The sequence below is a fragment of the Solea senegalensis genome, linkage group LG9 (assembly GCF_019176455.1).
Source record: "Solea senegalensis isolate Sse05_10M linkage group LG9, IFAPA_SoseM_1, whole genome shotgun sequence".
Taxonomy (NCBI): domain Eukaryota; kingdom Metazoa; phylum Chordata; class Actinopteri; order Pleuronectiformes; family Soleidae; genus Solea; species Solea senegalensis.
The window spans coordinates 13,554,405-13,842,762 of NC_058029.1; the positions used below are offsets into that span (position 1 = coordinate 13,554,405).

The window sequence follows — 288,358 nt, forward strand, 5'->3', positions numbered from 1 at the left end:
CCTCCTCATTTACATAACTTTAGAGATATTAAGGCAGTCCCAACAAGGCCCCATTATGTGTGTGTTGGTTTTGGGTCCCAGTGCGTCGGCCCCAAGGCTTTGGAGAGAAGAGGAGCAGAATGAGTTAGGACATCACAGAGACTTGTCCACTGTTTTGTCTGTTGGAGATGGTTTCCATGCTTCTTAAGAACTTATTGAAAGAAGAGCGAGAGCGAGAGAAAGAGGACAGAGAGAGTGATAAATGGTGTCTGAGTTTGTGATCTGATAGTAGATGTGCTTTTAAAAAGTCAGCTGTGACATCTTGAAGATACCCAGGCTTCAGTTTAGATAGGTGTTGTTTGTTTTTTCTGATAATTAATTAGGCTGCACCAACATAAAAGCACCATGGTAATGGTGTTTCATGGACGGCTCTTGGCACCAGAATTGTTTCTCGGAGCTGGAGTTCAGACATCAAGGTGAAGGAGCAGAAAAACAAAATTGAGATTTTCACCTCACACATGAGTCTGCCTCACAGACCCATCTTTATTACCATGAAAGTATTCAATTGACCATTTAAAACAACAGCTGTGCAGCTGTGACAATTCGATTTGGAGTCTGATATTGATAAATGTGATGATTTGTTGTGAAGAAGTGTTTCAAAGCTATATGTTTATATATAAACTAGCCAGTGATGCAAACATTTGCTGTTAGAAAAGGCAAACTCATACTATTTGCATTTCTGACTTGGAACAAGGGAAAAGGTATCATTCTCTGTAGCTAAGTAAGTAACATGCAAGTGAATACTAATATATTATAAGTAATAATTATATTGGCATTATACTAGTAAGACCAAATTTTAACTCATTATCTTAACAAATGATCAATAAATAAATACATTAAGAACTGAGGTTATTTTAAATACATTATTTTACAATATTGTTTTTAATATTTGTATTATTTTTTACTAGATTATCTTTAACAAATAAGGCCGTGTAGGTACAAATCGGGCCTTAAATGCTGAGGGAAATAAGAGATACCATTTTCTTTATTGAACCGGTTAAATATACCAGTTCAAACTGGGACGGCAGAATTCACACTTCAGAGTGTCTCTGAAGGTGATTTATGCACATTATTTTATAGCAGTAAAAATGTTCATGAACAGGAAGCATGACCAAGGCCACAGATATTTCCCCATTACCTCCAAGTTCTCTTTTCAACCACGAACAACAACAAAAATAAATAAACGTGAACATATGACCATTATTGGAGAGAATAAGAAAGTGTACAATACTTGACTCACACATTTTCACCCTTTTAAAACAATTCAGAGAAAAACTGTATGCAGATTTTTCATCAAACAAAACATTAGTATTTTACAGAAAAAATAAGGGTTAATTATCTGCAAAACAAATGATTGTGTTTAACAACAGATTGACTTATGAATCCATATCAGTTTAATTTAAGTAAAGGTGAAATAACCTATATTAAAATTAAACGTTTTTAGTTAATACTATAATATAATAATTAGGATCTAAATCAGTAAGTTGTGTGCGAGATCAACAAACCGCACCGTCACAGTATTTAGTGACAAACACGATACCACAGGCCTCATACATATTTACAAAAAGTAATCATGGAATAAAACACAACACACAATCACGAACCAACAAAGCACAACAGCAACAGTGCTCAGTGTTTCTCTGCTTTTCATAACTTTCCGCTTTTCTTCGCTTTCATTGAGTCTCATAAAGCAGAGTTTTCAGTTGGCTTCAAAGCTCTGTGCCGAGCTCAGTTGGGGGCCTTCAAAGCCCCCAGTCTGTCAGCAGGTTTACGCTCAGAGAAAGCTTCTTGTTCTTTAAGGATTTGGCTCACAAATAGCGCCCAGCCTGGGCCAAGGCAACTAGCTTTCACCCTGACAGGATAGTCGACAGACTTCTGCATGTTAGTGATTTGTTTTGGGGTCTATTCCTACTTCAACCTGAGTGAGTACCTGTTCTGTTTTAATCTGCTCTCTTCTTATGATTCCTGTATGCCGCCCTGCTCTTAAATATCTCTGAAAGTCAACTGTAACTTGTCTGTTAGAGACTGAAGAAATTCTGCTGAAACAAGTTTCAATGTAATTTCATTTATCCCAATATTATTTCCTACTGGCAACAAATAATAATTAACATAAAAGTGGCTGCTAGTGCATTGACAAAAATAACAAAATTACATTTGTGCATCTATTTTATAGTTTTCAGTTTAAAAGATAATTTTTCATTTCATTTAAATGCCTTTTTGTGGTATGGTTTGGTGTTTTATTATGAGAGCACTACTTGTTTGGCTTGATAGTTTAATGGATGTGGAATTGTGGAATTAAAGTGTTTTAAGTAAGTATTGTGTTTATGGGACCTTTTCTTATAACATAACAAAATAATTCGGTTATCACTCAGTAATCACATTTATTGAGGGGTTCTATTTTGTTAATAGGCGGAATTAAATGTTAAATGATAAAAGTAAAATAAAAAATGTTAACACTCTTCTTTGCATCAGACTGGGGCTGCCACTGCTTTCGTTCACTTAAAACAAAAACAACAGGTTTCATCACTAAATACCATGAAGAAAGGGAGACGCAAACTTGCTCCGGCCAATCATTGTCAAACTCAAGTCTGGTCTGAAATTACATTTTTAACTGGATGTTTTTCGGAAGAATAAACAGGTAAAAAAATAATTTTGCCCAGTGAATTTTAGGTTGCTTCATTTTGTCCATTATATATTTGAACAAAAATAAAGCTGGTTTATTTTAGGTCTGTAAATAAATCTGATGGTCATGATGTGTTCATAATAAACAACCACATATAAGAGGGTTTTTTTCAACAGCAGATTAAAAAAACGCATTAGGTGGTATATTCGTGTGTGTGTGTGTGTGTGTGATATATTCAGCTCAATCAAATCTGCTCATTTCTACCTGTGAAGCACTAAATATACACACAACACACACAACACACTAGGCCTTTTACATACAGACGGAGACCAGTATGAGAAAGAGAACTCCAATTGTTCACACAGTAAGAAGGCACTTGGCAATTGTTAAGCTTCTGAACATAACCTCCATATCACACTAAAGGCAGCAGTCGTTCAGAAATATTTAATATAATCGTCCGTCTTTGTTGGTGTTGTTGCAGATTTGATTTTACTTAATGTTACTTAAACACAAAAACAACACAATGCTTATTGTCAGTCTGAACTGTTAGCCTGCCTCTTCCTGCCTGAGATGTTTGTAAGGTCAGGTCATTTGGAATTGAAGTAGCTTTGTTAGCACAGTGTGTTGACACAGTATATAACCTTGTTTCTCCTACTGATACATACTTCCCTGTTGTCCTGATATCATTTACTGTGTCTGTACGATACGATGCTGTCCACAGGATTCACCGACACTGCAGCCTTTTCCACTGCTATTGTTAAATGCTTTGGAAAAGGGCGTCAGCTAAATGCCCTAATTGTGTTAGTAAAATGAGGGCCTGCCCACATGTTAGCCCAATAGTCACAGCTCTCTTAGGAAAGCAGCACTGAGAGGCGGACAGGACGAGATCAGAACAGGCAGCCATTATAATCAGTCACTGGGTCTTTTGGAGGAGACATTCAGTGTTTGTGGTTTGTTCTAAATTTAAAGGCAACCTCTGTGACCTGCTGGCTTTCACATCAGCCTAAAACCACTCCGCTCTCCCTCCCTCCCTCTCCCTCCTCTCATCTTTTCTGCTTTCCCTCAATTTACTCCCTCGTACTCCCCCAATGTCTCTGCCACTCTCCTTCGCTCTCTTCCATTCTACATCTGCCCCTGTTTCTTTCTGTCATTTTGAAAATGCTGGGTGTCCTTTCAAGACATTTGTATTTGAAGTTGTGACACATGATAGCATCATCATCCGGTAATATTATGATTTGTTTTCTGATAGTTTATTTTATAAGATTCTGCAGGATCATGTGCCATCACTCTGTAATTTCTCTGTGATTCAACACCGCTCCGTTACAGACTCTTTGGTGTTGCATCACTGTTGCAATAATATTTATGAGTTGTTTTTTGTTTTTGTTTTGGGGCAACGGGTCCAACTTTCTTTATCTTTCTTTTAACTTATTTAATCATTGATTGTGTTGCTCCTATTTTTTTTCTACTGCAGTGTGTGACTTTGTAAAACGCTCTTGAGATGGAAATAGTTGCTCTACAGACAATCCATTGTTTAAATATGGGCAAGGGTTATGTGAGGAGAGCTGACGGAGTTTGCATTACATGGATGATAGCCAGTGAACGATGCTGCCGACAACTCCATGTTCAATATTTCAAAAGGAGCCATAAAAACAAGATTACATTACATTACAAATGTTTCACCACTTTTTGAAATCAGAATTGAACCTATTAATTGTTACAGGTTTGCAAGTGGAATGTTTGCACATCTTTTCTGCAAACAAAGTGATGTGCCATTCATTTCCAAACATATCTGTACTGCAGGCAGAGTAGTCAAGCACACACACACACACACACACACACACTCCGTGTCTATGAAGCCCCACTGCTGTGACTCGTGTAGAATGAGGCTGGGTATTGTCCTGATGAAATAGACATGGAGTTTCTGGTAAAAGACATTGTCTTGTGGGAGCATGTGTCTCTCTGCATCAGCAGTATCAACACATATATGCAGATCACCCATTTAATACACTCCAATACAATTACAGATATTGTTAAATGCACATTACATTGATTATAGACTGGGTGGTCCTTTTCATATATGGCACATCCATTTGTTTGCCCAAAAAAGGCTGAAATGTGGACTCATCTGACTATAAGACATGTTTTCAGTCTTACATGGGTTTGGGCCTCCATAACTCAGCTGTATTTCTGCTCAGAATTGATATGGATGGCTTCCTCTTTGCCAAATACAGCTGCCGACGGTGTTAAGCGACAATGATTTACCAGTGTACTCCAGAGCCCATCCATCTACATGCCCACCCGTATATATCTATCACAGTAGAATACTACCTGAGGTCTCGATGTTCACACACATTCAGCAGTCCTCGAGCTTTATGCACCAAGATTTCCCCTGACTCCTGCAAGCTTTTCACGTTAGCATATGCTGTAGATGGTGACAGAGTGACAAAGTTAGGCACAAAGTGCTGAGCCACAACCTACACTTACATTCAAAGACTAAGCCTTTGGTGTGTTACACACAGTCTAACATCATCTGTTACCTGTTAAACTCTTAATTGTGTAGCTTTCTCTGTCACACCTGAGTTAGTGCCTGCCACCAGCAGCAGTGCTGTTGGAATTCTGTGGGGGGCTGCTTCTCATTGCTGGGAGCAGGTTTTCTCATTATCTTGAACGGTCAAGAGAGAAATCTACAAATCTTCCTGAAAAGCTTAGTTTTGGCTTTATAACCTGGGGTTCTGTCATTGGCGCTTATCGTGTCCACATCAGAAACACGATCTGTGTTGCCTGAGCTAGCTTTCCATGACGGCTGGTTTCTGGAAGCAGCAGTTTCTAGAGCCACTATATTTTGGATGCTACTCTCTTGAATGATTGGATGACAAATCTTCTGCTAAAGCATAGATTGGGCTTTGACTTTAGAATCCGTGGTTCCATCTTCGGTGTTAAACTTGTCCACATCTGGAGCATCATTAGCAGCCACATTGGTGCCATTTGAGCTATTGTCCGTCAAAAACATGACACAATGGTTTCCCATCGATATAAGCAGCTGAACGACTAGGAAAGTGTTTCATAGCGATTGATTATTATAATTATAATTAATTATAGGCTTATAAAGCTACGTGTGTCACCACAGTGTCATCGAGATATAATTGATGTAATGCCAGTTACCACTGGGTGAAAAGCGCACTACTCACTAGGTATAGATTCCTCTCGGCATTATACATTTTTTTCCAATCAAATGCACAATATCACACAAGATACACAGAGGAAGACCTTCAGGGACCCTGTAAGGAAGGACTTGCAAGGTATTGCCAAGTTCCATTTTGGAGACATTTTGAGCCAAAGTCGATCAGCTTCACCTGAAAGGGCTGTAAACAATGACTAATCAGCAGAACATTATCTACCTTGATGTGTACCATTTTCATGCTCTTGAGAGCCTTCGGTGCCACCAGCAACTGTCTTGTGATAGCATGAATTTCAGAAAGATACACTGGCCTTACATGGTTCAAATCAAGGTCGTGGAAAGTCATGTCCAGAGACTTTATGGCTACCATTTCTGTGATGTCTGATTTCCCACATATGTCCAAAAACAACCAGCCACCACAGAATTTGGTCACTTGGTGCCCGCTTGATTCCATATGTGGAACCAATTATTCCACATTTGGTTGTGGTGCATCCATTGTGACCCATGGAAAGAAAGCTATTGCGATGTTAGAAAAAAGCTTCTTTTATGGCAGTTGGCATATGTCAGTGTTATATTACTGCTTCTCTTCTACTTTCCACACCTTAGCCAATCCTCTTTCTTCTTGTAATGTACCTCTATTTCCTCCTTGTTGGTGTTTAACATGATGTAATGTGATATATATTTACAGATCTCTGGTCTCCATTAATTTCCCATGGATAAAATGTAATAAAAGTATAAAACATGTGAAAAGGCATGAAATGGTAGGAGCAAGGATGTCCTGAATGACCTAAATGATGATATATATTCTGTTATTGAACTTCACAGCTGGCTTCATCAAAAACACTCTGCTGCAGTAACTGGCTGACCAGCTGAATGACTGCATACCTTGTCGATGGAAATATTCTCATCACTCACAGGACATTCCTGTTACAGGTATAGTAAACTTGTTTTTAAACACTTTTTTAAACAGTGGTGTAAAGGCCCTATTGTTTTTGCTTCGACAACTGTTATGTACCAGAAAACAATCTAATCTAATCTAATCTAATCTATTTACACGGGTCTTCTCTTTGTAGACCATGTTTGTAATGGACATACTTTTTGAGTTTTATTAAAAACTGAAGGGTTTTTCTACTTACATCTTTCAAAGGGGAATGGGTGATGTGAGAGATATTCAGCTGCTACATGCAACTTCAACAATAGATATTGCTAAATCCTACACGGTGTACTTTTAAAAACACCCACACAGCAGATATGTGCATCCAGCACTCACACTCTGGTCACATGATGTTTATGGCACATGTCTCTCTTTCCAGTCCTTTCCTATTTCCAATGTTTGATCCAGTGATTTTCACCAATATTGGACCGATACCAACACTGAGCAGCAGACAACAGAGTTGTGATGACTGCAGATGAGACATTAGAAACATCGTTTTAGCCTTTACTGAGGTACTCTATTGTACAGTCTGTTCAGTGGAGGAAGGAGACATTGTAGCTTTTCCCAGCATGCACTGAGCCGAGGACATCGACGGTGCATCCTATGGAGAAAACAGATTAGACTCTCCGATCTCCCTGACTGGTGTGTGTTTGAGCTTTGCACCGAAAGGGAAGGAGGGCACAGAGAATCATTCAAACTACAGACAGAAACCAACTAATGTAGCCCAGCAGTGTGCTGCTGTGCTGCTCTGGTATTATTATCCAGCGCCACACCCTGTCTCTGTGCCTTACCTTTCCTCTCCTTCTGCATCTTTATTTCTCAACACAACATTGAGGTGTGTGTGTGTGTGTGTGTGTGTGTGTGTGTATGTGTCCTCTCTGCTGTGTTAATCATATTTCTCCTGGAATGTTGTTACTCTCGCTGGAGAGAGGGAAGCTGGGAGGGTGTGAAAGGGTAGAGCAGAGGGTGATCTAGTGGAAGAAATGAAACGGTGGAGAGAAATCACATGGAAAATGAAGAGAGACTGATGCAGAGGAGGAGGAGGAGAGGGAGTGAGTAATTGGTTAAGTTTTACTCTGGTTTATAACTCATTTTAGAGGCAGTTTTTAAGGATACCTGCATCTCTCTCTCCCTGCCTTTATCTCTCCTTGTCCCCTCTCCCTCTCTCCTCCTCGTCTCTATCCCTCTAAACCTTTAAATAATGCAGTGGGAGAGATGGTTCTTACATACTGAGGAGGTGTCAGCACACAGTTATGGGAACGTCGGCACCATTGCACCTTCCCAAATGACACGTACACATGAGCACTTCCACACCTGCACACACTTCTGTCATCTCTGTTTACTGTGCAGCTAAACTCTGCCACACTGAAGAGATAATTAGACAGGCTTATACGCTGAGCGTATTGCATTAAGGCCCAGTAACATAAAATGAATGGTAATGCCACACATTTGTACGCAGGGAAAACACACCGGAACTGCCAATTTGATTTAAAGATATTGCATTTAAAAAAAAACTGCATTCTTTGACATTGTTATTATTGTTAATGGTCACATGACTGTATTATAACAAGATGGAAAACAAACAAGCATGGTTAATTAGCAAAAAAGATGTAGTAATTAATAAAGCTGACAGATTCAGTACATATATATTTTATTTTAAATATGGATACATTTTACAACACTAAATATCATGTGAAAAGTGATGCTATATTTATCTTAATCAGGTTTTTGTGAAAAATTACAGTATAAATGTCGACTGTCAAAGGATAATGTTTATACTTTCCCATCACTGCGTGTCTTACTTTTAAAATACAATCTTTTAAAAAGGTTTTAACATGGAAGAAAAAATATAATAACAACATTAATGAATAAAATCTGAATTTTGACAAGATACCAACAGCATTTCGGATTTTGGAACCTTATTGCAAGATGATTTTAAACAAAATTTAAATAATTGTCAGTAGGTAAAAGCTGGTACATGACAATGATTAGCTGCACTAAAGACTTTGTCTGCTTATCTGTCTGATTTTGAACCGCATAACTCAAAAGCACAGATTTTGATTGAGTTGTCATGGCCAAAAGAAGAAATGATTAGACTTTTTAAATTTAGTTTGCAAAACAGAGGTGGACGGCTGTGCTTTCTGTTTGATTTCATATTTAGTTTAATTAAAAATTATGACATCCTCAAAAAATGATGGTAATTTATTTTTGCTTGCAGGATGTTTGGGATAAAAAATATGTGTTTGTTGTATGTTACAGGTTTTGTGTTCCAGTAAGTTTAATCCATTCAATTAATCATGTCTCTCAGACTATTTGGTCACCGAACAACACACAACGTAACCTTCCAACCAGCTATGTCTAACCGCTCTTACATCACCGATCATGCGCCTCAGACTGCCCTTCATTCAAAACCTCCGTGGATCTCTCCTGTTTTATTTTTTTCCTTCCAGGAACTGCTCTTTCCTTGGAAAAATATAGAAAGCCACTCTTTGTCTGCCTGTCAACTCTGGATCTGCTGCTACTTGAATAATTTCAGTCAAATTTTGGATTAGACGAACGTCTAATAATAGCCAATCTGTTCGAGAGAAGCTCCTGCCTGAGAGCTGTTTCATACTGTCACACTGTCAGCTTTCCTTAAATACTTTTGTTTGTCTATAACACAACTGACTTCACTTAATAAACAATAGACACACGTTTACTGCACACGTGATCTGCACTTTCATTGTGCGGGTGTTTTAATTGCACTGTGACCTTGAAAAGAGACAACGAAGAAAAGCAAAATCAGCAAAAAATATATATAATTACATTCACCCCCACAGCTTATTGAACACTTTATTGAAGGGCAACACTGGAATTAGTGTTTCTGTGATTAAGCTTGAAGTATAAGTATGAGCTTTCATCATTTATTCTAATATTAATAATAAGCACACAATCCTCAAATGTTTTTCCTGAATTATATGTGTTAACGGTTCAGTGTTAAGTGTGTGCGATGATGAAATGAGGATAACACCAAACAAAGCACAAATGTGTGAGAGACTAATACAGCAGACACTGTGAATGTGATAGATTATTATATTATTAATACTAAGGGGATATTTCCCATATCATTTGAAAAGGAGAATATCACCCACACAGCTTTGTTGCTGCAGCCGAGGCAAGGCTGCCTTTATGCATAATTCATATTTCCGTATCGTCATGATGATCATGTGCTATGAGTGTTTGCTCTCACAGCAGGGGAGCTTGTTGGTGTGTGTGTGTGCGTGCGTGTGTGCATGCGTGCGTGTGTGCATGCGTGTGTGTGTGAGGGGGAATCAAGGTGTCAGGAGGGACAGAAAAAGAAAAGGGGTGGGGGTGTGTTCCATGTTTGCCTTAATTATGCCTCATCTTGAAGCGGCCCATTTTCAGATTTTTATAGCTACTTATTTTCTCACAGCAGAGACAGGCCGTTGTTATGGGATGCGGTGGCTTCGAAAACAGTCCATAAATAGCTTATAACTCTGCAGAGCTACACACCTCTGATCTCCAGGATTTTTTTTAAGCAGACATATGAGTTGATTACAACCTACTTCTTTCAGATTATGTGGTAAATATCATGTAATGTATTTTTATTTCATTTTGAGCAAATATTAGCTATAGTTTGCAGTTTAAAGTTTTTTTTGCAGTTTTTTTAAAAGGATACATTACCAAATTATGATTGTTTAACTTAGAAGGTTGCCGGTTTGCATGTGTGTGTGTGGCTTTTCTCTTTACATTGTCACTGGATAAACTTGCTAACACATTTTCATTTACCACAATTAGCACAGGTAATGCAACATGAGTAAATATAGTGGTGATTCACTCCTTTTCTATTGCCAGTGGAGGTGTTTGTCCTCCTGTATGTTTTCTCCAGTGAAAATGCCATAAAAAGAAAAAGTGACACGTGACAGAAGAAAGCACTGTTCTTTGGAGAGACAACAGAGGTCACACTTTTTTTTATCTTTCACTTCTGTCCCTCTGTCAAACTCAGCAGAACAGTTTTGTGTCACTGCTTGAATTGTGCACCTCAAAATGTCATGCTGGAAAAAGGTGCAAACTCAGCAACAAGACTGCAAAAATAAAGTAGTAGATGGCAAAATGAGCTGTAGTGCACATGGATGTCTCCATTACTAAACCAATCTGAGCTGGCGTCAATAAAAATCTGTGTCTATTCGACTGAGTCATTTGACCCAGAAGTGAAATCCTTATGCTTGCATCTGGGTTTTGTGATCAGTGGAAAAAGTCCCTGCACTTTGGAGAAGTTGTAGTCTCGCAGAAATGTTGATCTGCACCGAGACAGACTGTTTTAAAAAGCCAAGCTAAATCAGGGGTGTCAAACGTACGGCTCACAGGCCAGAACGGGTCCATCAGAGGGTCCAATCTGGCCCACGTGATGAATTTGTGAAGAATTCAGTGTAAATGGTAAATATAGGCCTTATACTTTTAAAATCGCAATCATTTTTCTCAAGAAATTTAAGGTGGTTCATTAAATTTAAATCAAAGGGCAACATTTTGAGTTATAGTTGTTTATAGGTTATTATGCTATGCCACTTGAGATCAAATTGATTGTGTTGTATATGACCCCTGAACTAAAATGAGTTTGACACCCCTGAACTAAATCAAACTAAACTAAAGGTATATTTAACCATAATATTTGCAAAATATGAAATATAGGAAGCAGCAGTGATAAAAAAAATAATAATAAAAAAAGAAAAGATGGTAATTCCTGACCTCATGCTTGGTTTGGTTTGTGAATCTCATCACCTGGACCCTGGAGGATAATAACAATAATAATAATTATGGACACACACATCCACAAAAAAAAGGTATACAAATATCAGTGTGTGTGTGCGTGCGTGCATGTGTGCATATAGTTTAGAGGAGGTGTGAAGTTGTCCATACTTAGTATTCCCTTGGTGTCTTCAGGAAAGATAGTGCGTGTGTGTGTGTGTGTGTGTGTAGGCTGGAATTCAGAATGGTATTGATTAAACACAGCAGGGGGTGAGTGTGTGAGCGCTGCAGATAGCTCACTCACCTGTCACTCTGCAGAAACACACACACACACAAACATCAAACTGTCCGCTGGCTTCATTAGAAAGGAGCTGCCTGGCTTTCGATATGATGAATAAAATAAATCAAGGAATTTTAATCAGCTTTAAACAAGCGGAATGTCACATTTGTGTTGAGAATGTGTCCGTGAACCGTGTTCTGTCCTGAAGACAAAATGACAAAGAATACATTGACGAGCAGACTGACGAGAAAGAGCAAGTTTATGAGTCATAACTACTGGTGTCCATGTAATCTTCTGAAGTATAGACTTGTGTCACTGAATATATCTTTGCAAAATAATCTTAAAGAAAACAAAGCTTCAGTTATTTTCCACTGTCTTTAAAGGGACATTTTATTTTTTCTGTTCTGCAGTGCTAATGGATGCATATTGAAATTTTAAAAAAGAAAAAAAAAGCATTTTCACGTTGCAAAACATTTTCAAGCGATGATGCAGGGTGTTTTCTGAGTCCACAATGACACCATGTAGGTACAGCAGGAGAGTGACATGAGTGGATTCCTCTCAGTTGGGAGCATGTGGTTAAATCAGAGAGTCGAGGAAACGCGGTTGGCTTCATCTGTGCAGCTCTTCACGCGGCAAACTGCTCCCTGATTGGTTTCATCTGAGAGTTTTAGCCACCAGCATGTTTAAGTGTGACACCACTGTGACTTCATCGTTAACAGCTATAGGTGTGATCATGGTTGTTATTTTGAGCCTTATATAACTCGGTACGAGGAGTAATGTATGGATTTTTGTTACATGTGAACATAGACTCTATATATCCTTGAACCTGTGTCATTACTGAAAAAATCCTATAGCATTAGTGCTGATAACGGATGAGGCTTCGCATGTGTGTCAGCAAACTCGTTTACATTTCTTTCTTTCTACAGAAATACACTTTCTGTATGACTACATATGATTACAATGATGGTTTCTCTGACACAAATGTGTTTGTGTTTACATAGATTCTGCTCCGGTGTCACAGTAAAATACTAAAATCCACAGGAGAACACTTTTGTGTCTGTTCTCTCTCTCTCTCTCTCTCTCTCTCTCTCTCTTTGTCTGTTCATCAATATCCCTTTCTTTTTCTTTCTTTTTCCCCTCACTGTTTCACTCTCTCTTTCCACACTATTGGGTTTTAATCACTGCTGTAATTTGCAACTCCCTGCTGTGCATGCACACATTCCAGACACACACACACATACGTGTTGTGGGGGCAGGAGGGAGATATGGACAGATAAGGATAATGAAAGAAGGAGAGTTTCAGAACTGCAGGCCAACTCACCAACTCAACAATCTGTCTACTGTGAGCAAGAGAAGCTGTGCAGCCAAATTATAATTATCGGAGAGAAAAAAGACATGGCTCAAGATATATTACCCAACAAATATGGTGTTGGAGTTGATGCAGAACCTGATGCTCACTCAACTTAGTCAAATGAATCATCATGCTGAAAGTCTGGTGCACACAGGACGACAGTTTAGCATTAAAAACTCATCCTGTTAGTCTCAAACACAATTGTCATAGATGGAAATTGATGATAATTTGTCATTTATGGTTTGTAGATAATACGCACAAGTTCATAATCATATTTGTGTTTTTGTTTTCGCCAAATTATACAATTGATTATGGATATAGATCCACCTCAGTCATCGTCTAAATAAATATAGTCATTCACATTATGATATTCCAATGCTGGTGTTAAACATTTCCCTTTAAAAGAAAAACTAATATAATCAAAATTTCATGCAATGTTTTTCCACTTTGGAATTGCTGGTTTGGTCCCAGATTTGGATTATGTAAATTCAACTTTTAGTTTTGCACCAAGACATAGAAAAACATGTTAATGACTTTAAACTTACACTCCATTGATAATAATCAATCTGAGAGTTTGTTTCAACTTTTTTATGGTTGTTTTTTTTTTTAACACCACCACAACCAACAATGTCCATTTCATGAAGTCCTAATGTCTTGTGTCTTTGTACAGAAGTGTAGTTCAGTTATAATGTTCCACTTATTCTATAAGAGACAAATAAGAATCCTTGGGGCAGAGTGTATCACTGCAGCTTTTGCACGTTCCACTACGTTTAAGATTTTCTCACAACAAATGCATGTAGACAGTGTGTGGAGAAACACAAACACTGAAATGAAGAATGTGTTTTATGACTGAAAAGACTTTGTCTGATATCCACCGAGTATACGCACACTGACTGGACCAGCAGTTGTTTTCAAAATCCTACACAGAAAACCATGTGACAATGGCCATGCAAAACCCAATTATAAAGAATCCTGGTCTTATGGTTATCATGGCACATTGGTCACAAAAAGGAAAGGACCGTGTGTGTGTGTGTGTGTGTGTGTCTTTTATGTGGGTCACCCCACCATGTCTAATGGCCCCTCACTGCGTGCGGCGTCCTGCGCTGAGCTGCTCCCTGCTGTCACACTCACACACACAAACAAATGCGTAGGCACAGCGGGGGAGATTTTGGGGTGTCCCTCGTCCTAATACCCTCCACAATACACCACCGCTGCATCTGTTGCTCCTGTTCTAAAAGTTAAAAGTTTGATCACTTAGGTGCGAGCAGGTCTTTGCTTTCTGTCTTTCATGGAGTTTGTGTCCTCTCCTCATCACTTCCACCTCTCTCTCTCTCTCTTTCTCTTTTTTCCTCCTCAACTTGCCATTACTTTTCTTTGTTTTCATTCCATCATCAGTTAACTAAGGTTTTCACTTAGTCTGTGTAAAGAGGAGACTTAGCCCCCCGTCACATGGACAGTGTTTTATCCAGCCAGCAACTTCCTCACACTGCAGGTGAGCCTCTGCACCATCCAAAATTTGTGTTTGCTTCTCTCAGGATTATTGTCATTAATTCTTGTAAGAAATGGTGACTCACACTGGCCAATTTCATTGTGTTATCTCTTATTTTGCCTCAGTCAAGCCTAATATTATAATGGTTATAATGGTATAAGTTCTATTTTCCTCAAGAATGCTGATAGGATGAAGAATGGTTTTACGTGCTCGTCCAAATGTATTTTGTGTGAGCGTGTATTCTCTCCTCCAAAAGAAAGACGCCAGTGTTTTTAGTTCCATCTGTGTCTATTGGGGCCGTTCGTAAACAGTGTGAAAGGAAAAAGACTGTCATTACAATTTTCAGTCCTGCAATTTTATTTACGATTTGCATTGTGGAGGAGACGAGAGGAGAGGAGAGGAGACGAGGGGGATGGGTGAGGTACAGAGTGAGAAGAGACGAGAGAAAATTGTGATGTGAGAATTAAGAGAGAAACTATTGGAAATTCACAAAAAAACAAGACATACTACAAGTAAAATGGGGGAAACTTGCATGAAAGATGAAACATCTGCCCACAGATATTTATCAGAAGCATGTACATGCACTTTCATAAAGCATAGAAACACACACACACACACACACACACAGACTCAATCTCATCCACAGAGAACCAGCTACGTCAGTGCGTTTTTACACTGCAGTAGTGTCTCTTTGTCTGAGTGTCGGCCAGCCAGCTGTAAGATGGAGGGTGAGAAATATGCTTTTGGTGGACGTCTTTGGGAAGACAGACAGGAGACAGAGCTTTGTAACTCATTGGGTTTGTGCAGCATTGTTGTAATATTGATTTCTGTCACATGATTATTTTACTGTAGTGTTTGGGGTTTTGTTCTTCCTGTTGAAGAGTGGATGAGATGTTGAACAATGCAGTGACTGCAATTATGAGTGGTGTAGTCTGTGTGTGTGTGTGTAAGTAAGAAGGAACAACAGCTGATGCTGTGGACAGGTGGAGCGAAGGTCGCCATCCCCCACTAATTTTAACACACACTGCATATGTGTTAGCATGTTTAGACACACACTTGCACACACATGCACACTCACAGAGCAGAGGTAATTTGTTCCAGCCATACTTGTCGAACCAGAGAACTGTGAGCAGACGAGCAGTTGTTATGTACAGAGCACACATGCAGGAGTCTGGTTTCCATGACTTTAGAGGACATTAAATTGACTTGCATTCATTTCCTGAAGACTTACTCTAACCGTGACCATAACTACTGACCTAACCCTAACCCTAACCATAAAACATGTCTTCACCTTTACCCTAACCCTGTCCCCATAAGGAAGACACGTCTCCAAAAAGTGACTGTGTAAACAGATTTAGGTCCCCCACAACATGAGTAATACCTGGAACACAGGGAGCCAAAAATCCAAAGGGACCACAATGAGAAATCATTTCCTTCTTTCTGTCTTTGTGGTTAACCCAACACTGTTACTCATCAGGTTAATTGGTTCATATAATTAATAACTAGCAATATAAACTTCATGCCATCAGTTGTGTTCCCGTATAAAACTCTCTTTCCATTCACTATCTCACAGCACGCTGACACCAGACCAGCAGTGTGATAAACATGTGTTTATACCCTTCACAAATGTCCAAATATCACTGATGATGCACTGCCTGAAGAAAGTGATATGCAACAAACACACACACACAGACACAGAATAAAAACCCAGCAATTACATCGGGAGGCAGAAAGCGACCGAGCCGCAGAGAATGATTCAGTTGTACAGAAGGCCTCAGTCAGAGGTTTGCCATTGTTTGATAAACACAAACATAGATGCATTTAAGGCTTTTGATTCCAGGTTGCTTTTCACTGCTCGCAGTGGGAGCCGTGCTAAAGAAACAACCCTCGCACACACGCACACACACACACCATGGACCAGAGTGATAGGATTAGAGACTGGTGCGAGTCATTTTCTCCCTCTTTCTCTTCATTTCTCACCCCCTCTCCCTCCTTAGCCTGCCAAGGCTTGATTATTCACAAGGTTAGTTAGTGATTGCCTATAGCGGTGGCAAACACAGGTTCATTATCGCTGGACCACTTTCACTCTCTGCCTCCCTCTGCCCTTCTTGCGGTACGTGTATGCATAATGGTTGAAGGAAAAGGCACCCTTAAAAATTTAAAGAAACACGATGTTGTTGAAATGTTGAGATTATTATCAGATTATATTCTGCATTTATTTTGTTGTTTTTTTACGTGGTGCAAAACTGAGCAGATAAAGATAATAATATAAAATAATAATAATATAAAAAATAAAGGTAAAAACAATCTATCTATCTATCTATCTATCTATCTATCGGTTATAATATCAATGGTCTGAGGTGGCACAACATCTATCACATTTCATCTTCATATTTCGTATTTGAGGATGATGTCAGCTGTCAGTTATATGAATAAAAAATACAGCAGACCTGGAGAGAGAGAGGCGTGTTTTTTTTTTTCCAGAATACTGATGACACTGTATGTGCACTTGTGGTGGAGAATATCAGCGCTGCTGCAGCAGACTTCAAAAGGCAGCCATCAGCCTGTATTCTGCTGTCACGCTGGAGCTGCCATTATAAAACCTCCACTGGCAGCACACAAATGGTTTTCAAGAGATTACGTTATTTATTTATTTAATTTAACGTGAGGTACAACAAATTGGTGGGGATATCTTAAAAAAGACTTTTCCCCACCAATGATCTTGATGCAGTGTTGCATTATCGATATCCTCACTGTGAACGAGGCTTTTATTTATTTGTCTGGTTTTATCAAAAGAGTGTTAGTTTTTCCCTCTGTCCTTGGGATAATGAGTGTAGTGTTGACACATGTTAGTGCTGGCTGGTTAGTCGAACAGCCTCTCCATCACTATTCAGCCATTTTGTTTCCTTGTCTGTTACACTGGTGGAGTCAATGTATGTGTGTGCGAGTGTGTGTGTGTGTGTGTGAGAGAGAGAGAGAGAGAGAGAGACAGAGGGAGAGGCTTTTGTTAAGGTAATGTTGAGAAAAGAGCGAGAAAGAAGACACCGTGAAAAATCTCTCAGCCCATCGTCAAGTACCGATGACCCGCAGGCCTGCTTCTTCTAATGCAAACATTATTTTCCCTTTCTACTATATATACGAGAGGAGAAAGAGTGCAGTGACATAAAATGTTTTTAGCCATAAATTGTTAGGAATGTATCGCGCAGGCTGGTGATCCTGTAGATCAGTGGCTCTGTTGTCTATTGTGTGTTAAGTGGATTAACAGAGCGGTCAGTGAGACAGACAGCCAAAGTGGCAACCATAACCGTGGTTCACAAGCTCGTGTCGCCTCAGATTTTCATACGATACTGATTTGTTTTCGCCGACTTTCCCCACAATGGCGGGGTGGAGTTTGTGCAAAATCGTTGTGTAATCTTTTTTAATAAAAGCAAGGAAGTTGGCACAGTGACACTTCACATGTTTACACACACACACACTGTGTACATTCAGTGCTCTCTCTCCGTGTTGTAGCGCATGGACAGGTTGGATATTTAGGTGTAAAATTATTAGAACAAACATTATTATTATTATTAGTAATATTATACATTTTTTATTATCACAAATACTCTGGCCAGAGTACATGATGCAAAGTGAATGATTTTGTCTCTGAATGCCATGTAACATATTGTACATAATAAGATAATGTGCTCTAAACATTACAAATATTTTACAATGTCAAAAGATATCCATTAAAATAAAATATAAAAGAAATGAGTGAGTGAGAACGTATTGACGTACAGTATTTTTTATAAACTTTTTATACTATACTTTATACTTCATTTTGTGTATAAGTTCAAGGCAAAAATGTCTGCATAATAGCAAAAGCTTATTTAAAATAAAATGTCCAAAAAATAAAATAAAAATCTCAACCCATACACATATCTGATCATTTTAAAAGGGCATAATTCAATATTTTTCTCTCCAGCAGATGTTTTATGCAACTTTGTTTTATTGCCAAAATGTGTCATGACTCTTAACGCTTAAAAATGAATGTGAAATACATAAATTAGATGTCGCACCACAATAGTCAGCTATCAGTGTTTATATATTGTTTCACTTCATGTAGTGAATAATCAGCATCTAATGGGTCAAATAATAAACCTGCTGTAAATGTATCATTATTATTATTACTGTAGATAGATTAGCGTAATTAATTACCCCTCTCACTAATAATTTTACAAAATAAAATGTATTTCAATTTTATGTGAATAATATTAACTGCTCGACTCTGTGGTACCAGTTTATCCTCAAGTCAAGCGTTTATGTATTTTTCTTATTCAGTTTTTCAAATTCAAACTTTATACTTTTATATTGTTTGTTTTTTGCTGCAGAATGTGTGTATATGTATATATATATACATATACACACACAATAACACATGTCTTATTACATACATACATATATATATACATAATATATATATATTTATATATGTATGTATGTATGTATATAATAAGACGTGTTATAGTGTTAAATACACATTACTTTTTCACATTATTTTTTTCCTCTTGTCTAAAACATTATCTGTCAATTTCATCGCTAACTTGATTTAAATTAATTTCATTTAAATAGCCCTTTTACTCATGAAAATACATTTATATTCTTTACACAAACAACTTGTACTAGACCAGTATCAGGTTGGAATACTGGGCTTTGTGTTGTGATTTGACGTGATGTTTTATTTTTCTCCTGGGCCACATGACAACATAACAATATAGTTATTATTACTAAAAGAACCAGGATGAGAATAATCATGGAAAAAAATGGGCCTGCTGTATGTGTGTTTAAATCCTAGTGTCTTTTATCAGACGTATTATAATGATAATAATTAATCATTTAAAGTTAATCTTCTTTTATATTTATTATACTATAATATAATATATACGCTGCATATTTCTTATCTCTACAGGTAATAAATCATCACATGTCTTAAATGCTTTTGAATCACACTCTGGATTTGGATGGTGTGTGTCTTTATCTGTACACTTAACCTTGACGTAAATGATAAGACTTATATAATTTCGTTTTTTCATGTACAATACTTAAAGAATGGAAGTACTCTACATATATTGACTGCGTGTGAATCCACTTTACCTTCAGCTTTTTAAAGGGAGCAGCTTTCACTCTCCATTGAATCAATGAGTTCCATTCATTTGTGTTAGCTTTCATCAAGGCCTGTGCTGAGGTTGCTATTCATGTCCAAACAGAAATGTGTCGTCGTGACGACGTGTGTGTGTGTGTGTGTGTGTGCATCATTTTAAACTTAATAGTGTCCACAATAATGTCCCTCAGTTGTTTGTTTTCTCAAACACACACACACACACACACACACACACAGTCTGTCAGACATACGGAGGATCAGTCATGCTAGAGGTCGTCCATGGGCCAACTTGACATTGTTGTCTATAAGCTGCTTTGGAGTGAGTGGAGAACTTTAAAGGACAAATTCAAATAGTTTGTGGAAAAGAATAGGCTTTCTCGCTTCACATGTAGCTCAGTGTAAGTGAACCGGGCTTTGTGCAGCAGAAGGAGGGCATCGAATCACTTCAAGTCTCGGTTCAAACCATTTCAAGTGTGAATGAAAACTGCAATTGATTTGCTAATGATAGAGTATTCACTCTAAATATGATGGCTGCAACAACCTTGTCTGTCTCGATAGTGAACTGTGTGAAGGAAAATTGGCTTCCTAAATTGATTATGCTGAAGGTGAACTGGAGCCATCCGTTCACGATGCTGTTTTATGCTACTGAAATATGGTTTGATCAAAATGTGATACAGATATTTTTCTTGGCTTGAATTTGTTGGGGCTTACAGGATTACAATTATTGAATTATTGTGCCTTAAAATGAATGATTTATTTAAATCTCTTTGTCTCTAGATAAGGATTCCTGGCCCAAGACGTGTAAAAAAAAAATAGTATTGTATTTCTTTTGTATTTTGAAAATTAATTTTTATCCTCTGTGGAAGGAAAAAAAATAACCAAATGTTTTAAACAACTATTGTAACATCTTCTCCAAACACCAAACAGCTGTTGAAACATGTTATATTTGCTGCCAAATTTTAAATGTACCTGATACACACACGCCATACTGTGAATTAAAAGAAAAATCCCCAGTTATTTCCCATCAAACTTACATTTACGTTCCCCCATGACTTATTAAAAATGTCTCTTGGTTCACATTGACACGGCAATAACATTGACAGTCCCTGAATCCTGCTGTGCACAAGACACAAATGGCACATAAATCCAGATGTGACTGTTTTTTAATGAGCAGCTGTTAACGATAATCCATGTGATAAATGATTTTACCAGCTTTTAATCCTTCGTCTCCGGAATCTCTCCATGCAGAGTTTAATTTGTCACTTATAATTTGAACATGATATCATGTTCATATAAATATATATATTTATATATAGCACATCCGGCCCCTCACTGTCACTGGAAAAATGAAATCAAAACTTTTATTCCCATACAAAATAGAACTGGCTGTGAATGCTGTCAATGGCCTTCCTTGTGCACTGTTTTGCTACTTGCCATATAACAATAAAGGTGTCATGTATACAGTATACATTTTTATGCCGTATAATTATTATACCACCGTGCCGTGCAGCTGTGAATATATCTGTCTCTGGGTTTTTTAGCCGTTTCTCACTCTTAGACTTTTAATTTTCTCGAGCACAAGCCAGCATGAGTGTTGCCTCTCTGTCTGCACAGGCTAGATGCGGGATGGGGGACTTTTACCATGGCAACTGCTATTGGAGTGCAGATGCAGCGACTGAGCCTTTGCTGCTGCTGTAATAACACAGGATTCACGGAGGGCAGGTGAAATGTCATGCAGGCCATTGTTTTAAATGAGCATGGGAAGCTTTAGATGTCTAGTGTGGTCAATACTAAATCCCTCTTGGCTCTGTTGAAGAAATTAGGTTATTGTCTGTATTATTTCAGCACCACAGCATCCCTTTTTTTTTTATTCAGCAGTTTGTAGATGACAAAAGAATAGCTTCCTATATTGCCTTCATAGAACCACATCCATTTTTATGTTGGCTCTGCCAATACTGTCAAGTGTCTCCTTCACATTGTTTCCTATATCGGCTTACTGTCCAATTCCCATAATCCCACTGTAGGCTGAGTCAAACATCTGGTCCCTGCAGTGTCATCTCACCTTTTTCTAATATTTCTGAAACCTCCTTTGTATGTACATTGGATTACACAGTGGCAAGTTTCAGAAAGCACACCTGAATTTTCATTAAAATAATTTTTGTATGTAATCTCAGCATGTCTTCCCTGTCCAAGAAAAGACAAGCGCATTTGCCTCTGAACATTCTGTGTTGAATAAGGTGATGATTTCATTGAAAATACACAGTGTAGCAAATATGTGTTTGAGGTGATAGCACGGCTTGAATGTGTATGTTAACCTAATTCAGCTGCATTTTTCATTACCGAGCTCATTCTATTTTATATTATATATGCAGTACACTACGCCTCATTGTCCCTCAAATGAAATTTAAAAAAATTCAAAACCAATTTGCATACCTCGTGAAATCCATGTTAGTTTAGGACATCTGCAGTCCTGCACCTACTACATGTTTAAAAAGTACATGTTTTGTTTGACCTGCTCTATGAGAGCCAATTGAGTTATTTACACACACCGATTATTAAAAGTGAATTTGACCTTAGCATTTAACCCATCGGTTTTTACACACCAGTAGTGAACACACACACAAACCAGGCGCAGTAGCAGTGGGCAGCACTTATATGTGCCTGGGAGTAATGGGAGGTTGGGTACCTTTCTCTGGGGCACTCCAGCCCTTGACCTGTCCCAGGATTTGAACCAGTGACCCTTCTAAAAGCCCAATTCTCTTCCACTTGGCCGTGGGCTTTTTTCAAAAGGGCCATAAGTTAAAACCTTCGACACAAAAGCACCAGTCTAAAACACACATTCCTTCAATCTTCTCTCTGTCTATTGGACTTCTTTGACCTGCACATACCATTGTAGTGTGTGTGTGTGTTTGTGTGTGTGTGAGTGTGTGTGTACTTGTATTTGTTACCACTAGGACCTTTTCTGGCCTAAACACTAACCTTGTGTCACATGTAAACCAAAAACCTGATCCCAAATAGGCAGAACCCCATTTCCGAGGAACTGGCTAAGATTTTAATTGTGGTTAGGGTTAGGCATCAACTTTTTATGGTTAAGTTTAAGGATAATCCTTTATTTAGGTTGTCCAAATGAATGGACATCAATGCAGTGTCCTAAGAAGAGTAGCTGTGCAAATCTGTGTGTGAGAGAGGGAAGGGGTATTTGTTTTGTCTGCCCCTATCTATAGTTCTGTCCTGCCCCTTTCTTTCACAGCTAGAGAAAGGAGCCACACCCCTCAGGCCTTGGCCTAGTGTATGTGTGGGTGGCATTTTGCTCTCTTGGGATTTTGGGATTTCTATTGCAGTCTCCACAACCACAGGTAGAGCTATATAACATCCACTCATTTGTATGTCTGACATTAGTCATACAAATTCTACCTTTTTTAAAGTGAGCAAAAAAGAGATGGCGCTTTCAAAGTTCCAAGTTCTGACTACAAATGAAAATGTACTCGCAAACTAGGAGCAACCTCACCAACCTCACCAACCCCGACATAAGATGACTGCCACCATACAAACACTTCTCTGTTAATAGCGCTTCTGTTATATTTGTTTCACAGTAAATATGTTGTGCACATCGTTTTGTTTAATTTTCAAATGTAGCTAAAATAGCATATAAAGCAGTGGTCAGCAATTGGTGGCCCGTGGGCTAAAACTGGCCCGCCAGCATCAGTATCAGGCCAACAAATCTGATTAAATTATTTGCTTATCTTCACAAAAAAAGAGAGAATTTCATATTGAGTTCAGAGCTTTGAACTTATTCAAATAGATTCTCTTGCTAGAATTGACAGTTAACCTAAACTCAATGTAACTACTTGCATATGTTAGGCTCAAAGAAGACGCAGTAATTCTTAAAATTGAAATGACGCACAATAAATATTCACAGAACGAGATACGTATCTCACATGCATTTGTCTTTGTAATAAGCAGGTGGTGACGTCACTCCTCGTTCCGAATGCAGCATGAATAACCAGATAGTTTGAATGTAATGTAAGTAAACAACATTTTGGTTGATGCAGACCACCAAACTGTTGCTTTCTGTTTATTGTCAACATTACTGCTTACTTTCTTACTTACTATCGTCAGTACATATTAGTGAGCTTGTTCCAGACACAGTTGTGCATTTCCAAGTCACCACCTCCAACAAGCTTGATGATTTGCATGTTGTGGATTGTCTCTATCAGTTCTTTCTTTGCCCACATTTCAGCCTTTCACTTTGACAAATAAAAAAAGCCACAGAGCTTTTGCGACTCATCTCTTCTTCAGTTTGTGCTGCTGTCTCAGTGTCTACTCTTCTTTGGAGGGTGGTGTTTTTAGCTATACCTACAGTGTTTCCTCAAAGCACAATTGCTCACTAAATTAGCTCACTACTCTTTTTTGTCTGTCCTACAAAAGAGAGTAGTGAGCGAATTCTTGAATGGGCTATTCCCAATGTTTGTGCCATGCCTCTGATCGATTTGTCCTCTTTTCCCCGCTTCAAAATGGCTTGTTTTTCTCCTACACACACAGCTCTCTGCTCTTTATGTTGATGTTTCATTTTCAACTGCAAACACACTCTTTAGAGGTAAAACCAAAGGTTGAAAACCATGAGCACACATTCAGAGCAGTCAATTTATATTAGCAACAAGAATTACCTTTCAGTCTCATTCTCCAGTACTTTTGCTCACAAAAATAGGTTCAAAGAGTTCAAAGAGACGTTGCCATGTCCACAGTTTGGATGTAACCAGGAAAATAAGAGCTGAGATTCTAGCCTTTTATCTTTTATTAATCTTTTCATCCTTAATGTCATTAAATAAATTAGGAATATATATGTATATATATGTGTATGTGTGTGTTTTTGTATGCATACTGTACAATCCGTATAAAACACCTTAAAGGAAACACATATGTACCTCCCATATACAAAATATAATCTACATGCACATGAATTAAAGAACGAGGACACATGTGTCAATGCAGCCATGCACACAGGCACAAGATTGTACACACATACTAATGTAAACACTCAGAGTTGGTTCTAGCCAATAAGAGCCAAGCTTGAATCTGACCTGTGTTTCCTTTGTGAAGAGAAACCCTCAGGGAGACTGAAACCTTGCTGCCTCGATATGTGTTTGCGTATCTGTGTTGTCCTGGTTCTGTCCTGTGTTTAGGGAGCACAGAAAGCACACACATACACACACACACACACACACACATACATATACTTGCAGCTTCCTCCCCGTCCTGCATTAAGCTGGGTGAATGCACAAGTCAGGATAATTGTTGATTCTGTCAAGGTGTGTTTATCATACATGGTGCACTGAGTAATAATGTATGCAATCCCCATATGGCTTGGTTATGTGTGCCGGTATGTATCATTAGTCTTAATGTGTTTCTCCAATATCAAATTAAATTAAATACACTTTTTTTTTTCTTTAAGAAAGCTCTTTAACAAAGTATTATACCTGTACTGTTAAGTGAATTAGCGTACAATATATAACTTGACCTGTATTGCAAGTGAATATGTGACACTACTTTTTTTTGCTATACAATACAGATAGCCTTTCACTTTCACATAAAAAATGAATGTTATACAAAATATTTTGTTATTATCATTGTACTGTATATATTATAAAATATGCAGTCTTACACTGTTCTGCATCTATCAATAAATTGCAGGTGTAAACACTCCAATGAACTCTTCCTGCTGCCTTGATGGAACATGAAAAGGCCTTTTCAGCTGGAAGAGCAAGTGCAGTGTGGGATCCCTGAAGTGGCGCAGCACAGGGTCATTGGAGAGCGACGGTGTGTTTAGGAACAAAACAATCTGTGTTATTTCAGCACAGCCTGCTGTATGAAGAGCCATTTCACAGGCATTATGGATTACTCTTTGGCACAATCTGTCCAGGATCAAACAAACTGGATATTTAACCTCATGTGTCCCTCAGTTGAGAGTTGTCCTCTGATAAACAAGGATACATATGCAATTGAATGTTAACCAAATTGGGTTAAAAATCACATACTGAGTCATCTGAGGAAATACAAATGAATTGTGTTTATAAAGTGCTAATCATGAATGAATCATTAGTGATAACTAATAGATAGTATTCATGTATTTTTTTTACTGTATACACTGTACATGATGTAGTTGTTACAATTCTACCCTTTGATTTGATGTGTGCTCTTCCACAAACATTAAGAGAGAAAAAATTATTTTCATTTCATTTTGGAATTCACAGGTAAACACACATCTTCTGCCTCACTTTGCTATTTTTGGTGTGCTCAGTTTGACAGGTGCAGCAGCTGACTAAATCTAAATTTTACATTACATATTGAAAAAATATATTACATTAAAAGTATGTTCATGTGTAGCAGATGCAAATGTAATGTGATTTAATGTGTAATCTGACCCAAATTAAACTCCTCCAGTGGAAAAATCTTGACAAAAATAACCTGAATTGTATTTGTTGCAGAATGTCACAGGTTAGACTTCAACAGGAATAACCCTGTGTTTTTCATCCAGCCCCAGAGGTCAGAGTAATGTTGACATGTACTGAAACTCTACCTCTGATATAAGAAAACCCCATAACTTAATTATAACTAAAACCCTGCTCTGTGGCTGCAGTACAGCACCATCTGTTGAAACCTTGTATGTCCTCTGTCTTTACAAAATGTATTATGTATTCCTTGCACTTTTGAACTGTATGACAGAAATGTCTTAGTTTTGATAATAGATCATTTTGTGCTATAATTATATTTTATAGGCCTGCAATATTCCAGTTCCATCAGGTTAAATTTAAGAGCATTCCACATAAAATGAAAAGTGAATATGCTTTTCTTTTCTGATATACTTGTATGCTCTTTTGATTTGTTTGTGCTCACCTTGTAACGGTGGCAACAGTTAACAAATGGTCTGTTTTGCTATATAAGCACTGCAGAAAAGCAGGTATGCTGTCTTTTATTAACAATATTAATTTATTTTACAAGGGCCATGGAGAATAAGTTGTCTCTGCAAGTTCCTGTGAATTCATGTGACTACATAAACTGAGTCAATCAATTTCATAAATCATGGGTGTTCAAATCAAATGGACTGACAGCACTAATTCTCACTGAGACGTGAAAACCATCCAGAGTTAATAAATCACTCACGGTTACTAAACATAATGTTGCAATCCAATGACACAGTAAGGCACAGTGACTCACACCAGGTCAAGTGCTCATATGTGTTGACATAATATCCATATGTTCTGTCCAAGGACTGCTTGTAAATAAAGGGTAAAGAAAATAGTCTGAAGGCAGATGAGAAGAGAGACTTCCTGTGTTTCTCATTACATTGTTACTTGTAAATTGAAGGGATGGTATGAAGGCAGCACATTACCTGTACCTCCATCTTTTACAACACCCACATTAAGCGACTGAACACTGACTAAAGGACTTTTAACGCATATTTTAAATTATCTATGCGATTTATCAACTCACTTACTACAGAGCCAAATAGAAAGTAATTGCAAAATGAATAGCCACTATTCTGTGATCTTAGAACAAAAGAGAGATCACACTTTTCCTTTAACAGAACCTCGGCTATGCTCATAGATCACTAATAATTTTAATGACTGAATCTGGTTTCTAAAGGAGTCAGGGAATATGATTAATCTAACAATATTTTTGAAGAAATTGCCCCTTTAACAATACATGTATTGTTTGATCAGTTAAGTCAATAATACAATTCATTTCCTGAACTCTGATTTTCTCCTATTTAAACTGGGAAAACAGTAATGAGTCATTTTTTTATATATATATTTCCTTAATGCGAGAGGGTTAATTTACCTCACAAGCACATCCAAATACTTTATTAATAGTTTTCAGGACTCACTGACAATCACTGACCCACAAACTAATGAAAAATATACTGAATGACTGTGTTTTATTGCATATAGGTCTAATCAAAAATGGTTATGAACACAACAACCATCTCTTGAGATATTTGACAGTAGACATTTGTCCTCTTTCGGTTTCTTCCTTTAGGGGTCGCCACGGCGAAAACATCTGCCACCCGAAATGAACAGACACCCAAATTCTTAAAAAAAAAGACTGTGTGTAATCAAGTTTAATAAAAACTACTACTATTTGTTCTGTGCAGTGTTTATTATTTATTGTTGTGTGTTTTAAATCAAATCACTATGTGGCAGCTCTGACACCATTTATTATTGCATACATTAAATATTATAAAAAAAACAGTCTGAACTGACACATATCGGATGTTCTCCATCTATCTTACTCAGATATGTTTTTTTTCAGGGCTATGTGGACACAGATATTCAATCGTCTATTCCGGCTTTCAAATCAGACGTGTCTTTTCAGTATGAGGTCCTAGATTGAATAAATATCAAATAAGTGACCATGTGACATGAGCAAGAACAAAAACTTGTCAGAATATGTGCAACTTTTTCTGTCTTTGCTCAGCACTGGTAGCAACATGCGTATAGCTAAACAAAAATGCACATGCATGCTATTTCTGATGACAGCTGCTTTCACATGAAAGTCAGACACAAGACACTTGCAAGTGAGACTGTGAACAGTCAAATCTGACTGTATTGAGTTGGAACTGAATCAGAAATGAATGTGAACGTTGCCTGAATTTGTCTTTTGAACTACTACTGTGAATAATACATGTATAGTACTGTTATTGTGGACTACTTTTGACTTATTTTAAAATAGGTACAGTTGGTGATTTATTCTGTTGTTCAAATCAATCCAAACAATTGAACTCAGTTTCGTTGGGGGGTGATTATGTTTTGTTTACAGGTAGAGAGACATTTTTTCACAGCCCACGAAAGTCAACTTGGAATCGGATTTCCCTTTTCTATTCAGCCGGAACTTCATTCAATTGTGTATTCATACTCTCCTGTGGAAGAAATTGATATTTGGTTTGCCTGATATTGTGATATCAACTACAATATACAACTAGGATGCGTGCTGATATGTGGTACAATATATACAGTATGTATAAACGCATGCGACTGCGTAATTACAGATTTATCTCAGTGTGGTTTCTATTTTATTTCAACGCGCGGCAGGATATGTGACGACTGGCGCTGTTCTTCGGGCTATATATAAGCGCCGCCATCTTATATTTTGCAGTCTCTGCTGCTCGGCCGAAGTCATCGTTGAGTGACTAAAGAGGGAGTGGACGAGGGCTCCCGCTGACGCTCGCCTCACATTTTCCTCGACTTTTTTCATCCATTTCTAAGTGGTTTTTACTCAGCTGGATCCGAGTGGACGGAGGTGCTTTTACTGACAAGGGTAGGCTCCAATATTCAAACTCTCGACTCCACTCAGTTCTCCCCTCTTTTCTCACCGGGCTCCGTGAATGCAATCGGGAATGAAGACGAGTTGTTGTGTGCGGGCCGGCCGGGAATAATAATGATGATGATGCTGCTGCTGCTGCTAGCGAGCCAGCTGCTCTCACGGCAAATATTTGGGATCCAGCGGCCACTGCCTATAACTGGAACATTCATATTTTACCGGCGTTTATTGACTTAATGGTAGCGCAGCTGTGTGTCGTATACGGCGGCAGTTAAAATTGGGTAAATCCGTGCCGTAGTTTTCATCGCAGCTCGGGTTTATTCGTAAACGGTAATGAAGGTTTGGGAGTAAACGCAGATGTGTCCTCGCCCGTTTCAGTAGTTGAGGTTTGCTAATCATAGATTAGCCTAACCGCTGTTAAGCCAGTTGTGCTCCCGTTCCATCCATGTTTGCTCGGCTGTTTTTGCTGTTTAGCTTCAACACACATTTAATTTGGGGTGAAGATACACGCCTGTTGAGTTGTGTATGCTGTGGCCAAGTGTACACGTTAACGTTTTCCTAAAGGCTGGTCGATTGAAGTTAAGTAAACTTCATTGTTGTTGACCTTAACGCAAACATTTTCTTCCGAAGTTCCGTTTGAACTTCTTAAAAGGCGAAAACCGTTCGAAACTTTTAACTTTTAAATTGAGTTTCATGTCCAAGGAGTTGCACCCAAAGCGTAATGCTTAATTTCTACATTGTATTTCAGTTTAAATGTCCGCAAGTGTGTGTTTTTCTATTCGTTCTTAAACAAAGACCGACACATTCCTGTGAGCCGCTGTGCTTTGGGAGGAAGACGAGGAGGAGTCAGGGAGTGTGAAATCTGAGTCACTGCTGCCGGAGCACAACGTCAGGGCAGCTGTGGAAAATAAGTGGTACACTTCACATTTATTTGTGTAAATATTGCTTGTTTTTAACAAATGTTAGCGGTAAATGTTGAACACTTCCCCCACCGGCTGCGCGCCACGGGCGGATATGCATTTGTTTTGCGGGCGGTGGCGAAAGACCGACGGGTCGCATACGGAGAAAAGTTGGTTACCTCGCTGCTCCTCATCGTCTTGCCGATGGCCATACCACGTTTATGTTGTTAAATGACACAATGGTGGTGATGTGTTACGATTTTTTGTCTTACATGTCATTCGCAATTTGCATCGGAAGTCATGATTTCATGAAGTAATTCCCTCAGAATCTATCGGACCGACGAAATAAACGTGCCCCACCACCACCACCACCATTGTACAGGTTTAGTAACCAATAATCGCATATAGTTAAATTGTGATGTGTTAATCGAACACGTATCTCATCGAAACGACTGATTTGTCTTTTCAAATATATATAGTCTTACAGTAGTCGTTGTAAGAAATTTGGTCTGATCACAATCCTAATTTGATAAGTTTGTCATCCTTTAAAAGTCCCAACCCCCCAAAACACGAGTAATTCAGCCACTGTTTGTATGCCTCTGCAACTACCTTGGAGATCAGTATAGTCACATATTTACTATATTAATGTAATATAATAATAGAATCTTGTATTTCCATAACCCAGAAATCACCGTATTGTCTTTGACCCTTTCTTAAAATACCAACTATTAGTCTTTATGTTGCCCCCCTGTAAAAAAAAAACCTGGTCAGATTACGCAATGGAACAACATTTTGATGAACATGTCATCTTGTCATCAGAGTTAGTTTTTTTTTAAAAGATAGAAGTGGGTGTATAGCCTATATCTGAGACCGGTAGTGGTAAGTTTTGAGGTGATTCACTTGCAAGAAGACTGTTATCATGGTATTTCCATCACCTAATGTAACTTGTGTTTTGCTTTAACCTGTGGCAATGGAAAGTAGATTTTAAAATGCATCTTATAAAAATGAACAGTGGATTGAAGGTGTTAATGATTTTTTTCTAGTTTAGGGTAACAAGTAGGTATTTTCTACTTCTTGTCTCTCATGCCATTAATCATTATTTCTCAATCTTGACAAATAAGCAATCAAATGAATTAGAGTCATCCTAATGAGGAGGAAGTTGCTTGGATGTTTTGAGGGGCTCCTGTTTCCCCATGAACATTTTGTTATTGTGCAGTTGAGACACTGCAGCAGCTGCGGGCATTGAGCTCATTGTACTGTTGGAAGCCAGCAGACTGAGTGCTGCTGACCCTGCACATTGAAGCCTGTGGCAGCTTCTGCCTCTCATCCTCATAATACTGCTTGTTTGGGTCATTAGCTTATATGGATGTATTGAACTCACTGTTTGTTTTTTTTTATTTCTGGAAAAAATTGGTTGTGAAGTAAAGATGATATTTGCTTTTAGCCCTTTAAAGTCCCCTCAACTTTTTTAACTCGAGGACTTAATATTTCCTCCAGCAAATTCATTTTACATAAATTGTTTAAATGCCGATATACTGGGCCAAATTGCGATTAGAGTAAATGCATTCATATAGTGGTGTAATTATTTTGGAAAAAAACAATAGGATGCGATTCATTTTATGTATGGTCAATGGTAAGAGTGAATTTAACACATTTTTGACAGTATGGCTCATAGATGCTGACTGGATAGCTTTAGTAGAATGTTTTCATAAAGTTGGAATAGGATTTGAGCATTTAGTTGTGCCTACTGCAAACCAACCCTTTTTGGAGTAGTCTATTTAAGGTTTCTACAAATAAAGAGGAAACGGTGGGATCACAGGGCAGCAGTGAGTATGAGGATTTGTTTTTCTGTAACAGCATCTGTCCCCTTTGTTGGGTTGGAGATGTTAAGCAAGCAACATTTCCCACATAGTTTGTAGTTATATGCTTGCTTGGCTGGTTGCTGATATTAAACTCTAAAAGCATATTAGACTTGTGTAGGTGTAACGCAAGACCTGCAATGACAAATGGGGATGTCTTAATTTGTATGTGGGAGTTCAAGTAAAAGTCTCTTGATAGTTGTCAGTCATCTGGCTTAGTTCTTAATCATGACTGATATTAAGTGATATATTCAATTTAGCCAGAGCCATGTGGTAAATCCTGATGGTTCAAAGAGTCATGGGTTTTGTTTATGTAAAATAAAGTTTTTTTTACAGAGGATTTAATTTCTACATTTTGACACATTTTTCTTACTTCATCCAGATCTGCCCATGACTGTGATTGTATTCTCCATGCTCTGACTATAGCCAGTGTAAAGAGTGCATGGTTTGCTTGAGGTGTTTTTAGAAACAACCTTCTAGCAAAAACACTTTTTCTCTTTCATTTCCATGTTTGTCATTGACACATTAATGCACTCTGGCTTCCTCAGCTCTCGTGAGTGAGTGAGTGAGTGAGTGAGTGTGTGTGTACAAAATAGGACAATCATCTGACTCGCGTGACTGTTACTCATTAGTCATCTGGTTTCAGTCAGAGGAGGCACAGCTCTACATATTGTATTTCACATGTGGTTTCAAAGAAAAAGCTCTTTTAGATTTTTGCGATGAGGCTACAAGCCTGATATCTAAGAACTCTTACTGTAATGACTTTTGTGTTAACAATCAGAGTTTGACTTCAGGGTAAGGCTGCTATTTGTGCCTCTCAATTGCAGACCAGACTTTACTTGTTTGGCCATCAAAACTATCATTGGCTCAGTTTCCAAAGCCAGACATAAGCAACCACATTTTCCACCAGCATAAATGATAAATGGTTTCACTGTTCACTTTGATTGTATGTTTGATTTCAAGCAGCTCTGTATGGGGCATATGGCTCCCATTAGGGCAAGGCTAGGTTATGTGAGGGCAGGCCTGCAAACCTCTGGAGGATGGCGTGTGAACAGTGAGTTTGAGTTGGTGTTTTTGTGGTTGGAAGCAGCAGTTTTGGAGCCTGACTCAAGATAGTTTTAATGACACAGCTGAAGTGGGGGGTGTGGGTGTGAGAGGAGGGAAGTAATTCAGCACAGCAGTTTTGCTGACCTTGACTGTATTTGCATATTGACAGCTCTTCAATACCACAAACTCCTACACTTTCACTGCCGCTCTTACCAAACTGATCTTTTCTACTATGGACTAGACTTTTGTCTTTCTGTATTGCGGTTTTTCGACTTTGGCCTTGTCTTCTCTTTGGGTGTTGCATCTTCATTTTAACTCTGTTATTTGCTTGTTTTTTTACCACATGCTGTATAGTGTTTTGCAGGCAGTTTGATGGGTTAGACAAAACTGTTGAATCAGATATAGTGTCACACATATATAGTGTAATAATTTTTACTGTCTACAGTCTTTTCTTGTTGAATATATGAAGCTTTAGCTCTTGTCGTCATCCATTCAAATTTGTTGATTAAAATATGCCAAATCCACAGCCATCATGCAGCTTGTGTATAAAACTCTGATAGTGTTTATTTTCCTCACTAGTGTCCAGTGTCCCTTTTTAATTCAATCTGAAGTCAAGTCAATCACACCCTCGATATCTAGTTTGTACGAGCCCACAGCAAATCTTGAAACAAGAATAGCTCACAGTAAAGATGGGATAAAGGTTTCCTGAATCTCTAATATTGTTTGCTTGGACTTTGAAGGTATTGTGGCAATGACTAAATTTAACACCACTTTTAGGAGTTGTGACATCTATTTAACTAATTAATGAACTGTGTAGGCACTTCATGTATCTATGTATTCAGAGTTACTATCCTCACAAACTACATCTGACCGTACTGCAGTAATACAGCTCCATACTTGTTGCATCCAGCCTTGCGGAAAAAAGTTGCTGCTTGGAGAGTGATTCTATTATACTGACTTTCAGTGGGGACACCAAAAAAATACCACTATACTATATAATCAAGTTACTTTCATTCACTGTGTAGGAAAAATACAAGACTGAACTCAATTCTGAGTCAATCGGTAAATAACGGTGGGTGCTTAGATATGGTGTGTTGAGTATGTTGAGCGCTGGTACATGGACTAGTTAGTTCACTTGAGGAATGGCTATGCGATTATCCATCAACCATCTATTTAAGGCAGACATTAACTCTGTAGCTGCCATTCTCTTTATTTTCTACCACTTTACTCTTAATTTGTACATGTCCAAACTGGTGTGTCATGACTGAATGGGGTTGGGTCTACATTTTCTTTTGTGATTCATCTTGGAAGAACCACAAAGAGTCTGTGCCACAGGCCCAGTTTCCCTCCTTTTTGGCTGAGAGTTTCTCTCCTGCTTTTTTCCCATTTAATGTTTTTGTGCATTACAGTCATGGCGTTTATTTTTGAGTTTGAATTGAAAATACCTCTGTTTCAATTTTCCATTTTTTCTGGTTTAATCCCCTCTCACTCGCTCGCTCTGCCTCTCTCCTGCCATTGCCAGTGTTTACTTTTCTGCAAAGTGAGGTTTCAGCTTCAAAGCCAGAGCAGGAATGTGTGTGCCCTCCTCCCCCTGCCTCCGTGCTCCACACCCAATGCTCCACTTCCCTGTCCTTCCTCACCTAAATAGTTGCTAGCTGCTACACTCTGTGTGTGAGCTGCTGTTTGCATGGCTGGCTGGAAAAGAGGAGGAAATCCAAGAAAGGGAGGAGGCAGGAAAGGAAGAAAGGCCCTGGAAACTCACTAGTCTGGGCTTTTTTTTTTTTTTTGTTAATTAAATGGTGTTTGATTGCAAAGAAAGATGACGATGAACTTGGGCAGTTTGACTAATTGTGTTTTTGTGTGTTTTCAGATCAGGAAGCTGTGTCGTTGCAGTTTGAGAACTGAACATGGCTTCCCAGGGTGAGTAAATATTTTTCAGATACAAATTCTTTGAACTTTTTGCCCCTTTTAGCTTTTGTTATATATTTTTACTGGCATTTCTCACACACACTTTGCAGCCGTTCCACACGGCATCTTCTCCTAGTGCAGATTTTTTTTTTTTTGAGCAAAGTGAATTAGTTATTGATTTTAGTTTGCTGTGAAATCAAACTTTATGGTCAGAAACACCTTTACTGGTGCAGGTTAGTGCAAGTTAAAAATCATCAAAACAGAGCTGTGTCTATGAATCACATAGACACGCCAAAATTGTATTGTATTGTATTGTAATGTACTGTAGGTGAACAGGCTATTTAATGTTCTAAACCTTTTTACTCTTACAGTATTTCAGAACTCACTGCAATGTTCCTGACAATATGGGAACATAAAACCCCAGATTCATCCCCTCTATTTTAAGGGGAATAAGCAATTTTAATGACGATGCAAATGCTACTTGCAGCCCAAGATAATTGTGATTTGTTTCAAGAACTGTAATCAGGCCATAGAGTTTTCCCATATATAAATGGTCTCGCCCACCATCTTTGTCAGCGCTCTGGAGATTAGTCTTGACTGCAAGCCTACTGTACAAGCCTAGATTTGTTTTTACATACAACTACTATAGTTTTATACACTGAGTTTAACACTTTTTCTCTTTTTGAAAAACTTGAAGCTGATCTGATGGAGCTGGACATGGCCATGGAGCCAGACCGTAAGGCAGCAGTCAGTCACTGGCAGCAACAGTCCTACCTGGATTCAGGCATCCACTCAGGGGCAACCACAACTGCTCCCTCACTCAGTGGAAAGGGCAATCCCGAAGAAGATGACGTTGACAACCAGGTCATGTATGAGTGGGAGCAGGGCTACAACCAGAACTTCTCCCAGGACCAAGTACAAGGTAAGTCACATTACACATTGATCTTAAGGAGAAATCATGAAATTTGTCACAACTAAACTGATGTTTCGTCTCTTTTAGACATAGATGGTCAGTACGCCATGACACGTGCACAGCGGGTGCGTGCAGCAATGTTCCCAGAGACTCTTGAGGAGGGCATGCAGATCCCCTCGACACAGTATGATGCCGCAAACCCCACCAATGTACAGAGGCTGGCAGAGCCCTCACAAATGCTTAAACATGCTGTTGTCAATCTAATCAACTATCAAGACGATGCTGAATTGGCAACCAGAGCCATACCAGAACTCACCAAACTACTAAATGATGAAGATCAGGTAAGTGTCTATGGAAATAGTGGCTCAGATTTAGCACGCTCTTTTTCTTTTGCAGTTGTATCATTTATTTTTGTCTCCTACAGGTCGTAGTAAACAAAGCAGCTGTGATGGTCCACCAGCTTTCAAAGAAAGAAGCATCTCGCCATGCTATCATGCGCTCCCCTCAGATGGTTTCTGCTATTGTCAGGACCATGCAGAACACAAATGACGTAGAGACGGCTCGCTGTACTGCGGGAACACTTCACAACCTGTCCCATCACAGAGAGGGTCTGCTTGCCATCTTCAAGTCAGGAGGAATACCAGCTCTGGTTAAAATGCTTGGGTATGTGAAAAGAGGATTGTTAGATTGTAGTGGTGTGTTAAAGAAACATGGAAAAATTGTAACGTTAACAGAGTTACTTGAGTTGTGAGTATTTCCTGTTAAGGTAATAATCTGTCTGCTCTGCAGTTCACCTGTGGATTCTGTCCTGTTCTATGCCATCACCACCCTCCACAACCTCCTCCTGCACCAGGAAGGAGCCAAGATGGCCGTCCGTTTAGCCGGTGGTCTACAGAAAATGGTGGCTCTACTCAACAAGACCAATGTCAAATTCCTGGCCATTACAACTGACTGTCTCCAGATACTGGCATATGGCAACCAGGAAAGCAAGGTGAGATAAAGCAGTCTGTTAGACTTTCCAGAATGCAAGTGCTGCACAGTGGCCATTAACATTAAAACTATGTTCTCCCTTTCTGTAGTTGATAATCCTGGCCAGTGGTGGCCCTCAGGCATTGGTCAACATCATGAGGACCTACACCTATGAGAAACTACTGTGGACCACAAGCCGAGTTCTCAAAGTGCTGTCAGTCTGCTCCAGTAACAAACCTGCCATTGTAGAAGCTGGTATGTCACCTAAACATCCAAGAGATGGTTATATTAGTAGAACAATATTCAGGCTCATACATTGAGATTAATTGGTAAATAATATACTTATTGATGTGATGTTTCAAAAACATTATCTCTACTAACTCTATTTCCTTCCACATTTGTCCTTCTGTCCAGGAGGCATGCAGGCTCTGGGACTCCACCTGACAGATCCCAGCCAGAGACTGGTCCAGAATTGTCTCTGGACTCTGAGGAACTTATCAGATGCTGCCACCAAACAGGTGATGAGAACTGCCCCCTTTTACTAACATTTAAGATGTTTTTTGGTCTGTAAAAGACAGTGAAATGTAGTTATTTACTAAGAACATTCAGACGCTGCATTTCTTTTGGTGTTTCCTTAGCAAATATGGAGACTGAAGGTGTATGAGTCATTTCCTCTATGCTGTTGTGACAATTGTCTTTTCTTTGCAGGAGGGAATGGAGGGTCTTTTAGGAACACTGGTCCAGCTGCTTGGCAGTGATGACATTAATGTGGTGACCTGTGCTGCTGGCATTCTGTCTAACCTGACCTGTAACAACTATAAGAACAAGATGATGGTCTGTCAGGTCAGTAGAGGCGTGTGGTTTATGAAACTGCATTTTTAGGACACATTTAACTTTTTTTTTTCTTGGAACTGTGAAACTTGGGTGTCTTTGTCTATTAAACTGTCACACCATCTGTCCCTCTGTAGGTTGGAGGTATTGAGGCATTGGTGCGCACAGTGCTCCGGGCAGGAGACAGAGAGGACATTACAGAGCCAGCCATTTGTGCCCTGCGTCACCTCACATCTCGACACCAGGATGCTGAAATGGCACAGAATGCTGTGAGACTGCACTACGGTCTGCCCGTGGTTGTCAAATTACTGCATCCGCCATCACACTGGCCGCTCATTAAGGTACACACATGCACAGACTTGCCAGCAGCAATCTGCCACATAAGCTGTTCCTCACACTGCCAGCCAGTCATTTGGCTGTTCTCTCTGTGGCTTTTCTACTGAAGCATTTTACACTTGACCACACCTCGAAGCCAAAATAATGGGCCAAAGCTGTCCTCAAAAGCACAGTATTGTAGTGTAGTTGGCTACTAACTCATGTTGGCAGCTGATTTCCTTTGGGACTAGGAATACAGTTATTTGTTGTACATTAATAATACACTACCATACTGCTGTGTGGTGTTTAAACATGTAATAACCCACTCCAATGTGGTACATAACTCCTGATTTGTAATATAATGTACAACAATTTGTATGGACACCCAAAATGATTATTGCTGTATTTTGTCTCCAAAGTGAGACATTCTCCTAAAAGTGCACACAATTGTCAGCGTAATCTAGTAAAATAACATGCAACATTTTCTCCGTCAGGCTACCGTTGGTTTGATCCGTAACCTGGCTCTGTGCCCTGCGAACCACGCTCCTCTAAGGGAGCAGGGAGCTATTCCCAGACTGGTCCAGCTGCTGGTCAGAGCACACCAAGACACACAGAGACGCACCAGCATGGGAGGCACACAGCAGCAGTTTGTGGTAAGAAGAGCACATGTACATTTGACTTGAGCACACAAGCATGCAATTACGTATGGAACATGCAGATCAGTTATATCATTATATTTTTGTAGGAGGGAGTTCGTATGGAGGAAATCGTAGAAGGCTGCACAGGAGCACTTCACATCCTGGCCAGAGATGTTCACAACAGAATAGTCATCAGAGGACTCAACACTATCCCACTGTTTGTGCAGGTAAAATTCAAATTTGCATTGTAAAGCTTTTTTCCTGTGTGCAGCTATGGATGAGTGACTTCATGCGACTAGCACGGCTATTTTTGCTGACCATGCTCTGTGTCTGTCTGTGTGTGTAGCTGTTGTATTCTCCCATTGAGAACATCCAGCGTGTAGCAGCAGGCGTCCTGTGTGAGCTGGCCCAGGACAAAGAGGCTGCTGAGGCCATCGAGGCTGAGGGAGCCACTGCCCCGCTCACAGAGCTCTTACACAGTCGCAACGAAGGAGTTGGTACGTACAGAAAAAACCCACACTTAATTACATTCTCCCATTATGCACATAATTGCTACGCTTGAGTAGAGGGAAGAGAATTTACTGGTTGTGACTAATCTTAAAACTCCACATCTTTCCTCAGCCACCTACGCTGCAGCCGTATTGTTCCGTATGTCTGAGGACAAACCCCAAGACTACAAGAAACGTCTCTCGGTAGAACTCACCAGCTCGCTCTTCAGGACGGAACCAATGGCCTGGAACGAGGTGTGACAAAAATCAGTTTTCCTTTTCGGTTGTTCATCGGGATATTTGTCACAAAATTGCCATATGATTATTTACTTATTTTGAGGCAAACACGCCTGTGGTCTAATGAGAACTACTGCCTCCCTGCTCATCCTCATCTGTCTCTGTGTTTCTCTGCAGACTGGAGACCTCGGTTTGGACATCGGAGCTCAGGGAGAGCCTCTGGGCTATAGACAGGACGGTAAGTCACCTCGCAACCTCTGACTGGCAGAGAGTAGCACAGGACAAGTCATGAATGACTATTAGAACCGTTAGAACGTCTGCAACAAGAACACAGTGGCTGACTTTATACCAACTGACCAGTCACTGGGGTTCTGTTCTCGATAATTCTGTTTCACATCACTATACACAGACGATTGAAGTCGGTGGTGAATGTCAATGAAACTTTTTAATTACAGATGGAAAATGAAAATAATGGCTGAACAATGAATTGCTTTAAAATCAAACTATGCAATTTGCATCAAGGCTACAGCTCTATTTTTTAATTGGAAAAATAAAATACATGCAGGTTTGCTGCTGCTTTTTAGTTGTCATAGTTTGCCATCTAAATGTTGGTCATGTACCAGGACCAGGACTGTGAACTGATCAATAAGCCAAGGTGTTTGTGTGTTGGCTGTTATTGCTTTGCACAAATCCATTCCTCCATCACTAACAGCTTTAACTGGCTCTTGACCAGCACAGTGAGATCATAGAGTTGGTTTATTTGTTGACCACTGCAGATGGATTTTTTGTTTCCACTGGAAACAAAATAAACTACTGTGAATTGGGCCATGAGTTCAGCTAAACTCAGTTCAGCCTTTTTAGTTTTGAGGATGGATGTGTGCCGTGTTGCTTTGTAGTGTTAAATGATGGTACTACTGTGTGATCGCTTGGTTTGTTAACATGCTTCTAACAACTGCTCTGCTTCACCTGCTTCTCCCTCCACCCACTCCTCCCTCAACCCTCAGACCCAAGCTACCGTGCCTTCCATGCGGGGGGTTATGGTGGGGACACAATGGGCATGGAGCCCATGATGGACCACGATCTGGGTGGAGGCCACCACCCAGGCCAGGACTATGCCCCTGTAGAGGGGCTGCCTGACCTGGGACACTCCCAGGAACTGATAGAGGGCCTGCCACCCGGTGACTCCAACCAACTGGCCTGGTTTGATACCGACCTGTAAATACCAAGACCAACATTACACTACACTTTCTACTAGGTAAGTAGGGATGGTACAATATGCGGTATTACTTAAATAAAAGTCCGCAGTGAACAAACCTGTTAATATTTCACCTTAGTGACTTGAAAATTCAGTCAGTCACTGAGAGCCAGCATATTTCTAGGCATTCCAAAACTTTCTGGTTTATAATAATCTTATTAGGATTCTTGTTTATATGAAATGTAAATATATATGAATGCTTGGTAGCATGGACAACAATGGTTAAAAAAAATTGCAGCTTAAAATAAAAAAATTGAGCATTAGTACCATGATTTTTAGTATTACATTTGTCAACACTTTTTGGTGAAGTTTTTTTTTATTTTTTTTGTCTTGTGGTGGTTCAGAAGAATTAAACCCTTGTACTGGTCCAGATGTAAAAGTGGGAGTGGGTTGGGGTGTTATGTGTCTAGACGGGCTGTGGGGGAGGAGTGGATTTTACTCACAGAGGCTGATGCATGGTCACACTGCCTTTAATTGCAAAGCTGTGTGATGTTGTTCTGATCCATGTGTGAGGTCTTCACCAAAGCCCATGCTGTCTACGTCCTCTCTCCTCTGGTTTTTCCACTCATTCCTTCTCTTTTTTTCAGCTGTATCATGTGATCTGGATGAACCTGCATTGTGATTCGCCCATATGGAGGAGGCGGGGTTTTCAGAAAGTGCCTGAAGAAGACTCAACAACAGCAAGCAGAGTTTCCTGTCTATGGGAACTCCATTGGGACAAAAAACAGATTTAAATGCGGTTCTGTTCTGGTCTCTCTGCCTGACAAGAGGCTGACATCAAATCCTGACAAGACGCATGGATTTTGATCTCAATGATTGATTCTTTTTTCAAAAACCCTTTATGTCTTTTGTTTTACTTTTTTTTTACTTTTGGTTGTTTTACCTTTTTTTATTATGTTTTCTCAAGTCTGTAATGGTACAAACTGATTCTGGTTTGCTTTTTTTCATTCTGAATTATGATACTCATTTCTTGTTTTTTGCAGTCCCTTGTATTTTAAGTCTGATAGTGAGTTTGATTTGTGGTAATGCTCCATCCAAGTAAAGAATCTGATCACATTTTAAATGGTGTTCAAACACTAAAGTTAATCAGTTGAATTGTATTCTGATTCAAGTGTATCATTGTGTAGCTTTTGTATAAAAAAAAAACATGAATTGGAAATCATGGTCCAAATATCAAGCTATTTTCTTGCTTTAAAGGTGGACACTGATGTGTCTTTGCTGTTCCAAAGGGGGTGTAGCTGACCTGAGAGGGATGGGTGTGGCTGTGAAAGTTGGGGGTAGAGGAGGGCTTTCACTGGTCTGATGTTACAAAGGGGTGGGGATAGTGGGAGGAGCTGGTTTCTGTAGCCTGCTGTGTTCTGAAACAATAAAATGGACTGTCATTTCACCTGGATGTCTCCATGTCTCATTTCACCTGCATGCAAGACACAAGACAATGCAGTTTCAGTGTGAGGTAAAACTTTCTGCAGATGGGATAAAAAAAAAAAAGATAATCAGTCTGAAACAATGTTATTTAGGTTATACCTTATGCAGCAAATCTGACCCAGGGTTTAAACATTGCAGTCAAAGAAAAATACGAAAAAGTTGTATTTAAGTTATCATCCAATGAGTAACTTCTGTCTCCCCTTTGCAGTGATAACTGAAACAATGACCCTCACTCTACAGTATTATCCAGCTGCAATAAGCATTTTTTCCCAGTGAATCGATTAACGTCCAAGGTTTTTATAGCAGTAGAATCCACTTAAACTTTTTACAAGCACTGCATTGTCACTATTGCTCGTGATGTCAAACGAATCACTTCCTGTGTGCAGCGTGGGAATGTTGCCAGCAAGACACTGCTGCACTGAGGTCATGTGGAGCTGATGGGCATAATCGACATGTGTGTAACTTCAGAATACTCAACAGCTCTAATAATTTATGGTATCTCGTTTGTTAAGGCTCCTCATTTTAATGTATGAAACGGTGAATATTTAACTGCATCTTAACCTAAATTATATCATGAAATCATGAAAAAAGGTTTATCTTCCCAAATGTGTTCAACCTGAATACCACCGTCTTTGCATACTCCATAGCAGAGATGGTGGATAATGGATTACACACAGCAGCTACAACTGAGTCTTGTTTATTGTGTGAAATGAGAAGGCAGAGTGAGGCCATCAGACAGCAGAGGTCGTAACAGGAAAAACATTACAACAGAGACGTGACCCTCACTTTCACACAACAAATAACTGAGTAGCAAGGTGAGGAAAGCTGATGATCTCACTGTCAAACAAGTGTCCACGTCGTCCACCTGCAGGGACACGCAGTTTGGCAGGAAGCCATCTCTGTTCACCGTCTTCCTCGCGTGAGACGGTGTCCAAAAAATTCAATTGGTTTGACTTGGTGGTTGATATTAGACAGCTGTTTGCTACGGCTTAAGTGAGATTAGTCAGATTTGCATATGAAATCAGAACCTGGAGTGAAGAAGTAAAAGCCAGCCAGCGGTGACTAAAACTGGTGTCCAGATTTTTTTTTTTTTTTCCAGAGGACATGGTGTTGGATAGAGGACAGACGCCAGACCAAGTATCTCTCCCTCTCATACACACCTGTGTTCACAAGAGCAGGAGAATCTCTGGAGAATCCAGGTGATGGGGTGGTGACTGGCCTGAGCAAGCAGGAAGCAAGACACTCACTGACCCAGGAATCAACTGGATTCTTCTGAGGTTTTCCTACTCCGTTCTCACATGAGCTCATTCTGACATTTACTAGATAGTTTACTTTGGAGCTGGCAGTAGAGTCTCCAGAGACTTCCGACAGACATTTGTGTTCACACACACAGCCCCTCCAGCATGTCTGAAAAGCAGCTTTAGACTACGTGGCCCTGGTCACTGCATGACATCATAACTTATGATAACAGGCAGTTTCAGTATGTTATTGTTAGTATGGAGGAGAGGAAGAGAAAAGCTGTCAGTTTGAACAGTGTTGTTCATGCTGCACTCAGTCAGCCTCCATCTTTGACTGGAGGTGTCCAGACAGAACGGAGTTGTGCTGCATGCGACAGTCTGACTGAACACCCGCACTGTAATCATCTGCACTCGGATGGACACTTGATGGGACTTTAAAATGAGCTGTCAAATTACTGCAGTGACAGAGTAATATATATTACTGTCAGTTATTCAATTTGAAGTCATTACAAGTCATGCAGACAAGACAGCAAATGCTCTGATACCTCTAAGTCAAAATCCCTCACATCCCACTGGAAAACAGTCACCAACTACAGTGTAATGTTATATTTATGTCCATGTCCAGGCTCTTAACACTGAGGATAGGATTGCCTGATGTTTAACTAATTAAATAAAATATATGATGTCTGAAGTCAAACTAATGTAAATATTTTTTAGATTATTAAGACACAGGTTACCTGATGAAACAAGGAAACTCTAAAAGACTGCAGACCTTCAACTGGCGAATGGTTTGAAGATAAACGGCTTCTATGATCCAGAAATCTCCTGGAGGATATCTGCGGCCAGTTGATTCACATCACCCTGAGGCCTGAGACAAGAGCAAAACATTATTCAGCATTTTCATTCTTTCACACTCACGTCTTATAACGTAAAGTAGGGCTGCAATTAATGATTATTCTCACTATTCTCAAATTAATTGAGAATTAATTTTTTGTTAAAAATATGTTGATCAGTGTTTTCCTGAAACACAAGACGACGACATAGTCAAATACTGTTTTGTCCACAAACCTGAGTTTGTTTACCATCATAGATGATCACACAAATGAGAAGATATTCATATTCAAGATGCTTAAAAATCACAGACCTTTTCATAAAGGCAAAAACAACACTCTGCCACCTTAATGTATATACTGTATCCTTTAAAGAAAGAAACCCTTTTCTTAGAAAGGGTTTACATGTTGTTGGTAGAACAGCTCTCACTAATGTTCTTTAGTAAAATTACGTCATTGATATTCCAGCAAAAACACCTAGTCATCAAATCATAAAACCAGGAGACGGTTCAGACTGAAATACTGAAGATGAGATCATGAACTGTCTTTGTGAGCGCCACAGAAACATCAGCTGAAGTGCTCTGAACATTCAAAGTACTCTCTGAGTCTTTAATGATGTTCGCAGACAGATGTGCAGCTGACTCAGTGTTTGTTGGGAAACGTGCTGCCTGACCACATGAAGCATGCGTAAACATGCTTCCGTTCAAAGGTCTCTGACCTAGGGAAACTGTAACCTCACTTCAAGTTTTCAGAATTCTCATGCAACATGACTCTAAACAGCAAAACTTGACGCACAGTTCATCCTCAAACACCATGGTAAACACACCAACACTTTAAAATCCCTGTAAAGTGATAGAAAAAAAGGATTCTGACAGAAAAGTGTGATACTAACCACCTTGCCAAATTTGAATGATTAAACATGTTCTCAGCCACAGTTATAATGTGTGAAGACAATAATCTCTGTATTTACTTCACAGGGACTTTAAGTTCACAACATGCTGAAGTGAACTGTTTATAAAACTACAGATTCCTTTTGTTTTGTGCTTTGGTAAATCTCTTTCTAAACTGTCAATGAAGTCCAAATGTAGAGAGGTACGTGTTTGCAGTTTCCAGAGCAGACATTAGTGACCTGCACGACTGACGGCTTCATGTTTGACTGACTACAACAACAAACTAAGGATCAGATTTTGGGCCCCCACCCCAACCTCGATTGGGCTTGAGGTTTTGAAAAAGCATTCCTCAGGTTGCCATGGTAAAGGCTGAATGACATCGTTTGGGTTAGGATCTAAGCCCAGACCTCCCCTCTCCTTCCCACTTTCTTCCATCTCCTCTCTCTACTCCACCTCCTCTCATCCCCTCAATTAAAACCAATCCTCAACCAGCCCCCCCCTTCCTTCCTCTCCTCTCCTCTTCTCATCTCCTGCCCTTTCTCCAAAAACCTCTGCTCCCCTCCTCCACTCCTCCTACCACTAAACCAGTGGGAGTGTGCCAGTCTCTGCTACTTCAAAGCTCGAGCTGATCTCTGCTTTCATCTGCCAGAGAGGGAGAGGAGAGAGAGGAGAGGAGAAGTGGGAGAGAAAGCATGAGAGCGCGAGCGAGAGAGAGAGAGAGGGAGGGAGACATGGAAGAGAAAGAAATTAGGAAAATAGAAAGAAATTAGAAATTGTGTGTGTATGTGTTTGGGGGTGACAAAAAGGAAGAAAAGGAGGGGGGGCAAGAGACCAAGGTGAAAAGAGAGAGAGAGGGAGGGAGTGGAGGGAAGCAGAGGCTTCAATAGCAGGACAACAATATACCTTTATTACTAATCTGACAGGTTGTGTGTGTGATTGAGAGGTTGTATATAGAAGGGCATTGATGCAACTTCTTGGGTGTATGCATATGCATTAAGTGCATATGTGTGTGTGCACTTGTAGAACCTTTTCTGGCGTAAATATTGACCTTGTCAAGACCAGTGGTCCTCATGGAGAAGAAAGTCTAGTCCTGATGAGGCAGAACCTAATTTCTGAGCAACTGTTTAATAGGTTTTGGGCCAATATTTGAATTGTGGTGAGGCTGTCCAAATGAATGGAAGTTAATGAGAGTCCTTTTAAGGATAGTTGCACGAACCTGTGTGTGTGAGAGTGTAAGAGAGAGACAGAGAGGACGGCGGTCTTATACATCAAAAGATCAAACCCTGCATGGTCGGTCGCCCTCAAAGGGGGAAAATACATTCATCCCTGATTCTCATGAAAGGTGTACAGATACAGAGATACAGGTGTGTGTGTGTGTGTGTGCGTGTGTGTGCGTCCGTGTCAGTGATATTGATGAATATCTGTCCATTCACATGCACTGAAGAGAGTGAAGCTGAGAGCTTTCTGACCTTGGTCACAGAATAACATGCATCCTGGTCTGAATGTACCTGATGTGTTCCTGAATGCATCTTCAGATCCGTCTTTACAGGTATAAACACAAATCCATCTATGGGACACATTAAAGAGCACTCCCCATCTCTGCCATAACATCCAGCTGTGGCTTTTGCCTGCTCACGACGCACCCTTCTTGTCCTCTGACCCTCTGCAGTTTCAAAGTCATTTTTTTATTCTTATTTGTAGCTGCTGTCGCAAAATTAACACAAATGATTTCTTTATTCTTTGTTAAAATCTTTTTCTGGAATCAGAAATGTTTGTGAGTATTTGCACACAAAGTGGGTAAAACAAGATCACATGTGATTACAGGAGACACATCCAGGTGTAAACAGTGGCCTGAGTATCTGCATATATTTCTGACGTTAAACCAGAATTTCCATCTTCTTAGTCCCCACACAAACTTTGCATTTCAAAAGCTGTTAAACAAATGTTGTCTTAATTTAATATCTCAGCTCTTTGAGAGCAATTACGTTGACACTCTGCCTGGGCGGACGCTCACATCCTTTAGATCAACAGCTGGAAAAATATCCAACGTGTAAATGTGGGTTCAGACATGCATATAAATAATTTGATGAGGAACAGAGTGGGAGCAGACAAATACTCCAGAATTATTTAACACACACACACACACACACACTAGAGATGGAACTGAGCACCTATGCAGGCAGACACATATTACCCAGCTGCACACAGATGCACACTTTGACATCTAAAACAAGTCCTGCTTTGCCACAGCTGAATCATTTTGTATTGAGATCTTTGCAAAAAAAATATAAATGAAGTAAAAATGTATATGCATACACTTCAACAGCAGTCACACAAACATTAACACACACCTGTTGGATGTAGTTATATCCTGGAGCAAACCTGCTAACTCGGCCCATTCAGGACAATCTAGCCGAACGGATCCGTCTGTCGTCTGCACCTTTACAAAAAGAGAGAGTGAGGGGAAAACAAAGCAAGAGTAAGCAACAATAAAGAAGACATGGTCACATCAGTCTGCAGCTTAAAGGCAGTGGTCCACACTCAACAGAAGATGTGGTTAAGGCCCAATCTCATTCTCATTTTTAACCCCTACCTCCTTGTTGTTGTGGTGAGCCAAGCAACACATATTAGTTTTTTGACAGTAACATTAGTTTCCTTGGAGTTGATTAAAATGGGAAATATCTTATAGTCCTCCATTTGAAAATCTCGTTCAAGGATTCACACATACACCTAGCTAAAGCTAACTAAAAATCATTCTACGGAAAAGAAAACACACTCCAGAAGTGTAGCCTATTTTCTTTTTTCTTTTATTTGTCCAGTTTTTCCAACAATCACTTTGACACAGTTCACGTGGTATTACTAATCTGTCCTGGGTGATTTGAACAGCTCTGAACAGCACAGGTCTGAATGTGTCTTCAGTTTTGATCACAAAAACCTCACTGGCAGGTGGTTTGGAGACACGTGGCTGTTTCTTTCTTTAACATGTATGAAGACAATCCAACCTGGGAACACATTAAGGTGCCTCTTTAGTTTTCCAGTGAACTCAAATTAATCAGCCCCCACACAATGACTTATTTGTAGCTACCTTAACAATAAGATTAAAAACAGACTATTTTCTATCGATTAAAATCTTAATTCATGTAAACTCCTCCTAACTCTTTTTTCTCTCTCTCTCTCTCTGTCGGCCGGTCACTGATACACTGATGCATTACTCTCACAAACACACCCACACATTTGTACAGTCATGAACAGAAATGACATCAGTGTGTATTTGCAGGGCAGGAAAAAGACATTCAGTCAGAAGTGGTCACAGGTGGAGACACATCCAGGATGCATGTTACTTCCAGATGTGAACATGATGGATGTTAATATCAGGTGTGAATCAGGCCCACAATATTCACAATTTAGATTTTTTTTTGATGCATGACAATGTATTTCCTGTTCTCTTTTTAAGCTGAGGTGCTAAAACACGTGTTTCACAGCATCACAACAAAGTGAATATGTGGTAATGAACCTTATGAAGAAACACCAGTCTCAGTTCTTATGACTGAATCACCTCCTGAGTGACATCACACTCATTTGTCAGAGCAATTTCAAGTTAATAAAAGCGGTGAAAATCCAGTTTAATGTGCAAGCATACACACACAAAAATACATACATGCACTCTGTGTGACATACTGGCACCTTTTCTCACGAGTGCTCTAAGTTTTCTTTAATTGCTTTTGTTATTTGAGCTTTGTGTCGTCCTTAAAAACCTCCTCATAATTATGTAGATGTATGAATTTATTTCAACATCCTTCTAATTCACTTGTATACTTATTTCTGGATTTGAAAATTCTGCTCTCTCTCTTCACCAAATTTCTTCCCTACTTAATTTTTTTCTTCTATCTGTCACCCCTCTGGTTTTATTCATGTCCTGACAATAAAACCTGCTTGTAATATTGTAAAAAGGTGTGTGATGTGTGTTTGTGAATATTTACTGGAGTTGTTGGTGTGTGTGGGGTTTATTGGGTATGGACCAGTGTTTGGTCAATGTGCCGTCTCTGATCTCCGGTGACATCATCACCTCTGTCTCTGTGGTGACACAGCATGCTTGTTGCTAGGCAACGGGCTTAGGAGGAGGCAAAGATGCTCTCTTCACAAACACACACACACACACTCCCTTCTTCATCTCTACCTGACCCTGATTCTATAAAACTGACTCAAAGTCAGACAAATGAGCAAGCAGACACGTTGCCTCTCAGAAAGACAGCACAGTGCTGCTGTCACAGCAGATAATAAGTTCAAACGTGTGACAATGTACCTGACAGCGGTGTCTTTTTATTCATACATGATTAGGGCGTAAGATGTGTGTAAGTGAGTGAGTTAGACAGATTAGCGAGGAATTATTGTTTAAATTAGATTATAAAGTATTTATTGTCCCAGGGAGGCAATTAGGTTCGCAACAGTAGTCAGTACAACAATTAACACAATAAAATAAATGGAATATGAAACACCCAAGGTTTGTCATCATGTCACATACATCAGATCATATAAGCTCATTTAAAAATCTAGTCTATTTTTGTTCACCACACTGAGGTAGCCAAACCAACAGACTGGTGCAGACATCAATGTTAGAAGATGCTCAGGAAAACAACCATTCATACAAAAGATTGGTTAAAAATGGAAAAAAACCCTCATTAATGAAACGTGTTAAAAGACTAAACAAGACAGATAAAGCAGCAGCAGCAGCAGCACGAGTATGTGTTCTGTATACTGCAGTTGAAACAGCGAAGTTCCTATCATGTCCTGCACTCATTTACCCTTAGTGTCCATACATACAGTGTGTAGTGATGACTTCATCAGCAATCATGACACTAAAGAAATCAAGTTTGAAGAATGGGATGACGATTCCAGATATTTTTACATTTAGTCACTGGTCAAACGTACCCCATCTACATTTTTCTGTCTTCAACATTCAAAAGTATCTCCATATAACTAATAAATAATAATATGGCTCAAATGTGGATCTTGAGTTCAATTCACAGCACCCTGGCCTTAGAGACGTGGCATGGAAACAAGCACTGACACTGGGCAACTGATTGATGGATAAATAAACTATCTAACTAATTAATCAAATGAATAAATGCATGTGGTTTCCAGCTTGAATATGGAAAAGGTCACAATAATTGGACATATGGTTTGACATTTTAGAAAACAACACTGAGATATTTCAGCCTAAGGAAATGAGGAAGCTTCTTGACAAAAGTGTGAGATTAACAAGCAGTATGACAGGACAATGTAAGCAACAACAACGACAACAATGTGCTTTTCCTCATGGATTCAGTCTCGTCACACAGTATGACACTGTTTAGACAAAAATACTCTGGCAATCCACATTATTTCTGCTGGACAGGCTATTGTGAGTGAAATGGATTTGAGGAAGATATGAATTGTGCAAATATATTGAGGGACCAGTCACAGAGTACAAGTAATTCAGTGTTTCTCAAGGCTGACTGTGTAATAATTAAAAAAAATAACACTGACAAATCAAACTGCTCAAAAAAGGAAGAAATAAATTCCTCTTTCTCAAATAATTCCATCTGAATCCCATTTTTATTAAATTAGCATTCCCCTTTAAGATCTTCCATGTTGCAACAGACGAAAAAAAGACAAGTTGAAAATTTCACTAATTCACTCTTGATTCATTCTCCTTCACTCCCCTCTTGCAGTTTCCAAGCTATTAGTGGGATCTTTGATTGAGATTAACAGAACCCTGAAATCAATGAAAGAAAATTAAAAAGCCTTTTTTGAAGGGCAGGCACTTGTGTGTGTGTGTGTGTGTGTGTGTCATTGTGTTTCTGCCTGTGAAAAAGGATGTTGCGTATAAGGAGTGTCTCTTGTATTCTTTCAAAGCCACAAATTGCTCTCTTCCAACAGAGTGGCTGATTGACAGCAAGATTTGAAAAAAACCCAATTTAGTAAATGGTTAGATGTAGATTTGTATTATTTTTCTTTTAAAAGTTTAGCTTCTGGACTCCAGTGGAAAAAAAAAGTGAGGTTGCGGAATAGCACTGCAGAGAGTAAAACTTTCACACTCTAACTCAGAGTTTTGTGTATGTTGCTCAGGGTGACGAGCAGGAGAGAGAATACACATCTCCATGTTACTGTAGCTGTTAGCATAGTGGGTAATGAGGGAGTTTGCACATGAGGACAAATTTGTTTCAGCAGACAGAAAGAGGTGAGTCTGTGAGATGGTGTGTGACAGAGAAGAATTTGTGTGTGTGTGTGGGTGGTTGGTTCAGGTGGTGGGATCTAATTAGTGAGTGGAATCAAAAAATACACACACACAATCTTGCACACACACAAACTCACTCTTTGCCTCACACACACTCACACATAAACACATAACTCAAAATATTAGGTAGCTTCCAGGCACAGACTTCAGTCAGATCATATGATCTCAGGGTGACAGCTGACCTTGTGTATACAGATTATTATTACTATTTTACGACCCCGCAGCAAAGCCAGAACTTTAGCAATGTACTTTTCATAATTCATGGTGGTCTACAGCAAAATCATTGCAATTTCTCTCAAACTTGGTCATGTTGACTTTTTAGAGGGATTTTCACTGGGCTGTCCGCTCCAAACACACCTGGCTTCTGTTTTAACCAACTGCTGAAACTGATTTTGTGCCATTCTGCAAAGCCCCGGATTAAACAAACATTCTGGCTACATTTGTAAAGCATCCAAAATCAACTCTTTTTTAAAAAATAATTTATTCTCAGAGTATCTGGCGTGGCAGCTTTAGTGTGCATGGGTAAGTTTAGGTGACCACAACTTTAGTTTAAGGTCAGAGAAATGCTGCCATCATGGTTTGAAAACACAAGTATCTCTTGCTGGCCTGAGAAAGTATACAGACTATGGGGCTTTGGTGTCAAAGCAAAGTGCTTTATTGTCCAGATGGTGCAGAAACAGCATACATAGTCATTTCTGTGTTGGCATTGCATGTGTATGTTTTACTGCACAACCAGTCAATGTGAATTTATTTACTTGAAAAGCTAATCTACAGATTGTATACCAAACTTGAAGTCGGAGTCCTTGTCTGATGCCATATGTGTCTCTGCTCAGTATTTTACTGGCAGTTTAAGTATGTGTCTCATTGGCATTTTAATTTAAGTGCAAATTTGGTTTGTGCCATTTAATTGTTGTGCATCAGTTAGGACAGAAACTTGGGTCCTCATTAAAATGTGTCTATTTCTAGTTCGAGTGCTGTCGCTGCATCGATTTTACTAATTTAACGAGGTTGAAATCATTTTCTATAAAACACACTCCTCACTAAATCTCCACCTGCTCTGGTACAATATACGCTTAGAGGCAGCCTTCTTTGGCTTGTACTACAAATCATTCTGACTATCAGACAAAAATTGGACTGACACTCAAACAGTGACAGGCTGATACAAACAGACAAGTTTTCTCCCTCGCTGTCTTGCTCCCTCTGTCAGTCAAGTTTAAGTGAAACTATACTCTATTTTCAGAACAGCAACATAGCAAGGCCTATTCTTTTGCTGTGTGTGTGTGTGTGTGTGTGTGTGTCCTCCATCTGATCTGATCATTCTGCAGTGGTGACAGTTATTATTTCCACAAGATTCTTCAATCAAATATGTTTCAGTGGTGAATTATGACCAGTACTGGCAGCTGAAAACGGATCACATATGGAGAGAAAAAAAGGTTCTATTTAAGGTCCAGCGTGTAACATTTAGGGTTTATCGGCATAAATTGAATATATCACTTGTAGGTATGTTTTTAGTGTAAGTGTAGAATCACTTTAAAATAAAATAATTTAGTTTTTATAGCTTTAGAATAAGCCTTTTTATGGACTTTTTCAAACATTAGAAGAAACGAATGACCGTGAATGATTTGATTTGCTTGTGAATGTAAAATTTGATCTTCTTAATGTTTGAAAAAAAACAAACTTCTTAAAAAAAAACCCTACTTTTACGCAAGTTTCGGCCTCCATATTTCGACAGCAGCTTGAATGGACAAAAGGAGTCCCCGTTTTGGCACTTTTCCATTATACCTTTCTAGCATGGCTTGGCGCAACTCTACTCGGTCTTTTTGCTTTTCCATTAGGGATAGTACCTGGTACCGACACTAAAATGTGACGTCGGTAGACTGCTGGCCACTGATTGGCAGCAAGTGTCGTCACTGGATGAGTCACGAGCACAGTGTCCGACACAAGAATCAAAGCGAACAATGCCCAACTGTAGATGAGTTAAAAAGACTGAAAACATGTGTTGATCTCCAACATTTAGCAAGGAAATTTCCAAAACCTCAGCATGTAACAGAGGAGTCTGGTGTATAATGAACTGCATAATGTGGCATTTGTTAGAATCTGCAGTCTCACCTTTAGATGTCACCTATTCTTACTCACTGGACGTTTGACAAGTGAAACAAGTGACTTTTTGGCAAAGATGTTGCATAATGTTGACCAGTGTCTGTCTGTGAACACACACTGAACTCACCAGTCGTTTGATGATCCTGAGTGTGATGCGATGTATTCGGGTGGACTCTGTGTGCATGCGTGTGCGCAGCACATGGGAGAAGCTTTTCAAGCAGGAGGGTGACAGACAGTCGTGACCCTCTCCACCATACAGCTGGACCAACAGGGAAAGACACTGAATAGATTCCTCCCACACCTCTTGGTTTTTAGAGAAGAGCTAGAAAAACAAATGTAGACCCAGACGGTGAGTGAGTATCCTATGCTAGTAAAATCCTAGTAAAAATTAAATGCATTATTTGCTTTTGAAAACTTTTGAAAACTAATTGAAAAAAATACTGAACACATATTAATAAATTTTTCGCTACTCTAAACAAAAACATCCAACATGGATTGATGAAATAAACATACATTTAAAAACAAATAATATTTTAAATAAATGTAAACACATACAGTAAATAAAAAACACTGTGGTATCTATCATTGCAGTTGTCGAACCAATTCTCTTCTCATTTCTCTGCCCACCAAGTAGTTGGAGTTTGAGGGGGGATTTAGAGTACAACGTGCTGAGCTGCCATAATGAGGGGAAAATATTATTATTTTTAAATCAATTTTGGTGTGGTGATGACAATACATTACTGATATACTCCATGTACAATACAGTCCTACTGTGGGCCATGGGCTGAAAAAAAGATAATTAAGCAACTTAATTCTCATTCTCTTCCAGGTGTATTTACAGTACATAATATAAATATATTTAAATAAAATTAAACCTGAAATTAATTTAAACTATGAGATTACATATTTACACACATAATTACTGTTTTAAAGAAAATGCTCCTGAGATTGAATTAACAATTAAAGCTCCAGTGCGTAACTTGTGTGGCCCTCCTACTTGATCTTCCAACAAGAGTTCATCCATCTACAAGCACAATCTACCTCTGAAACCTTTCGTGAGCACTTCTTAGTGATATTTTTCTTAACCGCACTTTTCATCTTGCCTCCATCAGGTGTGATGTGATATAAACCACTTCCTGAGTCAATGTGGGGGGGACCCGAGAATGGCACACAGCTAAACTGATAAATACAGAAATAGCTGCATGGAGGTGACAAGCCTCAATTAGCAACATATGAACTCATTTGGAAATGGCTTAAATATTGATATTGAAATGAGATTCATTCCTGTTTAAAAGTTACACACCACAACTTCAAAAGTCACGGCATGTGACACCTAGAATGTTGTCCTCAGTTCCAGCAGTATTTTGATTAACAGGACATTTTGCAGAAACAATACAGTTGTCTACGGCAATGTATATATATTTATTATTCATTTAAAGTCCATATTTAAACCTGTGTGCTTGTAATATGAGCACATTTTGAAGCTTTAATATTACTTCATCCACATTGACACTTCAGCTCTCTCTATCCCACTAATACCCAATGGGTCAAAAGGGCTAAGCAGAGGCCGGGGGAGTGTCAGCTGCCCCTTAAACCTCTCCTCAACAACCAGACACAGACACACACACATGCACACACAGACTCTCACTCAACCCTCAATGGGTCAAGTATAAGTAAAACCCTCTATATTGTGTCCCTTGAGACCCCTCTCCTCCTCCCACTCGCCCTTTCTTTCCCCACATCCTAAACTTCCCTGAATGCTTCACAGCCCCCTCTCTTTTGAATGGAGTCTCTCAATCTTTGCATTTCATCATCGCAGCCACATTTCATTCCTTGTGTTGTGGACATTTTCCACAACTTACATTCTCTTCTCAAATCCTTATTATACTTATTTTCTCATCTAAAATGGATTTCTAAAATGCACAAATCAGTTTGGGAATCAGATTTTACCTCTATATCATAATTCTATGGTTGTGGGAGCAGACTGAGGAAGGATTCATTCTTCATCACAGTTATTCTTTCATATCCTATTTTGAGTAATTTAATCCTCAGTGGTGCATGTTGTGTAAGAAAGTGTGGATGTGATAACATTTTTCATATTTCTCTCAGCAGACTCTTATCTCCCTGCTTTTAGATTACATCAACTTCTCTGTAAGTACTTGCAGATATAAGACCCCTTTGTGTAGAATTATGGGATTAATAATTATAATAACTGCAGAAACACACTCAGATAATAAGCTTTGTTAAACAGTGAGGTGAAGAACACTGCATTTATTCAATATAACATCCTGATAGTGAAATCACAACAGAGAAATTAAACAGAGCTAGCTGAACAAATTAAAGATATTACAAACATGACAGTGTATTGAAAGATTGCTTGACTAAATTCATTACAGTCTATGTTTATTAGTAGAGCTAATATTTTTGTTAATAATTCCATTTTGTTTTTCAAGTGTCAAATTATTTTTTTAAATGCTGAAAATGAAACATCTAATTATAACATGACAGATGGTTAATAAATTTATCTTGTGTGTGACAATTAAATTAATTAACAGTTGTAATTCTCTTTACAGTTTGATATCCTGTACTTAAATTAGAACTATAACAAAGTTTTTCTAACTAATCTGTGAAAACAAAACCTTAAGGATTTAAATATAAGGTGGTTGTGACTGTGGGCGTGAGCAAATTGATGAAAAGCGCATCTAAGTTATTACTTTTCCATGAGTACTTGTATATTTTCACATTTCAAATTTTACTTTTGAGAAAAACTTGTACTTAGACAACTTGTACTCTTCTCTTTTTGTATCTCTGTCTCATTTCCCTGCATAAATAAGAATGTTTTCACATCCTGTCTCTCTGTAGACACACAATATATGGACATGCACACATACACACTTCTGCACAACACACAGGCTGTATGAGTGTTGGTCTCACCATGTGAATGAGGTGAGTGCTGAGTTGGCTCAGGGGTCTGTTGGCCAGGAGCAGCTTCTCTGCTGCCTCCATCTCTGCTGCTGGACAAGATAGCCTCTGGCTCTATACACACACACACACACACACACACACACACACACACACACACACACACACAGACAGGCCACACACACACACACACAGATGGGCGCACACACACACACACGTTAAATCATTTATAGAGATTTGACAGTCAATAATGATGGATCCAGAGACCTGCCAAGACAGATTCTGACAGACTGAGACAGACACGGAAAGACACACTGATACATAGACTAAAGGAGGAAGTAGTTTTCTTGCATACACTGAGTTATTTTAATCCCTCTTGTCTTTAACACAATGTTTGTTAAGATCAACTGTATCCCAAAGTTAGTTTACATTTGAAAAACTTCTCTTAATACAGTGCTCCATTTATGTTGCTCTTAAAGAGAGGTTATTTACACTGAACTGAACTGAACAAGCCTTCATATTGCCGTCCCTGCTGTGTGTGATTTCGGACAGCATGCTGTCCAGAATCAGAAGCGTGATGTGTAACGCAGCAATGTTAGTGTCTGGCCTGTTGTTCGCTCCAGCTCTGTGACCACCTCATCTGCCAGCATAAAGACTTTTTTCTCCTTACACTCCACCATCACTTACCTTTTAGCCTCTCTGTAACTCACTTTGGCTTATTTTAGTTCAGTTCATATGTACTTCAGGCCAATTAGCAGGAGAATAATTGACACCAATTTTCCTTTCTCCCAAAGTCACTTCTGCTTTGTTAAACTGTCTTTCCATTTTTCTGAAGTATATTTAAAATCTCTCCCTCTTTCTGTCTGTCTTGACCAACAGAGCAATAGTTTGGGGAGAGTGGTCTAGTCACATTCTCTCTCCTTATCAGACCTTATTACCCAAATGAATTTGGTTTGGGCAGAAGTTCTGTTTTAATGAGCTTTGCATTTCTTGAAGAATTGATTTCCACATTCGGCTAGCCCCCCCCCCATCTCTATCTAACTCTCCAATCCTTCCCTCAACCTCTTCTGTCCTTCTCTCTTCCACTCAGTCTTCTACCCTGCCTCCTTTTTAGCCCCCTCGTCTTAGCATTAATATGTATGTTTTGTGCTGGGGTGCACACTATGGGGAGATGGGGGGCTGGTGTGTGTATGTGAGCATATGTGAGTGTGTGTGTGTCTGTGTGTAGGGAGGAGAGCTGAGGACAAAGCCAGTGGTGATAATGAGGCCGCAGGGACATCGCCAGACAGGCCCCTCTATGCACGCCTGAGTATGAGTATGTGTGTGCATGTGCCAGTGTGTGTGTGTGTGTGTGTGTGTGTGTGTGTGTGCACATGTGGCCCAGTGAATCCAGACATCATCAGCTTTCTCCTGAGTCCACAACTTCAATATTGCAGTGGCTTAAACCTGCTAGCCTCCACTGCACACATCAATGGCCATACACTCACAAACAAACTCACACATACACACATATGCCTTCAGGGACACAATACAGGGACAACATTTTTTGGGAGCTCACTTTGCTTTGTGATTCTCTTGGTGATTCGGTGCTCAGCAGAGATGAAACTGATAAATAGTGAAGAATCAATGTGGTAAATACACCAGACCATGAGGACCAATATAATATGATACAGCAAAACAAGCTAGCACTTAACAATTGTTTAAAAATATTACCAAACACAGGCAGGTCCTTGAGGATTTATTTGCAAAGGCTGTAGCAATGCAGAACAGAAAACTGCAGTTATAAATTTGTGAAGATATTGGTTTGTTACTTGAAGGCATACATTGCCATCATTTTTATATTTTCTCTACAGATAGTTTGAGATAATCAATGCAGAGAACAACAGAGCTGGGATATCATTCATATTAATTTCAAATAATAATAATAATTTTTGCTCATGAAATTACAAACAAATTAGTGGAAGAAACATGTATTTATCTCTAGTTTGTTGAGTTACTCAGAAATCAATTTATTTTTTTCAAAAAGTATTTTGATGTAGTAACTGGCCACAATCACTGGGAATAGACCATTATAGTGAGTTTATTGATCTTAATAACTGTGGATGAGTCACATCCAATTCTGGCTCTTGGGGTGATGTTATGGCTTTATTTTGTATTTTCAGTTTCATCATGTTTTTACCTCTGGAAGCTGTAAGATTACCTGGCCTGCCCAAATCAGCTTCATCTTTGTCTAATTATCTATCCTCCTATGACTGTATATATATATATGTATATATATATATATATATATATATATATATATATATATATATATATATATGTATATGTATATATATATATATTATATATATATACACACATATATATATACACACACACACACACACATATATATATATATATACATATATAGACATATATATATATACATATGACTGAGTCATGTATTTTGAGTTGAATCAGTGCGCTCTAGACATTGAATCTTGATACCTTGAGTGCAGAGCGAACAACAAGTGACGTCCGTTTCAATATGTTGTGAAGCAGTTCCAGAAGAGCTTGTAACACAAGGTGGTCAGTCTTCCGCATGGCGTGCTCTTCTCCAGCCTGGTGGACCACTGCAGCTTCTGAGAGAGTATTAACAACCACCTCTATTAGGCCTGTGCAGTGGAAAAGAGAAAAAGCATGAGAAGGCTATTGCTGACCTGCTAGGCTTTGTTCAATCCTGGTGAAATGTCAAAGATCAGTCTGTTTAGACAGCTCAGACCACAGGTCACTAAAAGGCGGACAGCGGTCTGGCCCCTGACCCATATGCTGTCCTATTCGGATCAATCAAAAACCTAATTTCCTCATTGACTTCTACACAAATTTAGTTATTTTTGCAAACTGGAGAAAGTCTTAGTAGTGGTTCAATATATTCTTGTTTCCTAGTTGGCTTCAGGAGGAACCCTGGAAGACATTTTTTTATAAAACAGTCCAAACCCATGTCATATTGTTTAAGTGAGCATCCTATTAGAAAAATAATAATAAAATATCAAAATCAGTTCTGTAAACAAGTCCATACCTTTAGTAAGATAACATCATAAATTGTAACCAAACAAACCAACAAACAACCAATACACCTCTCTGGTTCATGTAACTCTGAGGTATAAAGAATAACATGAGCCTGTGTAAATGTTTGTAACTACAGGCTCTGCTTTGACTCATGTGTAGATCGATAGCTCCTGTACAAGATGAGTGACTCTCTCCTTTATCAGTCAATCAGCATTTTACTGTGACCAACTTTCTAAGAAGAAAAACAACCTAAATGTGGCTTTTCATTTTTTAAATAAGACTTATGCCGAGCAGAATTCTTCAGTCATGTATCAACACACACAATGGTATCACAGAAACAATTCAAGCAGAGTCCAGTTAATATCTAAAAATAAAAATCTGTTCTATTCTGCATATCACCTTTCTTTCCTCTCATCTAACTCGGTTCCTTCCGAGAAAACTGTCCATTGGAGAACATATTTTAGAACTGGTAGCCCTTGCTAAGCCATGAATAATATTCACTCACTGAAGTGCAAACCCATGTTCCTCATTATTTTCACATGACACAGAAGATACTGTGCATTTTGCTGGCGTATTTGTGTAGTACGTAGTGGACATGTGTCCTGAGGCATTCTTACCTATCATTTCTCAAAATTACAGCAAGATAGATTTTATCCAAACTAGGTTGACATGACAGGAGCATTCTAAAAAAAGAACACTATGCTAATATTTAGGCTGTCCAAGTCGAAAGTCGCATTTCTATGCACAGTAAAAGTAACAGTTAAATAACAAATAACTGAATCACTGTCTTCACTGGGGACATCCAGGTTATTTTCTATTGATCCAATAGATCTTTATTTAGAAAGTTTGTGTTTATTCTTGCGAGTGAGTGTAACACTGCAGGCACTAGAAAGCTATTATGTGAGACTTCTGTCAGTGAGATGTAATGTTACTTTGTCAAGTGTCCTTATAAATTAAAGAAGCACACTGCTTTGGACTGTTTAGTCATACAAAGAGCATCTTCTGTTAATGTGATCTGACAAGGCTGTCGTGTTTAAACGTAAAATGTTCTACATAGTTTCTTATATACAGTATAATATACATCATTCTGTTTATGTATTTCGAGTACAGGAGTAGTGGGCAGTACCTACAATATCTACACCCGGAGAGCAATAGGGGTTGGGTACTTTGCTCAAGGAAACCCCGACCCCGGCCTTGAACTGTCTCGGAATTTGAATCGGCAACCATCTGAGTAAAAGCCCAATTCCCTTCCATTCAGCCATGGGCTGCTTAATAGAAAGATATTGAAACTAATTATCTATCATGCATACAAATTTTATGGAATATAATTGGTACATATTTGGTGAGTTAGTGTGGATACAACCACATGATATTAAATTAACACAAAGTAATACATGGACTAAACTATTTCTTTGCTCAAAATAATCATTTGATTGAATTTAACTATTATGGCTCACTGATCTTAAAAACATAACGACCAGAAGAGACATTTGGATCTTTATCAGTACTACAAAAAGGATGTGATTACATCAACTTAAAGCAAATCAGAGTCTATAATGAAGTTTGAAGTAATGAAGATTGATGGATGGATTTTACGATCGTCTATCGTATTTAAAAGGCTCATTTATGCATACTTGACCCGCTGTGGCTATCTTTGATGAAATCCTACTCGCAAGCTGCTGCTGCAGTGAATCCAAACTAACTTTTAGTTTAAGGGTTTGCATTTAACAGCTTCCTAAATTAAGCGGCACAAAGATAAAGCACATAGAGATATCCAGGCAATGCACTCAGCATGAACAGTTCAAAACATTCAGTGTAAAATAACTTGTAATGTGAGCTCTGATTATCCCTTTATAAAGCCTAAACCCAACTATTATTTAACTGTCATCTTTCTTTAATTATAAACTTATATTAATATAATTAAGATTAGTATATTCAATGTCTGCCATAAACCCCCCATAATTTTACAAACTGGACCTTTAAAGCTATCTTTGACCATTGACCCAAAAAATCAAAATTTCTGCAAATGGGGGCACATTTTATCTGACAAACCATGACAAATTAATTGTTCTTTAATTTCAAATGCATGCATACATAGCTCACATAGCCTTTCACTGTAGATACATTTAAGCTGTATATAATGCTTTGTATTTATGTAGCACTTTCCTATTCTTTATGACCACTCGAAGCTGTTTTATACTACTTTTTGCAATCACCCGTACACACACATTCCATACAACCAATGAACTGTATATGCAGCACCTTGTCTGTCACACCTCTATTCACATGCTGCTGGCACGGCCGTCAGGAGTTACTTGGGTTTAAATGTCTACCCAGCAGAAAGATGACCCACTCTACCACTGAACCACAGCCACCTGAAAGACCCCCTACAGCTAGACATAAAACTTGCAAAAGAATTGGACCCATCATGGGATACAGTATCTGCATGTCTGTGTGCTGGTGTGTTTGTAGCTATAGTAATTAGGAATATTGCTCTCACTGACAGGTATGAGAGTGAACACCACTGTGGTCTGTCCTATTTTGGAGTTTGGACTTAAACTAGGTTAAAAATAGACATTTCACAATGCTTTGCAATTTCATCTATTTATAAACCACTGTAAAATAAGTTCTATTGAAAGAGAATGAATAAGAATGGATACTGAGTAAAAAAGTAAAACCCTCATTAAACAGATTACATGCAGTTTCAGTTGATTTACATAGAACTCAACCATAGTATGTAGAAAGTACCTATCCTATCCTATCTATACGATTACCTCTATCATAGATTTAATTTTAAACATACAACATGTAATGCCCTTCAATATATACTAATCAATTCAACATTACTTAACCCATAATAATAAAATGTAAAAACATATTTTGGATATTATGTAAATTAATTAAAAATTAAAAACTGAAATTGGTAACTACACAGGGTAAATCAGACTCTTTAATCAATACTTTGTAAAAAAGCCCCTTTGGCAGAAATTGCAGAGTTGAGTCTGGTTGAGTATGTATAAGCTCTGTGCTCTTGGATTTAAATGCATAAATATATGAGCAGGCTGCATACCCTCAAGACACAGAGCATAACAAGTTAAATTTACTGTCAAAACTGTCGTATTGATTGACTGATTACAAAGTGTCAAATTGGAAGGTGCTTGCTAATATAAAAACATTAATATGGAGGATCGCTGAGGTATAATCTATGCCAGGGGACATTATTATTGATTAGACACATGTGGACATGGTTGAGAAGAACAATTATAGAACTTTTTGATACCGTTTGGGGAAATAAACCTGAATCCAATTTCACATGGCAATTTATTAATGGGAACGGTGGCACAGAAGCAATTATCTACAACAAAAATCCTCTGAGATTCTCACAGAAGGTCAGGAGAAATAACAATGATTGGTGATGGATCAAACCAGGTGAGGAACCTCAAAGACCTTCAAGGATTCTGAAGACAAATGCAGCCCCTGAAGTGGTTTTTAATTACTTAAAAGACAGACGTGCTTTAATTAACTGACACCTTGTCAGCACCACAGCCTAAGAAAGAGCTCAAGGTTACTTGAGATGCAACACATTTTAGCTGTTCGACATGGCACAGGTGTGCTGCCTCCTTTATTAAATTATACACTTGGCTTGTCAATGTGCCTTCTACTCTGAGAAGAGGTTAGGCTTCATATCTAAATGTAATCAAATTATAACCTCAACATTCTAAATTTGTTTGCTGTTCTATATTCTACTTTAAATTCAGAAAAAAACATTTTTGGCCCACCAAAACCATAAATCGTATGTTTATATCTGATTTCAAAAATGGGTAGAAAATAAGTTGAAGTGGAATTTTACATCAAGCCTCTGCATATCTGTAACTGTAAAATTTGATTTACTTTAAAAGAAAAATCTAGGAAACCGTTTGCACTGAAAATTGAAAACCATTTTGGTTTGTTTTTATGATCTCTAGAACCAAACCTGCAGTACCTCACGGCCCAGATGTTGGAAAAAAATAAAATAATAATTACATGTATATATATATGTATACGTATACATAATAATATATATGTATATATATATAATAAATAAACAGGCTTACAAACAGATATAAATGCCAAGTACACAATAGAATTAGTCAGCAAATAAGGGTTCTTGAACCAGATAGCTTTCACTTTGTTTTGCCAACATTAAGAGCCACTTTATTTATAGTAACTTATAAACTATACCCCACTCCCTTATCAACTTTTTCTTCACCTCTCTCTCTCTTTATCCAATTGTCAGGCAGTTTTCTCTACTGTCATCTCACCCTCGAGTCGTCTCACGCAAATGCCTAAAATGTCTCTCTGTGTCTTATTCTTCCTCTTTGACCGCTCTCTGCCACCCCTTTTACCTCCCATTTTGCTTTCTACATTCCCTGTCAGGCCTTTTTGCCATCCTTTTTTCTTCCTGTTGTTCTGTTCTTCCTTCCTATCTCTATCTCTTTCTCTTTCTCTTTGCTCCCTCTGTCTTCATTCCCCAGGGGGTATTATCTCAGTCAGAGGCAAATCTGCCCAATTATAAACCTCATCTTGCGTGCTCTCTCTCTATCTCTCACTCTCAAACACACACACAAATACACACATACACACAAACCTCTGTCTACAGAGACAGGAGCAGAGGCACAAATACATTCACACAAACACAAATAGTGCACCTCTTACTGTCTATTTCACACATTCACAATCACACACACCTCCCTCCTCTTTCTCTTTCTGTCACACCTTAAAAAGCCAATTATACATGTTTCCACCCTTCTCCTCCTCTCTCCCTTCTTCCTTGCCATCAGTGTAGAAAGAGGAGATAGAGGAGGAGCCCTCAATAAAGGAAAGGGGAGAGGGTAAAAATGGGAGAGGAGCATAAAGTTGGAAAAGAGGATAGTAGGAGATGCAAAAAAGGAGGGATAAGAGGTGGAGAACATGTTAATACAGCAAAGGGTGAGAGTTGATGAGAGAGGGCAGAGGAGAGACTGTGTTAATTAACAGGCAAGTATTAGTGCTGGGTTGACAGTTTCCTGTTGAGAGGGGAGGTGATTGGACAATAATGATGCTGACTACTAAACTGTTGTACTGCTGACCCAATGGAAACAGAGGGAGAAGGGAGGTTGATAGCGTTGGTGTTGGAAAGTAGGTGCAGAGAAGATGGACAAAATAAAGACGGAGAGGAGAGAGAGAGACAGAGCAGTGTTTGTATTTTTATTCCATCTTAAAATAGAGTATTCATCCTCTAATGATACATGTCAGTACCCTCCATACCAAATAAAACCTAAACCCCAGACTAAGTCTAGGTCCTAAAATGACCTAACATCTAGAAAATTATCCTCAATCTATGACAATATGCATCTTAAATTTGACACCTCCAAGTATTGGATCAAGTGGAATCACTTGGAATTGACAAGACATTCTATTATTATTGAATTTTAGCAAGGCTGAAGGACAAAAAATGCACACACGCAGCCAAGGTTGTTGACCTGGATAAGTGTTATGCTGCTGCTGCAAAAACCAGGGAATATAAAATGTCAACAACTAACGTTACAATAACTAATGCTGAGTGGATACATTCTGACACACTGTGTAAAAGTCCAATAGTCAATGACAAATGGGCATTACTAATGCAAGAGAGCCCACACAACAAGAAAACTGGAGAAGCATGTGTGCGTGTCATTTATTTTTAAGCTGAAAAAAATACCAAAGTTCATACAAACTACATATAGACATGCTGTACCTTGCTGGTGCAGTGGCTCCAGGTCTAAGGTTGTATCTTCTGTAAGGTTACACAACAAGGCAACTGCATTTTGGATTACGATCCCACTGGAAACAATATTGATGTTGGCCTAAAAAGTAAGAGACAGAAAAAGGATCAATGGGTTACAGGATCTTGCAACATCACATCCAGCGTCCTTCTTAATATTTATTTTCTGGAGAAGCATGTTTTGTTTTTGTTTTTTTTACATGTTTTGGTTTCGCCCTCACCACGGCCCAGTACTGGTCCCTGGCCTGGGGACTTGGAACCACTGAACTAATATAAATAACATGAAAGGTGGTAAGAAGACCACCGCTTATCAACACACACATTAATGCCACACTATTTCAGACAGTTATATGTAGAGAGAGTATGTGTGTGTGTGTGTGTGTGTGTGTGTCCATTTGCGTGAAGGTGATAGGTGTTTGGGAGGATCTTGGAAGGTTCCAGCCCCTTGATTGAGACACAGCTTGTGTTTTAAATGGAATGAAGGAGGTGACATTTTAGAGCTGTAATAGCTAAATTCTAATGGCATGATATATTTGCAGATGGTTATATACTGTCAGAATCCCACTGTCCCATGCCTAGCCAAGCAAAGTGCAACAGGAAATGACGTACTGATCAACACGACTTGCCAAATACCATGGAGGGGAAACAGGTCCACATTCCTTTGCCATTTCTTCTTTGGATTTTTCTCCAGAACACATATAAGGAACAATCACCATACAGTCTACATACATCATACTTCAGGTCATACCTAATTTATTAGATCCATGCTGCAAAGTGAGATTTGTAATGATCTTATAAGATTGCTGAATCGCACAGCCTGTTCGAGGCAATATTCCCTTCCCTTCCCTTCCCCTCTCCTGCCATCATTTCGCTATTTGATCCTCTGAGATACACCAGCTCTGCCTGCAGGGTCTGTGTGCATCAGTGTGATCTGTGTACGGGCTGATAAGCCTGACTGGTACTCATCATGCACAGTAGCCTGAGGCTGAAGACAATGACATCAATCTGCACCTAGGACTTGCCTGTCAGAAACAACAAATGACAAACCTCATTTATCTTGATCTTTATGGACTTAACAAGCCATGAAAAGATTTGATCAGCATCACTGGAAGCATACACCCAACAAAGGACAGTGAAGAATAGCAAAAAACACATTGTCCTACCCATAACTCATACATCATTCACACAACTTTATTGGGGTCGTACCTACTCAAAGGGAGGACCTTCTTTTCAGTAGAAATATGTAATTAGAAATCCACCATTATTTGTGTGAGAGACTTCCGGTTTGGCATTTCCAGTCAGTCATTGTGTAACTTTACACAGCAAGCAGGAATACAACTTTGACAGATAATATCGCTTCTAGATTGCAAGGAAGTGACGTTTTTCCTGTCTATCAATAAGCTGACTGAACAGACATTATGTGTGCAGTCAGGGGCTACTACAACAGCAGTATAACACCATTCAAAACTAAAGTCTTGAATGGAATGGAAATATTTTGATCATCAGCCACAAGTAAGACAAGAATGTGGATGCAACGTGCCTTATAAAATTTAAACGTGCCATGGCTAAAAGATTTTAATTTGAAGGAAACGGCGAAGCAGGAAGGTTTGACTTTGTTGAAAATAAGCCTACAGAAGATCATGCGGCACAAGTGGTTACACTAAGAAACAACTGTAATAGCTCCAAGATGTCATTAGCAGCTGCAGGTAAAAACTCACACCTCCCACTCCGTAATATTACAGCGTTGTAACTGACCTACCATTTAAATTTGTGATCGATAGGAGTGTTTGCACGCCATTGTCATGAACGCAGACTCGCTCCATTCACAGATAGGTGGAGGGAACAAATACCGGAAGTGTCACACATAATCAGGAAGTTGGACCCTTAATTCAAAAATAAGGTCTATAAGCGAGAAACTATATGCCTGTAACCCCTTCTGAATAGTTGTCTGCCTTCTCAGGCTCAACCAACCAATTAAGAGCTCTGGTCTAAGCGGCTTCATGAGGTCTTTTTTATGTGTGAAGCAGAACTACTTCATCATCCAGACAAATACAAGTGTAATCACCAGTGACAGGTGTAATCAATCCAGATCAGAGTGTTTCAGGCAGCATAAATCAATCCAAATGTGAGTAATACAGACGGCACTAATGAATGCTGACGTGACTGGTTCAGACAGGAGTAAACAATCAGGAGAAAAGTTAATCAGGCTGTTTGATAACAACATTTAACATTCTGCACCAGCTAGTCAGGGCAGGACAGGCAGCCACGCAGAACACTGATTATTAAGTGTATGTGTGTGTGTGTGTGTGTGTGTGTCGCATAAATTGTTTGCTGCAGCAAAGTGTTTTGTATTTCTCCAAACAGCTTGTGCTGCATTTGTTGGCAGGTGCATTAGCTTGTGTGTATGTATGCAAAAAGGGTGAGGTGAAATAAATTGTCTGCTGGAAACCTTGCCATGCTTCAATGATAACAGACAAGTGCGGGGTCTTTGTGCGTATGCAGTGTGTGTTTATGTGTGTGTGTGTGTGTGCGTGCGCACAATCTTAATGGTGGAGTACATATTCCCAGTCTATAAAATCTTCCTCCTCTATTACTGACCTGCCAGTCAATTACACCAGCCCTCTAACCACACCACTCAGTTTAATTAACATAAACACATCTACGGAATGAGATGGAGTAAGTGAAAGGAAGGAGTAGGAAGGAGGTAGAAAAACTGAGCTGTAGACCTGCAAACGACTTTACAGCTGATTCAGCATGTTGAATTGACGCCCCCCACCCGCTGGTGAGGGAGATCAGAGTGATTGGTTGTTTAGCTTCAACTAATCAGAAGACAAGACAAAACGAGACATGGAAATAACAAAGGCAAACAACTATCAGCAGGAAGGCAGACACCAAGTAGCTCATATGAACCTTCCTCTGTACATTCTTGATTTAATTTGGACATTTGGACACAAATACAACTACGACATGGCCATCTGGAACCAGTGAGTGTCAAGACCAAAAGACAAGTGTGACAAACGCTGCAGCTTTTATGCGCCACCCCTCCCCAAATATATCTTCAGGTTTCCCTAAATTCATGACCAATTCTTACTGCCACTTGAAGAGAGTCGGATATACACACTGGTGGTTTGTCAGCTGTAGTTAATGTGGTGTGTGAGTGCAACACCAGCTGAGGCAGAGTGCCCCAACCGTAAGACTGTTTACTGACTGAGTAACTGAACAAACAAGTGACTTACTGACTGTTTAAATCAAATCTAAACTGCAATTGGTTTCTTACCATAATGAGCTGAAAAACTGTTGGTAGGATCCCACTGTGTTTGATCAACCTGAAAGGGAGTGAGAGAAAACATACTGGATCAGAGATAGAAAAAGGCAGGAGACGAATTAATTTAATTGAGAGGCAATTTGCTGCACTGTTCACATGCACGCACACTGGGCATTTTCATCTTCATTATGGTTGGAGTTCCGCTACAATGACTCCTGTCTGGTGCAAGCAGAATTGGAGACATGATGAGAGCACATGAAGTGAAAAAAGGGTGAGAGAGGAGAAGCAAGGACACGGGTAGAGGAGATGAGATTTAAGGGGAACATCGAGTAAGAGAAGATTACATTTGGTGATGAAGAGAAAGGAGGTGAAATGTGGAGGAGGAGGAGGAGGAGATTTGGACAGAGGATAGAAGAAGGACAGGGGAGGTGAGAAACAAATGGGAGGAAGGAGGGAGAAAAAAAATATCAATGTGGATTAATTCAAACACAGAGAGTGAGCGAGAGCTGAGATGTGTATGTCTGTCCACTTACTGATTAAGGTTCCAGTTGCTGTGTGGTTGGAGTGTCAGCACATAATGTACTGTGTATTTTTGTGTGTTTTAGAAAGCAATACAAAAATGCAGGAATTAAAATACTGAAGGAAACAAAGTATGTTCATCCATTTAGAAATCTGTCTTCATACTATAATTTCCATAATTTGTCTCACAGACATCAGACCATGAAAAGTTCTAGAGTCTGAGTCAGTGATGAGTTAAGTTGAAGGTTTTTATTTGAATATACTTGACCATGGAGAACAGAGGCAACATGAAGACATGCATGTACACAGGCTGACACTACCTATACAAGTGTATTGATCATTAAATACTTAATTGTTTTTTTAGTATTCATAATTGATTTCCTAATTGTTCAAGAGAGAATTGTGATGCAAAAATGGAAAACAAATGATTTCTCCCACCTCTAAGTCATATCACCACGCTTTCAATTCAATTTATTTATTTTAATTTTCAATTCATGCATTCAGGTGATTGCACACTCAATTTCTGCCAGACTGAAATTATTTCACTTAAATCTTACAGTCACGGCTGGAGTGTTAGGTAAAATATTGGCACCTGCACCAATTAAGTACGAGCATTCACACACATGCGAACAAAATGTTTCATTTTGGCCTAATCATCAACAATGGCCTATTCACCGTCTATTATTGAAATGACTCACTGTGTGAAAATAAAGAGTGAATGTAGAAACATGGGGCTCTGCATGGTCACAGAGTATTTCAGAAACTGATTATCTGCTAGGATTTTCACACACACACAACAATCTCAAGGTTCCAAAGAGAATGGTCTGAAAGAAAGGAAAAACCCCAACGAGTGGCAGTTCTCTAGGAGAAAATGCCCTGTTGACTCCAGAGGTCAGAGGAGAATGACAAGACTGATTTTGAAATGATAGAAAGGCAACAGTAACTCAAATAACCACTCATTACAACCAAAGTATGCCAAAGGCCACACACACAACACGCTGAATCTCAAAGCAGACGGACTACAGCAGCAGAAGACCACACACTGACACTTTATTAGGTGTCCTGTGTACTAATAAAGAGACCAGTGAGTGTATTTCTGTGTATTGAGTCTATTTACCTTTTTACTTGTCAGCATAAATGCATCCAGAATTTATTGATGTATTTTATATTTTGCTTGGTATTCTAGTTAGGATTTTGTATGTAGTGTGTGGACGTGATGGATGACCTCACATTAGGTATGTGACAGGCTGACAGATAAGGGGACTGACCAGGCCAGTGTGACATGATAAACTGGACCTCCTTTAAACTACCAGCCATACATCAATGGGCACTGTGCACAACACCAGACACTGAACAAACGAGATCACAATGAAAACATTGCCAATAACAAAACAAACACCAAGAATGATGACCATCAATATAAATTAGGATTACAAAATAATCGTCAACTAATTTCATAATCAATTGATGGTTTCTTGAAGTGAATACTTTCTGGTTTCTTTGCTCCATTTAACAAAGAATTCAATAAAACTTAATTGTTTTGGTTTGTGAACAAAACAAGACATTTGAGGACATCATCATTTTCAGGTTTGGGAAACAATTATTGACATTTTTCAACATTTTATGGACCAAACTATTACTCAATTAATCAAGAAAAAAAGATAGGATAAGTTAAAACAGGAAGGTTATATGCTACCATTTAAAAGTATTACTTAAATTAACCTTATCAAGGAGAATGACACAAATATGTTTTCATGCCATGAAACAGGTCCACTTTCCACTCCTTTACCATTTTTTCTTTTCTCTTTCTCTGCACACATAAGGAATGCATTTGAATGCATTCATTCCAGTAAAAAAAAAATGCAATGACATCCAGTTAACACATGAAAATAACCACTTGTCAAGACCTAATGACTCCACTTTCCAATTTCCAAGAGATTTAGGCATCAAACTGACAATTTCATGATGTAATAATTTTTCAAGGCCAAGTTGATGTCAACCAAGATATACAGATATACACTGCAATATACAAGACAGAAAAAAAAAACCCTTATACTTGGTTGATAAACATGGCATGTGTGAAAACGCCACATCCACATCCATTTAGCACACAGAGATACTGTATGGGGACACTAAAACCTACAAGGCCGCACACACATACACACATGCACACATGCACGCGTACATACACATATTAGTACCCAGTGTGAGGTTCTTTGGCTAAAGGTCATAGTAAATGTAGTTGTTTGAAGGTGTGTCTGGGCTGTGATAATGTAGAGAGAGACAGCAGGCTGCCTTCCCAACGTTAATGTCCCCAATTTACCATCTAATTACCGCACGGCTGGCTTCATAGCCACACTTATCTAACCAAGACCCAGGCAATTTAATTTCTGATTGTATAACTGCAGTGATAGAGGGAGAGTTGGGGTGAGGGCACACAGAAAGACAGAAATGTGGACTAATGTTAATAAATTAGAGATGGTGAGAGAAAGAGAATGAGGGAAAGAGAGGGTAAAATGTAAAAATATTGTTAATAATGCCAGAAAAAAGTGAGAGAAAAAAATGAGAGAAAAACAGAGATGTAGGGGGAAAAGTGACACCAATTTGAAAAGTTCACATCGCTCTACTTGTGTCATGGAAAGATGGAGATGAGGAGAGAAAGTGGAGGGGAAGGATGAAGACGAGAGGGGGTAATATTACTGATAAGAGAAGTAGGGGCCTATTCTCCAATGTGGATGAACGTTGACCTCTGGGAAGTGACGGATAGAGATGGACGGAAAGTGGGATATAAGTGATAAGAGGTTTGTTGAGTAATTATGGCTGAAGCAGATATAGTAAGTGGATGGAAGAGGAGAAAGAAACAAGGAGGGGTAAAACCAATGGTTTAGAATCACAGTTGCTGTAAACCTAAACAAACAATTTGAAATGCATTAGGTATTACAGTTTGGCTGTGGCCATCTGTGGTTGTGCAACAGCCTTCTTAATTTTGTATTAGTAATTTTAAGAGAAGCAGCTACTTCTTGCTACATAAGATTCTAATTGCTTCATGTGGCAAATGCTCAGCTGCACAGCATTGCACAATTTTTATGTTGTACCCTGCACCTTCAATTTAAAGCCAAGAAATTAGGCCCAAATATTAATGGCATACACCCAGGAATGTTCCTTCATCCAAGGGCCCATGAACACAAAAACAACTTTAGGAGAGTTTGCAAAGGTTTTTGTATTGTATTGACTTTTTTCTAAATGGAACTGGAGTTTGAGAGCCCTAAACACTTTTTTGGAAAATGAAATAAAATCTCAAAAAGCATGAATATAACCAATACCACATCTCTAAATCTTTAACCTTTAACCCATTTTCATTGTTGTCTCGTTCTTATACACAGCCCACAAGCTTTACGCACATACTCCACATTGTCTTCTCTATTTTTAAGGTATTTCTATGGCAGCGTTAAAGCGCAACATACAGGACCAGACTGAAAGACTGAACATTTTTTTATCATCATACAGGGAAAACTCTGTTTCAGTATGGATAAGGCTTAAGTCCCATTAAAGATGGATGATCTGATTTTCTACTGTGATGCTGAAAACATCCAAAATCTATAGTTCAAGCTGAGCAATGGATTGTGACATTTGTATTACTGTACTAACAAGAGTGACTTTACACTTATAATGCCATACCAGTTGACAATAAAATATTAACTTTAAATACCAACTTAATTGAGCAATTTTACTAGATCTAAGACATTAAATAAACAGGATTTATTAAAAGCAACAATTCAATGTCAGCTAGCAGTATGATAAGGAGCTGTCATCACTGACATAATCACAGAAATGTATAATCCAAGACATCAAAAAATAAAGGGTCATTAATTGCTAATGCAAATTAGCTGGAAAAAACAAGCAGAATGTAATGGAAAGAAGTAACTGGGGAGGTCAGAATATGGAGGATAACGTGTAATACAACACATGACCATGAAAACAGTGTCCTTCATATCATATAATGTTTTACATGGTGCAAATCGATTAAGTTTGCATGGCAGGCTCAAGTCTGGATATTCTTGGAAGCACATTAAGACATTTCATTGGCTTATGATTGTGTGTTTCCAAAGACTTTGGTCAGTTTGACCACCTTTACTTACCAGTCACCTTCCTCAATCTCTCACCCCATCTTTTTCTTACTTCCTCCCTCTATCCTTCCATATGTCCCTCTATGCAATTCTTGTTTTTCCCACTCTCTCTCTCTGTCTGTCTTTCACCTGCACTTTCTGTGTCTGTCAAACGCTGAAAAGAGGAGACAGATGACCAGAGAATCAAGACTTACTGACAGCTGCTGTCAGAAAACATCTATCAAGCACACATACATCGGAGAGCACACACACGCACACACACAGGTGAGTCATCTCATGGAAAGAATAGGGATCAGCAGATTCTCTGCAACAGCAACATATCACCTCAGTTTTTATATGCTGGTGTCAGATAACTGCTACCCAAGAAAAATGCCTATTTTTTAATTTTGATTAATTCAACATTATGCAGCCTTGAACTTCAGTTTATTGGAGGCAATCATTTGCCTTTGTGTTGTGTAAATTATATGACAAAGCTCCTCAGGAGTAAGCAGAAAGTGTGCCAGGATACAGTACATCAGCACAATATGTCAAGTTGTTACACCTCTTCGCTGATACAGCACATTACACAGTACCTGCCACTAAACTGATTACTAAAGAAGAAAACATTGGTTTTATGAGGAGGAACAAATTGTTTTGCTTCAATGAAGTTTACTAGCATTAGTGCAGGTGTGCTGACGTTTTTACTGACACTGAACATGCATCAGCTGGGTCAATAATTAATCGTTATTTGTGTATATATGTATGCATTGTATTGGGTGAATAAATCACTGCCAATGGTACATTTGTGTGCTTGGGTCTGCATTTATGAAGGTGCTTGTACCTGTGTGAGCATGGGTTTGAATAAAAAGCAGCAGTGATTCACAGTACTGAACTGGGAATGACTGGCCTTGGCATCAAATCATTACAGAGAGAGCCTAAAATGTACCTGTGTGTATTTGAGTGTGCAAGCCTGCTAAGATTGCAAAACACCACAACCAAGGCTTGGTCTTAGAAAAAGAACAACAGTAGTGGAGTTAAAACTATCTCCAGATAACACATGTATTGTCCATGTGAAATGTTGCATACTCGATCGCCATTTATAGAGGTTTGGCAGCATGATAAACAATACAAAACCAGTATACAGTGTATTATTAGCTAGCTAGTTTGGACACATTCTGGTTTTATGATGCATTGGCAGTTTTGTTGCTTCTGTATGTGACACACAGTATTTGTATGTGTACATTACCTGCAGACTTGCTTGCTGTATTCAGTCATTGATACCAGCAATTTGAGAGCGTAGAGTGGAATGGGCTCTGCTGCTCCAAGAAGAGACTCATACCTGAACACAAACATTCATGAGTAAAAATCATTTGGCTTTTGTAGTGTTCATAATTAATATATTGTTCTGATTATTAGTAACAGAGTGTAACACACTGGAACAGATCTAGAAAAAGAGAGTGGAGAAGGGGGAGGGGGAAACCAGAATTATAATAGGAAGAGGAGGAGAGAAGGGGAAAATGTAGGAAGAAGAGCAGAGGGTAGAATTTGAGAGCTAAGGTGGGAGGAAGTGGAAAGAAATGTGGGTGGAAATAAAAGTGAACAAGAGGAAACATAGCATAACACTACGAGCAAGGAGATATCTTGGCTGACAAAATAATAATGTATAGAGGAAACAGTATAAATCCACATAGAGTAGAAGATAGAAAAACACACTGCAAAATTCAATGTCCATTATGTATTATTGTAACTGTCTTGATGTGAACTTGTGCAAACTGCATTTGTCTGTCTGTGCTCTCCACAAATCATTGGATGCCAAGAGGTATCAAGCTTGTCCCAATCAAAAATGAATGTGATGATTATCCACAAAAACGTGCCTCATCACAACTTATTCACGTTAAGACATATTTTTAGTTATTCATTATCAACTATTAAGAAAATAAAATACAGGTTTCTGAAGCCACTACCAATGCAACATATTTACTGTTCTTATGTTGTATTGATGGGGAAAAAAATGCCACTCATTTAATCAATTAAGCTTCCTTTTCATACAGTAACACTAAACACAACATCAGGTCAATATTTAATAAAGAATCAGACCAACCTTGGAAGCAGGGATTCAGTGATGAGAGCCAATATTTGACTGGAAGACTTTCCTTTATCCGTTTCTTCTGCTTCCCTTCCTTTTTTCTTTTCTTCCGTCATCTCATCTTCTTTAGGACCATCACCATCCTCGACTAGCAGGGCAAGACTGAGTTCAGACAGCACCCGCAAAACAAAGACAGACCACTCCACTGTAACATGGACATGGAAATATAAAGAACGGTCAGTTTAGTAAATAAAAACAGTGACATTGAACATTTAAATAACATTCTGTCTTTTGCTTTAGAAATTACGAGGAAATTGTTGATTAAGGGAACGAGAGTGCGTCACCACCGCAGCTTTTTGCCTCCGTCTATGCTTCAAAGAAATATGTTGCTGCAAAAATGTTACAAATTTGTGGAGTGTGGAGTGTGGAGTTTCGCACACATCTAAACTCCAACAGCAACAAGCACATAGGCTTCAGTATCTGACCAAATGTAAAGCAATTGCCTCTATGTGTTCCTTAGAGCCAAACATACCTTTGATCAACAAAAATAAATAGTTCAAGGCTATATACAGTGGGCCGATATTACACAAGCCACACTCAATAAATGGTTGTCCTACCAGATACTGGTATAGGTTCTCTGCTCCCCCTAAAAATACCCTTAGTGAAGCTTTGGTTGTACTTAAAGATGTTTCTTAAAGATAACCGGTCACCGGGGCTCACCTGTGCAATTATCATGCACTTTAATCAACATCTTGATGCGTCTCACCTGGCAGACAGCTGGATTATTATAGTAAAGGTGTAGTGCTCACTAATGCAGATTCTAACACATTTGTGACCCAAATCAAGCAAAATTGTTGTGTTTACATTCTGGGTATTAATCCAGTGTATTTCAGTATTTTTCAGTATTTACTTTTAGCATTTTTCTCCCATTTTAAACAGACAGAAAACATGGGGAAAGGGGAGTATGACATATAACAAATTTGGATGCAAATGTGTCAGTTTGGCCACCATATTTCTAAACATGTTACTTGCCTTCGACACATTCTCATTCACATTCATTTGCTATTTGCTTAGCTCTGCCTTTTTGCTGACTCCCCCCTTCCTAACATTTGACATTGACATTTCCACATCTCCTCTGTCTCACTTCTCTCTCTATCTTTCGCACACCACCACTCTCACCATTTCTGCTGAAAGCCAGCGTTGTCAGAGGAGGCAGGATGGCATCCACAACCTTAAAGAGACCAAAAGTAAACATTAAAATATGATCAGATCTTCATCTAACAATGAAGTTACCATCACAAACAAATAATAAATACATTTAACTAATGCAATAATCATCAACCTGCCTTACAAAAAGGAGGACCCCATCAGTATTAGGAATAGTAGATATTTATAAAGCTGGAGAAGGTTATAAACTACTACAACAGACTACTAAGAATATGGATGATCTAAAGGGAAGAATGTTACAACAGTGGTCCTATGGACACAACATAACACATGTTGGCAACTTATTATATACAATAGTTCCCTTCCTGTTCTTACCAGTACTGTGAAGATTTTGTGGATATGTCCTGTAAAGGTTTAAAAATTATAATTGCCCTGTATGTAATTGTCTTTTTTATACTTGGGAAACAAAGCTGAGATCATATTTTATAAACAAATGAGGCAGTTAACCAAATGATTCCAAATGGTAAATTTGGCTGAATTAAATTAAATATACAGGGTATTAAGTTTTCATATGTACAAGTTTATACTGAATTTAGAGCTACAGTGTGTAACTTTTGGTGATTTTCTGTTGTTGATGATGTTATTAGTCTGTCTCTGTTTGGCCTTCATGAACAAAAATCATGTAACAATATTTGTACACTGCATCTTCATCTGAAAATTAGTTCTGTCGAGTAATACAATCAGACCTGAGCAGTGCAGGGGCATGAAGTGTTTATCCTGTCAAACTGATGTACAAACAGGTTTTTGAGCAGTAGAATTGGTCAGTAGAAATACATTGTCTCACTATTAATGCAATGTTGCTGTTGTCTTAATCTGTCTGAACAGTCCTGTGTGCAGTGCAGGTTAATGTCGCAGAGCTAGATTAAAACACTACTATATTGAGAACTGGAGAGCTGGACAGCTTCATCAGCAATGTGTGAACACACATATGACAATGGTTTAAATGTACCAGACATTTGTTTATATGCTAAAATTTAACTACGGAATTTTAATAACATCATTATTTTTATTTAGTCCCATGATCGCTTTTTGAAAAACAAATAAAAAGGTATATCACAAAAGGCATATTAGCCTTGCCTCTGAAAACCTACTTAACATACGGCAAATTTAAAAACAAATATGTTTTAGATGAGACTGAATAGAAGACAGCACTGTGTTCACTCAGGCCATCAGCCACATAAACCACTGTCACAGAGGATCAAATTACTATGGAAATACACTAGAGTGCTTTCTTTGATTTGACACATGCACACGCACGACACACACACACACACATTCAAATGTACTTCCGCAACTGTTGAAGCCTTTATTTAGGCATGAATCTGTATTGAATGAATTTGCATGATTACCATAGAAACAACACTAATGCAGAATGAGTGTGTGTGAGGTCATTACATTGAAAACCAGAGAAGGAAAAGTACAAAGGATGGTGCCCACCATTTAATGGTCTGTTTATTAATATCACAACCATCAAAAGACTGGATGGAGAGCGTGTGTGCATGTGCGTGTGCATGATAGGGAGAGATTATAAATCTTGTGCGTATTTTTGAAGTTGTCTATGTATGGTACTGTATGTTCAGTGTTTTTCTGTTTTCTTTTCCAGATTTTTACATTTTCACTCTCTTACATAGTCTTTTGGCCAACTCTCCAGTGGTCCAAAATAGTTTTTCCAATCTCCCTAACTGCAACAGAATATCAATCATTTGACAAAAGTAATAACATGTTATCTTATCTGTGCTTTCACAGGACTAGAAGAGGAGCAATATTGTTATGTACTTGTTATCTTACCTATTTTGGTTAACAGGTGGTCTGAAATTAAACATCTTTTGTTGGTCAGCAGAACTTGTGTACACTATTAATAGACAATGCATAGAACTTAACTGTATTGCCTGTAGATAACACACAGACAGGCAAAACTTCTACTGCAAACTTTACTACGACGGACACAGACGTAAACTAACTTAAACATGAGTAGGTCTCATCCAGCAGGCAATAAAAGCTAATCTGAGCTGGCTGATGGTAATTAAAGTGTCTTCCTGTGTTATTGACTCACAATAGCAGCAGGACTATTCTTTGCTCCTTTCCTCTATTGCCAATTTCTCATCTTTTCCTTCCCTCAATCCTGTCTGCTTCCTGCTGCTCTCCACTTCCATACGTCAATAGTCATTAAACACAATCTCAGTGTTCCATCACAGAACACACACACAAAGAGAGAGAGAGAGAGAGAGAGAGAGATCTGATGAGATTCAGTTGGTTCAATAGTTTATTAGTGTGTTGCCTAATAGCCCACAGGTTGACTCGGTGTGTGCACTCGTCACAGTGAATGTTAAACTGAGCACCACTTTATGATATTGACATTGTAGGTATTCATGGAGACATTCTAAAATTAACCTGATCTTTTTTAATAGCCTTCACCAAGCAATGAGTCATCAGATAAACTACAATAAAGCTACAACAGACAGACAGACAATATTGAGTTTGCTTAGGGGAGACAGGCTGGATATTTGCTTGCGTGCATACTTACAGCATTATGATGTGGGGTGATGACAGCCTGATGCTGACTCAGGACTTTCACAATGGACAGACTTGTCCTGATCAGCTCCTCACATACTGCTGCACCTAGAAGGGAATCAAAACAAGAAACAGCTCCTTAATAAAAATGGAGGATGACACCCAGGTTGACCAGAAACTAAATACCCTGCATCAATCTCTGGATGTGTTGCATTTTATAGTTAGGGATGAGCCGACACAATACACAGAGTTTTTAAGAAAAAAAGAAATCGAAGGCAAGACTGAAAGGGAGCAGCACACCCGAGCAGATGGGATGACATTGTGGACCTTTTGAAAATTTGACGTGAAAGGGGGGTATTCTGAGGCTCCCTAAGGGGGGAATTATTGTTTATAATTGTATTTACCTTAAAGTAAGCTGCAAAGAACACTGCATTTTAAGGTATTTGTAAAGATTGACAACCTTGCTTAATTAAAGTGTACATTAATGAATGTCTGCAGATCATGTAACTTGCAACGTGTAGTACAATAGGCATAACAACATTATGAACAATGCAGCGATGATGATATGTTTTCATTGTCGTGAGTCCCGGGATCCACATGTGCTGATTTGTATGGGTCCCAGGGAAATTCAATGGGTCCCCAATAAAATTATTATTTCTTTAGAAATTGTAATGTTAATCTCCTGTATGATGCTGGACAGGTCACATTGTATTCACAACATTTCTTTTCTGAGTCGATCTTAATTTTGGACAGGTGTGTATGCAAGTGATGTACTGTAGTCCATCGTAGCAAGTATACTGGTTACCTAGTTTAAAAACAACCCTGTATCACATAAATACTTTACTTATCACAGACTGTAGAAAGTCTGTGGCGACTCTAAGAGAGTCCTGTTATGGGTTTGTATTTCTTTTTTATAGGAACAGAATAATGGCTGGGTGCTAATGCATCAGCACAAAAGTGTTCTTAAAAGCTTAGTAGTTCAAAGTATAAACTGTATTGGACTATTTGTAGATACTTAAGGTTGTAATATCAGTATAGTAGAAAAATGTATATTAAACCATCCATATTGATAATATAGATACCCCTCAGCCATTCCAGATGCATTGGCTGATTTCCTAGTCTGAACTTGTCATCTTCTTCTTCTTCCTCGTCTTTCCTGCAGGCTGTTTCTCACCTCATCTTACACATATTAAACCTGCGTTGAGTGTGTACATCGCAAACACCTGATACTTGATTTCTTGTGGGCAATAAGGGGAATGTAAGCACTGAAAATTCTTCATGCTTCAGCCTCCCATTTCAAGCCTGGGAGAACCTATGACGGCCACAAAATTGAAAAGGACACTTCAGAGCCAGAGTTTGGTTTATCTGTTGTGACCAACTGTGGGAACATGGCTGTGTAACATGATAGACTCCATGGAGGAGACAAAAAAATGAGATAGACAAACCATAAAAATGACTAATGACGAGCAGGGATGCATTTGTTCCATTGTTCTTTGCACAGGCACCTATAGACTGAAGGGATGAATGTGTTGTCATTGTAGTAAAGGTAACTCACCCACAGCACTGGCCAGGTTTGTTTCATTGGACTCTATGGAAGAGACATAGTTCTGAGAGAAAGAGTGTCAAAATTACACATGAATTAAAAATTCTAACTTATTTACTGTGTGGTCACAAATGAAGACCCTATCTAACATTTTCAACACATTATCTATACACTTACAAGGAGCAATCCAGTTTGAGCCAGAAAGTCTTCAGTAACAACTTTAGACCGAAAAACCTGAGAGAAGACAAAGTGTCAGTCACACCAGTAAACAACAAGTGGTGATGGGATGACTAAAATGTTTTTCAATAGACACACTGAAAATATTGAATGAAATATGAAAAATATGAAATTAATTGACTTGGAAAATAGAGTGACGAGGCAGTGCTCAATTCTGATGTTAGGTACTGGTAAGTTATCTATAGTAATAATATTGAGAAGTGAAAAATGTTTGTTGCAGTCCTAAATACCTGTGATGAAATAAGTTCCAGCACTAGAGAAAGTGTGGGTAAGGTGAGTTTAAGCTGTCTGCTCTGAGCTGTAGATGGGTGTCTTCTCCCAATCACGTCTCTCAATGCACCTAAGACATCACCTATAAAGAGCACAGAGGTCAAGGTAAGATGAGAGAGGATGAAAGTGAGATCATTTTAAACATGATTTGACAGTTTTCTTTACTGTTTCCCACCACTGCTGAAATAATAAGATTTAAGATTTTCTATGAATGGTCTTACAGGATCACAAAATATATATAGGTTCTACCATGTAGAGGGGTATTTGTTCTCTTGCTTTTGCGCTCCTTGTGTGCACGAGTGTTATTGTGTCTTTACCCAGTATGAGTGGTGCAGTGCTACACAGATGTCCAATCAGTAAGTCCAGACACTGAGACAGGTATCCTGACTGGCTGGGGTTTGCTTTGAGAGGTGTGGCCCTGCACAGGTCTCTCTCTAGGTACATGACAATTCTAAAGAGAAAGAGACAAATGTGTATTACAAGACATTAAAAAGAAAAAGTTAGTTATTTTAAGATCTGTATGTGGACGTATTACCAATGAGTCAATGTTTCAAAAATGTCAGATGTTTTCAGACTGGCTGCTTTTGGTGTTTCATTACATTACGCTCTAATTAGTGTCAGTTTAAAGCTGCAGTGCATACAATTATGCTGCTTGTTTTTGTTATTCCACCTCCGTATATTCTTTGTGAACAGAAATGACATAACATTATTTGTATGCTGCATCCTTTGGTGCTGTCAAGCTTAAGTAATGAGACCTGATTGAGGGAGCATTTGTGTGTATACAGCTGCAGTGCCTGGACGGGTGGGGAAAAGAAGCACTTATCCTGTCAACTGCTGAATGTTTTTTCCTTCCTGAGAGTGGATTGAATTCAGGCAGCTCAGGACTGTAGACAAATGTATCCATACATTTAGGATGTGTTGGGAAGATTCAGACCTGTACTTATCATCACTGAGGAAGGATGTTAATACCACGTCTGCACAGAGTCACTGTGGTGCTGGAAGTTTAATCCTCAAAGCAGCGTGAATATTTGTACACAATGTCATCACAAAATGATACTATTTACATTAATGTGTTGAATTTAGTGTTGACATAACCCTCAAACACAATGTATGTTTTTATAAATAAAAAAGTCTAACTTTCCATCAACTGTGCAAATATGTGTGTTGTTATCCAGTCTGCCTCTCTACCCAGCTCTATGCTTGCATGCTGTCTGCTTATTTGTATCTCTGCTTGAGATCCTCTGTTAGTCTTGCAGCCATCTTTCCAGATTGCTAAATAAAGAGAGAAATTTACCACCTCTCTGTCAGTCACTATGGGAGCTTTACAAAGTACTTACACCCACCTGACCTACACGTGGCCCATTCTGTATGTGTGTGACTGCAAGACTGTGTCTGTTGAGAGTCATCTCACTCCACTCCCAATGGCAATCCTGACACTTCCTCAGTAAGCCCTGCATAGGTCTATCTTATACAGGCAAAAACACAAACACACACACATTTTCACACCACTGAGGAGCTAATTAAACAGCGTGCCTGGGTGAAAGCAGGACTGAGAGAAAGATGTGTGTCTGTGTGTGTGTGGTTGAGTCAGGCAGTGTGCTCGGTGGGAGAGAGACAGGCGGGTCAAATCTGACAGCTCTAACACAGTGAACAGAGGGAGAGCAAGTGAGAGGAGAGAGATAGAGAGAAAATACTTTCGTGTAAGAGTGAAAGACAGACAGACAGAGATAATGAGATGAAGAGAAAGTGAAGATTAAAAACTACTTTATTATGCAGACTTACAGTTGTGCTCATAAGTTTACATACCCTGGGAGAATTTATGATTTCTTGGCCATTCTTCAGCGAATATGAATGATAACACAAAAACCTTTCTTCCACTCATGGTTAAAGGTTGGGTGAAGCTATTTATTGCCAAACAAATGTGTTTACTCTTTTTAAATCAAAATGACAAAAGAAAGTACCCAAATGACCCTGATCAAAAGTTTACATACCCCAGTTGTTAATACCATGTATTGCCCCCTTTAACATCAATGATAGCTTGAAGTCTTTTGTGGTAGTTGTGGATAAGGTTCTTTATTTTCTCAGATGGCAAAGCTGCCCATTCTTCTTGGCAAAAAGCCTCCAGTTCCTGTAAGTTCTTGGGCTGTCTTGCATGAACTGCACGTTTGAGATCTCAATGATATTGAGGTCAGGAGATTGAGATGGCCACTCCACAATTTTTCAGAGAGTCCTGTATTTCAAGCTGAAGTTATTTGTGGATTTTTCTTTGCATCTCGAACAATTTTCCTGGCAGTTGTGGCTGAAATCTTTGCTGGTCTACCGGTTTGGTTTCCACTTCTTAATCAGCGTTTGAACACTGCTGATTGGCACTCTCAATTCCTTGGATATCTTTCTATACCCCTTTTCTGTTTTATGCCGTTCAATTACCCTTTCTCGCAGATCCTTTGACAATTCCTTTGCTTTCCCCATGACTAAGAATCCTGAAACATGGATGAAAGATGCAATGGTCTGTCAGAAGCCCAGAAACTCACTGATCTTTTATACACACACTAATTACAACCAAACAGGTCACAGGAAAAGATGGGAACCTTGATTAGCCATTCAAACCTGTTTGTGTCAACTTTTGTGCATGTTATCAGGTCAAAGTCACTGGGGTATGTAAACTTTTGATCAGGGTCATTTGGGTACTTTCTTTTGTCATTTTGATTTAAAAAGAGTAAACACAGTTGTTTGCCAATAAATAGCTTCACCCAACCATTAACCATGAGTGGAAGAAAGGTTTTTGTGTTATTATTCATATTCTCTGAAGAATGGCCAATAAATCATAAATTCTCCCAGGGTATGTAAACTTATGAGCACAACTGTATGTGTAAATTGAGGGTGTGTTCTGTTTTATCCTCCCATCTACATATGAGAATGCAAAATTAATTACTAAATTCTAGCATATGATGCACTGGCATGAGGCAGTCGCTCAGGTTGAGAAATAGGTTCTTATCAAAAAAATGCTAAATGAGGTAGTCCTGCTAATGAGTGCCCATTTTCAGCCAGAGACCATTTCTGGGTCACACTTCGAGAAGATATGGCGCAATATGTATGTCAGTCATCAGTCATCATCTAACCGCTTTATCCTCCACCAGAGGGTCGCGGGGGGTGCTGTGCCAATCTCAGCTACATCGGGCGATAGGCGGGGTACACCCTGGACAGTTCGCCAGTCCATCGCAGGGCCACACACAACTAGAGACAAACAACCATTCACTCTCACATTCACTCCTATGGTCAATTTAGAGTGTCCAATTTACCTATTCCCCACATTGCATGTTTTTGGACTGTGGGAGGAAGCCGGAGTACCCAGAGAGAACCCACGCACACACGGGGAGAACATGCAAACTCCATGCAGAAAGGCCCTTGTTCCAACCGGGGCTCGAACCCGGGTCTTCTCGCTGCAAGGCGAGAGTGCTAACCACTACACCACCGTGTGGCCCGCAATATGTATGTTGGAAGTATAATTCTTTACATTATAATTCTTTATTTATAGTGTTCAGATGGAAGGTGCACAGGAAGTAATCTACTGTAACACATTGTTCTTAAAAGGAAATAATAAAAAACACATGCTAACAGATGACTAAATCTGATTTTTACTGATCAAATCAAAAACATTTATATTGTTAGTCACACCACTAAATGCAATCAAAAAACAACCAATGTATTTTAATTATTTTCAGCTGAGACAAGGTCACTTTATTACTTTTAAGCACCACACTCAAAGCAAGTTAATTATACATAATGACATCTTGAAGGTCATTTTTTTCAGGGTTTTTTTTTTTCAGAATTGTGTGGACAAAGGTAATAAAATCTTTTAAGACTGTCGATGTATTTTTGGTGATTTCAAATAATTAGGAAAACTGCTGGCGGTGTCACCAAACCCTGTTCAAATTAACCTTACCCATGCTCTTTTAATTGAAATTTAATCTGTCTGGAGTGCAATTTAAGACAGCATTTGTGGAAAAGGAGGAAAATAGTCTGAGACAGAGAAAGAGCTTCAAGCATTTCTTTGAAAAGAAAAACTTAGAGAAAAAAGACAGAAGGAATGAAGGGAGAGAGGGAGAGTAGAGACAGTTATAATAATCCATATGTCAGTAATCTAGGGCATCTGTTTCAAACTGAAAAACCAAGTGGTCATAAATTAACAGGGGAACTGGGTGTATGTATGTATATGTACATATATATATTCTGTATAGAGATCATGAATATGCATCTGAACATATGAGCAATGCAACAACCACAGCTGCACTGCAAGTTAGAGTGGGGTGAAACACAGGACAACTAGCTCTGATGAAGTGTCTGAAGTTCCACTAATGCTACAACATGAAGCATTATAGACTGAATGTCCAGGGTATGTACATTTATATTACAATTCCCACAGCTGCTGTGCTAGTTATCACAGAGGTCACACAAAGCATGTGTCTTGCCAACAACAGGCAGCATTCTTATAAAGAATGTCCCCCGTCTAAAAGCAGGCTGCTTTAAATAACACAAAACTCTACTGAGTGTAATTTCTCCTTAAAGATGAATCACTTCATGGTTAACCTTAGCCTGCAAATTGTGTTTATTGGTTTAATTAGGTAGTGTGTAAGGGCCCTATTGAGTTACTATTATTATCAAATATATATTTGACTAAGCAAAGGGATGGGTAATACATCAATATTAGAACATGAAGATATTGTCTGAGATTTGTCCTAGGATATTTTAAGGACTAAATAACTTATCAATTATCAGGACAATAATCAAACAGATGAATCTATTATGAAAATACTTGTTAGCTGCAGCACTAATCTATGATATTAACTATTCAGAGTAAAAGATTAATATAAAAGGACATATGAAATATCAGTTAACAATTCCTTTTTTAATTTTAACCCTGATTATTTGTGATACAGCAGAATATGGGCATTGTTTCTTAAGTATGTAAATACACTGTTCTGTGAGAAGCACAAAGAAAACAAAAACTTTTTATGAAAAGCCTGTGTCCATCTTTATATCTAGATATGTTGAGAACTTGAGATACATAGCGTATAGCAGGGTGTTATAAAATATCCAGCATTTGTAAGCAGTATTTCCCAGCCCTAAATCAGCACAACGTGTAATATGTTCAACATGTTTTGTTGTAATTAAAAAAGACACACATTTCTTTCTGGCCACTTAAAACTGTCATCCTTGAATGTGCCCCAGAGTAAGTAAATCTGAAATACAGGAACTGCACTTGATACATGCCTGGTCGGAAATGATCTGCTGCTGTGGCTCAGTGTAGGTGAGGGGTCGACTAAGTCATTAATGTGAATGTAGTCTAACTGGGAATCCTCATTAAAAGTGAGAGATGTGAGCACTACTGATGCTTTTGGTAGAGTCAGTCCACCCAACGACACTGACCATTTGGCCTTCTCTTTGGTCAGAGCCGGCTTCCTGTCAGCAGCTCCCCAGTGCGATGAAAATACAGCAGCCAGCCTCACTGGCTGATGGATAACAGCGATTTAACCGAGGCGAATCTGTAAATTTGACTGCACTGACACAAGAAAGCTCATAATGACCGTCAATACAAATACTACTGAAAAGCTTACTGCATATTGTGTGCTTTGAGAGATGTCTGTGGAGATTACGTTTGCCAGCATGCCAAGGAAAAAAAACAACAATCGGTTATGTTAGCAGTTTTCTGCTGAGTGTGCCATCTCTTCTCCTCTGCAATCAATAAGTCATAGCTCGCCACTATGAATGACTCTGGGACTCTTGGCTTGGCTGGAACCACATACTGTGTAATTTCTTTAAAGTATATAAAATATCTAAAAACTATGAAACTTTGTTTCCTACTTCATTAATAATGTAGTTAATTGGTCCCAACTCACTTCAAATCCATAGAAAACCATATTTCTATTCAATTCATTAGATTTCAGTTGTCTTTTAAGGACATAACCCGTTTTACACATCTCTGCCAAAACTTCTGGAGTAAACCTCTTATGAAACGTCAGATTAAGGAAGGAAAATATATTCCAAACTATTAGATAGTGTGCTGTCTTTTCTGTTATCAGTTTACAACTACTCACTGCCAATCAAGTCGAGATAAGCTGAGACAATGCTCAGCAGACCAGATTGGATATAAGAAAAAGAAAAGGCAAAAACCGGTGTGATCCACAAACACTAAATATGGCGTGAATTCTTCACTACACACAGGCAACACGCTTTAAAGGTTCTGATATCAGTACTGTATTAGACAAAGGAAACCATTCCTATAAACAAGACAACAATTCCCATGATCCCACATTGCGTCCCAACATCATCAGACTAGGTCCTTTGAGAAACCCCTAGCAGCAGAAATGACATACAGTACATTCACAATGAATAACACAAATTATGGGTTTGGCCCACCAAGCTCTACAGAGGGAATTTAATTGTTGGGAAGACAACACACACTGAAAGCTGCAGCTAAATAATTAAAGGAGAAATCCCACCCTGGTATGGAATTCACAAATGCTATGTATTTGTTCTCCAATAGTTCACTCGATGTGTGAACATGGGCAACTACATTCCGGAGAAACTAATTAACCAGTGGTTTGACAGACTGACTGGAGTTATGAGAAGGCTTCACTGGTCCAAATCTCAAAACAGTCAGGCAGAAAGAGGGCACACTGAGCTATATGGTAAGATAACAGTAAAAAAGAGACATCACCCTCACCCTCGGTGTCCTTATGTTATGTACTGCGTTCGAAATAGATGAAAACTGACAATGTATGTTTTTTTTATGATTACTGATCATTATTGAGTTATTTATTATTATTAATTTACTGTGTTTAACATATTATACATTATATATTCATATTGCAACACATTAATATTATTAATTAAAATTAAATGACAGACAGGACGGCTCAAACACTGGATTCTTGCAGAACATCTGACTGTGCAGACCAAATACATATTAGGAGCACACAGACAGAACTTGATGATTACCATACCAATAACTTTTATATAAACTGTTACGTAACCCTTAGAGCTGTTTGTAAAGACTTAAGACAGGAAATGAAACCAAGTGAACAAATGAGAGCTAAAATAAAACAAATGTGGCAGAGAACAAAGCATGTTATTAATATGTCTTTCACTTTCACCTGCCTGAGTGTGTGACGGCATGTCTGTGTGCATTAGTGTGTATTCACCTGTGTTGACAGCAGTACAGCAATATCTGTGAGTTGTCCTGTATTAGTAGCAGCAGTAGCAGTATTGCTTTGGCTCTTGTTACTTTGGATGGACTCTCAAGACAGTGCAGCACCTTCAACACCAAGTCCTACAAGACACAAACACAAATTAATCAAGTCAGTCTTCCTGAATGTATGTGGATCACAGACAGAAAAACATTGCAAAGTAAAGCCAGGTTGAAATTGGACTCAGGGATTTGATGCCAATATCAATTTTAGTGACTAAAATGATCCAGTACTGACAAAAATTAGATTCTTGTATTCTTCCTTTTTCTGAATCTCTGTTAACAAAAGGTCATATTAGATTAGACGCCAATACTGATATATCTGTGATTGGTTCATTTCTGTTCCATCAGCCAACTGATAAATCACGCTCAACTGCAAAGTAATGCTTAAATGTTTACATATGAGGCAAGAAGGATTAGAAAGATAAGAAGAGAAAACGGTTTTCACTGTACAGTTATGTGTTTATCTTATTAAAAATATTTTGACTGTATTTTGTCTGAATAAAGTATGCAATTAAAGCATTCAACGTAATAATTTCTTTAAGATAAAAAACATAATTTTCTGAAAATATGGAAAAACTATCAGGACAAAAACTTAATCAGCTCAGACTCATTATTACACAAACATGCAGCTGGCAGACATACACTCTGGCTGTAACTGGTTGGAGTGAATGTGAGACTGGCCAGCAGACATTACCATTATCACCAACACCATACACCACAGACGGTGTGTGTCCATCCATGTGTGACTTTGTGAGGGAGTGTGCATATGTGTGTGTTTCTATGGCGTGACACACCATGTTAATTAATTTCAAAGCCCGGTACTGTGTGTGTCTAGCTGATAAGTCCCTCCCCACTACCCATAATGCTTTGCTGAAGTAGAAGGCTGCAGTGCTTTCATTCAGGCAATTAGCCCAAATACTGACACACTCTACAAAACAGTGTGTGTGTGTGTCCGCACATGCACACACATTAACAGACAGAGTTTTGTGTAAACAAACTCTTGGACTGCCTGTCTTTGTGCCTAGGAGAGAGGGGGTGAGTGTGGGTTGAGGGGGAGAATGCATATCAGTGTATAATTAGAGTAGAGTTAAAGAAATATGTCTGTATTCTGGTGTTAAATTGGAAATGTTCAATGCAAACAAAGTCAGTTCAGTCAATTACCAATGTTCGACTCGATAGAAAAACCTTCCAATCAATTTTAGCCCTCTGCCTTACCATGATTAGCACTTCACATGCACACTGCATGGGCTGTCTTCTGAAACATTAAAAAAGTAATTCCTGACAAATTAGTTTGTGCACAGTTCAGCATCAGTTTGTGTTATGTATGGAAGAGAGAAAGAGAGAAAGAGAGCGAGAGAGAGAGATGGAGTCATGGAGTTTTTGAAACTTGGTAGTTCTGTTTGTTGTCATGATGTAGTGTCTACAGTCTTCGTTAGTAAAAATTCCAACATAAATGTTAAACAATATATCCACCAAGCCTTGCTCTGCACCGATGTCGCCACCAGATCTATAAAATGTGTCTGTAGCAGTACAAGAGAAATGTATAACTTTTAAACATAAACAAATGTCAGCTACATTCAAACCATTGTCAAATGAGTTCACGCAATGCTGATTAGGCCTAACAGCTCCACATGACTCTCTATTTTTCTCAATATAGCAAGAGTTTAGTTTGGTATCTGTGGTAACATTACTGCACAGCTAAACCTGGACAAAAATAAACCTGGATGTTCACTTCATAATCATATTTTAATTAAATCACGATTTTGGCTTCTCGCATAATTGAAAATCCATATTCTGCCAACAAAACGCAAAGACAATCAAGCGCTCCCTAAACAACTGCTTGCATTTGCCAAACATAGTTAATGCTGTTCACTGCACCACACAGCTCCAAGTTTCCTAGATGCAGTCTGAAAAAATAATGGTACCAAAGCACCGTAGAAAAAAAAAAGAGCCGTCTCTATGTGTGTGTGTGTGGAAGAGAGGAGGGGCAAAGAGGTCGGGGGTAGAAGCTGCCATGCTCTTGTAAAAGAAGCTATACACTAGAGCTGTAAAACAATGGGATTATATGCATCTGGCTTTCTTCTGCGCGTTGAAATGCTTGGGTTTTTCATTTTTACATACACTCTTTTATATGTTCTTAGCAGGTATGAAAGATATTATTCACATACCTTGGTCTGTGTGAAGTGATGAGTTTGAATGCGTGAAGTAACTAAGGCAGTGGCTATAGCAGTGAGCAAGTGCTGCTGGACCCTGGCCCCTGCTCCACCCACACCCTCCAAGATGGCCGCAGGGCCACATGTGTCAATCACTGCCAAGAAGACTGCAGGGACCACACGGGTTAGCCTAGAAAGAGACTGGAGACATAAAGACAGAGAGATATATATATATACACATGCATGCACACACAGGTAGTGAGGATTGTGTGTTTCCCCCTTGTTGTACATGACTTTGCTGAAGTTAAGCTGTTAATAACTTGCAAAAAGGAGCAATTTCCAAAAAGACAATATGGAGCAGTAAATCTTTGTAATTCTACCTATTGCATGATTTACAAATGAATTATACTCAACAATTCCAACAATTGAATTGTCTTTGATAATTTAATTAATACACATAGAAATCTTTGAAATATTTGGGTAAAGCAAAGTTGACAGCTTTGCATTGAGTCACTATTTGTCCTTTTTAGAAATGAATTTATTTTCATTATCTGAAGTTGGTCAGAAGAGTTTTTCATTAGCGGTCACAAAATATAAACTTTTAGCTTTCAGATTTAACTGTCCATTATCCATGTGTAACTGTACTGCCATATTTTTGCTGTCCGTGTGTGTGACTCCTACGCCCCAAACTCTCCAAACAGTGAAGGATGTGCTCATTCACATAAATTCACCTCCAAGCTGCTGTTCTCATATCATTGAGGTACAATGCAATGTGGAAAAGCATCAGACTGAACAGAAAAAAGAAATTTCAAACAAATTCAGAAAAATTTCAGGACATTGTTACTGCAGCAGATGTTGACAAACTGATCTTTTCGAGTGTTTGCAGAGGAACCTGACAAATAAAGCCATTATAGCCTGAATTCATGTCGCACTCTATGTTGTGAATAATGCAGAATTGCATTAGCAAGAATTTAGTTTGTTTATTTTGGAAAGAAAACAAGAACAAAATTGCAGTTGATGTTTGTATTGATATAATATATATAATTTGCAGCTATACCGAAGGTATTTTTCACTTTTTATTTCATATATGAATCATATATCATCATCAAAACTTGTTTTCTTTTGTCTCTCTAATGTGCAGCAAAAACCAAACAAAAGCCATGACTGAGTCGTGGCCCTGCTGAACCATTGCACCCATATTACATATTCCGTCACAGATACTTCAGTAGATGACTGTGTGAGTAAGTGGGTGTTTTTGTTTTGCTTGTGTATGAACTAACCGAGACGGCAGTGACCCTGACGGCCTCCACAGTGGAGTGAGTGAACAGGAACCACAGGGCGGAGCCCATCTCTGATGTAAACAGGTGGTGGGATGACACAGAAACGATGGTTGAGAGGTTCTCTATGGTATGTGCAACCATGTGATGAACTACGGGGTCGTCCTGTAAGACAGTCACACAAACATATTTAGATCATTTATCTTCACTATGGCAGAGTAACCATAAATAATTGTGATGAGTACTGAATGAAATATTTTAAGTTAATATTGACAAACTCTAAGATTGAGAAGCATCTTTATACACAGAAATAAATGCGTGCTGTCTGCCCACATGGAATCATATTGATGCAATGTAAAGTACATTATGACTTTGACTCCAGTGCCCCTTCATAGTCTAGTGACCCTTCTTAGCATAGAAGAGCAAAGAATAACCGAATAACCAGTGGGAACATTAAGAAACATGCATAGAGGCAATGTAGACATAGACACTTCTGTACTACAGGATATGCTGAAAAGCCTCTAGGGTGCAAACAAAAGCCCCATGGCAACTACTTAATATTTGAACGGCCAAGTGGTGGGTGTCTTTAATATGTAAATAAATACTACGGTGTAAGTGTGAACAAACATGTATCCTAACACCAGAGCCCATCCAATTGCTCTGTGTACAAAATGTTTTCTTGTTGTTGTTTATAATTTAATAGTGCCATGTGCAGTAACATATCCTCTGGTTCATTAAGTTACAAAATCAAAGCTCAGTAACTGAAACAGCAATGGGCACAAATGAACATAGAACGTATGCAATCACAAACACAATCACAACTAGATTGGTTTGTCAGTGTCACCTCCACACAAGAACGGGGGGAGGTTGCGTGTCAGTATGTGTGAGCATGGATGAGTTAGTGTGAAACTGTTGTGTGTGTGTGTGTGTGTGTGTGTGTATATATGCTTATATTGCATGTATCCACACACCTTTCCCTCAGTAGAGAATAGTTGTTTGTGTTCAGACAATGGAGCCAGACTAATGAAATCTCTGTGGCTGAGGAAATTAGTTTTTTTTCCAGGAAAGTCATTGTGAAGAGAGACAGGAAGTGGAACAGAAGTGATTGCCTCTGTCAGGTTATTGTTCGTGTTTCACTATGTTACATCACTTAGACTCTACACTCCCTAGATTTAATGTAATATAATAGAGCCTTTTTATAAACCTCAACTAATGATATTTTGTGGTAACAGTTCATAACAGCATCTTAAACAAATATCCCATGGTGGCAGTTTATCAGGGACCAGGTGACAGAATGTGGCATAATTTAAGAATTTCACACTGCGCTGGGCAATAGCATACACAGGACACAAAACTTTAAGAAATGAAACTGAAAAAGTACAGAATCTAACATTTATTTTTGTAATACAACAAATAGCTTGAATTGTGATCTATACTAGACCCAAGCAATACCTCTCCCCTAGACTGTGCATTTTAAATGGCCCTTCTTCTAATTCTTGCTCTCCCTTTTTCTTAAAACGTTCCACACTGTTGCAGTATAATTCAGTTCACGTACAGTTGGTGAGGATTATGTGGATTAGGCTGAATAGTTTGAAAAGTTTCTATAGATAATGATTAGAAACACTTCTGCTATGAGGTGATGTGGCCAGAAAGTTGTTATAGCAGGCATTAATTCAAACTGACCACAAAGTTGACATGGCTGACTCTCAGGTCCTTTGCTTTTTTCACTTTCTCTTTCACAAAAACAGTTACATCAATCACTGCCTAGATATGCACTATTCCAAAACAGTAAGATAAAGGCTTTCCTATCCAGTAGAAACCTGGTGTCCTGACCAAAGTGATTGAAGTGGTTTTAGGTCTGTAAAAACACAATCCATCAATGGTCGCGCTGTAATGCACAGTTATTTAACATTTAACAGAATTTAAAGACACGTCTTTTGCAACCACAGGGGAACTCTAATCATAACGGATGGCTTAAATAACCTGCCAATTAATCCAACAACATCACATAATGTATTCAACACCGACTACGTAGCACATCAACATAATGAATCCTCTGGCACCCCTCTGGGAAGCAGTACAATGGTCTGTTCCAGCATTCCCTAGGCTGTGCGGGCCAGCTCACTAATGAGCCCACGGGGGAGCACCCACTGGCTGTGTATTTAATAGACTGTAGCCCTGCCAGGAACTACATAGAGAAAAAAGAGAAAGGGGAGACTGAAGGAGAGAGAGAGCGAGAGAGAGCGAGAGAGAGGGAGAGGGAGAGGGAGAGAGAGAGAGAGAGAGAGAGAGAGAGAGAGCTCCCCTTACATGTGGTGAGAGACAAGTAGTCCATGCAAAAAACTCCATCATTATGATGCAGAGAGAGAAATGCAGGAGACAGAGGAAAGAGTAAGTTATTCTCATTATAATTTCTCTGGGTGGGAGAAACAAGTTCTCACGCTCATTATATTATACTCAGTGTCCTACTTGAACCTCACATCTGCAGAAAGCCGACTTTAAAGAAATTTTATTTTATTTTTGCTGCAATGGCTTCCCCAATATTTTGGCTACAAGGTCATGTGAGATGTTATTTTCTTAACACACATGGCTAATCCAAGTTGGTGTGTAAATCCATAATTTAACCTGACGCCATGGAAATGACATAATCACAGTTTTGTCTTTCCTTCCCCATGCCACAACTTCTAGCATGAGCTGATGATGACAGGAAAGAGAATAGTTAGGTGTTTGGTTTTAAACATGGTATCGCTTTGGTAAGTTAGGCTCACCAGTGTCGATCCATTCTGTTGAAAGAGTGAACCACAATGCAGCCATTAGCTAACTAGATATTTGACTTAAAACTAAGACTAAAAACCATTAAAAGAAAAGTCAATAAAAACTTTAAACTGGAAAATGATGGCATGGATGTTTAAAACATGTCCCAACCTGTCTGAATCATTTTACTGGAATCACACCCTGAAGCTAGTACAGTGGCTCATTAAGGCTATTTGTTTCCAGCATATGAACAGTATGTTTGGTAAAACCGTATCGAGCTAACTCTCTAATGTCAGGACATATGGTGAGGTTTAGGATGTTTGATCAAAAAACGTGAATAGTTATTGAACTAGTTATTGAAACTGTTCCCTTGGTCTTTTTTCCTTTGCATTCTACATTTAAAAAATATACAGTATATATTTATTAACATAGTTAATTAGTTGTGTCAAAGGTAAAAAAAAATCTAAATAAATACATAACCTTTAGAAGTCTTGAGTATGAAGTTTAGTTTGTGAGATTGCTGTTGTTGATCTCTGTCTCTGCAGTTTTCAATTAAGATTTCCTAAAATTTAATTTGGCAATTTTTAAAATCATGTAGCTCCCTTTACGTTGTCCCATTGATTTATCCAGTTTAAACAAGATTTCCATTATTTTCGTCAGGTTTCAACAGGATGTACTGGCTCACTGACAATTGTGACAATTAAAGTCTCCCTTATTTTACAGCTTAGAGTTGACAGAAATGATTTAGGCAACTTTGAACCTCAAGCTAAAAAAAAAAAATGGGAAAAAACCTTTGTTTTCAGATGAAAAGAGTTTAAAGCTTGGCGGCTATGGAAAAATAAAATCCAATCTTCAAGTGCTGATCAGTAGATGAGTTTTATATCCCAACATGTTTGCACCTGGCCTCTGAGTCTCAAATAGAAAGAGATATACATCAACAAAAACTACATCACATGAAGTGACACAGGATTTTTGTGTATGTCTGTGTGTGCACAAGTGTGTGTGTTCACATGTCTGATGTGGTTTTCCTCTGTAATTGAAGTCCTTTAGAAGCCAGCGCACCTGGTTTTGAATGAGCCCCTATGGCAGAAACAGGCACTCATCTATCAGCCTCACACAGCACATCTAACACCACTAATAACCACACTCAAAGGGAGAGACAGACAGTCTGATTAACCGGCTAACAGGCAGACAGTGAGGCGTGACGAAAGAGGAAGAGATGTGGACAAAACAACAGAAAGAGCAACAAGTACAGGTTCAAAAAGACACAGAGCGACGAAAGAGCAGCAGAGAGATGAAAACTTGTGCAGTAACATGCCAACTAGCAAACAAAACAAGGACACAACCCAGGAAATAGAGCTGCAGGGAGTCAAATGCAGTACAGAATACAATCTGATGGGATGCAAAAACCCACACATGCAGTGTGTTGTCAACTTCCCCTCGATTTTCGGTGCATAAACACTGTGTCACTAATTTATTTTAAAAACGTGTAAATCAGTATTCAATCAATAACATGTTTACTTATTTTATTATATTATACAACCGCTTGCACTTGGACAATGCATATGTGTGTGTGCGTGTGTGTGTGTGAAGTGGTCACATCCTACATTAGAGACACAAGGCTAGGACCCATGACTGTTTAGACAGCGTCCCTCTCTGTTCTCCATTCCTTTGTGGAAGATAGTGATAAATCATTAATAGGCTCACCGCTGGTGGTGTGTGTGTGTACGTACTTATATTTGTTACCTCTTAAGGACCTTTATGGCATAAAAACTGACTGACCGGACAAGTAGTCTTCATGGGTATCAACACCGGGTCTAATGAGGCCGAATCTCATTTCTGAGGAACTGCTTAATTTAGATTAGCTAAGATTAGAAAGGTATTTTAAATTCAAGTTTAGGAACATGCAGTGTTCCGATTAGAATAGCTGCACAAACCTGTGTGTGTGTAGGGGATTTCTACCTTCTGCCCCTTGGCTTATAACACTGTAATACTGGTCACGCCTCTTTTTCCGGCACGCACACACACACACACACGCAATTTTTTTCTTCATCGGCAGCAGAAGCATCATCTTGTTCATGCTCATAAATAATTTCCTGCAGCTCAAGTCTGGCCTGGAAACCTGTCTTTCACACCATGCCATTCAATCCCCCCTCCAACTCTGACCCCCCCTCAAAAAGAAAAAACTTCCTCCCCTCTCTCTCTGTCTCCCTTGCTGTCACTCTATGCCTTCCCCCACTATCCCCTCTCCACTGGTAAAGCCACAATGCTCTGTTTGGCTATGTGCCCACCCCAACCCCCTCATTCTCCACCCCAAACCCTCCAGTCGACCCTTCTTCTAGTGCAATGATCTCCATCCCTTACTCCAGTGCTTTACTTGTAAATCAGGTAAAATCTCAGCTGCAGCAGTGGGGGAAGGGGCTGGGGCGATCCAGCAGGTCAGAAATTGCATCAAAACCACACTGCCTGGAGCGCATTAGACAAGGTCCTGGCACTGTATCTCAATGCTGTCACGCGTTGAAAAGTGTGTGGCACTGAATTCACATTAAGCACATGGGCAGACAAACTCCTTGTCTAAACTACATGAAAAATGCATGCAAAGTAAGCCCACAGCAACTGGCACCATCTTAGCATCCCCTTAACTGTGTATGAGTTTACAAGTGTTTACTTTTCAACTCAAGGCCAAGTGAAACCCAATAGAGACAATCAATGTTACTGAATCTTAAATGGCCCCATTTAACATCTGAATGGGCTTAGGAGAGCTAATTAGCTAAGATATTTCATTTAAAACTGCATTGAGGCCTTGACATTAAGGCTACAACTAAATAAAATATTCGCATTTAAAACAAAATAAATCTGAAAATCGTTATTAATTACTATTACTCTATTATACTCAAAACATTTGACAATTCCTTTAGAAATCAATTAATAATCGATCAATCTATTGTCATGTTAAATACCCATCATCAACAATGGATCATCATATCGACGTGTGTAATGTGAATGGTGCTGCTCTTTGTGACAAACCCACAATTATTAGCTCATATATGATTTTCAGGAAGCAGATATATGCTCAACAAATGCAACATATGCTTTTAGGATCCAACTACTGTAGTTGAGCAACGTCTGAGAAATCTGGGGCACCCATGAGGCTATTAGGTTTAAAAATCCTTTAATAATATACTGTACCTGGGCTATCAAGTCAATGTTAACAGTAAACAGCTACAAACACCAAAGCTGACCAATTATCTGTATTGGAACTGTTTTGTCATGATTATTGTTATAATTAATATAATTAATGATGGCTAATAAGAAAATGGTGACTTTTTTTCAACTGTATATCATTTCTTTCCTTGAATATTCTGCAACATTTGCCTGCATCCATATATGTATGTGTTGGGCGGGATGGTTAGGCCTTTCAAGTGTAATTTTACAATTAAATATTTTGTACTAATTCCCCTTTTTGTATATACTGTATACATATAATGTGCATATTGTAATCCGATGTTACTGACATCCTGGGAAACTAACAAAAACTGTTAAAACAAACAAGCAAAAATGCTGGTGTAAGCACTGACTCTGTTACTCTGCATCTATGAAATGTTGCACAAATATATGGCATTTGTGTGTGACGAATGATTACTTTATACTTCATTTTAGTACAACCATAAGGTTGCCGGTGGAAGCGTAGCAAACTAGGGTATCATGTTAACGGCAGAAATAATAAGCCCAGATTTAGACTATTTAGACAGCTATGTTACATTCACAGAATATATTGTTTATCTGTGCATTCACAGGGAAAAAAGCCAGTCAGAGAAAGACAGGGGGAAGAGGGAGCGAGAGAGAGAAATGGAAACTGGGAGGCAGGGTGGGTCTGAGGATGAGTGTCTGGTCCCTAAGGCTGCATGTGTGTGTGTGAGTGTGTGTTTCCACCATCCGCACTCACAGCTCAATAATGATAAATAAGTCAACCTCCTCTCTCCTCCCCTCAACCCCTCTCCCTGTCACATGCACCCCTCCTCTGTTCATCTACCCCCCACTACACTCCCAGTGGTAATGAAGCAACAGTAGGTACGAGCTGACAACTGTGCAGACCAGTTTCATCTATATTCATTCTGCTGTAGTGGGCCACCAAAGTAAGACCAGTTCTATCCCAGAGAGACAAGACAACATTCATCCATCTCCTTCTCTCCCTCTGCCTGTCCACTGCATCTATTGGTACCACAACCCACCAAAATAAATCCTCATTCAACAGTACTGGCACACCATGTAAGAACACTACAAGAACAATATTATTGTCTTATCATAGAGTATGAATGCACTGAGGGTCTAATTTCATACAAATATAGGTAAGCAAAACCTTTGTGTTTTAACTTTTAATACAGTTTTCTTCTCATGCACTTTATTTGGTTATTCATGCAAATTTGTATTGGTTTGTGGAGCGGGAGACTAGCAAAATTAGAATTCAGGGCATTGTCTAAACTACTGTGTTTCTTGACTGTGCATGTGACAAGTGGTAAAATTCAAAATAACTAACATAATAAATTATTATGTCTACAATGACTTAATGGGGAAACACTTATTGTTGAAGATGCATGAGGTCCAAACCAAAACAGAACAAGGTCAACCTCTAATGGCAAGATTTCAACACTGAAGAATTTCCTGTTCATTTCTTAACAGATTTTGAGAAACATAATTAAGTAGAAAATAGATTAGCAAGAGGGGGAGGGAAGCCATGACAAAGTAAAGAGCTACAGTTCTTATATTTATGTTTGTGCTTCTGCTCCAACTACTGTATGTGTGTATGTGTCTGGAGGGCCCTAATTGCTACTGAGGTCAGGCTGCTGAGCAGTAAAGGGTTGTATTTGATGCAGGTAAGAGTGTGTGTGTGTGTGTGTGACTGCTCTGCATGCCCTTGACTTACAGCTGGCAAACAACGCTTTAGGCCCCCACAGCTGCCTCATCATTACTGTTCACAGGGATACCCTGCCACACACTCACATACACATACTCGCAGGCACACACAGTGAGGGAGACTTAGTCACAGCTACACAAAACAGACACACGCAGACATACACAGAGACACTCACCCCTTCCCGCAGGCTCCTCATTAAGCCAGTGTAGGCGGCAGCGGGAACGAACCACAGTCCCTCTGGGGAGCCTCTCTTCTCTTCCTGATAGAGAGGCATAGGAAAGACAGGGAGAAAGGGTAAGAGGAGGGATGGGGGGGTTTTGATGGGGGCAGGGGCATTGGAGGAGTAGAGTGGGAGTGAGAGCAAGGCAGATATATAATGTGGAGGAGACACAAGTAGTGAGGAGTAAGGGAAAGGGCAAGACAGGGCCAAGTTGGGGAGGGCGGATAGGAGCCATGACATCTTGATTAGTTGGTATATCTAGGAATAAACATACTGTACTTTAAAAACAATTTCATGTGTGAGCGTAATGCATGTGTTTTTTACTTTCCTTGTTTATTAATTCATTTGAAATTCACAGTTTATAATAACAGGTAATAATTAATTAGTACTGTCCCCATTTCCATTATGGTTTTCTAGAGACATTATAAGTGGCATCTTTAGTTTGCTTCTCTTATGAAATCAGGAACTTTAAATGTCCGGTATGTAAGAATCATAGACCATATAATATATTCTTACACACACAAAAATAGGCATAGCCAACCAGGAAATGTGTTAATATCAAATAACCACTGGGCAGGGGCTGGTTTAAAAATAACTAAATTTAAATGGAAGTCTATGGAGAAACAAACCTACTTCTCACTTGATTTAGAATGTCAGTTAACATTTTCCTGATGAGTTAACGGTTTAATTCGCTAGTTAATAGTTTCATTCTAGTCTTGGGTCTTCTTCAGTAGCATGTGGTGTCAATTTTGGAAAATTGTTTTTTACTTCAGGAGCAAAATAGATGATAAATGATGGCACATATGTGTGGACGTCAATGTCAACTGGTATCGTCAATAGGAACCTGGTTGCAGGTGATGGCAAAAATGGCAACGATTAATTGTGATTCTGGAGAGAAGGGGAGCTCAGATTCCTATGGGTGATGTCACGAATGGTTGCCACTTGGTAACATCTCTAATGGCCAGAATGCAGATTTTATAAACAGACTAAAGGACTCATGCCATTCTTCATTTGCCGAGAAAACCTCTTGCTTCAAAATGAGCAATGCACACCATGGCTGGTTTGCCATTTCAGGCCGCTTCACAAACATGGTAGCACAAGACAGCAGCCTCTGTAAAGCAACTTATGGGTAGTATTTAATTTCTAATTATATGAAATCTAGAAAACAAGACACCAACCACCCATTTCATTAAGTGGAACTACAGTTTGCAATTTTTGCTCCACCAGTGTTTTGAAATATTATTTGTTTAAACTATTCCATTAGTCATCCAATCTTGATGAATGTATGTGGCATACTTTTCCTGATTAACTATGTTTGATTGTATATACTGTCATACCAGAACTGTCAGTACGTTCCCAAAAAATTATGATTATTTCAACCAATATTTTTATCTTTTTATGAAAAGTTGCTGTGTTCCATTGCTTCTGTGCAAGGCTCTAGGCTATATGTAACCTTGAGGATGAAGACAGCACTGGAGGCTATAGCTAATCGTTGTCATTGACTGGCACTGCAGAAGAAGACGGGGGGGCAAAGCATGTGATTTTATCAGGGGACACTTTAAGGTTCCATTCCAAATGATTCCTATAAAACTGTTTTCCCTGATATTAAACAGGGAAAGTGGGTCTGTTACGACAGTTGCATATTCTGTGTTTAGGTTTTAGAACTGGTTGTACTAAAGGTATGATTAACTACCACTGATGCCGTTAAGTCTCCTATTGTATATTGTGAATAAACACATAAAAAGATGGCTCAGGCAATTTAATTGGTTTTGCCCTTAAGAGTGTTTTTTGTGTATTTTTGTTCCTCCTACTTTTTTCCCACATGTACCTGCCGTGAGAGAATAGTTTGAAAAGCTTTTCATTTCAACCTTGAAAGTAGCATTCAAAGGTCTACTAACAGTGTATGGTTATTGCATTTGGAAGTTATGAATGAGATCTAACCGTGAGAATAGATGAAGCACAGCCGCTAAAGCTGACCCTGACCAAGAAATTCACCAGCAAACTGCCAACCTGCCGGTGCATCTTAAAAGATGTGGTAGCAATAAAATAACAACTTGTCAATTCCTTGAAGATGTTGGAAAAACTGAAATAAGGTATATAATAAGTCTGATGTATTGGCCCATGCAGCATGGCAGGTTGTGCTAATCATTTTCAATTAACAATAAACAAAACAAAAAAAAGCCAAACAGGATGGTGGTAGTAATTAGGGCTGCACAATATTAGGACAAATTGTGATATGCAATAATATGTTATAATGACATTTGCAACTTTCAATCTTTTAAAAATTATTCTCCTGTGACATGTAAAACTATTATTTTGTTCATTTAAAGAGCTGAATCTCAAGAGTGAGGTATGAGGGAGATGAAGAGGCACAATAAAATGAACTGTTTTAATGTGCACATCTGTTTGTCTTTAATTCTGCATTAGCTTTCTGTCTGTCTGCCTGTCTGTCTGTCTCATGATGTTGGCATATGACATGCAGTGCTTACCTGAGATGCAATTAGATAGAGGAACTGCCCAAGTGGTGGCAGCAGATAATGCTTCACTTTATGATTCCTCTGATTGTCCCTCAACAACTCCGTCATTGTCAACACAGCCTGGAAAGAGAGAAGTGAAATAAATGAAGTGAAATTTGTTGTTGCAAATCAAAAAAGATCGAGAAAATTAGGCCCTATGAAGTAATTTAATGATGTCATATATATTTATGAATCTTACATTTTTAGTTTCATTAGACATTACTACAATGGAGGAGAGTTTTCCTATTTTTCCTGCCACTCCATTTAAAAAACCTTAGTTTTGTGGGAAGACTGTAGCTGTGCAAGGTCTCACTCTACTACTGTGATGATATATAACAATATAAACAATGTCAGTAAAAATCTAGAAACAGCATTTCACTACAATGGTTCTCAGTAGAGCTAATACTTCTACCAAGGCCAAACCATCCTACACATCTGTCTAGCTCTTTCAAATATACTAAAGAACAGTAAAAAGGAAAGTCTCATATTCTCTAACCAAAAGACATCAGCACCATAAATTGATACATATTTTAACATCAAGATCGAAACAATATTCCTGAGAAACTGACAAAAATGTTCTGTGTTTTTCTGGAATCGGCAACAAAATGTAACGACCAGAGAGAAGTTACAAATTGATTTAAACACTAAGCGTTACTTTATTGTCTTTAATGAACAACAATCAGGATGCATGTGTGTATATGTGTTAGTTGGCTGTTGGTTTTTAAATATCAATATCACTATTGGCCTAAAAAATACAACATCAGCTGGGCTACAGTAGAAACTTGATGTCTTATTAATATTCACAACTAGGGGTTTGACAAGAATACATCAGCAGGTAAAAAAAAGCATAATATGAAAAAAGCAGTCATGACATTAGTATAAAGAAGTGAAAGAATACCACTAGAAATATCCCATAATTAAAATAATAATAGGTAAGTCAGAATAAAAGCTTAACTGAAGCTGAAATAATGAATAGTGGCTACCAGAGCTCTAAATAACTTGTTTTCCACACCTTAACTGTTGGCTATTTATAAAATTCAGCCACAAATACACAGTGAGTGGGAGAGCAGTGAAGAAAAAGATATGAGCTGGACAGAGGCAACAGCATTTTCAGTGAAAACCACTAACATTCACAAACACAGACACACACAGTATATGCACACGTATAACTAAGCACACAAATTCATGCAATCATGTGCACTTGTTCACACACACACACAGTTAAGTATATGCAGAGACAGCCTTGTTGGCTGGCTGCTTCTTGGCATTAGCATTACTGCCAGCGTCCCCCCTCTGTGATCTAATGCAAGTTCTGCCTCACTCCTCTTTCTCTCCCTTCTCCACATTTCTCCATCTTGCTGCTCTCTTTCTCTCTCTTCCCTCTGTTGTTTTTCTCCGTTTTTTACTTCTGCTCCACTTTGAATTGCCCTCAATGCATGCATCACACATCCCTCACACACTGCTCACCTATATCTTTATCTCTCACCTGCTCATACTGTCTCTAACCTTCTGACTCCTTTTCTCATTGTGGGGTGAGAAGAGGTAACAGTCTGTTTGTCAAGTTTTCCCTCAACATATCTTTCCTTTGCCCCAGCGAGTTACTCTTTCCTTTTATTATTGCTTCAAGAACCATGGCAACTCCTCAAAATGATCTATGAGCATGGTACAGTATGAGTTTGACACTAGAGTCCTGAATGTTTTACCTTAATTGAAAATCCAATAGATTATCACACCCTGTTGCATACTATTTGTACTGTGAAAAAAATCCATCCCCCTCTATGCCCCCTCCCGAACTGAACTGAACCCAATAATAACCTGAATAATTGAGTGGGGAGTTAAGATTCTGAGGTGAGTATGAAACTGACCACAGAGCTGCTCTCAGGCAGAGGGTGGTGAAAGGCACCACTGTGCAATCAGCAGCACGTGCATACACACATACACAGAGAGGGAGAGAGCGAGAGAGAGCGAGAGAGAGCGAGAGAGAGAGGTTTGTGCAGATATTCTTTTCAGAACATGCATCGACTTCCATTCATTTTGGACATTAACCACTTAATGCCTCACCCTAATTGTAACCTAAGTGAAATTCAAAACGTAGACCTAAGAATGAGTTAATCAGAAATTAGATTCTGCCTCATTAGGGCCACGTTTTGGTCTCCATGAGGACTGCTGGTCCTGACAAGGTCAGTCTTTCGTCCAAGAAAGGTCCAAGAGGTAATAAATACTGCACACACACACTGACCTACTATACACAGGGACAGGCCCAAGTCTACAATTAAACATCTTAAATGAATACCTAGCACTAAACTGAGACAAAAACCTACTCAGACCATGAAATAAAGTCTAAAACCTTAAAAACAGTTATCTTAACTTGTGGGTAGGGATGGCACGATACCACTTTTTCGCGTCTGATACCAATACCTCAAACTCAAGAATCTGCCGATACAGATATCAGTCCGATACAGTTAATTTAGATAGACCTTTCAAACCATGAAGCTGTTAACAACACGTGTGCCATTCCAAGCTATTTCAAAGACATAATTCTCCAACTGTGTAACAAATATTCTTCTGCAATAAAGGAAGAAATAAAGAGCCCACAACATGACTCAGCTACAATGTTATTACTGTCTGTATATAGTGAAGCATGCGATATATAGGATTTTTGGATTGTATGAGATTTTACAACTATATCTGTACGATATCTGATTAATTGATTTTGACTAGTATCGGCTCATCCCTACTTGTGGGGTCCAGCAGTTCAGGTCCAAAGAGACTGTCAGACTTACAGGATGCCACAATTCTGGTAAAACAAGGCAACACACACATCCACACACAAATATCTTCTCCCAAAATGCGTTATCATTATCTCAGCATCAGCACTCCCTCAGATCAAATAATGCACACAGAGGAAACACAGACATTATGCACTTAATTACCATGCATACGCAACACTCAAATAGTGGCAGAGAGAATCGCAAGTTGCCTCAGCACAGCACAGCACACACAGAAGTTGTGCACATACACAGAAAAAATGACAGCATGTACAAACAGTAAATGTATGACTACAATTAACACAACCAGATGTGAAGAAAAGGAGTAGAGCAAGGCTTGTTTCTGCTGAGGTGTATGAAGCAATATTGCAGCGCTACATTCAGAGGTAAACCACTTATCTTTAAAGGTACCAGCTTTCCTTAATTTGCTTAACTCCATACATTAACATAGCTAACTTTTTGGAGATTATCTAAAATTGTCCATTGTACAATGTTTTGAGACAGATGTGACATACTAGATAATGGTGACAAAACCAATGTAGGGCTCAACAAACAACAAAGCTCCTACTATTTTCTATTTTACCATAAGCATATACAACATGATATTGCAACAACATCCATTAGAAGTCTGTAAGTATGTTGTAGTGTTTCAAACCCATTTTTGTTCCTTTCAAGAGGCATTCAAAGATGTTTTGAGTAGTGTTTTCCTGAAGCAAACAGCCTTTGAATACTTGTTTCTAAAGATTGCTTTGAGCTTTTAGAATGCATTAAGACCACATCCCCATGAAATACCCACCAGAGAGGGCGCTATACCAGCTAAACTGCTGTACTGTGAAAGCCACAGAAAACTTCCCACCTGATGAAAAGTGAAAGGGGAAAATTCTCTCTAGCTGGTCTAATTGGTTTTGAAGGCACAGTTTTAATAAGATGCAAGAGCAGAGCAGTAACATTAATGCACAAGTTTTGCTTCATTTTATTTAAAGGGGAAAGACAGAAAGATCTAGAGAATCACGAAAAAAAGCAAAAGCAAATGCAGCAGAACAGGTGTGTGTGCGTGTGTTTTCCAAGTATTACTAATGTTGTGGGGACCTAAATCTGTTAACACAGTCACATTAGGGAAACTTGTCTTCCTTATGGGGACAAAAAGCAAGTCCCCAAAATGTGAATTATTACATTTTAAGGTGAAGACATGTATGTATGGTTAGGATGAGGTTAGGGTTACACCAGTAGTTGTTATGGTAAAGGTTAGAGCAAGTTTCCAGGAAATGAATGTAAGTCAATGTAATGTCCTCTGTGTGTATGTGTCTATTGGGTGGGGTTGATCGAAGCATATAGCAGTTACTATGGTAACTAAGCCCAACCCTGTCACTCCAATCAGCAGGACTGCAGCAGGAGAACCCCTGCTGAGAAAAGAAAACCAAACACACACACACACACACGCACACAGAGACACATACAAATGCAAGCATAGGCTGTTTTATTGGTCATCTGCTTGTCTCACAAGTACACAAGAGTAACACAAACAACAGAGACACACATGCAGAGCCCCTGCTGAGAGCACAGAAACATAACATACACACACACACACGAGCACAGGGAGAGAGGAGCCCAGCATAGTGTGTAGATGGACACACACATGGTCAGTGAGACAAATTGACACAGGCACAAACGTCCTTCTCCTAACAATTTGTCATCCTTCAGCAGCTACAGGGAGAATAAAAAAAAATTCCGCCATTTGTCTTTAACAACGCAACAACAGACGCACTGAAAAACCACTGCTATGCCACAGTCGGCCATTTTGTAAATCGCCATGACGACTTAGTAGCAGTTAAGTGTCAGACCAAGTGGATGAAGAGAAAAGAAAGGGAACCAAGGAAAGGGAGAATGTAGGATCAAAGCTGAGGTGGCAGCAAGGATTTGATTCAGAATAAATAAATGTGACCAAGAAGACAAAGCGATGAAGAACAGTAGAAGAAGAACAGAACAGAGACAGGAAATGGCTGTTTAGATCTTGGGTTAAGGAAGAAAGGATCGAAAAAGAGAGAGAGTCGCGGTCTCACCTCTATACTAAACTGCAGTCTGAATATGTGTGTAAGTGTGTGTACAAGTGTGTGCATGTGTGTTGAGATCAGTTCAGTAAAGCATCTAAACTGCCTCTGTGTCCCCGGCTCAAAAACTATGCATGAAACTATACTTTTCATTAGTAGCCTATAATTTGACTATAAAATTGTTGTATACATGCACCATCTGCAACTAACGCAGTTTTTATAGGCAGTATTCATTTAAATTAGGTGGACTTTATCAAAATATCCAAATCTACACACCTGTGACTAGTTACCACAGTTACCATAAAAGTTATGACCGATATACACCACCATCTGCTGGTATAAGAATTTGTCAGAAAATGTTAGCCACTGACATATATATCGCTATTGTCCTATATGTTGCCCCTCAAGATTTAACAAAACAAAAAGCCCATGGCAATTGTGCTTTTTGTCCTGCAGAGCCCCACAATGAGTCCAATGTTTACAATAATCTTAGCACTTTCTGCAGCACATACGGCAAAGTACAACACAACAGAGCAGAGTCAAGTGGTGTCTACCTAATGAAACACATCAACACAGCAAACCAGCCACTTTTTATTTGACTCTAGCATATATGAATGCAAAGAACATTGACTTATTGATTAACAGCTGAATTAACTCATGTTGACTAATTTGACTAAATGTGGGACTATTTAATTATAAACAACAAGGACATTTTGGCCATTCACAACTTCAAAGCATTGTTTGATGGATATGACTTTGTAAGAAACAAATGAACCGAAATTAAGAAAGTAATAGAGAGAGAGAGAGAGTGTGTGAGAGAGCAAGCGAGAGAGAGAGTTGTGTTTTCATGTCTCTCTAAAGCATTTTTGTCTTGTTGGTTTTTAATGCCACCCAGTGGTACAAAGTAAATATTGTAAAATAATTGTGGACATGGACTTCATTCCTATCCTCATCCTGTTTCGAGAAGATTCCTCCTCATGTTGTGATGGAGGATTTTATTTTTGATATACTATACCTCTAACCAGGCCAGAATCAGATACAACATACACACACAAAATTAATAATTGTCTACATAATTACTCAAGTGAGCACAGCAACACTAAACAGACCTTAATATGAGTAAGGAAATAAATGTAAATATGTGCAGTCATTGTTCTTACATGTTTAATTCATGTTCTTCTGCATAAATGTGCATTCATCCTTTCTGCCGCGTGCATATGGGGGGTTCCTGTTGGTCTATACTGCCACCCTATGGTTGAAACAGGTACTGTTGGCATGAGTTCTCAGAATGTTGGTAAGTTTGACGTGACTTAAAAATTATTAGTTAATGTTTTTTAACAATGTTACCCATGTACATGCAAAGAGATTACTTTATTTCCCATAGAGAGACAAAAGTTTATTGTGAATGATATATTTTGAGGTTTAGACATTGGTTTGTTTACAGTTAGGATGAAAGGTTGGTGGGTAGGTTAAACTTGACTGAAATTTTTGTGACATTTGTATAACATTTTCTGACAAACACTGGCCAGTAGTCCATATGTAGTAGTCCCTAACCCTATGGGAACCAAAAACTGGCCCTAATGAAGCAGAACCACATTTTTAAAGACACAGCTTGAGTTTAATGTTACAATTTGAATTGTGGTTAGGTTAAGGTTAGAGCAAGGCATTAACTGGTAATGGTTGAGGTTAGAGATAACACTTTATGGTTTGTGTTTATGCTGTCCAAAAAAGAATAGCTGCATAAACCTTAGTGTGTGTGTTTGTGTGTTGTTCCAAACCTCAGAAACAGGACTCTCCTCCCCAAGTTTAGTACAGTGCAGAGCCAGCAGACCCATCACTCTGAGGACCTTGCTCCGTCTGAAAAACATTGCTTTGTTCATTTAGTAAATGACTTAATAAAATGTCTGACAAGTGTCAAGGTTGTTTGTCTTTCACAACATGAAGGCAGAAACAGTCCTGATAAAAGGTAGAAAACATTACTGATAAGCTAGATGTCAGGTCAAGTCTAAAGCCTGCAACTTCCAAACTAAGCATGCACTCTGCTTTAGTTTTGTGCTGGTGTTAAAGCAGTCCTTAGTGGTGTGCCATCTTGCAATAGTAGTCTATCTTCTAACTGCTTTGTCTTCTAAGTGCATTTTTGTGGTCAATCTCAAACAATGTGCACTTAATGGCACTTACGTTTATGTTTTTAGTATCAGTAGTAACTTTTCCAGCATTCATGCTTCATGGATTATAGAGAGGATACAAACAAAATGGACTTACACATCCCAGTTAGGAGCTTGTCGTAACTGTTGGATCAACACTGACAGCTGAAAGAAGGAGGAGGTGGATTAGACAGAGACAGATACAGAGAGGAAGTACAAAGTCAAAGAATTTGTGAGAATAATGATACACTGACTTTATATTTATTATGGTCTTTAATAAGCTTTCCAAATTAAATGTTTGTAGATCTGATTAAAATAATTATATTATTGCATCGTGAAGCTATAATGTGTCCTTAATGTAATATCCTCTGTGTGTGTGTCGATTGGGTGGGGTTGATCAAAGCATATAGCAGTTACTATGGTAACTAAACCCAACCGGTCCCACCAAACCTTTTGTTTGGAGTATTTTGTTAAACCTAAATTCACGAACTCAGATAAAAGAAAAGTAATTTGGTTTGTTTCGCCTAAACCATTCTATGGGATTTTGTCTTTGTCACAGCACAATTAAACTAGAGTGAGCAAGAGTAAAAGACTCATTAATGTTATGTCTTCCTGAAGAGACTCTATCCTGCAGGAGGAAAAAAGCTGGCAAAGTTATCACAGAGGGAAACAATGGCCATGGAATAACTGAAGAAATTAGTATAAATTACCGAAGTTTCACTCAGCTAAAAGCATGAGTTTGGGAACACTATCATATGGTGTTATTATCTAAAGTAAAATCTCCCTTAAAGTGGAAAAAATATCCTGTTTGGTCTGGAAAACAGGGATGCAGAAACATGTTTTCAAATGAAGCCTCAGTATTTCCTACCAGATTTGAGTTAATCAGCTTGTTAGCAACAAGTTCGTTTCCAGCCACACAGCAGAGGTAACATAACAGGTTCAGTTTGGAGCGGGCAGCTGAGGAAGGAGGAGGAGCAGTAGCGGTAGCAGTGGAGGAGCAGACCAGATGAGTGGAGCGATTCTGTTCTTCAAGGGAGGAACAAAGCTGTGACCGGAAGTTAGTCCAGCCTTCATCGCTTAAAGAGTGCAGCTTCTCAACTGGAGGAGAGGAGAGATGGCGTGTTAACAACACACACACACACAGTCACACACAGTCTCTCTACTTAATATGTACAAAACTACTTTCATGAAATACCTGAATGTGCTGGAACACAAAGGGTTTTAGGATCAAATCGCACAGGAAGACTCCTCAGAATCTGGTAAATAAAGATAGATCAACAAAGAGGAAACTTAGTTGTCTAGATTTCCCTGTAATTATTGTCCATCTCTCTTAGTTCAAATGCTTGTTAGCAAGGTTTTTTATCCCATCTTAAATTAACATTTTTAAACTTTTTAAAGCCCTGTTATCAAAAAACATAGTTGTAACCAGCACAAAAAAATACTACAAACAGTGTGTACCTTGGGATTGTCCATGATTGGAGTGACAGTCAGGTCAGAGTCAGTATGGAGAAGACATTTTACACTAGCTGCAACATCAGTGCCCATACTTGCCTGGGAGCAGGAATAAAGAAAGAGAGGAGAGCCACAATAACTGAACTGCCTATAAACCGGTTATCCATGTTATAATTATTAGAGTGAATCAAAAATTTCTATACAGTGTACAGATTTTGGTGTATGTGAGGGCAGTAACCTGAGGTAAAGGGCTGTGGTCCAGAGAGTCTAAGGCACTGCAGCTCCTTCTTGAGTTAGCACAAGAGCTAGAGAATAAACAGTAAGGGACTATCAAAATATTAATACAGTAAGATATACATACAATAATGGCTGCCACTGGCTAGCAGTTAGTTGTATGAATACCACCAATTTGCTTAATCTAAAATGACCTACCCTTCATGTGCATCATTTACACCATGGAGTATTAGCAGATTGGAGTGTTTCAATAGAGTATAAAATAGATGAATTGATCAGCAGTAAATCAACTGAACTAAATACCTGAGCAGAAAAATAGCCTCCGTGTTGTCCTCATCCACACCACTCTTTGGCCTAAGCTCTGACATATTATCTGAAGGAGGAAACAGACAAAATACGAATCAGATTTATCGGGGTTCTTTGTACGATTCATGCTCTGTGTTTGTGACACATCTCAGATAATTTAATTTAATTTAATCTTGAAGAGGAACTTCAGCAAACGGTGAACACAAATATTTGCAGTTGTGTATCATGTTGAGAAAATAAAAAGTTGGTGGTTACAGGTACACAATCTAAGAGCTGCTACTGCGTATGATGATGTTGTTGCGTCAATGAAAACTGTAATAAACAACCTGTATTATTAACTCATTGGCTGCCACTGACTGCTATAGACGTCAATTCGACCATTGCTCTGAAAATGCCCACAAATGTGGAAGAGAAGTGTACTATTAAACAATCAACTCAACAAAAACATTTAATTACCAAACAGACATGGGAAAATGTGTTACCTATTGTGAATGATTTATGGGGCTGCAGTGTGTGATTTATTTTCTTGGCTCGAGTTAGCTCAGAGTCATCTTCTGCCTTTTCCTGACTGTTCCTTAAAGCTCCACAGTTAGTGTATCTGACAGCTCGGTGGTTATCATTCCTTGTGTGAGTTGTTTCAGGTGTTGTCAGTGATGAGAATACTTTCAGACAAGTCTCATGGCCTGGCTGGGTGATGGCAGCATGGCTGTCGGGCTGCTCCTCTGCCTGTGCTGGACATAAGGGATTCCCTGTGTGTCTATAGAGGGTATTAAAAACACAGTACATGAGGCAGGATATGAACTGTTTTAACTCTCTGTTTGTGTGCTTTTGAATTCTGTTGCACTGTAAACCATCCCCACATGCACCTATGTCCTTTTTTTTTAAAATTGTCCCAGCAATTACAGTCCAGACCATTTGTGTCGTTATTTAAAAACTACACACACATTTCTTTAATATAGTAGGTGTTAAATCAAATGATAATACAAACATCATACCTCCAGCTAGCAGGACCAACTCTCTCACAACTGTTATCTTCCATCAGATGCCCTCCATCATCCTCTGCCACATCAATCTCCTCCTTCACTACTGAAGCCCAGAAAGGATGGTCTAGCAACTCTGGCCAGTCAATCCTTAAGATAAAAACAACACAACTAGAGATTCAGAGACAAATAAAAATGTAAAAAAAAATTCCATCCATTAAATGTTACAATTAATTATTACAAGTTATCATTAAGGTGTAACTCTACTGTGGCTAACTCTGCCCAGTGCCTGATTTTGAAAGGTGTGGGCTGAGACTTGAGTGAGGGAGGGAGATGGTGGAGGAGTGAGGGGGCATGGTCTGATAGTGAAATCTGACACAGTTTCAGCCGTCAAATGAGGTGCCCTCGTCTTCATGTGGTGGAGAGAGAGAAGGGAGAGCAATAGCTTTGGCATTCCAGTGACAAAAGCATGGACTAAAATATCTAATGGCAAAGTGTGAATGCAGTAGCTGTTTGACCAGAGAGAGGCAGAAGGTAAGGTGAATTATATTACGACATGTATCATATTAATACTTAACTCTAACCTGAACAGATATGCTCCTGGTTCAACAAATAGCATTAGTAAATGGTTTACACCTGAAGAAAAAGGGGTTTTTGGGTTTAGTCACTCTTTGAGGACAGAAGGAGGGTTGTTGTATTAAAGTACAACAACAGAAGTGACAATAGGAAACAACAGACAGTAAAATTGTTTGTCTTTAAACCTTTTCCCCGGGTTTTTGTTGAGCAGGGCTTTGAGGAGATTCTGGAATTCTTCACTCGGAAGACTGTCTGAAAACACACAAATAATGAGGAACAAAACACATATGATATTTTCATTATAAACAAAACATACATTAGAAAAGCAATGTACAAGATAAAGTTACCCTCTAGGGATATCTAAGGATCATACAGTAAACCTCACATCTATTTGAGCTGTGTGTGTGTGCGCAGTATTACCCCTCTGTCTGAGAGGAGGTGGTTCTTGACACACTATCATCTCTATCAGCTCATTGTTACTATCAGAGTAGAATGGAGGTTTCCCTGAAAAACAAAAAGAGATTTTTAGGTTTGAAACACAGCCCAGCAGTGTATCCTATTCTGTTAACTACTGTACTGTGAGTGTGTGTGTGTGTGTGTGTACATACCAGTGTACATGTAGTAAAGCATACATCCTAGAGCCCACAGATCAGAGCTCATATTGTTTTCTGATCCTTGCAAAACCTCTGGTGCAGTGTACATTAGAGAACCTGAAAATATGCATTTATACACATATTATGTTTATAAAAAAACGTATGTTTGATGTTTATTTATACTGTCATCTTAAATTCACTGATAAACGAAGTGTTGTAAGTTGGTCAACTGACCTTGTAATCTTTTCGTCATGTTGCTGAAGTTCATCTCGGCATCTCCCTTTTCTGCGTCTTCAGATGAAACAAACAGGGTGAAGAAATCTTCCAGTGTCTCTCCCTCCAACTTGGACAGACAGAAGTTACCAAATTTCAGGATGCCACTACCATCCAGTAAGATCTATGGATAACAAAAGAGATTATACAATATAGTTTTATGCTGGTGTCAACTTGATAGTCTTGCATATATGAATGCAAACCTTAGCAGGCGTCAAGTCAGAGAAAATGATTCCCAATTCATGGACATATTTCAGTCCTTTGACCAAGTCCCATCCAAATGTCCTCACGACATCCTCTGGCAGGCATCCATCCTGACCAATCACAGACTCCAAGGAACCACCTAACCAAGATGATGGACAAAAGAGAGACAGCATGAAAGAGAGCGACAAAGACCCATAGATAAGTTTATACCAATACATTTCACATTGTGTTAACAATAAGACCCTATAAACCCTTCCACGTGAAAAAAAGTCAGCAGTGCCATAAAAATTACCAACCTGTGCAGAGCTCTACTACCAACCAGAGGTGGTTGCTGCTTTCATACCACTCATAGAAGCATATAATGTTTGGATGATCCAGATCATGGCTGAGACGTACCTAACAGGACACAAACAATGCATTATACTTGTGTAAGTATTCTTGACAGACTAAATGGATTTGTTATTATGGTCAACCTGTATTTAAAAATATGTGTGTGTGTGTGTATATATATATACATTTTTATGTACAATTTGTAAAATATAAATAAACCATAAGCACATAAGTCTTAATCAATGTATTAAGGGGAAAGCATCGTCTTACATGGTTAGAGATCTCAGGTCTCTTGGCTTTGTTGGTGCAGATAATGGCCACATAACTGAGACTCCCCTTCCGTCTTCCTTTATAAACAACAGAGCTCTTGCCTGATCCGAGCTGCTCGTAGAGAATGAAGTTTTCCATCTGCTGTGAAAAAGTAAGGGCCTTAAATGGGCAATAAACAAATAAAAAAGGTGAGGAGCAGAGACATATTAGACATGAACGGAGTCATGCATCATGAATGTTGGTGCATTTATTATAATGTTATCTCACTAACAACTAAAGAACAATAAAGTAAACTATTTGTAACATAGTTTGACAATTATAATTCAACATTTGCTTTGATTTAAAGGTAAACAAATGAATGAATAAATAAATGTTATAGGTTACACTTGGAACTACAAACTAAACATGTGCTGTATAACTAATGTATTTTTACACTTTCCTACAGCTGAATCCTAAAATGGCCAGCCATAAAATGCTACCAACTGATTAATTATGGTTCAATCATAATTTCACACCTGTTGCACCAGAAAATACTGCCATAACCATATAACCAGATACAACTCTAAAGAGCTATACAACAAAAAATAAATGGTGGAGAATTAGATGGTTCACTTGTAAAGGTCGAAAAAGCTTTTTAGTTAGTTAGAGGCAAAGGGTTAGTGAGGCTGTACCTGCGTGCTCGAACTGCTAACCTCACGCCTGTTTACAGAAGCTGATGCTGCTCGCTTGAAACAGGGCGACAGTTCGCAGCAAATACCTACAAAAGTAACTAAGTTAAAAACTTAAATTATACAAACACACGTCTAAACGATACAGTGTCTAGCTATTGTTCTGAGTCGTTAAATGCTGCAAAATAACTTTCAACTGTCCAACTCACCAACGGCCGGCTGTTTGTTGGCGGAAGCGTGTTGGGCCACATCAACTGTGCTGGCAGAGGGGGGGGACTGGACTTCTTGAGACAAAATAAAAGCTAAAGCAATGAACCAAAATCATTACATACGTAAAAATAAGTACAACAGACGTTGCTGTTTCTTTACCCCATACATGCGGGGCGAGCACAACGCTAATCTATGATTTAAATTATATTAGTTTTAAGATGACCACATCCAAATGGCATATCCCTGCGTTGCCAAGACACCAGAGTGCACAACACAGAGGAGGCGCGTGGGGGGGAACTACTTTATACATACATATTTTATACAAAACACTGTCACCATTACATTACCTGATGAAAAATTAAGCAGTTACACTTATTTCAACTATAAGTCCCAGCGCAGATCAGCTGCTCTTACACTTCCCTTACAATCTTCTTTTAGTGGCACCACAGCGCCAACTAGCGGAACATCCAGATTGCGCCTGTGTACAGACCTGAACAGACCCAGTGCATCTTGAATGCATCCTCAAATCCTGTCACAAAAAAACACATTTGGAGGTGGTTTGAGGACACATGTTGAAATCAGGCAAGTCTGTGGACATATGATGTTTTGGGTGGAGAGAAAACAAACCATACTCACAAGGTGAAGTCAAACCATCATCTGATTTTGAACATGAATCATTCATGTGGCCATTGGTGTGAATAATATCCACACCATTTATTTCTACAAATCATTTATCGGTCCTTTTGGTGCTGACATCCATGACCCCTCTCCTTGATTAAAGTTCGACTCAAAATAAATGCACACATAAGGCAAGCAGTTGGTGTTTGTTTTTATTTTCTCTTTTTGACAGTACAGTCTGTTCTGTAGAATAGAACACATCAGTCCCTGAAAAATAAAGTTTCTTTCCTCCGTTACCCAAAATAAACAACTTCATTTGCTCCTTTGTCTTCTTCTGTTTGTGTTCATTTAAAAACAAACAGTTAGAATATGTGTTGCATACATTTACGATGCAATAACAAATCTCGCTCTCTGATGTCAATACAAACTAATGAAGATAACTCAATGTACTGTACACAAACGTATGGCCATACAGCAGGATTTCATTTTGCCATATTTTACATTCAGATGATTCAAGTGACGAACAGATTAACGTGCGCGCACACACACACACACACACACACCCACCCATATTATCGATTCAGTCTGAGCACTTGGTGTCATAATTAAATACTGGATTTTCTTTCTCCCATGTCTGCAAGAGATAAAGTAATCAAACTAAAGGTTTATTATGTCACTATGACAACATAAATAAAACTGTTAAGGTCCTTCATTTTAACATACACCTTTAAGTATTTCATTAATAAATATAGTTCATGTTTATTACTCTCACTATCAATAATGATGCAAGTTTACGCCCTTAATTGTGAAGGATTTGAACAGGTCAGTGCCAGCCATTTTGTCCTTTCATTTATCAGTCACACAGGCAGTCAGCGGCCCAGTACCAGCCCTGGTGTGAGGAATGAGAATTCAGATGAGTGATTTTGCTTCACTTGACAAGGTGCTATATGCATGTATAGTTCATATTTCTCATAGATATATATATATTAAATTCAGGTCCACTTTATCTTCCCTCAAAAAAGCCTAAAAAGAAAATGTAGTCAATGTCTCATGGTCATTCGTGAGGACGGACACAGGAAGTGGACCAGAAAAAAAAAAAAAAAATACTTTTAGCAACATAAAGCGATAGAAGTTCAGTCTCTATTTCATAAAAGCAACATCTGGATACAAATTACACTAATAAAAATAAAAATATTGTAATGGCAAATATTGATTTGCTGTTTCCCTTTGCACATGCTTGATTTTGACATATGTAAATATGTATGCATGTTTTATTTTAGGAAGATTGTGGAAATAAAGTGAACCTATGTTAAAAATCTGTCTTGGCATGCAATTATGCCTAATTTATAATCTTGTGGTCCCACTCATGTTCAAAGTGGGTGTAACTTTGGCTTTGACTGACAGCTCAGGGTGCAGCAGAGTTTGTGGCAGAATTCACTTTCCCCCCTTTACTCGCCTTCCAGCGCCATCTACATTTTTATTGTGTCGCGAAGTTTTATGTCCATGTCATTCCATGTGCATCCTTCTCGAACACATGCTATGAACTGACTGTATGGCGGCATATGGTGAGTGAGTTGCAATTTTGTTCAGATGTGCACTCACTAAATATCAATAAAAGTCCATCCATCTATAAGAGTATGGTTAAAAATCAGTATATGGTTATCTGAGCCTGGTCCGTCTTGCAGTGAATGAGCATTTGTCAGCAAGTTGAGACTTAATAAATGAATTCTCAGTTATTCACATTCAAACTTTCTCTCCATCTAACAAAAATCAAATCAAACAAACAAACAAATAAACAAGCTGAAACTTCAATGAGAAAAACTATAAGCTGTTTTTAGGCACATATGAACATTTAGTCACAGCAAGAGGAAACATTAAAACCCCAATCCAGATTTATGTTTTACATATTATAAACACACCGAGTGAAAATAAAGAGTTGCTAGTAGAAAATAATCTATAATGCCACATGTCACTGTGCTGTTTAATTCTAGCCCAATAAGGTGCAGACCCAAACAATTTAATTTTTGAAAATATCATAATTGCCTGTGTTGACTTTGACTCTAATCTCTGTCCTTGGCTCTTCCATCCTTTATCACGAAGTGAAAACTGCAATGACAGTTAGACAAAAATGATAGCAAGAAACTAAAAATACCTTGGTTTTTTTTTGCATGTTCCAAAAAAAAAGACAGAAAACTAGACACATACATGACAATTCTGACAAAATGGCTTTTGTAGTTTGTCAGTACAGTACATTCTTAATTAATGTTGCCATCCATCTTCAGTGTGGACTCATTCAGAATGAGGCAGGGGGGAAAACAGGTTTTGGGAAAGCTGTGCAGTTCTTTCACCAGATTGGGTCTTTAATGTTATACCAGAAATGACATATATGGCATTCACGATATCACAAGTACAAAGAACACAGGAAAGCAACATACTGCATCATCAGTATCCTGACATTATGAGAACAGCACAGTGTAACAGTTTCAGCCACCACTGGTTTCATTATGACACATACTTTGTTGTTTTTTAGTTTGTGGACGAACTGTGTTATTCATCAGTGAACTCGTTTTCTCTGGGGGAAACTCCAAAGCTGAAGGATGTCTGTATAAGTTATGTTTGACATGGGGACATGTGAATAGATTCGAGTGTCTATGCATATCAGAGTATTGTTCTGTGTGTGTAAATACACTTACCTGCCACTTTATTAGGTACAGCAGAGACGTTACACAGTGGCAGGGGTGGCACTCGGTGTCTTCTGCTGTCGTAGCCCATCTGCTTCAAGATTCAAAGTGTTGTGTCTTCAGAGAACGCCTCGTGCATACCTTGGTTACAACAAATGCATGATTGAGTCACTGATGTGAGTTGCCTTTCTATCATCTCTTCTGACTTCTGGCTTCAACCAGACATTTTTCTCCCACAGAACTGCCACTCAATGGATATTTTCTCAAAAACCATTCTCTAGGAACACTAGAGAGGGTTGTGCCTGAAAATCCCAGGAGATTTCAGCAGTTTCTGAAATACTTTGACCAGGCCGTCTGGCAATAACAAACATGCCACAAGTCACTTTAATCACCTTTCTTTCCCATTCGGATGCTCAGTTTGAACTTAAGCAGGTCCCATTGACCATGTCTACATTTCTAAATGCACTGAGTTGCTGCCATGTGAAAGGCTGATTAGATATGAACAGGTGTACCTAATATAGTGGCTAGTTAGTGCATACTGTTTATGTCACAGTTTCATCATCACTGTGTCGGTCATTGCTCGGTCTGGTGTGTCTCTGTATTATTGTCTGTGGTGTGACCGCTTCCAGTGCATGCAGTGTCTTTGGTATGTGTATGGGCTTTGTGACCTGCGTATGATTTGTTTGCATTTCTTGTGCGTTCACTGTGTGTTGTGTATTTGGGGGTTGTATTGTATGTGGAATAATTGTCTGTGTGTTGGGGGGACCGCCAGGGTCTTTCATAGCCATACTTGCTCCCACCATAACAGGATAGCTTCGATTCCTCCTCAGTCCTGCGTTCAGTCCTGGAAGTCCCGCACCCAGAGCACTGTTTCCCAGTCCAGTGGAGGTAAAGGGGGCTAAAAGAGTATTCCCAGGTGACACCGAAGAAGTAAGAGGGGTTAGAGTGTGGAAACGTTTCAGTTTGTCCACGAGTCGCAGGTTTAGCATCTCTGTTTGGGTGTCTTCATCCATGTGGTCTACTCGCTCCCTCTCCATCTCCCCCAGCACTTCCCTCAGAATGGTGCGAGCTGGTTTGGAAGCAAGGAAGGCGTCTTGGTATGGAGGTTCATCAGTGGAAGGGCTGAACTGAAAAATTGGAACAGTGTTGGTAGAGAAGGCAGATTTGGAGCGAGGGGAGTTGGGTGGTGTGTAGGGCTGGAGGAAAAGGGTGTTGGGGCGTTTCTCTAACTGTCGGACAACAGTCTCCTCTGATGTGATGGTACACGTTTGTGCCTGCGCTCTTCCATCAGGAGTTGAAGCTCCACTGGAAACCAGCCCTCTGTCCCAGCTTCGGGGGTTGTAGACTGATGCAGAGATCCCGTGCTCCAGAAGGAGGCGCACCAGTCCAAGAGAGGTGCTGGTGGTCTTGGTGTTGTCCCTAAGGTTGGTGGAGGACTCAGCGAGGGGAAGAGAGAGGGAGAGGCGGCGTGGGGTGCAGCAGGGGGTGTAGGAAGGAGTAGAGGATGCAGAGAAGGGAACAGGAGAGGAAGTGGAAGTGGGGGTGCTGATACGAGGACTGTTGTAGCAAGAGCTGAAGATGGAGAGGGGATGACAGAGGAGGGGAGGGAGAGGGTGATGGAGGGAAAATAAGAAAGAGAGGAGGAGGAGAAGAAAGCGGGCATTGGAAGTGCAAAGGACAAGAGAAACGGTAAGGGAACAGGGACAGACATTGGTTCACATGAGTTATCAGCTATTAACAATTAACTTTCAGCCATCAAATCAAACTAGGACACCAGTTATGTAAAACATCACATAACTATGAAAATTGTGCCTTCTGTCTGGCAACTGAATTGTGCAGATTAGTGCAGACATCTTCATGACAGCCATGCATCCACAATGATATCAGTAAGCTCATCCTGCTGATTAACACAGTTAGCACAATTTTAATTATTAGATGCACTGACGAACAAACTTCATCAACTTCCACCTCTCATTGCTTTCAACATCTAATGCCACCATCTCAGGTGTTATTACGTGACTTGGGACTTGTCCTTTAGACACATGATAACAAGTTCCTCTCTCGAGTTCAGGGATTACAAAGTGAGTGCTGCTGCCCCCTGGTGGGCTGGCTGTGAGAGGTCATACAGACAGGCTTTTAACTTTTTGTTGTTTCTCGTTTTTCTGAAAACTGTTACATTTGTGTTTAGTTTTTCACCCTAGATATGCCTGATGAAAATATCCTTCGTTTTTTCACTATCAGTATCCTGGTAAATGACACCATTCCCAGTGAGGCTGTGACTTTGGTCTGATCTTCACACACACACATAAACACACACACACACACACGCTATTACAGTATCTAGAGCCATAGAGTATGGATCGAGTCTTCACTCCTGCTGTTGCAAATTATATCATACGCTACACTACACTTCAGTCTTCTTCTAAAAACTGCTTGTGGTTTTGGTGAATCTCTGAAACAGTCAACTAAAAGGACTTGAATTGACACCACAGAGACAATAGGTCACCCATGCATAGCAGTGTGTTACAGTCTGTGCCAAGGACCAAGCTTAAGTCATGTGATGACACATGATGAAGCTCACATTGCTAAATGAAGCTCATTGATTGTGCTTGAAAGCTGAGAGAGGACCTGCTGTTTCCAGAGATTAAGACTGAACATCCACATCCTGATCATGGCAGATCTGATCAGTGAACTGTTTAAATCAAACCCAATAATATTAATAGTTGAATCTCATGGGTGTTAGAACAAATACAGTGTCACATTTTTTAAATGCAAACCAACTGTGTTTACAAATGCACTCACATGCATTTCCTCACCCACACACCAATGGGTGCACTCAATAGGTCTGCTCTACTCCAGACATGACAACCATGTGATACAACTCCACTTCATCTTCCTCATCACATGACCTGCCCGGATCAATCAAACAGGGGAGACATAAAGTGTATGAGGCAAGCTGCTGCAGCACTGGAAGAAAATGTTGGCCCTTGACAGAGAAGCAGGCACTTGCTTTGCATCACACAATGGCCTTTTTGTGCCAGTAACTCTTTCTACTGCAGGTTTTTAATTCATTCTCTGAATAAGTCTTCTATTTAGTAGATTCAACAACAATGTTGAATCTTTTCAAAAACAAAAACATTTGACAACGGAGGACATTTTTTAAAAAGAGTGAACAGTAATAAAATATAAATAGAATAGTTACCTTGCTGACACTGAGGTCAGTTGATCAGAGGGGTGAAGTATCCTGCAGGTGGTGAAGGTGTAGGTGGAGCTGGTATGGGACATACACTTTCCTGGGAAATTAACTACAGCGGGGGAGGAGATGTGAAACAAAAGGAAAGACTGTTAGTTTGATGACAAAAACGAACACACAGGAAAAAAAACAAACAGGTCACAGGAAAAGTCAGGAAAAATCTGCCAAAATCTAAGCACAAGCCCCAAGAAGAAGCACCAGCAATCATTTTTTAACTAATTTGTGCTACTGACATGATGGTGTGGTAAGCACAGCTTTCTACCCGTTGGCCAACAGCCTTTTCCATGACCGTTTTACATGTGGGCCATGAGAAGGTTTTTTAATTTCATGTTTTGTAATCAAGTATTAAATAGTTAACTTTTTTTGATTCATTTAAAAAAAATGCAAGTTGTTATGTCTATGTGGATGGATTATTACCAACAATTTATGGATATGTGAGTTGCTCAGTTCCCTGGAAAAGCAAATGGTAAATGGTTTGTATTTACAGTATATAGCGCTCTTCTAATCTTGATGACCACTCAAAGCTGCTTTACACTACAGTTTTGCCATTCACAACCATTCACTCACAACAGGGACGCTTACAGTGTGTGCACCAAGGTGACACTACACCGAGGCCCCTCGGTCAAGGGTGTCATGTGTTCATGTGACTTGGACAGCTGCACTAAAACCACCTGATACAGCCACACGCACATACGTAAGCAGAAGCTGGAGCTCAGCCAAGAGGTATCGGCATCTGCGTGGACCACTGGTGTTTCAGAGAGAGCTCTGGCTGTCAGAAGAAAACAAAACTAAAAAAGTGAAACAATCATTCTGACTTGGTGTCAACTAAGTTCATGAGCTTTGTTTGGATTTGTAATAGCTGCAGCAGAGCACGACTGACTGAGACCAGTGGTATTGCAAAAGACCCAGTGAAGACACTCTGGAGTGAAAGGGTTTGGTTGAAGAATTGAAAAATGAGTTTGATTGGCTGAAACAAAGCAATGTATGGCAGTAAAAGTAAGAATGAAGGAATAGGGGAGTAAAATAAAAACAAAAAAAAACAAGTACTCAGTTTTTTGGGCTTCGACGGGCTGCACACACTCGGTCGGCTTGTGCGGTGGGTGGGTGATGGGATGTGTAAACATTATCGTGCAGGAGGGGACGTCACATTGGGATTGTGAAATGTCCAATGAATACCTTCCCCCTTCTTTCACCCTCCCACCCTTCTTGCTCTGTATTCCTATGTTCCTGGTTAAGAGGGAGGGTGGATGCAGTGCTGTGACCACAGATAAGGGGCTCCCTCACCAGGCATGCGCTCCACTGTGGCAGGCTGCAAGGCCTGGAGCTCCTTAAGGACCACGTGGCCATTCATCATCTCAGAAGACGAGGGAAGAGGAGAAGAGGAAAGGGAAGGTCTGGATAAGGAAAATGGCGTGTCTTCAACAAGTCCATCTTTTCCTTGATTCGCCACTATATCGCCACACACTTCACTATTCAATATTTCTGACTGGCTACTGTCATCGATGCCACTGTTTTTGTTGCAGCGGGGAGAGGAAGCTGAGGTAGAGCTCATCAGATCGAAAGGAGCAACACTTTCTTCTGACAAGCCAGGAAAGGAGTCACACAAGACTTCATCCTCCTCTGGTTGGTCAAGTTGCCAGCTGTCTTCCTGACCCTGGTCATGGGATAAAGTGCGAAAGCCCTTGGTGACCACACCGGGCCGGTGATCAAGCAGAGCGCCCATGTGGGGTTGAGCCAACTGCTGCCATGCATGAAGAGTAGCGGAGCCTGGAAAAATGAGAAAGCGAGACGAATGTTATCACATTGGTGTAAAGCTGCTCTTGACGTCATTGAATTAAGATATTCCAATTTGAGATTTTTTTTTACCATCTAAAAACTTAAACACTAACATTTTTAAATGTAAATGACTTGCTTTCAACATCATTGGTGGCTAAATGTAATTATTGAATCATTATTTTCACTATTTTGTAATTGTTTAATCCTTAAATGTAGGAAATACAAAAAACATTTCTGCGTTTATTGCAGCATTTAGTAGACAGCTGGATCACACTTTAATTAATACACTGTTGGGAATGACAGTATTATTTACAGTATAGCACTTGGTATCAGGGAAGTATTCCGTGAATTTAAATAATGCCATCTAACCTGAATTACACCAATTATACTGAATCTTTTCCCACTACACTGTTTGTCGGCATGTGTCTATAAACAGGTGAAACATATGTTGATCTACTGTAAATCATTTAAACTGTATATGAAGAGAAACAAGCACTGGTAAGCTTGTATATACACACACGTGCATATTGTGTAACACAACAATCCTTGTGCCAAGTAAATTAGTTCAATTTAAATTCTAATTCAAGGTTGACTAGCATTTCATTTTATCACATCCTCAACAAACTGTTTGGCCCTTTCAGAAATGCCAGCACAGTAACACAAAAAGAATGAGAGAGAAAAGGATAGATGAGGAAAATTAGTACGATTTTATTAAAGAGCAGACAAGCTGAACAGAAAATGAAAGAAAAGACAAAACCACAATGAAGAAAAGATAGTGAAAGGAGTGAAAGTGGTCGACAATCCAGACAGCAATATATTTGACTGATGTAGAGTCAAAAATCTGACAATTGGTGTTTACACTGTACACTAAAAGTATTGTCTTGCAACCAAATTATGAGTTAAATTTCTTATTTTTTTAAAGAGACACATCATGATTATCATAAGAAATATCAGGTACTGAATATAAAGATCTCAAGTTACACATTACTAGCGTTTAGACATGTTACAGAATTTGAACACTAGGTGGTGCTATTTATCAAGACAAATTAGGGAATGAAGGCATTCCAGGTCACATTTTACATATTATGTCCAAATCACTTCAGACTCAAGGCTGAACTGGAAAAGAATACTGTACATAATGAACTATCTATTCCATACAAATGCAACAAGCTATTATCAAAGTATGGAAATAACTAATTACACGAGAAAACAAGAAAACCTAAAAAATGCTGTGCGTGCTATTTGAAATGTCAGTGTAAAGTGCCACTGTTCTCACAATGTTTTTATCTCACACCTATTTAACGTACATTAATATATTATGTAATATTTGATATTTGAAATATATATGAGGAAATTAAAAACAACGATACGCAGCAAAAACCTAGGTGTAACATATTGTCTCTTCCTTTATGTCTCGAACCAGCAGCGTGGTTGTGTATGTCTGAAGTAAAAAGAGTGCTGAAGACTCAGACTGCCTCCGTGTTGCTCTAACAGCTCCAGCAGGCCGGTCACTAGTGACAGTGGGGCTCTGAGTTGAGGCTGTGAGCTCGTCAAGTTACTCGGCTCCAGCAAACTGCAGATTTTGGAGCGACTCTGGTTGTGGAAAATCAGGTACTGGTTCTGTTGCGGGTTTGGAATAAGCTGACTTTGGTTGTGTGTTTGAGGCTGACAAATCTGGGTGTAACTTTGGGGAGAATCTAGAAGAATTCTATTTGAATTCTGCTCCATGTTCTGGGTTTGACTCTGTTCATTGTGCAAATCTTTATCAACATTGCAATTTTGATTCAGCTTTTCAGAACGTGGAGGATTCAAGATTTTGTGACTCTGAGAGAAATGATCACCTTCTAGCGGCTTTACAATCTGCAGCTTCTCTGGCAGGTAGGATCTCGCTGTGAAGGAATATCCCGACCAGACACTTCCGAAGGATGGATGTGAGCACAGTGACAACAGGCTCTCAGTCGGGGTCCCTGTGCCTCTGCTACTATCCCCACCTTCTTTTTCCTCCTCTTTGGCAAGGTAAGCCAGCTTTCTCTCCCTCTCCTCCTCTAGAAAACGTTTCTCTGAGAGGTAGTTGTCACGGCGGAGCGACAGACGCCGCAGAGCTGCTTCCAGGTCCCTGCTGCCTGGGGTGCCTGGGGTGCCAGGGAGGCGTTTATTAGAGTCCTCAGACCTGATGAAGCAGACGCATCTTAGTGAGTTAAAACTGTAGAGCGTAAAGTTTGAATATAAACAATGTCCATTAGGTTCACACTATATTCAAACGGGGTTAAACACAATTTCTACTCTTTCCACTTCACATGACTCTCAGTCTAGTGGTATTTTGATCTTGTTTCATCCAGTGACAAGTGATTTGTTTTATGACAAAAGAGGCAACATCAACAATGCACTAGTAAAAAGAGTGGGCGTCAAAATAGTTGGAGTATGACTGAAGTGCCCATGAAAAGTTTCAAAAGTTAAATCTATTGCTCAATAATCCCTGTTGTTGAGCAGTTTGATGGGATTTGTCCCAGTCAGCCCCTACACTGCCGCTGTAAACACACTAACAAGAAGAGTGTTCGAGTGGAGCCCAGCATCTTTAAGTTGTTGTGAAATCCTGATACAAAACATATATACATATAATAATACAATATATAATAAAACTACCAAACACAGACACTGAGCAAGTGAGTGGCATCCCTTTAGTTACAGGAGAGAAACTGAAAATCCAACACTTGAAATTTAGATTACGTAAACGAAATTAAAAACTATCCATACCAGTCATCTGAACTCTCCAGAATACAGCTGGTCCTGTTGTCCAGGATGATCCCACTGCCCGTCTCGCTATCATAAATGGAGTTAGAGGGAGGTGTGTCCACCCTGCTGGATCGTCCTGAGGTGAAGCATGACGTCCGATTGGAGCCTGGGATGTTGAGAGAGGAGGGGGGCAGCGGTGAACGTTGCTGGCGCATCAGGTTGAGGTTTTTCACCGTCTGGAACACTCGCTTTGGGTGCAATCTGGAGAGATGTGAATGAATTGAACATCAAACCGATGGAACAAATATTACTATGTTACCCCAAGTTACTCTTAGCTCTATTTTAAGACCATTGCGGATGAACAAAAGCATCTCGACATTTTGTGACCTCACAGGTCATACACTCCACGACTCTCAAGAGACAATAAAGACAACAGCACACATGGAAACATGCTTGAGTTTCTGTGAGGAAGTCCTTTGGTGCATACAACTGCTAGTGAGAAACCACTACTTAAATTGAATGTAATGTGAGATTGAATATGCATACATGAAATGCTAGTGTGAAAGGAACGGTGGCCATGTTGGGGTCAGACAGGCTTTGAATAGGACGTACCTCTGCTCTTCGACATCTGGATCATCCATCTGAAGTTCCTTCCTCATGGTGCCTTCTATTTCTGCTGCCAGAGAGTCCTGGAGAAGGAGACGGACGAGTTGATGAATGACAACACTTCTTTGCTCCTCAGTTGCCCTTCACCCACCCTGTGTTCCCTCACTCACCATCGGGAACAAGCCCAGAGAGTGGAAACGCCTAGGTGTGCTGAGTGGTAGTGTTTTATTTCTAAGGTTCTTCAGTTCCTCCTGAGCTTCATGAAGCATCTCCATACACTCCGCATACTTATCTTGTAACTCCCGCAACTGAAAGGCAGACAAAGGAAAAATATAAATAATCGTAACAGTTTCCTAATGTAATGCATTTTAGGCTTAAGCAAGAAGTGTTTTCCAGATTAAAAACCAATACTGGCTAAAAGCATACGAAGAAAAAAAAAAGTCATGCCCACCCATCTCAAACAAAATTATAGTGAACTGTTAATATGTGGTGCTGGAGGCTGCTACAATGACGAGGCTAGAGTCAGCAGGTCCAAGATCAACTTACCTCAGCAGTAAGCTGTCTCTGGGCGTCTTTAGCTGCTCCTAAGTGCTGAGTCAGCTCCTCGTTCTCCACAGCGTACTGTACAAAAACAACCAACCAAGGTATGGAAAATACTCAACACACAACATACGATCTCTGCTCCAATGCACACACAGAGGTCACATACAGTAACTGAAGTTAAATGACTCATCCCACCCATTTTCCTCATCATGACAGTAGATATTCGTTAAATACGAGATGTCAGGGTTTTCATACCAGTTTTGCCTTCTTCTGGAGGTCTACAATCTGAGAAAGGAGGTGTGTGATCTCCTCCTGCTGTCTGGAGGCGTCTTCATTCTTCCTGGCCAGTTCTCCGGCCAGAGTGGAAATCTGCAGGTTGGAATGACCTGGGAACAAGAACAGGTGAGTCAGCAAAAGTGAGAATCTGCCAACAAAGCTGCCTCTCCATGGCCTCACTTCCTTAGAGAGTTAAAAACTGATTCATATCACTGGTGACCAAGATACAAGGGCAGTAAATCAAATACTCACGTAGCTCTTTGACACAGTCATTGACAAGTTGTTGTTCTTTCTCCTCGTAAGAAATTGTTTCCGTCTCCAAATGACTGGCCTGAAAACAACGCAAATAGACAGACACTAAACTAAACAATGCAATGTAGTGCAGTGTAGACAACGCATACAGACGGACAATCATTCACTCACACGTACTACGGTAAATTTAGAGTGTCCAATTAACCTCTGCATGCTTTTGGACAGTGGGAGGAAACTAGAGAACCTGTCAAAAACTCTGTATGTTGTGTGTACCCCGCCTTTTTGCCATATGCCAGCTGGGATTTGCACCAGCAGCCCCGCGACCCTCATGTGGAGGATTGAGTGGTAGAATGAATGAATCAAATTAAAATGTGAAAGTGATTTTTTTTTTTCCACTGGTGTGGCAGTGAAACTTTTTTCTATATTCATACCTCAGATCGCAAAGATTTGTTTTCCTCCTCCAAATCTTTGAGCTTCTTCTGCAAGGAGTCCAAGGGGAAAAAAGTTGGAGTTGACACACTGGTTTCACTGGGACGTGCACTGAAAACACACCAACACACATGAATGTGGAGCTGCGGCAATATTATCTTATTTTGAAATTACTTATTCTTTTCTTTAAAGATGAAATACAGTGACATTGCACTGATGACTAACTCTGCAGTCTAAAAACACTGGGACATTCACTAATGATTCATACACCTTGTAAAAGCTTTAAATGGGAAGCTTTTATGTTTATAATTGCATTTCATTAGACTGCTGCTGTGTAACTGCATTGTGTAACGTTAAATCCAAACCGAGAAAGAAGACATCTGGTGAGGAAGAGCAAAGGTGATGTAAGGTGGGGAGAGGACATGAGTGTAAGGACACGTACGGCGTGGAGGTTGTTGACTCTCCCTCACTTTCCTCAGCAGCGCTGGAATAAAACTGCAGCAGCTCATCTTTCATGGACAGATCATGACGCAGCTGAGAGACCTATGAGCGGGGAAAAAACGGAAGTAGATGAATGATTCTGAAAAAATAAGAGATGCTTAAGGTGCAGGTTAATGTCATTATAAAACACCCTCAGCGTGTACCTCCTCTCGCATGTGCTCTACTTGCTCCTCCAGCAGTTCGTTTCTCTCACTGAGGGCTTTGTTTTTCTTCAACAGCGACTGTCCGATGCGAGCTGCTAACTCCAAGTCACGCTCTTTCTGCACAGAGCCAAAACGTTTAAAGTTTATAACCTCGCAAAATTGCTGTGTTAGGTGAAAAAATGAAGGCAATGCATAAAAAAAACAACACAGGAAATATAACTGAAATACAGTAAAAAGGAGGAAACTGGTGGAAAGGAGTATGTGAGTAAAACAACAAGGACTGTTTGAAGATAAACTTGGTTGTGTTGTTGATGTAAGAAAGTGTGAATACGCCGTTCATTAAACAGTTTAATATCACTGACGCTATACTGTCTTCACTGCTGTGCGCCAGTGAAGTCCTGCTGTTTATTCTGATGTTCACTGAGCAGCTGATGTGAATCTGTCGGATTTGAATATCAGCTGGTGGAAACAAGTTTCATGATGTCATTGGATCAAAGAGCCTTCTTCATAAACCTCATAAAGCAACGCGTGTCTAGACCAGTCGACCAGAGTGTCACATCTGAAGTGGATAGAAGTGTTTCTGCCTGAACTGAGAGGTGATTTTTACCCGACGTGATCCTACCTCTTCCAGCAGTCGAGTGACGGCGTCAATGTCGCTGTAGGTCTTTGTCATCTGGCCCACTCTGTCAGCACACAACACTGCACAAACACACACACACAGAGAAAGACAAAATAAGACTCTTTTATGCCCTACAGAAAAAGAAATGCCAAGAAAAATGGATCATCCTTTACAGTATTCAGCACTGTGCTCTCCACTTTCTGTAAAAATTAGGTGAGTCTTTGACAGTAGGTAACATATTTTAGTAGCTAAAAGTCTGTAAGTTTGTGTGACGTGAAAACTGAAGTATTTTTCATAGATGCACCACCCAATCCTCGTTGATAAGCGTACTATGTTTTACAAGTTTACTATTGTTCATAACACACTATGTGGACACGTGTTGGATTTCATACTGAATAGTAAAATTACAAAAAAAACTGATAAAGGAACAATGACTCGCTGTTCCTGCTCTCGTCTCGTCCGCCCTCCACTCCTCTGCGATGAATCAGGTAACACATTATTCTTAAGACGTTCACACCCACACACTGTACTCATACACATCTTTGGAGAAACCCACACACAGAGTTGATTTAGAAAGTAAAACCCTGGCACTATTTCATCTACAGCAGAACAAGTTCATAATCCGAAGTCCGTCCCTCTATCTTCATTATTAACCTTCAATCCTCATAAACTTTAAACTACTGAGTGACAGGTTTTCAGGCTAGACTGAATTCATTGTTTACCTTCAGTGGCCTGAATACATCACATTCATTAAAGTGACCATCTGCCTGGGACAAAACACTATTTTCTGTGTTTCTTCAGACTCATTTGTTCAAGGATTGATTTTTTTCATGGTCCTTGGTTGAGACAAATGTTGCATCTTCTTTTTTTATGTTCACATATGTATAATCAGGCATCCATGGACTCAGCCAGTCACAGAAGGCCAATACACATATCAAAAGCTGCTGCGTGATGCCCAACAGGAACAGTTATATGACACATGTCATATATCACAGATAATTGTAAATTTGACTCCAGTCTAGGAGAGCAAACAACCTGCCAAACACGAACAATACTGAGAGCTCATAGTCCTCGGAATGCAAAAGAGAGTTGGCTGATGCAAATAAAGCATCACAGTGTCACCCATCACAGGAAGTGTACGCAGGAAGTGTACGGCTGCTGAAAACAAACACGTAAGAACTACTGTCAGATGGCTATGCTTCATCATTAATATGGATTATTAAATAATCCACATTAAACCTCCTGCCCCACACACACACTATTTCCTCAACCCTCTTTTTTGTGTTTTGTATTTTAAAATCTGGTGTTGATTTTTAAACTTCATCTACATCTGTTTGATTCATTTTCTTATCCAGTATATGATTTAAATTGACCTTAATTGTTTGGAAAGGCGCTTACAAATAAAATGTGTTATCATCATTATTATTATTACATTGCAAAATGTCTCCCTGTAAGTTATAAAGTTTTATGGATTTATTTCACACTTCCAAATGTGTATGATAATAAAAATATGTTTAATCTAAGTGTGATTTACAATCACACAGACCTGACCCATGGAACAAAAACACCCACCCACACAAACTATTCTCCTGGGTGTAGTTACTGTGGGAACAATATGGCGTGATACCAATGAGAATACTGTATGTGTACCTGTGTGCACACACAAAAATGCATCACTTGTATGTGCTATCAGGCCTATAATGAGATTGTATACTTGATAACAGCAGGTGCCGTCTGTCAAACTTTTCTATGTGTTTGCTTTCTATTGTATAACCAGACTGTTTCCAAGGCAACACTCCACCCAAGTCAGATAAATAATACGTGACAAATAAAAACCACACATGTAGACATTTGATAATTAAGCTGAAGTAGCCAATCAGGAAACACACACAAGGTTGTTTCCAAATGACAAAATGCCAACAAATCAACAAATCAAATAGAAACTACGGAGAGGGAAAAGAAGAAGAATTTTTTTGTCTTTTATTGATTGCAAAGAACCAGGAAGGCGTTTGCTTTCTTCAATGATTTACTTTATTAATGTCTTTAGTCGTAAAAGGGTGGTGAAAGAAAAAAGACTGACGCCAAAATGTGTACTGTGAGCTGTAATCCAATACTGTAGGGTGATCAGGATGGGTTCCCTTTTTTTTGGGTGGTTCATCGTGAGAGGAGGTAACTTAAGACAGAAACTCCCGCTCCTTCTTTGTCAGATGGAGTATAATGTTTAACGAAAATATTTAAGTTAAGCACATGTTCAATATCGTTTTTTTTTTTTAAAACTCTGACCAGGTTTCTACAGTTGTGAGTTTTAAATTTAACTAATGCTATTCAAAACTATTATCTGACTCGTCTGTTTTGTTTTGTCCGTCTGTGCTGCAGCGGGGGGGCTAACGGACTCAGACGTATGGAGATTATTTCCTGGCTGCTTCTGGGCAACAGACAACACACAGGTTCAGTGACAACAAACACGCGCTGTGACAATAAACTGAAGGGAAAAGTTGACCGTTGTCAAAATGTAATCAGTTCACAACTGTGGAATTATAAAAAGGTGCATATCTTTATTGGGCCTAGGTTGATCTCAAGCCCAACTGCCAAAAAATATGTTAATGCCAAAGTATGTGGAGAGGGGTGGAGTGGCTCAGTGGTTAAGACCCTACCTTGTGTACCAAAGACATCATGGTCGCAAGTTCGATTCCACCCCTGGCTAATTGTACTTGATTCAATTGTAAGTCGCTTTGGATAAAAGCGTCTGCTAAATGACATGTAATGTAATGTAATGTAATGTAATAAATCTAATGCGCCACCCTTAACATATTTGACACAAAAACAAAAAGTGACCAATGAGTTATCTGATAACTGATCTTCTATAAATATTTTATGCACCTCCCAGTATAAACTATGCTAGAATAAAGAGCCAAGCCAATATTTGAATATGTCAAATCAGCAGGGAAATGAAGCACCACTGTGCTAAGACCAGATAAATACCAACTTGAAAGACTGCACATGCTGGAAAAATCCTCAGGAGACACAATACTCAAATACAATACGGTAACAATAATACTCCCCCCTTAAGGATTTTACATCACCACCACATGACAAATGATTTAATAATGAAATCACGATGACATGTGCACATCTGACTGGAGGCTAGTAACCAAGAGGATAATGTTCTTATCAGAGATGATGCCCCGCTTTACAGTACAAAGACGATCATGCACTACCTTCACACAAAACTTGTTGCTCTTCATCCATCTCCTCTTCTGTATTTTCATAACCGGGAACACAGACATATTCCTCTTCTGTTTCCTCATTCTCCTCAGCTTCCTTGTGTTCTGCGCTTCTATTACTCGGCAGACAATCATATTCCTCGTCCTGCTCATAGGAGAAGTCCAACTCGTCCTCAGCAGATGTAGACAGTGCCATCCTGGACTCTGGCACCAGGGCTAACCAGTAAACCATGACGCCTGCTGCTTCTGTAGTGCCATGGCTCCCAACTGTGCTGTGTGCATCTGAGGGAGTGTTTGTTTTTCAATCTGAGAATCAATACTTCCTGTGGGTGCGCCTAGATGTGAAAGTACACATCTATCTAGCTGTATCTCACTGTAACACTCGACTGTGTATGTGTCCCAGTAAAAAGTCGTGTTGCATGTGTTTGTAAAAGTGTGTGTATCATTTGTCCCCTGTGGTAGCTCTGTGACTGGACCAGACAGCTCTCCCGACTCCTCCCCCTCTGCTCTGTGACTGGTCAGAGAATGGCCTACTCTACTTAACCACATACGGGGGGGGGGGGTTGACTTACTCGCTCTGTTAACAGAAAGCTGTCCAGCAGCAATATGAAAGTCATAAAAGTAGGTTAAAGGACTTTTAAGAACATTTAATCTGATAATCTGTAATAGCTGTTTTCATCCGTATAATCTTTATCTAACCTTTTCCATGAAAGTTTAAATGTCCAGGTCCATGCCTGCATGAGGAACGTGCAGCTTAGTGAAAAACCTGCTCCTCAGGTGAGTCTCAAGTTGCATTTCAACAGGAAATGCAACAATGCAAAGTAGTCATGTATCCCCCTCCAAGTGAAAACACCTTGGTACAGTCTGTTCTGCCTCTATGGAGACAGGGACAGCACAAACAATAAGAGGCATGCACCTGTTTCCAGGGTGGGGCCAGACACCGTATGACCATACAGGTGAATGTATTGACACACATCCAAGGGAGATTCATGGGATGAGTATCTAGAGAGTGGACCAACAAGATTACAAAACAAATTTTACTGCAAGGAGGAGAAGTTTTTGGCTGCATGTATCAGTTTGTTTGTTAGTCCATTTGTCTGACTTGTGTTTTTCAGCAACACAACTCAAAAAGTAGAAAACCAATGAAAAAATGATTAGATGGCCTCAGCGAGAGATAGTAAACCAGGAATCCCATTTCATTAACGACATGATTATTTATGCATGACAGTCAAGTCTGTCCATTTATTTTTAAACATACAAATGCTATGTTACACGTCCAAGGGAGCTGAACTAGTGAGACCTGTTTTTGCAGCGATTCTTCATAAATTCACACTGGCTGCATCAAAGCAGCCTGACTCACTGCTCAAGTGTTATAATGATTGTAATTGGTCCTTTAGACCGATCCCAGCTTAGTACCGTCCTGCACGCTTGAGTAACTCCACTCAATGGTAAGGATGCAACGCTCTCTGGAACAAAAGAGTGCTGCACCTCAGTGTTTCTGGGCAGTGTTTTCCAACTCCCATTGATTTTCTGGTCACATTCACTCTTTCCTCTCCACTTGATTTGCCTTTTCCTTCTCTTGTATTTTAAGTGTAACTTGATCTTGCTCTAATAAAGGTCAATAAAAATCTAAGGTGCATCTCTGGCCTCTTAAATCTTACACTCACTGTTTCTTTTGGTACAGCAACGCAACAAAAAAAGCAGTAAAGGTCGAGGAACTACTACTCTTTTTTGTTCTTTGTCGAAAGCCAACTTGTGAAGGGAGACTACACCTTTAAAGCCATTGCCTACATAGTTGTAGATTTAGTTTAAACTGGTTCATATTGTTTCTCAAACACATAAAAGCTGCTAACACAAAATTCCACGCTTTGTCTCCCAGCTTCATTTTGTTTCCTGACATTCTCCCATCCCCCTGTCACATGCCCTGAAAGAATAGTCTGCCCTGTTTCTCAGCCCTGGGCCTCTGCCCTGGTCACTGTCTGTCCATCCAGCCATTTGTTATGGAGAATATTTGGCAGAGTGCTAATGACAAGAGTGGCTTAGAGGAACATGCAAATCCCTGGGCTAAATATAAGCCAACCTACTTTCACATCCCTCCCTAGCATATCACAGACTATAAAACCAACCAGCTGCTTTCGATTTCTGCCACTACTCACCACGGGAAGCTGTTCCAAAGAACCTGCTCACCTCCGCTCAAACAGTTATTTGATCAGCTCAACATAAAGCATAAAACAGTACAATCTATTGTCGTTGACTGTCACTGCCAAAATAATAGTGCAGATGTTTTCGCAGCACAGCTCACACTGGAGGAGGCACTATACTGTGTCAGGCTGTTATGTAACGGTTTCAATAGAGCATCCCTGATAACATACTGTACCTCACATAACAACTCATCATACTGTCCTCCTACATCCAACAGACCTTATTTTTTTATAACGAAATGTGTTCATCTTCTACTGCTTTACAAAATGTGTTCAAATTTACAAAAGTACAGCCATGTTCAGTCACAAGAAAATCAATTGCTGCAGGTGAGTGTACATCAACACATGCAGTGTATACAAGAAAATAAGGACAAGAGAGGGGAGACAGATTACAGTAGACCGATGCAAAGGAAGACAGTGGGGGGGGAGTTAGGCAGTACCTTATGGCTAGTAATAAACACAGATCAGAGCTATAACCTGCTGTTAGTCACACATCTCACATGACCAGGTACCATTGCATGCAGAGTTATAACACCTACTGTAGCTGCAAGATAACAAAAGAAGCTGCCGTACAAGAACATTAACTTTCACTGCACCAAATTCTACATCATTTTAATGCTTCGCAGGCATACGTTAGTCGTAATATCTGTTCTTTATTGCGTGCCACGTATTTTACTGTGGGTTTTTTTTCCACTCGTCCCAAATCCCAATCAAATTACTTCTACAATAAGTAACAATCCACTTGCTGCCTCCATCTTCACTATTATCAGTACAATAGTCCCTCGGCAGGTGTTTCTACATAAGTCCTGATTCACCAGACAAGAACCATGACAAAACCAAGCCTCACATTGCACACCCACACCCACAGCCAGTCATATTAACGACTCCATGGTGTTATTCTGGAAGCCACACTGATTCACAGCCGGAGAGCACCTGTTCCAACGCCTACTGTAATTTAAAAATGTGCAATACTTAATATTCTTTACGGTTCTAATCTTTACATTAGCACAGTTAGTAATATTTTGACAGCATCTCGTGTGGCAATGCTCCAGTAAATACTGAACTGAAGGTAGTTTGCAAATCAAATCACAACTGGAATATGTATCAGAAATTGCATTTAGATATTTTACCCAAATCGTACAGCTTTACTTTCCTTCACTCTTACATATGTGTCATCGGAGGACACAAATCAGGCCAGTGATAATTCATCACCTTATCACATTGTTACTCAATATTTATGGCACCCATAAAGCAGGTGTTCTAGTTCAGTTTACTCAAATAAGATCAACGGTGTTCCAAATGAATCTGTTAAAGTGTGTTTACTCAGTGTTTAAATGTTGAGATTTGGATCTGATGCATAAAAGTAAACAGCTCTTGTCTTGTTATGATGTATTTAATTCTGCAGCAATTATCTACATATCCAGTAGCACTCCTCCACTAAGAACTTCAAATGCCACAAATCAATGCAAACCACTGTATCAGACTAGTCTTACCATCAGTACACTCTTCATAGTACCAGTCCAGTTCATAGTAGTCTGCCTTGACAAACCTCTGGCCTTGTCTCTTCATCCTCACTGCTCAGGCACACAGCTGTATTGTTTGTGATGTCCCAGCATACTTAGCTGTAGCATTCTCGTCAACTGATCAATTAGTCGGTGCCAAGTTCTGCTATCCCAGCATGCTTGGCAGTTGCCAGATGGCCCAGAGTCATTGTTGATGAGCATCTACCCAAGCTCATCATATGCTCCTTCCATCCCTCTTTCAATACCAGCAAACTATCAGCATATGATGCTCCATATTTGTTGTGTTGCTGGTGCCGTCGTTGCCCATCATCCCTCATTACTGTTACTTGCGTCATCAGTTGTCATCCAACAAAAGGGGTGACTCTTTACGATTATAAGTTGGCCAGGATGTCCTTACAGTTTCAGTCACTCTGGCATCTTTCTTCCATCTAGCTCCTTCTTTTTCTGCCCATCTGTTTACCTCAGTCACTCCACAGATTCAGCAAATGTGTCTGATTCCATCCACTGTCCATGTTCGCATCCATTTAGAGCTCCATGTTCTATTCATGTTTACATTCCTGTGCTCTTGTCATTGTGTCCTCAGAGGTCATTTTAGAACAGTTGTCTTCTCGTTTGTAACAGTGCTTGCTCAGTGACAGCACTACCTCGCTGGGCAATGACTCAACACAGAGATAGAGCGTGAGCAGCAGCAGCAGCAGAAGTCACGGGTTTTGCAGCAGAAGTGATGATAGCCATGACACAGAGGGGTGGGTGGAGTGAGAGAAGCATTGGAGCCAATCAGCATATCCCCAGCTTCTTAACACCCACCATTCACGTGCCCGCATCTCTCCCTCCTCTCCTCTACTTTGTCCTTCTGTGGGGTTGCTATAGTAACAGGCTCAGACTCCAAGGACTGAGGCTCAGCAGCATGTAGAGGTGGGCTAGCAAGAAGTGTAACGTTGTCAGAAGTGACGTGGCTAACCCAAAATGAATGAACACAATGGATTTGCAGTGATTGGTTGTTTTGGATGAGGAGTGATGAAATACACACATGACCAGTGCAGTGCAAACCAAAGCCGGGGGTTTCATCAGGGCAAAAGCAAAATACATGATACTGCAGGTTAAGAGAAGATTAATTATAGCTCATCAAACTCAAATAATTGCAGGTTGGAGCATGTGCCATAACTGCATGACAATGTATTCTTTGTATAATATAATGTTACACTGGCAAGTTCTCTGGTGAGTCAACAAAATATTATTGCCTAGTCTAGTAGCATCCATGTCATTATCTTCTCAATTGTCCTCAACCAGCAGGCTACTTAAAAAAAATAAAATTTTAATTAATAAGACTTAAAAGGCCAGTAAATATTATCTAAAAGATTTGTTTTTAATCAGAGAGACTACTTCCCTCACCCTCAATACAGCTCAAATGAAACAGCTTTTTGACCACAATGAAACCAATATAACCCATCATTGCTTAGCCATCATGGGGCTTAGAGAATCAGTGTATCACCAACAGTTTGAGGCAATAATGAGAGGCAATGAATTTCAGTTACAGTAACAATGATACAGGAAATAATTAAACAAAAGCATCATATTTAGAAGGAAATATGTAGTAGAACATGCAGACTATCACATACAGTTTCTTATCTACCTTGGCTGGCTAAGATCAATGTCAAGACCAAAGTGTCTGTGTCAGTGTGGGGCATTATGGTGAAGTCACAGTTCTTCACTAGGCCTATTTATAAAGACACTTGATCTATTTTAAGACCTGTTATACCCTGAGTCACCCTCCGAACTGACACGAGTTAGAACTAAATTATTTATGGTGGGAAAAAAAAAACACTTTAGGTTTTCCTTTGCTTGCCATGTGCAGTGTGTGCATGTGTTTTATGTGAGCCTGCATCATGTGCTTATTTGCTTCTGGTACATGTGCTTCTAGACATGAACATATAAACACAACAGCATGACTACCTATCACACCCATGCTGTGTTAGACAGATGGTCATCTCTTTCCCTCCTTTTCCATCTCTGATTCCTGCTCACTCAAGGTCAGTATGAACCTTAAATCCTGTCTAATAATGGTTTCCTGAAGGATGAATGTGTGTGTGACTTCAGTTCAAAGTTCAACTTACAGAAGTATTTGAGGGTCTCCTCTATCTGTTCAGTGGTCAAGTCGAGGGCAGAGTCAGGATCCACCAGTGGCGTGTGCAGCCAATCATCTTGCTCGTAGCCGAAGATGGTGTCAGCCCTCAGCTTGTAGACTGGCAGCTGTTCCTCCAATAAACTGATAATCTCAAGCTCTGGCAAATCAGTACTGTTACACACATCTGTGGAGACAGGAAGACAAGACACAAAACGGTGTTTGTTCTTTTCTCTGGCAATGACATTTTCTTTGAAGTCCTCAAGTATTACTCATAGACAAAGGACATGAGTGATATTATCATCAGCAGGGAGTGAGGTCGGTGATGGGCACAAATTCAGTGTCACGTCTGATCATTTCAATAATGTAAAGCAAACAACGTGTCAGCTGTTCGCTTGAAAGGAAAACATAGGATGCCCTCTAGTGGCTAACTGTGTGGCATTATGGAGACACACGAGGGCTCATGTTCATGTGCATTTGCTTCGTCATCTAATTAAAATCAAAGCTCACTTGCAGAGAGGCTTTAAATGTAACCGTAAAGATGCACCTAAATGACAACACTAATTAAACATACAGTTCAAACCCTCTCATACAAGGACAATAAAAAATGTTCTACCCCCTGCACTTAAGTCATCACAAGCAATGGTCAATAAACTAGTCTTCAAACAAAGGCAACAGCCTTCTACGTCAAACTCAAGTCAACCAGAGAGCCACATTTCTGTGCTGCTGTGGAAAACTGAACAATCTTACCTAAGCTTCTAGCTATGTGGCTCTCTGCTCACACAGACCTGATGGGTTTATAAAACAAGTCTATTAAAAGAGGCAGACTCTTACGAACTCCATTGTAGAGCAGAGCACTTCGTCTCTGTTCATGCATCCAGGTTTCAGTCACTTTTTCTACATTAACGTCCAAAAGAGAAGCTCTGAGAGAGAATAACAATGAACACACAGACTCCCTCTATTTCTGTCTGTGTGGCTCTCATCTATTGTCCTCTCTTTCTTCATTTGTCCATCTATGTTTCTCAAACAATGCTGTCTCTCACTCACTAATCCAGACTGAATGACTGACTGTGCTGAAAAAGGGACACACACACACACAGTTAGAGCAGCTGGGAATCAGCAGTCAGTGAGGAGTGACATTTCAACACAGATGTAAATATTAGACATTATGATTTTTTTTTTTATGACATTAAATAATTAAATAGTTTGTGATGATGTGGCCTCTATGGCTAATAATACATTTGATCACTGTATTGAATTAACTTTATTTCACAAGACAAAGGAACAAACAGCTGGTACTGCATTTCATTTCATTTTGTATTTTTGATCAAACCAGTGAAATGTCAAACTATTCCATTTAAAAACTAGAAAAAACAACGCAAACACTCCTCTATGTCAAAAAGTAAACTTCTTTTGACCTAAATCCAGATCCATGTATGGATCAGCACTAAAACCTTTTTTTTCCCCCTCAGTCAATAACCTACATCCCAAGAGAATTTCATCAAAATCTATGGCTGCGTTTGCCGCTCACAGACAAAAGCAGCTGAAATCATAACCTCTTTAACAGAGCTAATAAATCAATGTGACTGTAAATAATAAAAAGGGACAGGCTCATATTTAAATAAGTAAACCTGTAATGTTAGCATTCTTCATCAAGAATCAAATTAAGTAAGGAAAAAGTTGAAGAACATCAAATAGCTCACACAAACCTGATCCCCGGGAGGATTTCAGTGCTGATGAAAAACATGACCATTGAACTTCAGCCCCTAAAATGACAACTGATAGGATGTGGATGAGGGTAATAATAGAGCACAAACTCATGCTATGTTGACAAAAGGTCAATGGAGACAAAAGGAGCAAAAGGTAACCGTGCCTGTGCACGTGTTTAATGACAATTTTTGTTTTACAATAGTCTATTTCACATATAGTTTTATCTGCATTGTATGTTCAACTGTCCTAACTGTAAAATATAAAAAAGCAGCTAAAAAAAATGTGAATATACAAAAAAAAGGAAAAGTTAACCAGGAATGTCCAAAGTAAACAATCTCTGGCAGGTTTTGTTGACTTGTGTGAATATTTATTTAAATCCACTTAGACAATGTGTCTCTTCTTTTTTCTGTTGTTCTTCTCATTTAAAAACTCATAAAACACAACCAGAAACCACCAACAAATGTGCTAAATGTGTTAATTTCTTAACAGTACTGAAGAACAATATGGTTAGAGCATTTACAATTTGAACTGCTCAGTTAAGACACACTTGTCATATGACCGAGTAAAGTTACAATTCAAGACTCGCATTCAAATGCAAATATTGACTGCTCTCACAAAGACAGCAAGCTGCAGGCACATGCTAACATGAACAGTTGCTCGTCGCCACCAGGGTTAGAAGGTTCAAATTCAAATGTAAGAGAAGACCACTGCCACACTGCTGTCCTGTGGTGTCTGAGCAATAAACACACCAACGTGTGCTGAGGACAGAAAGTCCAAATTCAACATCAGGCCATTAAGTTTGCTACAGAAATGACACAGATACATACAAAGTTTAGTCAAACTAAGGCAAAAATAATGAAGGAAACTCTGAGAAGTGTCCCTAATGACTTCAGTGAAGAGAAGCACAAGGCTGGCTTCAAACTACGACTACTTACTGTACAAATACAGAAGTGGTACTTCTGTATTTGTAGTGGCCAAGTTAAAGAGTTAGATCTTAACAACAAACTTTAACTTTATACTCTAAGGCTTTCTTCAATACACCAGGGAGAAAAGGGAGGGGAGGAAACCGAGTGATTCACTAAGCAGAAACAGTATAACAAAGACCAAGAGATCTCTTAACAGATGTTAGATAGACTGGTCATGAGCCTAACAAATGCTCACACAAAACCGGCAGAAATCTAAACTGTGCAGTCAGTGTACGGTTACTCACTCATGGTGCCCGAAGCCTGACAATCGCAGACACTCCTGCCCAGCGATCACATTTTCCACTGGTCCCGGAAAGGGCAAGGTCACAAGAAATCACCAACAGAGAGGCGAGAGAGAAAGAGGGAAGGAAGACAGAAGCATGAGTAACAGGAGAGGAGAAACAAAAAGTTTGAGAGGATCTCACGCTGAAGGAGAAACAGAGAGTAAGGGAGCGAAAGACACAGAAAGAGAGGGGGGGAAACGGGTATGAAGTAAAGTGAAGAGTCCTGAGCCAAACTGGTTCGTCATGCCTGACATGCCAATGATGGAATCCACATAGACCGCCCTTAGCTTCCTCTGCCCCCTCCTCTCTCTTCTTCTCTCCAGACCCAGCTGAGTACTTCCTCTCTCTTTCCCTGTGTGTGTGTGTGTGCGCGTGTGAGTGTGTTAGGAAAACACACTGTGGATGACGACAGGCCTGAGGCAGTTCAATATAAGAAAAGTCTGCCAAAAATACTGTTTTCTTCATGATCCCAACACTGAACACCAGCAAATTTAATTTCTTAGGTTGTGTATAAAATATTTAAAAGGGGGCTAATAGCTGCTTTATTTTCAAATAAATATTTACAGTTACCACACACACGTGCAGAGCCGGATTAACGCAAAGGCAAACTAGGCACGTGCCTAGGGCCCGATTGGCAGGGGGCCCAGACAGAGGGACAATCAAAACCTAAACATTTTTTAGGTTTTCAAGACGATTTACGCTCCTCGTCCTGATGACGCAACGCTGTCAGGGCGTTCTGAGGAAAGTCTGCTCCGATCGACAGTCGCGCTGGGGCCAGAAAATGGAAGAGAGGTGATACTTGTCCATGAAAATAAACCTTTTTACCACTACAGCACAGTTTCTCTTACTGCAAATGTTATTGGTCTTTGTATATTTGACTACTTATTAAACTATTCAATTTAATCAACACATTTAATTAAGATTTTCTGCAAAAAGCAATAGCTAACAACATTTATCTAATTTGCTCTGTTTACATAGCAATGCTGACACCTATTGGTGATTTACTGGTACTACTGCCTTAACAATGACACTCGCAATGGATAAGATAAGGATAATTTAATAGCATTTAATAGAGCCTTGTAGTAACGTATAACTACGGTAACAAAAATCAAAAAATAGTCTGATAGACTGTTTAATATACGACACAGGAATTATTTTGGCATACAAAGAATCAACTCGTAACCAAAGACTACGCTATGTAAAATGTGAATTAACTTTTATTAGTAACTTTGGTAAGTTTCAGATTTCAATTCATAAATAACATCGTTGGAGGGGGGCCCAAAAAATACAGTCTGCCTAGTATAGTCCATGTATTTAATCCCGCTCTGCACACATGTAACACATGTGCACAAGATTTATATTTGTTTCTGATTACACTTGTTTGTGTGTTGATGTCTAGGAAAGGAAACAGAACAGAAACACATATATTTGGGTGGGGAAAAATAATAATTAGCAGCACTGAAAATTTGCATCAACATTTCCTCTGGAATTTGGCTACATGTTAGACTCCTGGACCTCACAGTGGAGTAGTGGTTATTGCTGTTGCCTTGCAGCAAAAAGACCCACGTTCATGACCCAGTCTCCACATGTGTGAGTGGGTTTTCTACGGGTTCTCAGATTTCCTCCCACACACTCACAATAACATGCAGAGGTTAACGGAATACTCTAAATTGCCCACAGTTGCTCGTCTATGTATGTTTGCCCTGCGATGAACTGGCGACCTGACCTTTCACCCCGTGTCAGTTGAAATCGGCTCCAATGACCTTGCGTGGATGATAAAGCAGTAGACAATGGAAGGTGACAAAAAAAAAAAGCACATCATGATAACAGATGAACTAACACTTAAGACCACACAGCCAAACACAGTGACGCTTATGTAATGGAACTGCAGGCCTGTCTGAGCGCATTCAAGTACAGAGTAAGACAACATGGTTAACAAGTGCTAAGTGAGGAAGGCAGCGTCAAGGTGTTGAAATGTTACTAACTGTGTAAATTCAGTGACACAAAAGGTTTGTAAATTCAACCACATGGAAAAACACAGCAACCATAGTTGATGGGTTAGTTGCCCATAAACAGCAGATGCTGTGACGTTCAAAAAGTTGAAAGTCATGTTATGGTCACAAAAACATGGTCATTTGTTGATTTTCAGTAAAAACTGTAATTAGGAATAATACAATGCATGTTTGAGTGGAAGCAAGGAGGCATGGACATGACAGGACATGAGGCGTAAGTGTCAGATATGTAAACATGTGACGTCCTTTAGGAGCTCTTTCATAACACAGAGAAAACAAGCAAGAATTGTTTACTCAATTTCTGTTTTAGGGCTGTTTGAGGGTTTCTACACTGTACTATTCAGACTTTCACAACCAAACACTGAACCCATTGCAAAAGTTTAAGTTACTACTTGCCAACTACACCGACAGGCTGACAGGATAAAGAAGTGAGTTTGTTAATACACACAGAATTTCCTAACGCTCACTGAATACAAAAAGTGAATATTTGAATGCAAAGAGTGAATATGAACCAAGCTCAACACAAAGGTTGTGTATGCTTGCTCATATCAGCAGCACTCAGCAGTTTGGTTTCTACTTTGTCTGCCCACTTACATAACTTTGTCTCTGTCTCCTCTCTGTCTGCTGGTTTGTTCCTGATCAGTGTCCTCCCTGCCAAGCATCCCATAATTTCACAGTTACTCAACTCTTTAAAACACTGTTGGCTGGTAACCACGGGTGAATTAACCTTACGCCCAGGAACTGCCCAACGGCAATGAGCTTCTCCATTCACCTCTTTGTGTTCTTTAATCCATGCGACTTTGTGAAAGCTCACACACAAACACACATGTTCTCCCTCACTGAGGAAACATTCATCTGGAGAGTTAAAAAGGGAGAAGGACAAATGTTCATACAGGTAGTGCTCCTATCATACCAGCAGATGGCAGCACTGACCTCAACCTTCTCAACTCTAAATTACTGTTATGTTAAAAGACCTTTTCACAGAATCTCATTGCCACATTTGATTTTACAAAATACAAGTGTGATGCAAATGGCTGTTGCACCAACATGACACTAAACTGTTTCTTTAAATTATGAGTTGTGCGGGCTGATAATACAAATCGACAAACCTAGAATTTAAACTTCTTGTTTTAAAACACTGACAGCATCAAAGAAAAGCATTACAGATCAATAACACTTTCATAAAACAAATAGAGATCAACAAAGATTGAAGTAAAACAAGTGGATGCAATGTTATTTCTCTCCTGGGTACTTATTTGGCAACTAATAAATTGAAAATGACAGCAACACAATCAGATGGTCATAAAATTTGAAAACAGGGCATAAGCTCCGACTCAGCTTTGCAGGACTATTCTAAATGAATGCACTGTACAGTCCACCACCTGCTTACATAAGCATTGTTATAGTGGCATACATTAAAAAGCAGCCATTAATGCACTGATTAATGCACTTACGGCACAAGGACTTAAGAGGCCCATAGAACATCCAGCAACTATTTCTAAGAAGTGCCGTAGCCTAAAATAACCTAGAAACAACAAGCCACATCATTCTGAAATGATTTGTAGTAAGTACGGAGCACAGACTGTGTATAGAAATGGACATAGCAGTCAAGAATATACTCTTATATGACCAACAACGTTGGCAGATTCTCAAACCATAATTTTACAGCAGATACCTACAGTTGTGTCAACTCATAAGTGCCATGCTTTGTCATCTATTTCCTCTAAAAAGGGAAATCATTTACAAAATTCACACCATGTTCTATTGGACAAAAACCTCAAACTTACAATTGAGACCAATAACTACGGTAATCAGGATTATGAATCAAGTGAGACTAATTTCCCCACAGACTTCCATTCCACTTCCACAGAGTCACCCCCAAAGTAATTTTTTTATATTACAGTCTACAGTAAGCGACAGCCAAAGAATAAGAAGGCAGTAATATAACATTGCACATGCCAACTGCCGTAAAACACCAAGGGCAAACAAATTAATGGAATATCTAGGAGGCTCTATGATTAAAAATAAGTATCAATACTCGTTCATCTTTCATTTGACAATACATCAAAGGTATCTGGGACATATTTAGTCACAACTCTGACCACTGGAGACTGACTGCTGCTCCACTGAAGAGGCGGATGAGTGTAGAGAAAAACAGGAGGGGGACATGAGAGAAAGAGAGTTGACAGACACCAGGGAGCTCTTGTGTCTTAGACAAAGCGCTGCAGTCCACATAGAGCTGCTCTACTGACAGGATGTGACATTAGACAGAGGGTCACAGAGAGGGAGAGTTTCTCATAGTTTCACATGGCTCAGACACAAACACAGACTTTCCACAGAATACAATGATAAGCTTAACTTTACATTACTGGCTGTTGCTGTTGAAAATGTATTATTGTTTACACTCTGTAGTAGAATATAATTGCTATATTGGTGCAGCTAACAATTTTTGACAGTTGAATTATCATTATGCTGCGAGTGCTGATTATAAGATATGCATGCAACATTACCAGTGATGGTCTCTGCATCTCTGCAGGTGGCTGTGAACTCCTGGAGTGCCGATGGCAGACTTGTCTGACTGACATACTCCTCCACCTCACCTCCCAATCCCAGCCCTGAGTTGTGGAGCTGAGATACGTGTATATGGTCCAAAGACTGTTCAGGGGATGGGGCAGTGGAGCAGGAACAGGTGTAGGGAGGTGGAGTCTTGGGGTCCAGCTTGGCACAGAGTGGTTACCGGTGTAAGGCAGGACCAGCCATGGACAAACTTTGGACTCGCCAATGGGGTGATGCTAGTGTCTTCTGTTGTGCATCACTGGACTGAAGTGGACCAGACTGCTCAGTGTCTCACCGGTACAAGACAAGAGGGAGCAAGCGCAGAACCAGAACAAAGCACTTTTTCAAAGCATACCTATGGGAACAAAACCAAAGAGAAGCCAGTTAAGCAACTACTTCTATCAATGACTTTAAATGATACACATCTAGTAAAACATGATTCATGATGTGTAATGTAAAAATGAGCTTATAAATCAAACTCTACATCACAATACATAATGTTAAACAAGACAGAAACAACATAATAAAAACACAGAAAGAATAAACAAGTTAAAAAGTCAAATGAATAATATTAAAGGCAGGAATGGAATATAGTGTAGCCTTAGAATAAGCCATTTATTTGTACATATGGACAAACCAGCCAACGCTGTGTTCTGCATTTTGATGCATCAGCTTAAACCACCAGGATAAGTCATCCTATGTGAACTGTTATAATGTGCAGTCTCACCATTAGATGTCGCTAATTCCTACACATTAAACTTTTAAAAGGAGGTGAGTTTTTAAGAGTGATTTAACAATGGCCACAGAACTTACAGCCCTGATTTTTGCAGGCAGGTTGTCAAATTCCTGTTTCAGCGTAGATCTAGGAACAAGTAGTAAGTAGGTATCTGAGGATACTGGGGAGTGGGAAGTAGTATATGACGTTAAAACTTTAATGTCAGCAATAAAATCTTAAATCAATCCTAAAAGCAACAGGTAAACAGAGTGGAGTTTACTTAGTAAGTGCAACTCTTTTGAACATTTGCTGGAGGAACCATCATTGTAGCAAAAACATTTTGGCAATTGCACCAGCTTGTTGTGTAACTGCCCGCTTTGAAACTTACACATTTGAAGGGCAGAGGTTCAGGTGCAGACTGGGTGTGAAATAAACTTCATTCTCCCATTACAAATCAGTGTGACCCATCAATATTGATTTCAATGCTTGTTACTTTAAGGTAAATATAACATGCAAAGTGTTGGCTTTAACCTACAACTTTTCAACAGGACAGGTCATGAACAAAACAACTGGTTAATAAATCACAGCTGAAAAGTAGCTTGGCTGAGGAGGACACAAGTGCAACACAGTCATATCTCTCAGCAGCTGACTGCCAGCACAGCACTGAGGAGGAACTTGCCTAAGTTTCTATTAATAGTCAGTCCTTCAAAATACACACAGATGTCAATACAAGCTGCTTCACCTAAACTCACACTCTGTCATCATCAGATAATACAGCTGAGGTTTGGTTGTGCCACACCTTCGGTTCCTATACTGTCTTTATTCTTTATTTATCCCTCATCTTTCTTTCTGTTTGTCTCCATCTTTTCCATCTTCTTGCATATTAGGTCAGACCCCAATGCCTTCTGGGAAGCAAAATATAGGTCAAGCAGTTTCCATTATTTAGGAGAACATTCAAACTCCCAGACACTGTTGCTAACGACATCAAACATTGCACTACAAATGTGACAGGCTGCAATAACACGTTTGTTCAGTACATGAGGACGCAAGTGTTTCCGATGAGTGGGGGAAAATTTGTAATCAAATCTGAGTGCAATGTAAAAAAGTTTTTCTCCCTTAACAAAAAGCTAAATGGGCTAATCGGTTACACCAAAAATAAACCTTTTAAGTGAGAATTACTTCAGAGCCAGTACGTCTGAATAATGACATCATTATAATTATGGTCAAGCTGACCAAACAGTTTTGTGTTTCCAAAACCAATGTGAGGATCTAGTATGTTTTGCCACAACATCCACACCCTGTACTGTAGTGAGACTCACAATGACTGGACTGGGTGTTGAGTCGAGTACAGAGGAAGTGGAAGATTAAGCCAGAGCTCAAGAACACAATAGTAACTGCAATTTCTCTTAGGGTTAGTTGTTCCCCAATAACAAGACCACAAACACTGATTCTGTCATAGTTTTACAAATAAAAAGTAATAATGCGTGCAGTGATAAACAGCATAAACGTCATGGGTCATGGCCCAAGAAAGAGGTGATTCAACTTTGATGTTTTCTCTAGTTGTCATCATACTCTGTATACAGTCAAACAACGTTGTCTGTCTCTCATGGAGAATTCCTGAGGGTGTTTTTGTAAATCAGTCTACCTTGACCAGTGGTAGCTGCTGGTCTATAAAACAGGGGGAGCTCATTTCTTTCTAGTTAAAACTGAGATGCTACAATAGTGTTTTTATTTACAGTGTATATATACAAATGAAAATGGTCTATATTGCAGATCAAAAAATACACAACAACCAGCTATTTGTCTACAGACTTCCCTCGCAAAATCCACACAGGACTGAGGCAGCAAAGGCTCTGCTGTCATGTATGTTTGTGCAACACTGTCAATCCAAAACTGGTTCTGCCTTTAAGACAGTTCCTCAAATCATCGTGCAGAATCATCACAGCATCCATGCCCGCCAATCCTCCATCCACTGTCATGGAAGCTAAGCCTCCCTGGAAGGGACAATTTATGAAATAACCGTTGAGCACACTGAAGTGAAAAAAACCTATTCTGTGCCGTCCATATAAATCACGTAAAGCGATACTTCAACCCGAAATAAACAGTTGATTCTGAACAAACTATTGACACGTTCTAATCAAGCTCTAGCTCATGTTTAGCATTGAAATGTGAATACAACACAGTACATATTTGATGATATTTCCCTTGTCGTCTTTGAGCAATCACCACTGCTCTTGACTGCCCTCGAACTTCAACAATGTGGACATTGCAAGACAGACCACAAATAATCTTTCAGGACTGTTAAGGTCTTGTTGGATTTTCATTTTACAATATTATGACAAAGACCAGACCACGACTTGTGTCACGGACAACTGACAATGATCTGTTGTTCACCACATAACCACCAACGTGGGTAAAACAATGCAGACACAGTAGTGTATGTGGATAAGTAATTTTGATCACACATATACATGCACCATCGTTTTTAGACTTGACTAACAGTTGAAAGGGACTATGAATACACACATAGCAAACAAAGTTTTAAAGCCTGTCTGTTGTACTGTAACAGTCAATTTATCAGTCAATGAATGCCTCTGCACTACTTTTTAGCAGCTGAGTGCCGAGTGTTTTGTTGTTGTTGTTTTGCTAGAGGGAATTTCCTGAATTTATCGACCACTATGACTGGGAGTAGTGCTGACATCCAATGATGTGTCTTTTTGTGTGTCCTTATTAATGAACCACAGACGGACATGCTGATGGACGGACCATTTCTGGTGGTCGGTCTGTGCAAGAGATGACCTTCCCACACGCTGCGACTGACTGGCCACAAGCTACAACACAGGAAATACTGTACACGTAATAAACAACTTCCTGTAAATATTCTTTGCTGTGAAGCAAAGAAAGTCAGGATGTTACCGAAATGTATGCAAGACATAGAAACAATGTTTCGGTCTGCCGTGAGAGGTCAGAGCCTCAGTCATAGGATTACACATTAGAAACATGTAAAAGCTTCTACCAAGACGACAACATGGTGAGAAGACCAACATCACAAAATCACATCAAGTTATTAGAGGATGACAGAAATCAGGGGAAGGAGAATATACCCCTTTGCTAATGAAATGTCAACAATTATCCTGGTTATAAAAACAGCTTCATTACAGACGAGGTATGTTTCTAACTATAAAAGCTCAGAGATCTAGAACAGATCCAGTTTGTAATGTATTAGGGTTGGGGTTGTCAATGAAAATGCATGTATTGTATATCCAAGGCTGCATCTCCAATTTCCTGCCAACCACTTTATGATCAATGGATTCAATCAATATTTCAATAGTGTATGTTTGTGCAGAGAGATACAAACAAAAACAGGACAAACAGTAGCATGTATGGGGGATATAATCTTAATAGCAATTCAACTGATTAGTTTTCCATTTGAGCTAAATAAAATAAATCAGATCCTTTCATCCTCTTTAAATAATAATAATAAAAAAACATTTTGCTACAAAATGTTCAGAACTTGGACTTGAAATCAGGAAGAGGTTCAAATATTTTACCAGCGATTAAGATGCTTTTTGATCATTCATCATAATATGCACCACTGTCACTTGCCTGGCTTCATACATTCATGAGAATGTATACTCACTCGGTCATTAGTATTCAGCAGTAAAACAAACTGCCTTCAACAGTACATTCACTCTTCCTTTTACTTTCATTGACATACACACACAGTTCCAGTTCAACTGTCTTCAAAAGATAGAGGAAAAAGAGGAAAACAAAGAGGAATGAGGAAAAAAAAGGAGGTTACTTTAAATGTGTAGCCTATTTAGGAAATGTCACAATTTGAAGCTTGAATTTGCTTTACTTCCAGACAGAAGTGAAAATCATGCATATTTTTATAGTTTCTAGTCATTATAAAGCGGCATTTTTTGTCTTTTTTAATGTTTGGTGATCACAGAGATATAACACCAAATGCAACCACACTGATTTTGTGTGTCCTATGGGATTCATTGAGGATCGTGTCTACAAAAAAAGACTCTGACATGTGCACATTTCCACTTCCACTATTATTCAATCTTCAGGTCATAAGGGGACATCTGTATAAGTTTAGTTCAGTGAACTCTAACACTGACAATAATTCTGTTTAGTTAAAGAAAACAAGATACATTTTTGCATCCAAATAGATATTTAGCTTTGTGCTTGGTTGTAGAAATTGTTCCACAGTGTGTACTCAATGAGACCATGACCATGACAATTTTGGTCATTCCATCAGCTTCATCTCAAGTGACAACCACATGACTTGAATCAATCAAACTGCTGAATTAATGTGCAACACGAGAGACAATTTTGACAACAGAACAACATTTACCACAGTTCACTCACTATGACAAGGAGACCTATTTTGTCTGGGTGAAGGGGTGAAAGACACACAATTAAGAATGTGTGTGCGTGTGTACTTAAAAGTGAGAAAGAGGTCACATACGAACAAACAACAAACCCCCGCAGCCCATCTGTCAGTCCCTCTAAGTGTCAGAAACAAACAGGAGATACAGTAACTCTAAAAGGTAGAGCTCCTGGTTGTGTGACCAGTCTCTGTGTTAACAACGGTGTGGTGCTCTGTGACAGCTGTAACAGTACGCAGGCTGACCACAGATCATGTGCTATTAGTTGGCAAAACCAACTGTAACCTTATTTAGCTTTTAAGGACTGACTGAGGAACCATGCTCCTCGGCTGGACGTGGAAATTCCTGACACCTCAACATGTAGCGATGGAAACAATGATGCTTTTAAATGCATCTAAATGAGTCTGGAGCGCTCCTGTCTAACATGGTCATATTTATACAGCACACATTGCATGTTTAAATAGTGACTATGGTTGCTATGGAGATGAAAACTAAAATGGGGGTCCTGGAAACGTTTCTAGATTCTTCTGGTAATATTATACATACAGTACTGTGTAAAAGTCGGCTTTGTTGTTGTCATGTCTGTCAAATTCTCTGATCATTGGGCATTACGACTGGTATGATGTGACTGAATGTTGGTCTTGTATATGATCAAGCTGTCAATGAGTTTAACTCAACATGTGTATGTAATGCTTGGGCTTTTCTTGAATAAACATTGCATAATAGATACCTGTATGGTCATTGTAGAACTGCTAAATCAACACGTCTAAAAGGTGGCCTCAGCCTTTTTAACACCCGCCACCACCAGTTCAACTGCTTTTTAATGCAAATATCCAATCAGCCGATGATTTGGCATTTCTCTGGGAGGAAATGTAGACTGATTTGAGATGACATAAAGGGAACAGTAGCTGACATAACCATTTGTTATGTCAAGTCAAGATATGTATAAAACCATCTCTGAAAACACAACATGTCCAACCTTGAAGCAGATGGACTACACACCAGGTGCCACTCCCGACTGCACTGAGTGCAAATGACACCTGATAGTTGCATCACAGTGCAATGCACAAAGATTAGTGAATACAGTTGAACAATATATCACCAAATGATTTAAAGGGAAACACAAGAGTAGTCCCTGAACATTGCTTTATAGTATAAACGATTCTTGGTGGAGAAAAGAAAACTAAGATCTAAATTAAAATCTGTGGGACTAAATATAAGCTTATGTAACATGAAGGAAAAAACAGACCCTGCCCACAGTAAGTGAGAGGTAGCTGTGATCATATGTCAGGCTGATTATGGAGGACTGGGGGACTTGAAGTCAGTTTTAATGAGTGGAAGCTGATTTACAACAGTGATAGGATTATGTCTACTACCTCAGTCTGAAACCAATTAAAAAACCTTATTAAAAAGGTGCAAAGTGAGACAGTGAGTCTCAACTCCAGGCTGGGCATGTTCGCCTCAATACCGGAAAACTCAAGTGAACAAATCAGCCTATGAGCGACAAAGCAGCAGCAGCAGCAGCAGCCGCCACATGGTGGGCCAAACACTCACAAGATGAGTGCAATGCAACAGAGTTAATGAAACAATTTCACTAGAAGAAATCAGATTTAAAAAAAGTTATCACAATTATCAACTTATATAGAATTAGACTAGAAAGCTGAAGAGTTATCAAACTATGAGTCACTCTGCACCTGCTCCACCATCACCATTCACCACATAACCAATGACATTTTAACCCAGTGAAATCACAAACTCTTAGAGTTATTCTCACCGTGTCCGCAGACTGTTAAAAAGACTGAAGTCCCGAAGACACGAATAATAAATAGTCCCGTTTTCTCTCCTCTGTCCACTCTCACTTCGCTGTTCTGAAGACGTCAAATGAGCCGAAACGCCACTGCTGATACGACCACCGGATGTGGAGTTGTGCTCATATCTGTGTGCTCTGAAGAGACAAACAGGTCCAGTGAAACACAAGCAAACACGCCGATTATCTGATTAAATTAAAACTGTGTCAGAGTCTCTTCGTTGAACTTTGCCGACTCTCTCTGCTTCTCTCCGAGTGAAAAAACACGCCTCATGGAACAAAGCGGCTGTAAGAGCCGCAAGTAGAAAAAAATACAACGGTACATCCGGTGAGAGTCTTTTCAAAATAAAGGCTCTTCTTACTGTCGTGTTAAACGTATACTATTATACTTTGTATTTTTGTTTTGTTGTTTGATATTTGTTTACATGCGTTATTCAGCAGTCAATAAAGATTTAAAAAGTAAAATAATTATTGTTCTACACACAATTCCCTGTGGTAGTTTGTAAATATTTGCTTCTTAAGACTTTTTGTTTCGGTCAAGCAAAATTAATGGTCAAGTATGATAATGAGCAATACAAATAATCAGGCTTTGCCCTGTCTTACCTTGCCTGCATTTTATTTACACAGTGCTTTAAATGGTGCTCAAAGGAACTTACAATAACACACAAAATGTGTATTTGTTACCAGTCTTACATTCACTTTTGCAAGCATTCAAATGATTGGACAGGTTAACAACAGCGTTGCTGCTCGGCCCTGAGGAGTTAAATGAAAATATCTTTACATTACATTACATGTCATTTAGCAGACGCTTTTATCCAAAGCGACTTACAATGGAATTAAGTACAATCAGCAAGGGGTGGGATCGAACTTGCGACCATGATGTCTTTCGCACACAGGGTAAGGTCTTAACCACTGATTTAACCACTGATCCAATTTAAATTTGCAAAAAAAATGAATATAATTCATGCTTTTATTTTGTAGAGTAAAATGCTGTCAATGGAAACGGTACAGTTAGACTCTTGGTGAAATTGATTTGTTAGGAAGTTTTTCATTTGAACTCCTTTGTTTTGAGTGGTTTAGCCCTGTCCCTCAGTCATTGTTTCTCCATGAAAAGAAGCCAGCACACACTTGATAATTCATCTTTATCTTAATTCAACATACACTGTTAGCGTATGTGCAGGTATTATTCTATAACTGAAAAAACAAACAAACAAACTTTTATATAATAACAATTCTGTGCTGTTATGTGCTGAAGGTGAATTATGGCTTTGATTAGAGGGCCGAGATCCAGAGGAAACATTAGTGACTTTTGCACCATTAATAACACAATTGAATAAACTCTAAAATGAAATTCTTCTCTCAGATGTGTTCTTGTTTTTGTTACCCCCTAACCCCCCTGGTATAATACCTGTAACCTGACCTTATAGTTAGTATTATAAAGCATGGGTCAGTTTTGTTAATTACCATCACAATACAATACCAAGGGCACATAAAGACAGCCTAGCTCTGTTGAACATGCTTCATACTACAGGCCACACATGTTGGTTGTTGACAGTGCTTAGAGTAGCCCTACTGCGATAACTGCAAAATGAAATACTATGGGATAAAAGAGACTGACAGAGTTAGTTAGTGAGAAGGAAGAGGAGGAGGAAGAGGGATGGAGGAGGATGCAGAGCAGCAAGTAGATGGAGAGCATCTGACAGCAGCAGTTCAGGAACACCGCCACTCACAGAGGCGACTCCACGTGTTCCTGGACCAACAGGTGACGTTATGACTGTGTGACCATGATTGCGAAATGGATGGCTGGAAAATAAGGAGTTTAATGACAGGTGACTTTGAATTCCTCAGGAATTAGATATTAGATATAGCTGACCTAGGGTTAGTGGTATTAGTCTGCACATTAGGGGTGGGAATCACAGGGTACCTCATGATATGATACGATACATGTCCACAGTGTCAGTGACTGAAACTGACGGGGACTGTTTTCTTTATATATTTGCCCTGGTGTATCACTTGTATTGCACGAGGAAGGACAACGATATATCACCAAATAGATATTTTTTGACCCACCCCTACTGCACATCATAATTATAATAATATCTTCTATTTTATTATAATAATACATTTTATTTATAAAACACTTTTAAAGTATGCTCAAAGAAGCTTTACATACTGTATATTAAGGGTTAGGGCTGGGGTTTGAGTCAGGGTTTTGATGAGAGTGTTGAATGGAAGGTCGTCAGTGCAGTCATGGATGTGTTTGCATAATATAAAGCAAGCTCTGTGGCCCCAGGTCCGCTGCTTGGTTGTAACATTAAAAGACACCAACGTATATCGATTAGTTTTCAACTAGCTAATATACAAACCCATTTTAAACTGTTGAATTTCAGTTATGGCCACACTAAGATTATCAGTGGCTCCATCTGGCCACCCATATGAAAACATTTCTGGCCGCGCCACTGTCTCAGTCTCATGTGGGTGCAGTCAAACATGACGGTGATAGTGGATGACACAAACACCTTACAGCCACTGTTACACAATCACACTAAAGGAGAAGATAATAGAGAGGAAGTGAAAAAAAGGGACTTATGACACACAGCTGTGTGTGTGTGTGTTGGGAGGGGCTTACAATAATGTTGCATATTCACAAATTCCTTTCCCACCCTAGCGTAACCCTAGCGTAGAGGAGCCACAGGTGGTGAAGTGTCCTAAGAAACACCGTCTTCACTCTGTGGTGTGTGGGCACAGGTTGACATGTTTTCCATCTTGGCTGCTGGGGCCAGGATGGAAAACATGTCAGGAAGTGGGACTATTAACTCATAGCTAGGGCAGTAGTTGATGGGGGTCAGGGCTTGTCTACATGGGAGTGGGACTGCACACCTCGTCTCTGCAGTAATTAATCCTATTTTTATTCCTCACAGCCTGCAACAATAACATTTTTTTACCCTTGATCACAATTGTCCAGTTACATTTTAGGGAAAGAAAGTTTGTGAAAATTAGACTTTCCAATATTTCAGTAGTAAGTGTTGTTAGGTGACACATCAGCTTAGCAGCACCTGGTAAATAAAACTAACTTTCAGACTGGACTGTACCAAAGAGTTTTTGTCACCACCACATGGCAGACTCATGTACTGTATCTGATATGGTATCATTTTGTGATAAGCAAAAATCCAATTCATTTTTATTAAAAAACACCAATTCAGAGTGTCCCCTTAACCTGATTAATCCATTAACTATTTTACACCAGATAAAAACACAGACAAAAGATTCTTCTTTTTATATATAAAATGTTTATTTCATATAAAATGAAGACATTTTACAGAAGATTTGACAGCATAGGTACAGCAGGTCAAGGCAGTGAGGTTAGGCAGGTGTGAGACACTTCCCCATAACCCTCCTTTTCTTTTTGCCATAATTAAACCTTGTTGACCACTTAGGGTACAGCTGCTGGTGGACACGCTGAAGTCTGTCTGCCTCCTTGAAGTAATGGAGTCTTTGCTGTTCAGGCAGACGTGTCCATCTCTTCCCAAGCTCAGTGTTCACGTGTGCACAGTTCCTGACATTTAGCTCCGTAATGACCTTTGATCTTTGCTCATGCCTAAAGAGCATGAATGCGTTTGGTGGCTTCTTTATGTAAGACTGCCCTTCGTTTTTCTGGGATGTCGGGGTCATCAGAGGAGGAGCAGCAGGGAAGAAGGCAGCCGTGAAGGCCTCTGGTGGAAGTGCATACACCGCCTCTCCATTCACTATTCCTACAGGAACTAGGTTCTTTTGAATGTAACGAGAGGGCATAGAAGAAACATTGCTGTTCCGTCCCTGTTTCTCTTGACAGAGGAGGTTAGGAGAAAAGGCTTGAGGATGTAGGTCAACCAATGCAGGGACAGTGGGTGGAGGAGAAGGCAGATGCCGGGGGTCACATTTTGGCTCTTTGGAGACAGGTAATGGGTCAACTGTCTCACTGACATGTGGACTCTTTACCGTTTCTGTCACCAGGGCCTCCATCTTCAACAGGAGAGGGTCTGGTCTGTTGGAGTCACACTTCACAACACGGACGGGTAGAGGTTCATCCATCTCTGCCAGCAGTTCATCCACAATATCCTGAAGAGGGTCCAGTCTGTGGGGGTCACTGCCCTCTTTATTGACAAGAAGCTGGTTGATTGTCTCTCTCAGAAGTTCCTCCACATTTACCAGGTTACAGTCTGGTATGTTGGACTCACACTTCACAGCAAGGACAGGTACAGGTTCTCCTGTCTCTGTCAGCAGATCATCCATCATCACTTGGAAAGGGTCTGGCCCTTGTGTCATGGCTTCCTCCAACTGTTCCAGTTCAGTAAGTAAATCCATATTTGACTCTGTGCCACTGTATTTCTGATACAGTGGCAAGTTGCTGATTTCTCCTGCTTTTTTAGTTGGCTGTTTATTTGCAGACTGAAGTCATTAGAGCTAACTACTCCCAACGTTCCATTTAATGTGCCTTTGTTGCCTTTAATGTGCGCACGTCCCTCATTGGCTGAAAACGTGAATGACGTCATCACGTAATTGCACAAAGACAACCAAACTAAGCTAAGAGCTACTGCCGATAAAAGAACACTGCTAGCCGACAACATGTGTTGGAAAACCTCACCTTTCTGTGGGTTTCTGGCGTTGGGTTGGTCAACTTTTTTATCACTAATAGGTCACAGCAGTCATATTAACTAGGCTAGCATGCTAATGTTGAGCAACACTTGTTTTTGCTCTCCCAGAGAAGTCACTTTTATCTGCTTTAACAACACTTTTCATTCGATACATATTTTAAAAGCTAATCTTAATGGGTATCTTTGAACTGGGTGAAGGATTTGGGACTTTTTAACAATTGGAGAAACACAGAGACTCCACTCACCTCACCTCCGAACTATAAGAACTGCCATTGGAAACCATCATGTTCAACTCTGTACAAACCACCGTGACAATTATCATTTCCTTAAATTAAAATAAAGCAGCTTGTTTTGATGACAATTCAATATTTCAATAATTCAATATTAGGGACACAAAAAGTGAGCGGTCCATAGCACCAACAGAACACAAAAAATTGTATAAAAAAACATGCACACACACACACACACACATATCATATATTTACATACAGCCTGGAGCGCCAGTGGTTCCACATTCTAGACGAGAACCTGACAGAGCTCAGGTCAGAGTGACAATTGTCCATCACAGATAAGTTGGTCTATCCTTTATTAGGCCCACAGCGCAGACTAGCGTCAGTAAGTGTTTACATCAACTTGAGATGAAGGTTAAGAATAGAGATTATGACATTAGGATGAGTAAACATTAGGTGTAAATCTCAAAATTGATATTGTGACTGCAAATCAGTAAAACCTGAAGGAAATGTCATTACATGTGGCAAACAAATGCTTAAGTAATAATAATTTCTGGCATGCTGTGTACACTGAGAGGTGTAATGCTGCCCTCCACAGTTTGAAGTGCTTAATCACACTTCAAAGTTCTTGATTTCCACCATTCTTCTCAAGTAAATTGGACTCAGTGGTTAAAGATTAAAGGTTAAGGTCACTGTCACCTTATAAGAACCATAATGGGTCTTGTGACTGCTCTTTCCTACAAACATTTCCAAAGAATCCTTTCAAATTCGGTACAAACTTTCAGATGAACTGAAGATTTTGGTGGTCCAAAGTCAAGGTGGGATTGGCTCTAGTGTACTGCGACCCTCATGTGGAGAATGAAGTGGTAAACATTGAATGCGTGTTGCTTTTTTATTAATCTCTTAACCTCTAGTTTGTTGTGTGTTGTTCTTTAGGATAGAATGGCCAGAGTTGGGGCCAAATGGTGGAGCATGTAGCTAAAACTGTTGCTTTACAGCAAGAAGGTTCACATCTCAGTTTGGGCCTTTCTGTGAGGAGTTTGCATGTTCTCCCCGTGTGTGCTTGTATTTTCTCCGGGGGAGAGAACGTGAGAGTGAATGGTTGTGTTTGCCGATGACGGACTCACAACATGACATGTAACCCCGACTTTCACCCTATGTCAGGTGGGATTGCCTCCGGTGCACCCTGTGACCCTCATGTGGAGGATGAAGCGGTAGAAGATGGATGGATGGATGAATGGGCACCTGTAACTGAAGGAGGAAGAGGAGAAGGACTAATATATAATAAACTGAGCATGGCCACAATGCCCCACTCTGGTCGAGTGCTGTGGATTAACACACAAGACATAACACAGAGAGCTCAGTTTTAAAAATAGAATACAATTTGATATTTTGCATCATATTTGTACAAGAAATCCCTATTTCTTTGGCCATCCTATGTCATCTACCCTTAAAGATGTGGTTACTAGAAAAAACAATGTTTTTGTATCTCAGAAATAAGTAACAGAGTAAAGTGATTTACTGTTCTAACCTCTCCAGTTACAGATATATTCCACAGGGAGGCAGTGTGTGTCAAAGAACATAACTGACAGCTGGTGTAAACACAGATCTCTGCCAACTCTAACCCTGGTAAAGAAAGCAAACCAGCCTCCAAAGATTCAGATATAAAATGCAATCAGTGCTGTGTTGGCTACAGAGCGAAGCCCAGAAGAACTTTCTGAGTGACTCCTCTCATAGACCACCGCATACAGTGTGCAACACCACTCTTTTATTCTCATAAAAGACACACGTGAAATGGTGCGATGGAGATTCTCTGTTTCTAGTTTAATGTCAGAAACACGTTGTAGGAGTATTTTATTTGCATTATTATTATTTTTTCTCCTGAGCAGCAGGGCGTGTATGGTGAAGTCTGAAGGTTGAGCTGACCATAACGTTCATGACAGCATTTATGTTTATTGACCAGTTTGTTGTTTGTTGTTTGTTGTTGTTGTTTGGAACTCTGTTTGGAGCCTTATTGGACGCAGCAGAGTACTGTATGTACACTACAATGACAATAAACGCATTATATCATGAAGATCATACATCTGAGCAAACCTCAATCAGCAACCAGCAGCCGCTCAAGTGGTGGTCACTCCACAGATGAAATGTGCAATTGAGATGTATTATGATTATCTATGTTTTCTTCATAATGAACCAGCTTTTAATTCCAGAGGTCATGACGGAAAGTGTATGACTGTGTATGAGAGACGGAGATGAAAATGGAGACAGGGCACAGATGGACACACAGAGCTGTTTGGTTGTGAGACGGTTTCTGATACTCAGCCAGACTAACAGGTTTGTGTGGTCCAAGAGGGGAAATGAGAACATTCTGCAGAGTTGAGTCAGCCAGGACATACAAGTAAGAAGCTGGAAGATGAATGCGATATTGAAGGGGGACATTTCTTTTCCTGGCATGTCTTGGGTACTGGTCAGTCGCTTCATTGTCATTATCGGCTGTGGAGGAAGATAATCAGACGTAACAAACGGATCTTATGTGTGGACATTAGGGGGAAAACATGAACAAAACAAGTCTTACAAAAAAGGAAGGAAAGGAAAAATAGTCTGATCGTTCCCTCCCAGAGACATCTGTCCTGGGGTCTGTTTATCTACTAGACTCTAATACAGGTGCATGTTTAAAAGCCCAAATGACCAGACTTCTGAGCTGAGTAATAAACAGCAGCTTTATTTCACGTAAACACTTGTGTTTGCTATGGAAAGGACAATAAAGATGATAAATTTGACCTGTTATTTTCGTCAGAATAATCAGAAATGAACACTGTAAACATCTGTGAGTAATAGGTTCCCGATTGCAGGTAAAGCCATGTGAACGTCGCTTTCAAAACCCGACAATTGTGAATCTTGAGGCCTTACAGTAGGAGTTTGTTTTGCAACTAGAAGACATGCGTCCATTTTTATATAGAGTTTATTCTTAAAGCCTCGAACAGCTGAACGTCTCACTGCTTTTTGGTTAACCAGCCAATAACAAGTATGAAATGTATGCTAAGTAAAGTATGTTGGTTTTTCCTTTGTTACCCTTTTGTTAAATGATGGTGTAAACCTTTGATGAACAACAGTGCCCAGTGCACACATTTGTAGACAGTGAATTTGATTTATTTTATTCTGTCAGACAGAATACATTTTTTTTTTTTTGCCTGTGGACGTCCACTTGATCAGTTCTCTCGTTTCCTTTGTTGCCCGTCCACATGCAAACCTGCAGTGGGCTTTAAAGTGCTGCCATTAGAGGTTTTCTAGTTCACTGTAAACACACAAAATAAAACATATTCTCTGGTCAGCAGGAAGTAATAAATCTATGACAGTGAGTGTGTGAGATACAGTGTTCCTTTGAGTGACAGTAATGATTGAGTGCAAGTCATGTATACATGGCAGTATCTGGGCTACCAAGACTGAGAGTCAATACAGAATTGTTAAGCAACATAACATTTGTGAATTTGTATCCAAGCACTCATGGATTCATTTGGTCAGATGAGCTTTCTAAAAACAAAACGACACACCTTTACCTACGATTCTACGAACAAGCAGCAAGGCTAGGTTAAACTGTCGACTCTATACAAGCATTGTGGGTTTTCATTTAGCTGAAGGACATGTGGTTACAGATGCAGTATAACTTCAAGGTTATACCCCTGGCAGTTTGAACATTTTGAAGACGCACATCTCCCTAAAAACTTAGATAGTCTCCCTCTTTGCAGTTTCAATAAAAAGGCAATGTGTATGCTAATCATCTCACAGCTTGACTGAATGTTTATCAGAGACTTTTGGTACTTTAGGTCTGACTTACTGAGAAAAGCAAAGTAAAAACTGAAAAGTGAGACATTTCAGAGAACTTGGTTTGTACCACATTTATAATCAGTCCATTTTCAAATAATAATAATAGAGCTTCCTTTTTTATATTTTTCCTCTAGCTTCTTTATACATTTCTTATGTTTTAAATATTTAAAAGAACATTAGTAGGGCCCTAGAGAAACTGCTCATTTATATTTATATTGCTACTGCATAGACATATTATATATATATATATATATTTATACGTATATAAATACATATTTTATATATTTATAATGCTACTGCATGGACATGAATTTTTAATGTTTTTATATCTGTACATATGCTGCGCAAAAGGTCCCTCCTGAAAAAAAGGTGTTGGTTTCTTCAGCTACTAACATTGATAATGCTGATTCAGTTTGGTCTCTTTCTGAAACATCTTCACCCAAAAAGATGATCAATATGTCGATGATGCTGCTAAATTACTAACGTTAACTCATGATTGGTTCCTCATTACTAACTTATCATGAAGTATTATAAATAATGAAGCAACACAATACTGTGCCAGTGCATGAAATATTTTCTCATGTTGAGCTGAGGTTGTTGTTTTTGTGTAAATAACAGGTTGTCTGAGCGGTGATGTAATCTGTGTGTGTGTGTGTGTGTCCATCTCCTTTGTTTCTACAGTCTTTCTTACGTTATTTGACATCATTTGACATTAAATGTAATTTACATGAGCAACAAGACTGGGGTGTGGGGTCATGGTTTGGGTTTGCTTGCTAGGTCACTGTGTTTTCACAAAACCAGACAAGCACATCCCCCCCCCGTAAACAATATCCAAGTGTTAAGGCCACTTTTATCATTTAGTGTGATCGGGTGCCTGCTATAATCAGTAATTTAGTCATTATCCAAACTAAGGTAATGCTGCAATTGGATTCTTGTATAATAAGGGCAATAGTGTAATAGTTTGAGACAGAATGTGCACAAGATAATCATCAATGTATTTATGATTGTTCATCCTTCATGTGATTAGCAGCAGCTCCTGAAGGAACAACAAAATGAGAGTTAATGTCCTCCACTGAGTGAAATGTGAGGTGGGTCTCTCCTTCCTTTTCCCCCTCTGCCCCCCTGCTCCACTCATTACTGCTTCATTGTGACATTTTGAAACTAACAATATTTGCCTCTAATTATTAGAATTTGCCACACAGTAAATTGAATCACCTCAAATGACACAGAATTGCAATTGTGGCAAACAAACACGAGATGACATCAGATACTGTCGGCCTTGTCCTGACATTTTCATGGAAAACATATTCATTGAATACCAATGTCAGAAAAGCTTTAACAGCTTCTATAATACACAAATAAATCATCTTAATAATGAAACAAAATGAATCAACAATTTCCAAGATTGTTTTTTGAGAAATCACAGAGAAACAGTTTGTGCTTAATTAAATAATAAAAATAAATTTTCTGCTAAGCATCAGCGAATATTTTTGATTAACTGGGAGTTAAAACACACAAAACAGTGGTAAAATCATTGCAGATTGACATGCAATTGCTCTTATTACCTAAAACCAAAGAAAGAAAGAACAATACTATAAATGTGTTATAGCTGTCTATTTACAGGACAGTGCATTCACATCAGATATGACTCAGAAACAGTATGTTACTATAGCTACATGCCTTATTCTCCGGCTGAATATGGCATGAATACAATCATGATACTGTGATTCAACACTTGATGTATTGTTTCCCTTAATCCGTGCTAATTCACAGTTTTCCTTTTACTTTTATGTAAACTTTGTTATGCAAAAAACAACATTGTGGTAGAGAGGACAGAGAGTAGGAGGGACAGCAGGGAAACAGTTGACGGTGACATATAGCAAAGATGAAAAGCAGGACGTTCAGATGTAATAAATTAGTTTTATTTGAGGCCGAAACAAGGTTTTATTTAGGAATGCTACAGTGGTGACATTTCCAGCAAGGTTGTATTTGGCAGAATCTGCTCATCTCATCTGCGTCACTAAAAGGACATAGAACATGTTGACATGACATGAAAACAGAGTTGTCCCTTTCATTTATTCATGTGGGCGTCTCTGTGAGTGAGGGGATTATGTTTTTTTTTTTAATTATAAAATATGTCCTTATCCATAATCTATGTAAACACTTTGAGAGCAGATGATGAGTGAATATAGCTGAAGACAGTAGCAACAAGAAAGGTATTGTTGCGTTCAAATCTACTTGTTCTTTTGTCAAGAACCATCATTTTCAATTATGGTTTATTTACTAATAACTCCTGTGAGAAGCAGTGGAATCATTTCTCAGCAGCTGCAGCTTCATTTAATTCTCTATTTGACTTCCTGACAAAGTGACTGTCCCTCAGTCTTTTTCCCAAAGTTGCATTGCATTCCATGTTTGTTTTTTAGCTGCATACTCCTGAGATGCCTACACATGATTACAAAAGAAAAATGCAATAATAAAATGTTTAAAGTCTGGACTTAATGATTTATGTGTTACCACTAATAGCCCTAAAACAAAGAAACAAAAAGAAAAAGTAGATATACCTTATGGTATAACTTTATACAAGGAAAACATAAAACAAAAAATCCCATTACGGGGCTGACGCTGACAGAAACTCATCTGCATATTATAGTCAGTATTTATTACCGTACTAATGTCATCTAAAAGTCCCCAGACACTTTACATCTTTTCTTTTTTCAGACAAACTATTAATAATAATGTGATGTTTTAATTCTATAAGAAACTACCAGCACATGCAGATTTTATATCCGCCATCTATATTTCATATATTTACATATGAAGCTTGTTGGCTCTCTTATCTGGCCTCCTCTCTGGCTATTCAAAGTGATCCCACTGATTTGTGTGTTTTATACACATAAGAGCCTCATCTTCCACTGAGAGTGTGTGTTTTATGACTCCAACCTCCTGTGGTTGTATTCTAATATCTTTATGACTGAACAGCAACAAAGGGCAGGGCCGGCAAGATAGATGAAAATCAAGAAAGAGAGGAGGGAAAGCAAAGAGAGGAGCGAGGAAGAATAAAGTGCGTGGATGCATGCGTTCACACGCTTCATACGCTAATTCTTATTGTTAGGCGAGCGATTATTAAACTATTTGCATGATGATTTTTGGCACCATGATTTCACTTGCAGCTTGCTTCACTCTAATCTGAAGTGACATTCTAATAAGAAGTGTCCCCTGTGTGATGATTGAGCAACATCAAACCAATATCCCACTGACATTCTCAATTCAATTTGTAAACACATACAGCCTCTGAGAGAGATGGTAGAAGTACACAGCGTCTTTCAAACATGTGTACACAGTGATGTTACAGGTGCAGACACAGGGTGGGGGCAGATGCAGACATGTACGTGTGTTCCTGAATGTTGAATGTTGAGCTGAGTCAGCATTTCCAACTATATCCGTCTGTCTGTCTGTCATTATCATTTTTATATGATTATATTATGCCTCACAGGCTAAATGCGGAGGCAGGGAGCATCTGCTACATGTATTGATTGTCCCTTTGCTGAAAACCATCACACACACTCTCCTCCCATGGCAATATACACAACATTGCAAAACACACGCGCACACACACATGCACATTTGCGCAGCAATCGCAGTGAGGACGCTCCCTAGCTCCAAACTTCACAACTAAATGCCTAACCCAAGTATTAACCCTCAAAATGCACTTTTAAGGAGTGACAGACCATGAGGACCAGCCAAAATGTCCTCACTGGTTTATAAGATACCAATAAAAGAACATACACACACACACACACAGTCTGGTTGCACCTCATGGGACATTACATTGACTCGCATTAATTAATGGTTTAATTTCCTGGAGACTTACTCTAACCTTAACCGTAACTACTTCTGGCTTAATCCTGACTTCACCATAATCATACAACACGTCTTCACCTTAAAATGTAATAAATGACATTATGAGGACTTTTGGTCCCTACAACATGAGTAATACCTGGAACACACACACACGGGCAGACAAACTCCTACTAGTATAGATTTGTATTGAATGTGAGTCATGGCACATACAAAGACACACAGGTTAGTGTTATTGTTCAGTGTGTCCACTTGACTTAAAGTTCATGACAGTTGTACACGGGCAAAACCCATCATGAGTGCACTCTCATTTTCTACCTGGGTGTTGTGCAGGACATTGTGTCAGAGGTTGACTTGATTCTTCTGACGATTTTCCATTCAGGTGAATTCTACTGAATTGTGAAGTTCCCCGCTTTGATTATGAATATGATTAAAACGCCAACATTCTGTCGGAAAACGCAAGGTTTGCACACGCATATGCACATATTTTGGACAACTTCTTCCTTGACAGGTGTTAAATAATGGATATTAAAAAAGGTCTTTCCAGCTGCTACCTGTACCACTCCAGGAATTAAGCACAATTGGTGTTTATTCTGTTTATTCATTTGTGAATGTGTCTGGCTAGGTAATGATGTGTTTTGAGGGGTGGGGCTGGGTTAGATAAGGTTTCTTGTTTTGTGATTTTGTAAAATGTTAAAACTCAATAAAAACATCTTTGAGAAAAAAAAATGTCAGAAAAGACAGAAATAACAATCATCTAATTCCCAGCTCATATCTTTGTCGAGTTTACAGCATGTTGCATAAGCAGATAGTCTTTTATTGATTTTTTTCTCCCTGTGGTTATCATTAATGAACAGGTCAACAGTGTTAAACTTGATTTATGATCTCACCTGTGCCACTAATGACTCTTACCCATCATCCCCATCATGCAGTTTAACATTCTGCAGGAAACCATTATGGCAATAGTCCCAGGAAGCGGCAGGTAGTGTGTGTAAGCTGGTGTGTGTGTGAGTGTGCGTTCTCGTTGCTGAGTGGGCCTGTTCTTTTCGGGAGGTCACTTCTGTAATCATAGATGGAGCTCGTTATGTACAGATACGTGTAAAGGGCAAAGATTTTATTGTTTATACAAAATGTATAACAATACTGATTATTGGTTACTTTTGCGTGTGTGTGTGTCTGTGTGTAAATATAGAATATAGATAAATTCATGGACTAAACTGGGTGACCATAAAACACAAACAACCCCTTTATTGTGTGTGTGCACTGCAACGGGAAATCCCATTCATTGATTAATCCCTAATTTTAGGTTTTCAAATTGACAAATACTTGACAAATATATGGATTTACGATTAAGAGTAAGACAAACGTTGATATAAGCTGTGTTTATGTTCACATCAATCAATAAAAATGAGAATATGTAGTTTTTGTAAGAGAGATGAGCGTCACTTTTATGGTGTTCCACTGACAATAGACTGAGGTAACAGTGAAATAATCGGAGTTAGATCTGAATCATATTTGTGGCTAATCAGATCAAACAACAGAGTTTTGAATCCTGCCTTATTTCCTGTAGTGCTTTTATGATGCTATAATTTTTCGGGTTAAGACCCAGTGCAGAACAAAATTAAAAAAACAAACCCTCAGTAATCAGAAAATCCTTGGTTCACAGACCGTCTGTCAAAGAAATCCACAGACTGGATGCTAACAGAAAACAACAAACAAAGGGAATCATGTGACATACATGACACAGGTGAAGACACACGGGCAGGAGGTAGAATCGCCATCTTCTATGGAAAGATCTCCATCATACTATGGAGAGAGGGCTTGAAAATGTTTATGTTTATGTAATTTTCTGCTCTGCTTTACAATAATAAGTAAACTTAAAACTGAAAACCACACGAGGAGCTGGTGAGGGTGCATTCAGTTCAAGTCAAGCTTCCTCTGAGGAAAACAGGGTCAAGCCTTCTCCGCTGCCAACAGTGTATGCTCAGCTCTTTGTTGGATGTATGACAGCTGGGAGATTCATGGTTTTAAAATATAGTATTTTGAAAAAATTGACTGGCCTTGTGATGGACTGGCAAAGTCCAGAGTGTACCTGCCCTTCAACCCCCCTGCGGCCCTCAAGTGGAGGATAATGCAGTAGAAAAATGAGTGAAAAATTGCCTTAAACCATTATAAATGCTGTCAACTGGACTGCTGATGGAGCAATTCTAGTAAACTGTGGTCAAAATGAATTTCACGTCAGGCCCTTCCACTAAACTCCTATTGTCACAGAATGCACGTGTTCTCTGCTCATCCTAGGACTGTTTGATGGTTCGGAGTCTGTGTTTACAGCACAGATTCAGCAAAAACAGACTCTGAACTGACACCTATACTGTTTCTTAAAGGATTTTTACATTCAGGAAAGACTCACTCATGTGGAACCGCATTAAAAAAGTTACAGTTTCACAAAATCATTGTTTTGACATTGGTTTGATTTAGAAACTACATAGTGTACCTGTCCATCTGTTTTAGGTCCAATATCGTATCTACTTGCCACAAAATTCATTCTTAGTCCCAATGCAGACTTTGGTGAGCATTTGTTCTTAACTTACCATGAGGTCAATATTTGTTAGGCTTTATTGTAAGGATGTTTTTACTTTGGTCATCCTCTATCTTCTAACCCTGTGTGACAGTGACACAGGCCTCATCACTTCCTGTTTTGAAGTCTGTCTCTTTTCTTTGGCATTCGTCTCAGTGTGACTTGTGCCCCTATGTTTTTGCCCCTCCTCTGTTGTGCTTTGTTTGTGTTTTATTTTTTAAACGTTTGCTTTATTACTGTACAACAGTGTCTCTCAGTCCGGGTCCTGGGGACCCACTGTCCTCCATGTTTTAGAGGTTTCCTTGTGCCAACACACCTGATACAAATAAATCGTTATCAGGCTTCTGCAGAGCTTGATAACGAGCTGACCATTAGAATCAGGTGTGTTGGAGCGGGGCAGTGGGATTAAGAAACACTGCTGAACAGCACTTTGGTCAACAATGTTGTTTTTAATTGGCATTGTCTCAAAACTATAGAAATAAGGTCCAATATTGTGTTTTATAATACAGTTTGTGCTGATGACTTAATGTTAATATGTGTGGAACAAGATACATTATATATCTTCTTGGCTTTGGAATGTCAACTTAATAACACATATTATGTGATAAAAAAAAAAAATCCTCTTCTTGTTTGGAGAGCTATCAATAAGTTAAGTTAGAAGAGTAGAAGTCTATAGAAAAAGTTGTAATAGCAGGCTACATTGTTGCCAGAGTAGACTGTCTGAATCTCAGTGAAGGAGAAAGAGAGCACTCGTGTCTGCAGCACCTGGAAGAAAAAAAACATTACCATGGTGATTTTTCCTGCCACATTTATTTATTTATTTCAAGATGTGCAACTGATGCAAAACTGGACTATACTGCAGCTTCAGCACAGTGCTGTTTAAATATTGTTTTACAGACTATACAAAGCTTATCATATAGTCACCATGTTTTCTCTCTTGTCGTGAAGCAAAAATAAAAATGATGTTGCTGTTGTGTGGTTTACCTCTCTGTGTGGACTTTTCCATAGGAACCACGCTCAAATAATGTCCATGTTTTGTATTGTCTGTAAAGAGGCTTTGCTTCATTTATTTGCTGCATGAAATGTATGGACTATAGGCTACTAAACTCTACTTTTATGTTGGCACTCTTATTGTTTTCAAGCTTCCAATAACAGAAACGCCCCAGAGTCTGCTCTCTTCCACTGCTGCTCTTCTTTCCTGATGCCTTTGCCATGCACCGTCTCCTTCTTCTACACAAGTTACCAGCTAATTGGTAACAAGTTATGAATGAAACAATAGCCAAAACATCAGACAGAGGATAATTCCCAGACACACTGTTTTAACATTCAGGAAGATTGTTAGTCACACTGTAAGGCTGTCATCGTGTCTGTCTTTGTTCTTAAAGTGTCTCTGCAGAGTGGCTCACATCCAATTAAGCCACTCTTTTCCCCTATGTTCCTTCATCCCAGGAGACTGAAGACACTGCAGCAAGATCCACACTAAAGCAAGAAAACTGTCATTTAGAATATTTATCCGCACAAAGAACAAACTCAGGAAAACATGTATTTGTTGACGTGTTGACGGGGTGAAACTCTACTGCAACAAGCAGCTGAACAGCTGAGGTCTTTACGCAGCTGGTAAGTGGTGGTGATCAAACACAGGTGCGTGTCATCAGCTAGTGCCCCTCTGCTCCTGCACACGCACGAGGGAGAGAGTTAAAACAAGGAGTGGAATGGCGCAACCATGACAATGAATTCATCATCACAAGGTTCACTGGAGGCAATTCTGTTTTTGTAAAAAAAAAACTTCAAATGCCGCAGGACAAAAACCAAAGCTATAAAACAAAACAAAAAAAATCTAACTAATGTCAGTTCACTCACCATAGTGTAGGGGCAGTAGATATTGATTATTTTATTGGATTTCTTTGTCAATATGAAGAAACACAAGTCTCTAAATCACTATGGGGAAAAAATGTTGACAATTTCACAAGGTCAGAGGTTAAGTGTGCAGTCGATACTCTAACACTCACACAGTTTAGCAGCTTGGAAGATAAAGACCAGCAGATTATGTTTTGAAATCTTTGCTTCTTGCTCAATAAAATGCAACTCATCATTGCTAATTCTTTTTAGTTGGTCAGATAGTTCATATTACTTGACCGACTGCAACTGGTAAGTGTGTATGGTTCGGATTCACTTGGGTTCCCCTGCTGTGACTTATAAGTGAACTTTGCCTGCAGTTCAATACCATTTTATGAGTTTTTAAAGTGTGAACAAATTGAATTTAGATAAAGCTTCAGTCAGAAGGGTCACTGGAAAATCTTTTTGGGACCTATTGTCTGACTTTTATAGATAATTTAATTTGGTTGGTGCATCTAACTCTGACATGAAAGCAACACTTTGAACAGATTATACTGAAACAGCCAATAAGAGACACACACACACAGAGCTCTTGTTCTTCTGTGCAAGATGTTCGACTTTTCTTTCTACTGGACTTTAGCAAGTTATGTGTTGTACTATATGTTTTTTAACAAAATGGTTCTTGTTCAGGGCTGCATGGTAAAATAGTTTAAGGAGAACTTGATTTTCTTTGTGTTCTAGTACCCACTTTCGACTGCTTGTCGGTTTATTAGCACAATATGTAATTATTATGCTGCCTTGCCTTCATCACCATGTGTCACTCTGTGTTCAGAGAAAACAAAACCGACATTTCTTTATATTTCAGATTTATGCACTACAGTTTTAAAACAACACATTTTAAGTTGAATCAACTAGGGATAAGAAAAAAAACTACATATACTACATTATATCCCTCCATGATATTTTATAATACAGGAATAACTGGCGTAATCACAAATACGTGAAGAAAACATGCTGATAATAAAAAACATATCAGTGACAAATGACGCGGTTTAAGGCTCGGCTGATTAGGAATGTGTTTCACACTGAAACCTGGGTTCCCTGATTGGGATTGGAGGCATAAATCAGAAGCATGCCTCTAACAAAGTGCAGCAATAACACAGCAAAGTCTCTGTGGTCAGAAGGTGACATCAAGTCTTATCATGTCTCTCTCTTTCTTCCCCTCAGCTGGTCTTTAAGGTGGCATGCTTTCATTTCCCATTTTCAGCATCGTCTTTTGACTTGTATGTTTGTGTCACCTCTTTATTGGTGCCACGTTGCCTCGAGAGGAACACACACACACACACACACACACACACACACACACACACACGTCCGGCCAGTTCCATTTTCTCCTGAGTCGTTTTCTTCAAACCTTTCAGTGGGTGTTCAGACTTGTATTGATTTCACAACCATAGAGAGCAATAAGGACATAAGGAAAGCTGTGAGTAACAGTGTGTGTGTGTGTGTGTGTGTGTGTGTGTGTGCGAGTCAGTGATCTGTTGTGGCTGTTATTTCATTATCCGTGTGATGATGGATCACACACAAAACGGCCTACAGAGACCAATCTACTGTTGACTGTGGTGCTGCTACCGGGCTCTCTCAAGTAATCATTTCATCATTAGAAATTTGGTTTAGTTTAAATTTAATTTTGCACAAAACATAAAATAAATAACACTGAACAGGAAAAAAAAAAGAGATTAGATGAGAAAACTTGCTATCATAAAATGTATGAAGCATAAATGTCACATAAAGTATAACAATAATGTTGTACAAATTCCTAAAACATATGAATCTACCTCATCAAATACTCCAGGCCTTAAGTTATCAGAAACAGATTGTCATAAAGGCATTATTATACAGCTCAAACCTGTGAAAATAACAGGTGACGTGAAAGCAATGAACAAATTACTCCCTGTGCTCCCTGTAATCAACATTTGTTTTGTTTTACTGTACCCTGCAGTTTTAGCCTTCAAAACTTAATTATTACACCTCTACATCCATCATATAATCTCATTGACTTTGTTGCACAGATGCAAATTCTGGAAGACAGCGCAGCACTCAGCTGCACCTCTGTGGCTCACATCCATCATTCACTAGTTGTGGGAAAAATGCACAACACGTACAGTATGCACAGTATTACTGTATGTACAAGTGATCGATCACAATCATGTATCCGAGTCTTTGTGTTGTCTTTCTGAATGTACGGTATTTATGAGTCATGTGTTTTGTGAGAGCTGGAGAGAGCAGCCTCTCACCACTCTATTTTCAACACACTTTTTTCATTCAACCAGTCAGTGATAGACTGCCTGAGGCATCTAATATAACTGTCTAAACTAACTGTCAAATGAGGAGGAGAAGGATAAGGAGACGGAGACGGAGAAGGAAAAGAGAGGAGAAATACAGAATAAAAGTGGTAAAGGTGACAGTGACATTGATTACAACACAGATATTGTCCACTATCATTTTCAGGGATTTCCTTTAAGTGCCTCAGTGTAAATGATTGGCCAGACTGCAACCAGCTGAGGTTTCTGATGAGAAATTGGGCACTGAAAGTTAATAATCTGGATTAATCTGCACCTGCTATCCCTGGACTAAACAACTTTAGAGCCTGCACCTCTCATATCACTGTAAACAAACACAATATCAAGAGTTCATTTCTCCTCTGTTTAAAAAACTGCCCCAAACTCTCTGTCACTACTGTCGCATTACATACAGACACATACACACACACACTGTAGAACACAAATGTAGAATCTCAACTCATGTTATTTCCCCAGATAAACTACTTTTTTTAAGATAAATTGATACAACACTGGGCCAGAACTCTCCCTCTCTCACACACACACACACTTTATTTTGATTTAAAAAGCTGCCAAAGTTTCCATTCTACCTAATGGAAAAAAATGTAATATTTGTGAAGACATTTGCCAGATTTATGACAGAAAAACAGACGCCACAGCAACATTCATTGACTTATTTCCTTTGAGAACCACAAACAACAAACAATATCACGCAGCAACACCCATGGACAATATGTTCAAGACTTATAATGAAAGGTCAAGAAGTCCTAATGTCAGGGGGAAACAAAAATGTTGTGGAAAATTTACCTTCAGACTTAAATTTCGTTATTTCACGTTACATTCATTGCAGTCTTCCTTCTGGCTCACATAAAAACATCAGACAATTATGCTTCGTTTCAAAGCATTATACACTTACCTGCCACTTTATGAGGTACAGAGGTGGAAACCTAATAAAGTGGCAGATGGTATCAACATCTCCACAATTTGATGACAACAAGCTTTGCAGCAAATGTTAACGTAAATATAAAAATGTCTTGATGTGCACTCCTTAATGTGCATTTAAATTAAAATGGGGATTGTCAGTATTAACAAATAACAATCCATATTTCGTTGTGACGACGAAATATTTATATATTATTTATGAAGCACTTTGAATCTAGCATCAAACGTGATGAACATATTATTATATTCAGATGGTTTCATTTATATTTTGATCAATCTGTCTGTGCCTCTGACCTTTAATTCATCTCCGACTACACAGAACGAGTCGGGTGATTAGAGGAGAAAAGAGGGTCCATCCACTGAAGAGGTGTTGACCCTCACAAACACAACAAAGCAATTAAGTCGAGTGCCATGACTCACAGTGAGAGGGACGGGGACACGTGGAGAATCAACATGAATGCATTCCTTGGAGAAGTGTGACGTGCATGCATGTTTGAAACTGTGCTGTCTGTGTGTGTCTGTGTGTGGGATGCCTTGTTTGGATATTTTAAGACTGACCGTGCATTCCACTGCTGTACATTACCATAAGTGATGATCAACTCGGCATGAAATGGAAAACAATTTAGTTTCAGGCCATTTTTCGTCAGAATTACTAATGCCACTTCAATTTTTAATATCCTGATGTTTGTGGAGGAAAAGTTTTGGTTTCGGTTCTCGTGTCTGAAAACTGAAAAAAATCATTAAATATACAAATTTCACTAAAGTATCTCACCTAAGAGCTAGTTTGTATTGCGTAAACTAGATTTCTTTGTAGTGGAATTCAACAATCAGCTAATTATTTTTGAGCACAGTCTTACGTATTCAAGGCAACACTCAGAAAAGCAAGTTTACTGTTATGTTGACTCCTGGTGCCTCAGTAAGTCCTGATAGAGCAGTGATGATTCAGTGGATGTAAGGCCAAGCTGTGTTCACTTCGAGGCTGTGTAGTTTGAACTTGACTGGGTTTTTAAAGTTTGACAGTGTCAGCCTTGGTTTAGGTTGGATTTTCCAGAAAAAATCTAAGAGATGTGAGTATTAAGTAGTGAGTGAGCTCATTGTTGTCAATAACAACAAAACACTGGCTGGTTCTCTCATCCGTCCTTCCCTCTCCACTCACACAATGACACGCACACATGCTGCTGCACAGAGTCTCCGACATAGCAAAAAGTTACTCAAAGGCCTCTCAAAACTAAAAATAGACACGTCAGCCTCAACATGAATGTTTTTTTTAACTGCACTGCCACTCAACATAAACCCCACAGAGCGAAACAAAGTTTCATGAAGCGTAGCCTGACGGGCAAACAAGAAAGTGAGCTCACCAGTGTTCATCTGGTCCGTGAGTAAAACACTTCTCTGTTACTGTTCTGACTGAAACCCAGGATGTTCCTTTGCAGCCGTTACAAGCCCCCACAAACCTGAGCATAGCAATGAGGCTGTTTTTGCAACTTACGTTTAGCCTCCTTTAACGAGTGGTTTGCAGAATCAATCAAAATCAGCCTTTATTTATGTAGCACCTAACAACACAAGATTAAAACATAACAAATGAAGGAGGGAGGAAATGAACTGAATATGAATATAAAAGCGATCATAACGGAGTAGCTTTATGTCCAGTTGTTAGAGCTGCTGCATGTCTTGCTGTGTCCATGTGAGCAAAGACACTCCGAGCAAAAATTGTGGCCTGGTAAATGTTATTGAATTTTATATTGATTTACTGTTCACGGCATGTGATAAACAGTAGATAAAAGCAGTATGGAGAATATATATCTTCATCAGACCGTAACGCTCATATGTCTGGACTCAGCATTTATCTTCGTTGCCCAAACAGCAGACAGAGGTTGTCTTACCCATGGACCTCTGAAATGAAGCCCTCGGGGAGGAGAGTGGATTAGTCGACTTGCAGTTATTCATTCTGTTTGGCCAAAAGCACACTTGATGTCACCAATAACATGGATTCAATTTTTTTGTGAAACAGGTGAACAATAACCGTTTTCCAGAGGAGAGGCTGGGAAAATGTGTTACTTTACCGTCCTAACTCTGCACATGGTCATGACTGTGTGTGTTCTGCTGCAGAAGCTTTTCCCCATAAAACATTCGAACTTCAGAGCATAATCACATTATTACTATAATTATTATTAGAAACTAAAATGGTTTCCATAATGTAAATGGCTACATTTTAAGGTGAAGACATTAGGGCCAGTACTAGTTATGGTTAAGGTGAGTAAGTCTCCAGGAAATGTATGCAAGTCAATGTAATTCCATGTCTTCTGAAGTCATGGAAACCAGAGTGTGTGCATCTCAGAAGTTAGGCAGGTGCTAACGACAGGTTTAGGGGGAAAGTCCAATCAATAGTTTAGCAGCTGCTAATGACAGTGTTAGGAAACAGGCTAATGTTAGCCTGGAGTAGAGCTAACAATAACCAGAAAAGCCTGAGACTCTCTCACTCTCTCTCACTCACACACACACATTTGCTCAGCATTCATAATGAGGACACAGACATAATGCATTGCCTGTAGCCCCTTACCCTAAACTTAACCATTACAACTGAATGCCTAACCCTAACCTAAACCCAGTTCTAACCCTAAAACCAGGTCTTAACCCTGTGAGGACCAACCAAAATGTCCTCACTCTGTATCATTTTCTGGTCCTCACAAAGACACCCATACAAATGTATAGTTCATATGGCTCATAATGGTCATAATGAGCAGTTACATGACCATTACATTGTGCACTATTATTAATACAATAAATGAAATTGATGAAAGCACATTCAAAAGCCATACAGCCTATTATATCCATGACGATGTACTGCGTAACGTGCATTATGCTGACCTGCTGTTCAAATGATGCATGTGCAGAGTTGAGCAGTGCAAACTCTGCACATCATAATGAGAGATAACTGTGACTGATCTGGCTCATAGTGAACATTTAAACTGTAATCATGCTAATATGGGTATGGGTCCTGCAGGGCATTATTAACTATAAAGCACTTTTCACACACAAAGGTACATGTAGATTTAAGATGCCGCACACACAAACATTAAAATGAGACAGGGGAAGAAAAAAATCAGTACAAAGTTGAAAGACACAACACATTCTTAAAAAAAGAGGATAAAGAGAGTAATAGGAAAGAAAAAAGGTATGAAAAATGTTATGAATTAAAGACAGAATGCCAGCTTTGAGTGCAAAGTTTCAGCTTTTCTACTTCACAAAACTGAAAAGTGAAAAGTACTTTCTCTTCCCGAGACCTAGCCTGCAGCTGAACAAGTGAGGAATTTTAAATAATTCAGACAAACCTCGGCGAGCAAATCGGTATTTAGGTAGACACAACAGGAACAAGAGCCTCGTTCTGGAAAGTCAATGCGGCACACGTGTCCCCATTCAACACGACCGCCCCGCACAATCTGAAGATAATCAAAGCTATTTTCTCCCTCAAATAGCACCAAGGCTTGAAGGTTGACATAGAAACTCTTGGAATGACATGCATTGTTACTGAGTAGCTGCTTAAGGGGCACCGAGTTAAAAGCTAGTCCTAACAGCTCTAATGAACCTTTTAAAAACCAACTACATTACCACACACGTTATTGTGCTCATGTTGCGGCTTATACATTTTAATGTATGAATACCATTTGTCCACAAAGCACACTCATGCTGTTTCTTTCACTTTCTAACACAAACGGGTGTCCCACAGACTTTTATCTTTTATACCTGTGACCTTGCAGCTTCTGGCACATCCGAGTATTTCCATTCTGCCACATAAAGGCTTTTGATTAAACTGTTCAACAAACTTTTTCCTGTTGAAATACCATTCATGGATTGGTAAATGGGTTATGTAAGTTATTGTAAAACTTTGCTGAAATAAAATTATAGTTATCAATATACAAGTTCTCATGGATGATACCAACACTGAACACATGCAGTGCTGTGCAAAAGTCTTTGTTGTTTTTTTTGTCTGTCAAATTCTGTAATCGCTGGCCTTTGGATTAGGATGAAGTTGGTCTCCATTCATCTTCTACCACTTTACCCTCCATGTGAGTGACCAGAACTGTCTCCAAGCCATACATCATAGCAGGTCTCACTACTGTCTTGTAAACCTTTCCTTTCACATTTGCCACCATCCTTCTGTCACTCCTCACCCCTGACACTCATCTCCACACACCCCGCCCTGCCTGCACTCTCTTTACCTCTGTTGTGTACTGTCCATCGCTTTGGATGGTTGACCGCAGGTATTTAAACTCATCCATTTTGTCTACCTCTACTCCTTGCATCACGGTATCACCTGTCTAACTGTCGTTCGCACACAGGTATTCTGTCTTGCTTCATTCCTCTTCTCTCCAGTGCAGACCCCCACCTCTCCAGGCTCTCTTCCACCGGTCCCCTACTCTCACTACAGATTACAATATCATCTGCAAACAACAGCTGATCCCTGATGTAATCCCACCTTCACGCCGAGCCAATACGTCCACATACAATACCACAGTTCCTCTCTTGGCACCCGGTCATAAACTTTCTCTAGATCCACAAAAACAGTGCAACTCCTTCAGGCCTTCTGTAGACTTCTCCATCTGTGATTTTTATCTTCATTTCTTTACTTCATAATGTGGCCGGTCAACTTCATACCCATGTAATTACTACAGTTCTGCACATCACCCTTGTTCTTGGAGACTGGTACAGTTACGCTTCTTCTCCATTCCTCAGACATGTTCTTGCTCTCCAAGATTGTTTTCCTGGACATCTCCATACTGCCGCAGGTATTTCATCTGGACCCAGCTGCCTCTGGTCACTCTTCACTACCTCTCTTGGCTCCGACTTCCTCTGCCTGGTTTCCAAAGTCATCCTACAGACTGCGCCATCTGATGCAGCCGGACCATGTTCTCCCCTGGCATCACCTTGCATACTCCTTTCTCCTACAGATTGCATCTTCTGCATAGTATATAATCTACCCCCACTCTTATAGGTCACCCTATGCTCCGCCCTCTTCCTGAAATATGTATTTATTTTTCTCTCCTTAACCCCATACCTCCTCGTCACCACTGTTCCCTCCACCAACATGCCCATTGAAGACCACTCCAATCACCACTCTCTTCCTACCAATCAATCAGTGCCTCATGCGACCTTTACAATGAAGTCACGCTGTTTTGGTGACTGAAACGATTCAATTTTGGCCTCGTCTTTCAGACTATAAACAACAATATCTATCCGTGATCTGTTTCCAGTGTTTGATTCTGCTGCACGTGCAGACACACATAGTTAAGACACATGAGGCTGAGTGACGCTTCACATACTGACCCACTTTGGACTCACTCTGTCAGAACCACACACTGGTTATATCAGCTGCATGTTGCCTCTGCTCTTTCAGGGATCATATTTTTCTCTCTGTCTCCATCCGTGTTCCTGTGTGTGTGCCCTCATATGTGTATTTGTGAGCGTCAGTGTCCATCGAAAGGCTCGGACACGCATCACTCAAGAGCTTCTCCAGCTTCCTCTTCCTACTAGAAACCACAGCTTGAGTGCATTCGTTTGTGTGCATGCTTTTACTTATGTGTCTGCAGTGTTTTTTCCACTATCGTTTTCTGATTTCTGAGTGCTGCACAGTTAAAGCTCTCACCTTTGTCCCAACCTTTTCTCACCTTCTCATATAGGGCTACACCTATCCCAGTTTAGTATGTGTGTGTGTGTGTGTGCGCGCGAGCACCTTTGTGTCCTCTGTTGCGTCAGTGGCATCAGTTTTTGAGACTCCTCCTCCTTCCTGTGTGTCAGTATAAAGTGAGGTCTCTCTCCCTCTTCCTCTCACTCACTTACACTCACTCATTCACTCACGGCCTTGACACAGGAGGAGCAAAGCTCAGCATCTTCAGACTCAGCTTCTCCTGGTCCAAACCAACGACGACTGCAGGTAAGATTTACATACATTTAACTGATATGAGCTTTTGTCTGTTCTTAGATCGTATTAGTAATTTATTAAAACACTTTTTTTTGGTCCGTTTTGAGCGTTTAAAGATGTAAATTTAGATTCAATACAAATATAATCAAATGCTGTGCTTTCCATCAAGAATTATTGCAAACTTTCACTTATGATTACAATACAACTACGTGTGCATACAGTATGTAACATCTGAGACACAACATAATGTGTTCCAGCTGCAAATACATATTTTTATACATAAAAATGGGAGCTGAACATCAATCTATGAACATGGAAATGTTAAAAATTATTATTTTTTCTCTCCCTTTGTTGAAGAGGAGGAGGAGCAGCAGGAGGAGAGGGCTTTCACACACACAATATAATAACACTCCATTACCAGCCTAGTGAATAATGAATGAGAGACAATCACCAGCTTCTAACAGGAATTATATTAGCATCAACAGAATGACTATTTACAACCACACAGTGTCTCTTTAAACAGACATTATTCAGGGGGCTGTTGTGTTGAGCTACAGTGTTAATTCTACACAGATATATACTTGTTTGTTTGTTTTTAAAAAGTACTGAATCAAAATCGAAATTTCTGTATAGCCCAAATTTACAAATCACAGTTTGCCTCAGTGGACTTGACAGTCTGTTCTTGACGGACATCCTCTGTGCTTAGAAACAACTCCCTAAGAGATGTCATTAGAGCATGTGCTCTACTGTAGATCGCAAACTATAACTACAGGGAAACTCTGGAGTCTGACTGAGCGATGTTCACATCTGTACAGAGAAACAGATTCAGATCAACGAGTCTGGTTGAATCTAACTAACTCTGTTTTTCTTCCTCTCATTCCGGGCACTGATAAATAATTCCACCAATGTCTTGCATTTCTTGTACATCACACATCTTTTATGTGAGTGAGTGAATAAAGAAAGGAAGAATTCATGTAATTTGCTCGCTTGTTGCCGTATTAACATTCGATCTCCCTTTTAAAATAAATGCCACACAAAGCAAAATTAAGGTTTAGAGATAATTGGTGTGCTTCCCTATGGATCACAACTCCACCCTACACCACCCTTGTGTGTGTGTGTGTGTGTGTGTGTGTGTGTGTGTGTGTGTGCCTGAGGTTAACTATCAGACGTAAACTGTTCCTCCACTACACTCCAATAAATGTGAAATGATTGATTTCTGCTTTCCTGACCCATCACCTGCAATTGTTCCGGCCCTCAGACACAAAAACCGACAATAGGCAATAAAAGAGAGGAGAGACAGCGGCAAACAAATCATCTGAGGGGGAACATTAAGTCCACCAGTGGATTTATTTTGACTTTGTTGTCTAATCTTCTCTTCTCTTCTTTCTCCACCTCCAGTCATGAATGTGGGGATCTGTGTGTGTGTTCTCCTGGCTGCTCTGTCAAGTGGTTCTCTGAGTCTGCCCTCACAGTCAACCGTAAGACACACAGATGCTCAAATTATGAACTTGCATATAGGTACATAAGACAAAGTATCTTACTAACTTGATTCAGCTGAAGTAATTTAGATAAGCATCGGTTTTTGGATTGCTAAGAAACAAAATAATATATATATATTTTTTTTTTTTCTTTGAGTCACAGAGGGCTGAGGTTGAGGCTCTCATGTCAGACAGCCCACCTCCCCCATCGCCCAACCACACACGCCTGGCTCGTTCAGCTGCAGCGCCCCCCTCAGGACGGCTCGCCAACTACAACCAAGACACAGACTCCAAGAACAGCTTGAGCCAACTGCTGGCCAGACTCATCTCCAGGAAAGGTGAGCAGTGACGACAAACAGCCCGCCCGACTCCACTCAGGACGGAGACGGTGAAAGTCGTGTTACACTCGGATCACCCCTCTGGTCGTGTTCTTTCTCCTGCTGACTTGCATCCTTCTATAATCTGTCCTCCCTCATGCTGTTCCTGAGTCCCACCATCTGTTATTTGCCATCTCCCCCCCAGCTTCTCCCCTCCTCCCCTCATTTTTCCATACCTCCGCCTTTTCCACTTGTGCTTGCTCCTCTTCCTTCCCTCCTCGCTGCTGTCACTCTGCATTCCTCCTTCACACACCTCCCCGTCTCCTAATCTCTCTGTCTTTGTCTCACAAACACATAAAAAAAGGGAAAAGAAACAGAATAAGTCAGCATGGCTTACAGTCTACAGTGAGTAGAGGAGCAGATACATATTTGCCCTCAGCGTCATTCACCTACCGTCTCCATCTCCTCCAGGTTCTTCCTACCAGACCAGATCATCCCTCACCAGCAGAGCCAGCGGTCTGTCCCCGAGCCACAGGATAAAGGACAGAGATTATCTCGGATGGATGGACTTTGGGCGACGCAGTGCAGAGGAGTATGAATACTCCTCCTAATGGAGCTGCAGCCACCCCAAACCCACCAATAAAAAGCTCACAAAAATAAAGAGCCCTTTTCACACTGCACTTAACCGTTTACCCAGGGCCGATTTAATCTTAATATCAGTGTATCATCAAACAATAAACAGAGAGTAAAGTCATTTAGCAAAAGGGCACAAAGCAATCTCTGCCCTGCACTCAACTTCCCTAAAGTGCTCCAACAGCAGTACAGTTAAACATTAAACCTAATGGAAAAAGGCTGATAATATTCTGTATTTTTCATATGTCAAGAATTTCTATGAAAAGGTTAAACCCAGTTGCGTGTTAGTCCATCTCTTAGCAGGTTCTGACCCCGCACTCCTGAAGATTCAGATGTTTGGCCAAGAAGATAAATATACACTTTTATTCCGAAAGAAAAGTTTATGTATATGCCTAAAACAAAGTTGTAGTTTTCAACCCATGTTACTCAAGGACAAATAAATAGTGTTTTTGTTTGTGGGGGGATTTTAAGAGGTGGATTAATACAGATTTGGTGTTTACAGTAACAATATGTATGTGTGACTGAAATAGAAGTTTATATACAGAGGAATACACTATGTCATCATTTGTCCACACAGTAAAAATCAATTCACTGCCATAATTACCAGACTGGATTTATCCTTTAAGACCAAATGGTATTAACAGCTCAACATTGTGCAAATAGCAACATCTAATAGAATCATAATGATAATAATTAATAGTTATCCTCACCAACAATAGCGTACTTATCCCAGGGAGAAAGATTAATGTGTCAAAAGTGGAAATGTCTCGTTTCCCCGACTGTGCAGAATGTTTGTGAGGCTTTCAGTTGGACCTTAATGAGCTTCTACATTGTCTTTGGCAAAATTAAGCGAAGCAAGAATTAAATCTGTATTTTTGATTAGCACTTTGTCTAAAACCCTGTGCATTTAGAGAATTAGATTTGGAGACAGTTAAAGTCTGCTGAAGGAAACCCTGGGCTAAAAATGTGCAGTGTGAAAAAAGCACAAGATTCGTTTTTGGAAAGCACAAGGAGTCGTTTCAATCATTGCTTAATGGACTTTAAAAATCAGGATTACACGTATACTGTAGATATGAATAGAATAGAGGGGTGTTCTATTTTGAAAGATCATTGTGTATGTATGCAAAAGATGAAGTCTGTATGTTTTAAACTTTTCAAAATAAAGCTCCATTATTTGACTTCAGCAAAAAAAAAAAAGCATTTGTTTTGAGATAATGAATCCACGGTGTGTGAAGGAAACAGCTGGCGGGATGATCCCCAAGCATTTCATTTTCACAGAATAGCGAAACACTCGCTGTCGTCGTGCTGTATGATCGTCCTCCCACATGAGCATTTGGTCTACAGAAGAACTGACACTCAGTGTCTAAGACAAACGCTCACACCTCATTGTCTTTCTCCCCCTGAGGCATCAAACTGACCTTTGACACAGTACAGGTTTTATCATCTTACAGTGGACTTTAACTCTTTCTTAATTGTAATACACAGATCAATTATCACCACTCAATATTAACCCTCACCAGTAAATATTAAGCTCACATGAATCCAAATACTGGGCCTGGTCTGTGTCATCATCACTACAATCGTAAACATAAAATCAATCAATAAATAAAGATAGATAAGTAAATAAATAAATAAATAAAATGCACACTATGGTCTTGGAGAGATGCTTTAAGTCTAGACTTATCACCTGACCAGCACAACTCACTGGTCAACACCACTAGGTGGCACTAATGCGGCTGGTGGTAACAGATTTAAAGCTGTAGTGTGTAACTTTTAACTATTAAACAACTTTCCGTAACATTTAAACCATTGTTAGATGAGTTTAAAGTCAGTTAGACCCACACGACTCTCTGTGTCCGATTCATTTTACATTGCGACTTAGGCTAGTAAAGTGAGAAACCTTAAGGTTAAGGAATTATCCCCGGTTCTCTGAAACATGAATAAGGTAGTGAGAAACCTGAATGAATGCTGGAAGAGAACAGTTGAAATATGGACCTCGAGTTGTCTTTCCTGCTGGATCACCCTGAGGCATGAGGTAGCGTCACTAGCAGTGTTTTTGTGACAAAAGTTACACACTGAGGCTTTAAACGTGCAAATCAAATGCTCACATGACTTCCGCCACATCATGTAGTAACATAGATATGTAGTTATTATAAACAACGGTGAAATCAAGTGTGGGAAGGCTCCCACAAAGAGTGGCAAAGCAGAGTGTGAACACAATCACATAAAACTGAACTGCAGCTTTATAAGTCATTGTCAAAGAAGGTTGATTCAGTCAAACGGCACTGTCTGAGGGGATCTGCACTTTGGTTTGGGAGAATTAAATGCTGTAATGATCTAGAGATGATAAGTAGGGACGTTTCTGGTGGTAGAAGGGGAGAGACGTCACGCTGCACGAACAGAAGATACAGTAAAACCCAACACACAGCTCAAAGAAAATATCTGTTGATATGGTGTTGTCCTGGTGTCTGATGCTCACAGTGGGTTTTATTTGCCGTCTGTCTGTAACTGAAGCTCTTTAAATAAAAGCTGCAGAGACTCATATTTGCACTGCTGCACTTAGAACAGACTAACAAACTAAGAAAGGCAACAAATACCCACAGACACACAGCATCAGGACAGACAGACAGACCAGAGCGACTTGACCTGTGTCAAATGAAATGACAAATTTCTTTGCTGGCTAATAAAATACAGCATTATATCGTGCTGGTTTCATTCAAAGATTTTTCATGGTTTCAAGGACCGAGATAAAAGCTGACATTATCATAAAACATGGCTCTCTACTGCACCCATGTGGAGACACAGAGAAACACACGGAATACAAAAAAAGCAGGGAAATGATTTGAGTCAGAGAAGTGTAGTTTAGATAAACTCTATTTCATTTACAAACCAAATAACTGTCACATTACCCGTCTTTGTCTGCTATTAACGTCTGTATAACCACATGGGTTATTATTAGTTAAAATGAAAACATTTAAATCAAAAATCATCTTTGACTTAATGTTTATTTCTTCATTTGATTCCACTTTGTTGTGGAACATGAACATTTTAACACTCACTCTGAACACATTCACACATTAATAGTTTGGAGAAGCCGTACCTCCACGTGTCATACATACTAATATCACACCGACATTCAACATGGTAAAAAATTAAAGAAAGAGAAAAATGACATGTAAATTCCCCATCAGTGGTAAAAAGTTTTTAACAGCAATTTCCATTCACCCAAAATTAAACTGTGACAGAAAGTGCAAGAAGCTGAGAGTCCCTGTTTATAGAACAAACGAAGCAGCTTGTTGTTTGTTTACCCATAATGATCACATTATTACTATTGTTATTATTATTATCATTATTATTATTGTTATCATTATTAGAAAACTGTTCTCCACACGGGCTGTGAAAAGTAACTCTACATCAGGAACTCAAAGTGCAATAGAAACACAAAACCCATGAATGACACTTTCAGACAAATGTGGCCAAGTTAATTCAACTTAAGACACATTTAAGAACCAGTTTGCGTTCCCAACATAAATAAACATTCATATTTACATTAGGAGGCCTGTAAACCCTCAACTGTTTGTTAAAACTACATTAATTATTACACTGAAAAGACAGTGAGGGCCATAAATCAAAAATGAAACTCATTGCTATATTATATTACAGGACGTCAACAGACATTTGGCACAAACTGTCTTCAGCATGGCTGCACAGGTTTGTTCTGACTACCTAACACGGCCTGTTTACATGGGTCTGTATGGCTGGTTCAGAAGAATGAGTGAATAAATGTGTGTGTGGCTGCACAGATCCACGTGTGTCGATAATGTGAAACTGACAGACCGGTGAACGAGTCAGTGTGACGTTTATTTAGGAGCTGAAAGGTTGTGTGGTGAGTGGCAGTGATTTATGCTTATTTAACAGCTTATTTATGGTTTACAATTGGATGTGGGATGTTTTTTTATTTATTTTTTTTAAACTTCAACTGAAGCTCTGACATCAGGTGCAACAGTAACTATCAGTCCGGCTGTGAGAGACACTAAAACTGGTCAGTGCTGGCGAGATGATCCGGACTAACTGGACACTAAATTCTTTTTAATAACAGCCTCCATTCATAGCTGCGAACCATAGAGGACATTTCTGCTGTTCTGTAGTTCTTGTGCATTTATCATTTTAGCTGTCTTTTTTTAAATGAAATCATATAAATACATCATACATACTGTACCTAAACACATCTAAAATCTTGACGTTTATCGTGATGAAAGGTGGGGGACAAAGCTCCAAGCTGATTAAAGGACAGCAGGATTTACATACGGTCATGTACTTGTGGCTTCCTGTCATAATATCTAAATCACAGGTCACAAACTTGCGGCCTGTGGGCCACTTGTGATCCCCCAATCATTTTCATTTATTTTTATTTACAGATTAATGTTCACAAATATATATATTTTTTTATTGTGAATTACCTCTTGTTTCACTGCAAAAGTCTATGAAATATCGTTATTTTGATATGGTGATTCAGTTTCACGCTGAACAGCTGATTTCCACAAAAGGTTTGACTTTTTTTCTTACAGACTAGACTCTAAAAGTGGCCCCCAGGTCATTTTAGTTTGAGACCCTTGATCTAAATAAACTAAACTATACTTTTTTCTAAAACTCTTTGAAGTGTGGTCTATTTCCTGAATGGAACACTGTCTATTTCTGGCATTGTCACAGACTGAACACAAAATGTTACAGTCAATCTGTTAAGAGCAGCACAGTCTTTGGTCACTAAAATATTAACACTTCCTTTCAAGTACCAGTTTAAAGTAACAAAAGAAGCTAATACAAGCTGCTAATGCCTAAATATATCTATCTATATGAAAATTGTAACACTGGTAAATGTAACAGTTTGGCTTCTGGCCGCACAGGTTTCCTAACAACATTTCAGCTGGGTAGTTTGGAATATTTTATTTATTTATAAATGACTACATGTTTCAGCGATGGGATCTGCATGTTTGTGTAAAAAATACTAGTGTGTAGATCTGTGTGTGTGTGTTTCAGTGGAAGTGTCCCATGGCCTCGGCAGCCTTCATTCTCACCACTGGATCTGGATCTTGGAGCAGCATCACTAAACCTGTGCATGAACACATCACAGACATCAGAGCGGTTAAAACCAGTGGACAGAAAACATCAGCTGTAAGAAAATGAAGTGGTTGGAGAATATGGGAACTGTCTGGAGGATGAGAATTAAGGAAAACATTGAAGTGTGATTACAAACTTCAAATTGTGGAGGGCAGCATTACACCTCTCAGTGTGCAGCCTGGTGAAAATATATATTATAGGAAGAAGAAAATAAAATGAGGGCTTTCCGTTTCAGTCACCTTTAGTGATGGTTCCCGTATTGAGGTGGGAGAAATGCTCCTCTGAAAGGTTGCTGAGCAGAAAACCTGATTAAAACAAACACACACAGATTACTATCAGGTCATATCAAAAACATTGCTGTGTAACAAATACCACCAAGGCTACCACTAACATTGTTGTTGGCCTTGCTCATGTAAAAATATGAATTTTCCATCTGTCAAATTATGCAATCTTTGGCATTTTGAATGGACTGATGTGACTGAATAAATTGACATTTTCTTTTTTTTTTTCAGCTGCCTTGAAATATTAGGACAAACACAGGCCACTCTTATCACACTTGAGCCTAATATTCCCTTTTTTCCTCTGAAACTGAATGGAAGCATCTGGTTTCTACTGCCAGAGACAAGACACCACATCTCAACTAAGCACAGGTTACAGGTGAAAGTATGGTGAACATTTTTAATAAGATTGTATGCAAGAGGCCTGTGTGGTATTATAAAGCTGCAAGGTTGTGGCTGAAATGAGCAGCATTTTCTTTTCCTCAATAAAGGTGTTGATGCAGTCATACCTATGAACATGGCAGCTGCTGCTCTGACCTCAGGCCAGTTGCTCTTGAAGAACTGGATGACCGATATGTGGTAGAAGTTCAGCATGCTTGGAAAGTCCTGGATCTACAAAAACATGAAACTCACACTCAAACATCAAGAGTGGGTATTTGCAGAAACTGAATAAACTACCCATAAGTATGTTTGCATAAGTGTGTAATCACATTAAAAAAAAGTTTTTTTTTCATATGCTTATGTACAGAGTTTTGCGTCATCTTATTACAGCAGTCAGCCAGAGCAAATGAAAACGTCCTTTCTGGTATGCAAATATATATGTCCAGAAAAGCCTCAATATTCCTATACATTGGACATTTAGGTACAGATCATAAAACAATATAGCCAAAATTGCCCCTGTGTGCAGAGACATCTTGGTCAGCGGGTCAACTCCACCCCTGGCAGGTTATAACTTAATTCCCTTGTAAGTCAATTTGGATAAAAGTGTCTGCTAAATGACATGTAATATAACGTAATGTGTGCATCTTACCAGGTACTTGGTGAGGTCATTGATGAATTCTCCGTAGTGTAAGCTCTTGTCATCGTGGAGGTGGTTCTGAAACATGGTAGTGATCTGATCTGATCCCACCACAGGAGCGCACACACGCATCGCAAACTTGCACGCCTGGAAAATACCATGTAGTGGTAAATCTGTACATGTATGTGGAAAGTACAGCATGTGTGTGAGTGTGGGTGTAAATTTCCTACCTTAACCACATGTGCATTCGGGTCCACCAGGTGGAGCAGCAGACTGACCAGAACATTGTGGATTTGGTCTTTAAACACTTGCTCTCCAGAGCCAAATTTGGACAGGTTCCCCATTAGGTGGATGGAGGCACAGCGGATTTCATCATTCTCCTGAATGAGTAGACAAGATGCTGTCATTGTTGTGTTTTTTTAAGGTGAACACTCAGAAATACAGCTTCACCTCATGGGAAAAACACCTAGAGAACAACTCAGAATCTACAAATACTGTACATTTAGCCTCGTATTGTAGCATTAGTCTGAAGTTTTAATTTTTTGTTTCCCCCAAATGCATTTTTTCTCCACCCTTTACTTAAGTGTAATATCTGATGATGGGCTGAAGCTCAGAGGGGATCGGTCTTTTCGCCATGGCTCCCAAACTCTGGAATGAGTTGCCAATTAACATTAGACAGGCCCCTTACTTCCTGTTTTCAAAGCTTGCACTTCTTCACCTTGGCGTTTGACACAGTGTGAGCTGTTTTGTCTATTTTTTACAGCCCTGTGAGTGTGAGATGTTGTGTTTTAATGTATTTGACGTAGTATTTATTTGCTTATTTTAGTTGTGTTTAATGTTATTTTAATGTTACTGTATAGCACTTTGGGCAACTGTGTTGTGCTCCATAAACTGGATTGGATGTTTTCAATAACATCCATAAAACAAATATGACTAAGAAATACAAAATAATATTGAGTGAGTGTTATAGAAATATAAAGGGCTCATTAGATGATTGTACTGTGAATTGAGAAATGGTAGTGTATCATTTTTAAAAAAGTGGGTTTTATCTGGAATTATAACAAGAAACTTACACTTTCCAAGAATGGTTTAATCTTCATGAAGATGTACACCACCAGTAAGTGGACATTCTTCTTGTCCAGGTACAGGAGAACTTTGGACAGACCTGACATGGCCTCAAGAGTAATCAGTTTACCTGGAGAAAAATAAAGAGGAATATTTTAATCAGTGATAATCAATCCAGGATGAGTGGCTGAACATATGGAATAACTAACATGATAAATGTCTTCAGCAACCACTGCAATAAATCAAGATGCGATTAGTTTGCTGTCATTTTACCTGGATCATCTTTCTCTTCCATGCCAGAACTCATGGCTGCTAGCAGCTCTTTGGCATATTTATTCACCTGGAGGGGGAAGAAAACGATAGGGAGAAAGCTGTGAGTGACAGAACAGCTACAGTTGTCTGTGTGTATATAGTAGCACATAAATGATGTGCAATCCTGTGTGTGTTTTACTTTTTCGGGAGATCCCACTGCGATATTTCCCAGCCCTCGCACAGCCAGCATGCGGACAGTGCAACTAGGGTCCGATATCCTCTCCATCATGTTGTTCATTAAAACATCTATCAACATCAGCTCTGTCACCACATGATGGTTCAACAGCTAGAAATGACAAAGAAAAAGCAAACACATCATGGATTAAATAAGGATAATGTCACAATACTGATTGTTCATACTCACTTCATAACTTTAAAAACAGGACAAAGATATTGACAGATAAGCCATAAAATTCAAGGCAGTTACAGCTTAGTTATTTGACAGAGGTACTTGAGGCTCTCGGCCTTTAAAGAACAATCATAGGTTAAAGGAGGGGTTTCACCTCAGAGAAAAAAGCAGTGACGGTGATTCTCTGGCATTCATAGATGTTGTTCAGGGAGGGACACAGACACTCCAGAATGGCAGGCAACCTGGGACCAGCATGTTTAGCCATTGCCCTTTAGAAAAATCACAACCACATTCATATTTACATCAACTCTTTACAGCAGTGCTTCGCAAAGTGTGGGCTGCGGCCTGAAGAAAATTGAAATTCAAAAAAAAAAAAAAAAGGTTAACACAATATATATATAATTTATTTAACATAACGTTATTCACAGTTTAATGTTACATAATGTGTTTCTTTACAAATACAACATAGGGTTTCTCAGTGATGGCTGAATGGTCACTATAGAGGTCATGATTATTTATGAGTACTGATGGGAACGGGTGTGTCCAAAAGGGCCAGATTTGATAATGAGGAGGACTCCCTTTACCAGCTAAACTAATGAAGATGATATATAACTGGGGCATATTTTCACAAGAAAAATACAGGAGAAAAACTAAAAAAAGGGACAATAATTGAGAGTAATTTGTTGTCTTCTTAAAAGGTCCAAACATGTTTGAAAGAACATAGCATACTTTTTCCTGATGATCTTTGCACTAAAATAGGCAGTTTGTATCATATATAATTCTTACAATATTACAAAAAAGCACAGTATATGGTGTACATGCAACAAGGGTGTCATAATGCATCCATCTCCCTTTATGTGAGTGTGTCTCTACCTCGCTAGTAGTGTAATTCCAGAGATGTGTGTGTTTGGTTCTCTCATTGCGTCCCAGGTATTATCCTCATCCATCCGTTTCATCACCTCATCTAATTGGGCTCGTGCTAACAAGATTTTCAGAGCATCAGTGGCGACCCTGGAACCAAAAAAAAGAAGACATTTTGACCAATCAATTTTACTCCACACCCAAGATTAGACCTTTGTACAAGACAAAAAGGCAAAGATGCCTACCCTGCTACATGGATGGGGGTTGTGGATTTAGTGTTGTTGTCCCTTGGTGCGGAGACTCCGACACTTGCTCCTACTCTGACAATGAGACAGGAAAAGAGCTGAGGAAACTGGCTGACAGCCGGCTCCTGACTCTGGCCATTTAATAACAGCTCTTTAAGACCACATGTCATCTGGGAACAAAGCACACACAGGCACAAATGTACATGTTAACAGTAGCATCAAATCTAATCTGTCATTTGTGTTTGGTAGGGAACTGCTGCTCTAGTGCATCTTTTATACAGTAGCTGTGACACATATTGAGAAAAGGCTAATAATTGAAGCAAACTTAAACTTATAAAGGCACTTGTTACATTGCAGTTATTACTTATTTCTATTACACGGAATATGTATGTCTTTGTGTATAAACACCACTATAGTCAGTAATGTGCCTGTGAGTGTCTATAACTTACGGCCAGTGGCTGATTTGTGGCCATCTTTGTTGAGCCTCCTCTTATCATATTCTCCTTTTTGTCTATGTAGGGCGCCATGATCAGGAGCTTCTCCATCACCATCTCTATGATCTGATTGGCTACAATAGGATCTGCCCCCAAGGCCATCCACATTTCACTGGTCCAGCTGGACAGACAGATAAAAATATATTAATTTTACTACATTGCATATATACAGTTTAAACCATTTTCTTCTTAAAAACATATGGCGCAGAATGATTTGTCAAAAATAATTAATATATACATGAACATGGCATTAATACATGATTTTATCTACTTGGATATTTAGTGTATAGAAACATTATATACCTGTCATAAGGGAGTGGTTGGTTAATTAGTGCATTTATGACAGTCTGTAGATGCTGTGAAGCCAGGATTAGCACCGTCTGTCCTACCGCCACTCTCACCTGAACACAAGGACCACACCAAATTTATTCTTTGAGTAAGACACAAGTGATCTGTGAAAAAAGCCCCACATAAAAGCTGATACTTAAATTACAATAAGCTCCAGAAGATTCTGTGTGGCTTTTAACACAACAACATGGAAAAAAGGTCGCACATTGTATTCACAAGCACTCAGAAGTGACTGAAACAAAGCCATGGAATGATAAATATGGGTGCTAATTGCTCAGACCTGCTCCTCCGTGATGCTCTGCAGACGTGTATGGAGCACCTCCAACATCTCTGGTACCTGATACACCAAACAACACAGACAGACAGAAAACGTATTTTGTGTGTGTGCACCACCATATAAGCATATTATAAGCATATTGGATTGTCTTTTTGGCCTATGCCGATATTAAAACAAATTCTGTGTTAACACTACTAAATGAGTGTGTTGACGTATGTGTGTTACCAGTTCTTGTAGTCCCGCTCCTCTGTTTTTCAGCAGTGTGTTCAGGATGACAGATGAAGCTCTGCAACAGTTTGTCTGAGTGTCGACGAGCCCTTCAAACAACATGAAGATCAACGTTGCCAGCTGCTGCTGAGGCAGACGTTTACTCATCACCTGACACGCACAAGGAAACAAGCCAGTCACACACAGTCCAACTGTACAGGTTGTTAAATATGTTGAAGCAATGTATTACATTAGTTAAGCAGATAAAACACAACATTTATGTATGAATAAGGTTTGTCTTTGATGAATGCAACAATATGATTATTTAACAATAACTTGAAAAGTTGAGTAGTAAGAAGTAAGATATACCTTGGTGAGGTCAGAGCAGGTCTTGTAGAGAACAGAGTGGTCAGGGTTTTCCAGCTGTTCTTTTAGGGTCAACAGACCGTCAACAGATTCATCCTTATAATCTAGTGCAAAACCTACACAAAAAAACAGGAAATGCTTTAAAATGTAAAATCTAGTGGAAACCGCAAGCTTGACAAAAACAAATCCTTGTATGTTTGAGTTAGAATGACAGTTTGACAGATATCTGAGCCAGAGAAATGTAATAAAAGGACCTTCATAACGTAGCTGTATATAAAGCAGCGCGTATATACAGTCAACAGCAGCAGGGCGTACAGCGGGGTGAGGGTCAGAACAGCGAGGAGACAGTCGACCAAGCAGAGCTCCAAAGTTGTGGAATGAAACCATGTTCTGGGCAATAAAAACAACAGAAAAGATCAAAATGTCAAGTGGCAACAAAGAACATCAGCATGGTTTAATATGTAGAAGTCATGACTGAATCCAGAGAACATGTGTGCACATATGTGTGTGTGTGTGTTTACCTTGACAGTCAGGTTATCCAGGTAGTAGGACAGAACATGAGCAGTTGCTATGATAGCTCTCTCTCTCTGGTGGTCCTGTCCGGAGCTCAACCATGATTCAATGTGCTGCAAACCATAGCAATACACACCAATACACACCATGTGTCAGACAACAGAAAACTGTGCAATATTAATGTTAGGAGATTCATGAGAAACAACCCAAGGAGAGAGGAGAGAAGAAACAGATAGGAGGAAGTGAAGGATTCAGAAACTTCATGTTTTTACTTTCTCTCACAACAAAACAATATATTTCAGAAGAACAGGATGGTCTCTGTGTTTATCAAGTTGTACAGAAGCTTTGTTAGTACCTAAAAATGGGAAACAATGAATGAAATCAGGGTGAAAAGGTTGAGACTGTTGAAAGCTACAAATATCTCAGTGTCTCTCAGAAAGGTAAACTAAATTGCAAAACAGAAAACTAAACTTCTTTGTGAGGAAATTGAGATCCCTTGACATTAGCAAGAGCCATTTACATGTCTTTTATCAGATAATCTCCTCCCAAATCCCCTTTATGCTGTGCATTTGCAAAGGAGGCAGCAATCAAAAAAGTTTTTCATATCAACCCAGACTGAGGCATTCTCACAAAAAAAGAGAATGAAGAACAAACTAAAAAATACTATGCTCCTCAAAGGGCTTTAAAAGCTATTTTATTGACTGCCTCAGTGTTCCTCTGAACATTTTAAAGGTACTTTGTTACCAGCAGCATTAAGGTTTTTTTTTTTTTATGATGTAGATCACTTTGCTAATGTATTTTTATTTATTCATTTGCTTGTTTGTAGTTTGGTATGTTTGGTGGCAAACAAGTTTCCCCACTTGGGGAAGAATGAGGTCCCTCCACTAAACCACTCCACTAATATATATATTATGGCATTAATAAAGAACCAGTGTGTCTGAAACACCAGGCCTCACCTTGAAGACATTCTGCAGGCCATCAGGCGTGGGCTCCTTGGCCAATACACTCTTCAGCAGCTCCTGCAGTGCAGCCATCGTGTCTTTGTATAATGCCTGTGCAGATTTACCAGGACATTGTGAAGAAAAACATATTATTCGGCCTTCTCTAATTAGCAGCTTACATTCCTAAACAAAAACCTAAACAACTCAGGACGGTGCCAGCTGCAACTCTCTAATCACAAAGGCCTTGGTGTATTTTCGCTGTGCCTAACCTGACTGGGACAGAGGACTGACAACTCAACTATGCAGTCCTCCCAAAGGTCAGCTCTATGTATCAGCAGAGAAAGGCCTCCAAAACCCTTTAAATATCCTGACTCTGGGATACAGTCAGACTGACAGAGGATGCAAATCCTGGTGAAAACGGTTAGCGAGTGTAAAATGCACAACTGCATGAGACAATGTACAGGATATGAGGGAAAACAAATACAGTGTTACCTTATTGGTAGTCTTTTACCTTTCTCTTCTTGGGGTCAAGTATCTCTTCTTCTTTAGTTTTCTCTGGAGTGTGCGTCTCAGGTGGCAAAGAAAAAACACTGTTGACACACACCTTTAGCAGGTCAAAGATCTCATTCTCACTCAGCACAGGATCCAGTGGTCTGAAGGACTACAGGTCAAAGACAATGACATGTGAAGAACACAGTCCTGATTCTGATATTAAGCCATTCAGAGTTTGTATACTGTATATGTGATCTGATAAGGGTCTGCTGTGTGAATTTCTGTAGTTGGAATTCATCATTGGAAACCATTGTAATGTAAACTACGTATCAGCTAAATTATTAAGCATCATCAAACTGAGCATTGACTAATGCAATGTAACATTTTGTACTAATTATTATTCAGTTAAACTGGAAATCAAAGCCTTCAGACAGCACTGAGAGTCAAGTTGGTTTAGTGAAGTGAAGGATACAATAAGTTGGCACAAGTGGTCATCACAAGATGGCGTACTGGAGTCCGTAATGTATCAGCTGGCTCTGCCTTTATAAAATCCTGTACAGGGTGGATATTAACAACAGAATCAAAGATATCAAAAAAATAATTTCCATTGCAATTACATACATGTACATCTATTAAATGTTTTAAAAACAGACAGTTTATTTATCTTTATACAAACCAGCATAACAGTGATGAGCTCCTGTTTGCGGGAGAAGACGTAGCCTTGTTTCTTCACACACTCACTGATGGCTCTGGCAATGAGGCCTACACTCTGAATCAAACTCAGTTTCATAGTCAGGTCCTGGATTAAAGCAACACACACACACAGAGACAGGCATACACATATATACACACACACACACACACACACACACACAGGCAGAAACAAAGAAATAAAACAGGAAAAATGATAAGACATACAGTAGATAGATGCAAAGATTGGGGTCAACAGGAAAAGTAGGCGTGAACAAAATTGTATAATTGCATTTTCTAATTTATCAGGAATGCAAACAAGGCAAAGCAGCTCCTTTACCAGATGCAACTATTACAAATTGCTCAGCAAGCAAAAACAATCTAGAATCATTCCAGCAATATAAAAGTCAATCAATCCACTCAGTCTATCAATCAAATCAATCTGAGTGCAGTGTCACAGATTGATCCTCCATGCCTATGGATGGAGAGAAGTTAGAAATCAGAGTTGTATGATTAGAGATTGGTTCAACAAGAAATCACCAGCAGGCTCTTGTCAAAGAAGTGACAGAAGCGATTGAAGCCTAGAGACATGAACAGATGTTAGAAATTACAAAAGTCCTTTCACGCTGAGGGTGAGACGTTGGTGAGCATTAACAGAACAGTCCACCAAAAAGGAAAGATGTCTAGAATCCAGTGTGTAAATCATGTCGAAATAAAGATTATCAGAAAATAATTGTGGTGGGTCATTCAGAAAAGAGCTTCTTGATTAAATTTAAGTCAAACTGGTTTGTTAAAGGGCAGCAAAAAACAAAACAGTTAGAAGCCGATCATTGCCACTGTACTACACTGAGTAGTAAGATTTATAGAGGTGTATCATACTTGAGCTACATTTCACTGAGGCTGGGCATTTTCACAGAAGAACACAACTAAAGTCAAAGGTTTTACTCAAGACTTAGAAAACATAAAATAAACTTGTGGTCCACCACCCTGATAGATAGGGTGGTCGATTTAAAAAGAGGGATCATTTATGATCTTAAATTCATCATCCACCATGACAAAATATAGTTGATTAAGTCAACCAAATGATTAAAGTCAATAAAAGTTAAAATAGTTGTATTATTTTATCAAGCAGTGTTTTCTTGATTTGAAGTCTTTTCCAAAAGTTTTTAATGATGATCTCATCACCATTGGGCGGCACAGTGAGACAATTTAAAAAAGTAAAGAAGAAAAGCATGAGGAAAAAAGCAGAAGTTAACTGGCAAATATCAGAGGACAGCACAGAGAGCTTGTGTATTCCTGTGATGATACCTTTGTCTCTACTTTTATCCCCAGAACCTGTATGAAATAGAGGTGATAAAGTCATGAGCTCACATCAAAACACGGCCAATACCTGCAAGTAAAGTTCTATCGTCTAGTTGTCTACTTTGCTGCTGACTCAACCACATGTAAAATGTGACTGTTACACCCACTGTAAAGAGGTTCCTTCTGCATTGGACAAAAATCACACATCTTCAGAAAAATCATGTTATGATAATGTGACCTGTTGATCAAATAACTGCAAATAATCGCACACTATCTAATGTAATCTAACCTTAAAATATAATAATTGCATCACTATTAATGGAAAAAGTCAAAGGAACAGCAGGTGTCTCCATGTGATGTTACAATAGCGTTCTCATTACCTTGGTATTGAAGTGTTTGCTGATGCAGCGAAGGATGTCTTGATCAATGCGATTTAGTATCTTTTCTGGAGGAGCGTTTAGAGCCACTTGACCATAACACAGGATTAATGTGCTCTTCACCTTCTCTACCTCAACATCATTACGTTCCTGCGGAAAAGGAAGGGAGAGAGAGATGAAAACAGACAGTGGAACAGGTAATGCCGAAAGAACTGAAGAAAACAAGTGATATCTGTAAAGAATTTGCCATTGGAAAATACTGAGAAACTTCTTAATACTTTGAGCAGGTTGAAAATGCTTGGCGACTTCTTGAAGGCGTCTGATTTGCCAAACTCATCCAGCTTAGCCAGAGTTCCCTCTAGGTGGCTGTTGGCACACAGACCAACGCCTAATGCAACTCCCTGAAAGAAGACACAACAGATTTAATTGTACCCGTCCACAAATTAAAACATGTAACAACATGTAATTTCAAGACAACAGTGTACCTCTCTTTCCAAGGCGTCATTGTGTCGTGCTGTGAGCAGGACTTCCTGCAGTTGTTTTTTCACCACCTCCTTGTTGAAACATTGTTGAAGAGTCACTCCTATACACTGATACAGGAACTTCTACAACAGACAGTTAAAAAAAACTATTTAAAATGTGTAATATAGATTCTAACACTGGTAGTACATATATTATTTTTCCTTATGAATGTTTTGTAACCGTGTGAGGTAGTGGGCCACTTTACAGGGTTAAGGTTCCACTAACACTAAACATCATTCCATATTTTATAAAACTACTAGCTCCCTCTGCCTTTTGAGATTTAGAAGAGAAAGTTGTGGCAGTGTCAAGAGATGATCATATTTTAGGAGATCACACCTCCCAGAGGATGGTAACTACTGTTAAACAACATCTTTTTTTTTTCTTTCTGAGGGCTTAACAACTTGACAAAGCATTAATAAATGTAATGTCACATGGCATGACTGTAACTAAACCAAAGAAGCTACTCGTAATCAGCTGACTCCTGACTTGTGTTAGAAATAAAGGTTTTAAAAGCATTTTACCTTCTCCTCTAAGGCGTTGTTGTACGTGGAGAGATAACGCGTTGCCTCGCCTGTCAACTGACACACCCACTTGTCATCATCAATAGTCGCCAGGGTTTTAGACAAGAACTGGAGATCATTTCAGAAAAAGACAGATTTAATATTTTCATGTCACAGTGAACAACAAAACACTGACATGTTATGATGTGAATGAGAATTCAGTATGTTCCCATTTGGAAAAGCTCACCTTGAGCAGCTTTTCATCCCAGTGCTTCTTATCCAGGCTCTGTGATGTAGACTCTGAAAACAATAGTACACAAATTCAGATTATGCTACAATGGAGGAGACAGTAGATATTGTACATGAGAAACAACAAGAAAGAAGGACACAATAAACCATTCCTCCCTCTTATTAGATTATGAACTCCACTGCAGAAAAGTCAGGCCTTCAAGTTGTGGCAGTAGTAAACAGTAGTGGTGCATCACGTTCTCTAATACATTATCAAGCATAGATATGATAAGATTTACACAGACCACGTTCATATCTCCATACCATCTAGTATACTCAGCAGAGCAGGTATCTCTTTCTCCCAGAGAATCTCTGTGTTGGGGTGAATGTTGATACCGAGGATCTGAAGGAGAGACAGGGACGGCGCTCCATGACCTCTGCTATTGAATGGGAACGCTGCATTTACCTAGGACCACAAACGCAACCCAGGACACAACACATGTGGATAAGCAGACTGCCATCAACTACGCAGCAACAAAGAAACATCACAGTAAGTAAGAAGAGACTTTTAACAGAAGTATTTTAGAGAAAATTAGCCCTGATTACCAGAAAAAGTAGCTAGTCTAAAACATGGGTTGGGTTCTAAACTCCACAAACATTGGCCTCTGTGTTTGCCTTTGGCACCAAAGACGTCACAACTCATAAGCCAGTTTGCTTTACTTACCAGCAGTCTGATCATTAGTGTTTGAGGAGAAGGGAGGTTGACTGGAGGAGAAAAAGTTAACATTACCAAAGTGTTGATTCTACAGAAGAGACTCACTTGTTGTTATAGTTAATTCATGATACTGCATTTTTCAGTGAATCAAATTCAATCATTCATTGATTATAGCCAGTGTAGGCCAGCTTTGTCAGTAAATATTTACCTTCCTGTGTAAAGTTTATGTTACAGCTGGGCTCCTGGTTTTGTTTCTTCTTGTTGCCCAGTACTATCAGACTCTTACACAGAGGAGTGGTGGCATTGCTGTACTGGGAAGGGGTTAAATAGTACAGCAGCTTGGGCCAGAGCACCTGGAAACAAAACACATGTGTTAGGTATCTCAGCAATATAATATACATCCTTTTTAAATAAATACAAGAAAACAAGTGATAACAATTGAACTCCAAGAGCAGTTAACTGATTAGGGTAACATGGATTATTTACCCACAAATTAGAAAACCAGACAGATGGCGATAGTATACATACATCAGCTAGACGTCCCACAGTGGTGGTCAGGAGATGAAGGGTGTTGTCACACATTGTCCTCAGGGACTCATTTGTCACCTCTTCTGGATCTGTGGGCTTCTCGTCACGCTGAAGACACATACAGCACAGATTAGATACTTTACAAATCATCAGCAGTCCCTCCAAACAAAGCAGTCCCTCAAGTCTGAACATATTTCGAGTTTAACTATGCCATCATTTGTGCTTGCGTACAGTCATTGGTTTCCTTTAATTTTGCGCTTATTTGAGAGGATGGAAAAATTAATTGCAACCCATAATATATACAATCAAATAAGCAACCCAAGTGAGTTGAATAGTAATCACACAGATGCAGTTACCTGGTATGTGTCAGGTAAGGCACAATGTTGAACTATGAATCGAACAAGTAACTCCCCTCCCTCTAACTCCAGATAACCATGATGAGCCATTGCACTGATCACTTGGACCACACGCTTCTTCACCTGGGACACAGAGAAACAGAATTACAGTGCAGGACAATGTCAACAGACCTCTTCAAGTAAACCAGATTGTTTGGTAAAAAAAGTATCTCAATTCAAAGAAATAAAGACTAGAAGGAAATGGCTAATGTTCTGTCTTTGTGTGTACATTATGTGTTACCTTGTTGCTGTGGTCAGCCATTGGTTGTCTGATGCTGGCCAGAATCAGCAACTTTTTGTTCTCCATTGTAGAAGCTAAAAGACACAACAATTTAGGACTAAATTAAAACAAGAAAAAATAATAAACAATTATAACAAGTGACATAAGATTCCTTGATATAATTCAGGCTTAATTACATTCTTTTCTAGAATAAGTTATAAGTGGATCTGAGAAGTGTGTGTTGTTGTTTTTCTCACTGGTGGAGTTGATGAGGTGGCGAAGGACAGCCAGGGAGCCCATCCTACTCCGCTCATTACTGTTTTCCAACTTCTGAAGTACAAACATAACCAGTCGGTCTGGGAAGGAGTTTGCTACACAAGAGAGAAAGAGACTTAAGTTGTCTGAATGTCACAGTTAATATGATTATCCAATGGGTGAGCTCATTACCATTCTTGTGACTCCACAGAACTACAACAAATAGAAAAGCCTCATGCTGTTGACAACATTCAGCTTCACATAAAATATATTTAAACATTCACCAAAAGCCTCTCTCTATTACTGTGCAGAGAACAGCACAGTTAAACAGTATCAACAACAGTCGATGATCATTAGACAGATAATAACAGAAGCACCAACTGAGGAACCTCAGTACCTAATAAGCTGAAGCAGCGCAGGACCTCATTGTGGTTCTTGACAGTAGGAGGGTTATTGTAGTCAATGGGGGCAGACGCCTGTGGTAGACAAAGGAAACGATACACTGTCAAACAAAATAAGTTCTGGTTATCACTGATCACGCATGTTCCTTTTATATAATCAGGTCAAACATGAGGCATTTACAGTGCAACAAGGAGCTCCTATTCAATATGAATCGAAACTAGAAACAAGAACTGAGAATGAAAGGCCACATTTTCAATGCCAACATTTGCATTCAACAGCTTGTGTTTTAAGTTAATACAGTTACAGTTAATTGTTTAATTATGGAATGATACATTAAAGCCCTGTTTAAGAATGTGCCCACTTTAAATTTTGCTGGTGCTGTAACTTCCTAGTGAAATATTATCTGTGCCCAACATAACTGGGAGAGTAACTGTGGTAAAATGTTGCAACAGTAAAAGGCATCAGGCCAAATGTCAGCTGACACACAAGGATATGAAAACATCTGACAACAGTGATCCTCTGACAGTCAGTTGACAAAGGTGAAGTTGAGACAGAATAATCCAGGAACAGTTTTGTGGTTTTATGGTGAACTGTTCCGTTTCTGGACAGGAAGAGACAGAGTTTTGATTACAGTTTGTATGATAGCAACTGAGTCAAGTGATAGAAAGTGCTACACAGGGAAGCAGCAACTATCAGTGGTCAGACCAGATGGATCCAGGTACACCTGTTATTCTGTAGTATGGTGAATAAGCCTTGTATGCTTGTGGTTTGTGCAATGTCTGTCACCCGGCACACCCAGTGTTATTTTTTCAATTTCTGACTTGACAACATCCCAAAGGTAACAGCTAAAATCTGTCCTGTTGAAATATTCTCTGATACTTCAATGGAGCAACTTCTCCATTTGCTGTACTACACGAAAAACATGTTTTACAACAATGGAAAAAAAACATATGTGGCATGGCCTTTTTCATTTGACCATGATTGTCTTTTCAAGTGATCAACTTTACATGTCAAAATTAGGTTAATCAATCTGCATTGAATATTTAATAAATGTCATTGTTCTGTAAAGGACAGGTCAGGTCAATGTGTCTCTAGATAAAAAAGGAGGGAAATTGCTACTACCATGACCTTTAATTAACATCTGTATCAAGCACCAGTCACGTGGTCCATGCAAATTTAAATGTGCAGTATTTATTCAAGTAATGTTTACCTGGTGATGTAGTGCAAGGAGCAGACTGTCGAGTTGGGTCTCCAGCACTCTGCTGCCCATGTTGACAGAGGCATCAAGCACTTGGCACAGACTCTGAGTAAAGAAAAAAAGAAAACACACTCACCCTTCTGAAAATGTTACATTAAGTGTGTGACTTTAGAGTTGTTTTAGAAAAAAGTTTTAACCAGAAATGAGGTTGATCTAGACAATAACACTGTAAATGAGTTAAGGAGAAGACGTATCATATTAGAAAAGAAAATGTGCAAAAAAAAAATTCAATGTTTCAATTCAATTGTGGTTTGGAATTTTGCACCTTAGAGCTGACATACCGGCAATAAACTGTATATTATACACACCAAGCTGGAAAAACAGTTGTCCTATGATGGATGCCTTTAGATAATGATTCTCTACCTGTTGCTATAACAATGATGTAGCTCAATCATACTAGATTACATACAAACCTTGCTGATGATGAAGTGCTCATTGTTTTTCTTGTATAGCGAAAGCATGGTGGGAATGAGTTTGGGAATTTGCTCCTCCAGTTTGTCGTTGGCCATCAGATGGCACATAGAGCCAACTGCCTCAGCCACAGTTAACCTCAACTAGAACACAAATACCACACACACACACACAGAAAGACAGGATGTCATGTGATGATCAACCAAAACAATTAAGCACCATTAGGGGAGACTTCCTTCAGATAATGAAATATTATGAAACAGTCTTTGTCTGTTCCGCAAACTAACACAGATCTTTGTATGGTGCAACAAAGGTCTTAATATCCTGACATGAATAAATCTGATTTCCACTTAAGTGTTGGTGGTGGAGATTAAGGAACAAGTAAAATCAGTCATTTAAAAAAAGGCATTTAAACTTATTCCATTATTCAAACATTAATATTGCGGCCATGTCATTATAAACCTGTATTTTTCTTATTAGGAAGTAGAATTGACTATCAAAAAGAAATAAAGGACTATCCTTATTTTGTTTTCCAGTGTATATCGACTTTTATATTGAACTCTTAGTTTGAATACATAGGGATGCCAATGTTAATGTGTAATATACTGGAATACAATGCAACTTTGGGTAAAAGACTGTGGATCAATCACTTCATCAGGAAGTGAAATAATGAATAAAATAACTGCTGGTGATTTAACAGTGTAGTTTTTACAGTATTCCAAAAGGACAGCAATCATCAACATGCTGTGTATCCAAAGGTCACAGTGTCAAGCCTTAGACACAGATGGCCTCTGTAATAAATTTACTTTCCTCAATAATGCCTAAAATGTGACTGCTGAGCCATTTTTGAGGCCACAGGGTTTTCTGTCTATCATAAGACATCAATCCTCAAAATTGATATGACCTTACCTTAGACTCCCTGCTTTGTATCCAATTATTAAAGAGAATTTCATAAGCAGCATAGATTTCACTGGAAAAAGTGTCTTTCCTGACTGTGGGATCTGGAGCCTTGTCCAAATTGGCCAGATACTCTAATATACTGTCGCTGAAGTGACACAGAGCTGGAGGGAGAGGAATAAAAGAGGAAATTATGGAGAGAAGAAACAATATTTTGAAAATACTGCCAGATGACGGAGGAAACTTGCTTATTTTGAAAAATAAATGTCATTGGAGCGAGAAAATTGATGTAGTACAGATACAGTTGTTCTTACCAGAAGAGAAGGCCCATTTCATGTTATCATGTTTAGCCATGCTCAACATGGGCAACAAGGTGCCAAGAATAGCATTCAGGAAGGGCACCATGCCATAAACTAGGGAACACAGAACAGCACACATTAGTACAGCATATAATAACCTACCACTCTCTTCTCCAGAATGTAAAAAACTTTTAAAAAATTACAAAAAAATGGTTAAGGTTTTTGGTAAGAACTAGTGAAATCCTAATTGACATATTAGACCTTAAAATAGTAGTATCTTCAAAGACAAAATGTTACAATGCTTTTAGGTAGCAACTACTGTCATTTACAGAGACAGCCCCTGAAAAAACCAAGGTTTGTGAACAAATCACTGATTTTCTGAGTGTGTGTTGTTGTGAATGCGAGCAATTTCTTACCATTGGAATCAGAGAGATTGGCCAGTGTTTGGATGACAAAGAAATGAGGAAGGACCCCCGGCTGAAACTTGTTTAGTATCTCCTCCATGACGTCGTTGATATGTTTGTTACCAACAGCAACCAAGATATTACTGGCTGCCTGCTGCCAGTCAGGGATGACCTCCTGAAAATCCCATAACATCATTTATCATCTGTTCACTGAGATCATTAAAAATGAATAAATAAAAAAGAATACTAATTGACAAATTTTTACTTTTGATCGTGTCATCTCATCTGATGCTAGAGAGATTATGCTTTTTATTCTGGGGGAACTGATCTCCTCTATCCTGCAGCCAGCAATCAGCTCAATAGTCTGAAGAATCACAACTCTGTGGCTCACGACCAACTGAAGGAGGAGAAGAAGAAGAAGAATGTTTTACGTACAATACATTGTATGTTTTCACTTCCATCAAAAAGGAATACAATCTACTGAACAGATCATACAGACAGATACAGAGAAAAATATGACATGGTACATTAAATACCATGTCAATAAAACAGGACAAGACATTTCCTCAGTGTAATCATCTGTTAATCACAAGACCAAGGACTGTGACTGTAACTGATATGTTTTGGATTGTAGGGAGACTGGTGTTCTTCTATTTTATATATTTTTTTATTTTAAGCCAGTGCAGGTCAAATGTTGGTGTGTAGATATAGAAAATTAAATTCTGCCATTTTGTATTGCAATAATATTGTGCATGCTCAAGAAAGTTTTTTTGTTTGCTTTTTACGAAAAGGAAAAACAAATGTGAATACTGGTGAAATTAATTTCAAACTCCTTCATGCAGCAATACTTACATCTTGTATATGTGTGAGATAGTAATGTATGCATTTATATGCAATTATTGTGTGGTGAACCACATGCTAGAGGCTCTGAGATGCCATTAAAGAGTAATCAGGTTTAACAGATTAGAAGTGAACTATTGTTAGCTGAGGTTAATTGAGTCAAAACAAATCTACTGTAAAGGCACAAACATGTAGGTATAGCTTTTACAATCCTGCTTCAGGAAATCAAAAGCAGGAGGGACTTCCCCTGCAGCTTTCAGGCTGAATGTGGACAATAAGATCACATGGCACAGCCACAGCAACTGATTACTGCATGTAAGTGAATTGTTCCAAGACATGATTACTGACTGCACAATTGTGGGCATGTGGTTAATGCTTATCTGGCTTCTGTGAAAAGGGCAACACGATCTATTTACGTTGGTCTTGGTAATGTGCAGAAGAAATACTGATAACAGCAGGAGTACCAAGGCATTTTGAAGTGTTTAAATGCATAGCGGGGGTGTATTCTGGGCTTTTACCTTTGGGTGTTTCAGGAGGTAGTCCTGACACATGGCTAACACTCGGTCTGGCTGTAGCTTTCCCAGGGTTAGCATAGACTTTCTGACCTGCCTCTGGACCTCTGGGTCTTTATCAGTGGCTGCATCTAGAAGAGCCAGGGTCACTTCTAGAATGGAAACCATAACAGAGTTACAGAAGAAGCTGCTTAAAATCAAAGACAAATAAAATAATCAAAGAGAAATAAAAAAAGAGCTCACGTTCAACATCTGTCTCATCCATGGTGGGCAGAAAGAGCTCCTCAGAAAGAGCCTGTGGTAGAAGATGCTTTCCTCCTCACAGGGGCTTCTTAAAGCTGACAAGCAAAGTATGATGTGTAAATACTGCATTATTTTCCACCAAAAGCATTCTCTGGTACACATCAGCATTAGGATATACCAATTTAATATTAGAGAACCCATATGTTAACCATTAAGAGCAACTACTACGCAGAAGTATATACAGCATGTGTCTCCCTACAAAGTTGCACGTATTCTCTGAGGATAAACTCAACAGGCTCATGTCCTGCAACTGGTCAAGGTCTAATTTAATTGATTTGTTGTTTGGTCCATAAAGTGTAAAAGAAATCTGAAAAAAATTAGAGGTCTTCTTACACATAAAAATTATTTTCACTTTCTAGCTAAAATTGGGGATGCAAATCTCGGCAACTATATAACCAGCTCTGATGAAAAATGCACCACCTGTTTATTTTATTTAGTGGAGATACAATGGTGGTTCTCATGTTATATTTGGGTGAATTTCACCTGAACAATGTGTATTTTATACATGCCACTTTCATTGTGGCAAATGGACATATCAGCAGCTCCACAATCAGCCCCGTCATAGAATGTCCTGTAGAACATTTGTGGGTTTAATCATTTAAATGTTTACATATTATGCTCATAAATTCACTTCTGGCCAACAAACTCACACAGAATTTGTCTCCAGAAATGTTCGTAACGAGAACGTTACTAGTCGCTAAGTAACTCAAAACATAAACTACTGTCCTCTGAGCACTTATCATCACTAATACATGTCAAAAACTATCGCCTTCAAGCCGTAGCGTGCCAAAAAAACTATGAGGTTGTCGTTATCCGCGTTCCTGTCAGACACACGCAGAACTCGACACAACGCCGGTGCTGTTCGTGTACCATTGACACACTTGTCACGGTGCCTTTGGTAGTTCTCGTTATAGCATTTACCATTAACCTGCTCGGGTGCTGCTGCTAGTGTTGCTAACCTGGGATCCCAGTCATATTAGCATGCTAAGCTAGCATCCACTGCTAAGGAAGTGTTCCAAAGTGTCCCTGACGTCACACAGAAAAAAACAAAGATTTACTAACTTACCAACTCCCAGCTCAGTGTCCGAGAAACAATAGCCCCACAGACACGCTGCCTTTGTCTTTAGCCGGGACAACAGACGTCCCTGTCCCTGTCACTGACACACACACACACACGGACAGGACTGTCTGCTGTGTCGGAGTCTGCAGGTGTAAACACGCCTCATCATGTGTTCGTAGTCAGCAAAAACGTATCAAACATGGGGGCGGGGCCACTGAGAAACACAGCACCGCGGAACATAGAGCTGCTTTTCGATCCGGTTAGATGACACTTTCCTACACTGTGGGAAGTGAACATTGAAAAATAAAAGTATTAGTAAGTGATGATTAGTAAGTGATGATTACTATCTCATTATTATGAGATAGTAAGTCATATGATGATAAATATGACATAATTATGAGATACTCTCTCATTATAATGAAATAACTTCTAATATATGTTTTTGATTTTTCGTTTCCAGGCTCCCATACATAGTAGACAATATACAATAAGAAAATAAAAGGAAAACATAACAATAATCATAAAAATAACCATTAAAATATATAATATATAAAGAAAATAATATACACCTTTTACAGAAAGTAGTACGGAAAATTGTCAAGGCACAGAATTATTGTACAGATATTTTTCACATACTGTATATCTTTGTGATGTGAAATGTAGAATACATGAACAATTTTAAAATAGTTTTCTTCTCAGAATTGTGATATATTGTATCTACAAACTTGATTATCAGAAACAGCTAAAAGTAGAGAGCCCCTATTCATTTTGGCCAATCATTTTCTTTTCTTTTCTTACATCACTACTTCATTCAACACTGAGTAGGCAAAGCTAAAACACTTTATTTTCTCTATTGGCCTGACTGTATTTGGCTTGTAGCAATTAACTAATGTATGTACTATGTACCACTGTCCCATTTAGTTTAGATAATGTCAGACTGACTGACAGACATGTGATGTGCATTGACTTTGGAAATATGACTTGCGGGATACTGTCTCAAGAAATCACTAAATTTTGGTTTAAGGGCATCTCCTTTATAAGCTCGAAAGGACAAATAAATGTGTATTTAACGAGAAAAGCAATTGATATTTTGTGACCCGATGCAGCAATCTTCACTTTTTCTCTTTAAATACACATTCATTGTGCATGTTAAGTTAAGAAAGGTCACTTGACTTGTATTTATGTCTTGAACATGCAGACTCAGGTCTGTGAGGCAACAGTGCTTAACACTTCCTCAAATGGATGTGCTCCTTCATTTATCTGCTGTTGATGTTGTTGTTTCTTCTCCAGTTTTCAGATCAAAGAAACAACAGATTCTTTTTATTTTTAACCTGCATGGGATTTTGGTCTAAGGGACTCTGGCAGAAGTAATCATCCATTAACATAACCAGGATCTTCTCCACCTGTTCCTGAGCTTTGCCGTTTCTTCTTTTAGGAGGCACATCTTTCCTCTGTTTCTAATTTCTCTTTGTTCATAGTGCACAGCATTCATCTGCTGTGAACAAAGCAGAAAAAGATGAAAACACTGATATTACTTACTTATTCAAAATTGAACAACAACAACCACCTTGCAGCTTACTCAGGTTCACTGAGCTCAATTAGAAAAGTATTTACAGCTGAGCTGAATAACAGATCATGTGACCAATCGTCACAACACAATCGAAACAAACATCATCATGAGCATAATTTCCACTATCATCTTGTACTATTTGGACTTTCATTCATTGTTCAGTTTTTCTTTATTTATTGTTTGGTGTCATAATTTGTGATTTTTCTCCCTGTGTATTTTGTGGGCAGATCTTCCTTTATATGTTGTATCTTGCTTGTGTCATATTTCTGTTTGTCTTTACCTGCTGTAGTTTCTTGTTTGTTGGTTACATTCACTCGTGTTGTATCAGATCCATTCATTTTATATTCGGCACACTCCTGTCAGCCACTGCCAGACTGTCTTGTGTGTTTCTTGTGTTCTCCTCATGATTGTTACATCAGTGTTTGCAAGTGATTGGCTCTGACTTTACCCACATGCCCATTGTCTTTGGATTATTTTTTATGTGTCTGCCTTTTTCAAGTGTATCCTGCAGTGCAATATTTATACATACAAGTGCACGTTTCGGCACAGTAATGTGTCTTCAAAAAAACATTTTCCTCATTGTTATTAAGACAGCTTGTCTCCCCCCTCCCCTTTTAAAAAAAGTTTAAACAGGAAAAATAACAACTAAATCCACTGTGCATGTTTGCTTTTGGGGCAAAAATGAGTTAGACATCAGTCATTTCCTCAGGAAATTCAATGCTTACAGACAAATATGAGCTCACTGTGGAAGACATGATCACCCAGTGTCTCCAAATATAATCTATGTGGAGTGTATCAAAACAGATAATTACAGCATTGTCGGCTAAAATCAGGGCAGATCCGAAGCAAAAGGCTGAGAGCTGATTGGTTCGTCATGGTCAACTGACTTTACTTTGTTGTTGCTCCGCTGCCTATCTTGCACTTATATTTAAACTATTAAAAATAGAGAAGCTTAAATCGACTAATTAACAGAATGTTTGCTGGGAAAAGGTCCATGACACAATATCTGATTTTCATTGAAGCAAAAACAGGATGGTGGTGTCGTTTTGCTTAAAGCAAACCATTGTATCTGCCCTGTTGTGAATATATATAGTTACAGAAGGTGTGACTATGGAGGCAGAAACATAAACTTGCTTTCAGCTGAGGCTTTCTGAACAGATATTATAATCATTCTGATTTTGAAAAGAAGGACAATGACTTAGTCAGACTTGTTGCTTTGCAGACAGGTTTTTTTGTTCGAACACAAAGACTTGACAAGTGTACTGTATGTACAGTCATTTACAGTGATCAGTGGAATACACATGTAACAAGGAAGTAAAAAAAGAACTTGTGATATAAAAAATGCAAAAAAACAAAAAAAACATGAGCTGCAACTGAGTTAAAATACCTAAATTTCACTTTTTCACACAGACCTTTTTCAACAGAATAGATTAACTTATTTTGACATACAACTGTCTATTATTACAGGTACTTTAAAAAGGGTTCTCCTCATAATAAAAGTTTATTTTTGCAGTGTTAGTTGCAATCATTTAAAAAGAAAATCAGAAAAAAAAGTGCAGAATAGTAAAACTGGCTACGAATACGGCTCTAATTTTAAAGCCTCTCATGATGAATATTTATGCAATAACAAAAATAAATACCAGTGCATAAAAAATGTCATTATGGTTAGTCTTAGTTTAAGCTGAAAGGCCCTGTAATTGTTTGATAATACTGGTCAATATCAGGATGCATTGTTATCTAATCTAGTATGTATAGTTTTACTAAACATAGCAGCCAAATGGAATGAAAGTTAAAATAACACCATGTCAATGAAATGATTTTGAAACACTCTTATGGTTAAAGAAATGCGAAATAAGACAAAACCTTGTTTCTGTGTCTAAAATTCAACAAGCAGGTTTAAAATATGTAGCAATGACAACAAAACAGTCACAACAATGTTACCCTGTAAAACACAGACACCAAGATTACCCTGTAAAGGAGATTTCTTTTTTTCCTTTCACTCCTTAGTTAAACCTGTACTAATCAACACCAGACAGGACAAAGTCAGTCAGTTTTCACTCTGTTGCAGACATTTGGCCGTTTCCATGGCAGTTGTATCCGACATAGGAATTGCTTGAGTCTTCTGAGCCAGTGGGTGTGACCGCGTGAATGTGAATTTATAGCAGTACATTTTCACATGATTTATGCTGGTGTTTTACCTCTTCTTCGCCTCATGCTTCAACAGTAGGGTGGCTTCTGTCTGATTGTATTTTCCTGTGTGTGGGGGGGAGGGAATTGTTGGTGAGACATTAGGATAAAACAATACAAATATATGAAATTAATTCACCAAAAAACATAATAGTAATAGTAATGTAACTTGGGGCACAAATTATTTCCAAGAACAATCGATTTGCCTCATGAGAGTGAATAAACATACTAATTTTTGGTGAGGGGGGCTTTGTCGCAGGTGACCTCTGTGAGCTGCCCCCCCTCCTTGGTGAATGTCTGGACCCCCAGCTGTTGCATACTGTCTCGGAGAGTGGAGATGCCTTTCAGATTCACGTCTCTGCAGCCAGAACACACACAAAAATGATGACAAAAACCTTAAAAAAACGTTTTTCCAATCGCTTACCCATTAGATGTTCCATCCTCAAGCCTTTTGAGGCCCGGAACCTTCTGTCCAAACAGTTTTACGGCTATGGACATGAGGAGGCCGCAGCGATTTCTGTAGCAGCAGGTGGCGTCTACCATCAGGAACACCACCAGAAAGATAACCATGACGATGCCGACCACGCTACCTTTGGTCATGCTGCTGCTCTCTTTAAAGAGGAAGGACAATGTCAAGATTATCTGACTGGATATTTGACAACAAAACACTGATGAGGTTTCAATTCATGTTGGGACTATTTCTAGTTGTGCTGAACTGGCAAAGTAGAAGGCCACATACGAGGCTTTTCTGCGATGGTGAAGTTCATCTTGGCAGGGATAGAGGAACCATTGGCATTGACGGCCATGACTTCCATTTGATAGTCTGACCCGAAGGACAGGTCTTCAAGGGAGACAGTGTTGGCTTCAGGTGACAGTTTCATCTCCTTCCACTCAGCCCCTTCTTTATCCTGGTTAAAGACAGGATGGACACACAGGATGAAAGACTGGAATCGAAAGGACCAAAGAAGAGAAAGAGAGAGAGACGCTCTTGCCTGTCTGTATCGTATGCTGAAGTGCAGCAGAGGCATTCCACCATCATCAATCTGCTTGAGAGGGACAGTCAAAGAATTGCTCTCTATTTTAATGGCATTGGACAAGACTGGACTGTCTGGTTCACCTACAGAGCAAGAAAGAGGAAGTAACTCATTACCAGCTGATTACATTTAACATGTTGTGAACTACAGTTGGAACTTTATTAATAAATTGAGTGGAAGTTACTATGAGTGCTTTACCTCCTGAGGATGAATGGCAGCAGATAATGATGTCATGGAAATATTAAGATCACGGTTGCATGAGACACAAACAAGGAAAAATAGTCACGTCAGATGAACTGTATAATTGTCCATCAAGTGAGTGATTGTTGCAGTGTGTGTGTACCACTTACGTATTCCCAGTGTGCGAACGCTTTTTGTCTCCGAGAACCATCCCAGTCCTACAGCGTTCATGGCTGCAAACCGCACTGTGTACAAAGTGTAGGGCTTCAGGGCGGTGATAGCCAGGGAATCTACAAATGTGAATACAAAAACACTTCAGCATATGCACAAAAATTTCGACTGAACTGAGACCCCGATCAACAACAAAATGTTTTTTCTACCTGAAGCGGGTACTGTCACCTCCTTCCACTGCTGTGTTGCACTTTGCCTCCACTGCAGGATAAAGCTTGTGACTGGAGTTCCTCCACTGATGGGCATTGTTTTGAGGGAGAAGAGGACTGAGGTCAGTCCAGGTGAGACTGACAGGTACAGAGGGCCGGGCTGAGCTGCAAGTCAGGCAGGACACATCACACTGTACATGGGCAACACTTTACATTACAGTCAAGTTACATGGATAAAATAATGTACCAGAGATGCAATATTATGGCAATACCATCTTATTTCTAAAGTAATATCCAAATAATAGCTTGGTAACAATCTACATGTGTACAATATGTACAACTTAATGTGAAGAGTATTACCTCAAAACTAAAGATTGTGTGTGGGACACACAGTATGGCAGGATGGATTTCAAGTTAATAACATGGATATTAACATACTCAAGATATATGTGTATATATATATATACACATATATGCATTCTATTGTAATTTCTAGTGTAATTTTCTAAAACACCAATTCAGAAATAAACCCTTACTATGTATTGCGACATCTCTTGATGCATTTCCAGTTGTGCTGACAGCCATGCAAGAATATAGTCCGCCATCAGAGGGCAGTATCTCATCTATCACCAACACACCATTCACCACATGAATGTGGCCAGATGCAGAGTCCTGACAGAGAAAAAAAAAAATATGATGAGAGGACCAGTATCACTGGACACACATAATGTATAGCCCATTATGAGTTTTGCTCTCTTCTGTGTGTCTCTCTTGACACACTCTTACCAGTGTTTGTCCATTGTGCTTGTTGAGCCAGTGCAGCTCAGGCTGGGGATTGCCGGACACATTACAGGACACGGACACTCTCTCTCCCACTAACACACTCTGCTGCTCTGCTGACACAAACACCTCTGGAGCCTCTGAAATAAAACATTCAACCCAAAATCCAAAAGTGAATATTGAGTGCCACATTTACCAGGGGGACAGAGAATAAAGTGATAAAGTGAGAATAAAACTGAACCAACCAAACACATCAAGCATGATGGTCGCACTGTCCTCAGATATCTCGTTGGTGGCGGAGCAGACGTATTCTCCATAGTCGGCTCTAGCAACGGACAATATAGTCAGCTGACTGCGGTCTGAGTTGAAAAGGTGGCGTGAAGGGTCAAATGTTCTCGGCCTGCAAGTAGGAAAAGGAGACATTCTTTATTAATATGACGTCGACATGCCATCCAAATAATTACAGTCCTGGAAAGAGGTCAGAAGAAGGAGACAGAGATAAAGTTAGTGGAGGAGACAAGTGATGCCACAGAACATTAACCAAACTGATAAGAAAATTGCTTCCACTTTGTATGCGCACTCACACACGTGCCACACAACCTGGGGCACACTCGGGGGTCCAAATATCAACTTATTATGACTCAGTTTTGCTGCTAATGATAGATTGTCTTACTCTAAGAGTTGCAGTTGTGAGAACGTATGACAAACAAATTGGAAAGAAAAGAAAAATCTACAATAGGTCCATGTTATACATAATCAACATGATGAATAAACTGAGGTCTTACATGATCCATGTGATATTTGGTTTGGGCTGACCTTCCACCAAACAAACCAGAGAAACATTGGTCTCTGATCCAGCCATCACTTTTTTCACCTTTTCTGTTAGAAGTACTTTAGGAGGTACTGTAGGAGGAAATTGAATAAGAAAACAATGTATAATATTCACACAAAAACCCACAATGTTCTTCTTTCTTAAACACCTTTTAGATTTAGTGTACCAATGCTCTGTGTTTATATCTTACAGTATCTTGTGCTTAGTATTGTACAGTTAATAAACTGGTAGATTTGGCCTTCACAATATTTGCGAAGACAACTCATTTGTATCAATTGCGCTGGATTGAGATCTAACACTCAAATGAAGAACTTATGTCAAAACACAGGACTAACAATAGAAAGATAATAATAAAAAAGCTACCCACCATTGACAACAACAGAGATAGCGAGCGACTGATAGACAGGCCTTCCTTTGATCTGGGCGTGACACACATACGTCCCAGCATCCTCCCTTTTCACACCCTCAATACGGAGCGTGTTATCACTTGTGTGACTCACGCGAGCTCCAACTGCAGTGAGGAAAAAAGGGCAAAACAAAACAATCATGAGTGGAGAAAAAAGGCAAATACAAACTATATTACTATAAAACATGACAAGATTTTGTTTCGCATTTACAGAGCCTGTGTATCGCAGGTAATATGGATTGATAAGTGATTCATTTTTCTCTTTTGATACCCAAACCTGCATTTATTGATTTATTTTATTATTTGGGGAAAATTAAAGCCCGTGACATGACATAGCATTAAAGAACAGCATTATACATGCGTAAGGTTTTACATCAGTCACATCAGGGCAGCCAAGAAATTCAAATATCAGTTTCCATTACTGCTTCATAACCTGCTCCAAACTAAAATGCAAAAATTGAAGAAAAAAATACAAAAGAAATGTCTGCATCCAGAATATTATCACAGTTAATATCCATCTAACACAGCAGCTACATATTGAACACCACCTTTAATACTGATTTAATTGTATTGCTGACTAAATGATCTACAAATGAGGTGCGGATTGCAGTGCACTAGCGAAAAGGGGAGCTGCGTTTGTTCATTATCTTCACATTCAGCCAACTACCAAGACAAGAGGTGTATTGACAACCAGATATAGTGCAAAAATAAATGTGAAAGTCATTCTGTAATCACCAAAATAACCGTCATACCACACAGATGCCCCGTGAGGCCATAGGTGATGGTCATGTACCTTTAGTGGGGATTTTTTGATTATTCCTTAGCCACTGAACTTCCACCGCTGGCCGGCCGGTCACATGACACGGCACCACCCCATCTTTGCCTTCAAGAAACTTGTGGTATGTTTTGGTTTCACCAAATGATGGACCCTCTGACATAGGGAAAGATATCATCGAAATTGAGTTTAGCCAGTACATAATTACACACTCTCGCAACTCTAAATATATGGAAAAACACAACTAACTCTTTGGGTATATGTGTGTGTGAAGCCAGCTGTTACTCACCATGAACATACACCTGTGTTTGCACACTGTCATTGTGTCCAGAGCCGAAGTCACACAAACAGGTGTACTTGCCAGCATCCTCGAATGTCGCCTTCTTGATGTGCACAATGTCTCCAAAATCTTCCCCGTCCTTCTGCCATGTTATATCGCCCTCTTCTTCAGCTAGCAAAGGAGAGAAGAATGCGAAAGCAGTTAAGTAATACTGCAAACAGGAAATGTCCATGTGAAAATGTAAAAGAAGTGACAAACCTTTACAAAGCAGTAAAAATTCTTCTCCCACCAACACATCCTGCTTAGCGATAATTATTTTTATCTTTGCGTCTATAGATGAAGAGAGAAGAGAGGAAAAAAACATTTGATGATTCCTGTGCCAAATGGAAACCCAAATAGCAAACCAAAATAGCAAAACAACTCCTTGCTCTTTTGTCGATTTCATAATTCATGTTAAAATACAGACTTTTACCAGTGAAGAACAAAAACCATCCAATCATCAGCCTTTCTACCACTGTATTTCTTTCTAACTCCTTAAAAAAGATATGTATCCTTGATTATACTGGCATGCATATATTAGATTTGGGGTGAAAACAGTCAGATATTGGTTATTTTCTGACATATTTCCGGCTTTCTCTTCATCACAGTCTGAATATTACAGTGTGTGCACATAAACACAACATTACAAAACTGCCAAATTCTTAAAACAACAACAGATCTTACCTGTACCATACACCACCAGCACCAGGAGCAGCAAGGCTCGTCTCAAGAAAGGTGATTGGTTCTTCATTTTGGCTGCAGGTAACCGATCTCTTAAGACTTCAAATTTTCAGAATTCTGCTCTTTGTTCAATCCAGGTGCCTTGGATTTTCAGCAGCACACAACTGGACGGACTGTTTAAATTCTTATAGACTTTACACAACAAACTAACTCATCTTAATTTTACAACTGGCACAGAACGTCCAGCTGACCTTGGCTCAGTGTTGCACCTGTTGTAGAAAAGCCACCAAATGATGACCAAAGAGAGTGTCTGTGTCAGTTTATATAGGGGCATGACAGCTTCGATGAGAGGAAATGAGAGAGAGAGAGGGAGAGCGTGAGTGAGAGGAGGGGGTCTTTCATCCCTCCTTTAGCTCCAACAGAGTCACTGTGAACGTACTGAGAAACAGGAGGTGATGATGGGAGTGACGTTTGTCCCTCTCTCTGTTTTATCTTTACAACCTCACAATTGTCCTCATGTTCCCTTTGTCTTCGTAATTGTCTGCCCCCCCACCTACCTAAAGCCCCCCACTCCCTGTCTGTCTGTCTGTCTGTGTCTCTCGCCTTTCTCTTCACCCTGCTCCCTGCCTCCCCCTCCAGGCTACCGGATGAAAGCAGGGGAGGCAGCTGCCCCCAGGGGAAGAGAGGAGAAGATGGAGAGCGATATTTCTATCATGCCATCATTTTTTCCTCCCTCAAAAGGGTCACATTCTTCCTGAGTACACGCACCACACGGCACATACACCACCAAAGTCACTACACCGCCACATTGCCTGAAATATAGTACATCCTGTATGATGCCGAAATCAACAAAGCTCAGGGACAAGCTCGTTTTAACCCAAAGACAAGGTTTCAGGAAAAACAGCCACTGTCCTGTGATTGTACAATAGTACATTTAATCATCCAGTTCAGCCTGTTCAAGTCAAATCAAAATAGAAACTGTAGGAGCCAGAGTCAAGTTGGTTGTAGTTCGGGGTTAGGTCAGGTGGTTGGTGCCAGACAAGGAATTTAACCCAGCACCTTCTTGCTGTGAGGCAACAGCTGCTAACCACCACTACTAACGAAAAAGTCTGCATTTATGGACATTTCTTCCAGACAAAAATATTAAATCCAGGCATAACCTGAATGACAAAAGGAAGAAGGAGACTTTCAACAATACAAACCAATGTCTTCAAAGGAACAAGGGAAGTCCACTGTATTTGGGAGAATCTGAAGCCTCTTTTACTGAAACCTTTGGTGCACGGCCAATCAGCTGCCAGGATCACCTGTACCAACACATCATTAAAACCATGCACACCTGCAGCTCATCACACATACACTTTCACAAGGACACGATGATTATGACGCCAGGCTCGTAATACTAACATTTAGCTAACACTAGCGCTGACCTCCCTCGACATGACGTTACCTTACTGACCCAAACATCTGATTTTTGCCAGGCAGCTGTCGTCCCAAAGGACAGACAAACAAACTTCCGAAGTAAACTGTTGGGTTTTTTTTTTGGTCTGAAATTTGTCTCCAAATGCAAACACACACAAACACACACAGTTTACATCCATAACCCTTTCATCTTTGTGGTGTCAGAGCCGCTGCCAGTCAAGCTTCGTTCCTCTGGGTCTTATAACTTTCATTGGCCAACGTCCAGCCTGCCCCTCCCACCTTTTCATAGATAGCCTATCAATGCATCCACAACAATGTGCATCCAGCCAATCAAAGGCTACAGAGCCCAGTGGGGGCCACCTATCAAGTTGATTATCAGGAGGTGCTATTATGGCTCATTAAAACGGAGTGTGCTCAAAATGAGGGCCGTTAACAAGGGCCATTAACGAGGGTGGGCACACACTACGACTGCATACGTCACATTTGATTGAGTTTTGTATTTTTCTAATTATAACCCCGTGTTTTCAGTGATGCTGCGGTCCAGCTGGTTCAATGGCAAACAGCAGCACTGTATATGCTGGCATTTTGCAGGCACCATGTTGTTTATTATTAATATTGTCAATATTAAATATTTTGCATAGTTTGTAGACATCAGGCCCTCAGTACAAAAACCTGTTTCCCAACCCTGGTCCTCAGGAAACACTGCCCTGCATGTTTTAGATGTTGCCCTGCTCCAACACACCTGATTCAGACCAGGGTAGGGAAACACCACCAAATAGAGTTTATGCCACAGCTGCTGTAAATGACCAGCATTGGTAATTATCAGAATGATTTCTTATGTTTCTGTAACATTTACTACACCAGCTCTTTACCCGAAACTTTATGTTTAATACTAAAATATAATTATTATTGTTATCCATGAATTTTCAAATGTACAGGAAACTAGAAAAAATATATAAAATATAGTGAGATAACCTTACCCAATAGAATTTATTGTAAGTTGTTGATGGTTGTTTTGAGACTGCACACACGTACACAGTCATGAGTATTTCTATGTGTTTTAAGACTTCCATTCAGTCCACCCAAGGCCGCATCCCTCACGTTTTCGGTCTCTATGAGGTGGACTGGTCCTGACAAGGTCAGTGTTTACGCCAGAAAAGGTCCTGAATAGGAAACAAATACAAAAACACACACACACACACAAACTGAACGTTTAGTGTTCCTCTCTTTGTCTTTGTGAGCAAAAAATAAACACAATTTTGAGGACACTCTGTCCAAACCAAACCTCCACACTATTCCTACACCACAAACTTTTGTGACTTTTCACACTGCACAACTACACTGACGCAGTACGTGTAGAAGCTTATGTCACACTGTTGACATATATAAGCTTATACATCAGGGATGTGGCAGCTCAGGAGTCGGCAAGGCTGTTTGCTTTGAGACTACAGACTGTCTGTGCTCTCGTGTGCCTGTTTTCACAGATAATACACTACAGTGAACTGTACAACATAATATATTTTACGCTGCCATACAGCACATATGACAGAAACAAATACAACGTGTACAAAAACACGTCCATACGTAAAGGATGGTTGAAAGAAGCAGAGGCCGTTGAAGACATTAGGACGAGACAGGCAGGAAGGAGTGAGAGACAGACATGGACTCTCGTGACTGGAGAAGACACACCCTCACTCTCCTCATTTGTGTGAACAAAACATCGTTGTGTGTCTGTGTCTGTGACTGTCTGTCTGTCTACATGTATTTTTAAACCTCTTTAGGATCTTCTCTGGCATAAACATTGACCTTGTCAGGAGCAGTATTCCTGATAGAGACCAAAACCTGGTCCTAAAGAGGCAGAACCTAATTTCTGAGGAACTGTTTGGGGTCAGGGGTCAAAATTTGGAATTGTGGTTACAGGTTAAGGTTATATGCTTAGGTATAATAGCTAAGGTTAGGGACAGTGTTTTGTTTAAGCTCTCACTCACTGACTTCATCTTCATTCTCCATATGACGGTCTTGGGGGATGGGTGGAAACCAGAGTACCACGAGGAAACCCGAGGACATCATGCAAACTCCACACAGAGAACACTGAGGTTGAATTCAAATCGAAACGGTTACTTTCTTGCTGTAAGGCTAGCCACTACCCTGCTGTGTGGCTCCACTTTCTGTACTTTATGGCTGCATTCAAATCATAAAAGTTAACGTATTTGTTGTTGAATTTAGTCTATTTGTAAAAGTCTAGGAACCATATATGATACCTTCATGGATCTTGAATTCCTAAATGAAAACTGTGTAATAGTAACAATGTACATTCATTCATTTATTCATTTTTCCCAAGCCAAATTTTTTCATTTTCTTTAGCCTCTGCATGATGGTTGTGGGGAGCTGGAGCTACAGGTGGCCTGCCTATCACAGGTGTGACAATTCAAGCTCCACAAACAAAAAAACACAAAAAAACACAAAAAAACAGGCGAGTCCTCCACTGTTAGCCAGACTTTGTTGCTCTCTTTTTTTTATTTTTTATCACTTAAACATTTTTACTAAATAAATACAACTCATGATATTGCAAATCTGACATGGCAGCAAAAAGCATTGTGCATTGTGTCCTATGAATGTTGTTACAGTGCAGCCAGTATTATGATAATAGTAACCCATGTTTATGCTCACATTAGTAAAATTATCTCTGTGACTGAAATAACATCAGACCGGACTTCAAACAAAACCAATACTTCCCTTCTCCTCTCTTCTGTCTATTGTTTTCACTGTGAAAGTGACAGCAACGCAGCTCCTCGCTATATTTAACCTGCTAATATTTATACACAGAAAAGACAGTGAGGGTGTGGCCTTGAGTTCATCCAAACCTTCGCGTACGCCAACCATTGTTGTCACATAAACAAGTGATAAACAAACAATGCAGCACACTGTCGTCCTTTATGTCACATTTGAGTGCATTGTGTGTGTTTTCACCGCGTCGCCTCTATTCTGAGCCAAACTCCAGCGCCTCCTCATTTGTTCAGCTAATAACAGGAGTAAACCAGACAGCTTCCTGCTCTTCCTGGCTTCTTGTACTGTACAGGAAACTCATAGTGAAATAGCAGAGGACTCATGCACAAGTGAAAGATATGGTCACCAACATCTGTCCTCCCACATGGGACCTCGTCTAGTAATTGCGTTTTATCGTTACCCTGCTTTTGAGGGAGCCTATTGTAACATCAGGGTTGTAGATGAAAATTAGACCTTTGAAAATGCTGGCATGTTTCCATAAATGTTTAATCAATAGGAATATTCATATTTAAAAACCAAAGGCACAGACACATTTTGCAGATCATTGGCTGATTCTGAGAATGGTAGAATATCTGAATGCATTGAATAATCTCAGAATAATTGAATTTGCATTATACCCAGGGTCTGCAACCTCAAGAATCAAAAGAGCCAATGTTGATGCATATTTTTGACCCATAAAATGAAGAGGACATCATGCAATACATTTTATCCGTAGATATAATATAACAAAAGTTTGTTGCATCTATGAAAGTTTAGATTTTATGCAGTTTTTGCTTGAGAGAAGCATGGAATTTGTATGTTCTCCCCTTGTGTGTGGTCTCCGGCTTCCTCCCACAGTCCAAAAACAGGCAACATGGGGATTAGGTCAATTGGACACTCTAAATTGACCATAGGTGTGAGTGTGAGAGTGAATGGTTGTTCTCTATGTGTGTGGCCCTGCGATGGACTGGCGAACTGCCCAGGGTGTACCCCGCCTATCACCCTATGTCAGCTGAGATTGCAACCACCAGCTAAGATTGCACAGCACCCCCCTTTCTTTCAGATCCTGGGAGCTGATTGATCCTGGTCCAGGAGGTTCCATCTGCAGTCGGCAATAATAATACTGTATAATAACATACAATCAACCTTTAAAATGATTTGTTTAATGTGTCGCTGGTAGTGTATTGGGAGTTGGGAAAAGGGTTTTCCCTGAAGCCTGGATGTACAGTAACACAGCGCTTGTTTAGGAACAGCTTCAGAGAAGTTTGCTTGGGGTTTTTTTTTTTTTTTTGGCCACATCCCTCATCAAAAAGCTGAAATCTAAACAATCCTGGGTGTCACCATTCAGTCTCTCATCAGATCTTTAATCTGAGCATCAGGGGCATTTAAATCCACTCTGACAGATCCAGCTGCAGATTGTTGATGGTACATTGCTTTGACTAAGATACAGCCAGCAGCAACTATAGCAGAGTGCTATAGTTAAAATAGATTTACAACACTTTACATGCGTCATGTGAAAATTAGCTGATGATGTGTGAATAAGATCAGAAATGTATTTGTTATCCACCAAAGAAAACTAGCTTTTTGTTGCGATTTAAAAAGAAGGTGCTTAAATTAGAGATAAGGAGGCTGTGCACTTCAACTGCTGCAACAAAATCAAGTCTTTCTTGCATCCAGGTTATTGACGTTTGTAAAAGTTAACTGCAATTGTTTAAAGACGTCCTCTGTCTCACCTGAACCTGTAATATTCACAATGGCTGCAAATACAAATAATGAGGAGAAAGGGTCAAAGTAGGATCTTTTTTTTTCTTTTCAAATTACAGATTCATTTTTGTCATCTTTTGTCCCTTACTATGTGTTTTTATTATCTATGTATTCATTTTACCTTAGTTTTACTCCTTTATTTGCTTTTAGATGACATTGACATTGTTTTATTAACTGAGTGTTGTGGATATTGTCACTGAGTGTCCTGTTTTTGTTCTGGTTAGTTAAAGAAAACTTGTTTTACACTCTAAATATCTTAAACCCTGGCTCAAAACTCACCTCTTCTTCTTAGCCTTTTCATTGTATACTTTATATTATCTTCTTTTAACATTTTGGTGTGTTTTTATGTTATTTCCTGTATTGCATTTGACATTTGCATATTTTGGTACTCTCTTTATCCTTTGTACAGTGACCTTGAGTGTCCTGAAAGGTGCCTATAAATAAAATGCATTATTATTATTACTTTTTTATTAAAAGGCTCATCACTCATTCAGTTCATCATCAGTCATGGGCCCGGTCAATGTTACTGCCCGTCACTAAAATTCAAAATACAATCAGGAGCAACAATAGTAGGAAGACAGATGGCTGTCAGCTTGTATCCATACTAAACATCTAAGTAATTAACTGTACTGCACAGGTTGCGTCTGCATTTCTGTGCTAAAGCGTGGAGGGTTTACTTCTATACATTCATCACCTCCACTGAGAATCTGCTGAAAATGATGTGCAATTTATGTCTCTTTCTTTTTTTTACAAGTCAGTAACAATGGGACACTTCAGTCAAGATTTATGTTGACATTTTGAAATAAAGAGGAAGTTGTTGACCACGCCGTCCCAGACTGAGCAATTCAAACCATATTTTTTTTTGAATGAAAACATGTTTATTTGAGTTCAAGATTATTATGCATGTCATGACATGAGTGAATGAACCCATGTCCAAACACTGCAGGAGGCTGAGAGCGCTTTGCCAGCGGCCGATGTTTCACTAGTGTTTCCGTTCCAAGGATGTTTCCCTCTAAACACATACAGCGTTTCATTCAGCCCACGTTGTTAAAACAAACAGTCATGATTGTCTGCTGAGCTCTGGATTTTCAGTCAGTGATTTTAGATAAAGATTAAGAAGATTTGTGTCAAGGGACTTCGTGCAAAACATTTAAATATACACATGGGTCCATTATATTCAAACAGGTGGCGACTGTCCCACAAGACCAAGGTAAATGTTACGCAGTTAGTGAGGAACATGTATGATCTGCAGTAAAAATGTAGATTTTTGTTGTGTACCTGCTCATTTTCTGTGTCCTAAACAACCTTATTTTTATTTTTTTTTAATTGCGTAAGACACAGAAGTGTGGAAGACAGTTGGAGGAGAGAAGGAGAGGAAGGAGTCGTAAGAATCAACAGAACAAAGATGGAGAAAGAAATATCAGTTAATACAGACTGAGACCCACAGATGGGCTAAAGGACATATAATACTGTATGTGTCAGCACATGAATTTGCTGATTATTTTATTTATTAAACAACACATACAATATATTATATGTATATATATATAAAACTCCTAAAAATGTCAGGTTTACCTATTCAAGATAACATTGAAAATAATATTGGTTGTTACAGTCTCACAGCAGCCTGTATCATTTCTATCACTTACACAACTGGCAGTAAAATAGTGAGACATGTTATATTATGCACACATTTTTTTCTGATTCTTTTGATGCCTCATCACTTACTCTCCTGTCATGCCCTCCTATGCAATCAGCTCATTCGTCACACCTGTTGTTCCACGCCCCCTTTACTCACCTGCAGCTCATTAGTGCCTCTGTATTTATACCAGCTCACTATCGCTTTACCTCTGTCAGATGATCTTGTTTGTTTTTGCCAGCATTCCTGGTTGTGTAGTTTACCCGGTCTGACCTCTGGATTCTAGCCTGTGTTTATTGAATTTGGTTGTCTCCCTGGTATTTTGCAGCCCTGCCTGTTTTTTTGGGGAAGTAAACTGATTTTGTTGTAATTTTGGTTTCTTCTCTGCCAGTAAACCTCACATAAAGATAAAATACAGATGCACTGTACACAGTAAGTTATTTGTTATTCAGATAAAGGCAACAGCTGAAAACACACAGTCACTCCAAAGAGTTTTTAAGGAAGTGAATTCTCCTCCTCAAAAAAACACTTCTTGTCTCCGTCCTCCACTTTGCTGCCAGTGAACACACAAACCCTTCCACCGTCAATGACAGGTCTGTTAGATTGTTTCCATGTGAGGGAGCAGCTTTCAAATAATGCCACTGTGTGTCTGTTGTTGACAAAGGCAACAGAATAACAGCAATAACAACGGCACTTGAGAGGGGGTTAGAGATTCAGTGACAATGTCGGGTAAATTCACACGTATCCTTGCCATGCAGCCATGCTCTAAGTGATTTGGTGGAGGGTCTTATCTCAGTTTCCACTGTTGACTGAGGCCTTTTCTTTAGCTGAGCTCCTGCCTTGGGGACTTTGATGAGGGGAGAGGGGAAAACCTCATTCAACACATAGAGTAAACCGTGGTTTCATCATCTCTCTCTTTCTCAGACACACACTCACACAGTGTGCATGAGTTACACTAAAATGCATGTAAAACGTTTACTGTTGTAGTAGTTAAGCGGTTTGATTCCTGATTCTCAGTCTAATTGATAAAAACAACTGACTGCCCTTTTAATCTAAAGAGAAAGTGTAGAACGTATAAGTGGAAGTCCAAAAGAATGGCACCCAAGGCAAATTAAGGCTATTGAAGCAAACTGCCTCATTAACTCTCATTAATTCATAATGCATATACTACAGTCAATAAAGGGAATTTTTTGTTATATAATGAAATATTTATTAATGTTAAAAATCATTAAAACGTCTGTTGGTAGTCAGTGACAATGTATACTTTCTGACTGAGAATTGGATTCAACTTTTGGTGGAATAAGGTTATTTGGAGAAGAAAGCAACATTCATCCATAAAAATACTTGTGTAAACATTTAAACAAACATCTGGGGGCTTATGCAGAACATTAACCATCGACTGACCGGAATCACAAACAGTCACTTCAGGACAGTGGCAGCTCCACTTCACATATTACTCACAGGCATGTTACAAATACTGCATGGGCCACTCGGAGATACAGTGGCAAGACCTGAGTTTGCGACTGTTCTGACCTTTCTGTGTAGAGGTTTCATGTTCTCATGTGCATGGGTTTTCCCTGGGTACCGCTTTCCAAAAAACATGTAGAGTTTAACTGGACACTCTGAATTGAGTGAATGGTTGTTCATCTCTATATTTTGGCCCTAAAATGGACTGGAGCTCTGTGTCAGCTGGAACTGGCTCCAGCAACCCCTCGAGTTACGACCGAGACCAGTTGTATTTTGATGCCTTAAAATGTATTTTACACTGATAAAACATCCTCTTATTCAGACACTTTAAAACAGTGCAACAAGGACATGTATATTTATCGGTAAAGTTGCTTGTAGCAGCTAAATATTCCTCACCCAAGTGTGTTAGCCTTTAAAAGGTGCTGGGGGCTCTTGTAAGAATGTGGTGGCCCAAAACTAGCTGACCCAGCTAAAAGACTGGCCTGAGGTAATGGAAAAACAAAAATTCACACAGTCGGGGGATTCTTTTACACTTATTTTAGCTTCAGTCATTGCCATATGGACATCATTTCAACTTAAACTATGTAGAAAATGCAAAAACTAATAAGTCATTGTAATTAGAGCATTAAAAGAGGTCAAACTAATATAGAGTTATGCATAATCAGCTTAATATTGTCACCCATTGTTTGTCCCAGCGTGCTGTCTAACTACACAATGCCGGTTGTTGATATAAATGCTGCGTAAATACAATTACAGTGAGCGCTGCTTGATCTGTGCGCCTGCCAGTCTGACGATGTGACCTGGAGCTGGTCAAACCTACGTGACTGTTGTGTCTGAGCCTCATTCAGGGGTTTCTGTTGTTTATTTTGTTTTGTCTTTTTTGGGCCTTCCTAACCATATCCTTTTGCACTCCCAAGCGCAACTCTTACCGTCATCCTTGGTATGAGCCCCCAGAACACACCCACCCAGCCACACACTCCGAAGCATGTGTACTGTCATGCATACAGGAAGTTTGACGTGCTGCTGAGACAATGGAGAGGGGTCTCAGCTGCAGCCAGGAACTGTGGTGCAGACGAAGCAGTGACACATACAGTAGACGAGATGAACAAGCTCATTTATGTTATTTTAAAACACAGAGGCAATATTTTTTAATGGATTACTACAATCCAAAGGACCAAATTAAGAAAAACAAATGTAGTGTAATTTCTAAGATGGAGCCCAGCAGGTGAATGTACATGAATGTGTGCCTCGGGGGTCTCTACCTCCTCCTCCTTCCTCCCAGGATGTGTGTCTGGCTGTCTGTGTCCCTACGTGCCCGCTCCAGAGTCTGTCAGTGCCAGTGGAGCAGCAGATAACACTAACTAGCTTCCTGCCATTACTGCTAATTGTCCCACGGCCCGGAACTGTGCAGACACCCTGGGTGGGGCGTGACTGAAAAGTGTGTGTGTCTGTGTGTGCGCCTGAAAAATGGAAGCCATTCACATGTATGTAAATACAATCTACCTGTTTATGTGGCTTTATTTATCACCGTGCGCCTCCCACGACCTGAGGTTGATGTGTTGCGTTCACCGAAAACTAAAGATGGCATAGGTAGTGTGTGGAGAGCAGTGGGATGGATGGTAGACAAAGCTAGTTTTCCCATGAACAACTGAAAAATCTGTTTCAGAAAGTCAGACAGTCCTGCTGACGACAATGAGACTAACACATGAATAATATAAACAAGGAACACGATATAGTATGGCTGCAAGCAAAATTTGAAGAACTGTGACGGCCCCTGCCTAGTCAAGCCTCAAGTGTGTTAATACTGGTATGAGTCATGTGTATTTTCCCCGTAGATCAATGGGTGCCTGGGAGAGTGTGGGTGTGGCAACCAGCTGAATTTGGAGCACCTGTGCCTTGCTGCCACAGAGGATAAAAGGCCCTTCCCCAGTGCTGTTCGGGCTCTCTCTGGTTTTTGATGCTTCCACCAGCTGCAGGCCTTTTGTTTGTTTGATTCTGGTTCTGTTCTCACTTCGCAACACCATACACCTCATTCTTCACACACCCACACTTACATGGCTGATATCACTGACTGACACACTTCATATTTGCAAATTATTGTTTAGTTCTATTTCTATTTGGTTATAATAAATATTGTTACTTTCATGCCATCCATTGCGTCTCTTCCCATATATGTCATGGCCTAGGAGCCGGATTATGACAGAACTGAGCTAAATAAGTAAATATAGAAAATTACGAAAAATAAACGAAACACTGTGACATTACAGATTATTCAATTTGACACATCTGAACGTCCATGCACTTTCTCTATAGTAACTATTGTTTACTATATTATAATTACTTTATTATATATATATATATTTTCTTTGTGGTCGTCCCCTCCAGTAGATGGTGTCCTAGGCGTCTGCCTGTACAGCCTATGCTCTGGATATAGTATACAGGCAGACATAATTTGAAGAGAAGAAGAGCAAAAGAAGGAAAGTCCTTCATCAATGTTGGCTTGACAGCTTCAGTCCAAATGCATGGTGTGTTTAATTAAAATGAACTATGTACAAAGCATCAGTAAATTCACATGTCAGAGAATTATTGGTGGCCCAGAGAGAGGCCGCCACACCCTGAAAGCTTCATATAAATGAAACAGTGTTTGTTATCACCATGGACTGATTGGCCATAACAATGAAGATGAAAAAGAATAGAGATGGGGCTGAAGCCTGCTGTGTGGCTAATGCAAAATGTGATTTTCTCTATAATTCCTGCAAAATGCACTGGATCACCATAAAACTAACATCAAGTTAGAGGAGTTTTCATGCAAGTCAAGAGTAAAAAAAAAAAATAATCAGGGGCCTTGACACTAGTCTGTGAATCAACATAGCTAGATTCACTCTTCTGCATTGTGATGCCAAGTAATTTACAACGTATATATAATCTATTATGTGTGTACAAGGGCGTTGGAGCGACAAAAAGGGAGGAGGGGATGTTTACATGTGGCACTGTATGTTATCACTGGTCTATCAGCAAATGTCTACAGCTGGCTATATGACCCTGAGGACAGCTGGCTAAGTATCCAACACAGACATCAAGCATGTACAGTTTAACTATGTACATGACACTGTGGCATGATAGATAAAATATGAACCATTAGTCACTAAAATAATGTAAAACGGTCACTCTTGCTTCAGGTTTAAGGTGAGAAGATTGATCACATATTGATACCTTACATGCAGTATTATATACAGTTATATAAGGTGTTATGTGCTGTGCAGTTACTTCGCTGTTACAAGCGACACAGACATGAGAAACTCTATGTTTATGTCCACATTACAGTAAAGGTCCACTGTGCATGAATTAGTGAAATCTAATGGTGAGACTGCAGATAACAAACCACAACTCCATTCACCACTCCCTTTCCCATCAGGGAACTAAGGTGGTCTTGACATAAGACATCGCTCTTCTTTGTTGGCGAAGAAAACTTCTGCTTCTAAACATAAAATGCCCTCTGTGGCTGGTTTGACCTGCTGTAAAATCAAAGTGGTGTGAAATGGCACCCTCCAAAACACTAGATCCCTGCCTACATACACAAGTAAGCAAACGATTTCTCTGTTAAAGCCATTACACACGTCACACAAACATACGGATGGGTCAGTCAGGCGGGGTACACCCTGGACAGTTCGCCAGTCCAGCTTCACCATCCACCTATATAATCTTATGTCTTTAATCCAAAGAGAAGACATGTGGAAAGAGATAATTTAACAAACTAAAAAGAGTCAGTTACCACTCCTGCCCTTTGCAGCAAGAAGACCTGGGTTTGTGACCCAGTCAGAACGAGGGCCCAGTTTGGTGTTCTCACTGTGTGTGTGTGTGTGTGTGGGTTTTCTCCGGTTTTCTTCCACAGTCAAAAAACATGCAGATTTGGGAATTAGGCACTCTAAATTAACCATAGGTGTGAATGTGAATGTTGGTCTCTATGTGGCCCTGTGTTGGACCACATGTCCAGGGTGTAACCCGCCTTTCGCACCCCAGTCAGCTGAGATTGGCACCAGCGCCCCTGTGACCCTCATGTGGAGGATACAGGGACAGAAGATGAGGGTTCCATGGGTTTACTGTCAACTGGGAGCTGACATTCATAACTACTTCAAATCTCGTCCAAACTGGACCAGATTGTCAAAAGAACGAAATTAGCGGATATAGAGGCCAACTAAAGATGCTGCCAGGTGGAAATTCATGTGGGAGACAATGTCTGATATCCTTTCCCCTTCCTGCCTGGTCCTAAACTGATCAAAAACATTCAGTCATCCTTCACTGAAGCTTCATCGGATAAATGTGGTCATTGCTCTGGGCAAAGGAAGTCTACAGACTCGAGAAGACTTGGCTCACTGAATGTTGCACACTTTAGAAAGATTACAGGATCTTCTAAGGAGTTATTGGCATATCTAAGTGTGTGTGTCCCTCCCATGCATTCATCCCCCTGAGTTCTGACACTACTCCAATTATACGGTGGCCTCTTGTGCCCAGAGGAGCGTATGTGTGTGTGTGTGTGTGTTTGAATCAGTGCAGACGATGTGGTGCCTGCTCCAGGACACCCACCTCGTCGCCGTCTTGTGCCCATTGGTCCTGCCCTGGGCTGCCCACAGGATGCTAGCCAGCTTTGATGCAATCCTCTGGTCAGACACATGCACACACACGCACACACACACACGCACACGCGCGCACACACACACACACACACGCATAGGTTTGTTGTGCAGCTGTGCAGCTTCTTAGGTCACAACATTGACTTCCATTCATTTGGACAGCCTAAATATAACATTATTCCTAACCTTAAGCATAAACAGTTAATGTCTAACAACTACCTTAACCAAACCACAATTTAAATCTGAACCCTAAACGTAACCAGTTTCTCAGACATTAATGAGGTTCTGCCTCATTAGAACCAGGTTTCGTTCCCCATGAGGACTACTGGTCTTGACAAGGTCAGTGTAATGGCAGAAAAGGACCTAATGAGACATACACACTTGCCATAGCATCTTCAACATTAATCAGTGAAGTCTGAATTCATGAACATGATGTTTTATTCAAATGTATAACCAGTAAAATGTATCTTTAAGTGCGTTCTTTAAATCCACAGCTTTTCCCAAATGCACAAATATCAGCGTGTGTGAATTCACAATTAGCTTTGGTATGAATGATGTTAGATTATGATGCAGTTTAATTGGAATTCAATGAGAGGTACAAATACGTTGTTACTGTAAAAACATCACGTATCTGTACTTTGTTATTTATATTTTATTTTTTTTTTAGCAACTTTTACTTCTACTCCATTACAGTTCCTCTGTTCCTTTGTTACTCATTACTACCAAATAAAATGAGAGGAAAAAGAGTTTCTAATGGTCTGCATTTATAGAGCTTTTCTAGTGTTGATGAGTTGCTTTACACTGGAGTTTTGCCATTCACCCAGTCACACACTGCAACATGGGGTTAAGTGTCTTGCTAAAGGACACATATAGACTTGCAGAGCCAGCAACTGAACTCACAGCCTTCCAGTAGAAAGACACCTCACCCTACCACTGAGCTACTGAGTGACTCAATCCCAACTCCTCACTTTTTAAACTTTTTACACTTTTTAAAGTACATTTTAGGTCAGAAAATTACTATTGATACTTAAGCACAGTAAATGTGCTTAAGTATTAAATTCTGGTATATTTCTACAGGCCGGTTACAGGACAACAAATGTGTGTGTGTGTATAGATTATTGTGAAAATACTGATGACCATAATGTGAAGAGGATTAAATATACTCTTTATTATTTTCACATTAAAGTGAAAATCAAAGGACTTGTATGACCACTTAGTTTAACATGAAAGTGTCTCATTAAATAAGTCTTCTGGGCGTGGAATTTGAAAGTAATGTGGATATTGCGGTATGTCACAAATATGTACAAATATGTACTGTATGTTAAGTCAATTTGTTTACTTAAAGCAACTCAAGAATTATCACAGGTTTTTATATAAAACTATATAAATTTTACTTTAGAGCCACTGACAGCAATTTGACTTGAATTACATGACAAGTTTGACAACTCCAGGTAACAAAATGTTGATTGGGCGATGCAATCAGACAAAATGATTATTTATTCATCACCCTTCTGTAGCCATGAACCCTGCCAGTACAGTCCATAACTGTTGGTCTGTCCTAATCCTCTGTGAGTGACTGTGTTAGTGTTGGTGATGGAAACTGAACCATGGTAGAGATGAAGTTTTGCTGCCACCTAATGGTTGAATAAATGATAAAAACTTCAAGTTCCTCAGGCTTTGTCAGCCACTTCCCAATTGCTGTCTGCAGGTGATGACAGAGGGAGACGTTATATGTTTGAACATATCTGGCGTTGGTCTGCAGGAGTCTTTTCTTTTCCTTTTCACTGTAAGAAACTGCTGTGTTGTATTATCACTCTAGAACTATAGTCCGATTTTAACCACATCAAACACATCAAGTCAGAAATTTTGACCCAAAAGCAGTGTCCTGTGAAAATTCAATGTTGTATAGTGCCAAACCACAACATACAACAGACATTATCTCAAGGCACTGTGCATAGTACAGGGTTCGTTCAGCTTTTTAAGAGTAAAATTCAAGCACTTTTCCAGCACTTTCAAGATAAAATATCAACTTTTTAAATAAACTCTATATTTACATATTTAAGTAGTGCAGTACTGCAGTAAGTAGTACAGTACTAATTATTAACATAATTAATACTGCAAAAGGAAATGCTAAAGAGATCTGGACAAATATTAAAAACTGACGGAAAATAGTACAGTGCATAAAGATGGAAATTAATTCATTAATATGTATTGTCCCTATTTTAAATAAATAAACTCTATAAACTCTAAAGATTTCAATTTTCATCTTAGTCTAAACCTGCGCTGTCTAACTGGTCTGAACCTGCACTGTTCAAAAACAGAGGAATGATCCAGCTCCACAACCGTCTATTTGTAACACAACCATTGCATATCTGTGTCCAAAGGAATTCTGTTTTCTTAGACCGCCGAGGGCCATAAAAACAACACTTCAGCAGATTTATCCATGAAAAAAAGAACTGGAAAACTGAGTATTTGTAAAACACTTTAATACAAATGGTCAGAGAAGACTGTAAATACATGATATCTTCATGACATTTTTATTCTCTTTTATTAACATTTTTGTAGGTCGATATGTTATTAGCATGCCATTATTATGCAACAACATTTGCTGTGCTGCATCGGATAACAGTATTAAGTATTCAAAGACAAAGTAATTAGTACCAAAAACACATATAACAATATTAAGCAATTCCAAGGCAGCTATGCAGCAGGTGATTAGTCATTTTGAAAAGCATGTACCAAACATATCATTATATTTTTCTGGCATTTCTGCAATAGTAAGACTATAATGTGGCATCAAAATACATTAGGCTGAACGTTTGTGGATACAGCATCCACAACCGGGGTAAACAAATATTAAACAGTATCTAATCAATACCTCTAATGATCTGAATATTGTTTACATTTTATGTATTAATACATAATGTGTTAATGCCTCGACTTGCTAACTGGCTTTGAGGATGTCTTGTATGTTAGAAAAGGCTGAGTGATCTAAGGCACCAGACTGAAGGTCACACTCTCCTTCCAAAACAAAAGGGACTTCTGGTCTCCGGATGAAGGTGTCTGTGTAAAAAGGAATGTAACAGGAGGATTGCTGGTTCAAATCCAAGGACACATCAAGGGCTGAATTGTCCATGATCAAGGTACCCAACCCCCATTGCTCACAAGCACAGACGTGTGTGCTACGTTTATTTATTCCCAAATGGTTTGTGTAAAGACGGGTTATGTGCACAGGGTAAATTCACTCTCACTGATTGGTGTGTGCGCAAAGATTAGAAAATTTAAGTGCTTTGTATGTATATGCTTAAAGGTCCAGTGTGTAACATTTAGAAGGGAGAACGTATCTTTGCATAAGCGCATAATTGATTTCCGTAGCTTTATTATAAGCCTTTTATAGGAACTTAAGGCAAGGACATAGTCCTGTGGCCGACACAATTTTCTACAGCAGCCCAAACAACACCGTAGTTTCCTGACACACTTATAAGAGGGGGTAATTCTTGTACACTGGACCTTTAAAGTTTCACAGATATTGATTCAATTAGCACCAGGTTACCACCATCTTTCAGCCTCTCTGTATTTCCTCTGGTTGTTGGTCAGTCCAGACTCCACGGCAGAGAGAAGCTCTCACCCTCCATCTCTTTGCGAATGACGGATGTGAATCGGGCGAGTTGCTCCGAGGTGAAATGGTTTTTCCAGTCTCCAGGAACACCTGTCATCACAACACAGACACCACGGTAGTTTGTAACCTGGTTATAGGAGATCAGCCGCAACCAGGTTGACATTTCAATGCGATTCACAGCAATCTGTAGAGACAGTTCTGTTGATGCAGTTTTTAATCAAACTGAATCCAGAAAAGTATCAGAAACCAGCCATAGTGTTTACACCAACACATGCAAAATAGATTATTATCTAGATCATTTATAGATCATTAGATTCAACGCTGCTATAACTCACATGATTATGTTATCACACAGACATATAGGCCCTACCTTTCCTCAAGAAAGGAGATTTGGTTGCGTCCATGTACTGCTTCGGGACCAGGCTGAAGTTGGACATGTTGTTGGCCTTCATGCTCTTCAAAGAGCAATGCTCGGCTATCTTCTGAATAGTTTCATCGTTCAGGTTACAGCCAAGGAAATCTGAAATTCGTCTGAGAGCTGCGGGCAGGTCCTAGAAGAAGAGCACACCGATGTGTGTACTTTCCTTTAGCAAGCAGACGTTTGTTGTCATCTCGCAAGAGAGATTCTTGTTAAAACAAAATTTTACTGTCTGATGAGCCCAAGGTAGTATTTAATAGCATTAATTAGCTGGACTACATTTGAGATTCAGGAAAAGTTTGTCACAGTTGTGCAAAAAGACGAGAATCCCTAAAATAATAATAATAACAAAACCACTTAAAACAAACTAGATAAAATATAAAAACAGACATACTAATAAATAACATAGCAATATAAATAGACTAGACTGCTTTCTTGAAACATGTGTAAAATATACATGAACTAATGCTAAAATTGCAACTATTAATGACTTTATAGTAAACCAGCGAATGCCAAAACAGTAAGATATCACCATTAACATTTACTTGTGAGAGTTCTAGGACGTTTGTACCTGAACCATGTCTTCATATGTGATGTACATTATTCTGTCTCCAAGCGCTGTGTGTCTCCAGCTCTTCACATGATCTGTCCATTTTCCAAACATCACTGCAGACAACACAGACATTGGAGAGACCAAAGGTTTTATATCACAGTATTTTTCAAAATGTTTCAATGGTTTCACAGTATACAACGGTATTTTAAATGCATGAGCATGAGTGTGTGTGTGTGCTCATATTGAGTGAGTGGTTGAGCGAGAGAGGGAGAGGTGCAGGCGTGTGTGTGCGACTTCACCCAAAAGTGTATTTTTTCTACTAATTTCCAGAGATATATGTGGTATTTGATCATCAGACAGTGGATCTGTGATACATGTCTCATTCCCACGACAACAGAGTATAAATAAAAAAATTGACAAAAAGTCGACGTCAAAGTCACTTCCTTCAAAGAAAATAAAGACCCTACAGTGCTCTTTACTGTGTTTTATGAGTAAAAGATAAAAAAAGGGTCAAATTTAACAAACACAGCAGCAGAAGTGGAAAAGAAATGGGTGAAACTGACTTTTAATGTAACGACACGTTAAAACATGTTTTCTGCTAAGGTGGTGGAGTAAGTTGCTCGCTGCTGCAATTACAGCTAAGCCTCGAGTCAGATTGCATGTGGATGCAGCAGCAACAAAAAAAATAACTGGTATACCGCACAGCGCTCCTGTACTTTTCAGCATTTAAAATGTGCGCTTCTCTTGGTAATACTCTGACCTTTGCCTGTCAGGAATTTCTCCATGAACTCATCAAAAGTTCCTGGATCTTCGAGGAATGCGGCCATCTGGTGAAAGTAGTATGACGAAACCATGACATCCTTTGGGTTCCTTAAGACATTGATCACCTATAGAGTAGACACACAAGTCAGACAATGTGAACAACATGATGTTTATTACATGTTTATTACATAATAACCTACAGGGATGCACATATGGGAATATAGCACACACTTATTTACCTTGGCCTTGGACTTGAGAAAGGACGGGGGCATAAGGTGGTAGGGTAAATGGGTGACCAACGCTCGTGGAGATGTCAGCTGATCCACAACTACCGCTAATCTTTTCTCCTCCAGCCAGGGAACCCGGTCCCAGTTAGGAATGGTTTGGATTGGTGTCAGATCGCCACCATTCAGCACCAGTGGTAGGATCTCCTGCATCCAGACCGTACCTGTGGAAAAACAGAAGAGCAAATAACATATAACAACAGTAACTTACCTTCTGACGTAGGCGGTAGATCGCCAAGAAGAAGTTTTGACACATTTGAACCACGTGTACTTTGATTCTCAGGCACAGTGTGTGTTCTGTCAGGGCACTATCATGACTCTCTGTGTTTCACAGTCATTGGCAGTAACTCAGGTGAGTATTTATCTTTAACCCTCTGTTTTTCACTTCCTCCTTTGCTTGTCACCTCCACCATAAGTGTGCTGAAGCCAGGTTGTGTGAGCATGTGTGCCTAGAAATGTTGTTCATTTTGCTGCATTATCAAAATAGTTTTTTTCGCATGATTGAAGTTTTTTACTTTACATTTATAAGATTATACTTTTAATTTAATAAGTTCAGTGACACACACAGTATATAAAAAAACATTTTTCAGAAGCTTCTACAGGTTAAAGTGTCTGTAAAGTTTTCTGTCTCTCAAAGCTGGAGTGTGATCCTGTTAGTCCTGCCCTCCTGTGACAACTATCTGAGAAAGGTGTATTAAACCACGTTTAGTCATAAAATGCTAGATCATTACATACACATGTTGTGCGAGTTAAAAGACTAACTTTCAGTCACATCATTCCAATCCAAACACCGACGATCACAGAATTTGACGGACATGAAAACAACAACGCCGGTGCCTGAGCGAACGATTACACTTCGAGTGACGTCAGTTCCAAATGCTCTCGCACAGTTCAACAACGACTGCGAGGTCTTATAAACAAATCTGTACAATTGGTAGCTTTTTTTGTTGAATTTATTTGTTCCGTTTTGTTGTTTTAGCCGTTTCAATGTCTGGCCAGTAAAGCCGATTCTGCTCCAGACGAAGAGCACAGTGCGGGGGTGCGACGCGATAAAAACAAACTGCCTCTGCAGGACAGACATTTCTAGTTGTTCAACTACAACAACTTTGATTCTTATTCGGTCAAGTGTGTGACTCGTGAAGTTCAGAGACACCGACCTGACTTCGGGTACGTGACAGCTACGACGTCGTCATCTTGGAAAGCGAATTCCTGTGCAAACTTGAGGCTCGCAGCGCAGTGAGTCTCCGTCGGAAACATATATCCATGATCAAGAAAGTACATCTCTTCAATGGCAGACATTGTGCTGAGGATTCGAGGAGGGTCGAGGTCTGTTTGTGCAGATCAGCTCACTCCACCGGTGTATGGAGGACCAAGAACGTTGCAATCCTTGTGCACACTGGTGTGTCTCTCTACCAGGGGCGTTTCATATGACTTTTTGGACCTGTACCATGGAACTCTTACTTTTTCGACTACCTGATTATTTATTTATGTGTGTATTTATTTATTTATTCATTCATTCATACATTCAAATCTTGTGCACACGATCCCTAATGGTAAAGCAAAAAAACAAGTGGAGTATACTTATACTAATACTAATACTAATAATAGGACTGAGTGACTTCTAATGGACAATGGTTTATATTTATATAGAGCTTTTCTAGGCTTGATGACCACTTAAAGTGCATGGCTTTATACACCCAGTCAGTATTGATAATGAACATATCATATAGGTGAAATTCAACCTCCCTAATGTCTCACGCAAGTGTTATCAGAGAATAGACTTTACCTGATTTGGGGTAAGTCACAGCAAACACATCAGTGTCGTTGACAGAGAACTTTTGAGCAAACTCCAGGCTCTCCAGTGAGTGAGCCTCAGGTGGCAGGAGAAGGTCGTGGTAGCAGATGTACTCGGGAGAGGTCATGGTCGGTGTGTAAAGCTCTGATGGGAGACTGGCAGTACAGTGCTCCTACCTCACTGGTCTTCTTATCAGCTAGTCGGCAAGTCTCTCCTGTTGTCTATGTTGCCGTTTCCCTGAGCTCTTGACTGACCCACTTTCTTTGTTGCATTACATGGTTTATGAATGGCACCCCTCTCCTGCAAGTCATCCATTCTTTTCTAATTAAGGGGTTGCAACCTCCAGGGAACTGGTCAGATTAGGTTTAAAAGGGTCAGTTTACACATATCCACCTCTTTCCCATGCAGATAGATTGCTCTGGTTTTACTTCTAAACAAATGTTATTATAAAAACCACAAAGCGTCATGCAGGATGCTAACAGTGGGATCTGATAGGAAATGAAATATGCCATCCAGAATCTCCTGTGTCCTTCCATGATTTCACCAGGCCTGAGAACCTTATCTGCATGTGTAACTTGACACTAATATTTTTGTGATTCCATATAAACGCAGTGCTCGTCTGAATAGAACAGCTCAACCAAAGTCCTGCTCACACCAGGATCATTACTACCTCGATAGGAGAGTCACATTTCGAGTCACACCATTCTAATTCTCACTGCAGTCCACGAGACTTAGCTCATGTCTGTGTGCCACTGCATTCTCTTTGAATGAATGTGATTGTTTTATTCAACCACATAGTCAGCAATAGTGTATACCCAGAGTAAAAGTATTAGGTAACAGCAAACTCCATTGTGAAGTTTTAATAATGAGGGCTTTGTTGGACTCCATAGACCACTGCTGAGAGAGGAAGAATGAGAGGCAGAAAAAAAATCCAGCCTGTTGAACCAGCAGGAGGAGAGTGGCAGATGTGAGGTAGAACAGCAGAGGACATTTGCTCTGTGAAAAGACTGTAAAATCAACGTGCAGGAGACACTCAAGCTCCATGGTATTATTCTGAGCTCACTATTTCATTCAGGAAAATGCAAAAAAGGCTTGCTGACTTGTAAAAGAAAGAGAAAGGAAAGGAAAGAGAAGAGGAGAGGAGGAGGCAGCAATTACAGATTCCAACCAAAATGGCCAGAACCAGAAGTAGTTTTGGATCAACACCAAAATTTAATTCTATCCTTCTTTGGCCAAATCCTCTATCCCTGAGACCTATTCAGACAGATGGATGGACAAATGTGGCAAAAAGATTCTTTTAAAAAATGTGATAGTGGGCATCACTTACATTTTTAATAATTCCCATAATTCTCCTTCATAAGTCCCCAAATGGTCACCTGAGCCAGATCTCATGCTCAAGTGCCAAATTTGTGATCCACACTGACTCATTGTATACACTCGTAATCATTTTCAGTGACCAAAAAAAAGTGAATTTCCTCCAAATTTCACAGGGAATATGATCTAGTAAATACCCTCCCTCCTCCTTTGACTCTTCATGTTTTTTTCATTTCCTGTCTTCATCTCCAGTCTTAAAACTATTTTCGTTCCAAAACGAAAATAGTTCTCCATTATCTCACTTTTCATTCCCTTTCTCCCGGGACACATACAGTTGTTCTCCCTTCCTCAGTCCCCCTGCTAAGGAATCAAATGTAGTGTAATAGTGTATGGTCATGTGAGGACAGTCACACAACTTTTAGGTTGCAAATCTTAAGTTATTTGAATATACCACACATAAGTATGTCTGTATAGATGTACAAGTGCTTCTTTTCTGTCGCCATTCAGAGGCTTACTATGCAAATTAAGAACTTAATCGGTATGAGAAGGCCACTGTAGTTCCCTGACATGCTCCGGATAGAGAGGGTTGAGTGGACAAGTCCTGTTTGTTACAATCTGCAGGTTGACCTTTAAGTGAATGTCAAAATTTCCACACAAGCTAAATATATATATATATATATATATCACACTCGCCCCTATGGTCAATTTAGAGTGTCCAATTTACCTATCCCCACATTGCATGTTTTTGGACTGCGGGAGGAAGCCGGAGAACCCGGAGAGAACCCACGCACACACGGGGAGAACATGCAAACTCCATGCAGAAAGGCCCTTGTTCCAACCGGGGCTCGAACCCGGGTCTTCTCGCTGCAAGGCGAGAGTGCTAACCACTATACTACCGTGTGGCCCTCTTTGGAGAAAGTTGGTGATATATATCAAGGAAAGATGAGATGGCCATTAAGATCACAATCACAGACGTTTACACTTTAACATACTTTTATTGAAATTGATGATGCTTTTGAGTTCAACTTAAAATCTTTCACACAATTTCCTTGATTATTACAATCATTCTACAATTGAATTTGAACTTTCTTCTTATTTATTTAGACATAAATAAATCAATACACATAACTGACTATTAAAGAACTTTCACGGTCATCCACAACCAACCATCTATTCTAAGCATGTACACTGGCTCATTTGTCAACACATACTAAGAAAAAGTGTTATTTATGAAGTCTAATTTCATTTGTGGTCATTAAGATACAAAATTCACCTTTTAACAAGCCAAAACTGCTTACTGAGAGGACACAAAAATAGACACCAAATGCTTGTTCTCCATTTAACAGGCAGTTCAAAACCAACTGGAAGAACCGGTTACTTCGTCGACTTGACCGAGGTCTTCTTTCTGTACATCAGATTAGTCCAACTTTCAAATAACAAGCATTTATAGCAGTCCTGAGTACTGCATGACAAAACTAAGACTGATATGGTATCAGTGGTCAACTCCTGGTCTATGACCACCCACAGTCCACTCTGGACCACAAAGACTGTTGAAGGCTTATCCCAGGCTGTCGCGCGCTATTTAGTTACTGTGGACCAGAGTGACAAAGAGAAACAGCGAGCAGAGAGAGATGGCACCAGTCAACACAGCTTTGACCAATAACACTGTCCAACTGCCCAACAGGAAGATGTGGACAAACAACCTGCAGGTTAAAACAAAAACACAATGTAACCAACAATTTCAAAGAACAAAATAGAACATTGCAAAGATCTCATGTCATGGGTCAAACATAAATCACAAAACACAAGTTATAAGAGAATTTTCCACTTCCTCATACTTTTAAATTTAAAATCCAGTAATCATACACAGCATGATTTTGATGATGATATTTTGGTGATAAACTGGTCAACTCTAGTCACAAATAATGACAGCACAGTCACACTCATTTTGCACAATGGAAGTTCAACTAAATGATCTGCAAGCTATTTCATTAGTCTCTTTTTCTTTATGTAACACAACACTTTAAAGTATATCACATGTATGTCAATAATACTTTTTATCATCAAGCAACTGACATGTACATACAAATTGAGATTTTAAGCACACAGAGTTATGTAAATTAATGTTTGTATATTTATATTGAACCATGGAGTCTTGCTCTATGTCAGCTGAGATTGGCCCCTGCGACCCTCATGTGGAGGATAAAGTGGTAAAAGACGGATGGATGGATTATTGCTCCTACTTTTGCTGTGAAACAGTGCCACCATGTAGTTTATAGAGCTAACTGCAGCCAGAAGGTAGATGGACAAGCATATAAATAGGAGTATTTATAGGAGTGTTACACTCTGTCTGTTAATTAAGGAACTAAATCCAGAATGCAATACCTTTACTTAGCATAAAGACTTCTAAGCAATGCAAATAAACATACATGTCATAAAATGACTCTAAATGTATATATTTTAACAGTTATATTAAAAAAACCAAGACAATGCAGAAACACTATTGAGTCTATCTGTGCTATATACAGTGTGTCTGCATGTTAATGTTCATTGCAAGTACTTACTCCATAAGGAAGGCCTTGTAGACACAAAGAGCCAACAACACTGTGACCGGCAGTCTGAAGCTCTTAGGAAGGTCATATCGTGTAAACATCCACACCACTGCCGCCATGGCAATATAATGGACCTATATACAGGCATGTAAATCACAGATCTTCAGTATTCTTCAGACCTAAACGTTTATTATTTCAATATCCAGCTTTTTCTGAACATGCTATTACTGGGTAATTGCTATCAATGTGTAGAGTGAAATTTTAAAAACAGTAAATGAACATCTTAATTATGATGGCATCTTTGTAGGATGTAGTGACTATCAAAATGAAAACAGAATGGATAAAGGTCATGGACAGCCTCCACAAATGAGGAGTAGACAACAGCTACTAACCAAACTGATGTTGGAGTCAAAGCTCATCTGGATGTACTTCCAGTCAAACTCGATCCCTCTGGCTCCCACCCACAGAGGGAGACACCTGAAGAAAAACAGGGCAAACACAGTCAGATTTGATATATAAATGTATATAAATGAAGCCAATGTTTCCCCTGTACAAAGAGTGTAACTGCGCACCTGGACATGACAAGTTCTGCTGTTGCCCAGCCCATGGCAGCCACCATGATCTTATACTCGCCTTTACCAGCATTACGAGACATCACAAGATGGAGGCCCAGCAGATCTGCCAGGTCCACTGTAGCCTTCATAAATTCCTGGAGGACATACATGACAATATTTCTGCCTCCTACACAAGATGTCAGTGTAAATCTGACAGAAATGTAGACCTTCCTTTTAGAAGTTACCATGATTCAGCTCAACACTCACCCCTACAAAGTCATAAATTCCAGCTCCTCCTTCCCAAGTGGGGAAAAATGTTGCTAAGAACAGCATCTGAAACACAGGAGTGAAAGCCCACTTACATTCATGTCCAAGGTAGCCAATAATATTACATTTACCTGTGCCAAGGAGGATTTTGCTTTCAGCTGCGCTGTTTGTCTGCGTGTGTTCATGAGCAGTATAACTCAAAAAGTACGGATTATCTGGGGATGTAGGTTATGGCTAAAGATGACTGAACTAACAGTACTTGAGATCTTGTATGTTATGAATCTTCACTATAAAAATTTAATTGAATTTAGTGGGTTTTTTTGGTTTGTTTTTTTAAACAACTGCTAACCTTGCAGTATATGGAGGTGTATTGACACTGAGGGAAACTGAGTGACATCTGTTTGTGCTCTCTGAATGCTTTCTCTTGTTTGTGCTGTATGAGTTACACTGTCTCCATTTTTTCAGTTTTATTCCAGGCACGGTGGGAGACAAAAAAGAAGGCTTACTCACCTTACATAGCTGGACAAAGAGGTAGGTTGCACCCGCTTGGACACATCTCCAGAAGGCATTGTACTCTGATCTAAATGTTGAACATGAATACACAGGTCAGTGTACAGTAAGGAGGTAGAGAATGCACTTTTGCATGTGTGAAGATATCTGAACCATATCATTCAAAGAAAAGTCCACATTGTTCCGTTTAGCAAAAGCGCTGCCAAATTCAAGACCACACTACACAGTTCCAAGAGGATTATGTGAACCCCCCCAGATCTCGACCATACTAAGCAGATTATTAACTAATACTACAGTTAGTCTCTAAGCATCTGTTGCTTACTGCAACATCAAACTACACCATAAACCATAACCACAGCCATTTTCTTCCAGCCCATCCCGTCACACAGTCAATCATTTTTTACCACCATGGTGACACATCACCAGATTCCAACGGACACTTACAAGCCACTGCACTTATATGTTATGAAGTAAGGGAAATATGCCAGAGCAAAGCAGTTTCCAAAGTGAAAGAGGGTCATAATGCCTGGTCACTGAAGTCAGCTCCTTGAAGAGAGAAAGACAGAAAAAACAAAATCTTTGTTATGTTACTAAAATTTGACAGGCCATTTTTTTAATACATTTTACTGGCTTACCAGATTCAATGAACATAACCAATCATAAAATAGTTGTATTGTAAAAATGCAGATGAAATGATTCAGTACATAAATGAAACAATTCATATCTTTAAGTTCTCATTTTTTAATTTAAACGTAACAATTATACTATGATGGTGTCACATATGGTTATGCTCCATCTTGTTTAAAATGTATAACAAATTAGACATTGATCTGAAGCATGACTGAAGCTGCCCTATTTAAAAATAATAATAATAATAATAATAATGATAATCAATAGCATTTAATACTATAAGTTGCTTATTTCTGTAAAAGAAGAAACAAGGTGTGTAAATGTTAGCAATAGTGGTTTGGTGCCTGTTCAGTACAATACTGGACCCTTCACTGTTGTGTTATAGGTCAGATTTATTGAATAACTGTTTCTTTAAAATTGCAGTGGAATTGCCATGTAATGTCCAAGCTGCAGCTACGCTGAACTGCTGGCTTGGAGCAGTATTAGTTGTATGAATAGTTTGAAATGTACATGAATTTGTATGAACAAGCGGCTGAAGTATGAAAAGTTTGAAATGTACATGAATTTAAAAGGCATTGAAGTAGTTAGAAAAGGTATAAATAAACTAAAATGTACATGAATTACAACGGTGTTGGATCAAACCTTGTACTTTTGTGCAATTTTGAGTATTTTTGTGGAATAAACCTTTATAAATTTAAGAACTTAATATTTTGGGTGGAATGAGGAAGCGTTACATTTAAAACTATAGGTATACATGTAGACAGTAGTAGTTTGGGTGCAATGTACCTTTAAAACCTTTCCTCTGTTCACTTTAATTAACTGATATGAATCAGTCGTGTGTGTGGCAGCTCAGCTCCATTACAAATACAGAGAATACAGCGTCCAAACATGCTGAAATGTCTTAACCGTGAGTATGAACAAATAAAAGTTCTAATATCCTAAACATTGTAGAACTTACCTTTCAAATAGGCGAGAAATAATATGAACGAATGTGTAGAACAACGTTTCTCATAATAGTTAGGTCGCTTCTATCAGTGACAGTTACCTGCCGTACTTCCTCAGACACGGGTCTGAAATAAAATGAAATATACTCAATCCGATTCAAGTTGATGATGATGATTCGGTGCAAATTCAAGAGTTTACTTTTTTTTCAATCCACAAACAAAGACATTTAACCGTATATTGTTAAGCAAATTAATGATCTGTACATTAGCTAGCTTGACTGCAATGTCGTTCGTCGGTGTGGACACAGGACACGCAGCTACAGCTAACTCTGCTAGCTCTTAAAATCGTGAGGACAGTTTATGTCCATGCGGAGATGAGACACACAGCTCTTCTTCACGGTGAAATGTGCCACACATTAGCATCTAAAACAGAGACTTTAAATATTGACACTTACTGTGTATGAGAAAAGCCGAGAGACTCATACAATTCCGTTGAGTGACAATCGGAAATGCGCCTTGCTCCACCTCGAAATACTTCCGACAAGTGTCACCGATTCAAAAACTGTTCCGCATCTCGACCTTGCACATTGTTTTTTTCTTCATCCTGTCAATATTTAGAGTCGCGTATTTAACATCCAAACTTATCAACATTATACAGTCTGGTATCACGTGCTACGCATACAGGAAGCCCCTGATATTCGAAAACTGATGTAAGTATGTGTGAAACACTACAGGAATGGACCCTTTTGCAGCCATTTTGACAGGTCACTGTAGTAAAATAACATGGCTGAGTACCATTTAGCTTCATCAGTTACATGGTGTATGCTGGTTCTGGTTCACTGTCACACCTGTCCTGACTTACATGAACTAAAGAGCCATCATTAACCCTGTTATTTTTCCTGATAAAACATGTCAACATCACTGCTGTGGAGACCATATAGATTAGGGAGCTTGTTGGTAGCTCATCTGATGCTCCTACCATAGGTGTAACGAAATTGATGGAAGACTGATATTTTGATATAAAATGGTCAGGTATAACATGCTAATTTTCCTCATGTTGTATCTACAATAAGTGCAACTGTAACAACCAGGGTTTTCTTGTAGGCCTAAAGCTCCCATAAAATGCTGCATGTCATGCCTTTTCAATTGTGTATTAAGCTTTTGCTTAAAAAGAACAAAATGGCCGGTTTGTCTGCTGTGCAAAATCTCATCCTCTATAAAGAAAGGCCTTTGCCTAATGTTCATAAATTATTCTAAAGCTACGAAAACATAACATTTTTTTTTTTTATTGAAATACATTGACCTTAATGTTACACACTGGGCCTTTAAGACATTACACACGCTACATTACAATACAACATACAAACTGACAGTTACTGATAATGTACAGTGCATAGCCTTTTTATGTGAAAATGTATTTATTTATTTATACATTTTTGTAGTTACAGTTTAGGCTGTGTGAGACTGAAGAACAAAAAACATGAATAGCAATAAAATAGAGGTAAGAGTAGGGAAAAAAAGCTCAGTCAGCTATACACAAAACAAATTCCAATAATGTTATGGAACCCTTAAAATCTCAAGAAGCCCCATTCCACAGACACTGTTTCAAGCAGACAAAGTTTCTTCTCTCTGTACAGTCCCTGATGATCCAGTTGTTTGTGTCATTTATGTCATGTTTGGACAGTGCCCCACAATTCGCCATGGATGGACACTGTGGCAGTGTCTCCTGGACTTTCAGCTTGTGCTGAATGCTGCTGACGTTCAGCTTCGGCTCTGTCATCCACAACCACCGCCCTCCAAGGAAACGTAGGCCGATCCAAACCTGAGGCAAGACATGAGGCAAGTGTTACATGTCACTGTCACACTTTCAGAACTTTAGATCATCTTAGGCTTGCTTAACTGAGGAAGCAACACAACACAAAGTTCAGAGCAATAATGGACAATAAATACGACATTTGAAAGACAGTTACTTTTGCAAAACTTTGCTACATAATCAAATAAAATGATTTGAGCAAATTATAAATGCAAAGGCATTGAATGAACTGCATTTTTATTCATACAATATTTTCAGAATTCTAAGCTAAAAAGTTCAGACGATTACATTTTTGCATTCGTAAATATGAAAAAAAATGGTTTATGTTCTCATTCACTACCACCAGGTTAGGTAAAATGTATTCCTCTTAGTTGGTTATGTGTGTATGTGCTGTGTAGTTTTAATTCTACAGGACTCTAAGAACTGTCTCATAAAATAAACAAAGATCTTTATACCTGCAGTGTAGGTGCTCATAATCCTATAGCTCATTAGAGTCTGTAGAGAGGAATATTTGTAGTATGTTGAGGGAAAAAAAAAGAAATTCTCTTATGTACTAATGTGTAACCCCATCCAACCTCGTCAGTTGTGGCTTTGTGGATCCTCTCTCTGATGTAGCTGGAGTTATACAAACGTCCGCTGTTATACAAGAGCCTGCATTTGGGGCTTTCACATTTTGCTTTGATGCCCTTGCAGTGAGTAAGGGCCTCCTCCCATGTCTTGTTCTCATTCACTACCACCAGCTTGTCATCATAGCAGACAAAGCTCATGTTTTTGGAGCATTCGTTGCTGTGCCACTTAAAGTCACGATCAACAGAGCCACAGTCTTTGGTGAGTGGCTCGCCTGGTGCCCAGTTTCTGTACATAGATGACATATTTCCAATCCAGGTCCAGTGGTTCTCAGCCTGTCTGTACAGTCCAATCCAACCATAGCTATTTATCTCATGTTTGTTTGTTGTGGTGATGGTGGAGAGGTTACTATTCCTTTTGCGGCAATACCGAGATGCACTGTACCAATTCATCTTACCTCCGTGATTTTGAATATTATCATTTACAGAACAGTACACTTTAGATGTTGTTGAGCACTGGACACTGTGCCACATTTTATCATCTCCTATAACTGCACAGTGACCGCTATGCTCTTTATACCAGTGGCTGCTTTGTGTGAGGTTGGCTCCTGAAAGCCCTTCTCCAGTTCTGGAAAAAAAACACAAAACAAAAACATTTTTCACAACTTTCAGTTACAACAGGATCCTTCAAACTTCGTGTGTTTGGACCCTAAAAACAAACTCAACAATATTTTGTGTAGCAAAAGAGTTTTACGTTTTTGATATTCAGATATTAAATAGAGTAGTTTTTATTAAAATAAACAAACATTTATGATTTTAAAATCAGCATAAATGTGATCTCAAACTGGCTACTCACTGTACATTTATCGACTTCCAGACTGAGTCTTCCACAGGGTCCCGATGTAGGCCAATCCACACTTGATTGTTGGTCTGTTCCCTCAGCCACTGTCTCAGCGAGTATTGGTTCAATGATTCCCAAGTGGCGAGGTCAATGTGCTTCCTCTGACAGTGAAGTCTTGCCTCTGTCCACGTTTTTCTTTGTGGATAGTAAATGTATTTCATGAGAAGAACCTCCAAGCAAAGAGCAGCTATGATCAGCAAGGACAGTGTGAGTTTGGAGCTGCTCTTTAACCCCATGACTGGTCTTGTCTTCACTTTTAAATCAGTCACACAATTGCAACTCCTGTTAGCCCCATCAGTTTGTAGTGTGGTCAGTGGTCAGTGGAGCTTCAACTCAGTTCTTTTAATAACTGCATATACCTGGTCCCTCCCACTTAAGACACACCTCACCTCAGCACATCCAGACGACCTGTATACCTGTGCGCACCTGCTCTTACAGTCGAGATGGATTTCAAACTCGCTGTGGCACATTTCAGGTCTTCCTGAAGTCTTTGTTTTTTATATATATATGTATGTATGTTTATATATATATATATATATATATATATATATATATATATATATATATATATATATGTATGTATGTGTATGTATGTATGTATATATATAAAGGCCAAGGCTTAAGAGCCCATATGTTTTCTTGCACATGAATAATTCCACTGAGCCATTCCATCCATTAAAGGAGTTCAATAAAAGGAAAACTATTAACTACAGATAAGTCTGTGAAGGACGGGGCAATACATTGCACAAACGCACGGTAAACAATGAGACAATGGTTGAACGAAAAAAATGGATTTTAGAAAAACAAAGCAGACCCAAATCCAGTCCTAGGTCTAGTGAAAGTCTTTGTTTCACTGCGTTTGCAAGATTGATGCAAATCCTCAAGATTCAAAACTTTGTAGCATCCACGCTTGGATGGGAAAATCAGGCTTCAGGCAAATGACTTCGGATTTGAATCTTCTTTGTCCAGAAATGGCCAAGGCTGACCCCTGTGTCTACACCTTTTTTTTTTTTTTTCCAGTGGGATGTCATTCATTCAAATGATATGCTTCAATTTTATTTGTGTAGCGCCAAATCACAACACACATGATCTCAAGGCACTGTACATAGTAAGGCATCACTGAGCTTTAAATAAAAAGTTAGATCTTTCTGAGGGTTAGGACTCATCACCTCACCTCCCTGGTTCAAACGGTAGTTTGGGTTGATTATCTGACATCTCTTTTGTTTAGTATCTTTGTTTTTTCAACTGATTTTAATTCTGAAATGTGAAGATATCCCACTAAATACAGCCTTGGCTATGATCCACACTTGTCTTTAATATTATATTATTAAAACAAGACTAGCAACAGGAGTGTGTGTGTGTGTTTTCTCTGGGTTTTCTGGTTTCCTATCACAGTCCAAAAACATGCAATATGAGGATGAGGTAAAGTGGACTGTAGGTGTGAGAGTGGATGGTTGTTTTTCTCTATACAGCACGTCACCCTCATGTGGAGGATAAAGCGGTAGGATAAGATGGATGGATGGATGGATGGAAGACTAGTAACAGCTCAAGGGACTGTATGTCGATGTCAAATTTCACCCATGTTTACAGTATATTGCAGTAGGAACTACTAAACAGTAGGTGGCACTGCAGAAAACAAATCTTTTCTCAAGTTCCTGTTCAGGGAGAAGTCTGCTTAATAGTGGGCTTTTATCTAAATTTGTCAAATAAAACCGTCACTAATGCCTTTTATATTGTAGAGGAGTAAAAGGAAAGTGTAAAATTGTGACATTTAGCTCAATTTTGGTTTAATTAAACATACTTAGTTACAGTGCAGCATCTTTATGTTTAAGAGGTTTAATAAGGCATGTGTCACAATAACTAGATGTTTAGAAGCACCATAGAGGCATCTTCTTCAAATCAATGTATATGTCCTGACTTCATGTGCTTTATTTACCAGAGCAGTTTAACAATCTTAAAGCACATTTATGTCTAATTGATTTTAGGTCTCCAACCTCTACATCAAAACGTAGAATTGTTATCATTTATTTAGAAGCAGATTAGTTCCAACAATACCTGCATTTGCAACCCTTTAGGAGTGGAGGTTTAAGTCAGTGATTTATTGTTCTAGAATTGATTAACCAACCATTGTATGGACTTTATATTTTTTATCTGACACAAAAAATGGAATCCAACAACAAGGAAACTGAGTTTGTAAAGTTTTATTTCTTTGTCTCATTACTCTTAAAGTGGAATTACAGTAGCTCTACCTCTCACCTTCGTCCTTCCACTGGTGATTAATCCTGTCAAACACACCGACAGGGAGATGGATACAGTAGTTACCATAGTAAAGAGTCATAACGACACATCTAATGTTTCAGGGGGCGGTGAGAGGGGCACACAGACACAAATACTGCCACTGACCAATATTGTCATCATTAAAGGATAAAAACAGAACACTCAAACACGCTGTTGCTGCTGACTACATATAATGTAGTAGAGCTAAAGGCCGTGATGCTATGACTTGGCTATGGGTGGGGCTTGTGTGTAAAAGAGGAGATGGTGGGGGGTGGTCCCTATCTTGACTTCCTTTTTCAGAAGGAAGCATCTACTCCTTGGAGTGCATGTACAGCAGCAGGTCGGCGACACGGTGGCTGTAGCCAAACTCATTGTCATACCTAGAGAGAAAGACAGAGTGGGAGGGATAGATAGAAGAAAGAGAGTGAGTAAAACATTAATTTTGAAAAGGTAAAACTTTACACATGGAACAAGCTAGGAAATGTTGAAAAACTAACCAGGAAATGAGCTTGACAAAGTTGTCATTGAGGGAGATGCCAGCTCCAGCATCAAAGATGGAGGAGTGGGTGTCACCAATGAAGTCGGAGGAAACCACCTTGCAAAACACAAACGTCAGGTACAAGTCAAATATTTTGCAGCCAGGCAATACAAGTACTGCTAAACTAGCCCAGGACACATAGATCAAGGGGCTTAAGATTTGTTATCATCTTGCAGCCATGTACCGCATTTGCTTTGCAGTGTGTGAATGAATTGTGCGTTACCTGGTCCTCAGTGTAACCCAGCACTCCCTTCATGGGCCCATGTGCGGCCTTCTTGACGGCTTCCTTGATCTCAGCATAAGATCCAGGCTTGGACAGACGGCATGTCAGGTCAACCACTGACACATCAGCCACTGGCACCCTGAAGGCCATTCCTGTCAGCTTACTATAGGACAAAAGAGATAGTTTTTAGTCTTTCTCCACTTCCTTGCCACAGTTGAGGTGCCGATAACAAATGTGCTTGTCTTTACCCGTTGAGCTCAGGAATGACTTTGCCCACTGCCTTAGCAGCACCAGTGGAGGCTGGAATGATGTTCTGGTGGGCACCACGGCCGTCACGCCAGGCCTTGGAGCTGGGACCATCTACTGTTTTCTGGGTGGCTGTATATGCGTGGACTGTAGTCTACAGGAGTGTCATATATCACATTAAAAAACATATAACCTGCTAAACTTAGGAAACTTTGGAAATTTGAAAAAAAAACATTGCCAAATCGTTCATTTTTTTTAACAAAGCCATTTTTGCTTACCATGAGAGCCTCCTCGATGCCAAAGTTATCCTGGATGACTTTGGCTAGGGGGGCGAGGCAGTTGGTGGTACAGGAGGCATTGCTAAAAATGACAGACAACAGTCAGTAAATACCTGCTCATGTTTGGTTTTTCAGACATTAAAAAAAAAAAACTTCACTTAAAGATATAGAATGTGATATTTGATATTCGACTGCATCGAAATATCTAAAAGCGATGAGACAAATATTATGTAGTGTACTTATATTGGCCCACATATTTCTAACACTCTTATCACTTGCATTGCCTCTTAGTGCCTTTGAGTGGCTTTATTTCTCCTTGCTATAATTTCTGTGTTGAAAAGCAAACAGTCAGTAGATTGTCTAGTTTTATGTGTGTTTTTAATCACTAATGACAGGGATGTGAATTGTATAGATCCTATACTGGTCAAAATTGCTGGATGTGATATTGGACAGATACAAATGTAAAATCTGGTACAATCCAAAAATCCTACATATTGCATGTACTGTACTGTACTCTATTTCTTTCTAAACATTTGTGACACGGTTGGAGAACAAATGTGTTGTTAACAGCTTCATAGTTCATAAATGGTCTAAAATGACTGTATCGGACCAAGACTGTTATCGGTAGGACCATGATTGCTCATTGCTGTTTGCTGTGGGTCCTGGCACCACATTTCTCCCTATCAAGCATTCATGCATAGGGGAACCAAATGACCATGATCCCACAGTGGGTCGCAAAGTCATTTAAACGGGATCTTTTTTATTGTTTTGATTGAGCGAGAGAAATGACAATTGCATTTAAACCTTGTTTTTGACAAAACACATTTTTATTTATTTATACTGAATGCACGCTTTAGACAAAATGTCTCTTACCTGACAATGGTCATGGAGGATGGGTCGTATTTGCTCTCATTGACTCCCATGACAAACATTGGTGCATCAGGTGAGGGAGCAGACACAACCACGCGCTTGGCTCCACCCTGGATGTGACTCTGCGATTGTAAAGAGGGAAGCACAGGTTAGATACAGTCGGTGTCACTTTGTGTTGACTTAATGTACAGATTTGTGTGCAAATGGACATACAGAGGCCTTATCGACACTGAGGAAGACTCCAGTGGACTCTACAACGTACATGGCTTCAGAGCTGCCCCAGGGGATCTCGGATGGCTTCATACTAGAGTCAAACAAAGATCAGAGTCAGGTTAGGATGAAATAATTATAGTTTATTGGTGTTTGTTTCTAATATCTTGAAAAATAAATCACATTTGTATAAAATGCTACAACATATGCTACTGTACTCAGTCCAAAGACATGGTTGTTTGCACATTAGAAGTCCTGCTTTAGAGTTCACTGGTATTATTGGCTTGTCTCACAACATGTATTTAACCACAGCTGTAACAAACAATACTATTTACCAACTGTAGAAAGAAACCAAGAGCAAATCCTACATGTGTTACTTTAAGACTGCAGACTAAAATAAAGTTATGCCTAAAAGCTACATAATTGTAAACAGAATTAATTTAAAGAAATGCACGAGTTGCATACAGTGCAAGAAAAGGTGACGGGTGATGGGAGCTAATCTAACTTCCAGAAGTAATGACCCAACCTTTTTAGCAGCTAGGGAAACCTCACAAAACATTATGAAAGAAGCCTAGCTCTTGTATAACCCTCCATTTTATTGATGCAGCCTTTTGGCAGAAATCAGGCTGGCATCATGGATGTGATGGATTAAAATATCCAATACAAGAGTTGGAGGTGACAGCTACAGGGATGAGGCCTGAGGCAACAGACAGCCTCATTCCACTGCCAGCAATGCACTCAGGAAATGACTAATGGTAAAATATCTATCACCTTGAAGATGGAACATTTAGGGTGTAATCATTTTAAATGAACTCTTGCATGGCTGCCTCTCAGCTAATATTAATAGAATACTAATACCTGATTTGATCTGTGCAGCATTATTATCATCACTTACCACTGGAAAACAGAGATGGCACTGCCATCGACGATGAGCTTTCCATTCTCATGGGACACCTCACCCTTGTAACGGCCGTGGGTGGAGTCATACTTGAACATGTAGACCTATATGACGGATGAATCATGGATTATTAGACAGAAAACCTTATATTTTTCTATTAATTGATACATATTAAAAATACATTTAAGAGAAAAAACAAAATATCAGCTCTTGACATGTTACTACAACTTAGATTCAATAGTGTTTTTTTTTTTTGTTTCCACAATGTCAATCTAATTATAGTATATTAGGAGTATATTCAAGTAGGTTTTCTCACCATGTACTCCAAGTCAATGAAGGGGTCATTGATGGCCACAACCTTGATGCCTTTCTGAAGGCAAGCCCTCAGGACCAGACGGCCAATACGACCGAAGCTGCAGTGAGGGGGAACAAAAAAAAGAGAAAATTGATTTTCTGAAAATGGCAGGAATTGGATGTCTAATATAGGAAAGACTTGTCTATGAATCCACTATGAATATACTAAAACAAAATCACAACTTCCTCAACTCTATTATTACCAAAGCTTTGCTGCTGTACTACCACTGTACTTCTATTATTAATGCAAAACAAATGACTTTCATCACTGGTTCAGACTAAAAACCCTGCTAGATTATATTTAATACATGGCAAGGAAGACACGGTACAAGAATTTTTAACGACATGTCCAAATCATTAACAAGGGGTGGTAATTGTATGTAAGTCACTATACCATATGCGTATTTGTGAAATCATATACTATATGTACTTGCACCACAGCTCTAGTGAGAGGTGGTTGGCACACCGAGTGGACTAAAACATCAATGAGTTAAAAAATTATATGCTAAAGAAAATCGATATTTGATGTCTCAAAAGTGATATATCGCCCACACAAATACTGTGATATTTCACTGTATTGATTTTTCACCTCCACCCCTATTATTAACATATCATCTCAGTAAACTACATATTTTACTGCGCCATTAGGGTATAATAGAAACACACTTTATATCACAGTAACACAAAGTACTCTTTGTCACATTGCTCAAACTGTATTAAGTAGATTGTGTGAACTGTGATTCTAGGATTACATGCATTTCCCTTTTCATACGAGTTATTAATACATGGCTGCCACTACAACACTATTTACCAACCTGAAATCAGTCTGAACCATCACATCTATTTGTGTTTCTCACTCACCCATTGATTCCAACACGGAGGTCTGACATGGTTGCTGTTGCTGCTTTGGGGTGTGGAGTTACCTAGGAGACAAACACAAAATAATGACATTTGACATTAAATACTTAAATAATATCCAAATAAATGCATCTGTTGCCAACAATAGAAATAACTGCAGCATCACTCTGTGTGTGTGTTTGTTGTAATTTAAGTTTTGTTATGAAGTGCACCATTTTTTTTTAGTGAACTTTTCCAATCATCTATTCTTCACCCTGTCATAACACCACACAATGTGGGAAAAGCTCATAGCTAACTTATTTAGATCTTTAAATCCAGGCAAATTACATATGCCCGTGTCATACGCCCTTTTGCAGAACTGCAATCACAAAACGGCAACAGGCCTAAAGCATCAGGTGGTCTTTTAACAACTGCCCATTACACTGTTATTGTATGACCTCCCCTACCCTCACTAAATGTCTTCACCTCTGCCTTTACTCTTACATCACCTGTTTTGTTTATGCACATTCTAGCAGGAAACACTCTTGGGGCTTGTGTTTGCAGTGTCAGCTGTAAAGTCTCTATAATATGCGGAAACATTGGTACCAGTAGCCTCACTGGACAATGGTGGTACTGGCTGTGACACCACGGTGGTATGTGGACATAAGATGCATTAAGTTAGTGTAACATTGCAGTATGAATCAATCACTGACACTGTGGCTTAAAGTAAGAATAGCAAACTCCTCAGTGTGATGGAAAAATGTGCTGCAGAAAACACGTCTTATTTAATCTGCTGCAGGAGCAGGGATGTGCTTCATCATGCAAGGGCATGTTTAGAAAACTGAGAGAAAACCAAGCAAGGAGAAAAAACTGGCAGTTGTGCGATGCAACAAACAGAGACTTGTCTGCTGACTTAACAAAGAGGAAATCTGGCCTTGCCTCAACTATGTGACCTCCTTTCTCCTCCGCTTTGCTCTCTTTTTCATTATATACACTTGCCTTGTTTCTACACTTCACACTCTCCTGTCTTTTCAATTGTTGTTCAACTCGTTTCCTTCCTCTATTTATGCCTTGAACTTCACCACCTCCTCTCCTGTGCTGTTCATGGTCTATTTTAACAGAAACACATTCATTTACCCAAATTAATCATAACTCTTTTTAACTTTTTCCATTTAATGTTGCTTTTGCTGACTCTGTCACCACCATGATCAAATAGGATTAAAAGTGAGTCCTCTATATAAAAACAAACATGTATAATAAACAGGATGTGTGTGGTTGTGTGACAGTCAAATAAAAATTGTGCTCACAGACATTTTACTAAAATATCCAGCACAAGATGATATATAGAGATGTGTCTTTAAATAATATTTAACACTTAGATACAGATACATACAGTAAACAAGATGATGTATAGAGATTTGTCTTTAAATAATATTTAACACTGAGATACAGATACATACAGTAAACACATATGTTGACTCAACAGTAGTGAGTGGTTTGTGTATATGAGACAGCAGGGTAAATAAGGGCAGTGTGGATTGTCCTTGAAAGTAGTTAGTCGTCATTTAAGACTAATGCAATCTCCTTATCTGTTTCGCGTGTGTGTGAGCGCATGCATGTATCTCAGTGGGCAGCATGAAGTACAGTCTGTCAACCCAGTGAAATGCATTGTGGGAGCACACTTCAAATAGACCTAAATAATAAACCTGCATGTGTTCACTTGTCCCGTCTTGGTGTAACTCCAACACTGCCAAAAGCAATGTATCGACGATCTGCCACAGTTTCATCTGTCAACTGTGTTGTGTAGTGTGTATTTCAGGGGTGTGAATTAATGTAGTATAGATTGTTTTGTGTCTCTTTGTAGTTCCTTTAATTCAGGGCAAACAGCTGATTTGTGTTCCACTGACGGAGAGCGAGAGAAAACTGTTTAACATGCTCTCACATTTCTTTCCTGTTCTTTATTCTTGGTTCCCACCGTTGTCTTTTGTGTATTCACAAAACTCTGCATTGACCCCTGCAGTGCCTGTGTACTTTTTCCCCAACCTCACTCACTCAACTCTCTCTCTGAACCTCACCATTTTGTCTAAATAGAGCAGTTGCCCTGGGTTTTCTAACACAAAATGGCTCCTCTTTTGGCAAATGAAATGGAAATGGGGCTGGGTCAGAATTAGCAAAGCCACATAAAGGACCTCCAGTGTGCAGGTTCCACTCATCGAGTGGCTGTGAAGCACGTGTTGAACACTGTTCTGTCAGGGCAGGTGCATGTGTTCTGATATGACCCCCTACACGTCCATTACTGCTGCCTCACAGCACTGTGATGGTTTGGCTAATCGATAAGAGCCTCCCTCCCTCAGTTACAGTGAGTCCCAAATAATGTGGAAAAACTAAATTACTAACCCTAAAATTTTTTTTAATTAATTCCAATAATGTTATGGTTCTGTGCAATGAACTATAATCGTTTAACAGCATAGTAACGCTTGAAGCACAACCACAAACAAAGCTTGCATTCAATTGAACACTGCAAATAGTGAGCGATACATGTATGGTGAAGCTCAAACTGGTTTTTAATGTAAGCCAGCAGAGGACCATGTTTGCAATAAAATCATCACTTCAAAAATGACACAACTCCCTTGTGCGTTGAACTGTGTTGAGAGAGTGTCGACTACACAGTCCTGCCTCTTTTAACTGTCGCCCAATCAGCTCTAGAATTCAGTGTGTTCTCCGTGGTGACCGCTAACAGCAGAGCCGAGGACTTGCACGTTGTTAACAGCATCTGCTGACACTCATTAAAATGTAGGAAGAAGAGGCAGGCAGACGGTCAGACATATGATGAACAGTAGAGCTGCAACTAACGATTATTTTCATAATCGATTAATCTGTCGATTATTTTCTCGATTAATCAATCTCTTATTTTGTCCACAAACCAAAATGATTCAGTTTTAATGATTTCTTTGTTATCCAGAGCAAAGAAATTAAGAAAATATTTATATATATATATATATATATATATATGTATATATATATATATTTAAGAAGCTTAAAAGATCGAAAGTCTTGTTTTAATCATGAAAAAAGCTTCAAACCGATTAATTGATTATCAAAATAGTTGTCGATTAATTTAGTAATCGATTCATCGATTAATTGTTTCCACTCTAATCAACAGTAATAGGCTCTTTTAAAATGTTTCTGACTGTTTACTCCCCACCACAGATTCACTTTGATGTACTTTGCCATGGGGATGATTATTGTTGGATTAATTAAACGTGGCAATTACATTGCATTTATATTAGCCATAAAGAGTTAACTGAGATTTTGTGTTCATGTGACACGATGTGAGTACCACTTGCATCAATGTGAGCTAATACATTATTCAGATTGCTACCATGTAGATCTCTATTCTCAGGAAAGTGAAGAACCAGCCAATCATAGTTTGAATAATGCAGTGCAACCTGCGACAAACTTTTTACACAACTTTTATTCTCTGTCTTTATTCAGCATTTATCATTGTCCTTTTCCTGCTCTAATTTACATGATATTTGCCAGTGCCTTCTGCTACTTGCGTATTAGGCTCCATTAGTATAAAAGCTCCCTGCCATTTTCCCCACCACCACCCAAACTAATCGTTAAACTGCATGACCCTATTTTTCTGTCCTGTCCTTTCACTGTGTGGCCCCCCTCAATTACCACTGCTGTGACTCCCCTTTTTTCAAGTGTTTCCCTCACACAAACACTGCTTTCACCAGTGTGGGTACAGGACAGTATCACCATGCTTATGTCAATATGAGGGGGTGGGCCACTGGGAGAGAGATTCCTTATTATCAGCAGACCAGAAAAGGACAAAGACAACCACATCTGATGGAGGAGAGAACAAACATTTTTCTCTGTAATAACAATGCAATAATCAGTAGACAAGACACAGACTAAACCAGAGAACATGCTTAATAACTGGCCTTATTTCTTTAATTTCTATTATACATGCTAGTTGTATAGTCAAACTTTAACAGCGCATACACCAGGATGGCTACATTTAGACAATAGTTTGCACACACATTATTTAGTGTTCCTGCATTTGTGTATAGATAGGAAGTTCATGAGTGAACAATTCTAGCCTCACTTTTTCATGTTCACTATGCCACTACTGCCTTCCTCTGTTGTTTTCACCCTTGGTTGCTAAATTCAAACTGTCCTCTGTCACACCCTCTTTCTCTCCTGTGTTTTTCCATTGCAGCAAGTTTATTGGCAAGGGGCCAGACAGACAAACCAATTGGGTGCTTTCTTTTCTTAAACCACCCCAAGGTGAATCAGAGGCAGGATACCTCTTCCTTTTTCTAGTCTTGCCACTGAGGCAATGTCACTTTGCTGCCGATAACGGTCAATTATATGTCACCATCCCATCATCAGCGCTGTATCAAACTGCAGAGACGTGACCACTCTGCAAAGGTAATACTGAACCACACACACCCTGCAGTCTGATGAGCAGATGACAGATATACTGCCTTTCCCTCCTCTTCTCTCAGGTTATAAAGCTACAGTTACACCTTCATGCTTTGTGTGTCGCATTATATCCCTCCCTATTGAAGGGTTTTTTCCGCTTGAATTATGGTGATTTTGAATGCAGTGCTGAGTCACTCTGAAGGCCCCTCTCTCTTACACACATCCTGTGCAAGATGGCTAGTGAATAAGTCAGCAGCAGAGAAAGATCGAGAAGGGCACTCATTCTGGAAAAAGTCACATTCCCTTTAAGACTAGTCACAATTCATAAAAACCTCGGGGTACAAATTATCACTAACCCATGCTGATTTTGAACCCAGACAGGCATCAGACTAACACACACACACACACACCCATTTCTCACAGTAAGAACATGAGAATCAAGTCCACATCTACCACTAATGTCATTGCCAAGTCCACGTTAGGTTGGAATGACATATCCTGTATGTTGTTCATGTCCTGTGAAATCCAGCTAATCCTATCAGCTAATACTTTCCTCCTTACACAGCTAAAGCTAAGTATGTTGGTCACTCACAGTCAGTGACATTTAACTGACACCTGACCTGCAGCACTAACAAGAGTGAAAGACAAAATCATTATTAGACATAACAAGCCAATGTCTTTGCATTATGTGGAAGTAAAACATATGTGTCTAAACGATAATAACATGATAATGTATGCCAAATTGAATGAACTGCACCAACAATACCTGAAAACTAATTTAAATTAATCACAGCAACTTCTCAGTGACTAGACTGGCTGTTGGAGAACGAAAACCTTTTCTACTTGTAGTAATATGTGTGTGCTATGGACACTTATAATCATAAACCATTATGTTAAGTAAACGTGCAAACTTAGAATCTGCTGATTCATGGTATGCGACTGGTGTAAACATGGCTTCCGAGTAATCAGTGTTCAATCATGTTCAGAAAATCACCAACATCAAATCCTTTCTTCTTAGGGTGATAATTTACATCTTTAAAAAATAAATCAACTAATCAACATATGAGTTATAATGCTCACAGACAGAACAAAAAGACAGACAAAGAGACTATGCTGGAAACATAATCTGAGATATTAAAGATGAGAAGCATCACCACAGGAGCAGCTCTGGGCCTGCTGTGACCTTCCTCAGCTAGAGTGGTGACCTTCAAAAGAGACAAGGCCCGACATGGCTGCATCACACCACACTTACATAAAAGTGCACTATTTCTTTTGTCTTTATTATCAATATGACTGTGTAGTGAACAAACTTTGTGAAATTTACTTTGCAATATTGCTTTGTTAGTGTTTTTCCATTTACTGAACATGGGTAATTAATTATTGCAGCCAGTCACCTTGTCCAGGTTGGCAGAATTATGTATTACGGATTAGTTACAATTATTTAAATTAATTAATTACAATTATTAAAAAAACAAAAAGGCAGGCCTCTTAAACCGCATCAACAGGTCCGTGGAGTCTGCAGAGTCATGCGACTCCTCGCGGCCTGTCTCTGCCCTTGAGATGCGTCACAGACAGGAAGAACATCTACACGTCTCATTCATTTGACGACATTTTTAAATAAAAAAAACAACAGACAATATACATCCTGGTTATTCGTGTGTTACATCACTCTGCACCAGTCTGTCACCTATTTAATCTCGTGGCGCTACTTGCGGCATAAGTACAACCGCTGCAGACTTCATGATGAGGACGAGAGGCTGCACGTACGTAGCTGCTTCACCTCTGTTCACGCGGTGTGAAACCGCCTCATCACACTGCGGAACATCAGCCTTTCATTTAAAAAGAAGAAAACCGCACTTGGAATTAAACTCAACGCTTCTATTACTTTATTTAATACATTCTCTTCTGCTGTGGATTCTGTTGTGATTAATGCGGCCATATTTCATACATCTGTACAAGTTTGTGAGACGTTACGTAACATGGAGACTAATCCACTTCCGCAAAGATGCAGCAAAGGCAGTCTCCCGCTTACAGTGAGACGTTTAAGCTTCCGAATGAATGAATTATACACCACGAGTTATTATTCAAATGTTTCTTTACATCGTCGTCCCTTTTCTTTAGCTTAAACGCATTTTGGTTTTAAAGTAAATGATGCAAGGCGGAGGCGGAGCACATTATGATATTACACAACAGCCAATCCCTCTTCACACAGCAAGGCCATGGCCGCATCCCCTCCCATCCTCTGCCATCTGCTGTGCACACAGAACATGTATCCTGCTGCTGCGGAAGGGACTACTTTATCAAACCTGACGTTTTCTGTAGGATCTTCTCTCTTCCTCTTGATTTTATGACATTAAGTTGTTGTCAAATTAACCAAATCTTCAGTGTGGCCACTGATTACTGCTTGATTCAGGCTTAAAGTTAGGATAGCGTCACAAAATATGATCAATTTAAACAGCAAAGATGTAATAAGTATAATTGTAATGTGTGTATTCTGTGTGCATATACAGAGAACTGGAGTAAAAGCTCAACAGAGTGAAGCACTCATCCTTAGTTTAGTTAACTTAGGGTAAAATGTTGTGTAAATGACAAAAGCTGCAGGGGCTTACCTCGATACTGATGCTTCTGGAGTCGGTGTGCGCAGTTCTCAGTTCAGTCTTCCGCTTTTATACAGGCCACGTGCCTCCGGGAGCACGGTCGCCCTAGCGACGTGACGTCATGGTATCCTTTGCAGAGAGGAGCCATTCTGAACGAGGAAACAGTCACGGTGTCTCCACAGAGCAGAGAAATGGAGGATGAAACCGTGGACTGTGCAGCATTTCCTCCTCACACTTCATTCTTATGATGGAGCCGTGATTAAAGCTATGTTTTTACCAAAGAAGACAGGGAGTGGGAGACTATAGAGCTTTGTTCAGACTGCATAAACTGACATTTTTCTCCTTCAATGTCCTTGTTCGGTCACACATCCTGTGCAAGATGGCTGGTGAATAAGTCAGCAGCAGAGAGGTTTAAAAGGGCACTCATAGTACAGGAGAAAGTCATACTCTCTTTTAGACTAAATTAAGTCACAATTCATAACAACCTCCAAGAGGTGTGAAGACTTTTAGTAGTGGTCAAGGATGCACGAGATTAACGGAACATATTGGCTTTAAAATGTATTATTGGACATCTGCCAATATACTAATATCCGCCAAAATGACTACTGACTACAACAGTAAGCTATATAAGCTGCTCCACAATTGTTATAATTTTGTTTATTTATTTTGCTTATTCGACGAAATGATGTCCGTATGTGGGCGCAAGGAAGAACTTGGTTGAATTTTATTTTATAATATTACAAAAAAGTCTTAAAACATACAACATTATTATACTTAGTTATAGTAGTAATTTTCTGATATAAAATGTTCTTAGGTTTTAGAAGTAAAAGTATTAAAATGAGGAGTTAGGGTTAGCAAAGGTAGCTCAGTAGTAGGGCAAGTTGTCTTTCAACTGGAAGTGGGTAAGAACATGAATTGTGGGTTCAATTCCTGGCTCTGCTAGTCTGTGTATCCTTGAGCAAAACACTTCATCCTATGTTGAAATGTGTGAATGGGTATTAAAGATGTGTGAATGGGTGAATGACATAACTGTAGTGTGAAGCAGATCATCAAGGATAGAAAAGCTCGATATAAATACAGACCATTACCAGCTCTTCTTCTTCTGATTTTAGTTGGTAGTAACGAGCAACAAACATAGTTAGAGGAAATGTAGTGGAGTAAAATAGAAATAACAAAGGAAAGTGCAGATACTTGAATTTTGCACTTTGTTGTATTACTACACTGTATATCGGCATATCAGATATCGGATAAGGTCAAATATCGTGCATCTCTAGTAGTAGCTGATCACTGCTAAAAATCTCACTAATCAGTGATGATTTTGCATCCAGATTTTGCAATACACATATGTATTTTTCACTGTAAGAACATTATAGTCCTCATCTAAGACTGTCACTGACACTGATCAGCTCATACTTTTCTGCCAACACAGCTAATCGCTAGCATGCTGGTCATTTGGACACCTGATCTGCAACAAAAATGAAAGTCAATATCATTATAAGAGATATAACAAGCGAAACAGCAGTGTCAAAACAATGATAAAATAACAATGGCCAGAACTTCTAATGCCTTTGTTCACACTGCCAGAAAAAAAAACAAAAAAAACCCCATACATTCAGATTTGATTTTACAAATCAGATTCAAACCACATTTGGAGGGGGTTTGAAATCATGTACACCTCACACAATGACGACATCTAAACCAGCGCAAATGCGGGCACACCTCTGTTGTTACCACTGCAAACCAGTATTAGGTTGGTTATGTCTGTACAAATAAATCTGACTTGATCGTGCAGTGCAGACAGTCTGTCTGAGAAGATCAGAAAGAAAAAGACACTGCCTGCTGTCTCCGGCTACGTTCACATTACCAGTCACATTGTGAAAAAAAATAAATATCTGATTTGAAAACAATCAGAAAATCAGATTTATGTGTCCACGCAGTTCTGAAAAACAGTCATTGTAGCTTGAAGCCTGGGAGGCAGTGGCAGAATGCCAATGAGGAAGTGGTCTGGAATGATGAAGCAGTGCAGTTCCCTCTATGCACATACCATATACGCATGGAACAGACACATACATCAAGACAAACATGTATATGTTTATATATAAACATAACAAATGGGAAGACATTTTAAGTAAACCAATGTTACAGTGACATATCATAATAACTAACACTGAGTTCAAACAGTGATTGGTCTGGCTGGAAGGTCATTCTGAATGTGGCGTGTTGGACTGTATGCTCCATGCATGCAAATGTTCTTTAGTCTGCCATTGCGCAGGGATACATGTATACATGTATGGGCCACTGCAGTACTGTTACGTAAGAGGCCATAAATCGAACAAGTCACGTACCAATGGAGACAATCTGTTCTGCTGCTGAACTGGTATTGTAGCATGTACCAAGGTATAAAAGAAACCAGATAAATATGGAACACTTTGAAAGACCCATTCTGAATTTCTATCATTTTCTGTTACCTCTCCTCTCCTCTCCTCTCCTCTCCTCTCCTCTCCTCTCCTCTCCTCTCCTCCCCTCCCCTCCCCTATCCTCTACGTGTCTCAGTGAGACACGTGCTGCGACTCGCAGAGAAAAAAGCGTACGTGAGGGATGATGTGTGCTGTAGTGTAACAAGGGAAATCCCTGTAAGGGAAGCACATGTGCACATGACTCAATTTTGCCATAAATGTTTTCTGTCAGAAAGCTTTTTGCCTGTGGTTGGGGAAAGTGTCTGTTTCGAGCAAAACCACAACATTTCCCTCAACCTAACCAGTGAGTTTTGTTGCTTCAATTGAATCAAATTGCAACTAAAAAGTGAAGCCAGAAAGCAGAAAGCCTTGAAGACAAACCTCTAACAAGAAATCTCTAAGGAGGAAGGAAAAGTCATTAACATTTGCTCACACTTCCCCTCATGCATTTCAGGACCTCCAAAATATCTGTCTGTCCGTCTGAAAAATGTGCGTGTTAATTTTCTACAATACATTTTATGCATGTATTTCATGAAAGCAAAGTGAGTGGGCACATTTTTGTGATTCCTAACATGTTCATATTGTAACACCTTGGCCTGCTGTACTGAAGACCAGAAGTTAAACTCTGGCGCCCTGTAGTGGAAGAACCCCTGTACTACAAATCAGAATTGAATAGAATAGAGTAGAATAGAATAGAAATAATAAAATTGAACAGCCTTTATTGTTATTGTATTATTTAGAGTGCAACTCCTTTGGTGCAAAGAACATTAAAGACAATTAAACAATAATAAAAAAGACAATTTAAGACACTTGGATCACTGTTACAAAAATGTTGTAATTTAAAAATAAATAAGTGATATGCATGGAAAAAAAGAGGAGAATGAATAGGTGTGATTTAATTTCTGTGGTATTGGATCTTATGATATATAAGTTACACTAGGGACGATATTACACGTTATCTAATCAGGATCTCTTTCTCAATTCAATTCAATTCAAAATGCTTTATTGGCATAATGTAATATATAAATTACCAAAGCAGATATGACATACCAAAAAATTTACATATATTTACAGATAATTTACATAAGTGAATGTGCAAACAGAAAATACAAGAATTAAAATAATAGAAAATGTGCTTTTATTATATAAACATTAGTAACTCAGTTTAACCTGAAGATATGAACAGAAGATTATATAACAGATGAATATAAATGTGTCCGGTTGCTTGTTTTTGTGGTGGTTTTAGAGCGTTGGACGTCGTCCTCTTGTCACAACACTTCTCACAACACTTCCTTGCTGCTGTGTTTGCACATATCTGTACTTCCCCCCAGCAGGTATGGAAGTTTTTCCAGATTGTCCGTGTTCTTAAAGTTGCTTTGGGTGTTTGTGATTTGTGGGAAGTATGTGTCTCTGGTGTCTTTGTATAGCTGGCAGGTGGTTAGAAAGTGCAGCTCTGTCTCCACCTCATGTTGTGTGCAGAGGTTGCACAGCCTGTCTTCTCTGGGGAGACTCTCTCTCTTTCTTTCTCTCTTAGCCTCGATAAATAAGAACTGAAATGTTGTTCTTGATTTTGAAACACATTTAAAAAGAAGTCCCTCATTCCTCATAAGTCTTTGGCTCCTCTACAATAGCAGTAAAAACATGAAGAATTGTTGTTTTTTTAATGGTTGGTTGGTTAAATGGAGCAGCTTCTGCATGTTTTTGTGTTTTGGGAATGGAACTCTCCTCTAAGTTTGTGGTCCCTGTTGCAGAAGAAACAAATATCATAAATGTCGGAAAGAGTTCAGATTGGCTGAGACAGCGAGTTGTTACATGTTGAACCTATCATTATGTGTGATGTGACCCTGCAGTGGAGGCCGTACACTAACGCGACTCAGCTCTGGACGAGCTGAAGGAGGTGAAAGTGCACGACAATGTGACAAAGTAATGATACAGGAGTATCCGGTGATTGCCAATGCCATGTCGATATACATTTTACTGTAAACCACAAATAACATATCCGGGTTTATGTATCCAATAATCCCTATTTAACCTGGTTCCTAAATAAGAAACATTACTGACACCTTGAGGGTCATTTTGTTTCTGTCTATGTAACTTCTTCTTTGTGCACCAGAGGGCGACCTTGTCTTTACAGTGGTAAAATTGTAGGCGTTCAGTGTTCACTTTTAAGCTGGATCAAATTTTACATTAATCACTCTTTAAGTGGCGCAAATGAGAACAAATCTTACAATAAATAAATGTGTAAAATAATAAACACAATACAGACACACGACTAAGAATAAATTACAAAAGATAAATGTAATTTGATCTAACAATAACAGACACAGTGTATAGAGTTCACTTTTTATAATATTACTTCAGTAAAAGTCTTAAAGTATATGACATTAACTGTACTTCAGTATCAAAAGTCATTTTCTGATATAAAATGTACTTACGTTTTAGAAGTAAAAGTAAATGTATTAAAAAAGTGAAGAGTGTTGAAATGTGTGAATGAGTGAAAACTGTGGTGTAAAGCAGCTCATCAAGACTAGAAAAGCTCTATATAAATACAGACCATTACCAACTCTTCTTCTTCTGATTTTATTTGGTAGTAACTGATGATAACGTTGCATTTATTTCACAACTATACACTAATGAAACTTTCAAACCCATGTTTCATTCTTGTAACATCATATAGCCCTAACCCTATAACCCTTAAAACGTCATGTAATGTCACAGAGCAGAAATGAGGAAGTTTGGTTAGTTATGCTCAGTTTTGCTGTGAGCTCTGCATCATGTAGAAAGAAAATACTCTTCCCCTGACTGAAAACACTTTGAACACTTATGTCAGTACTCTGTGTCTTTGTATGGAACCATTCTATCAACAAACAGAAATGATGTTTATTTACGGTTTAGAAACGGTCACACAAAGACGAACTCGTATGACCCTTTGTAAAACACAGGTCATGTTGTGGTGCAGCCGTGTTCGCCATTCGTTGTAATGTCAGATTTTCTTGGATATATTTTTTCATTATTTCAGTCGACCTACACACCATCAATCACGTCTTAAAAACAGAAAGCACCTGTGTAGCAGAACAACGTATTTATTGATATTTAAACTTCCTTCTATAAACTGTTAGCTGAAATGAGCCACCAGCCAAATGACAAATCTTTCATGTACACCTCCTACCACAACGTAACAGGAAATTTAGGTCTGAGCAGAAGTGTGTGTGTGCGTGACTGTGTGTGTGTGTGTGTGTGTGTGTGTGTGTGAACACATGAGAATCCAGGCTTTTCTTCATACGCAACGCTGAAAAAACAAACCGTTTGTCATTATAATTCAGACTTTTCAAATAATTTCCACATGTTCCAGTTATGTCAGGGTTTTAATAGCCAGAGCATTATGCCTAATTTTCACGTTTACATTACTCCACACATATATGATTCTATCTTATATGGTTTTTCTTCACGTTCTCAACGCACTGCGAGTGATTTAAGACAACTCTAATGCTGTATGCTTGAATAGTTCAACACACTGAGCCCATGGTACCATTAAAACAACCTCCTGACCCCCTCAGGCAGAGAGCTGGCCCTCTCTGATAATATTTTCATAGGCTGTGAATTATAAGTGTTTAAAGGGGCACTAATCGCAGAGTAACACTCATGCCAAGAGCTGCTTAGCATCAGTAAACCACAAAGTCTGGATCGAGGGCCTTGAGGGCCAGGTTTTAGCCAGAGTTAAAACATTCATTCTAACAATTATTTTTTATGGCATATCTGACTTTTTTAGAAAGTATACAGTGGAAAATAAAAGGAAAGATTGGGATGAAATACAGCAAAGCCATCTTTAGTCTTATTCAAACCCATGATATCACTCACACGTAGCGTGTGCCGAGGGCCGCTGTGTTTCCACAATTTTCCAAACTCTCTAGTTGAGAAAAAAATAGTGAATAGTGGAGGTACATTGGCGTAAAGGTGAGGAGACCACTTAGAGGTAAAAGGTTCTTGGCTTGAATCCTTGGGCTGGCTGAACCGATCCTTTAGCGGAAATAAGTGATTTTCTTCTTCTGAGCTCCTGAGACAAGAGCAGCATCAGGATTCCCTTCATGACACGGTTTTACCTGCCATCACGGGCCAACGGGGTGAAACAATGGTGACGGCTTCTAAACAATGTGGTGGGCAGGAAAAATAGGATGTGAAAGGTTTGGGTCAGGATAAATTATGACACAAATATCAGGTTGCCCTCAGCGGTATAATATACACTTTTAATGCCACATCAGAGGTAGATTACATCAACTTTAGCTCCACCAAATGTCCAAAATTCCTGTGGAAAATAAACCTCATTGCAAATTGAATTAGTTAATAAAAAGCTATAAAACTCTCAGTGGGGATTTTAAATCATTACGCTGAGGCTGTTCTTACACTGCATGCAGTATTTTTGTGTTAAAAATAACGCACGGATCATAAATAAGCAATCCTCTTGATGGTAATTATTTAATTTGTGTTGTATTTATGTGAAACAGTTACAGCAACATGCATGAATCTGTCTCGTTAACTGGACACATTTACAGTTCTTTTGTCAAAAGTTGCCCGCCCTCATCCTTACCTACTTACCTACCTTCCTTCCGGTCTCTCTCTCTCTCTACTGTACACAGTTGATCTCTTCCGCTTCCTCTCCAGCCTCTCCCACTCCGCCATGTTTTCTTTGGCCTGCTACTGAGGGACTGGAAGTGTCACCTCATCACAGCAGGGGTTTGTTTCCCTTGGAGGTGGCAGTAGGATGTCTGTTAATCTGATCTGAAATCCTCGACCTGGATTTGGCAACGTGTTGCAAACAGCGCTGGCTCTGTGGAGCACTTCTTACAGCGTGGTCTATCTGAGATACAGGCTGTCTGTAATAACTCCTCAATCAGACTCAACTGAGTGCAGGACCCTGTGCCAGTTTTTACCTTATTCCTTACTTTGGCTTGTTTTCTGTGGAAGTAAATCAAGGTATTGTGCAACACAATTGTTAGATTCCAGTTAGCTGTCACAGAGATCGATTAGATGTTATGATTTAAAAAAACACCAAACATTTGAAATGTTAAAATGTCTTTTCTGCACACGGACTGTAGCTGCTAAATCTAAGGCAGCAGCCGATTAGATATAAGTGTACGATATTAAAATCCACTCTCACTGTCAAAACCACAATATGAATATTGGCTCAAAAATTCTGCTGTTCATTGAAAAGATTTTTTTTTTTTTTTTTAAATAATGCTGCTCAAAGGGTTGAGCTGCCAGAGACATTGTTTTACTTGTTCTGATTATATTTTCAATTTGTTTTGCAATAACATTTCCCCTCAATGAAATTTAAGAGACAGTGATTTAAATTGAGGTGAGCATCGCTGACCTTAGGTGATGTTAGCTGGAATTAAAGAAGTTTCATATAAAGCCTCTTTGTGGCTTCATGGCGCAGCTACTTTAAAACTTACCGATATATTTTTTTTCATTTACTGCAAAGTCACACTGACATTAAAATCGTTTTAACCAGTGACTGCGACTGGAAAACTATGTTACCAAAAACAAATAACACCAGAGCACAATAGTTATAAATAGAATTGATTAACAAAGCACATGGCAGCAATAATTAGGCATTCATGTATGAATTACTTAAAGCAGCTGTGACTTACAGTTACTCCTTGATTTATTCTATGTGAAAATCACTTGAGGGGGTGAGGATTTTGAGTTTGGACTGAAGATGTTTCTAGAACCTTTGACCATAGCAGGAAAGGCCTGATTTGCCCCAGTCTCTATTCTAAGAAAGGGCTGAAGCCGATTGTGAGACCTGAGATTATGACGGCTTTTAAAAGAAATGAAAACTCAAGTAATGTGGGAAAATGAGAGGAAAATGTATGAAAATGTGTATTGTCTGCAAAGTTAGAGATGTCAAACTATATGTGTAAAGTGCAGTAATTGTCTCTAACAGCACAGGCCGTGTTATACTCTGGGTCATGTTTAGGCTTATGGACAGTGAGGAATGCAAGTCGGTGGACTTCTATTTTACCTCTATTGCATGGAATAAGAATAGTAGTAATAATAATAATAATAATGCTGAATCTGATCACATTAATCTCAATACCAACAGTTCCTTTTTACCTTAATCTTCTCTTTCATGTTACTCATCTAACTTTACTCACGTCCTTGTTTTGTCTTTGGTCTTTTTCAGACCAACTAATTAATAGTTTTAAATCAAAATCATGATGTGAAACAATACAAATTAGGATCTAGTTAATGCAGCGAATCTGACTTGGGGTTTATTCTTCACAGTTAATGGTTTTAGTAATGGTAATTTATACATTCAAAGTCTCATTCTTGCACTATAAATGATTTGAGCGTACAGTCACAGTAAATTACTGGCTACTGTTTGTAGCCCTATCACAACAATAATCTGTTCAAGACACTTTCACCGTAGGCTACTATATCAGTTTATAGTAAATTACTGTAAATTTGACAGCTGTTTACATATATATGTCCTAAAGTCACAGTTATGACTAAATTATATTACTGGACTGTAGCAGTATTTCCCTGTATAAACACTGTATTTAGCTGTAAAATATTTAACCTAGTAATTTCACACTGAAACACAACAATATGGTATTTTATTGTAAATGATCAAAGTCAAAGTCTGTGGAATGATAATTATATAATTTATTGTGAAATAATTAACAATCCTGGAAATAATTTACAGTGTGTGCTGTAGAATAGCAAGTAGTTCATGTTTGTAATATCTTGTGTTATAGCTCCATCCACAAATCCACATGGACATACTAGTAGATTAAATGTCCGTGACATGCGGTGTATATTTTTAGTTCATGTACAACATCTAACTCATTTTCCAGTTGCCGAGTGGATGCACACACAAAGTTTGTGTATTGTGTTTCTGTTTGCGTGTGTCTTCAGGTATGTTCAACCGCTTGCTATGGTTTGAATCCAGCACAAGAGCACAAGTTCATTCATATAGTGGTTTGGGTGAGAATCAAGGTGAAGTTTTTGAAAAATGGACCGAGTCAAATAGACGGCCCTGGTCGAGAGAGTGAAATGTGATAAGTTTGTGTGTGTGTGTGTGTGTGTGTGCGCGCGAGTAAGATGTGGTATGGCAGGGTTAAGATGACATTCTTGGGAGTACAACGTGTCTCTTCTCCTTTGCTCACCTTCTGTCAGAAACATCAGGTGGGTCTCTGGAGGGATGAGGAAACGTTTCTTGGAGGAGCAGAGTGTGAGGCGCAGAGAAGGGAGGCAGGGAGGAAAAGAGGGAGATGAGCAAACTCTTACCAGAATAGATAATGACTCTGTTTTTGTGTAACGGCTAATTTTAGATAGAAATGGACAAGTCGATTACTAATACAAACACAGTTCAGCTGACATGGTTTTATTTTTTTTACCACTACAGCCAAAACCAGCATTACTAACAACATGAAGTGACAAAGGCCAGAAACAATGACTTTATTAATGTCAAAATAGATTTGCATTCACAATCTTTTCCTCACTTTTTTTTTAAAACACAGGGTTTAATGCTACACAATAAAGTCTAACACAGGCACAAAAATATGTTCTTCCAATGTTGTTTTACTCTATGTGTAATGAAAAAGTGTAAAATATGACATAAAAAAATAGAAGCATTCACATAATTACTTTATACACGTGCCCTAAAGCTTTCCTTGTCCTTGTGTATTTTCTTTTGTTGTGAAAATATTGCGTGCAATGATGCTCTGCATATGGAATAGTAACTACAACAGCAGAGTGGGGAATATACAGTAAAAATGTATTCCTGCATTTTTCCATAAAACAAACCACCAAAGCAAGTTCAGTTGGCTCCAAAGGATGAAATCTTCAAAAGCACTTTGTAGAGGCCAACAAATAAAGTGTACAGTATATATTTTAGCCCAAACAGTATGCATCATATAAAAAAGATGTATACAGGAGCTTATTATAAATTCAAATGACATGTTACAGAGCAAAATATACGCTTCTTCTTTCAGAGAAAAAAAGTTATTCATACTTTTACATACTTTGCTGCGGTGTAATGAGTTGAATATTATATACACAGCAGAGTTGCATGATTTTACATGACAATTCAAAGTTGCTCTCTCATTGAAACTGATTGATTGCATTTCTTTCCTTTTTTATATACATTAACACAAACTGCCACCCACAGGATGGTATCGCTGCTACCGAAATTACTAATTTAACAATGACGGTAACTATAAAAACACTAATTCAGTTTTAATCTGCAACTTAAAATGATTTCTTCACAAACTCAGGGTTTGGGTTTGCTATCAACGATGAAACATAAAGACACGGTTACAAACTATATGTGTTTAACAGCTGCAAATTCAAAAATCTTTGTCTGTATACAACTGTCTTCTCCTCTTTCCTGACCTCTACACTGTCTCCTCTTGTCTTTCAGTATAAATATGTTATATTTCAAATACCATTTTTTTTATTATCTCATATCCTCCCCTTTCTTCTGCTCTCACCTCCTTGCGTCAACACTCAGGCCTGCATGTACCTCCTTTGTTTTACTCTTCGTCTCCCCCATCATGATTACATCTTCCACTTCGTATTAAACACATTGTGCAGCAGCTGACCACCCATGAAACCTATCAAATACCCTGCGTTTTCTGCTTTTTTTCTGTCTCCTTCTCATTATTTCTGAGTGTCTCTTTCATCATTTCCCCCCCATCCTCCTTTTCTCTTTCACTTAATTCTGCCTATTTATTTGTACTGCCTTTCTTTGCCCGCTTGTCTCACACTTCATCTCTCAGTCTCTCTCAGTGTTGGTTTCTGTATGTCTGTGTGTATGTCTCTGTATGTGCTGATGTAATGTGTTTGCCTTGGGGTGCTCTGCACTCTCTGACACGCACTGTACACTATATAGACCGAAAACATGTGATAATTGTTACCCGCACTCCCCCTTTAATTGGCTGTTTGCATGTGTACATGCAGTAATTCACACGTAAAGCAGGAGAGTGAGAGCTTAAAGGTCTACTTCTCAGGAAATCTGTACTTCATACAAAACTTTAACACTGTGAACACTATTCAGCCACCTGTCAGATGAGATGTCAAATGAGTTCACACAGATTAAGCCTATCAGCTCCACACAGTCTTGTATACTCAAGTACCTACAGAGTTACTTGAGTCAAAGTACAAGTTAATTGTTAGAATTAAATCTTACCAGAAAATGACTTTTGTAAAAGTTGAAGTCACTTTTTATAATATTACTTAAGTAAAAATCTATAAGTCCATGACATTTACTGTACTTAAGTATCAAAAGTATTTTTCTGATATAAAATGTACTTAAGTTTTAGAAGTAAAAGTATTAAAAAAGTGAGGAGTAAGGATTGAGCTTTTGACATTACATTACATTACATTACATGTCATTTAGCAGACGCTTTTATCCAAAGCGACTTACAAAAGTGCATTTAAACATTTGGGTACAAATAAGAGCTAGAAGTAAGTAAGAGCTTCAAGTAGAACAAACTATGAAGTGCTAGTCATAAGTGCAATACAAGTTTTTTTTTTTTTTTTTGTCGTCTTAGTCGAGGTAGAGTCGGAAGAAATGTGTTTTTAGTCGGCGTCGGAAGATGTGGAGGCTTTCAGCTGAATGGAAGCTCGGTGGTAGGGCAAATTGTCTTTCAACTGAAAGCTTGTGGGTTCAATTCCTGGCTCTGCTTGTCTATATGTGTCCTTGAACAAGACACTTAACCAAAGTTGTGCACTGCAGCTTTAAGATTCATAGAGATAATTTAATAATGCATATAGTGGGTGCTACTTTAAAGCTGCACGTTTCTTTGCATTAAATCACTGAGAGGTTCACCTCCCTCCTTCCTCCTTTCGTCCTTTCCTCCTTCCGTACAGTGTTGAACCTGACCTGTACTGACACAGTTGGGGAATCTTCTTCCCTGCTGCTCAGGGTGATCTACAGTGTGTTCAGCAAAGAAACTGATTTTTTATGGGCAAATACTGTACAATGCCATGCCATATTTATCATGGATCCTGGACACACACATTTTCCCTCCCCCAGCTCTCTCTCTCTTTCTCTCTCTCTCTCTCTCACTCTCACACACACATACATGAACACACACACACACACACCAGTCAATCTGTTCTGGTGTGATGGAGGTTGACATGGTTTTTGTGTCAGAGTCAGACAGGAATCAGACCTTGACCACCACATGTAGCTTTCTGCCTTTGGAACACCAACAGTAACAATACATGAAAAAAAAAAGAAAATGCTGCACATTTAAAGTGCTAATGCTAATTCTTTTTGATGTGAATATTATTGATGACTTTTTAGCCCTGCTCTCTGACATTCACTGTATCTATGTGTATGTGTGAAATTTTTTATACAGCAAAGTGTTCTCTAATGTACATTCACGTCTCATATTCATGTTTTACCCAAGCTGTGATTATAACTGTGTGTAAACTACAAGCAAATCCATTTGACACTTTAAATAAATTAATTTGAAAAGAAAAAACGTACACCAAAATAGAGGTGTTTTATATTTAAGCTGTTAGAATGAGAGGGTGGACAGAGAAGTCACATGAACTCACCAGTACATGTCCTCAGCCTGCACTGCCACAGATCACCTTGTTAGTCCTGATTTCAGATGTTGTCCCAAACCTGGAAGTTCCATCTGTGTGATTCACTTCAAGGTCGACTGGATCAGGTTGCCCATCCTGTGTGTGTGTGTGTGTGTGTGTGTGTGTGTGCTTGTGTGAGCATGCTGCATACACACTACATCATATGTGTGTGTGTGTGTGTGTTAGACTGCACCTGGCTTTGTATTTGTACATGTGCGCATGGATATCTACTGTACGTGTGCATGCATGTCAGTGTACGAGTGTGCTTGCATTTGTGCGCTGAATAAGGGCCAGGCTTGGGTTGAGGAGAAGGATTGATGGTCCTGGTGGGAACTCGGCAGCTGGAAGAGAGCGCACCAGACAGACAGACGGATGGATTTAGAGAAACGGGGGAATAAATCACAAACGAGAGGAGAAAAGGAAGGTGACTGGAAGTGAGTGTGGAGGACGAAGAGGAGAGGAGAGAAAAGAGGAACGGAGAGGTGGGGGTGGGGATCATAAAAAAAGACATTTGTCCAGCCAAACAAATTCTTCAGAAATGATGTGATGTAATATTTCAATAATAGCCCAGTAGGCTGCAATATGTGCCATCATTCAGAAATGCCAGGAGACCATAGGAAATATCATATAATACTAATGTATCTGACCACAACCATTCTTGACTCTGTGCAGATGCAGACAGATACACACACACGCACACACGCACACGCGCGCACACACGCACACACAGGCTATATGCCTCTCTCTCCTGACCACATCCCCTCCTCTCTCCTCTCCTCCCAACCTCAGGTCGTGTGGTAATGAGTATGTGATGGAGCCTCGTGGCTACCAGACTGGCAGAGGTATTTTTAGCTCTTCTGGTGGTTTCCATCACTAAATATGCTCCAACTTCATACTTCAAATTTGAAACCAACCTCAAAGGAGAGAAAATGATAGTTTGTTGCAGTTAGTTTAAGCTATTTGGACGCCTTTAGGAAGTGTGGTGATTTGTGGACTGACTCGTCGGAAGGTAACTGGTGATAACTGAATAAAAACAAGATTAAATTGGGTTAGAATTATTGAAGAAAAGTTGCAGCTTGAGGAAAAGTAGCAAGAGAAAGTTACATTACCTCAGTGCTACAGTTACGTACCTCAGGGGAAAATAATGAGTGGAAAAGATCGTCACATCCAATCAGTCAAAGCAGAGACTTTGCCTAAAAGTGGCAACTTTTAAAAACTTAAAACAGATGCAGTAACTGTAATTCTGGCACAACCGCTTCACCTGATCACATTTAATCAGAACGTGACACTACGCTGAATGTCGAGTCACCTTTAAAAGGTGGCGACCACGCATGACAAGAACTAACAGAGAAAAAGAAATAGCTGGGAACTGTCTGCTGAAGGTTTGGCACCCTTTCTCCAGACGTTTCAGGGAACAATAGACAGGGATTTGACAGATTTGATTTTTTATGATATAGAATAACAACAGTAATCCTGGGAAATCCTGGTAAAATTATTACCTGACTTGATAGAAACATTATGGTGTAAGGCATCAGAAGGTTCAAAAGTTTGGTCAGGACTATAGGCTGCTTTGAAATAAGTACTGGTTTAAATTAGAAGCTGACATCTGTCCTGAGTTATGCCACACAGATATTGTTGCGTGTGGTTTAGCCATAGGCAACACACAAGAGCTATGACACAGTACGCTACACACACACACAAAATAATAAAAAATACTGACTTCACCAAGGACGTCACCAAGTATCGGCAGTTTTCCTGGAATGACGGCTGATCTAATTGTAATAGTTTTAAAGTCGCTCTCATTTGCTGTCTTTATTGTAAAAAAAATGCTGCTTCGACCACATTTTGTGCAGACAAAAAAAAACTTGTCATACATTGCTCACTTTTTATTTTTTTTTACATTTGCCACTAAATTATGTATTTAAGTCAAGTCAAGTACAGTCAGTTTTATTTATACAGCCCAACATCACAAATTCAATTCACCTCGAAGGACTTTACAGTCTGTACAGCAAGTGACTCTCTGTCCTTAGACCCTCACGACGAGTGTGGAAAAAACCCTTGTAGAGGGAAAACATTAGGAAAATATCAGGAAGAGCCACAGAAAATGAATTCCTCTCCCCAAGATGGACAGACATGCAGTAGGTGTCACATGCACAGAAAGAAGACATCACATTTACAAAGACAGGAAACGTATAAAATCCAGAAATATAAACTGTAGAAAATGGCGGGAATTGTGCTGCACATTCAAGTCAAAGAAAACCACTTATTAAACCACTAAATTATGCTGTTTTTCCTTATGTTAATGCTAATAGAAAAGAGGCAGATGGATACAACAACCGTAACATCAACTGGTATTAATATTTAAATCAATATTAGTATTAATGAAGATAGCACGAACACAAGGCTGTGAGTGGTTACACAGTTACAGGTCTTTCCTAGGGAAATGAAACAAAATGGTTTTTGCCACATTTTGGTCACATCTGAAGAATTTAGCAACCCAAGATGCTGCCAAACAGCTTATCCAGTGCTTATCACAACCTCCACTTAGTTGTACAGTCAATTTGTCACCATAATGGTCACCATAGGTTATCTACGACTTCTGTTAATAGCCATTAAAGAAGTATTTTGTGCCCCAGTGATAACTGTGTTAAAAGCATGTTGACTATCCAAGGGGATGGTTATGTTGGGGTACCTTGTCCAATTTAGACAAATTTAAATGGAGATTTTAAACTTTTGAACATATACAACTTTTATAACATAATCAAAGAAAGTGATTTGCTTTAGGTAAAGACTGGCAGAGTAGTGAAGTGAGACAGTCAGGAGTGTGACTGAAAACACAAAAATGTGCCCAGGAAACATTTCAAAGGTGATCTCAAAAACGTTCATACTTGCCTGCTGACACACACGCACACATGGTAATGCAAATTCCCCCTGTCGTGGGATTACCGACGGATTATTTTAAGGATTATTTTAAATCCCTAACATCCTCACTGCTGGGGGTAAGACAATATTGTAAATGCCTGCAGTTAAAAACAACCGTGTGCTACTATCATGATGATGATGATGGAAAACTAAAAAATGCTGGAACATACAGTTACGTATTCAATTCTGATGAATTATTATGTTTTTCTAGCAAAAACCAAAGCCTTCTGAATCGATGGATATCTCACAGTCGAGCAAAAATCAAAGTTTTTACAGAGTATTCCATCCCCTCCATCTTTATTTCTGTTGGCATGCTCGTCTCATTCTCCGTGAACATCTTCCCTCTCTCACAAGGAGGCTCATTGTCCACAGAGGAGAAGGTTGGTTTATGATCCATACAGAGGCAAGTGGCAGAAGTACATTCCATAATTTAGGACTCATAATCCCATCACTCCACATCTGCCACGATGTGTTTGCACTATTTGACTGTTGGGGTCGGTTCAGTTCAGTCTGTACTCCGTGTAAACAGAAGCTGGTATGTTGGTTTTCATATGTATTCTCATATTCCTAAACATAAATGCATGGACAGCATGTAATAGGCCCTTGTGGTACACATTCATACTGAGCCAAAACCAAACGCTGAAGAAGAAGCACTTCAGAAAATGACTTTAGTGAGTTACTACAGGACAAGCCATTGCCTGTGTCTAAAGTGAAAGTATCTTCTATTCACTATGTCCGTCTGTGTTGTTCTGGTTTTACTGTCTGTCCATCTGGCTTTACATCAGTTTCCCCTGCCGTCTTTTCTGTTTTATCATTTGAGTTTGTGCAGGAGCTCCTCGACTCAATAGGCCTTCTGGGATTTAGAAGCCTCTAATCCTTTCTGCTTGATCCACAGCTTTGTTTTGTATGTGTCTCTTTGTGTTTTCAAGCTGTGACTACATGATGATGATTAATGGTTTAACTGTGATAATAAGGAGGGGGAAAAAATAACCAAACCTTGTAAAATAAATGAAGTATGTACAGCAGCTTGAAGCTCTCTGTCCTGTAATGGCGCTTTTCCACTACACAGTCCCAGCACAGCTCGCCTCGACACAGTTAGGTTGGTTTTTCATTAGTATAGTACCTCCTCAATGTGAGCGGAGTTATCATAACATGGCTTCATGAAACTGCCGTGACTTTGTTTTACAAGCGACACACACAAACTAGTGACTAGTAAAGCAGTTATTCGGTGTACTGCATCATTAGAGTCAGTTAATTAAAAAGATTTGTTCACCGAATCGTTCAGTACTTCCTGCATGACCGGAGCACAGACTCTGCGATTTCGGCAGTTGAGATTTTAGACATTAAATACAAAACAAATGTCAATGTTTTCTATGACATTTGGCGTGTTTCAGAGGTTTCTAACTCTTTTTCAGTCGGGTCCAAAACTCTGGACCTCATTGTGAAAGTCGTCCTCTGTTCCCTGCTCTGTAGGGAAGACCAGTGTGCTCTGACCTACGCCCTGACCACAAAACCTTGCAGTGACTGCCTTGGTAAACTGCTTCTGGAAGTGGCTACAAATCTGTGGCACCCAAATTCCACAGGGTGTATCCTTCTCATACAGCTTTCTACTTTAGTACAGGCAGGATAGCTTTCTCCTCCCATCATCTACAGTGCATCATCTTCATGGAGTATAATGACTTTTGCCAGGTAACAGGGAGTGCAGGGTAACATATACTGGAACAATAGATCATGTTTCTGGCTGCTGCTCTGCAGAATTTTAATTTGTTTATTGTCTTGGACTTTGAAATTCACAAAGATGTTTAGCATCTTTTCCACTCTGGTGGGCTCCCGGTTTCAACCCTCAGGGTTTTGGAGTTATTTTGTAGGGTCTGGAGGAAATTCAGCTTCTTCCCTTGTCTTTGGATCATTTTTGAATGACCCTCACTATCTTTTGTTTCTCTCAGACATGTACTTTTTTATGTAGGTGATGTATTGGATTTGACATTTCAAATGGGTGCTAGTAAAGTAGCCTGCAGCTTCTCAGGACTATCATTAGTGTTTCACTTTGAGTCTTTGAAGGTGCATGTCTGCCTTCTTTCAACATTGTATTCTTATGCCACTGAGGAGCGTGAATATGTGATTTTACAAAGAAATCCATGCAAAGCCCTACATCGGTGCATGAGTCTCAGGGGCAGTTGACATGCAGTGTCTTTTGTGTGCAGAAATACATTATTTTCTATGGAGACACACCCATAAACACGGGTGACGCAGTCACGAAGCACATCTGTTACAACTTGACTGTTTATATGGGCTCATTCGCATCACGTTGACATAAAAACATCAGTTGGTGAAGGAGAGGATTTATGCAGACACAGCAAGGTTTTTGGCAAATGCTGATCATTTTATGTGTAAATTAGTTCAGTGAGGCTGCGTGGCCATCTCTGCTGCTCCCAGGATTTGGTTGTTTAGTAACAATGGACGGACGACACAAAGTGTTGTGTTTGTGACATATTTGACAGATTGAAACTGTGGTAAAAGGTCATTTATTTTCACTCGCCGTTTGAACGTTTTGGCTGTGAGCGGTGCCCAGCTTTGTGGAAAAATAGGCAAGAGCTCTATCCTCGAGAGGAGCAGTGTGGCTCTATGGCCTTAGACTTTGCACCGTTTTGCCAGAAGCATAAACATTCTTTTAAAATGTTCATAAAATAGATGCATTTACTCACACACATGCATTACAGTGTTACATAGAAAATAGGAATAATACGGGCCCTTCAAATTGGGAAACAAATCCTGGCATTTCTCATTGCTGTTGCACCACTCACATCTGTAGCACATTCCAAACAATTTTCCTTTAAATCACCAGCTATGAAATCAGATACTGCACTAACCTGACCTAACAAATGCCTCCAATTTGTGTCCATGACACATTAATCTCACGCACAAACACACACGAATATGGCCCGGCTAAAGTGCAAAAGAGGATGGAAACCAGGTTAAAACTTTGACAACAATGAAATGTAACCTCTGATATCCACACGTGAGATGACCAATGCAGTCAGTCAGTTGCAATGTGCAGACTCTCCTGTATGTTCAATTTCCAACCACACACTTGTGACTGATGCCCCTTTTTCCATTTGAGGCACTGCCAGTGTACAATCCTGCACTTATTAGAAACACTATGCCAAGATGCCAGAGCAATTCACTTCTATGCTGAAAATGGGACACAAGGTTTTTACACGTAGAGTAAACTCTTGAAGAGATTGAGACACCGGCCTCCTGCATTTAAACCATACAACATGGGACAAATCACTCATTTATACACTGATTTTGCCATGAGGGGTTGTAAAAATAGTTATTACAGACTTTCAGACCATAGTTCAAGTATTTTTATTTACGTTTTGACACAACCATTGATTTATTTTGGCCTTCTATGACCTGGCATGTCACACGGTTTGTTACACAGAATCATTTAGATCTGTTTGAATTTGCTCTTTTCCAGAAGAAAAATATGTGATTGGATGAACTATCTGTCTATCACCAAAACATTGGTCCTTGATTCTTTTTTTGCTCTTTCCTTCATGAAGATTTCAATTTCATGTCATTTTCTTTGTTTGTACAGCATCGATTTATTACACACGTTATCTCAATGCACTTAACGTAGTCGAGGTCAAGACCTCACAATTATTTTAGAGAGACCGAACAGTTCACACAGGCAGCAGTCTTACTTTTAACAGTAAGAAATCTCTGGCAGAACCAATACAGTCATCTGACGCAGCCAACATATCAGTTATTGATTATATTCTTCTGGTTTCCTCCTTAAGACAACCAGGAAATAAGAATTAACTGACCAGCCATTGGGAGTGACTTCAATGATTGCAAACAAATCATACTTCTCACTTGATTTATTATTTCACTAAGCTTTTTCCTGAGGACTTAATGTCTCCATTGCTAGTTTCAGGTCTTCTTTAATAGAACATGATGTTGATGATGAAGTGCGGCACATAATGAGTGTGATTAAAAGCTAGTATTGTTCAATAGGAGCCTGTGTTTGTGTTGTTGCCAGTACTTCTTCTCTTTCATGTTGATTGTTTGGGTTCTTGAAGTCTAAAAATTGCCGTCTCAAAAAAGTAGGGTTTTTTGAAAGAAAAGTAATAATAATTTTGCAATTTCTTATTAGAGGAAATGTGTGTGCCCTCCAACACTGTTGCACTGGAAAAATGCATTATTTGAATATTGTGCTTTTCTGTTGTTGTTGTTTTTTTTGTCTATCTGGGGCTGCCGTGGCTCAGCGGTAGAGAGGGTTGTCTTTCAACCAAAGTGTCATGGGTTTGAGCCGCGGCTCCACTAGTCTACATGCTAATGTGTCCCTGGGCAAAACACCTAACACCCACTGAGTTTCACCTGAGCGTGGTGTCGGCAGCGTGTGAGTGGGTATGACAGATTATGAAAGATGTGTGACAGAAAATGTGCTGCACATAGATGTGTGAATGAGTGAATGTGGTGCAAAGCAGTTTGAGTGCTTATCAAGACTAGAAAAGGACTGTATAAATTCAGACCATTTACCATTTATGTGGTGTGTTTGTTTGTCTACATTTCTTTGAGTTTAAAGTTACAGGACATTTTATGTATGATTTATATTTATTTAGCTTTATTGTTTTAGAGGCATTGAGCTGGTTGTTTTTGTTTTGTTTAATAGAGGTATGTTGTATTTGGGTCAATGCTTTGTCGTGTGATATTTGAGTATTTTATAGGTGAAAACAATCTAAGTGAAATATGAGAGTGTTATCTTTAAAAATAGAGTTAAAACATCTGTGTGACCACTGTATAAACTATATAAAAGCTCAATGGTGACAGCATCCACTTGCTGGTGGCGGCACAGTTTCTCTTTAAATTGAAAATGAATGTGAAGGGGGTGAAAAAAAAAACCTGTTGCAGAGAACTGATCCTTCTACAGGGCACTGACCCCAAAACACAGAGCCAAACCCCAGCCCGAGGCCAAACCTCAGCTGAACTGAGAAAGTGGACGAGGCCTTGACAGTTTCATTTAGCTCATTTTTCCCACTCTGTGAGATGGAGCTGGCGCAATTTTACAAAGATTGGAATAAAAATTGCAGTGTCCAGATGTGCAGAGATTAACATTGGCTCACGGCTGTAATTGCTACCAATGGGGCCTACCAATTTTCTTATCAAGTTCTTCTGGCCGGAGCATTTATACAAATGCATAATCTGCATTACAATGTCTGTAAGAGCACAGTTCAGGCTTCCTACAGTCGGGGAACCACTTCAACTGTCACGGTTTGTCTGTCACAGAAACTTACCGCCAACATAGTCGTTCTCCACAGCGCTGCGAAGCCTGTTTGTGTCAGTTACTGCACTGTTTAATTATAGGGCACACTTCAATTTAAGTAAGTAAATAAAACAACACAAAGCCGCAGTAACATGATTGTAGCTGTGAAAAAAGCCAAGTCGTTTTTCTCAGGATTTGGTGGAGAACAAAACAGAACTAAAAGTTTAAAGCAGGGTTAAATGTATGCGTGCAAAGGGATCGCAAAACTAGGATCAGAGCGGAGTATCCCCAGCATTCTGGTTGCCTACATCAAAGAGTTCAGTGATTTTACATTTGTTGTCTCTCTGGAGGGATCACATGATGGTCTAGTGGCTAGCATTGTTCCCTCACAGCAAGAAGGTCACTGGTTCTTGCATGTTCTCCTGTGTGCGTGTGGGTTTTCTCCCACAGTTCGTAAACACAGTTGACCGTAGTGTGAGAAGTTGAATGGTTGTTGGTCCTGCGATGGACTGGTGACCTGTTCAGCGTGTGACCCCGCCTTTTGCCCTATTGGTAGACAATGAATGAATGTCTCTCAGGAGAATTTCTCCCCAGTGAACTGCCTTGACACTGATGATTTTGTCTTGTCCTTTTTTATTGGCTCTAAACTATAGTACCAGTCGGAGGACTTTACAAACGTGTGCAGACGAGTCTGCGCTTGGAGCCAAACGTTGACAGAAGTGATGGGTGGGGTTAATATAGAACATATTGTTGTTATGAGCGAAGGACGATCTCCAGCTGCCTATAGAGCAAGAAATGTACAGAACCATTTGCTGCTGTAAAACTCTGTCTGTCTGTCTGTCTGTGTATTTCTTGCACACACATGACAAATCTTTTACATAAACAAGCAGATGCACACAATGACACCCACCAGGCACACAATCACCCTCACACACAACACACTTACTCACATGCACACACATTTAATGCTGATATAAATCAACTGCCCTTTTCTTAGGGTGGGGGGTTTGGAGTGCAGAACTTTTTTTTTTTCCTCCAGAATTCCACAAACTGATCTGCAGTAATTTATGGTGTGTTTTCCACCGAGGGGAGTGATACTGGGTTCTGGGCTGTAAACGTTGCTCTGCCATGTTTATTTTCATTTCATTTTGTTCTGCCTCTACTAACACTTTACCTTGGTGATTTAGGGAGGCCGAGAGTGGTTTTGGAATACAACCAGCTGGCAGTGTGCAAGTGTGTGTGTGTGTGTGTGTGCAGTTCTATGTTTACTCCTAATTACAGTACAGAAGGTGAGGTCACCTGATGCACACTGCACCTGTCACCTTAGCATCTGGTCTGAAATCTACAGCCATGAAGGTTTGAGTAGTTTAGTATTAATATTCATTGTTAGGCATAATGTAAAAATCATCACTAACACCAGAATTGACTGCATTTTGTTGTTGGAACATTATTTGTTTAAGTTGGACACTTAAGTGTGACTATAGAATCATATCTAATCTGCTTTTTTTTTTTTCCTCAATCCTGTTTACGTTTCAAGTGTAAAAGGGAGGTCCCCTTTACTTTGAATACCCTTACAGTAATTGACTTTTAAGTAGTAGACTGGTGTTATTTTGAAACTATATCTACATATAGTTTCTGCTCAAGTCCTAACAGACTGGCCACAAATACACATTATCTTTTTCTAGAAGGGTTTAATCATTTATTTTCAGTAAACACCCAGACAATGTAGTTTTTCCTCATATATTTAAATAGAGGAAAATACACATTTAGCACACACAGTGCTGCAACCTCTTGTACCTCTTGAAGCAGCTCACATGCAAACGGCCTGACTGAAAACCTTTGAGTATAGTAACATAGTTTGAGTTTATAATTCAGGGAAAAAGATAACAGTCTATGTAAGTCATGTCACAATGTTCTTTTGGCCTATTTTATCTTAAAGCTGGAACACCTTATGACACCTTTACTCACTGTAAATGTAAGATAATATGAATCTAGTATATTCCAAAACCTTTCTTTGGCATATTAAACTTCATACATTAAACTTCATACACTCAGTCACAAATTCCCCTGATTGACAATGTATTACAAACTGTGTCCATGTTCATTACATTGCCTGCACATTTCATCCCCTTGAATTATGTGGCTCACCAATGTGTTATTGATGGTTGTAGGACATGATTCTTGTATATTTGACAATAAGAAAAATGTAGAGGATCACCAGACATCCTGCATTTGACAAGATGTAAAGTGTGTAGATTAATGGCTGACGGGGCAGAGGTCATATCCTGTGATGAGAAGTTGCCTTAAAGATTTAAAGTCAACATGGCGGCCGACTGAGTTCGCTCAGATCTAGAATCCATAATTCAAGCGACGCTTCTTGGATCGGTTAAAGAAGGAGCTCATTAATCGTGCACATCCTGTGTGTTGCAGCTGCCACTCAGTCAGTCAGTAAGAGTGGCCGCTCAGTCAGACAGTCAATCCCTCATCCTGTCGGCCATGTTAGCCAGCTTGTCAGCACCCAACCAGCCAATGGGGTGGTGAGTTAACCAAACAACCATTAAAAGAAACACCCAGACACCCAGTCAGTCAGTCAGTGAGCCAAATCAGATCTCATCATGCAGGTTAAGACTGGTTTTCCTTGAGGAAATCTGATTAAGCGTGGAATAGAAAACAGGAGAAACGGCGGGGTGAATGAACCATGTCAGGAGTGTAGCTACACACACACACAGTTGTGTGTGCGTGAATAATGGAAGATATGTATCTCTGTCTGTCTGTGTGTGTGTGTGTGTGTGTGTGCAGGCAGATCCTGGAGTTATTTTCTGTAATACCCCCAGTTTCATTTCAGGTTTGGTATGGGTCCAGGTGGTTGGCTCTAATGTAGTCCAGATGTGAGACGTACAGCAGAGAGTGGCCAGATTTTTCCAGGGTTTCGGTCGAACCAGGGCTTTGCTAATAAAAGCAGAGGAGATTTTCACAGTTCCGCAGACAAAACCTTGCATTCTAATTCTCGGGGGGGAACGGAGAGCGAGCGAGACCGCAATGTTATACTTTGTTTTTATTAAAGTGGGTGATTGACAGCTTGGAGGGAATTTTCCAGCTTTAAACCAGGGGTCTTATTGGAGAGGACAGAGCAGAGAGCACAGGGACCTGGCGAAGCAAAGCAACACTCTGGCAAGCTGCTACTGACTGAAGGCTTGGCTTCTCTTCTCATTCTCTCCCTCTCATCATCTCTTTCTATTTCTTTTTTTTTGTGGGGATTGCTTCAATCTGTACCTACTCCTCCTTTTCGCCCCTCCCAAACCTCTCCTCTCAAAGTCAGCGTCATATTAATGTGGGCTGGAAACACCAATTTGCCGTCACTTAAGTTTGAATGAAACCTGTTATTTTTAGTCTTTATTTTAATTTCTTGTCTTATGCCTATAACTTTGTCCATGTGATCCCAGGTTTTCGCTCTGGGCAGGGCGGCATGTGTTCACAGTTGGATTGGTACACTACACGCCCACTTTGAGGCTAATAAAATCCAAAGTGTCTCCTGATTCACAAATCCTATAAAATTAAATAATGTGTGTCTGTCAAGCTCCACCTATGTCAGTCGCCATCTATCACCGAAGTGGAGAGGTTGGTGTAAGTCACCCAGTGTTTTCTCTTAGTTGACATCTTAATACAGTAAAGGAGGAAGAGCTCAACATGGCCTGCTGAAAATGTTCTGTTTTTCTTTGGTTACTGAGATTTCATAATCTCCACTGATTGTCAGATGGCGGTCATCGAGCCTGTACTTGGTTGGCTCTGTTTTACATTTGTGGCACCGAGCCAGAAATGTAAATCCCTTCTGCACTTAACTATTGTTTTAGCGTATTATGTGTAAAATATTTTTGACGTTCAAAATAGCTTTGCTCATTTTTACATTAGAGTTCTGTCAGTGTTCTGCGGTTTCATGAAGCTTGAATGTTCACATCCAGTTTATTGTGTCTTTTTTTGTGCCATGAGCACCTTTTTGTTTTCATATTTAATTTGAACATGTGATCCTGACAACATTGCATGTTGGTGAAGGGAACAGAGGTGTTCGGTTGGAGATAGGAGACTGAAAGGTGATGCCAGGGGAGAGCGTGGCCAGGCAGCGTCGGATGGTAGTCTGTATTAGGATGACTTTGGAAACCAGGAAGAGTAAGCAAGTGAAGGCGGAGCCAAGGATTAAATGATGGGCGCTAAAAAAGGAAGAATGTTGTGCACAGTTCAGCGAGGACTTGTGACAGATTCTGAGAAGTGACCAGATGACTGAGAAAGTGCAGCTAACATGGTGAAGGTGTGCGGTGTTTCCTCTGGACAGAGGAAAGAAGACAAGGCAACTTGGTGGTGGAACGAAGAAGTACAGGAAAGAAAACGTGGGACAGACATAGAAAGTAGGATGGAGTACTGAGAGTCCAGGAGTGTGGCAAAGAGAGAGCTGAGAAAGGAGAAGGCTTATAGAATTAGAATTAGTCATTTAATAATGAATGGTAATAGTGAGGTGTATGAAATACATATTGGACTTGTACTGATTGGTGAGACAGAGAGACAGAGAGACATAGAGACAGACCTGGAGAGGATGTGCAGCAGGTTAGAGTGATTAAGAACAGAGAGGAAAATGTACAAACAAGTGAACAGGAATGACTTCAATATGGTCTAACATTATCGTTAAGATAATTTAAAACAGATAAATAAATCAACATAGTGAGAATGAAGTGGCTCACAAAAATAGACATCATGTCTCTGAAATTTGAATATTTCCTTCAGTATAAAGAAATGGATAAACTTTTATAGACCAGTTTAAAGCCCACCTTCAAAAACCCCAAGTTCCACTCTGTACTCCTCTCAAGTGTTTCATCATTAATTGTTTTTATTAAGGCTTTTAAATGATAGGACACATTTGTCTTTGTGGTTTTGGTCTCTTGGACGTTTTGTTTTTTCTCATCAGGGTATATTTTCCAGACAGACATTAATACTGAGTCCAGACAATCATCGTCAGCCACCAGTGAGAATTCTATGTTTAAAAAACACGAAAAAATAAAATATGGATGAGCATAATGGGGAAACAGTCATCAACTCAGAAGTGAAGAATCATATTATTATTCTCTGGCCCTGATCACACATTGGGCTTCGGTGTATGAAAATATGTCTGCAGAGAGGACATAAGAGGAGCTGCAGAGACACAACTGTCCTTTAAAACTCAGGATGTGTTCATGAGACATTACGCACGATTTGCAACATTTCACATGATGGGAAATGCTGGTGTGGTTTTTTCTCCATTATTACCTCCACCAGAGAGGGCATTTTTTCTTTTTTTCTGTCTGACTTTAAGCAGCATAACTTAAACAGTGATGGACAGGACTTGATGCACTTCTGTGCTCTAATTTGTATCAGCTGACAATAGATGTGCAGGAGTAACAGTACAGTTTTTGAGTGAACAAACATTTACCTCTGCAGCCTCATTGGTCTAATCTTTCTTTAAAATGAAGGTAAAGAGCTGGCAACAGAGTCACAGAATCATAATTAAACAGTATACACACTGTACAATTATTTCACTGTCTGTTACTGCAAAATAAACATTTTCAACCATTTCTATATATTTTTTAAGCAATATACTGCATTTTTACAGCCTTTTATATACAATGTTTTCACAATCTAATACAGTAAGAGTGAAATGCAGTGTAACAACAGACTCAGTTAAGTAGTTGAACAGTAATAGTTGAGTGGTAAAAACTCACTAGTTAGCTATATTTTCTTATCACTTGATAGAACACATAGTCTGTGGGAATGAATAGGATGAATATATTGGTATTTTTGTTTTGAATAACCTTATGATTTGTAGATGTAGACTATGTAGATACAGCAGGACTTCTTGTTGGCATGTACTGTAGCAGCACATGAAAGTGCGTCCTCCACCGGAAAGAAAGTGGTCTTCCAATTTTGAATTGCAGGAGTTCCAAATTAAGTAAGTTTAGAATTAACAACTCATTTAAACAAACAAACAAAAAAAACTGTATTGTACTCTGTAAAACAAAGTAATACTGAACAGCCTGCCTTTTTGAGCTGTTGATTAAAACTGACCACCCCACAATGCATTGTCTGTGTTACTGCAGTTTAAAACCATACTAGATAGAAACAATGTATTATGTTGAAAATTGGCAATCAACAGAAATTAATTTCAGCATTTGCTGTCGGGGGAAATCACTCACCGGAACACACACATTCAATCAAACAATCACAGAGGCTTCCATAGTGGTATCCTCTTCAGCAGAAAATGTCTTTTTAACAACCAATTAAAAGGCGAGCCAGGCTACGAGCTTTCAAAAGGAATGTTTACACAGTAGAGCTGAAGGAGACACAGAAGGAAGGAGAATATTCATCGTGGGGGAGAGAGGGGAGAGATAGAGTGAAGAAGGGAAGTAGGAAGAAAGCAGGGGAGCTGAGTGAGGTAAAGTCCAGGATTTGGCACTTTCACAGGTGTGCACTACAGGGGGTTTGAGGAGGAAGGAGTTGGTGTGTGTGTGTGTGTGTGCGCGTGTGTGGAGCAGCCAAACTGGCCACCTGTCTTTCCCTAGTTGTAGTTTTAGTGTTTCCTTTCATCCGGCCCTCGGC

General features: G+C 39.3%; 10 protein-coding genes and 1 long non-coding RNA gene across 26 annotated transcripts; 3 read left to right on the forward strand and 8 right to left on the reverse strand.

The window, feature by feature from the left end:
- The first annotated feature begins 1,896 nt into the window (after positions 1 to 1,896).
- On the forward strand, positions 1,897 to 27,920 carry LOC122775062. The gene is made up of 3 exons (XR_006361061.1): positions 1,897 to 1,961; positions 6,666 to 6,773; positions 25,472 to 27,920. It is a non-coding gene; the product is annotated as an uncharacterized LOC122775062 (long non-coding RNA).
- A 1,001-nt stretch (positions 27,921 to 28,921) lies between these two features.
- Positions 28,922 to 41,844, forward strand: ctnnb1 (catenin (cadherin-associated protein), beta 1). The gene is made up of 17 exons (XM_044034763.1): positions 28,922 to 29,095; positions 34,774 to 34,823; positions 35,509 to 35,733; positions 35,812 to 36,065; positions 36,149 to 36,387; positions 36,514 to 36,715; positions 36,804 to 36,948; positions 37,108 to 37,211; positions 37,402 to 37,536; positions 37,662 to 37,865; positions 38,334 to 38,492; positions 38,585 to 38,704; positions 38,824 to 38,974; positions 39,099 to 39,220; positions 39,380 to 39,440; positions 40,207 to 40,457; positions 41,045 to 41,844. The coding sequence occupies exons 2-16, from the start codon at positions 34,811 to 34,813 to the stop codon at positions 40,419 to 40,421; spliced, it is 2,349 nt and encodes a 782-aa protein (XP_043890698.1). The 5' UTR covers positions 28,922 to 29,095; positions 34,774 to 34,810; the 3' UTR covers positions 40,422 to 40,457; positions 41,045 to 41,844.
- Positions 39,629 to 114,933, reverse strand: ulk4 (unc-51 like kinase 4). 8 transcript variants are annotated; one of them, XR_006361060.1, is made up of 39 exons: positions 114,876 to 114,932; positions 113,999 to 114,157; positions 113,695 to 113,794; positions 113,398 to 113,537; positions 113,156 to 113,318; positions 112,937 to 113,038; positions 112,714 to 112,832; positions 112,514 to 112,580; positions 112,337 to 112,388; positions 111,768 to 111,902; positions 111,255 to 111,529; positions 110,770 to 110,839; positions 110,471 to 110,537; positions 110,239 to 110,331; positions 109,976 to 110,036; positions 109,649 to 109,878; positions 108,899 to 108,945; positions 108,415 to 108,493; positions 101,794 to 101,901; positions 99,260 to 99,343; positions 91,419 to 91,580; positions 90,154 to 90,339; positions 87,939 to 88,066; positions 81,054 to 81,187; positions 80,697 to 80,818; positions 80,407 to 80,463; positions 80,242 to 80,293; positions 78,700 to 78,794; positions 76,128 to 76,179; positions 74,964 to 75,153; positions 74,109 to 74,201; positions 68,250 to 68,298; positions 64,946 to 65,054; positions 58,630 to 58,796; positions 56,152 to 56,253; positions 53,345 to 53,539; positions 47,192 to 47,280; positions 43,858 to 43,988; positions 39,629 to 41,871 (listed from the first exon to the last, which is right to left on the reverse strand). XR_006361060.1 is itself a non-coding variant. In XM_044034759.1 (39 exons), exons 3-39 carry the CDS (start codon positions 114,134 to 114,136, stop codon positions 43,928 to 43,930), a joined length of 4,173 nt encoding a protein of 1,390 aa, XP_043890694.1. In that variant the 5' UTR covers positions 114,137 to 114,139; positions 114,670 to 114,755; positions 114,876 to 114,933; the 3' UTR covers positions 39,629 to 43,927. The 8 variants fall into 8 exon arrangements, 7 of the variants coding, with proteins under 7 accessions (XP_043890694.1, XP_043890693.1, XP_043890692.1 ...); XM_044034759.1 differs by adding an exon at positions 114,670 to 114,755 and having other exon boundaries at positions 39,629 to 43,988; positions 113,999 to 114,139; positions 114,876 to 114,933; XM_044034758.1 differs by adding an exon at positions 114,670 to 114,755 and having other exon boundaries at positions 39,629 to 43,988; positions 114,876 to 114,933.
- A 759-nt stretch (positions 114,934 to 115,692) lies between these two features.
- On the reverse strand, positions 115,693 to 141,593 carry trak1a (trafficking protein, kinesin binding 1a). 4 transcript variants are annotated; one of them, XM_044033626.1, is made up of 16 exons: positions 141,297 to 141,593; positions 138,369 to 138,563; positions 129,310 to 129,386; positions 128,688 to 128,804; positions 128,486 to 128,586; positions 128,046 to 128,154; positions 127,615 to 127,693; positions 127,342 to 127,472; positions 127,090 to 127,164; positions 126,714 to 126,851; positions 126,550 to 126,626; positions 125,959 to 126,198; positions 125,046 to 125,374; positions 122,714 to 123,195; positions 121,378 to 121,487; positions 115,693 to 119,747 (listed from the first exon to the last, which is right to left on the reverse strand). In XM_044033626.1, exons 1-16 carry the CDS (start codon positions 141,298 to 141,300, stop codon positions 118,718 to 118,720), a joined length of 3,294 nt encoding a protein of 1,097 aa, XP_043889561.1. In that variant the 5' UTR covers positions 141,301 to 141,593; the 3' UTR covers positions 115,693 to 118,717. The 4 variants fall into 4 exon arrangements, with proteins under 4 accessions (XP_043889561.1, XP_043889562.1, XP_043889559.1 ...); XM_044033627.1 differs by lacking the exons at positions 138,369 to 138,563; positions 141,297 to 141,593 and adding an exon at positions 136,225 to 136,931; XM_044033624.1 differs by lacking the exons at positions 138,369 to 138,563; positions 141,297 to 141,593 and adding an exon at positions 132,525 to 132,996.
- A 14,537-nt stretch (positions 141,594 to 156,130) lies between these two features.
- Positions 156,131 to 181,301, reverse strand: LOC122775050 (transcription factor 7-like). Of its 2 annotated transcripts, XM_044034736.1 has the most exons (3): positions 181,236 to 181,301; positions 181,019 to 181,119; positions 156,131 to 160,179 (listed from the first exon to the last, which is right to left on the reverse strand). In XM_044034736.1, the coding sequence occupies exon 3, from the start codon at positions 157,164 to 157,166 to the stop codon at positions 156,186 to 156,188; it is 981 nt and encodes a 326-aa protein (XP_043890671.1). In that variant the 5' UTR covers positions 157,167 to 160,179; positions 181,019 to 181,119; positions 181,236 to 181,301; the 3' UTR covers positions 156,131 to 156,185. The 2 variants fall into 2 exon arrangements, with proteins under 2 accessions (XP_043890671.1, XP_043890670.1); XM_044034735.1 differs by having other exon boundaries at positions 181,019 to 181,260.
- Positions 178,902 to 182,501, forward strand: LOC122775051 (cholecystokinin-like). Its single transcript, XM_044034738.1, has 4 exons — positions 178,902 to 178,999; positions 180,386 to 180,465; positions 180,629 to 180,803; positions 181,254 to 182,501. The coding sequence occupies exons 2-4, from the start codon at positions 180,388 to 180,390 to the stop codon at positions 181,391 to 181,393; spliced, it is 393 nt and encodes a 130-aa protein (XP_043890673.1). The 5' UTR covers positions 178,902 to 178,999; positions 180,386 to 180,387; the 3' UTR covers positions 181,394 to 182,501.
- Positions 182,502 to 184,401: 1,900 nt separating this feature from the next.
- Positions 184,402 to 206,587, reverse strand: mroh1 (maestro heat-like repeat family member 1). Of its 3 annotated transcripts, none has more exons than XM_044034285.1 (45): positions 206,424 to 206,587; positions 205,298 to 205,372; positions 205,061 to 205,206; positions 203,968 to 204,099; positions 203,715 to 203,877; positions 203,314 to 203,412; positions 203,012 to 203,163; positions 202,105 to 202,245; positions 201,644 to 201,736; positions 200,429 to 200,507; positions 200,034 to 200,147; positions 199,798 to 199,871; positions 199,518 to 199,640; positions 199,162 to 199,269; positions 198,842 to 198,986; positions 198,643 to 198,683; positions 198,243 to 198,384; positions 197,938 to 197,990; positions 197,712 to 197,819; positions 197,154 to 197,273; positions 196,947 to 197,069; positions 196,672 to 196,818; positions 196,298 to 196,324; positions 194,976 to 195,098; positions 194,772 to 194,851; positions 194,319 to 194,460; positions 193,823 to 193,918; positions 192,875 to 192,979; positions 192,608 to 192,743; positions 192,357 to 192,469; positions 192,006 to 192,158; positions 191,784 to 191,840; positions 191,459 to 191,556; positions 191,111 to 191,276; positions 190,662 to 190,831; positions 190,429 to 190,566; positions 189,710 to 189,824; positions 189,346 to 189,492; positions 189,168 to 189,234; positions 188,903 to 189,024; positions 188,060 to 188,209; positions 187,842 to 187,976; positions 187,321 to 187,423; positions 186,773 to 186,838; positions 184,402 to 186,525 (listed from the first exon to the last, which is right to left on the reverse strand). In XM_044034285.1, the coding sequence occupies exons 2-45, from the start codon at positions 205,317 to 205,319 to the stop codon at positions 186,449 to 186,451; spliced, it is 4,911 nt and encodes a 1,636-aa protein (XP_043890220.1). In that variant the 5' UTR covers positions 205,320 to 205,372; positions 206,424 to 206,587; the 3' UTR covers positions 184,402 to 186,448. The 3 variants fall into 3 exon arrangements, with proteins under 3 accessions (XP_043890220.1, XP_043890221.1, XP_043890222.1); XM_044034286.1 differs by having other exon boundaries at positions 205,298 to 205,392; XM_044034287.1 differs by lacking the exon at positions 196,298 to 196,324.
- A 2,611-nt stretch (positions 206,588 to 209,198) lies between these two features.
- ncam3 (neural cell adhesion molecule 3) lies at positions 209,199 to 216,084 on the reverse strand. 2 transcript variants are annotated; one of them, XM_044033488.1, is made up of 16 exons: positions 215,565 to 216,084; positions 215,100 to 215,171; positions 214,851 to 215,012; positions 214,580 to 214,717; positions 213,748 to 213,891; positions 213,334 to 213,451; positions 212,794 to 212,948; positions 212,555 to 212,688; positions 212,305 to 212,440; positions 211,769 to 211,933; positions 211,558 to 211,678; positions 211,167 to 211,293; positions 210,914 to 211,082; positions 210,599 to 210,785; positions 210,404 to 210,493; positions 209,199 to 210,240 (listed from the first exon to the last, which is right to left on the reverse strand). In XM_044033488.1, coding segments are annotated over exons 1-16 (1,986 nt in total). In that variant the 5' UTR covers positions 215,632 to 216,084; the 3' UTR covers positions 209,199 to 210,239. The 2 variants fall into 2 exon arrangements, with proteins under 2 accessions (XP_043889423.1, XP_043889422.1); XM_044033487.1 differs by having other exon boundaries at positions 210,404 to 210,532.
- Positions 216,085 to 231,716: 15,632 nt separating this feature from the next.
- sult2st3 (sulfotransferase family 2, cytosolic sulfotransferase 3) lies at positions 231,717 to 236,950 on the reverse strand. Of its 2 annotated transcripts, none has more exons than XM_044035109.1 (6): positions 236,670 to 236,950; positions 234,839 to 235,047; positions 234,598 to 234,724; positions 233,856 to 233,950; positions 233,237 to 233,417; positions 231,717 to 232,956 (listed from the first exon to the last, which is right to left on the reverse strand). In XM_044035109.1, exons 1-6 carry the CDS (start codon positions 236,803 to 236,805, stop codon positions 232,841 to 232,843), a joined length of 864 nt encoding a protein of 287 aa, XP_043891044.1. In that variant the 5' UTR covers positions 236,806 to 236,950; the 3' UTR covers positions 231,717 to 232,840. The 2 variants fall into 2 exon arrangements, with proteins under 2 accessions (XP_043891044.1, XP_043891042.1); XM_044035107.1 differs by lacking the exon at positions 236,670 to 236,950 and adding an exon at positions 236,041 to 236,316.
- A 2,017-nt stretch (positions 236,951 to 238,967) lies between these two features.
- Positions 238,968 to 243,987, reverse strand: tmem147 (transmembrane protein 147). The gene is made up of 8 exons (XM_044035142.1): positions 243,905 to 243,987; positions 242,320 to 242,421; positions 241,876 to 241,945; positions 241,366 to 241,431; positions 241,117 to 241,253; positions 240,937 to 241,021; positions 240,557 to 240,678; positions 238,968 to 239,695 (listed from the first exon to the last, which is right to left on the reverse strand). Exons 2-8 carry the CDS (start codon positions 242,394 to 242,396, stop codon positions 239,575 to 239,577), a joined length of 678 nt encoding a protein of 225 aa, XP_043891077.1. The 5' UTR covers positions 242,397 to 242,421; positions 243,905 to 243,987; the 3' UTR covers positions 238,968 to 239,574.
- A 4,928-nt stretch (positions 243,988 to 248,915) lies between these two features.
- On the reverse strand, positions 248,916 to 260,581 carry gapdhs (glyceraldehyde-3-phosphate dehydrogenase, spermatogenic). Its single transcript, XM_044034020.1, has 11 exons — positions 260,504 to 260,581; positions 253,485 to 253,546; positions 252,586 to 252,682; positions 252,267 to 252,373; positions 251,375 to 251,465; positions 251,165 to 251,283; positions 250,292 to 250,373; positions 250,016 to 250,167; positions 249,768 to 249,930; positions 249,504 to 249,601; positions 248,916 to 249,386 (listed from the first exon to the last, which is right to left on the reverse strand). The coding sequence occupies exons 2-11, from the start codon at positions 253,511 to 253,513 to the stop codon at positions 249,317 to 249,319; spliced, it is 1,008 nt and encodes a 335-aa protein (XP_043889955.1). The 5' UTR covers positions 253,514 to 253,546; positions 260,504 to 260,581; the 3' UTR covers positions 248,916 to 249,316.
- Between the last annotated feature and the right edge of the window lie 27,777 nt (positions 260,582 to 288,358).

Excerpts from the sequence above, each read along its gene's own strand:
- ctnnb1 (XM_044034763.1), top strand. Across the intron at positions 36,716-36,803 it reads ATGGCAACCAGGAAAGCAAG|TTGATAATCCTGGCCAGTGG; the intron begins GTGAGATAAAGC and ends CCCTTTCTGTAG. Across the intron at positions 38,493-38,584 it reads GCACACAGCAGCAGTTTGTG|GAGGGAGTTCGTATGGAGGA; the intron begins GTAAGAAGAGCA and ends ATATTTTTGTAG.
- ulk4 (XM_044034756.1), bottom strand. The coding sequence starts at position 114,917 with ATGTGGCCCAACACGCTTCCGCCAACAAACAGCCGGCCGTTG. Across the intron at positions 110,037-110,238 it reads CAATCATGGACAATCCCAAG|ATTCTGAGGAGTCTTCCTGT; the intron begins GTACACACTGTT and ends TTTATTTACCAG. Across the intron at positions 80,464-80,696 it reads TGGAACTTATTTCATCACAG|GTTTTTCGGTCTAAAGTTGT; the intron begins GTATTTAGGACT and ends GTCTTCTCTCAG.
- trak1a (XM_044033624.1), bottom strand. The coding sequence starts at position 132,762 with ATGGTTTACTGGTTAGCCCTGGTGCCAGAGTCCAGGATGGCACTGTCT. Across the intron at positions 129,387-132,524 it reads GCAACAAGTTTTGTGTGAAG|TGTTGTGTGCTGACAGAGTG; the intron begins GTAGTGCATGAT and ends GTGTTTGTGCAG. Across the intron at positions 121,488-122,713 it reads CCACAGTGGAGCGCATGCCT|GCTGTAGTTAATTTCCCAGG; the intron begins GGTGAGGGAGCC and ends ATCTCCTCCCCC.
- LOC122775050 (XM_044034736.1), bottom strand. The coding sequence starts at position 157,166 with ATGGATTTACTTACTGAACTGGAACAGTTGGAGGAAGCCATGACACAA.
- LOC122775051 (XM_044034738.1), top strand. The coding sequence starts at position 180,388 with ATGAATGTGGGGATCTGTGTGTGTGTTCTCCTGGCTGCTCTGTCAAGT. Across the intron at positions 180,466-180,628 it reads GTCTGCCCTCACAGTCAACC|AGGGCTGAGGTTGAGGCTCT; the intron begins GTAAGACACACA and ends TTTGAGTCACAG. Across the intron at positions 180,804-181,253 it reads CAGACTCATCTCCAGGAAAG|GTTCTTCCTACCAGACCAGA; the intron begins GTGAGCAGTGAC and ends CATCTCCTCCAG.
- mroh1 (XM_044034285.1), bottom strand. The coding sequence starts at position 205,319 with ATGGATGAGACAGATGTTGAAC. Across the intron at positions 203,164-203,313 it reads GAAATGGGCCTTCTCTTCTG|CTCTGTGTCACTTCAGCGAC; the intron begins GTAAGAACAACT and ends CTCTCCCTCCAG. Across the intron at positions 191,841-192,005 it reads GAGCGGGACTACAAGAACTG|GTACCAGAGATGTTGGAGGT; the intron begins GTAACACACATA and ends TTGGTGTATCAG.
- ncam3 (XM_044033487.1), bottom strand. The coding sequence starts at position 215,631 with ATGAAGAACCAATCACCTTTCTTGAGACGAGCCTTGCTGCTCCTGGTG. Across the intron at positions 213,452-213,747 it reads TATCTCTGTTGTTGTCAATG|TACCTCCTAAAGTACTTCTA; the intron begins GTGGGTAGCTTT and ends TTCCTCCTACAG. Across the intron at positions 210,786-210,913 it reads CACCATCGCAGAAAAGCCTC|AGAGCAGCAGCATGACCAAA; the intron begins GTATGTGGCCTT and ends TCCTCTTTAAAG.
- sult2st3 (XM_044035107.1), bottom strand. The coding sequence starts at position 236,182 with ATGTCTGCCATTGAAGAGATGTACTTTCTTGATCATGGATATATGTTT. Across the intron at positions 234,725-234,838 it reads TTCTCAAGTCCAAGGCCAAG|GTGATCAATGTCTTAAGGAA; the intron begins GTAAATAAGTGT and ends TCTACTCTATAG. Across the intron at positions 233,418-233,855 it reads CATATGAAGACATGGTTCAG|GACCTGCCCGCAGCTCTCAG; the intron begins GTACAAACGTCC and ends CTCTTCTTCTAG.
- tmem147 (XM_044035142.1), bottom strand. The coding sequence starts at position 242,396 with ATGACCCTCTTTCACTTTGGAAACTGCTTTGCTCTGGCATATTTCCCT. Across the intron at positions 241,946-242,319 it reads ACATATAAGTGCAGTGGCTT|ATCAGAGTACAATGCCTTCT; the intron begins GTAAGTGTCCGT and ends TTCAACATTTAG. Across the intron at positions 241,022-241,116 it reads GCAGAACTTGTCATGTCCAG|GTGTCTCCCTCTGTGGGTGG; the intron begins GTGCGCAGTTAC and ends GTTTTTCTTCAG.
- gapdhs (XM_044034020.1), bottom strand. The coding sequence starts at position 253,513 with ATGTCAGACCTCCGTGTTGGAATCAATGG. Across the intron at positions 252,374-252,585 it reads TCATTGACTTGGAGTACATG|GTCTACATGTTCAAGTATGA; the intron begins GTGAGAAAACCT and ends TCCGTCATATAG. Across the intron at positions 249,602-249,767 it reads TGGGTTACACTGAGGACCAG|GTGGTTTCCTCCGACTTCAT; the intron begins GTAACGCACAAT and ends GTGTTTTGCAAG.